At 37.8% G+C, this 288358-nt stretch overlaps 1 protein-coding gene and 2 pseudogenes across 10 annotated transcripts; all 3 read left to right on the top strand.

Annotated features, from left to right (window-relative positions):
* Positions 1-68527: 68527 nt before the first annotated feature.
* LOC125083251 (60S ribosomal protein L15-like) lies at positions 68528-69191 on the top strand (annotated as a pseudogene).
* Positions 69192-80290: 11099 nt separating this feature from the next.
* On the top strand, positions 80291-237683 carry MPDZ (multiple PDZ domain crumbs cell polarity complex component). 10 transcript variants are annotated; one of them, XM_047699406.1, is made up of 49 exons: positions 80292-80593; positions 89714-89813; positions 106699-106781; positions 109570-109736; positions 133830-134039; positions 134434-134573; positions 135212-135425; positions 136145-136273; positions 138511-138720; positions 141227-141341; positions 141682-141770; positions 148048-148231; positions 149183-149254; positions 150933-151042; positions 153275-153421; positions 154289-154453; positions 156351-156539; positions 158382-158591; positions 160304-160420; positions 162749-162916; positions 168668-168952; positions 169224-169347; positions 177538-177736; positions 184195-184299; positions 188061-188153; positions 197515-197692; positions 200474-200584; positions 205096-205194; positions 205926-205997; positions 208473-208635; positions 210351-210547; positions 211667-211758; positions 211980-212070; positions 214391-214471; positions 220579-220671; positions 220757-220831; positions 221983-222157; positions 224331-224476; positions 225426-225509; positions 225643-225836; positions 226524-226671; positions 228299-228385; positions 229434-229524; positions 230428-230471; positions 231328-231450; positions 232678-232782; positions 233349-233461; positions 234279-234402; positions 236276-237683. In XM_047699406.1, the coding sequence occupies exons 3-49, from the start codon at positions 106766-106768 to the stop codon at positions 236420-236422; spliced, it is 6291 nt and encodes a 2096-aa protein (XP_047555362.1). In that variant the 5' UTR covers positions 80292-80593; positions 89714-89813; positions 106699-106765; the 3' UTR covers positions 236423-237683. The 10 variants fall into 10 exon arrangements, with proteins under 10 accessions (XP_047555365.1, XP_047555362.1, XP_047555361.1 ...); XM_047699405.1 differs by lacking the exon at positions 89714-89813; XM_047699407.1 differs by lacking the exons at positions 80292-80593; positions 89714-89813 and adding an exon at positions 81438-81459.
* Positions 171058-174094, top strand: LOC125083698 (60S ribosomal protein L9-like; annotated as a pseudogene).
* Positions 237684-288358: the final 50675 nt, after the last annotated feature.

The raw sequence follows: 288358 nt of genomic DNA, 5'->3' as shown, positions 1-288358 counted from the left end.
TCCTACATTATCTTCAAACACTTCTAGAGGTGGGATCTGTTTACCTATTAACTCTTATAGCCAAGCCACAATTTATAAAACAGATTAAATTAGAACCACACTGGCCAATACAGGGACAGGGAAGGGCAGGGAGCTCAGGCTGCTCCGTCACCCTCCCTTCACCCCACACAGTGACCCTGAGCATCTTCCAGGCATTGGAAGTTAGCAAAACAAGTTGAAAATCATCATTGTAATGTATATATGTTGTATGTCATGAGTGTATATGGAATATATTTATAAAATTAGTGCAAATGATAGGTAGTTCACTAATAGTAACTATTCACCAGGTCAAACAGCTAATATATCCAAGTACCTGCTTTGAAACAATCCATTTATCTGTCTCTCATTGACCAGGCACCATCCCCATAGACACTGTTTTGCCCAATCCTCTCAGTCTTCACCTTATTTTCATTTTGAGCAGACATTTTTCTCTCTCTTTTTTATTTTAGTTAGAACCTTTACTTATTTTTCTTTGCAGTTGAGGTGCAACTTACAACAGTAAGGTGCACAAGTCTTAAGTGTATGATGTTCCATTACTTTAACCTACAGACACATCCATGTAATTTCCACCTAGATTAACAGAGAGGACATTTCAGCATCCCTGAATGTTACCATCTCTGGAAGGTAACCAATCCTGTGACCTCTAATTCAGAAGATCTATTTTGTCTGTTGTGGAACCTTAAATAACCCTAATTATATAGTAAAAAGTTTTTGTGACTGTCTTTTCTCACTCAGCATGTAAGATGCATCCCTTTGTCTGTCTGTGATATTGGTTCATGAAGATGACCTTACTTCTATTTTCCTAAGATCAAAACTGACCTGAACTTTATACATTTTCCCTACCACACCTCATCTCAGCTTGTAACCTCATTAGGATGTAGAGGTGACAGGAGGTTAGGACTTTACATTTATCTAACCCAGTAATGCCAAGAGACCTGGACAAAGCTGGTGCCCCTCGTTCTTGGGTCAGCTAGGAATAAAGAAGTCTTGACTTCCTATCCAGTAGCCTCTCCATGACCTCATGCTCCTATCTCTGTTTCTCTTCTCTCATTCATTGCCCCCACTTAGTTTTTGAAGAGTATCGGGGAAGCTGTCCTCCCTGTTAGTCATCCCCAAAGAATCCTCAGCTTCAGCTGTTTTCATTTCTCCATCGTCGATCTGATTCCCTCTATGGACTCTTTCCTCTCCTCTTCCAAATTTGTACTCATCTCTAATATCATTACAAAGTTACCACCCCCTGTTCTTTTTGTTCTAAATTCCTATTATTGCCTGCTTTTTACCCTATATTTCTCTCTCGTCCTTGGTACTTTGAAATCTCCCTTCCAGTGCATCACACTCTGAAAATGGCCATCACCATGCGGGTCACTGATACTTCTCCTGGTCTCTTTTCCAGTCCATTTTTCTAACTACCTGTCTGCGTACGTCTGAGACTTTTCATTTCTATCTGTAGGAAATATTGTTCTGTCTAATCTTCCATAACTGTCCCATCTTCATTGTTTTTCTCTGGACATGTGTCCTCTATTTGCACCCCCTGCTGTTTGGTTCTTCCATCATCTAATTTCTTGGAATGGTAAAATTATGAACACATCTAACAACATCAACAACTCAGGGTGAGTTATAAATAAGCAATAATATAATGGCAAACATTTATATAACATTTACTATGTGTCAAGCACGATTCTAAGCATGATTTTACACATATTAATGACATATTAACCCAATGACCCTCTATGCTAAGTAGTGCTTTACAGATGAGAAAACTGAAGCAAAAAGAACGAACTCAACTAAGGTCATAGAGTGGGTTAGGATTTGAATTCAGCCAGTCAGGCTCTAGAGTCTTTGCTTTCCCAAAGATGAAGATGGTACAGGTACAGAATACAAGCAAAAATAGAGAAAAAGAAAAGTCAATGTAGGATAAATTTGGAAAAAGTTTAGAAGTCAGTTTAGGATAAGTCTGGGATAACTTTTTAAGAAAAATTTAGAGAGAGTTCCAGGATGGGCAATAATATAGCAGATATGGAAAATTAGTGTGGTAAACCCACGTGGAAGGACATAACAGATGGATAAAGTGGAGAAGATTCCACAGGGCTCAAAATAGCTATATCTTCAGGTGTTCCTGGGTGGCTCTGTTGGTTAAGTGTCCAACTCTTATATTTTTGGCTCAGGTCATGATCACAGGGTTGGGAGATCAAGCCCCATATGAGATCAAGTGCCTGATTAAGATTCTCTCCCTCCCTAGTGAAATAAGTCAAGCAGAGAGAGTCAATTATCATATGGTTTCACTTATTTGTGGAGCATAACAAATAGCATGGAGGACAAGGGGAGATGGAGAGGAGAAGGGAGTTGAGGGAAATTGGAAGGGGAGGTGAACCATGAGAGACTATGGACTCTGAAAAACGATCTGAGAATTTTGAAGGGGTGGGGGGTGGGAGGTTGGGGGCACCAGGTGGTGGGTATTGTAGAGGGCACGGATTGCATGGAGCACTGGGTGTGGTGCAAAAATAATGAATACTGTTATGCTGAAAAAAATAAAAAAATTTAAAAAAAAAAAAAGATTCTCTCCCTCCCTTTCCCTCTACCACTTCTCCTCTCTCTGAAAGAAAGAAGGAAGGAAGGAAGGAAGGAAGGAAGGAAGGAAGGAAGGAAGGAGAGAGATATTATCATGTATAGAATAAATGAAATTGAGCTTTCAACAGCGTTCTGAAGACAAATTGCTGATGTGAGCATGAGACTCAACTGGAAAAAGGAATAATAATACTTGGGGTTAGTCCAGAGCAATTACTTAAATCAAGTTGCTTCTTATAGATTACATAATGACAGCCTATATATTTTTTAAAATAAAAATGCTAATTCCTTGTTTTCTATAATACATCAAATTAGATTAATTAAATGGACAAAATAATTGATTTGGCAGATATAAAACCACGTGTAGTTTCTTTAAGAACAAATACAGTATTTAGTTATTTCTTTATCATCCATGGTGACTAGAATATTTTCTATACCAGATTTGCTGTGTTCATATGGAAGTATAGTAGGAGTAAAGCTTTTGCACAGCAAAGGAAACAGTCAACAAAACCAAAAGACAACTGACAGAATGGGAGAAGATATTTGCAAATGACATGTCAGATAAAGGGCTAGTATCCAAAATCTATAAAGAACTTATCAAACTCAACATCCAAAGAACAAATAATCCGATCAAGAATATGGCAGAAGGCATGAACAGACATTTCTGCAAAGAAGACATCCACATGGCCAACAGACGCATGAAAAAGTGCTCCACATCACTCGGCATTGGGGAAATACAAATCAAAACCACAGTGAGATACCACCTCACACCAGTCAGAATGGCTAAAATTAACAAGTCAGGAAACGGTAGGTGTTGGCAAGGACGCGGAGAAAGGGGAACCCTCCTACACTGTTGGTGGGAATGCAAGCTGGTGCAGCCATTCTGGAAAACAGTATGGAGGCTCCTCAAAAAGCTGAAAATAAGGCTACCCTACGACCAGCAATTGCACTACTGGGTATTTACCCTAAAGGTACAAATGTAGTGATCCGAAGGAGCGCATACACCCGAATGTTTATAACAGCAATGTCTGCAATAGCTAAACTATGGAAAGAACCTGGATGTCCACCAACAGAGGATGGATAAAGAAGACATGGTGTGTGTGTGTGTGTGTGTGTGTGTGTGTGTGTGTGTACACACACACAATGGAATACTGTACAGCCATCAAAAAAAAATCTTGCATTTGCAACAATGTGGATGGAACTAAAGGGTATTATGTTAAGTGAAATAAGTCAATCAGAGAAAGACAATTGTCATATAATCTCACTGATATGAGGAATTTCAGAAACAAGACAGAGGATCATAGGGGAAGGGAGAGGAAAATGAAACAAGATGAAACCAGAGAGGAAGACAAACCATAAAGACTCTTCATCACAGGAAACAAACTGAGGGTTGCTGGAGAGGAAGGGGGGTGAGAGGGATGGGGTAGCTGCATGATGGACATTGGAGAGGGTATGTGCTATGGTGAGTGTTGTGAATTGTGTTTAAGACTTATGAATCACAGACCTGTGCCCCTGAAATAAGTAATACATTATATGTTAAATTAAAAAGAATTAATAAAAAATATTGATGCGTGGTTGCAACCTATTGGGAAAATAATAGGTAGTCAACATTTATTTAATCTTTACTATGTGTTAGGCCCTATTCTAGGTGCTTTATGCCTTCAGTCCTCAAAAAATTCTTGAATGGAAAGTGCTATTCCCATTTTTAAATATGGAAATTGAGACTCAGAGTGTAACAGGCTCATCATGGCACAGTTAAGTGGTGAGATGAGGGCTCAAACTGAATCTGTGTGTTCCAGAACCGAAAGAAAAGTAGTATCCACCATGATAAAGAGAGAGCAAGAGAGACAGAGAGAGGGACTGAAATTTGTGCCTATGCATAGAAGCAATACTATTTAACTGATACCAATGAAATGGTAATTCAGAGCTAAAAAATGTTTCATTTGTGATTCTCAGAGAAAAACCCCACTTTCTCTTTCACACACACCTTCCATTGTGAGGCTCAAGGGCTACAGGAAAGATGTTTGGTCAATGATTATCCCTAAAACACAAGTTCACTAGGAATGAATAATGCCAAATATTTTGTCCTCGGTGCATTGAAAACCACTTTATCTTATTCTCATTTTATCCTCACAATCATGAGATGTAGTATAGAGATTATTGTGTGGAAACAAACTCATAGGGAAGGGCTAATATACCATATCTCACAGCAAGACAGTAGCAACAGGTCTCTGCAACAGAATCCAGATCTGCTGATCTTGAACCTCGACCCAGGGCTTGCTCCTCAGTTTCATTTCAGCTGACTTCCCTTCCTCATGACATGCCTCCAATATTTACCCATCTTTGTGCCTGGGCCCCAGAAGGTCTACAGAAAATATAAATTAAAGGAAGACAAGCTATTCTGCCTGAATCCTACTTTACAGAAAAGTAGATGAGTTTTGCCACCTAATAATGCCATCACTTTATTACTGTAGCAAGAACACCATGCAGAATTGACAATACTTTCCAAATGTAGGCCTTTGGACAAAAATGGACATGAGTTGCTATGTTTGAAGTTGGTTCATTGTGCTCCTCTTGAAAGATCAACCTTTGGGAGCACCCGGGTGGCTCAGTGGATTAAGGCTCTGCCTTCGGCTCAGGTCGTGATCTCAGGGTCCTGGGATCGAGTCCAGAATCGGGCTCTCTCTCAGGGTGAGTGGCTGCTTTTCCCCCACCTCTCTCTCCCTACTTGTGATCTCTCTCTGTCAAATAAATAAACAGAATCTTTAGAAAAAAAGAAAAAAGAAAAGATCAAGTTTTGGCATCAGGCAGACCTACATCCAAATCCTCACTTCAATGTTTACACTCAGTGGTACAGGCAAGTTATTCTCAAATTCTCCAGGCTTAGTTCCTCATCTGTAAATATTAACAAATAATATCTGTTTCTCAGGATGGTTGTGACTATTACATAAGGTCTATAAGGTACTTAAAGCAGGACCTGAGAGAGTGTCGATTATAAATAGTGGTCATTCTACCACCAACACCATCAGATTCCTTCTGTATTTTATCTTAGATAGCACATTATTTTTTACCATAAAGAAAGAAAAACTGCCAGTTCAACTCAGCCCTGCCATTAGTTGTAAGATGCATCAAATTTGAGTAATGTTAGGAATGTGAAAAAAATTTATCTTAACTGTACAAAATCCAGTGTGTGTGTGTGTGTGTGTGTGTGTGTGTGTGTGTTTCAAAGAGTTAAATTGTAGACTGCATCAGGTTTAAGAGTGGAAAATTTTAGCTAAATTTCCCTAAAGAAAGTTTAAAAACCATTCTCCGTTCAACCAAGTAAAATTCTTTCAACAGTACAATGAGAATGTTCTGAACTAGAGAACTATGCATGCTTCTCTAGTTAGTATATTTTTAAACTTATAAATGATGTTTTAATAATGTGTGTTCACAGATTTCTGCAATGGGCTCATAATGTATATTGCAAATACAAATAAATATTTCTGATCTGTCACTTGAAAAATAAAATGTATTTTTGTTTATAACCAGATAAATACACTTGCAGATGTTTTCCTGTAAAAAGAAGCGATGTCTCATGAATTTCAGGAACTTTATTGGAATGACAAAGTCCCAACGGCTACCAAAGCCAACACATGAGGTTTATAGAGAGAGAGAAGAACAGATTTCACTGCGTTGATGAGATTTTTATTTCTTGGTTCCCGTTTTCCATTACTGCTTGGTCAATAGCCATGAAGGATTCAGGGTAGTTTTGCTCAATAAATGTCTCAAGTCTCATATCCTTCTCTCTTAACTTTATTCAAAGCCAAGCACAAATCTAAACAAAGAGTAAACACTGAGAGAACCTAGCAAATCACTAGAGAACTGTACTAAGATCTCGGTGCATATTTGAAGAAACGCTAATGTATAAGCTGTCTTTGGAACAATGACTTCACGGTTTAATAATATCATGACTCTAGTATAACTAAATGAGTCCACGATACAGTTAATTCAGAATTTCAGACACTTGCACTATGGTGGTAATTGATCAGATTGAATACATCGATCCAATTCAGGATGTGATTTTTTTCTTTTTGTTGGAAGTGAAGATTAATGATACATCAGCAGTTATTTGACTACAATGGCTTACCATTTGCAAATGGAGACCTCATTTATTATGGACACTTGAAGTGGATGTAAAAGGAAAAGAGCTCTCAGTCCAATAGCTCATAGTAAATGACAATACATTCAAATGTTAAATGTTTTCTAACCTTCTAGTTTTGCTTTTCATTAATTTCTTTTATTTTAAATTTCACTTTTGAATGTTCTTGCTAGACAGAATAAAGTACAGAGATGGCTAGGGTTGTTATTCCTATTGCAATTCCAGATTTGAAAGGGTAGGAACTCTTTGAAGGTACACTTAAAAAGGTGTACTGCTACTCTTAAATTTAAGATGAATTTGACTGTGAAATGGAATATTGATTTTATGTACTCCAAGAACAAAAAAATATTGGCAATCAAGCTATAATGCACCATCAATTTTAAGATGTATTCCAGTTTCAGAGAAGATAAAATATAAAAATACGGGTGACTTAGAATTGATAAAATAAGGTAATTTTCATGACAAAATGTAACATGTCATCTCAGGGGCATCTAAAGAAGACCACATATGCTACAGAGAAAAATCTGGGAAGCTGATACCTTTAAGATGCATATGGAGCTCCTGCATCACTCTGGATTATGGAGTTACACAATGGGATAATAGATCCCTAATTCTGTACTCTAGAAATTCAAGGGATCTCCACTACCACCCTCTCCCCACCTGTCAATGCAAACTCCAGAGCAAAGGAAATATTCACAACTTGCAAGATAACTATTTGAATGTTCCTTGCCAGTTTTGCACAAAGAAGTTCAAGAAAGAATTCTAATGCTCATTTCAACAAATTGCTGATAAAGATATTGCAAGGGAGGATCTGGGGACAGCGAATTGCTGAAGTCTCAGAATAATCCATGATGTATCATCGCTCATACCATGAGACAGTATAAGATGCTTGTCCCTCCCTCCCCTCTCCACCAGCACCAGTTTTTTTTTAAAAAAGATTTTATTTATTTATTTATTGGTGGGGGGCGGAGAGCAGGGGAGGAGTGGTAGAAGAAGGCAGAGAGGGAGAACCTCAAGCCAACACCATGCAGAATGGGGAACCCCACATGGGGCTTGATCCTATGACCCTAAGATCATGACCTGAGCCAAAATCAACAGTTGGATGCTTAACAGACTGAGCCATCCAGATGCCCCACCAGCTCAATTTTAATTCATGAAGCCACATTATGACAGAGTAAACTACTGGGACAGGGAGAGGGACTACGAATACCAGAAGCCATGTTCCAAAGTGTTCTGGCATTAAATCAAGATAGTTAGTCCCAGTTTTCAAGTACTAGACTGAAAACAGTAAAAAGGGGGAAAAAAATGGTCCTGGAAACAGGAAAGTGAAAAAGCAGTGACAGAGGAAGCAAACTGAGTTTATCTGAACCTATTTTAGAGATACAATGCAAATATCCGAGAGCCTTCTTACATACTGCTAGCATGTTTGGGGATGGACTAGCCCTGTTTTTCCACAGAGTGAGACAGGAAGCAATCAGCCCCATCATCCTTGACTAGACCCTTCTTAACTCCCAGTGATAAATGTGGTTTCCCAAGGGAAGGAAATTCTAAGGGCATTATCTCCCCAGGGTGTTCCAGAAAAACAACAACAACAAAATTATTCTAAATGTTGTAGACATTCAAGAGGTTCTGTTCATGCTCAATCATTTTCATATCTGGATATTTCAATTGCGAAGAAAGACTAAAAAAGTGTAATCTAATCTCATATTTATGTTGTCTGCCAAATCTTTTTAAAACTATTTTAGTGGACAATAAAAATTTGCCCCCAAACTGTGCTGGATTCTTTGCTTTTTATTTTTTAGTCTCATTGAACATTGTTCTCTCTTTTAAAAGGAGAAAAAGGAATCAGGATAAAATGTGCAGGAATGGTGTGCCTACATGATTGCACATAACCACAAATTACAAAGAAACCCAGTTTCAAGTGTGCCAAACTACCCAAAACTTAAATAACTGAAGGTTCAGGTTGTGTTTAAGTTCAATCTTTAAGGAGTACGTGAACACAGAAGAAGGACAGAATAAAGTTGTGTGTGATTTACATTTTTTTTTTTCAATTTATTTTTAAACTGTTTTCTATGCCAGAATGCATATGTACTTTAGATGCGTGACTCTACCATTTTGGATAGATTTCAGGACATTAATTAGGCTTTGGAGCCCGAGGATTTCACATGTATGTGGAGTGTCTGTCCTTTAACTCGGTGGGCGCTCCGCAGAGAGCAGCTGCAACAGTTTGAAAGGCATTTCCATTGTGAGTTGCTCACTGTGGTCCTGAGAACCGGAATTGAGGGAGCTTACCCGCCCTGCTCCCTGCCTTTATGCTGTGCAGGCGCACCTTCCTTTATGGAAAGAGTGTACACTCTGAATAGGACCAGAAAGCAAATTTCGGCTCATTTCCCTCAATTTGTCATTAGTAAAATTAGTACTATATTTCTATATAAAGAATTTTAGCCCTAATAAAAATTCCTCTTAAGCTCAGAGCAACTTTTTTTTTTAATCACATGATGAAAGGGACAAGATTTCTTGCGATTCACTAATGGTAATCCTCCTAAAAAACATCTGTACAGACTAAAATGAAACTGATGATTCTCTCTAAAGAGCAGAGCCCTCCTGGCGCTTGTTCCACAAAAAAGCAATTGCCTCAGTCTTTAAATATAGAAGATATTCCTTTAAACACAGTTGGAATTCATGCATTCCATAAGGGGCAGTCAGGGTCTCCCCACCCCTTTTTAAATATAATGGGCCTGCTTAATTTTGTCATAGGTCAGGGTTCAGTTCTTTGTTTGTCTGAAGTTTACTGAGCATCTATTACGCTCGAGATGCTTTGTTATACCTTGATTTTATTTGTTCTTCTCAACTTTGAGATACAGTTATTGATATCACCATTGTTAAAGACAAGGAAACAAAGTTTCAGGGAGATTAAAGAAATTGTTCCAAGAAAAATGGAAGTGAAAGAATTAACCTTTGGACCCAGTGTTGTCCAATTCCATAATCTGCCCTTTTCCATAAACCACGCCTTTGTCAAGGCATACTTCAGTGGGATTTTGTTCAGAACCATAGGGCAGCCCCAGGTGAATCCTTCAAGATGTAAACGTAGGAATAAAAAATAGGGAGAATGGGAGAGAAGGAGGGAGGGAGAGAGATGGAAAGAGAGAAAATGAGAGAGAGAGAGGGCTATCAAAAACCATGGGGATTGGTTCATACTGGAGAAAACTAAGAGCCAGCCCTGGGAATTAGCTTCTAGATGGTAAACCTGACAAAGAAGAAAGGCAGAGACTAAAGGGATGAAGACCAGTCCTGCTCTGGGATACTTAAGGTCTTTAAAGCAGTAGCTTGCATGGAAATAAATCCTTCCACTTAGTAGAGGTCTGTCTAGGCAGTGGTGTGCTCCACAGCCCTTCTCAACTTTAATCTGCACAAGAATTGCCTAGGGATCTGGTTCAACTATAAACTCTACCTCTGTGAGTCTGGAGCAAGCCCAAGATTCTCCATGTCTCACCAGTTCCAGGTGAGGCTGATCCTGCTCTAAGAAGCAAGGGTGTAGAACAATCTTGAAGCAGGGTTCAAGAGAACCACTACTAGAAATCAAGCTCCACCACTTAAGAAGCAAATTAATTAAGGTAAGTGTCCTCTGTTTCCTCATCAGTAAAGTGGAAGTGATAATATTTCTTTGGTACTGTATGTCAGGCACTGTTGTAAATGCATTATGTAAATTCACTTACTTTATACTTACAATGATCTGATTTTACTCTTCATGATCACGAAAATGTTAACAAAAGAAGCTTTAATAACCTGCATCCAAACTACAGGGCTGGTATGTGGCCAAGACAGAGTATAAGTCCAAGGCAGCTTAGCTCAAGAGCCCACTCATTACCACTACACCACAGAGGAGCACACGTAGAGGTCTTGCTATCATAGTCAGTGCTCAATAAACCCTACCTCCTCTTCCCTTCCTTCCCTCCTCTTACACCAACTTTGGTTGTCCCTAAGCAGGATCTACTTATGACATAAAATTCAGAAGCTGATACCACTTCCTATGATGTGTTTTCCACAATAAGCCTCTCTTCCAAACTTCTCTTCAGCTAAGGAAAGCCTTCAGTGTTCAGAGATTTGTGTGAATTGCTACTGTTGACAGAAGGAATTGCTTTGATCTCTCCTGTATTATTGCTTGATCCATTTGTTGCTTTTCTTTCCAGAGATGCCAAAAAAAAGTCCACAAGAGATAGGAAACAGCATTTGCTACAGGTTTTAGCTGTATAATGGTACCTTACCTTTAGCAAAATAAAAATCTAGATTTATCAAATACAACATAGCAGTAGTTCATTTAACAAAGATTTACTAAAGTCTTTTTTAAATAGTCAGCTCCCATGATGTTTTTAAATTTTTGATTAAGGATTTTTTCAAAATTAAAAACACCCTTTAAAAAATGTTAACTATTGTGTTAAAAATTGGAAGCAATGAAAAAACTACTTTATATACACAGGGTGGTAGATAAACTTATCTTACCATGAGAAGAATTACATAGGAAAGATGAATACATGAAAACTATTTTATTTTCTGTAGTGGCAGGATAGTTTGTTTTAAGAAATTGCTCCACACATTTCATATTTAAACCTAATAATACATTCCAAAGCATGAAAGCTGTTTCTCTTCCTGATGTCAATACTAAGGAATGATGTGGCACTTCTGACAGAGGGAACTTTCTATAAACCGGAGCTTATATTTCTGGAAATACTTCTCTCATATACTAGAATAGTTTTGTTTCCTTTTCCCCACAGTAGATCTGCCTTTTGCTATAATATGTCACTTGGTAAAGCACACTGTGGAAATTCTCAATTTTTATAGTAAATATGTTCTAGGTAAATGCTTATGTGGGTGAAGAGATGATGAGGATCTAGTCTTCGGGCAATCATGGCATCTGATTGGCCCTAGGGAAAAAGATAAATAATAAAGAACTTGTCTCTTAAGAGTGGGGGGTGTGGAAATGGGCCAGTTATTATCAATATCAGGTTTGTTTGTTTTTAATTTACATTTTCAATGACTGAAACAATATAGTACTGGTGCATGATTCATGCACATATGACATATAATAGAGAATCCAGAAATAAATTCAAATACATAAAGGAATTTAAAATATAAAAGTTGTGGGGGGATATCCTAATCCAGTTGAGAAAATATATATTATTTTAAAAATGATATCGAGGCAATTAGTTTGTCAGCCATCTGAAAAACATAAGTTAGACATAAACAGGGCACCTTACACCAAGTGTAAATTTTGAATAAGTCATAGATTTAACTGTGAAAGATATACCACAAAATTTAAGGAAAAAGCAATGGAGAATTTGCAAAGAAGTGTGGTATAGGAATAAAGTATAGTAGCCTCGGGGCACCTGGGTGGCTCAGTGGTTAAGCCTCTGCCTTCAGCTCAGGTCATGGTCTCAGGGTCCTGGGATCGAGTCCCACATCGGGCTCTCCGCTCTGCAGGGAGCCTGCTTCCTCCTCTCTCTCTCTCTCTCTCTGCTTGCCTGTCTGCCCACTTGTGATCTCTCTCTGTCAGATAAATAAAATCTTTAAAAAAAAAAAAAAAAGTATAGTAGCCTCTTGAAGATTGTGACAAGGGAAGAGAGATTCCTCTTGTCTCTCCCACCCTCATCATCCACTACACCAATGAGCCAGAGAACTCTGATGGCAGATGTTGTAGGCTCTGAAGTCTCTCAATTCCCAGTTCCTGAGCCAATCTTGACCAAGACAGAAAGCATATTAAAAATGCCAGTTCTTGGGGGACCTGGGTGGCTCAGTGGGTTAAGCCTCTGCCTTTGGCTCAGGTCATGATCTCAGGGTCCTGGGATGGAGTCCTGCATCGGGCTCTCTGCTCAGTGGGGAGCCTGCTTCCCCCTCTCTCTCTGCCTGCCTCTCTGGCTCCTTGTGATCTCTCTTTCTCTCTGTCAAATAAATAAATAAAATCGTAAAAAAAAAATAAAATGCCGGTTCTTGACTTAATCTTTTGTTTGGTCTACATTTGGATGCATGTCTAATCCCACCAAAACATAGCCTTTCTTTTAGCTTTGTTGTGTTTGATAACCTTCTACATTTTTTTCTTCCATTCTTCTGAGGTAGCGTCTTTACTTAGATTTTAAGAAAAATGTGCAACCTGACATTGATCATCACTGCCACTGGTAAATGCAAACAAAATAAGAATTTGAATACTGATCTGATTCTGCAGGTCAATATCAATCTTTTTCCTCTTTGTTCCCAGAGAATGAGCCTCCTACAACAAAACAAAATAATTGTCTATCTTAATGAATTGAATCCAGAGATCCCACAGTGCATCTGGCTATTCATGTGTTCCTGCAAATACCATTCATGTTAATATCTGGTTGGTTACAACGTGGATTAGTTGGTCATCATATGTGGACGGCTATAAGACGAGGTTGCATGTAAAATTTTGCTACCTTTTTCATCTTCTAGAAAATAAAAAGTCTGGCCTAAATAAAACGTGGTTCCCTTAATGAGTTCACTAGGAGAGTCACCCTGGTCTGCTTTGTTTGACTAAAAGAGCATAAATTGGGATGCTTGAAGGTTCAGAGGCATTTCCTATTGTAATTTAAATAAAGCAGTCTTAGGGTAGTAGACTTTACTGATGAGAGCTTAGAAAGGGATTAATAAAAGTTTCCTGAGTGAACCCGAAGTCACCAAATATCCCAAGTTTTTAAAAGTTATTAGAAGCCACTGATACCTTATTTTTTAGAATAAACATTCAGGGGCTTGAGAGTGCCTGAAGTGCCTGAATCCATGAAGGATATGAAAAATTAACATTTAGAATGAGTTAAAGAAGTTATTGGTTTTTAGAAATCACTGCACACATTTTAAAAAAGCCCTACAGTTCATGGTAAGTCTAAATTACAGTTGGAAGAGTGCCAGGTAGTTACAGAGCACAGAAAAAGTGAAAATCTCCCAAACTAGAGTACAATTAATGCTGCCTGGGTTCTCTGGAATCCTTTCCAAATGTATTTCCAAATAAAAGTACTCTGTTTCTCTGTTGGATGCCAATAAATGGTAAAACTTAAACTTGGGAACTCACTGCCCAGCAATAGCCAAGAGCTCATTTACAAAACACCATGGAAGGATCCTTTTCTCCACGTGACACAAGGAAGAAAAGGTTCTCTTTCTTAAAAGGGTCCTTCTGCTTATTGGACATGCTACCCACTATCATCAACACTTGGTTTCGGGGTAATAGATTAGTTAGTAATGACTGGGAGACAAGTTTTACTACGAAACAACATCATGAATTTTCCACATCTCCTAAGTGTACTAGATGTCTTCTTTGGTGGGTGGTAGACTTTTTTTTTTCCTTCCCATTAGTGCCTCCAACCTGCTCAAGGATAAGTGATAAACAATGCCAGAAATCACTGATCTCTAGAGCTGCAAGTGAGCCTGCAGATTCTAGCACACCTCTCTCCCATAGCAGGTAAGTAAATGAGGCCCAGAAAGTTGAGTGTCTTAGCCAAAAACACACAGCTAGCTAGTGGTAAAACAGGCCTTAATTTCCAATTAAGAAATAAATTTGGTTCTTAATAATTAACCTTTATTGGATACTTTCTCTGAGTGACACTGCACTAAATTCTTTACACAAATTTCCACATTTTATTTGCAAATGCAGACAACACACACACACACACATACACACATGCACAGCCCACAGGGCAGTTATTAGTATAAGGCTTCCTGGACCAATGAGTAAATTGAAATCAAGTAACTTGCCCAAGGTCACAATGGTCCTGGATAATGGAGCAAGGATTTGAATCCAGGCCTTCTGAGAGAGAGAACATTCCTACACGTGACAGCATTCCTTCCTCAAGGAACAATCTAGACAAGAAGCTAAAATATGCTTCCTGATAATTCTGGTGTAAGTCAGATATGACTACATACAAGATATTCACATTTCTGACTCTGGGACACTGGAATTGATCCATAATTGGGAATGCAAACATGCCCTTAGCTTCCTTAATATTGAGTATACAATAATCTTAGAACCACACAGGATGCTCTGTGGGCAATTTTAACACTTACCACGCAGAATGCAAATGAGTTGGCTTCGTGTCTACCACCGCTATCTAATTTTTCAGTTGATATTTGAAAATTAGCTTCATTTCACTTGATTTGTCTTAAACTGAGAATCATGGTCTTTGATATAAAAGAACAATAAAAATTTCTCCAAGCCTGAGTTATCTGTGGCAGCCTTGGCAAACAGCAGAAAGCATTTGGGCTCTCTAGAATTTATATGAGAAACATGATATAGTATAGAAAGTTTACAGTTATGGAATGAAAGGAACCATAATCTTAAATCACTTTCTTAAGAAACATTAAGGATTTGTTTGTTTGTTTTCCCCCTCATCATATCATTGTGATAGTTTTTCCTTTTGAAAAAATAATGTTTCTTCATTGGTTTCTAAAAATACATATGGGGCCCCAGACACTGTTTGTTAACTAACCAACAGTTAGCTTCTCCCCTTTCATTCTGTACAAACATGCAGTAGAGTCTAAAAATGCCAGACACTTCTTTTCCCAATCTTCTTTGCAGCTAGGGGAAACCAAGTGATTTTCTGGGTCATAACCTAGGTCAGACAACAAAGAATTGGTCCAGGTTAAAAAAAAAAAACACACATATATATACGTAGGTAGATAGATATATGAGAAGAAGGATTTGGACTTGGTTCAAGGTTGCTCTCTATCACTTTGGTTTAAAACTGTTAATTAAACTCTACTCCTCGGTTTCTGTCCTACCTTTGAAGTAGAACATGAAACCTAGAGGATGAGCAGCCATCTTAAGAGAGTACAGACCTGAAAAGAAAGGCCAAACTCCTGAGGACGGCTGAGGAGAAGGTTAAAAAATTCTAGATTTTTGACAACTTTGTTAAACTTTAAAGTCATCAGCCAGGATTCCGGAACTCTAAACTTCTTAAGAGAATAAGGGCTATTCAGTGACATCCATTTAAAACCTCTTAAGTGATGCCATTGGCGTGTTAATTCATTGAGAAAACAAGCCCTCAGAGAGGAAAAAAATATCTTAAGAGAAATGTTCTCCAAGAAGAATGTTTTCTAAAGAGAACCTTACTTTCTTTGCCTCATCTTTTGGGTCTCAGCATAAATAGAACTTCTTCCAAAAATTTGTGACATTTAATTAGAGCCCCATTTGTATAGTTGTTCTTTTAGCCCTCGTGTAACTTACAGTTATTTCTTAAATGTCAGTATTTCTGGACAGGCAGTGCAACTGTGAGCTTCAGAAAAGCAGGGACTGTAAGAGACATAATATATACTGAATTCATCGCACGAGCCTGGCATTTAGTATTTCATAGTTTTTGTTGAATAAATATTTCCAATGATATTATTTGAATCTCTGAAAGCCAGCTCTAAATAAAAACCATTAAGTATTACAGTAATCTTCAATGGTTCCTTCATTTTCGTCTGTGACTTCCCTTTTACAAAAACGTTCTGTTCCCAAAAGCCTCCCTTTACTAAAGGTCAGCCCGCCTTCCTCAAAACTTCTTGCTGTCCAAGGATGATAATTCCTTATATAAGTCTACCTTTTTTCAGCAACAGACATATTTTAGAGTTCTGGATTTTCCATGAATAGTCTAGCTGATAATCAGTTCTTAATAGCTATTGAATAAATGAATATATGAGTAAGTCACTTAACTCAGTGACTGTTGCTAAGCGGGTTAATATCTCTGAGCTTTATTTCCTTAATATGTTAAATGGGGGTTTAACCAACAAATCTTCATTTGGCAACTCAGATGTACAAGGTACTGGTCATTGACATGAGGTATGTCTCCATGCTAATTTAACTGGCTTTAGTTCAGTGTGGAGTTTCATGTCTTTGAAGAGTTTTATTTTTCTCGTTACTTTAAAATGTTCTAAGTTTATGGGATAAAATTGATTAGGACATTAGTATATATTTGTTTGTTATATTAATTAGGTAGTATTTTGGTCTCTGAAGGATCAAGAGAGCTTAGTCTAGGACCGGATTTTTGCCACTGGAAGGGAGCTTAGGAAATCTTATGTTCCAATTCCCTCAGTTTATAGTCATTTTAGCAAACTCTTGAATTTGAACCCAGATGTATTCATTTTCTTGCTGCTGCAGCAGTTTTCCAAATCTGAGTGGCAACACGTTTATTTTCTTAAAGTTGTGGAGATCAAATGTTTGACAGAGATCTCACTGGGCTAAAATTAAGGTTAGGGCAGGTCTTTCTTTGTTTCTTTCTAGAAGCTCTGGTAAGAATCCATTTTCTTGCTATTCCAGCTTTTTTAGAGATCACATTCCTTGTGGCAGCCTTCCTCTGTCTTCAAAGCCAGCAATGTTTCATTTCTCTGACCCTTCTTCTGCCATCATCTCTCTCTGACTGCAGCTGGGAGAGATTTTTCACTTTTAAGAACACATGAAATTCGATTAGGCCCATCCAGATAATCCAGGGTAATGTTTCCATCTCATAGGCTTTAATCACATCCTCACGTCTCTTTTGCCATGTAAGGTAACATATTCACAGATTCTGGGAATTAGGACATGCACACTACGGCACCGTGGGAGGCATGGGGGAGGTATTTATTCTGTCCACCACAGTAGGATTCCTAGCAATACATTAATTTATGTGCATAAGACACAAACTGTCTTCACATAAAGACAATATAATTGTTGAAAGAGTACCGGTAGGAATTTGAAGACCTGGGTTCAAATTTCAGATAAATATTTCAGAGAGGGGGTTGCAGGAAGAGGAAACAGTGTGAGCTAAGAGTAAGAAAGCACAGAGTGTATTTAGGAAACATTAATTTATTCGATTTAACCACAGAACAGCAGTAGAAGAGTCTTTGGGAGAAATAGGAAGAGGGACTGAATATCAGGTTAAGGGCTGGACTAGCATCAAAAAACAGTTGAGAGTCACTGAAACTTAGTGACAATAACTGTATTTGCACTTTCTAATGGGTTATCTGGCAGCAAGATGCAGAGAGAAGTGGGAGGGAGATATCACAGGTGGACAAACAATCTAAAGATTATTGCCTCCTTTTGGGGAAGAGGTTTGGACATGAGATACTGGCAATGGATACTACAAGAATGGGTTGCCCGACATATTAATAGAGCTGAGTGTTTCTTTCATTTAGGTTTGATGTAGCCCAACACTCACCATCATGAGGATGACCATCTCTGGGGCACCAGTATGGACAAATAACAACTGAAAGTAATTTTTAATGTCATTTTTATAAGGAAACAATCTAGAATCTTTTTTCCTAAGTATCATGTTCATAATTCCTGTTTAACTTATTTGGGGGTCCTGTGCCAAATGACTGGAGAAATGAGTTCCAACCACACGCAGGTAAAAAATAGAGTTTCAGGTAGAGTTCTGGAGCTGGAAGATGTATTGATGTCAAGATTTTCCAGGAAGGGGTATCAGGAGAGCTCTGGGGAGCAAGAGGTATGGTATGGTGTAGGAGGTAAAATAGGGAAGGAGGAGAAGATGAAGTATCGGTACACTGGTGAAACAAACACAACGGCCAGTTTCTAAAATTTAAGAAAAATTACTACATTTTAAGATTACTCGTAAAAACAATCTGCATGTAGAATAACAAAACCCAGATTAAAGATGTCCCTGCTAAAACAGATTACATGAATTAGTCTGGAAAAAAAAATTATTTTAGCCAAGACCAAGGCCATTTGTGGCACCCCTTCAGACTGGGACCTTAGAATACGATTGAATCTTTGAGACCTCAGCTCTCTGGAATCTATTCATCCTGACAAGCCGTTACTTTCCCAACCTGATATTTCAGAGTTAACTTATCCAGAGAGAAGCTGGCCTGACTCTTCTCTGTGAGCCTTGGCAAGTTTGTAGTCTGTTGGTGGTATGGCCGTTGGCCCAATTCTCATCTAGTGAATGTAGTCGATGACTGTATGTTTTTGGTATGCAGGCCTGTTTGTGTGTACCAGAGAGAGAACTTCAACATAAAGGAAAGAGTTTTGAAGGTATTTGAGCCTTACAACTACTATGAAGTCTGAGGTGGGCTAAATTCTTATTACTGCCCAGTTTTCTCTCATTTTGCTAACAAAAGCCAGACTCACATTTCAATAGTTTTGGCTCGGGAACCATGAGTAAGGTGTGGAGGGAACAGATATGCCAAAGTGCAACACCAAGCAGTGATACCTAATCTGTGGTACTAGTTGTCGATGGGTGCTAGGAAGAGATAATAAAGAGGGGCTGAAATGTTGTCTGACTTGTTAATTCTGTGTGGCTCAGGTCAACTGGTTTCCTTCTGGAGAAGTTGACACTATCATTCCACCTTTCTGGAACTGAAGCGAAAGCTCAACTGCAGACAAGTATCTTCCAAAGATTAAACCCCTTTAAAAACTGAAAAATTGAGTCAAATATCCAGATGTTTGACCATATGGTGCCAAACATCTGCATATTCATTTTACATTGATTCAACCAGCTTTTCTTGAAATGTTTGGAAAATTATGTGTAGGTGAACTAACTCACTGAGAATCTGAGACCTAGAGCTCATCTAGTTGCTACATTTTAGAGCTGACAGCAGAGTGGAGATAGCATTGTCTAGTAGTGGAAAGATGAAGCTGAAGGGGAGCAATGAATAGGGCTCCAAGAGATAAAGCAGTTTTTAATGAATTTTGTCAATTTGAGTCATGTTTGTCATTGAGTAGATAACAGTAATGATGTTCTTAATTCTTGATAATTGATCAGCTAGGTTTTGGGAGTGTGGCAAAAGTCAAAAAGACACTGACCTAGGTTCCCAGCGTCCTCAGTTCACCTCAAAAGGGAAGAAATAAAGACCTTGTTCATTTACCACTAAAGCTCATCTACTTTCCAAGGACAAACGTTCCTTCCTGTAGTATACATATGAAAACGATTTAGAGTGCCTATTGATGGAAAATGTATTAGCTAAGTCCCTTGGACCTGAAATTAATAGGAGAGCTTTAAGATTAATGGGACTAGAAATATCATTGCTTTCTCTTGGCATGATCTTTATAGCCTCTTCATACTTTTAAGGTACGATATATTGCTGTGAATCTACTGTGTCTCACCCCTTCAAATGATTTTTGTGATGTCTTAAGACCACAAAGACAACAAAAGCTAAGGAATGTTGTTTTTTGTTTTGGGGGTTTTTTTTCTCTGTGCCACCCAAATGAAATGATACCTAATCCTGTTAATGTGAATACTCTTAGGGACTAGTAAATGCCCAGTATACAGAAGTTATATATATGGGTGTTCCATAAAATTCCAAAATTTAATCAGATAATCTAGGGAGTTTGAGTCTGTTTTGCTAAAAATACTATCAGCTTCAGTGTTTTTCTTTCAATATTAAGAGCTAAATGGGGTTTTTCATACAATCAGTCTTCAGGTATTATTGAGGATAAAGCTGTAAGAATACAGACTTCTTTTTGAAGCATTTTCTTTTCTCTTTCTCTGACTTTACAGTCTCAAGACAGTAACTAGATTCAAGTAAAAATGATACACAATAATAAAAAGCCTAATAGTCAAATTCTAAATTGCACATTTTGAACTCAAAAAAACTTGAGATTTTTTTGAAGTAAATTAAAATCATTTTGACAAATTTTTAGATTCTTAGTGTATGTGTGTCTCTCTCAACACAGACTGCCAAATGTACATGATTTACTCACAGAATGGGAATGACCGCATAGCTGCCCAGGGTAGATTCCTGACAGTTCTGCTCAAATCAGGGTAATCTTATCTCAGTGATGAGTCTCAATTAAAAATGGTAAGGTTCACTGTGGCAATTAGAGTTGGGAAAGGAACAGGAAAGGAATTACCATTTATTTGGCATTTAAAATTGCCAGGCATTTCCCATAAATCTTCTCATTTGGTTCTCATAATAACCTTATGAAGAGATTACTGAGATCCAGAAATATAAAGTAATTTTCCCAAAATTACATGCCTAGTAAATGGAGGGTAAAAATTCAAATCCAGATTTAATTCCAGATCCAGTATTCCATTACAGCTAACTTCTAGTAAATTTTCATGTATCATGTTGTAGACACATGAGTACTTAAAAACATAATTATCCCATAGTTGAAATGAGATTGTGGGACGAAAAGAGATGAGATGAATACAAGCTTAACTTTGCCATTGATTCAGTGAATAATTGTGTCTCGGGCACTTAAATAGAGCGGCCTCCTCTTTCTCATTTATAAAAGCAGCTAAACAGAAAATTTAGGTTGGTCATTTGGAAAATGCATGGCTTCCAAATCAAATGATTGCTTTCCTCTCTTCTGAGATGACAAATTATAATGACTAACCCTATCCTTATGCCAAAGGGAGAAACATATTTCAAGCCAAAACTCAAATTCAAAATAGTATATTTCTCCCATGTCCATTCCATGGTATGTAAGCCTAAATAACAAATATGTGTTTTTGCCCATTTTCAACCACCAAACTACCTCTGCAAAGTTAGAGAATCAGGGACATATTAATTCAGAAGACACTCTTAAATCTTCATATGTAATACTCTTCCTTTTTTTCTTTTTACTTTCTTAGAATTTTATTTAAATGCTTTGAAAGCACTATTTTTTAAAGAAGTTTTACTCTTTCAATTCTAAAGAAATTCCTATAGGCTAGGTTGAAAGACTTCAGGAAATTTACAAAATAAAGACGAGAAGAATAGAAAAGTGATCATATAAGATTATTAATATTTGGGGGAAAATATCTTTAAATATATAAATTCTTTCCTGAGATAAAGGCTTCTATCAATCAATTTTCCAATTTACCAGTGGAACAATAAATATTTAACAGGGATTCCATTATTAATATCACTTATCTACCCATCATTCTTACTACTCATTCTATTACTAAAATGAAAGAAGTCTTTTACTTCTATTTTGACAATCTCTTTCCTATTTCTAAGAGCATTCAAATATTTTATAAATGAAGACTAATTTCCTGTCTCAGCTTTCACAAATTTTGCCAAAATACCCAGAGTCTAAAATCAAATAACAAAACCATAATGCTGAAAAGGACCTCAATGAGTCACTTTCCCTTGTCCTAGCCCAAAGTCTAGTCATTCTCCCCCACCCAGACGAGCCTTAATTTCCCCTATTCAGATGGTTTTCCTACTCTTCCAGTAAGCCATACTCTGAGCCTAGAAAGGTAGCTCCTTTCTGGCTCAGTAAAGTTATTTGCTTTTATAATTCAAAGATGCCACAAATTTCAGGCCTACTGAAATTAGGTTTGTTATTTTTGTTCACTGGTTGTATGGTAATTTAAAATATCTATGCCTGTATCTTTACCTCTAGCAATGGATCATCTGTCAAATCTCAAGAGCTCCCTTTCTAGTGTAACAGATGCTCTTGCATTGAATGGAGGAAGTCTTAACACTACGTCTTTCAAACTACCTGGAAAAATAATTACTCATGAGTTTTATCCTTCTTACAGACCTGTAAACTCAATTTTTAGTACAATGTTCTACAGCATAAAAGTGTAGGTATTGTTGAAGGATCTTGGTGTTGTTTATTTTTTCTTTTAACTGCGGATACTATCTTCTTGTGCTTTTCTTGTAAACTCCATGGGTGGGGCTGTGGTTAGCTATGTGAATTTTAAGTCTAATATAGGTCTATTCTGGAATTTTAAGTCTAATATTGGTCTGTTTATTTTTGTTGTGTTTTATTTATAACCCTCCTCACTTTGTCCCCTCAAATCCCAGAACCTACGAGGATATAGAACATATAGCAATATGAGCGTATAAGAAAGGCTAAAAAAAATCAGGAGTGCTTAGGAATGAAGTTACTGGAAAAATGTAAACTGTAAAGACCATTACGCTTGCTGTAGGATCATAACTTTGGCTCTATGTTTTCTTACGGGCTGACGTTGGAGGAGAGAGAGGAATCTGGTTATGAAACAATCTGTGTAATAAAATTAAGTAAAAAGAATCATAAAGAGCTCGGAGCAACCAAGCCATTACTGATACAAAGATTGAAAATTGGAACTCCATGAAACAACAGTCAGCATTCTCAACACATCCTCACTCTTCACACGAGTTCCCAAAAGCTATTTCCTATGCTGGCCCTCAATAAAAGCCAAAGGCATCCCAACAGAATAAATTAAAGTAAAAAGTATGGCACTATGTGTCACAATGATGGGATTGAAGTTCATTGATCTCTGAAGTCCAATTTAATACAAGTTTTGGAATATCTGGAAGATTGATCTTTGACAACCGTTATGCGTCAGACTTCACATAGGCGTGCTGTTTACTACAAATGCTACAAATACGGTGACGTGTGTGTCATGAGTTGCTGTATACATTTTTGTCTATTTGTTGTGTCTCCACTATAAGATCTATGGTGTAGGTTTAGGATGTAGGCTTTGTAGAGAGCAATGTTATAGTTAACATGGACACATTGTTTTGTGTTAAGAGTATACACCTCGTTGGCATTGCTAAGTATTTTCAAAATGTCTGGATTTTTGGTCTATAACACTATGTCTTTCAGAGAAACCCTGTTAGTATTACAGCAGTAACCTAACAGGTCAAAAAGATGAGCATAGAGGGGTTTACTTCAATAGGCAAAGGCAAGCGGATCACAAAATCCCTGTTAGTCTCTACAGGAAAAAAGGCAATGTGATCTTCCAAAAATACTTCAGATATTACAGGAACATGTTAAAACACAGGGTGTCTGGGAATGCCTCATCTATCCTGGTGAAATCAACAGACGGAGGCCAGGGCGAGAGAATCTTTATGGCCTGCAGTTATGTAATTTGTGCAGTTTTTGATTTGAAAACTGGAATAGATTTTTAATTTATGATTGCAAAGATTGAGTTCACCTTTGAACAGCTTAGGTAAATTAGATTGCCCCCAAGTCACACTTGAAAAGCACCACAACCACCACCATCAGTTTCAATTTGTAAAATAGAGCCAATGAAATTGTCGCTAGGGGCACATTCACACACCTAGCCCCTAAATTATGCATAAATAAGAGCAACCAACACCTTCAGCAGGAAGATTAACTTCAAAGTGCAAGGATTTCTATTGCGAGTACTCTGTTCAAAAGTTCAACTCAGCAAATGCCAGCAGGATCACACTAATGAATCAACTCCAAAAATCACAGTACCAATAGAAAGAGATCAGTGTTTCGTTATGGCCAGTATTTCTCTGTAAGATGCTGGGAAGCCACTAAAGTGTGCTTCTCTAAAAAACCTTAGTGAATTTAACTTCCTAATATGAGATACTATATGTTTAAAGGGCCAAGGAAACCCAAAATAGGGTAACTAAAGTAATTCAAGTTAAAATTCTTAATTTCCTTTCCCTAACAAAACTCGCAAGAACGTTATAAAGAAAAAAATGCCAAGTGCACAAAGATTTAGAAGGTTGTATTTGGGTCTGTGAATTCTCATTAAATTAGGTCTATAAATCAGACTCCATAGAATAACTCTGAAAAGCAAACCTTATCTTATCCAGGAAAATCCACTGTATATATTTAAAACCTCATAAGATTCTATTACTTCTGCCGTATATTGTATTCAGTAAGCCCATTTAAAGTATACACTTTAGCTTCCTTAAGCCAATGTTTTTACAAGTTCATGACCATGATAAAATATATTGCTTTTCAGAATAAATATCCTTTATGCCTATCATAACTATGTTCTACCAATTAAATTATACCAACATTTATGGGACAACGTTCTCTAGAAACAAAGACTGTGTTTAATGGTTGCAGTGACACCTACTGGTCTTGAGGTACACCTAATTCTTAAAGATACGGAAAATAATAATGTCATAGGTCCACATTTTCATTCTCAGGTCCCAAATTTGCCATCCACAGCAAATTTCCTTTCCTTCAGCTAACTCATTTCAGCAGCTTTTTGGTAACAGAAAATATATACAAATAACATTTTCTTTTACAGAGTAAGGATTTGGCTAGCAGTGGTTTGTGTTATCTTTGTTGAATCTGACGAAGAAATGCCCTTTTTGTTGGTAACAGATTGTCACAAATCTTTTCATTTATGCTTATGCAAAAGCAGATGTCTCTTCTTAGCTAGGATGCCCATGAGAGACAGTGTTTCTGACAAATGGAGGAGAAAATGAAGGAGAAAGAAGGTTTTTGCATGAATTGCAGATCTATAGGATGGTCTCACTACCGTCCCCTCTGAAAGCCCCTGGATATGACCTATATATTCCATGTTGATAGTGTGGTCTTCTCCCAGAGGTCTGGCTCACCTGACAGCTGTAAACTCCTCCTGTTCATTCTCAGCACTGTGAGGCCTCCCAAATGCAACAACAGCCTTTCCCTCTGACCCACTTCCCCATCCGAAAGCAACATTCGGCCAAGTCTTCCATCACAACAGTCAGCCATACCCTCCCCTCCCTTGCTCCTCTATACCAAGCTATATAAATTACAAAATCCCAAAAAGCTTTCATGACTAGTCTTCTAGCAGACTTCTCCCTGCTTTTGAACTTTCATTATTCTCTGGTCTCCATGATGTCACTCAGAAATTGTTTACATGCTCATCTTTAAACATTACCAATAATAATTATAATAGAATCCATTTCTAGATGGTCCCTATGATAATCCTTCAGATTAGGTATTATCATCTCCATTTCTCAGACAAAGAAACTGACTCTCGGAGGAGTCAGACACTTTGTTCAGCATAACACATCTAGACAAACTTAGGTTTCTAAATCAATCTGTCATGAGTTCTAAACATCTTCTCCAATTGTGATACATAAGTTTTTTGTCTGGAAGTACTTTCTGTCCCCACTCCTGTCCTTTCGTACCCGTAATGGCAATTGTTCAGCAAGTAATCATTCTTTCTGCTAGTCAGTGGAGCTTCAGAAATATCCTTATTTTGCCCCAAAGTTAATGGTCCTGAAGAGTGATGGACCTCTTGTGATTTTTGTTGACAATCTCACATGGCAGTTTCAGGATATCAAGTCTGTCTTGTGGCCCCTTACTGCTACAGCAGTGACCCACCAAAAGACACTTGGAAACAAAACAAAACAAAACAAAACAAAAAACCAAAAATAACTGCCCAACATATGACTCCAAAATGACAGATACATATTGTCACGTGTTTGTCAAAAACCATAGAGTGTACCACACCAAGAGTGAGCCCAAATGTACCCTATGGACTTTGAGGGATAATTATGTGTCAGTAAATGTTCGTTGATTGTAACAAATGTATGTGTGCATTGTAGGATGTTGATGGGGTGGCGAGTTGTGCCTGTGGAGGGCAGGGTGGCATATATGAGAAATCTGTACTTTCTGTTCAGTTTTGTTGAGACCCTAAAACTGCTCCAAAAAATACCTTTTATTAATTAGAAAAAAAAAAAAACCTGTCAGTGCCTGACCCCACCCCAGGCAATTAACTCAGAATCTCTGGGGGTCAGACCTTGGTATTCATATCTAGTTAAAGTTCCACAGGCGCAGCCAGGGTTGAACATGGCTGCACTATCCCCTGTGATTCCGGAATGCCCCGCTGGCCCTAGGGTTGCTCAGTGTGTCTGACACACCAATATTCTGGAGTCCTCTCCAAGGTGACCTCAGCTTCAGTCTCCCTTGAATTATAATGACCACTATAATACGTGTTAGATTGTATTATTATATTTAGAATATGTAATCATCATATAAATAAATCCACATCCTGGGAAGTAAGCAGATGGGCAGCTAACATAGCATACAACCCCCCATCTCCACTCATCTCACTTCTTTGTCTTTGTACTAGATCCCCTCACATCTGAATTTTTTCTGTGTATACCAAACTAAGAATTGGATTAGGGTTGCCAACTGCTTCAGGATTGAAGCACAGGATTGTGCTTCAATCAACACAGGATTGATTTCCAGCCCCAGATTCAGCCCTGAATGCCTTCAGCTCTTGTCTCCTGTCTTACCATTATCTTTCACCAAATCTATATCCACACATGTTCAAGAGATCGAAAATTTCTCCCAGTGTTTCTTCCTTGGCCATGGGAGCCCCTTCCTTGGCCATGGGAGCCCTGCTATGCTGTTTCATCCACTGGTAACCTGGTCAATGTTAACTCCAGCTTTAGCGTTCATGAGAATGTTCATGGACCTCAGTACTAAAGGCATCACGTGACCTCTAAGTGCATCCACCATAGTACTAAAGGCATCACGTGACCTCTAAGTGCATCCTCCATATATAAATACACCTGGCTCCTGTGCACACCTGAGCATATTCAGTTCCACTGCATTTTGCTGGATTGCAAGTTCTGAGAGGGCAGAAGACACACCTTATTTAATCTCCACCACACAGCACACTGCCTGATAAACCTAACTAGATATTTGAATGCTATAAACGAATAAATTAGTCTTTAACATTCCCTCCTGAAGTTCTTTGAAATATATTTAGAGAATTAACACTACCTACTGTCACCGTTAAAATATGAACTTGGGCTATTTTTTCTAATTTGTGGCAATGAGGTTTTCTACTAAGGTATTCCAAGGTTTCATTTTAACACCCTTTTGACTAAGGTCAAATTGTGACACAGGCCCATAAACTATTTAGTTACATAAACTATTTGGTGTCTTTAACACCTTATTCTAGGCAACCAAAAGATGCATGTAAGGGCCATAATGTGTCATTTTATTAAGTACTTCCGTTAATTTGAGAATAAATGATAAATCACTCCCCAATAAGAAAAGTTACTTAAAGTCAACTACTATGTAGGGTTTAATATTATGTATTTGTAGTAGTAAGATTCATTTGCCAGTTACAGGGAACATAACAATAATGACAGTCATGGTTATTATTATTATTACTATTGACATTATCTTTACTTCTCCATAAAAATTTTTAAATGATGATTTAGTCTACAATTCAAACATGAACGCTGTCATCAATCTACATTTTATTTGGAAAAGTCTGCAATTTGCTTGATCAGCCAACAGTCTTAAAATATAGTCTTTCATTCACAGGCATACATTATTTAGAAGTGAATTGGCCAGCATAGCTCAGCAAATATTTTGATTACGTCAGGAAAGCTTTAATAAAGCAAATTGTGTATACTTATCACCTATGCCAATCACCTAATGCCCAAAGAATACCATTACGTTCTACAAATGGTTTTTATAAGGAATAGACAATCTTTAAGTTTAGCTTAAGTACCAGGTCTCCATAATTTATGCCAACATCCTAATTCTCAGAGAGTTTTGTCATTTTGGGCTGAGCAGTGGAAGGGAAAAGTCAACTCAGCTCTACTTGATACAGAGGAGTCAGACTTTGGAATAGGCCCTCGGATTTTTAATCTGCCCAATTTGTTTTGATGCCCTCTAAGTAGAAGATTAATATTTTGGAATAGGAATGATGCAGCCAGACAGACCAGATGTTTATTCTGCCTGTTTGGGGCTGTGATTGTTTAAATACAACCTACCAAAAAAGGTCTAATGAATACTTGCTGTGGTGATGAAAGTTCCAGCAGTGTTTCCAGGGTTGCATTATTTGGTTTGAATTTCAGCCTGATGTCAGGATGCTGGTGGGGTCTTATTATGTTGTTTTATAAAACATTTTCTATGTGCCTAATTTGGTATACATGTAAATGTATATATGTACACACATAAATGTTTGTGCTTGTTATTCAAGGTATTTCAAGTAAGCTTTAAAACATTGAAACCATCTGATTTGCATTTTTCAACAAGAACCAACATTTGCATTTATTTATGGAAACATTTTTGGCATAACACTTTCTATTAAATTATAATAAAAAGCTTTCTCTATCACCCTGGGGAATATGGCAATCAGCCTACCTCCTACCCAGATCAGTCTTCTCCCACCCACCATATGCATAACTTAAAGCTGTGGTCTTGCCTGGAGCTGGTGTTGAGGAGAAACAGAAAGTTGAACAAGGGAGTGTGTGTTAATACAGCCATGATTCCCGTGATCTCAATCCACAAGTAGACCATCTATCATTTACCTAGTTCTATTTTCATTTTCTGTAAAATGGACAAAAATATATTTTGCATTTATATTTTATATTTGAAATGTTAATAATGCCAGAGAAACTGATTGAATACGATGATTCCTACGACATAAGTTTGGGAGAGCCACTCTCCTGTCAATCTTTCAATTTCCTGATCCACATCCCACCTATCTTTCCAGTCTCAACTGGATCAACTGCTAGTCCATCAAATGAACACTGTGATTTTAAAAATTATCATTATCATTAATTACCACCACTGAAGTAATAATGATGGTAATAATAATATTGAATGTTTGTTATCTTTCAGGCAATACCATGATTTAGATCTATAGACACTTAACATCCACTATTTCACTTAATTGTCAAAGTTTTAGTGGGTGTTATTATGATGCCCATGTCACAGGTGGCAAGTCTGAGAATTAAAGAGATTAAAGTTACTTGCCCAAGATCACCCCATTAGAAGGTATCAAAACAGGAAATCTAAACCAGGAATGTCTGGTGTAACTGAGTGGCACAGTCAGTTGAGCATTCAGCTCTTGATTTTGGCTCAGATCATGATCTGAGGGTCGTGAGATTGAGCCCTGTGTGGGGCTCCACGCTCAACATGGAGTCTGCTTAAGATTCTCTCCCTCTCCCTCACCCCATCACACTTGTGTGTGCTTTCTCTCCCTGAAATAAATAAGAAAATCTTTAAAGTAATCATTTTAAACCAGGAGTGTCTGACAATAAGGCTATATTCTTAATAACTATCCAGCTAAGAACACACAATGGTAATAATACACTTTTTTAAATAATAATTAACACCATGTGTATCTTTTCCATTGGTTGAGCATGTATTGTGCCCCAATTATCATTTTAAGTGCTTTTGTATATGTATACAATGTCTCGGTTAATGATATACTCTCAAATTGGGCATTATTTATTACACATGGGTCTTTTTTTCTGCCCATAATGATCCATATTTGGGGATTTTATTGGAACATGTTTTCCTGTGTAACTATTTTCATCTCCTTAAGAAATTGTTAAGATTGTGTCCTTCAGAGGAGAAGGAAAGAAAAATAGAGAAACTCACCAAAGACCCCTTTTGTATATTTTGAATTTTGAAACAGATTTTTTAAATCACAAAATTAAAGTTCTAAAATAATAAAGAAAAAGCATGGAAAAAATAATGATTGACTATAAAATAAGAATACCATGGAGGGAGGCAGTAAAATACAAAGTGGGCAATATTAATAGGGAAACCGGGTAAAGAAAGGACCACAAAGGAAGTATTTGGCCATTATAGCGATTCAATTAGGAATAAACATTTTTTTAAAAGTGAAGATATAGTTTGGAAGCGACAATTTATATCCACAAATAACTGATACATTAAAGTGAAAATTATAAAATATGTAGAATAAATAGCAAAAGTGAAATTTTTAAAAACTTTAAAGGAAATCTATAGGAGATCAAAGTAGGGCACTATCAAAAATAGTAATGAACTAATAAAAAGTCAAATGTAAACAAGAAAATATTAGAGAAACTTATTTGGAAAAGCTAATGCAGTAAAAAAAAATTTAGTACATCAATCAATGAAAAAAGTGCACAAATAAAAAGTTTTAGTAGTTAAAAAAAAGAAACACAGATACAGTACAATGGGAAATTTCATATTATTATACCTATAAACTTAAAAGAAATGAAAGTTTTGTTTAAAATAATCACGAAAGGGCCCTTCAGCGGCTCAGTGGGTTAAGCATCTGCCTTCAGCTCAGGTCATGATCTCATGGTCTTGAGACTGAGCCCAGGCTTAGGCTCCCTGCTCAGCAGGGAGTCTACTTCTCCTTCTGCCTCCCCCACTGCTCATGTTCTTTCTCTCTCTCTCTCTCTCTCTCTCTCAAATGAATAAATAAAATATTTTAAAAAATAAAAATAAAAATAAAATAATCACTAATGTTGACTTAAAGAAGAAATCCAACAAAATTGAATAATCAATAACCAGAAAATTAATAGTCAAATCCTCCCACCCTCACCATGTACCCAGGCAAGACAGTCACTATTTTATGAAAACTCTCTCAGAATTTTTAAAAAAGAGGACAAGTGCAAAAAGAGAGAAAGGGAAAGCTATGTAATTCATTTTATGAAAATAGTTTATAAAACAGACAACTGTAAAAGAAAATAAAATTATAAGCTAACCTCACTATGAATATAGATATAAAAATGCTCTTACAATAGCAAACAGGATCCAACACTGTATTTAAAATAATAATCATGTATCAGAATCAAGTAGGATTTATTTTAGCAATGCAGAGATGGCTTAACATTAAAAAATCAAGAGATGTGATTTACTAAATAACCATATTCATGGAGAAATGGAGAAAAAAATGTTATATAATTATCTCCACTGATGCAAAAAATTCACTTGATAAAATATTACACCCATTCACAATAAAAATGATTAGAAAACCAAGGATAAATTTCCTCTATCTAATAGAGGATATCATCAAAAATCTACAGTAAAAATCACACTTAAAGATGAAGCAGTGGTCAGTGGGTTAAGCCGCTGCCTTCGGCTCAGGTCATGATCCCAGGTCCTGGGTTCAAGCCCCGCATCGGGCTCTCTGCTCAGCGGGGAACCTGCTTCCTCCTCTCTCTCTGCCTGCCTCTCTGCCTACTTGTGATTTCTCTCTGTCAAATAAATAAATAAAATCTTTAAAAAAAAAAAAAAAAGATGAAGCAGCCACTATAAATCAAGGATCACCCTGTTGCTATTCAATATTATACTGGAATTTTTAGCCAATGCAGCAAAATAAGAAAAAAAAGGAGATAAGAAATGGAAAGATAATGAGAAATTCATTATTTGCAAACAAAATAAATGTCTAACTAGACAATCCATGAAATCTTTAGAAATTTTTAGAATTTGCAAGTTCAGCAAAATTGTTGAACACAAGATCATCAAACAAAATCAATAATGTGGGGCGCCTGGGTGGCTCAGTGGGTTAAAGCCTCTGCCTTCAGTTCAGGTCATGATCCCAGGGTGCTGGGATCGAGCCCCGCATCAGGCTCCCTGCTCAGCAGGGAGCCTGCTTCCTCTTCTCTCTCTCTCTCTCTCTGCTTGCCTCTCTGCCTACTTGTGATCTCTGTCAAATAAATAAATAAAATCTTTTAAAAAAATCAATAATGCTTCTAATCACAATTACTAACAAAAAGAGAATTTAATAGAAAAAATATGTCAACAAAAATCATAATATGTTAGGAATGAATATAACGAAAGATATACAGGGCCTGTAGGGTGGAAATGACAAAATATTATTGAAGAACAATTTTAAAAAGTGAAATTAATGGCAAGAAATGATGGACAGAAATACTTGGTATATCAACAGAACAAATAAATACAAATTCTAATAAAAATTGTCATAGGACTTATCTTGGTACTTGACATATTTTTACCAAAATTCTTGCATAAGCAAAGTCCAAGAGTAGCCAAATATCCTTCTGATAGAACAGTAACATTGAGAAAGGAAAGTCCATAGTGATTGAGATATAGTAATACTTGTACAGTGATAGACAATAGGTAATAAAACAGATTCAAGAGCTTAGGATTATAAAGGAGACTTAATATGTAATAGAAATATCATTACAAATCAGCACAGGAAATATAACATTACCAATATATGGTATCAAGACTATTGGTTTGCCATATAGATTAAAGAATAAATTTACCACAAAAAAATTTCAAATGGAGAAATTACTACATGTAAACAAATATATACATCTTTAAAACTGTAGGGTAAAATATCTTGGGATTTTGGATTAAGAAATTATTTACTGGGGTGCCTGGGTGGCTCAATCATTAAGCATCTGCCTTCAGCTCAGGTCATCATCACAGGGTCCTGGGATCGAGCCCCACATTGGGCTCCTTGCTCAGCTGGAAACCTGCTTCTCCCTCATCCACTCCCCCTGCTTGTATTCTCTCTCTCACTGTCTCTCTCTCTGTGTCAAATAAATAGATTAAAAAATTATTAAACAAGATACAAAAAGATAAAACTCTAAGGGAAAGATTATTATACATAAAAAATATAAATATTTGTACAGAAACCACCCAACACACAATGGTAACCCAAAAAAGTAACAGATGAAACATACTGCACTGTTATCAACATTCAGAGGATTGGTATGTGACTAAAATAAAAAGACAATGAAAAAAGAAAAAAAGAAAAAGAAAAATGGTCAATTCAGAGAAAAGAAAACCCGAGAACCTATAAATGTACAAAGAAATGTTCATCTTCTCTGGTAATCAGAGAAATACAAATTAAGTATGATGCATTTCATACTCATCAGACTGAAAAGAAATCCAAAGTCAACAATAGTTAGTGTTGGCAAAGATGTGAGAAAAGGGAATTAACGTACATTTCAATAGAGGCATAAATGATTCAACCATTTAAAGTTATCAATGTCTGTGAACAGACATTTCTCCAAAGAAGACAAACAAATGACCAACAGACACATGGAAAAATGCTCAACATCACTCATCATTAGGGAAATACAAATCAAAACCACAATGAGATACCCCTTCACATCCATTAAAATGTCTAAAGTTAGCAAGTTGGGAAACAACGATGTTGGTGAGGATGTGGAGAAAGGGGAACCCTCCTATACTGTTGATAGGAATGCAAACTGGTACAGCCATTCGGGAAAACAGTATAGAGTTTCTGTTAAAGTTAAAAATAGAGCTACCCTATGACCCAGCAATTGCACTACTGGATATTTACTCCGAGATACAAATGTAGTGATCCAAAGGGCCACCTACATCCCAATGTTTGTAAGAGCAATGTCCACAATAGCCAAAATATGGAAAGAGCCCAGATGTCCATCAACAGGTGAATAGATAAAGAAGATGTGGTATAGATATACAATGGAATATTACTCACCTATTAAAAATGAAATCTTACCATTTGCAACAACATGGATGGAACTAGAGGGCATTATGTTTAGTGAAATAAGTCAATCAGAGAAAGACAAATATCATATAATTTCACTCGTATGTGGAATTTAAGAAACAAAACAGATGAACATAGGGAAAGGGAGGGAAAAGTAAAATAAGACAAAATCAGAGACAGAGACAAAACATGAGAGACTCTCAACTATAAGAAACAACCTGAAAGTTGCTGCAGGGAAGGGGGGTAGGGGTATGGGGTAACTGGATGTTGGACATTAAGGAGGGCACATGACGTATTGAACAATGGGCCTTATATGCAACTGAGGAATCATTAAACTCTACTTCTGAAGCTAATAATACACTATATGTTAATTTATTGATTTTAAATTAAAAAAATAGAGTTATCAATGTCTTATAAGAAAAGAAACAAATTCTCTCTGACCTAGCCATTCAGCTTCTAGAAAAATACACTCCAGAAATAAGGAAATTTTTCCACGAATGTTTATTATAGCACTGTTGTTAAAAGTAAAATTTGGGGGCTCCTGGGTGGCTCAGTGGGTTAAGGCCTCTGCCTTCGGCTCAGGTCATGATCCCAGGGTCCTGGGATCAAGCCCCACATTAGGATCTCTGCTCAGTAGGGAGCCTGCTTCCCCCCCTTTCTCTGCCTGCCTCTCTGCCTACTTGTGAAGTCTGTCTGTCAAGTAAATAAATAAAATCTTTAAAAAAAAAAAAAGTAAACTTTGGAAACTACTCAAATCTCCCTTGTTAAAAGCCAGGATAAATAAACTTAATCTCGGGGCGCCTGGGTGGTTCAGTGGGTTAAGCCACTGCTTTCGGCTCAGGTCATGATCCCGGGGTCCTGGGATCGAGTCCCATATCAGGCTTCCCATGCTTTGTGGGGAGCCTGCTTCTCCCTCTCCCTCCCTCTCCCCCTGCTTGTGTTCTCTCTCTCTCTCTGTGTCAAATAAATAATTAAAATCTTTGAAAAAAAATAAACTTAATCTCAATTAAAAAGAATAAATAATTCTACATAGATCCCAAAATATAGATGTTTAAAAGAAACAAGTTTTAGAATAAAATGCAAGTGAATACATGAAAACAGAGTCTGGATATGCTCTGAATTAATGATTGGGTTTACCTTTGGGATGGTACAGAAATTTTTCTCCATAGATGGAAGAAAAAAGGATTTCATCTTTGTAATTTTGAATCACTTATGCATACAAAGAGTTACTACAGCAAAAATGACAAAACTATCATCATTTGTTAATTTTGAGTATGGATACAGGAGTACTAGACTATACCCTTTAAAAAGAAGAAAAATTGATATCTTTTTCTGAGTTTCATATCTTTAATTTTAATTTTATTTTGCAATAGGCACTGCTACTCCCGATGAGTGATTTCAGCATTTTTTTTAAGTCAGTAAATTTTGATTATTTTTTTTAAAGTAGGCTTCATGCTATTGTGGAGCCCAACCTGGGGCTTGAACTGAAGACCCTGAGATCAAGACCCTGAGATCAAGGCTTGGACTGAAATCAAGAGTTGGATACTCAACCAACTAAGTCACTGAGGCACTCCAAAGTTAATTTCATTGCAATTTAGTAGTTAACCCTAAAGATAACTAGAGAAATAAAGGCTGAAATTCATCAGCTTTGAAATTAATATTAAACATTCTATTCTAGCTTTTGAAAGTTTGGTACAAAGTGAAAAATTCTAAACATATTTTGGGGATCTATTACTCATTTACAGCTATAGTGATAAATGTGTCCTTGAAAGTAAAACAATGTGTCCTGAACCATGGCCAAGTGTGCTCAATACTTTACATGCAGTTATCATTCAGTTCATTCAATTCCTCATTCAATTCTCAAAACACCTTATTAAAAGACACTTTCATGTCAGTCTAAAAGATGAGGAAACTGTTTTTCACATCTATGAAATAAAGATACCAATAGCTAGGTTACTGATTTGTTGTGAAGGTTGAGTTGATGTAGATAATGGCACTTTTACACAGTAATCTGATGTTACTGATTTGAGAAGTAAAGCTTAGAAAGATAAAATAGCTAGCCTGCAGGTATAGAGGTAGTGCAGACTGGAGTCAGGAGGGACAAGGAGGACTCACTCTGTAACTATGCTTAGCCACTGTTAGGAAGATTATAGTTTATCTGTTTTTATAGTTTATAGCTTATCCCTGTTGCTCTCTTCATTTATCAAGATGAAATAATATCATTTATTAGATTCATAAAGATTCAAATATTTCCTTTAGAAATAAACAGTGTTGTTGATGTTGGAAAAAGCTAAGTACTTTTTTTTTTTAATTTTATTTTTTATAAACATATATTTTTATCCCCAGGGGTACAGGTCTGTGAATCGCCAGGTTTACACACTTCACAGCACTCACCATAGCACATACCCTCCCCAATATCCATAACCCCACCCCCCCTCCCAAACCCCTCCCCCCATCAACCCTCAGTTTGTTTTGTGAGATTAAGAGTCACTTATGGTTTGTCTCCCTCCCAATCCCATCTTGTTTCATTTATTCTTCTCCTACCCCCTTAACCCCCCATGTTGCATCTCCTCTCCCTCATATCAGGGAGATAATATGATAGTTGTCTTTCTCCGACTGACTTATTTCGCTAAGCATGATACCCTCTAGTTCCATCCACGTCGTCGCAAATGGCAAGATTTCATTTCTTTTGATGGCTGCATAGTATTCTATTGTGTATATATACCACATCTTCTTTATCCATTCGTCTGTAGACGGACATCTAGGTTCTTTCCATAGTTTGGCTATTGTAGACATTGCTGCTATAAACATTCGGGTGCACGTGCCCCTTCGGATCACTACGTTTGTATCTTTAGGGTAAATACCCAGCAGTGCAATTGCAGGGTCATAGGGTAGTTCTATTTTCAACATTTTGAGGAACCTCCATGCTGTTTTCCAGAGTGGTTGCACCAGCTTGCATTCCCACCAACAGTGTAGGAGGGTTCCCCTTTCTCCACATCCTCGCCAGCATCTGTCATTTCCTGACTTGTTAATTTTAGCCATTCTGACTGGTGTGAGGTGATACCTCATGGTGGTTTTGATTTGTATTTCCCTAATGCCGAGTGATATGGAGCACTTTTTCATGTGTCTGTTGGCCATCTGGATGTCTTCTTTGCAGAAATGTCTGTTCATGTCCTCTGCCCATTTCTTGACTGGATTATTTGTTCTTTGGGTGTTGAGTTTGCTAAGTTCTTTATAGATTTTGGACACTAGTCCTTTATCTGATATGTCATTTGCAAATATCTTCTCCCATTCTGTCAGTTGTCTTTTGGTTTTGTTAACTGTTTCCTTTGCTGTGCAAAAGCTTTTGATCTTGATAAAATCCCAATAGTTCATTTTTGCCCTTGCTTCCCTTGCCTTTGGTGATGTTCCTAGGAAGATGTTGCTGCGGCTGACGTCGAAGAGGTTGCTGCCTGTGTTCTCCTCGAGGATTTTGATGGATTCCTTTCTCACATTGAGATCCTTCATCCATGTTGAGTCTATTTTCGTGTGTGGTGTAAGGAAATGATCCAATTTCATTTTTCTGCATGTGGCTGTCCAATTTTCCCAACACCATTTATTGAAGAGGCTGTCTTTTTTCCATTGGACATTCTTTCCTGCTTTGTTGAAGATGAGTTGACCATCGAGTTGAGGGTCTATTTCTGGGCTCTCTATTCTGTTCCATTGATCTATGTGTCTGTTTTTGTGCCAGTACCATGCTGTCTTGATGATGACAGCTTTGTAATAGAGCTTGAAGTCCGGAATTGTGATGCCACCAACTTTGGCTTTCTTTTTCAATATTCCTTTGGCTATTCGAGGTCTTTTCTGGTTCCATATGAATTTTAGGATTATTTGTTCCATTTCTTTGAAAAAAAAATGGATGGTACTTTGATAGGAATTGCATTAAATGTGTAGATTGCTTTAGGGAGCATAGACATTTTCACAATATTTATTCTTCCAATCCAGGAGCATGGAACATTTTTCCATTTCTTTGTGTCTTCCTCAATTTCTTTCATGAGTAGTTTATAGTTTTCTGTGTATAGATTCTTAGTCTCTTTGGTTAGGTTTATTCCTAGGTATCTTATAGTTTTGGGTGCAATTGTAAATGGGATGGACTCCTTAATTTCTCTTTCTTCTGTCTTGTTGTTGGTGTAGAGAAATGCAACTGATTTCTGTGCATTGATTTTATATCCTGACACTTTACTGAATTCCTGTACAAGTTCTAGCAGTTTTGGAGTGGAGTCTTTTGGGTTTTCCACATAGAGTATCATATCATCTGCGAAGAGTGATAGTTTGACTTCTTCTTTGCCGATTTGGATGCCTTTAATTTCCTTTTGTTGTCTGATTGCTGAGGCTAGGACTTCTAGTACTATGTTGAATAGCAGTGGTGATAACGGACATCCCTGCCGTGTTCCTGACCTTAGCGGAAAAGCTTTCAGTTTTTCTCCATTGAGAATGATATTTGCGGTGGGTTTTTCATAGATGGCTTTGATAATATTGAGGTATGTGCCCTCTATCCCTACACTTTGGAGAGTTTTGATCAGGAAGGGATGCTGTACTTTGTCAAATGCTTTTTCAGCATCTATGGAGAGTATCATATGGTTCTTGTTCTTTCTTTTATTAATGTGTTGTATCACATTGATTGATTTGCGGATGTTGAACCAACCTTGCAGCTCTGGAATAAATCCCACTTGGTCGTGGTGAATCATCCTTTTAATGTACTGTTGAATCCTATTGGCTAGTATTTTGGCGAGAATTTTTGCATCTGTGTTCATCAAGGATATTGGTCTGTAGTTCTCTTTTTTGATGGGATCTTTGTCTGGTTTTGGGATCAAGGTGATGCTGGCCTCATAAAATGAGTTTGGAAGTTTTCCTTCTATTTCTATTTTTTGGAACAGTTTCGGGAGAATAGGAATTAGTTCTTCTTTAAATGTTTGGTAGAATTCCCCCGGGAAGCCATCTGCCCCTGGGCTTTTGTTTGTTTGGAGATTTTTGATGACTGTTTCAATCTCCTTACTGGTTATGGGTCTGTCAGGCTTTCCATTTCTTCCTGGTTCAGTTGTGGTAGTTTATATGTCTCTAGGAATGCATCCATTTCTTCCAGATTGTCAAATTTGTTGGCGTAGAGTTGCTCATAGTATGTTCTTATAATTGTCTGTATTTCTTTGGTGTTCATTGTGATCTCCCCTCTTTCATTCATGATTTTATTTATTTGGGTCCTTTCTCTTTTCTTTTTGATAAGTCTGGCCAGGGGTTTATCAATCTTATTAATTCTTTCAAAGAACCAGCTCCTAGTTTCGTTGATTTGTTCTATTGTTTTTTTGGTTTCTATTTCATTGATTTCTGCTCTGATCTTTATGATTTCTCTTCTCCTGCTGGGTTTAGGGTTTCTTTCTTGTTCTTTCTCCAGCTCCTTTAGGTGTAGGGTTAGGTTGTGTACCTGAGACCTTTCTTGTTTCTTGAGAAAGGCTTGTATTTGGGTTCTTTCCAAATTTCCTCTTGTTATTGAGTTCTAGCTTTAGAGCATTGTGGTCTGAAAATATGCAGGGAATGATCCCAATCTTTTGATACCGGTTGAGACTTGATTTAGGACCAAGAATGTGATCTATTCTGGAGAACGTTCCATGTGCACTAGAGAAGAATGTGTATTCTGTTGCTTTGGGATGAAATGTTCTGAATATATCTGTGATGTCCATCTGGTCCAGTGTGTCATTTAAGGCCTTGATTTCCTTGTTGATCTTTTGCTTGGATGATCTGTCCATTTCAGTGAGGGGAGTGTTAAAATCCCCTACTATTATTGTATTCTTGTCGATGTGTTTCTTTGATTTTGTTATTAATTGGTTTATATAGTTGGCTGCTCCCACGTTAGGGGCATAGATATTTAAAATTGTTAGATCTTCTTGTTGGACAGTTCCTTTGAGTATGATATAGTGTCCTTCCTCATCTCTTATTATAGTCTTTGGCTTAAAATCTAATTGATCTGATATAAGGATTGCCACTCCTGCTTTCTTCTGATGTCCATTAGCATGGTAAATTCTTTTCCACCCCCTCACTTTAAACCTGGAGGTGTCTCCGTGTTTAAGATGAGTTTCTTGTAGTCAACATATAGATGGGTTTTGTTTTTTTATCCATTCTGATACCCTGTGTCTTTTGATTGGGGCATTTAGCCCATTAACATTCAGGGTAAGTATTGAGAAATATGAATTTAGTGCCATTGTATTGCCTGTAAGGTGACTGTTATTGTATATTGTCTCTGTTTCTTTCTGATCTACTACTTTTAGGGACTCTCTTTGCTTAGAGGACCCCTTTCAATATTTCCTGTAGAGCTGGCTTGGTATTTGCAAATTCTTTCAGTTTTTGTTTGTCCTGGAAGCTTTTAATCTCTCTGTCTATTTTCAATGATAGCCTAGCTGGATATAGTATTCTTGGCTGCATGTTTTTCTCATTTAGTACTCTGAATATATCATGCCAGCTCTTTCTGGCCTGCCAGGTCTCTGTGGATAAGTCTGCTGCCAATCTAATATTTTTACCATTGTACGTTACAGACTTCTTTTCCCGGGCTGCTTTCAGGATCTTCTCTTTGTCACTAAGACTTGTCAGTTTTACTATTAGGTGACGGGGTGTGGACCTATTCTTATTGATTTTGAGGGGGGTTCTCTGAACCTCCTGGATTTTGATGCTTGTTCCCTTTGCCATATTGGGGAAATTCTCTCCAATAATTCTCTCCAATATACCTTCTGCTCCCCTCTCCGTTTCCTCTTCTTCTGGAATCCCAATTATTCTAATGTTGTTTCATCTTATGGTGTCACTTATCTCTCGAATTCTCCCCTTGTGGTCCAGTAACTGTTTGTCCCTCTTTTGCTCAGCTTCTTTATTCTCTGTCATTTGGTCTTCTATATCGCTAATTCTTTCTTCTGCCTCATTTATCCTAGCAGTGAGAGCCTCCATTTTTGATTGCACCTCATTAATAGCTTTTTTGATTTCAACTTGGTTAGATTTTAGTTCTTTTATTTCTCCAGAAAGGGCTTTTATATCTCCCGAGAGGGTTGCTTTAATATCTTCCATGCCTTTTTCAAGTCCGGCTAGAACCTTGAGAATCATCATTCTGAACTCTAGATCTGACATATTACCAATGTCTGTATTGATTAGGTCCCTAGCCTTTGGTACTGCTTCTTGTTCTTTTTTTTTTGTGGTGAATTTTTCCGCCTTGTCATTTTGTCCAGATAAGAGTATATGAAGGAGCAAGTAAAATACTAAAAGGGTGGCAACAACCTCAGGAAAATATGCTTTAGCCAAATCAGAAGAGATCCCAAATCGTGAGGGGGGAGAAAGGGGATAAAAAGGGGTTCAGAAGAAGAAAAAAAAAGAAACGATTAAAAAAAGAAAGCCAATAAAAAATATAAAAAGGAAAAAAAATATATATATATATATTAGATAAACTATTTAAAAAACGTTAAAAAAAGAAAAAGGTAAAAGTTAAAAAAATTTAGCAGAAGAAGAAAAAAAAATTGAAAAAGAGAAAAAAATATTAAATTAACCGCAAGGCTAAAGAATCATGGGGAGAAAGCCATGAGTTCCATGCTTTGCTTTCTTCTCCTCTGGAATTCCGCCGCTCTCCTTGGTATTGAAACTGCACTCCTTGGTAGGTGAACTTGGTCCTGGCTGGGTTTCTCGTTGATCTTCTGGGGGAGGGGCCTGTTGTAGTGATTCTCAAGCGTCTTTGCCCCAGGCGGAGTTGCACCGCCCTTACCCGGTGCTGGGCTGAGTAATCTGCTCGGGTTTGCTGGGTTTGCTTTCGGGAGCTTTTGTTCCCTGAGCACTTTCCATAGAGTTCCGGAGGACGGGAGTGAAGATGGCGGCCTCCCGGTCTCCGGCCCGGAGGAGCCAAGAGCCCGGGGCCCCACTCCTCAGTGCGCCCTCAGAGAACAGTGCCCAATGACTCCCATCACTCTGGCCTCCGTCCGCGCTCCGAGCTGACCAAGCCTGCGACCGGTTCAAGGTAACCCTGAGTTTAGAGCTCACTCCTCGGCTCTGTCTCTGTAGCCGGCTTCCCCGTTCTAATACCGGTAAGCTCTGCGACACTCAGACACCCCCGATCCTTCTGTGACCCTGCGGGACCTGAGGCCACGCTGACCCCACCTGGGCTTCACCCCAGTTAAGCTTCTGGAGCGATGTTCCTCAGTGGAACAGACTTTTAAAAGTCCTGATTTTGTGCTCCGTTGCTCCGCCACTCGCCGGGAGCCGGCCCCTCCCCCCGCGGTCTATCTTCCCATCGCTTTGGATTCACTTCTCTGCCAGTCCTACCTTTCAGAAAGTGGTTGATTTTCTGTTTCTGGAATTGCTGTTCTTCTTCTCTTCAATCACCCGTTGGATTTATAGGTGTTTGCAAAATTTAGATAAGCTATTTAGTTGATCTCCTGCTACCTGAAGTAGTCTCAGCCTGCTACTTCTCCGCCATCTTGACTCCTCCCAAAAGCTAAGTACTTTTAAGGAATATAAATTGGTATGAATGGGTAATCTAACAATTTCTATCAAAAATTAAAATTTACAAAGCTTTTGACCCAATTTTTTGCTTTTATTATAGTCATATGCACATAGATACTAACTGCATCACTGTAGTAGGAGAAACACTGGAACCAACATCAATGTTCATCCGTGAAGGATTGTTCTTAGGATATGATACATTCATACAGTGAAATATTCTGTGCCCATTAAAAGGCCTGCAAAGGGCAACACAAATGACACTGTAAGACCAGCCTATCACATTGACATGGAATTATCTCTATTATATTTATCTAACTTAAAGAAGGACTATGAAAAAAAAGAATACATAGCATGCTAGCATTTCTGTAAAAACAATCGTAAATATGTATGCTTGGATAGGCATATCTTTTCTCTATCGCTAGAAACATACATCGGTAACTAAGAACTGAGTCTGGTGATGAACTGAGGTGATGAACCACATGAATAGGAATTAAGAGTGGGAGGAAAATGCATTTTTAACCCTTCTTACCACTTTCAACTTTTACTATGTGCATGGATTAACTTTGTGGAAACATAACAAACTAAAAACAAACAAAACAAAGCAAAAAACAACCCCAAAAAACCTCCACAAAAGCAATTACGCTACATGGAAATATTTTGTGTCTAAAGCCAGCACTCCTCTACTATGTCCTTTCTGGAGGTAAGAATTGGACTGGGGAAACCACAGTAAGGAATTGAGTCTGTCTAGAAGGAGCTTGAGGGAAGGAACTGCAATGACAGGGAAGGAAGGAACAGAAGGGAAAGTGGCTCTACCTGTGCAGGAGAAGATATGGATGGTGGGAAGGTGGAGTAGGGACATCTCCCAGAATTCAATCTCAACCCCAGCCCAGAATCTGATGCCTAAAAAATGGTAGGACAGATGGCAATATTGAAACTTGGAATGGGAGGAACAGCAGATATGGAAGCAGCATCTGGGGAGAATGAGTGGAGTTGTAATGTCCTCACAGCAAGCTAACTCTCCTACCTTGAAGCAGGTCTTCATATTTATGTTTCCAGATGGTTTTGACAAAAATACCAGATATACTTGATAAATCTACAGCTGGGAGCTCAGAAACCAGATGGCTTGAAACTGGACACCAAACAGCCTTATTAGCAGCATCTGATATCATGGAGGAAAAACCAGTGAGCATGGGGAATTCTATGAGCATCTCTTCTTTCCTTGAGTGTTCCGCTTGAAGAGAAAGTACAGTGATGGAGTGGAGGGGAGGGCGAGCTGATGCTTCAGCACCCTAGACTGGGGGAGCCAGCCATGCAGGCGTCCTTGATGCCACCTGACACCGATGCTGACATGGCCTAAGGAAACATGGTTTCAGCGTGCAAAAGTGATTGGGATTTTCTTCTTACTCTTTTAAATTTGCCACTACAGAAAAAAAAAATTAAGAATTTCTTGAGCAGAGGACAAATAAATCCCACCTTATTTTGGAAGCTATAGAGAAAACGATGATAAATAATAAATGGGAGAGTTAGTTTAGCTGTTCCTAGACAGTACGATTTAAATGTGCTCCTTACAGCAACACTAGAATATGCAATACTTTCTGCATGGATATGATATATATTCTGCAGAAACCTGACTTTTTTTTTTAAGATTTTATTTATTTATTTGACAGAGAGAGAGATCACAAGTAGGCAGAGAGGCAGGCAGAGAGAGGTGGGAAGCAGGCTCCCTGCTGAGCAGAGAGCCCGATGTGGGGCTCCATCCCAGGACCCTGAGATCATGACCTGAGCCGAAGGCACTGAGCCACCCAGGCACCCCGAAACCTGACTTTTTGACCCAGCCTACAAACAATTCATTTTTCCATTGTGAGAAAAAGCTGATTGCAAATACAAAAAGAGAGAAGAAAGAAGAATGAAGAGGAACTTAATAAGGCCTATTCTTATCTTTGGGGTGTAAAAAAAAAAAAACTTAAGCAAATAAACAATTTTAAACAAAGTTAAGAAAAAAAACAAAATTTTAACTTTCCTGAAAACTTAAAGTATTTGCTGATAAATTACACATCAGTTGACTGTTCTTTCTCTTCTTTCCAAGTAACAGAGTTGTTGTTAGTCATTCTCCATTTCCTCTTCTATTGGTAAATGCCATTCTCCAGTTCCACTTGACTGTTGCTTGGGAATTTTCTTGATTTATACTTACTTTTCAAAAGGAATTAGGGAAACTTTCTAAGAATTGTCCCAGATTCTAACTTATTGAACCATCTGCCAAATTAATTTTACTTATCAAGCTCCTTTGTTTATTCTTTTGAGATGCTACACCGAGAGGCAATCAGATTATTTTTCTCAAAGAAACACAGATAGAGTTTTAACAGATGTTCAGATGTTTTAATTTTCAGAGTTGCAATTCCCACTTGGCTTTAATGAGTTCATTCAGTAATGCTGGCTTTTACTAGATACTGTATGTTCTCACGCTTGGTGTCTAGCTCTCAACCCCAAGACTAAAGCAAGTTTACTGTGGGAATGGAATTTTCACACACTAGGAGGAGTGGGAAGTGAGGAGGGATGATAAATAAGAAAACACTTCAAAAAGTAAACTCTTCACTATGGAATTTAACAAATTGCCTCTTCTCAAACAAATGTTAAATCTTCTTTGATAGTTGTAACTACCTTTAATTATACATCATGACATTTGTCTTTACTAGGAATTTGCCTGACAAAATTTTAAATAAAAATGTCAAGTTTAGTATTTACAGATTCTATTCTTAGATTAAATCAGATCAAATCAAATCAAATTTCATTTAAAAGTTCAGAAATAAGTTTTATAGTCTTCTGTTTTCAATACCAGACTCTTCAGGTTAGAACTAAACAGTGTTTGTTTTCTTATGTCAATGACTCAGCAATTACATCAGTTATGATTCTAATATTTCAAGTGCTTGGCACCAAATATATAATCACTCATAAAAATAGTAAATAAAATTCTTCTTTTCCCTAAGGGATATTGTGCTCAGAATCGTAGTGTGATGGAATTGATTTAGGGAACCAAAATAAAAATCCATGCTTGATATGATATGATATAGAACAAGTATAAAATATTGGAATTACCAATTGCTACAAATTGATAGTTCTAGGTTTTGACCTAATATACATTGTAACTACTTAGGTAAGATTTCTATTTCAAGCTATTGCCAGATTCAAAATCCAAGATAGGTAGAGTTAGAATAAGAAAGACAATTGAAAGAACAAAGGAATTTTTTTCAAGAAATAAAAAACGTAGAAAGACATTCCGATTATTTTATACTCTCTTCACTCGTAATTGCCAGACACCAAATTGTCTGCTTTATCCTTTGGTTCTTACCCTTTCCCTCCGATACCCACTCTTGCCAGACCAAACATGGCAACTTAAAGGGTGAAGAAACCATGTGCTTCTGAATTCCAAACTGTGAAAAACAACAACAACAAAAAAGACTTCAGGTGATAAAGGGCTACTAAGTTTTCCAGTTATTCAAGGTGACTCATACTTAAGCAAAACATAAGAGTTCCCATCTAAGTATATTGTTTTAGGTGACTCAAGGTAGCCAAGGAGGAGAGATTTTTTAAAAACTGGAAATAAAATATTATCAAAATAAATTTAATTTGGATTATTCCAGGGATGGAAGGATGTTTTCCTGATAGAAAACTTCAGAATATGAAATAATACATCAGAGAGTTTAACTTAAAAATAATCTCAATATGTATGAAAATGCAGAGGCTAAAATTCAGCAATACTTCCTGATATAACTCCGAAAATCATGGAGAAGGATACTTCCTGAACATAATGCAGAACACCCATCTCACACCAATTGCCAAAATCATAGTTATGATGAAAGCCAAGGGGCAGTCTCAAAAATATGAGAAAAATGGCAAGGGTATGTGCTACACTTGTGTGCTGTTTGCTCTCAATCAAGGACCTGGTGGGAAACAGATGATGCACTCAAGCTGGGGAGCAGAGTTAAAAAACAAAAAAACAAAACAAAAACAACAACAACAACAAAAAAACCCCACAAAGGATTCTGGAGCATCCTAACTTCACAAAGGAAGGAAATTCGACTTCTTACAAGGCAGAAGGGGCAAACGGAGGGACCCTTAAACAGAACACGGATAGGGTAACTATGTGGACCAGGCACCTGACAGGGCTGCAGCCTTTGAGCAGGACACAAGCCCAGCCACCATGAAGCAGGGAGGGAGCTGTGGGAATAAATACCTTCCCCTCACCTCCCACTCTAAGTTCCTGCCAATGCCCTCTTTTGCTGAGTCTACCTGGAAGCCAAAAAGTATGGAGGTACTAGTGAGGGAGCCCTACAGGTCTGTGTCTGTGGGCATAGAGCAGGGGACAGCGAAGGGCCCTGGACGGCTGAAAGAGAAATATTCAACACACCTACTTGGCCCAATCACACAGTAAGGCACAAATCCAGATACAGATGAGAAATCTAGATACAAGACCTGAGCTTTTAATTACCACATTTTCTGCTTCTTTTAATCTCAAAATTGCCTTTTAGAAGATCAAAAGGAAAAAAGATTCCAATCCCAATGGCAGGAAAAATCATAAAGTTCCTAAATACAGAAAATGTCCAAGCCACAAAATACATAGGAATAAACCTAAAAATGTACAGAGAATAATGTATAAAGAAAACATTAACTTAAAGAATACGAAATATTATGTGAGTAAATGGAAAGGGAGAAGTGCTCCAAAATTAGAATATTATCAAGATGTCATTTCCTCCCAAATCAGTTTTAGATTTAACCTGATCCCAGTTAAGTTATTCACAGTGTTTTCTTAAATGGGAATATCATTTAGAGCTTCTTTGAAAAAGAACTGGCAAAACAAGATATTTTTCTAAAGATTATTGAAGAGAATACTTGCCCACTCAAAGGGGAAATTTAATAACATACAACAATATTTCAACTATAAAATATACTTTTTTACCCATCAAATTAGCAGGGGATCCCCCCACCCTCTGGTTTGAACTGTGCAGTACATGGTAGGGTGTGCTCAAAAGATCATTCTCACAGATGTTAGGAGTGTAAATTGGTTCCAACTTCATGAGTTGCAATCTGATAATGTGGACAGGAACAGTAAATATGTTCATACCCTTTGGTCTTCCAAATGTCGGGATTGAAATGTGGAGAAAAAGGAACATTTGTGCAAGGTTGGTGCAGCCACTGTGGAAGACAGTATGGAGTTTTCTTAAATAGTTAAAAATAGAACTACTTTATGATCCAGCAATCACACCACTGGGCATTTACCCAAAGAATACAGGAACCCTAATTCAAAGGGATCCATGAACAGCTATGTTATAGAGCATTATTTATAGTCGCCAAGGTATGGAAGCAGCCCAGGTGTCCATGGATTGATGAATGGATAAAGATGATGTGATATATCTATAAAATGGAATATTATTCAGCCATAAAACAGAATGAAATCTTGCCATTTCCAACGGCAGAGATGGAGCTGGGCAGTATAATGCTAAGCGAAGTCAGCAGAAAAGATAAAACAAGCAAAAGGCAAAAAAAATTAAGAGAGGGAGAGGGAGAGGCAAATCAAGAAAGAGATTTTTAATTATAGAGAACAAACTGATGGTTACCAGAGGGGTGGGATAGGGTGATGTGCTAAATTGGTGATGGGGATTAAGGAGGTCCCTTGTCATGATGAGAACAGAGGGACGTATAGAACTCTTGAATTATTAGATTTATACTTGAAGCTAACATAGCATTGTATGTTAACTAACTGGAATTAAAATAAAACTTTAAAAAATATTTAGAAGAATCAATGAATCCTCTCTCGCCATCTTTCATGTTAGTTAACAACATGGAGGGCAGATAGAGCATTCATTTATTCATTAACTATGTGTAATTCTTATGTATAGAAAACTCTTTAGACCTAAGATACAGAAAAAAAATTAGAAAAAATTCCTTACCCTCAAGGAGGGAGAGAGGAGAGGAGAGATTTTATTGTAGAGGAGAGGGAGAGAGAAAGAGGAAAAAAAAGAAACAAAACAGAATTCAAAAAAATAGAATTTACCAAACAGAATAATGAAGAAGAATATTTTAATGTTACAAACTAATCAGAAAATGATTATTAAGCAGATAATGATAGATAATTAATCTATTTTTTAAAAATTTTCTCTCAGGAAACAAATTGAGGGTTGCTGGCAGGGGGGTGGCTGGGTTGCAGACATTGGGATAGGTATGTGCTATGGTGAGTGCTGTGAATTGTGTGAGACTGATGATTCACAGACCTGTAGCCCTAAAGCAAATAATACATTACATGTTAATAAAAAATTTTTAAAACTCAAGTATCATAGAAAAATCACACGCACACAAAAATTAAATGTTAGATAATCACCACACTTGTTTTCAAATGCATTAGAATTATATATCTAACAAACGAAATCATAAATAGGCAAGAAAAAACTGTGAATATGCAAATAATCTTAAGGAAGTGGAATTTCTAATCATAAAAGAAATGTAAAAATCATGAAGGAAAATATATGTGAATTATCAAATTTAAAGCTTCATTTTTCTAACCATAAATTGAATTACAAATGCAAAATTAGAAAAAGAAAAACATTTGTGAAAAATCTAGCAGATAATGGACTATTATCTTTTACGCATGAAGAATTCTTCAAGATAATTCTAATAATCTAAAGGGAATATAGGCAGGTGGTATAAGAAATTAAATCTCAAATGTCATTAAACCAAATTATAAATTAAGACACAAACACTATTGTTCTTTTATCAAATAGTCAAGATTAAAATATATATGATATTAAATCTACTGTGGTTGCCTAATATCAAGGAAAGTATAAACTGGAACTATATTTCCGCAAAGCCATTTCGCAGCATATATAAAAATTTTAAGAATATTTATCCTTTGAATTCCATGTTGAGGAATTAACCATTAGAAATTATTTTAAATGCATTAAAAACATAGATACTCACCCAGGCTTACTACCAGACTGAAAATTTGTAATAATCAACAGTATGCATAATAGCATGATGATTACAATATGTCCACATGTTGGATAATTATATAACATAAAATTGGGATTCCAAGGAATTTTAATGACAACAGCCATAATATGAGGTTAAGTTAAAATTCGGGAAACAAAATGCATATACAGCCGAGGAGATCCCAGTTTTGGATGTGTGTGTGTATACGTGATGGAAAAAATTGGAGCTAATAGTTCTTGAGCACTTCCTCTATTCTGGACAACTGTTCAAAGTGTTTTACAAGGTCTGCTGGTTAAGGTCTGCTGGTTATTAACTGAGTGCCTCTCAACTCCAAATTTACCCTTTTTGCCTGCTTTGTGAAAAATGAAACCAGGCCCTTTAAATATTTTTCCTTTGCCCTGGGTACAATGTTAGGCATTGTCAGTAGAGGGTGCCAAAGAGACATTGCAGGAGGAAAGGCTTTTACTTTCTCCCTGGTTTCTCCAGCTGCTGTCTGGAAATTCTTCCCTGAGTGCTCTAATTAGGCCATTTAAGGCCCATTAAAAATCTCAGCAATAGATTATTATCCCTACGTTACCAATGAGGAAACTGAGGCATTGTATAAGATCATCTAGATAAGAACTGAGAAAATCAGAATTTAATTCAAGCACTTCGGCTCCAATGCATGTAAATGTAAATGCATTGTAAAAATCACTGCTAACTTCTTAACTACTAACTTCTAAAATACTAACTTCTAAAATATTGAGTATATACACACAAATACATAAAAACACCTTGGAAGGAAAATCTGGTACATGAATATCGTGGCTATCTTGAAGTGGTGAAAATGACAGGTGTCTTATTTTGCTATTGTACAATCTCCAAAGTTCCTTCAACATGCAAATATTGATTTTATAATCAGAAACATGTGCACCCTTGATTTAAGAAAGAAAATCTGAGGAATTCTCTCTGGACCAAAAATATTTCAGTCTTTACATGTAGCCATGCTACCAATACAAAAAGGTGCAGACTCCAAAACTCTTCGGGAATCCAAAGCCACTCTCCATTTCTACAGCCTTCAACCTCTTTCCTGATATGCAGGTGCGATATGCATCACTGAAAACATAATTCCAAATTTCCATAAGATCTGTGCTTACAACCCATTCAGCATGGAGGCAAGAGTCACCGTAGCTAAAGTTTAATTTGCATAATTACAATCTCATTCAAATAAAAAACATTCATTATGTTATGCCTGGCCTGGCTCCAGTGGGTATCATTTCCCAGACTATACAGCTAATATTATTAACACTGCAGAGCAAATTTTATAATAAGTTTCAGGAAGCTAAACTACAAACATTATTTCCCAATTTTATATTATGTAAAGCTATTCATCATTTCTCAGGGAAGATTTTTAAAAACCTACTTATCCTGAATTCTTTATATCATATTTGATGACTTACTCTCTACTTTCCATTAACTATATTGCAATATGTGACATTTTCCTCGTCTTATTCCTCAAATACGATGGCTTCATGGGATGCTTGCCAGTCTAAGAGAATCAATCTCCTAACTTGCCTGATAATTTTATCTCCAGGAGGTTCAGTGTCAACAGCATAATCATTCTTCTTTCTTTGATAAGAGAATAAGATCATATACATTCTTCTTGTATACTTCTCAATACATTCTGGCAACATAGTTAGAATAATTATCTCTAAGATAAAAACAAAACATAAGAGACACCTGGGTGGCTCAGTTGGTTGGACGGTTGCCTTCGGCTCAGGTCGTGATCCCAGAGTCCCGGGATCGAGTCCCGCATCGGGCTCCCAGCTCCATGGGAAGTCTGCTTCTCCCTCTGACCTTCTCCTTGCTCATGCTCTCTCTCACTGTCTCTCTCTACAATAAATAAATAAAATCTTTAAAAAAAAAAATAAGCAGACATTTTAAAGAAATTTGTAATCACTTAAGAGAACTTCAGGTCAGGGGCGCCTGGGTGACCCAGTCAACTAAGTGTATTTGTATAGCTATGGTCTCAGGTTTGTGAAATCCAGCCCTGAGTCCTGGCTCTGTGCTAGGTGTGGGATAGGGCTTAAGATTCTCTCTCCTTTCCCTCTGCTTGTGCTCTCTTGCATGCTCTGTCTCTGAGAGAGAGAGAGAGAGAGAGAGAGAGAGAGAATTTCAGGTCGTCCAGGTTTATTGTCTTAAAACAATGGGGATGATTAAATTTGTATATTAGGAATGCAAAAAATAGAGGTTAGCTTTTTCCAGTCTAATTAGAATTCCATACCATCTTGAAGTCTGGAATTGTGATGCCAACTTCGGCTTTCTTTTTCAATATTCCTTTTGCTATTTGAGATCTTTTCTGGTTCCATATAAATTTTAGGATTATTTGTTCCATTTCTTTCAAAAAAATGGATGGGATTTTGATAGGGATTGCATTAAAAGTGTAGATTGCTTTAGGTAGCATAGATATTTTCACAATATTTGTTCTTCCAATCCAGGAGCATGGAACATTTTTCCTTTTCTTTGTGTCTTCCTCAATTTCTTTCTTGAGTACTTTATTGTTTTCTGAGTATAGATTCTTTGCCTGTTTGGTTAGGTTTATTCCTAGGTATCTTATAGTTTTGGGTGCAATTGTAAATGGGATTGACTCCTTAATTTCTCTTTCTTCTGTCTTGTTGTTGGTGTAAAGAAATGCAACTAATTTCTGTGCATTGATTTTATATCCTGACACTTTACTGAATTCCTGTACAAGTTCTAGCAGTTTTGGAGTGGAGTCTTTTGGGTTTTCCACATATAGTATCATATCATCTGCGAAGAGTGATAATTTGACTTCTTCTTTGCCGATTTGGATGCCTTTAATTTCCTTTTGTTGTCTGACTGCTGAGGCTAGGACTTCTAGTACTATGTTGAATAGCAGTGGTGATAATGGACATCCCTGCCGTGTTCCTGACCTTAGCGGAAAAGCTTTCAGTTTTCCTCCATTGAGAATGATATATGCGGTGGGTTTTTCATAGATGGCTTTGATAATATTGAGGTATGTCCCCTCTATCCCTATACAGGAAGGGATGCTGTACTTTGTCAAATGCTTTTTCAGCATCTATTGAGAGTATCCTATGGTTCTTGTTCTTTCTTTTATTAATGTACTGTATCACATTGATTGATTTACGGATGTTGAACCAACCTTGCAGCCCTGGAATAAATCCCACTTGGTCGTGGTGAATAATCCTTTTAATGTACTGTTGGATCCTATTGGCTAGTATTTTGGTGTAATTTTTCACATCTGTGTTCAATGGAATACTATGCAGCCATCAAAAGAAATGAAATCTTGCCATTTGCGACAATGTGGATGGAACTAGAGGGTATTATGCTTAGCTAAATAAGTCAATCGGAGAAAGACAACTCTCATATGACCTCCCTGATATGAGGAAGTGGAGATGCAACATGGGGGGTTTGGGGGGTAGGGAAAGAATAAATGAAACAAGATGGGATCGGGAGGGAGACAAACCATAAGAGACTCTTAATCTCACAGAACAAACTGTGTGTAAACCTGGCAATTCACAGACCTGTACCCCTGGGGCTAAAAATACATTATATGTTTATTTAAAAAAAAATTTTTATATATATATATATATATATATATACATATATATATATAAAATTCTGTACCATAGATTATGAAGTTTTTGAGAATCAAATTCAAACATTATTTATTCTTTATTATTACTCTTTTGTTTGTGCTTTCATTATACATTCAATTATTCAATCAGCAAATATATATTGAGTTAGAAATAATGCCTGGAGAAGAGAAATATGTATTCAGTTAATAGATGGTTAATGCAAACATAATCTATAGATAACAAACATGAAGACAATATAATAGGATATTTATAGTAATATCTCTATGTTAAGAATCTAGTCAAACAGGCTTAGGCATCTGTGACTAAAAAACTGACTTATTTCTTGCCCTAGGCATATTTTTCTTCCTTTCTCATTGCCTATGATCTGCTTCTGTGGGTTTCTCCATGGCTCTTGTCTTTCGTGACCTGAACTAGAAATTTTTTCATATGTAAAGACCTTACTACTATTTGCAGAAAGTCCTTATTCACTATACCTGCAATTACTTATTTAAATGTAAAGTATTTTTCAATGACATTGATACAGCGGTTTTGCTTCCTCCCATATGCTATGCTAAATGACTGTATTAGATACCTGTTATCAATAAAGTTTTCATTTTTAATTGATGTAGTTGTCTCTATTATGGGTTTTCATGTATCTTGCTTATCTTCTGGCTCATCCCTTTTTCTAAGGATCTGAGTGGCATAGTCCTCTATATTTTTAGTTGGAAGAATAACTTCTAGATTAATTCTGTATCATAAGGGATTTCCCAATGCTCAGAAATACGGTTGTCATACTTTTCATGGTAGATTAAAGGTGGTTAGGTGGTTACCATTTACACCTTCAACCAGATCTCTTGAAACATTTTCTCTGGAAACTGTCTAGTCAGGTAACTTCCCTAACTATCCTGAGGCCATCATTCTGGAGATGCCACTTATAGATGCTCTACTCAACTGCCCCAGCTGATCTCAGCCTTCCAGTCATATCGGCCAAGGGAACAGATATGCAAATGAAGCTACTTGAGAGCCTCCAGCCCAGTCTTCTCATTGGCTGAATTCTACCAAGTGACTTCCGTTTATGCTACATGGAACAGAATAATCACCCAGACCAGCCCCAACTCCTCCCTACAAAATCATAAAATATTAGAAAATGGTTGTTGTTTAAACTACCAAGTTCTGGGGTAGTTTGTTATGCAGTAATTGATAATTAGAACTTTCAATCCTGACTGTGGAAGTTTGGTGGCTTTAGTCTTTTAAGCATTTCCCACCCATTTTCATGTCAGCAACACTAATAGGATAGAAATCATGAAAATTTTGCTTTCTACAGAATGAACTGGGATGCAGAGACATTTGTTAATCAGGTGAAATAAGATTTAAAAATGTCCAGTTGGCCATTTTATTACGTGAATTTACAGATTCAGTTCAACTGGAAAAACATCTCCTGGCAGAAGAAACTGATTCTTCATAGAATGAAGCATGAAGGTGCTGCCCTTGTTCAGCCTTATTTATAAAGTATAAGACACTGATACATTTTTCCAGGGTTAGGACAGGGGATAGAAGCAGCATTAGGGAGGCAGGAAAGTTCAAAGCACATTAGGCAATTTATGTATATATCAGATAACAAAATTCCTGATTTCTTCAAGTCCTTTGTTTTTTGTGATTTTTTTTTCCTAAATAGGCAATGTGTTTCTTCCTCCTACCATCATCACTATTTCATACTTGCATATGTGAGATAATATCTAGCCTCCTACGCTGAAGATAAGAAATGAAGAGCTGTCCTAGAACACAAGCCATTATCTCTATCTGAATTTGAAAGATGAGCTCATTAAATCCTTATCAAAGAACACAGTTCATTGCTAAGGTCACTGTTCTTCAGGGTAGTGATTCCCAAACCAGACTATGCATCAGAATCACCTAGGAAGTTTTTCAAAACACTTTTTTCCAAAGCGTCTGATGTGGCATCTGAGGTTGTGTGTGTATGTTTGGACAAGATTCTGTCAGTGTAAAACAAAAACAAGAACATAACAAAAAATTTAAAAAAGAAGAAAAACTCAACCTGACTAAAGCAAGAAAAAAGGGATTTATTAATTTACATACCATGGGTCTAACTCTTTTACATGTTTCTACAGGGGTGTTCTTCCTACTTCTAAATCACACAGTTTCAGTTCTTAATATTTTGGTTGTAGGACTTATCTATTGACTTCCCACTTCGGAAGATGAGAATTTTGTTTATTTACCGATTTCTTTCCCTCCCCAACCATGCTCCCTCTCATACTTTCCAATGTAGTTCAATATTCAGGGTTTTATTCGTATAGCTATGCAACTGTCATTCATACATAAGCTATGTGAACAGTCATTTTTAATTCACGCACAAACTTGTTCATAGAAGTGTTCATCTTCTCTCAGTCTGTTTAAATATGTCGTCTTCAGTGAAGGTTGCTTTTTTTTTTAATATGGACTTTTTAGAGGATTATTATTTTATATTATATATTAATAATATATTTATTATTATTTTATATGTCCTCTAAGACAGGTGTCATCTCTCCCTTTGTCTCTCTTAACCAACCAATTTCTGGCTCATATGTCTTGCTCTTTCTCGGTTTATTCCTTTATTCTGGTAATGGAAGATGACATTTTGAGACACTGCACACTTGAAAAAATATTGTTAGATACCCTAGTTGTAATAGAGAGTCAAGTTTAGATTTTTAAATTGGAAATCTTAGTCTCTTGGAATTCTAAAACAAATCCTCTTTGGCTCCGGGCTTCCAGTACCATTATTGCTTAAGTTCAGTGACATTGTGCTCCTTGATCTTTCATATGAAATGTGTTTTTCTCTTCAGGAGCTTGTGGGCTCTTATATTTTCTCCCAAATGTCTGAAAGTCCATAATTATGTGGCTTAGTTTAAATGTATTTTGATCCATTTTGCTGTCAGAAGACTTCATAGTCTGAAAACTCATGACCTTTAGTTCTGAGAAGTTTTCTTGAATTATTTATTTGGTGATTTTCCTCCATCTGTTTCTTTTGTTCTTTGTCTTTGCATTTCTGATTACTGTAAATTTGGAATCCCCAGCCTCTAATTTTCTCCTCTTTTCTCTATTATTTTTCGTTCTATGTCTTGTGTCTTATCTCCTGACAGAGTTCAACTTAATAATCCAAAATTTCTAATGCAGTTTTTTACTTCTACCATCATTTTTAAATTCCAAAACTTTTAAAATTTTCTCTTCTTTTAAATCATTTTTAATTTTTTTTGTGAATGAATTTTTTTCTTTTTTCTTCTATCTTTAAATGGTTTTTTGGTTTCATCTTTTTTTTTTCTCCTCTCCTTGTATATTTCTTCCAATTTGTTTCTTATTCTATATGTTTAGGGCTCTCTTTCCTGTTCGTTATTCGTTAAACACCTGATTCGAAGTTATTCGTTAAACACCTGATATTCCAGGGGCACCTGGGTGGCTCAGTTGGTTAAGCATCTCACTCTTGGTTTGACCTCAAGGGTTGTGAGATCAAGCCCCAGGGCAGGCTCCATGTTCTGCAGGGAATCTTCTTGAAAATTCTCTCCCTCTGCTTTTGCTCCTCTCCCCACTCATGACTGGGCTCTCTCCCTCTCTCTTTAAAATAAATAAATCTTAAACACTTGATGTTCCAGATGTTTATATTAGCAGACTCTCTCACTGGATGGTATGACTATTAACCAAAACTCCTATTTTCCCTCCCTGTTAGTGTAAATTACTTCCAATGACAGCTGCCAACAATTTCTCCCATCCTTGTCTGTTTCTCCTCCCTTGACTATGGATTGATCAACAGAGGCCAATCAGAAGCGGTGTCTATTCTAGGCATGAGCCTTACATGGCCTGACAATTTCCATTTTGACTCTCTTGAATGCTTTGACTGCCATATAAATAAGCCCAGCCTAGTCTTTCCTTCATGAGAGAGATCTCATGAAGGAAAACCAGATGATTTCCAATAAACAGCTGATACCAACCATTAAACATGGGAAAGAGGCCATATCCCGGCTGTTTTAGCCTCTGCTAAGTTCTTGGTTGAAGTCAGCTCCCTCAGTAAATCTGGCTTACACCACAGAGAAGAGTTGCCTGAATGAGCCCAGCCAAACTTTAGAATCATGAAAAAAAAATACATCAGTATATATTGTGTTAGGTCACTGAGCTCAGTGAGGTAATAGATAAGTGATATATAGGGTTTTATATATCTCTACTTAATGACATTAAGCATAGCCATGTGATACGTGATTTCCTTAACAAAGGAAATATTAGCGGAAGTGATGTCTGTCACATCTGAACTTTAAGAGTCAGTGCACAGTTTGGTATGCTCTTCTCAATCTGCCAAAGTCAGCAATATTTCAGTTAGAGGTATTCCCCAGTTGCCCTATGTCTCAAAGCAAAGTTGACTTTGAGCAGAGCGTGCATTGCTATAAACCACTGCAATTGGGAGATCATCTGTTACTCCAGCGTAGTTTAGCATTTCTTGCCTGATGCAGACACTAAATAGCCAATGGGAAGCGTATGCATATGACAAACGTGGGCAGTGTCACCGTAGGCAATCTGGCAGGTGTTCCCAGCTCCTTCTGAAGTGATTTAATTTCCTTCTTTAATTTCCTTAGCTGCCAGGAGTGAGTTGACAGTCATCAGTGTCAGTGGAAGTTGCCCTCTCTGGAAATTGCCCCCAGTTAAAAAAAATTTCCTTATCAAAGTCATGGCTCCTTCTTAGGGGTAACCTGCATCCAATGGTTGGTCCACATGAAGGCATAAAAGCCCAACATGCAGGGCAACTCTGAACAGCCACCCTGGCTTCAGATCTCCCATGGCATCAACTGGAGATGTGGTCATAGCCCAACTCCCTCCCTTCAATCCTGCTTCTTCCCTTCTCTTTCTTTTACAGGTGTGGTTCCTGTGAGCACTCCCTCCTTAACGACCTGTAAGCTAATCTCTATTTCAGAGTCTAGTTCCTGGAGAATCTAACCTGTGATTTTTTTTTTTTTAACTTTTATTATTTAAAAAGATAAGTTTAGGTAGCATCTAATATCAATACCTTTTGGAATTTCATCTTTGCTTGTTGGATTCATTGATAAAGAATGTTCTAATGCCATGCTTAAAAGAGTGTGGTCAGGTTGCTATTGCTCTGTGGGCTAAATTGAAGAGGAGACTAATGGGCATTATCAATTACCTTCTCACCCTTCATATTCAACATTCCTGATTTTCAGTACAGTTCACTGGCCCTCAGCTGTGCTCAATATTCCCCAGGCCAAAGACCTATGGTGTTACTCATCTCAAAGAATAAACCCTCAGTCCTGTCATGATTGAAAAAATGCAACAATCTATGTGTGAGGAATGGGTTAGAGAATCTTAGCACCTACTTCTGCTTAAAGATACTTTCAATCTAGTATTTTTTGTTCCTTCTACTCTCATCTCTGAAAGTACCTGGCACCATCAATTCCCTACTCGGCAATGCAAATCGAGTGGTTTTGCAGCTTTCCATCTCTTTCCACCATTATGAATTTGTTACTGTGGATTCCTTTCCCAATATTTTATCCTTGTTAATCTATGACTCCATTTTATATGGTCATATCCATTTATTCTCATTTAAGCAGGGCTCAGTAGCAGAGGGAAATAGTATTTTTTTTTAACCAACCATCTTTAATTAAAAGGTCCATACGTATGTCCTTCTACAAATTCATTTGAATTATTGGGTCATTTCTCCCCTAAAAATTTCTATGCAGATCTTTATTAGAATTACATTTAAATTCTGGATTAATGTAAGAGAAATGACATTCTGCTCAGTCTTCTTGTCCAACATACAAAGCATAATTCTCCATTTACTCGAGTCTTTTTTGTGTACATTGAGTAACATAGTCTTTTTAATGTGTGTTTATGTTTTGAGAAGTTTATTCTAAGTTTTTTTTTATTCTATGGATTTTATAAATGGAATCTTTTCTTCCATAATAGTTACTAACTATGTTTGTTTACAAGTAAGGGGAAGATTGATCTGATTAGATTCACTTTGTAGTTAGAAGTCTTTACCGATGATGATATGTTCTATAACTGGAGTGTTTTCATTAGAAAGATAGTAGAACCTCCTGTCGCTGACACCAGAGAGATGGCAGATGAGTCAGGGTTCACATGAGAAGGGTTCCTACATGCCTCCATTTCTAACACCTAATCTAAGATACCAGAATTCAGTCACAGATTCTGCTGTGGTCCATTGATTTTTACTGACTCTAGGGACTATGTCTGGGGAGTACTTAGAACCTTCCAGAGCAGCTTACTATAGCTTAAGTGGAAACTTAGGAGTACCTAATATTTCCACAAAAGAAAAAAAAATTTGCTTTTTCCTCCTAACCTCCCTGTGAAAGGCTTCTAACTCTCTGATACAAGCCAACCAGAGATAAGAAGAAAATTGCAGCTAATTGTTTCTGAAGATTGTCACAAACAGGGGTCCCTGGGTGGCTCAGTGGGTTAAGCCTCTGCCTTCAGCTCAGGTCATGATTTCAGGGTCCTGGGATTGAGCCCTGCATCAGGCTCTCTGCTCAGCGGGGAGCCTGCTTCCCTCATACACACACACATACCTGCCTGCTGCTCTGCCTACTTGTGATCTTTCTCTCTCTGTCAAATAAATAAGTAAAATCTTAAAAAAAAAAAAAAGATTGTCACAAACATCACCCTGTATCACGGGACTTATATCAAGTGACTTTCAAACTTCTCCAATAAAGAAGGGGAGTCTCTTCCCCTTGTTTCCCAGGGTCCAGGCCATACCAGTTGTTAAACATTTTGGATAGACCTCTGCTTAGTGTCCTATTCAGCCTTAATCAGTTGCTGATTCTGGATCCTTGTGGTACATAATCTTCCTTTACTGGAAGGAAATGGGGCCATTGTAAATGGTTCATAAAAGCATCCTTTCTGATAGCTCCTTAGCTAAGAAAGAGCATTACTGTTTCTGAAGGATTTTATTAGATCAACTTTTAAAAAATCATTGTAATTTTGAAAAACATTACTACTCAATAAATAAATAAATACATATTTTAAAAAAGAAAAACATTTACTACTCAAAGGACATTTTTGTGCTTTCAACTCAAAACTAACTAGTATGTTGTGTCATTGCTTCCCATTTCTCAATCATATTAGATCTGAATTCAAAGTAAATAAGTATAGACTATTTTTAAATAAAATAGAACGAAACCATATTTTGTTTCACTTAGCTAGCATCTGAAAAATCTTTTGTTTGTTTAGGCCGCTATGTATTTTATCAAAGTTTTCCTGTGTTTCCTATGGTAAAAGCTGAAGCAGTTGTTATAAGATTATTTTGAGCAATAGTAGAAGTATTTTAATGTGTTGTAATTGCAGAGCCCTCTTAGCAGTTGTTAAAAAAAATTCAAAAATGATAACATTGTAATCCCAGGTTCTACATTAAGGGCCATATTCATCCCCAAGACACTAATGCATAAAGTAGAATAGTAATAATAGGTACTTGAAAATGTGTGCTCAGGGAAGAATATAACCTTTTAAAATTACTTACAAATGGAAATCCATGCACTAGGATTGCCAAAACACATTCCATCACAACTAAAACTAATTTTCTATTCTTACAAATACAATTATAAAATATCAAATGAATTCCAAATAGTAAACTTAAGATAAAGTTTTCTAATTTCAAGTTCACATAATTACATGGATGGTGTTTTATAAACTTTCACTACCACAGTAGTTTCTAAACTTTTTTACAGAGGTGGAGTCTTTCTTCAAATAAAAACTTATTCAGAAGACCAAATGATACAAAACAGATTAAAAATAAGTCTTCTCTAGTTAAAATGATGGAGGAGGGACCCAGAGCCCTGCCCAACAGACTCTCTGACTCCTAATTCTACTGATCATTTTTTTTTTTTTTTCCAGACAGGTCTATGACACACTTCTCAGAAATTACTTATGCTTTTGAGATACTTAAAACCTCTGGTATCTCATTTACTAGGTGTTCATAATATATAAAAATTACTTAATAATTTTGAAAGTAGGGGACCCCCAAGTACTGTAACAAAGACATAACAGTTTATTCTCTCACCAAATATAATCACCTAGACAAGTAGGCAAAAATCAGTATGAAAATTCCACAAAGGTCAACAGGGAACTGGGATTCTTCTATCTCTCTGCTCTGTCATCCTTGGTATATGCTTCTAAACTCAAGGTCACTGCATGACCCAGCATGGCTGCTAGATATCCACTCATCTTACTTTATTCCAACAATAGAAAGAAAGAGGAGATAAAGAACAACAACAAAACAACAACAACAACGAAAGAACACTCTTGCTATCTATCTCTCTTTAGGGAAACTTTGTACAAATTCTTCCCAGTAATTTCCACTTACAGATTCTTTGCCAGAATTCAAATACCTGGTCATATCTATCTGCAAAATACTTTTCCACAAGTCAAATCTGGAATTTGACTTTATCTAACTTACAAGGTATTACATTATCCTGTTACTATTTTATGGATGTTGACAGAAGTCAAGAGACTCTTGAGTCTTTATTAATCATTACAGAGCATATTTGTATAGATTACCTTGGCCCCTTCCATGGGAATGATGCCATGGGCTTGGATGACAGCCTGTACATGCAATGAGTTGCGTTACAGAAGAAGAGCACTGAGTCTGGGGAAACACAACATTTTATAGCAAGTAGTAAGCAAACGTACTCTTGGTCTTACTTGCGGCAAAAACAACCTTGGATAATGGTCTGGGTCAAGAGTAGTCAGGACCTTGTGTCCTTGGCATACCCAACAAGAAAATGCAGGCATGCTCAGGGTCCATGCCTCTCCCAACATACATTACCACCCTGAAAAAATTCAGAATTCCTTCACTAAGGAGGAAGGGAAGAATAAAATTGTACATAAAATGAGTAATCTCTGTCACATAATCTTACCGTATTTTGTGCCACTTCTATTACATATGTAAATTTTATTTTAATGAAGCTTTAAATAACCCAATATATTCTAAGTTATTAAAGGAAGGTATTTTATTCTAATCTAGTGTTCTGGCTAGGTTGCAAATGGAACTTGGATACTTAAGGTAAATATGTAGAAGATACTCCTTCCCCCAAAATTCATGAGTTCTTTGGTTTGGGATAAGAAGCTTTTCATGCATTTATTTTTCATTTATTTTGTGGGAGGGGATTGTTAGGATGATGTCTTTGAGGTGAGCAGAGTAGAACAGCTTAGCATCCTGGAGAAATCGGAATGGCATCTTTTCATGTACCCAGGCTCATTAACTGACTTAGTTTCTCTAACCTTCAAGGCATCCCTACTGACTGACTATTGTTCATTTATCTATGCCCTCTGTTTCCTACTGGAACCATGACTGATGCATTTGTCAAATATGTTTCAGTTTTAGGGCCTTTCCTTTGGCTAGTCTCTCAATCTGGATATCTGTAATATTTGTTTCCTTAAGTTATTCAGGTCTCTGATCAATGTTATTTCATCCCAAATGTCTTCTAGACCACACTATCAAACAGAGAACTCATACACATCTGTCATTCCTTTCTTCCCATCCTGCTTTATTTTTCCTCATTGCATTTATTACTACCTGAGATTTTTAAAAATACTTATATGCTTCTTTATCTATATTCTCACAGAATGATGGTCATGTTTCAAAATGCCTGGGATTTTTCCAGTTTTAGGGCTAAAAGTCCTACATCTGGAGAACCCTCTCAGTCCTCATCAAAAAGGGACAATTTCTTCTCCTATCTCACAGTAGGATGTAAGCTCTATGATATCAAGACTTTAATTTTTTTACTCTTACATGTGTTCACGGCACCTAGAACAGTGCCTAGCACTTGGCAATAGCACAATAAATATTAGCTGAATGAATGAATGAATGAATGAATGAATGAAAAGATGTGCAAGATTACAGGGAAAGTGTAGTAGGACATAATCCCCAATAAAAGAGCTGAAAGGACCTTAGAAGTCAGTGCAATCCTCATTTTGTTCAAGCGGACATAAAAATTAGTTGGGTGTATTAAGGTTCAGGCAGGAAAATATCGCCTATGCCAGGTAGTTTAATAAAAGGAACTTAGCATGAGAAATGACCTACAAATGTATTGGAAAGAGAGAAAAACCCAAGAGGGAATGGTGAGACCTCCCAGATATTAGCTACAGTAGGAAGCTTACAGAGCCCTCAGTAAGGAATTAAGGAACAAAGGGATAATGCAAATTTAACCAGAACTCAAGACCTGGGTTAATGGAGGCTTATGAATCAATCCAGAGGGAGCAGAAATCTCCAAGGAACAAGGCATTGCTAGGGCCTGCCCAAAGCAAAGTGGTTAAAAACAGATTTCTCCCTTTTTTTTTTTTCTGTCCTTTTGTGGAATTGAGCTGGAAGCCAGTTGGCCAGGAGCCTGAAAAATGCTGCTTCCCAAGATAGGTAAGAAATGCATCTTCTGTGGTTCCATACAAATTTTAAGATTGTGTGTTCTATTTCTGTGAAAAATATCATTGGAATTTTGATAGAAATTGCGAATACTCACATAGAAATTGTGAGTACGAGATTGTTTGGGGTAGTATGGACATTTTAACAATATTGATTCTTCTAATTCATGAGCATGGAATATCTTTCCATTTATTTGTATCTTCTCTTTTTTCATCAATGTTTTATAGTTTTCAGCCTTTCATCTTCTTGGTAAACTTATTACCAAGTGTTTTATTTTTTTATGCAATTGCAAATAAGATTGTTTTCTTATTTTCTTTTTCTGTACTTTATTGATATATAAAAATACAACTGATTTTTCTACATGAATTTTGTATTCTGCAACTTTCCTGAATTGACTTATTAGCTCTTATAGTTTTGTTTAGTTTTTATTGTTGGATTCTTTTTAGGTCTTTCTATATACAATATCATGTCACCTGCAAATAGTGAGTTTTACTTCTTCCTTTTTGATTTGGATGGCTTTAATTTTTTTTTTCTTGCCTAGTTGATCTGGCTAGACTACACTGAATAATAATGGTAGAAATGGGCTTATTTTTTATTTCAGTTCAACTTTTCACCATTGATTATGATGTTAGCTCTAGGCTTGTTATGGTCTTTATTTTGTTGAGGTATATTCTCTCTATACCGACTTTCTGGAGAGTTTTTATCATAAATAGATGTTGAATTTTGTCAAATGCTTTTTCTGTATTTATCGAGATGACTATATGATTTTTATCCTTTGTTTTGGTAATGTGGTATATCCATTGACTGATTTAATGTGATAATATATATAAAACATATATTTTATATATATAATTTATTACTTTATATATAATGTGATAAATATCCATTGACTGATTTGCACATGTTGAACCATCCTTGCATCCTTGGAATAAATCCCACTTGGTCAAGGTATGTGATCCGTTTCATGTACTGTTGAATCTGATAATTTTCATTTGCATTTTGTGAGGATTTTTGCATCTATATGCATCAGGGATGTTGGCCTGTAATTTACTTTTCTTGCATTGTCCTTGTCTGGTTTTGGTATCAGAGTAATGCTGGCCTCCTAAAATGTTTGGAAGTGTCCCCTCTTCTATTTTTTGGAAGAGTTTGAGAAGGATTGGTATTAATTCTTTAAATGTTTGGTAGAATTTGCCAGTGAAGCTATCTGGTCCTAGACTTTTGTTTGTTGGGAGATTTTTAATTACCAGTGTAACCTTGTTACTAGTAACTAGTCTGTCCAAATTTTCTATTTCTTCATGATTCATTTCTCTTGAAATGAACCCAGATATTAAGATGTCTCCTTCTTTGTGTCCTTTTAAGCCATACTGACAACTTCATTCACTACATACTCAGGACCAAACGACCAACAAAGGCAAACTGTGGTCATCGGGTGCTGTTTGTAGCAACGGCTTTGTTTTTGACCTAGTCTTGCACTGCTCCAGTTTCTTCCCTGCTCCAGTTTCTGTCCTGATCCAGATACCCAACTACCTTTCCTGTTGGTTAGTTACCCTGTTTCTGCCTTTAGACTTGACCTTTGTACTTGCTTTCCTAGGCTTGAGTCAGTCATGCCTTTGTCTCCTTCCACTTGAGAATACTTTGATGTGCTGACTGCACCCTGATCTTGCTGTAATCAGCACTGCATTTTTTTTTTTTTAATACTGCAGCCTTGTATATGGAGAGGAGAGGTGGGCAAAACTCCCTCAACATAATTAGATTTTATATGAAAAGCAATTATAGAATTAGAAAAATATCTGTAAAAACAAATTGTTTAAGCAAAGTCTACAAAGATATAGGTAAGGATGATGTTGTTGAAACAGTATTTGGAAACAATGTTTAATAAGTTAAGCAAATTTCATAGACTTAAAAAAGGCCAGACCATGTTCTTTAAGGTGGAACAACTCTAAGGAACATCTCAGTTCCGGAATACCCGTAGGATCTGCTGGGGGCTTTGTGGTGAGGCTGTAACTTTCGACACCTCCCTTTTCCTGGTCCTACTACTTTCTAAAGATTTTCTTATTTATTAATTTGACAGACAGAGATCACAAGTAGGCAGAGAGGCAGGCAGCGAGAGAGAGGGTGGGGGGGGGGGGAAGCAGGCTCCCCGCTGAGCAGAGAGCCCGATACGGGGCTCGATCCCAGGACCCTGGGATCATGACCTGAGCTGAAGGCAGAGGCTTAACCCACTGAGCCACCCAGGCGCTCCTGGTCCTACTACTTTCATGATCCCCTTACCTAAGAGTTGTTTTTTGGGGGTATTTCCCAATAACTTCACACTTCCCAGGGAATCCAAGTGATGACAAAATGTATAAATTTAAAATTTACTTTGATAAGGAGCTATAGCCAAAAAGTCAATAGTCACTTTGATATGGAAATGGCTTGTTTTGATCAAAAGGTTTTGGAGACACTGATCTCTAGAAAGAAAAACAATAGTGGTGGAGAATAATTAAAAATTTTCAACATTTTTTTAATAGAAAAAAAATTGAAACGATCAGGAAAGAAGAATTACATGAAATTGAAGAGGAGAGAAAACTTCAGGAAGAAGACATTCTCTGTGAATTTTTGTTGGATCTGAATGAGGTCAAATCAGGCCATGTAGTGCAGAAGGCAGTTGGATAAAAATGGCAGTACAATAATTCCAAAAGTGTAATTTTGGTGGGCGGGTCAGAGTTGGGGGTTTTCTATGATCACATATCACTCTGCAGAGATGCTGGACCTGGAAGAGAAACACTACATCAAAATGGGTCAAAAAGCAAGAAGATATCTAGAAAAGAAAGTAAAAACAAAAACAAAAACAAAAACAAAACAAAACAAAAGCCAGGTTGGAGAAGCTCAGCAAAAATAAATTCTAGCCAGTTTCACTAGTTTCTTTGTTTCCACAGAGGGGAAAGGAAATGTTCCAGGATTTGATTTTTGAGGTGCATAAGCCCAGTCCACATTGTGTGTGTGTGTGCACAGATGCCATTCAGTTTCTGTCCAGACACATGGTCACTCTCCAAACCAGGAGGTCATGCAGGATGTTTGTGGTTGTGGGAGTGGTCCTAGGGTTAATGATAGAGATGTGGGGGTAGCAGAGGTGATGGTGAGGCTGGTTTGATCGTGGTGTCGGCTGCAACACTGGTGATGTAGGAAAGTGTTGACAGGAGGGTACTTGTAAATAGCGTGTGTAGATATTAGGAGATATGTCAATGGGGTTCCTGAGCAGTTCTGATGCACATACTACCCCCCTGTCTGTAGTCAGCTCTTTATGGTGGGCTCACTGCTTCCCCTCCTTGCCTCAGAACTTTAAATTTGGATAAATTTTATCTTACACTATATATAATAAATATTATACTAAATATTATTCACGTGACTCAGTCTTCTCATATTATCATTTATGCAACCTGGAATATAATTGCAACAAGATAAAAGAGAAAAGCCTCAAAATTGAACTGCTGTCATATAAACAAACCCATACTTTTTGAGTATACTAGAGCAAGCTTCTCAATAAATTGAACTAGTTCATAACGACCATGGCATGTATCACAGAGATAAAGAGCCAAAATTCTGATACTATTGTGATGAGGCAGAGCCCTCCAAAATAGAAACTCAAATATTCCCCTGAAAGTGTACTGCTGATGTGTTAGTGTGCTCTTATCAAATTTTTCACCTTCTCCTTTTTCTTTTTCTTAAGATTTTACTTATTTATTTGGGTTTGGGTAGAGGAAGAAGAGAGTGAGAGCATAGGTGTGTGCACAAGTGCAGGGGTGAGACAGAGGGAGAAGCTTATTCCCCGCTGAGCAGGGTGCCCAAAGCCAGGCTTGATCCTGGGGCTCTGGTATCACGACCTGAGCTTAAGGTAAATACTTAAACAACTGAGCCACCGAGACTCCTCTCATCTTCCTCTTTTCAATTTTGCAATCAGGTTACTTAACTAAGGTTACCAGGAATACACCATGTTTGTTAATTTCATGCATTTTTTTAAAGAAGATATAATCTCTGTGTTCATTAAATATGTAATTCTCTTGCAAAAAGATAAGATCTTTCAAAGGTGAATTATTTAGCCCATGGATAATTTGCATCCTACACTTTATATAACTTGATCACTCACTTAACACCTCATCATAAAGTAGGTTGATAGGTGGCCTCTGGCTAAGTGACTGCATTTTTAAAGGGAATGTCATGGAAAGAAACACATCTCAATGCCACCACTGTTATTACTCTGATATATTTGCCTCTAAGATACAGATTCCATAAATCTGCAAATGTTGCTACCTGTAAAAAAAAAAATACAAATAACTGTAGATTCTATTAAAAGAAAAAATATACTACAAATTCAATTTGGATTAACTTTGGATTTTCTAATGTTCTTAATTTCCATAAATTGAAGTATAAAATTAAGTAATTTTTCTACTAGTTAAGAAAAGCTATGAGGGGCGCCTGGGTGGCTCAGTGGGTTGGGCCACTGCCTTCGGCTCAGGTCACGGTCTCAGAGTCCTGGGATCGAGCCCCGTGTCGGGCTCTCTGCTCGGCGGGGAGCCTGCTTCCTCCTCTCTCTCTGCCTGCCTCTCTGCCTGCTTGTGATCTCTCTGTCAAATAAATAAATAAAAAATCTTTAAAAAAAAAAAGAAAAGAAAAGCTATGAGAACTTTGAGAAAAAAGTAGTAAGAGGCCACCAGTTATTACAACCTATTACAAAGCAATAACAATTAAAACAATGTGATATTAATGCAAGAAATGAGACAGATGGGACATGATCCAGGAATAGGAACTATTATATGTTACTTTAATATACAATCCAGAAGTGTTGGGCCACCTGGCTGGCTCAGTCCTCAGTCAAGTAGAGCATGTGACTCTAGATCTCAGAGTCGTGAGTTTAAGCCCCACATTGGATGCAGAGCCAACTTAAAAAAAAAAAAAAGTTAAAAAAATTCACAGAATGTTAGTGATACCAGTTGGGACATTTTTTTGTTGTCTTGAAGCTTTGATGAAGTCCTAAATCTCAGGACCCAAGGGATATTTGCTCCACATATTCTAAACAGAGAAATAGACACATGCCCACGAGCTTACTCAGAAACACAACATGGATCCTGGCACCCTTTCAGGCTACATTAAAATAGAGTAGGATTTCAAACATTGTCTTCAGAGTGAGGCTTCCTTTGGAGACAACTGCACAGTTGGGAGAGCGTACTATGTTTTTCTACCGCTCCTCATTGTGGCAGAATCTTGCTTCTTCAAGGGAACTTCAAGAGAATCACTCACCAAGTCTGATTTGACTGATAGAGAGGAAGTATTTCATCACCCAGTCTGGCTGCTTGCTGAGCTGTTAAAACTCAGGTCTTACTGGTGCAGCTATTAAAATAGAGCATGGTAAGACCTTTCTGTCGGGCGGCAGCCATCAGCTCAAAGGTAGGCCAAGATGGGTGCTTACAAGTACATTCAGGAACTATGGAGGAAGAAGCAGTCCAAGGTAATGTGCTTTCTTCTCAGGGTGTGCTGCTGGCAGTACTGCCAGCTCTCTGTGCTCCACAAGCCTCCCCACCCAACCCACCGGATAAAGCGCGCAGGCTGGGCTACAAGGCCAGGCAAGGTTATGTCATATATCAGATTCATGTGCGTCGTGGTGGCCGCAAAAGCCCAGTTCCTAAGGGTGCTACCTACTGCAAGCCTGTCCATCATGGTGTTAATCAGCTAAAGTTTGCACGAAGCGTTCAGTCTGTTGGAGAGAGTGAGCTGGACGTCACTGTGGGGCTCTAAGAGTCTTGAATTCTTACTAGGTTGGTGAAGATTCCACATATAAACTCTTTGAGGTTATCCTCATTGATCCATTCCATAAAGCTATCAGAAGAAATCCTGACACCCAGTGGATCACCAAACCAGTCCACAAGCGCAGCGAGATGCTAGGGCTGACGCCTGCAGGCCAAAAGAGCCGTGGCCTTGGAAAGGGTCACGAGTTCCACCACACTGTTGGTGGTTCTCACCAAGCGGCATGGAGAAGACACAATGCTCTCCAGCTCCACCGTTACCGCTAATCAAAGTAATGTTTGTAAAATTCTTACCTAATAAACAATTTAGGACAGTCATGTCTGCTTTAAAGTGTTCTTTAATTTGTCTGTTAAATTTAGTTGTCTGCAGATTGTTCCATGAATGCATTGTCAAATTATGAAAGTTAAAGTGCAATAATGTTTGAAGACTGTAAGTGATGGTGTATCTTGTTTCTAATAAGATAAACACTTTTGTCTTTGCTTTATCTTATTAGGGAGTTTATATGTCCGTGTTTAAAAACTGTTTGGTATAATAGGTATAAAATAAATTCTGTAAAAGTGGAATGTATAAGCTAGCCATGTAGATTTGTTGGTGCATGTAATGAAACCTACAGCTTATTGGAGTGATGTAATGCACTGGTTTACTCTCAAATGGCTGTTATTAGGGGTTTGGAAAGAAGAAGATTTTTAAACTGGATCTTGCTTGGAAATGTGAAGACTATCCTAATGTTTAATCATGATCATACGTAAACTGCATTAACCAGGAACCACATTTTTATATTGAATCCAATATTCCAACTGTGTAACTGTTGCTTTGGAAAAAATACTTAAAAAGAATCCCACCAATTTTTTAAGAGAATTGAATAAAACTACCTATTACAGGAGGGTTCTCTTAAAAAGGAAAATACATCCTGCTTAATCAAAGCAAAATTGCCTTGGTCTCCACAGTACTGTTGAAATTAACATAAAATGTGGAGGCTCCTGGTTGTATCCCACAACTCCATAGGATCTGTAGAATCCTGAATTTCCTGCAAAGTGGTTAGTTAATGGTCTCTATGAAAACTGATGGAAGTTGAACATTAGGTAAATGAGAAGACTAAGATACATAAGCTAGTAATTAGTGCTAGAATTGGGAAACTGGTGGCCCTCAAGTGTGAGGATGAAAAATTAAAGTTGGCTTTGATTAGAACCTTAAATACTTTATCCATGGTCTTTGTGACCATTATGAATCCACTAGCCACCTCAGGAAAAAAAAATGGGGTTGGCTTTAAAAGTACCTTATTGCTCATTCCAAGTCCTAAGTCATCTTAGGTCAACCCACTTAAACATTCCGATAGGCTATTGAGAAAAGTCATGTAGTTGGCGTCATTACAAGTGTATAGTTTTCAATCTAATCCTTACATGTGTTATCCCCAGTCACTTTTCTCATCCTTAACTCAAACCCCTCAAAATCTTTGCTGGTCCATCAATTGGGCCCACCTTGATGTTAAGTAGACCACTATTCTGTGTCCATTTTGTCTTCCAGTAGACGAGGTTTTTGTTTTCCAGGGTGAATTTGGGCGTGTAGGAACTATGGGAGAGGAATTGCCCCAATTTTAAGTTTGCTAACTTAATCCATGGTTTGATTTCAAAATCTAATTGCTGGTTTCCTTGAGCCAGTTTTTACATATTTTTTAGGGGTCTTAAGCTTAGTTAAATGATTTCTAGAAAAAGGCTCAAAACCTCTTGAGACCTAAATTCCTTTTCCACTCAAAAAGAGATCCTAGGGGCGCCTGGGTGGCTCAGTGGGTTAAAGCCTCTGCCTTCGGCTCGGGTCATGATCCCAGTGTCCTGGGATCGAGCCCTGCATCAGGCTCTCTGCTCAGCCGGGAGCCTGCTTCCTCCTCTCTCTCTGCCTGCTTCTCTGTCTACTCGTGATCTCTGTCTGCCAAATAAATAAATAAAATCTTTAAAAAAAAAAAAAAAGAGAGATCCTAAACCATATATATATTTTGTGTGTAGAGGTTGTTCAACTAAAGGAATAAATGTTTATTAAACTTAAAAAAAAATAGACCATGGTAAGAACATCATAAGAGAAACTTGTTCTGGCTCATCTGGAGTTTGGGGAACATAGAGAACACTGTTTCACTCTTCTCTAGATACAAAAGGCTATCTAGAATTGCCTTGATGGCAAGGCCAAGACCAATATGCAGAGATGGAGCAGCTGAGATGCTGAGTTTCTCTGAAACCCATAAAGACAACTTGGATGTAGTGAGTCTAGACTGGTGCCATTTTGAAAAAAAATACCCCAAAAGAACTGCCTGCTTGGATAAGTGGACCCTAGCAAAAAGAGGCTGTATGAGGGTGTATCAGGAAAGCAGGAGCTGAAGGAGAGTATTACAAGTTCACAAGAATGTACATCATCCCCATAATGGACAGAGGGCCAAGGAGCCAGAGTGGGGGAGGGGTCACCAATTAATTCACTAAATCACCCCCTAAAAGAGGGAGTTGGCTTTTGGTAATCTGACTCTGAAGATAAAAAAAAAACCTGAATCTTTTCAACATTCAGCCAAGTAAAAGGATGATTTTGTTCCTTTTCGCCTTATCCCCAAATTCTTGCTCTAAGCTTTGATGGGCCAAAAATAGCAGTGAGTGAGTAAATGGAGAGGAGAGAGTGAATGAAACCAACAATATCCAATTAAACTTGGGGGCAAAGAGGAGACACTTGAAATTGAAAGGAAGATGAATTTTTTAAAAATTTTATTGGAATAAGAGTTTTTAATACTAAAAAAATAAGGGCTTTTCACTATTGTCCAAACAATGGATATAAAAGCAGTGGGATCCATGGTGGCTTAAAAATATATCCACAGATTTTTAAAAAATATTTATTTATTTAAGAGAGAGAGAGAAAGCACAAGCTGGGGAGGGGCAATGGGGGAGGAGACAGAGGATCCGTAAGCAAAGCCCATGGTGGGGCTTGATCCTATGATCCTGAGATCATGACCTGAGCCAAAATCAAGAGCCAGCCACTCAGTCAACTGGGAGTCACCCAGAATACCCTTATGCAAATTCTTTGACAATCCTACCAAGAGACAGAGTCTATGTCCCCTCTCCTTGTGACTGCTACAGTGAATGAAATATGGCAGAAGTTGCCCTAGGTGACTCTCAAGGATACATCAGGTAAGAAACACAGCTTCCCTAGGGCACCTACTCTGGCTTCTCTTGGGCATCTACTCTGGGAGCTGGCTTCTCTTGGGCACCTACTCTGGGAGTCTCTGGCTACCATGTGAAAAGGTCAGCCATATTGAAACCATCATGTGGAGAGATCACATGCAGATATCATATTAAGAAAGAGACAGAGACAAAGAGACAGAAGCAGAGGTCCTTTAATTGCAGGGCAGCATCTAGGGAGATGCAAGTAAGGTGAGTGTGGCACTTGGTTTTTAAGACAGAGGTCATCAAACAACAACAGCTAGTAATTAGCATAAATCATATTTTAATGCGATATTTTCTTAAGAGTTAATGTGCACGATGAATAAAATGTCAACATTTTACAGAAAGACAGGTTCAGTGTCCCTGATTGTTCTTTTGGCTTCCAACTCCACGATGGCTCAGCAGGGGACTGTTAACTCATCTGATTGGCTGGAAAGGACACAAAGCAACTTTCCAGGGGGATGGAAATATTCCACACCTTGGTTTGGTTAGTGTCTATAAGGATGCATATAGTCGTCAAAACTTGATGAAAGGTGCCCATAAGATCTATCCATTTCATCATTTGTAATTACGCCACTCAATAAGTATATACATATTTAGAAGGGGCATGTGATCCAATTCAGTCTAAGGAATGTTGGAGGAATGTTGCTGGAGGTTTGGGGGGCAGCTTTTTTTACTGTGAAAGAGAGCAGCTGCAGTGCATGGTCTCTGGGGAGCACTCCATGGGAACGTGGGAGCTGGGACTGTGGTGGACATCCAGCCACCAGACTGGATGAAAAGCTGAAAGAATCGGAGAGGAAGGGCCAGAGCTGTAAGGGAACTGCGCCTGACCACTGCGTTTACTCTGGAACTTTCTAGTTATATAAGCCAGCATCCTTTTTATTTTACAAGCCAGTTTGGGTTGGACTCTCTGCTACAAATTCAGAAGGACATACAGAGAAAGTGATAAACATAAGACGTGAGGTCACAGGAGCCAGAGGTAAGCAGAGTCATGAAGTGAATGGAAGCAGAGTGTAGCCAGCACGTGGTTGTACCCACAAACAGGCACTGACCTAGCCCTGGATAAAGGACAGGGAATGAGACAGATCTCTGCTTTTATTAAACTTACATTCTAGCTGGGCTGAGTATGTCGGAGGGGTGGTGGTGGTGGAATGAAGGGGTCAGCAATCATTCTGGAGAGCCTGAAAATCCTTCTCCAGCAGAGGTGGACATTTGATCAGTGACATGAGTGAGGAAAGATGCCAGCAGTCTAAAGCACTAAAAAAAGAAGAAAGAGGGGAGAAAAAAGGCTTTTTAGGTAAAAATATAGCAGAACATTCCTGGAAGACAAAAAGCAGATGAAAGACTAGAAATTCCCTAAGATCTTTAACGTGTATATAAATCACCTCGACACCACGTTAAAATAAAGATTCTGATTTAGTAGTCTGGGGTGATGCCTGAGATTCTGCATTTCTCACCAGCTCCAAAGTGATGAAGATGTCTCTGGTTTATTGACCATAGTTGGAATAACAAGGTCCTGGAGAATTGCTTTGTGGACAGCCTGGTCCAAAAAGAAATTAAATGTTTTTTTTAAAAAATCTTTATTACAATAACACTGACCCGACATTCAGGCATATAATCATTAGTAATTAATTTTAAGTGCCTTGATCAGTGATACTTTGGAAATTAAAAGCAAAAACCAAAAAAACCTGACTCTTCACAGTCCAAGAAGCACTGCCTTAGGGCCTAAAATATTACAACAATGGAGGGGACTAAACCATTTACTAAAACTGAAGGGAAGCTGGGAACTTTGAAATATCAGGTATAAGGAAAAGTTAAAACAAAATTTCAGGTACAAAACACGGGGATTAAAACAACCTGACATCACCATCATGACCACTACCATACACACACATATAGACAGACGGACGCACACACACACACATGCATACACACTGGCAATTTCCATACAGAACTCCTGATGACTAGGAGTCTATTTCTCAAACACCCTAAAAATACCCTCTTTAAATACATTCAATGGTTCTGAGCAAAGACTTCTTTTTCTGGAATTTAGGGGCTCCTGAATATAATGCTGCTCCCTTAAAAGTGAAGCCCGTAAATTAATTAACCTTCCTCTGTGTATAGAACACAGAGCTGTTCACTGCCTCGTTTGTTAAATAAACCAGAATATGAAGATCACCAGATTCTCTAGGAACCAATTTAAACAATTACTGTTAGAGACAGAAGGAAAACAAGGTAAATAGAAACAGGGCTTTGCTGAATCATCATTATGATAAAAGTGTAAAATCTTTAAGAAACCCTGGTCTTGAGATCTGCATCCTCTGAATCAACCTTCCGTTTCTCTCTGTGTGTGCTTGTGGTATATCCAGAGAGATGTCACATTTCTCCATCTGTCTCACCTATGGAGACTCTCATCTTCCCAATAATCCTAACTATTCTTTAACAAACTGTTTCCCTCCAAGTGAGATAATTTCATTGTGTTCCTTGACACCTGAAAGTACCTGTCTAGCTCACCATGAATGGCTGAATATATATATTTCATCAGTTTAAATGATTTAGTTGCAAATAGCAGAAAACCTAATTCAAATTAGTTTAAGAACTAAAGGCGATTTATTAGCTCATCTAACTGGAAATTCAAGAGATGGGGTGGGCTTCAGGTAAAATGTGATCCAACAACACAATGGTCATCTCAAAAATTCAGTTTCTTTTCTTTATTCTTATAGAACATAGAGACACCTTGAAGAAATTTTCTCATTATTGTTAATTGGTTATTTTTCTTGACTTTTATTTGGACAACTGACTTACGTGTCATATTTTGTAGGAAAGAGATTCCAAAATGTCATTCTAGCTTACATGAACTTGAGTCAGAGATTCTGGAACAGGGTTTGGATGGATTCCACCCAAAAAATAACTTAGTCCCTAAGTTTTTACCCAGGATTTCCTCACTGCACCAGAATTCTGTGGGTATAAGAGCAAATTAACTCAAGGTCAGATGGTCATGACCTCCCAATGACCTTCCTTTCTTCCTTAGAGAGATGAGATCCAATTGGACACATTGTAGGTTTCACTGCTTCATTCTTCTATACACAGTTGTTACGTGAAGAGAGACAGATTATTCTACATGTTCTCAAAATAGACATAATTTTGCGTTTTTCTCATGCCTGGGATTCTTTCTTAGCCATTCCCTCCTCCTAATGGCTTTCTCTCCTAGACACACATATATATTCATTATCCTAACATTCTTTACTTCTTCTTCATATTCTCTTCTTTCAATCTTGTCTGTTTTCAAAGGTGAAAAATGTTAAAAGACTGTTTAAAATGGTCTATTTTTTCTAACATTAAACAGACTGGGAAAAAAAAGTATTCTCTTTTATCTGAGAAACTAGAGGCCAGTTGAAACTATAAAATCGGTCACCCAGTAGACAGAGGGTAAAAATCGTTCTGCAAACTGTAATAAATTAGAAATGGGTATTTGTTATATAGCTGATAACCCTTAGGCAGGGGAAGAGGCAAGCATGCCACCGACATGACACTTAAATGAAACATTAACAAGAATCGGATCTACTTAAGGTCTGGAAATAGTCCATTGTCCCACAATTAGAATTCCCCCAGCATCACTTAGTCCTTGGGAAAGGATTCGGTTTATATGAAGATTTGACCCTGGAGCCTTGCTGGTGCACCTACCAGTATGGGGCTGCCCCTCTTCCACACCTAGGCTCTCCACTGTTAGGAAGGTAGAACAGAGATTGTGTGCTTCAAAGGCAACTAAGAGTCCTGCCTCTGTATCCTCATGGATCAAAAACTGAATTTTCCACGATCTATCTTTCTAGCAGCCATTAAAGATTTTGAGCAGAGAACTTGGGTCTTTCACCAGTTTTAGAGTTACAGGGGAACAACAAATGGAAAAAAATATTATGTATTTCTGTTTATACTTGTTGAATTATAACACAAAATAGTTTAAACCAATCTTGGAAGTCCCCCAAATCTTTTTCCTTACAAACATGATCTGAACGTTACTCAGAATTGAGAAAAACAAATTTCTGTAGAGAATGCCTCACTGAAGATACAGCTGGAGTACACACAATGTTGCTAATTCCTTCACCTTCAGATCCCAGAGACCATGACCAACATGAAATAGAAAGAATTCTTAATCTGTGGTTTTGGAGTGAGTTTCAACCCAGCCCATAGAAAAGATCAGCTCTATTTTATCTTTCCATTTTAACTTTCTTTGTAAGATTTTACTTAAACCTCTTGAAATTTTTTTTTTTTTAAACCAGAGGAATACACCATACTGTCTCGTTACTTCTAGAAAAGCTTGGGCCCTCTGGCTTAGAACATGAGGAAGAGAATAGAGCAATAACGTATAAGGGTTAACTTCAAAAGGGGAAGCACCCAGGTGAAATCATCCCCAAGTGCTAGATAATTTTGTGAAAGAATTAACCTAAACAAGATGCCTTTTTGTCCATTAATACACTATTGTTTAAAGTGGGCATGTAGGGGGCACCTGGATGGCTCAGTCAGTTAAGCCTCTGCCTTGGCTCAGGTCATGATCCCAGGGTCCTGATATAAGTCCCACATCAAGCCCTGCCTGGAGCCCTGCATGGAGCAGAGCCTTGGGCTCCCTGCTCAGCGGGGAGCCTGCTTCTCCCTTTGCCTGCTGCTCCCCTTGCTTGTGCTCTTTCTCTCTGTCAAATAAATAAATAAATAAAATCTTAAAAAAAATAAAGTGGGCATGTAGGATGTGCTTTGCTCAATGAGATCAGAGCGATAGTCTTTTTAAACAAGGTAGAATCCTTTGTTTTAATCTCATTTATATATTCTATTAAATCAGAGACTCAAATTCCTTAGACTTTCCTCTCATTCAGTCTTACAGGTTTTTCCCCTGTAATTCAATGGAACAGACGTCATTTTACATTTAAAGACCCTCAGAACACTGTAGTACCCAGTTATGGATTGTTCTTCTGTGTTCTCCTACCAGCTAGCATTTCACGCACTTACTTCCTTTGCAATTGAGAATGACCAGATTTGGAAGATGACAAAAGGAAATACTTTGCTATTCAAAGAGGAATCCTTTGGAATTTCTAAGCAACAAGAGAATCCTCTCAAAATGGGATGCTTTGACATGAGTCTATGGCAAGAACACAAACGTTCTATTGGGGAACTGTTCCTTCTTGCAGTCATATATTTATCCCATTTCATTTGAAGACTAATTAGCTACGAAAACTTTTGCTAGGCCCTGAGGGTGAGAGTGTCTTGGTCCCTGCTCTCCTGGAGTTTGAGGTCTAAGAGGGGCAGAGAGCCACTGCATAAGTCATTATAAAACTAAATATCTAATTATAAGGTAGGATAAATACTGTGAAGCCATAGCATAGGATAAAATGAGAATGTAGTATAATGTTTTTATACTAATCTGTGGAAATCACGGAGTAATCTGTTACTGGCCCTGCTTATGTATGTTGATTTTCCCCTCCTGCTAATCATGGATTGGGCAAAGATTCCTAAAATTCTGATGGGGGAGTAGGAGGCTGGCTGAAGACAAAGCGTAAGCAGACACCCTGCATGCAACCTTCCCCACCCCCACTCCTGGGTGGGACACATGTGACATTCTTCAAGGAATCTCCCAGCCATCTTAATGTTAATGCCTTGCTAGAGGGGAAACACAAACTTAACTTGACAATGGCAAGGTCTGTGGTATCTAGCAGGTATCTTTAGCATATGAAAGTTCTTTTGAGGGGCAGCTGGGTGACTCAGTGGGTTAAGTCTTTGCCTTCAGCTCTGGTCAGGGTCTCAGGGTCCTGGGATCTAGCCCCGCATCAGGCTCTCTGCTCAGTGGGGAGTCTGCTTCCCCCTCTCACTCTGCCTACTTGTGATCTCTCTTTCTCTTCAAAGAAATAAAATCTTTAAAAAAAGAAATAAAGTTCTTTTGAAACCTCCCTTTTCCTTACTCCTCCAACCCCATCATATATAATCAGCCACCCCTTCACATCCCCAGAGCAGTAGGTCTTTCTGCCCACAGGTCCAGTCCCTTTGCTTTAATAAGCCACCATTTTGCACCAGTGACGTCTCAATAATTCTTGGCTGTCTGCTCTGGACCTCACTCCACTGAAACCACATCAATTCTATCTTCAACCTAGATTTCTCTATATATCTGAGTGCTTATTTGACTTCCTTGCTTGCCTGACTCAAACCTAAATTATCCAAAATGGAACCATGATATTTCTGCTCAACCGTGCTCATCTTTCACAGTTCTGTGTCTCAGTGAACGGCCCTACCATGGACCTTACTCGAGGAACTCTAGCATTTAAAGCTGAGAGGAGGCCAGTTGGCAAAGGAGATTGAAGAGAGGCCTCAGTTGGAAAGCCTGTGGCTCTTGATCTCAGGGTTGTGAGTTTGAGCCCCAGGTGGGGTGTAGCTATTAATTAAATAAATACAACTTAAAAAAAAAAAAAAAGATTCTCAGTCTTTCTCCTGCCTGGGAGGAGCCCTAGCAATGTGTTTACACGGTCACATATTTACAAAAAGTTTTCAAAAGAAGTATCTCTTTTTCTTTTCTTAAAGCAGAGCCCCAATTTGTTGTAAGCTTCAGATCTCACACACTGGCCGCTCCCTAAGACGAAGGAGCAAAACTGAGAGTGTGATTGTATGGAATTATGGGGTATGAGGGGGCAACACTTCAATAGACTGTTCAATAGTATCAATGCATCTGGAGAGGTCAGAGAATATATGGAGAGAAACATATCCCCTGGATTTAGTTAAGGGGGAGATCATTGGTGCCTAGCAAAAGCCTTTCTGTGCAATGACGGGGTCAGGAAGCCGGATACAGGTGGCTGATGTCAAGAAATTTAACTACGAAGGAAAGAGGAGAAAATGTAACTGGGGAGAGATGGACTGGGGAGTAATGTTATTGCCTCCCTGCCTTCCTCTCTTTCTCTCTCAATGGGGAGATCTGCGAGTGCTGATTGAAAGGTTACACAAGACAGAGATGTGTTGAAGATACAAGGGATGAGTTTTCCCCTCATCCTAACTTCACTTTCATTTTCAAAAGACCCAGAGGAGATGAATATCCCCAGATGCTAAAGAAGTCTAGTCAGTGCTTTTATTTCCCCAGTAGGCAAAATTACACGGATGCCTGTGTTTGAGAAAGCACAATGGGTCTTGGGCTGAGGACACTCTCTCCAACCAGGGCACTTTAGCTCATTTTACTTCCAGTCATTTGCAGGCAACTGATCTATTTGAAGCTTTCTGAAAATGTCCATTTAACAGCTCGAATTAGCTTTCCTCTGGAGCCTTGTATGTTTTAAAAAACTGTATTTCCCCTGAAATATTTGGTGAATATTGGAGAAATACACTTTTTTTTTAGTAGACAAACAATTTTACAAGTCTGCCAAAGAAATCAGAACTTTTAATTCACGATAGTAAAAGAAATTCTTTTAAATATTTTAAGTTGGACTTCCGAGTATCCTTTGATGTATATACTCTAATATTAAATGTATGTATTGTGAGAGGAAGCTATTTTCTTCCGTAGAAAAAGATTTCTGGGACTCAGGAACTGAGGGTATCAGAAACACAACTTTAAATGGCACAGAACAGAAATGAATATATTTCTCTGGCACCATGCAATTTTTAACCCTTCTCTCATGTTTATTGTTTCCGTCTTCTAATCGGCTATGTCTAAGCACACTAACGTTCTAAAAGTTACTTAGAATGTGAGATTACTAAGGCCCCACTCCCCATGTCCCCTCATTAAAGTTGATGCTTCTCATCACCATCCCATACCACTTAAATAAGCTATCAGTACAGAAGTTATCTACAAGGCAGTCCACATAATGGAAAAAAAAAAAAAAGTCCTCAAAACTAGAAATAGAGGCTACCAGATCCAACAGGTTGCCAGATTTAGAAAGGAAAAATACAGCCCCCCCCCCCCCCCCCGCCCGGGTTAAATTAGAATTTCAGATAAACAATGAGCAATTCTTCAGCATAAGTATGTCCCAAGCTGCATGGGCCATAGTTGGCCAAAATAATTATTCCTTGTTATTGGACTTTCCCATTTAACGGGGCGCCCTGTATTCCCCCAGGCAACCTCACAGAACCCAAGGCGCGCACCCCAGGCCCAGCGACCTCGGAGCTAGTTTAAAACCCAGGACCCGCCGGCTGGGCCGCGCCCCCTGATTGGCCGAGGCGCGCCCGCCGCCCCGCCGGCCGCAGGCGTCACGCAGCCCCGGCAGCTCCGGCCCCGCCGCCGCCACCTCCTCGTAGGCAGCCCCGGTCGGCGCAAGTGCGGCGCGCGCGGGGGGAGGGGGCGCGGCGGAGCGCGAGGCTGGCGTCGGGCCGCCGCCGGCCGGGCGGGATTAAGTTTCTCGGTCGTGCGTGAGTGTGCGCGTTTATCTCGAAGCTCCTCGCCGGGCCGTTATTTCAGCAGAGAAGAGGGCGAGCGGGAGCGAGGCGAGGCTCCCGAGTCCCCGGCGACCCCGGCTCCCCAGCCCTCCTCCCACTCTGCGCTCCCGCCCGGGGCGGCCGCCGCTAGCCGGGTAAGCGGCGCCAAGGCCCGGGCCCTGGAGGCCGGAGCGCGCCCCCGCGCTCTGAGCGCGCGCCGGCCGGGAAGGTGCGCGGACGCTGGGGGCTCGGCGCGCGGGGCAGGCGGGCGGGCGGGGTGCGTTCGCCCCACCCCGCGCGGCCGGGCGGTACCGGGAAGCCGCTGCTCCTCCGGCTCTTTGAAAGGATGGAATCTGGAAGTTTCCATGCTACTTGCATGGCCCCGGAGCGCTAGTCCCAGTCCTTTCAACCCCCACCCCCCGCCCCTTTGCCTTTGCTTACTCTAAAGGGTTTAAAAGTTATTTTTTTTTTCTTTCTCTTCACCCGGAGGGGCCCTGGGATGGTGCTGGGGAGAGGAACCGCGGGCCTGGCGCGCGGCCAGGCGCTCCGGGACTCAGGAGCCTGTTGCTCGCCGCTGGTGTGGCCGCGCCCCGGGCCGGACGCCCCCTCCACGGTTACGCTGTGTCGGCCGCATAGGTCGGGGGAGAAAGCCTCCTCGACTGGCGTCTCTAGCCTCGTCTGCAGGACCCCAAGCGCGCCGCTAATTGGTACCCGCCCCCCCATCCCCTGCGGCGCCTGTGCCCTTTCATCCGCTGACCCGCATGGTGGGAGCAGTGGGCTCTAGCCACCCTCTTCAACTACCCCGCGCCAATGGGGCGTCTTTGTCTGCGATTCGCAGCCGGAGGATGCCGGATGTTCCTCGGGAAGCGCTGTTCGGGAGACGCTTTGTGTCTTGGGAGTTGTGTGTGTGTGTCGGGGGTGGTGATGGTGTAAATTTTTGCTTGCGTTCTTTGCAGAGGCACAAAGGCCGGGCTGTTCTTTACCGCAGATCACATGGAAATTCAAGCTGGGACTGCCTAATGTAGGAGGGGCCGGGCGACAGCCGGGGGTTGGGGGTGGGGGGACGGGTGGCTGCCGCTGCGCAGTGGCCAGGGGCGAGTCGAGGGCGGCGGGACATCTCCATCGGTCTCTGCGGGTGGGGCTTGCAGAGCTTGCTCAGCTGGCAAAGAACCCGAGCGTGGGCGCTGCGTTTGGGGAGGGTGCTGGTGCGGGTGCGGGTGGCAGCTAGTGTTTCTTAGGTAGCATCAGATAAAAGGACCATGACTTCAGCCTAGAAAGAATACTCACCATGTTCGTTTGATGTCCAGAGGGGAAGAATCTGAAAAGTGTCTAGACGCTGTCGCCCAGCTTTGATGGACAGCTGTAGTGTAAACATCCCTTTTGTTTTTCTGTAGACATTCCTCATTTAGATTACCTTTAACAGAATTAAAAAAACAACACGACTGAAAAACTAAGGAAGTGATGGTTTGGGGCTTGGGGTTTTTTACATGCTGACTTTGGGTATATGTGATTACAATGAACTTTTTTGAAGGGTTCAATCAACCGTATCTAATATACACTTTAGCGCCTGGTAGAATTTAGGTAAAAAGAAAACAACGACAACAACAAAACTTCAGTTTCCTAGGTCTGAGCTTCTTGTACAATGTAAAGTTCTGGATGGATGCACCTGTGCCCTTGCCTGAAGGAGGGGATGAGAGGGTTTAGAGGGTGGTGGAGATAATCTTGTCTGGGATGCCCAGATTTCTTACTAGCTAATGAGGTATTTTACAAGTGGGCGGGTCTATCTAGATGGGACTCTATCCTTGCTCAGTTCATTTAAGGTCTTTGAAAGGGGAGGTCTCTGAACTTGAAGGCCATTGGCCAAATTGGCCAGAAGCAGCCTGTTTTTCCCTTAAACTGTAGGAGTTAGAAGTGGTTTGTGCATTTTTATAGTGAAAAAGGTCAAAAGAATATATCATGGCATGTGAAAATTATATGGAAATCAAATCTGTGTGCATAAGTAAAGTTTTATTGGCACACAGCCAAACTCATTCCTATTGTGTATGGCGGATTCTTACTGTCTTTGTTTGCTTCCACAATAGCAGTAAAAGAGTTGAGTGGTTGCATAGTTGAGACATGAATGTATAGCGTCAAAGTATGGAATGTTACTCTCTTACTCTTTACAGAAAAATTTGCAAACCTAGAGCACGCTTTGAAAGTATTGCTTAGGATGCCTGACCCTGGGTGGATCAGTCACTTTAAGCGACTCCTTTCTGCCCTGGTTTTGATCCCAGGGTGGTAGAATCCAGCCTGAGTTCAGACCCTCTGCTCAGAGGGATCTTGCTTCTCTTTCCCTCTCCCTGCGCCCCTGCAACTTGTGCGCGGTCTCTCTCTTCCTCCCCTTTTCTCTCTCTGTCAAATAACATCCTTAAAAAAAAAAATTGGTTAAATGCCCCCTCCTGTGATGGGTGCTTTGTTTAATTTCATTGCCTTTCACTCTCTGTTTCTGGTGTCCCTGAACTGGCTGGCTTTTCCCCAATAGGTAGACAAGTTAATGTATTGGATTTTCTCATTTACAAGTTTTACTCTCAAAAAGATTTCTTAACCTTTTGGTATTTTTCTTTGTCAGAATCTAGGATTTTTTTTATTTTATTTTTTATTTTTTTTTAAAAGATTTTATTTACTTATTCAACAGAGAGAGAGATCACAAGTAGGCAGAGAGGCAGGCAGAGAGAGAGAGAGGAGGGGAAGCAGGCTTCCTGCTGAGCAGAGAGCCTGATGCGGGGCTCGATCCCAGGACCCTGGGATCATGACCTGAGCCGAAGGCAGAGGCTTAACCCACTGAGCCACCCAGGCACCCCTCAGAATCTAGGATTAAGTGGGTTTTCTGATTGGCAAAAATTACATGTTTAATTAAATTTAATACAGATGGCCAAATTTTAGGGTATTCTGCAGTGAGTTCTAGTGACTTCTTGCTGCCCTGTTACCCGAGTAGTTTTGAGAATTATGGTTTTATTTATTTAGGTAAAAAGCAGCTGGGGTTAGGGGATGTCATGGATTCCTTTTTGCAGGGAAGTTACCGCTTGAGGCAAAGTTAGTTTGTGGGGGAGCTTGACTCTTAACCACTCCTCTTCCTAAACCTTTGCTAAAACAAAAAAATGAAGTTTATTCTCGAATATTACTGAGATTGATCATATGTGTACATGCCTCTAGGATATGTTCCTTTTCTTTCTTTAGCTCCCATTGGTATGTCTTCTTTTCATTTCCCCTCTCATTTCTGGTTTTCTTTCTCACTTTATCCCACTCCTTTTATCGCCTAAGCCTCTTGCTTGTGGCTTAGGCAGAGCAAGGTGTCCATCACAGTTTTTGTGTGCTCCAAATTTCTATCACATATACATTGTCCTACTTGACCCTTAAAGACTTCTTTGCATTTCAGATACCTTTTAAATGCACATATATCATGAAAGAATGAAGGCTGTCCCCAGAGTTAGCTCTATCTCTGCAAATGGGGGGTGCTCAGATTTGTGGAAATCCTTGAAATGTAATTTTGCTTTGATGCAAGCTTTTAGCCTTTAGCTGCTATGGTGTGGAACCTCTCTGCTTTGCAAGAGAGTGCCTAGAATTAAGATTAAGGGACTTAGAAGCTGGCATGCAACAATGAATTGCCTGGAAGATAACTGCCGTGAGTTAAAGGCAGATGCTTTTCTTCATATTACTTCCCAAGTCTGACATCATAGACTTGACTCCCTTAGGTTGGATTGCAGGTTGGCTCCATTTTGTTTATTAGTGATACGTACAAAGTATTTTGTGAATTTCATAAGATGTCTTGAAGTAAAGTTGATATATTGGACTGGGAATGTCCCCATATGCTAGAGCAAACAACATATCTGCCGGAGAAAATTCTATACTTGGAAGTAAAGAAGCAGAAAACTTCCTATGGAATTCAGGACTGCTTGATGGTACATATGAATGATGATATATTTTATTATATTTCCCAAGCGGTTGTATGTGATTTTAAAATACATTTGGCCTAAAGTAGGAAATCGTTTGATATAGTTACATTGTTATGTAGATTACCAACCCCATATTTATAACAAGAAAGGTATTATTTTCTCTTGTGAAATAGTGTCATGTGTAAGAGGGCATCTATATAAACAAAGTTGGGAAGTGATGGTTAGTATGGTAAAGTTGATATACTATGATTAAATAATTATAGTGGGGTTCCGTGTGGGCGAATAAGGAGATGAAGAACTACTTCTACTTAAATAATCTATTGCCTTCGTATGAAATATTTTCTGAGAAGATCTGAGGTAGTTGTTTATTTAGTAGATAATAATAGATGGATTGGAGATATGTTGCATTGGTTTAAGCACTAGGGAGAACATGATATTGCTCTAGAAGCTTACTGTGTTGGTTGAAAAAAAAGATAATCGCACGAAGGAAAGAATAAGAAAGTCTTACACATAGTAGAAGTTATACCATTTCAAAGAAGTTAGAGATCAACATAGAATTGCTTGCTGGCAATTTGTAGATGGCCATCTTCTCTCTCTGTCTCCCAGTTCTATTGGACTATGGGAGTCCCAGTGGCCTCATTTAACCCTAATTATCTCTTTAAAGACCCTGTCTCCAAATACAGGTACAGGGGTTAGGACTTTAACCTATTTATTTTGGGGAGGTAAGGAGGAGGACACAATTCAGCCCTTAGCAAGGTTCTTAAAGACCTAGGTAGAGACCTTGAAGCATGGACTGGTATGGGGTAAGGGAGGGAGTTCATGTAGGAGGCTTTTGTGTTAGTCCAAGCATTATTGTGGTAATTTGATGTTTGGGAAGAAAGAGAAACTGCTGTTTGAGGAAAAAGATTCTTTATCTTTGGCCTGAAGCCTCTTGTTTCCTTTTCCTGGTTTTCACTGAGAAACTGGACCTTGCTTTTTATGGACAGAGCATTATGTTAGTTTTCCTTTTTAAGTGTTTCATAAATGCATTAATTTTTAAAGCTATTTCCTCTATTTAAAAATTCAGTAAAACATTAAATTTGGCGAAGAGGAAATGTTAATGTTTGTAAACATTTCGTGACACATCTGGAATCTGATTAAAAACAGCAAAGCTATTCTTTAAATTACATTGACCAGAAAACTGTATATACTTCGCATGTTTTGTGGGCAAGTAGTTCACGTAATCATTTTTCCCCAGAAATTTCTTCTTTTTAGAAAAAAATTAAGGTTAAATAAGTAATTTATATTGTATCTATAACAAAAACTTCTTTAGGTGTTGAGATTAGATGAGTTAGAGAAATGTTTATGCAATTTTTCCAACTTTGGCCTGCTGAGTTTAAAAAAAAAAAGTAAATTGAAACTTAAATTTTTGCTTATTTTCTTCTTGTTTGTGGTGGTTAAATTTGTTGAGTGTAGGGAATTCTGATTTTTATTCTTCTTTTAGTTTTATTTATGTCTTAGAAAACAATATCCGTTGTTATTTTCTTGTAAAGAATTCTACCTTCAGCTCTAAGGTGCTATAAATAAATGCATGAGGGAAAAGTGAAAAAGAAAACTCTTAGAAGAAAAACAGAGACATTAGCTACAAAAAATTAGGAAAAACCTAATTAGGTGTGTTGATAACTTATGTTGATAATTTGAGTATGTTTTGGGATACTTTACCATTTATTATTTATATTTTAAAACTACATAGTAAAATACATAAGATAGTTATTTCCTTAGTAACTTATTTATTAATAAAAGTAACACTTTTTTTTTAATATGGAAGAGGTGGGCAAGTGCAAAGAAGCAAAAAAGATGCTTTTGAGTCACTCACCCATATATCGTCCCCCCCATAATACATATGAATAAATAGCACTGTGGATCAGTAGATTTCACTGATTGCTCTTTTTCTCAGTGAAGACAATATGATCTGAGATTATTAAACATCCATATGTAGATACCATCTCTGTGAACCAGTGTCTGTTGACTCTTTTGAGGAGATGTAATATGGCTAACTATAACGTGGCACCCAGGACACCAGTGGAGAATCAATTATTTAATCTTGATCTCTGCTTGAAAGTTAATGTTACATAGTCCTACAGTTAATTTTGGAATAACTTCACATTATGTAATTGGGTGGCCCCTATCATGCCTTGCTTTGGGGAACTGGATGCAGGAAATGGTCATGGCAATCTCTCATTCTGTGCCCTTAAGACATCGCAGACCTAACAAAACTGTGATGACAGAATCCGAAAGATTAAAGGTTATTCTGTAGTTTAAAAGGATCCTCCCTGATCTTGACAAGGTATGTCCAGCTTCCCTTAACTTTACTAGGCCCCCTTCACTGGTCCTATTTCTCTAAGTTTGTTGTTGCTGTCTAAAGTTCCTGAAGCTCTAGGTTAGGTGTTCCCCTTCTTCACTATCCCCATTCTTCCAAGGATATTTCATTTTAATAAGTCAGGCATGAAGTCTGCCTCTGGGCAGCATTTATTTCCTTCCTACTGTAGGACTAGAGGAGCTGCAACTGTAGGACTCAGTGGTTTTGTGTGCCCCCCCCTTTCCCACCACACTGGTGTCTTTCCTGGAAGTAGTAAACATAGTCACTCTATTACCTTTCAGAAAAACACAACACGAGAATGCCTTTTTGTTCTGATAGAATCTGCTGACTGTATATATTGTATTAGGCTAAATCACAAGGTATTTTTAGATGTTTTATGGCTGTGGTAGGAAAACCAAAGAAGCAACAGCCCAGAGGCCAGGATTATTGATCCCTGGCCTGCTCTGTGAAGTTCAGTGAACAACTTTTAGGTGTTAAACTAAGGACTTTCAGACCCCTCCCTTTTCTCAGGAAGGGGAGAGGGATCATTTATTTTATTGATGTGTAATTTATAATTGACATACAATTAACTGCATATACTGAAAGTACACAGTTTGTTGAATTTTGACCTAGTTGTAACCATCCCCATAATCAAGATAGTAAACATTTTCATCACCCTTAAAAGTTTCCTAATGACCATTTATGATACTTTCCTGTCTCCCCTACCTACCCATCTCCTGTCTCCAAGGAACCACTGATCTTTCTGTCAGGACAGACTAATTGGTGTTCTCGAGACTTTTAAATAAATAAAATCATACAGGATAATTCTCTCATTTTATCGGACTTCTTTTACTCTATATTTTGGGACTCATCTATGTTGCTTCTATTCATAGTTTAATACTATTTATTTCTGAGTGCTAATTCATTATACTGAATGGATATACCATTCAGAGGTTTTTGTTTGTTTTTTGCTTTTTTTTTTCAGTAGTTTAGAATTCTCTTGCATTTTGGCCATTGTCTTGTATTTGTTCTCGGTTTCAACTTGGGTGGTCAACCTTATGTAAGGGTTAATTGAATTTTTAAAATATGTTAATCATATATAATTTTTTAAAAAACTAAAAAATGTGAAGTAGAGATGTAAAGCTTCCTAATCTTTAAAGGTGTCAGAAGATTATGTAAAAACCAAACCAACCAACAACCAAACAAAAAAATGGTCATATGAGTGTTGAGGCTTTCTGTAAATTTTTGTATCCTACCTTGTGAAGTCAGTATTGAGCTCAAATATTTAAGACTGCTTGGCTAATTCTCTTACTTGCATATTTTTTATAGTTTTTGATAGATTTATATGTCCCTTCTTGTGACAAATTTATGTGATAATCATATAGTAAATATGATAATTAAGTTGTAATTTGATGCCTGAATTATCCAAATAATTGCCATTCAGTATCTGTTATACCTAAGATGGTCAGACATAAAAAGAATTAGAGAAAAGATGATCATCATATTGTGAAAACACGTTTTTGTGGGCTTCACTCAGATATTTTGGGCCAAACACTTAGTTGATTGTCTCTACTTTCTAATGACTTAATTGAAATTAAGTGGCAAAAACAAAAAAGAGCAAAAACCAACCCAAACAACATCAGTTAAGGCGTGCGGTCTCTGGATTATTACAAAAGTAAAAGTTGGTCTATAATCTTAATATTAACAGTTAGTCCTTTAATTACCATGGTAAAATACAGTTAGTGAATGTAGTTAAGTTGTAGAAGAGTTAATTAAGAAGCAAATAGTCATGTTTATTGAAAGAAAATAAGACCTCTTAAAATGTTTTCAGAGAGAAAATGCCAGTTGTCAGAGATGGCCCTAGTGAGTCCTATGGAATTAATGTAACTAAGTAGTGTAGCCTATTACAATTATCTGTGAATTAGTAATTAGGGAGTTGAATTGGTCTGTGTTTATTTATCTTATATGGCTAAGGTTCATGTTTGGATAGGTTCATAAGAATTTGGATTCCTTTATATAATTTCCCCTTGTCCATACTACTTGGAATCTTGCCAGCAAGATGTAAATTGTCATCTGTTTTGCTTACTTTCCTCTGTGTATTCTCAGGAATGTAGACTATCACTGACTGACAAGCTTATCTGATGATTTAGACAATGACATCTCTTGGCGGTCAGAGGAGTACAAGGTTCTCTCTCGCAGTTCTTTAGTACAAATTATGTAAAACATTGCTTTTATAATTGTGAACAAATTTTATTTTCTTCTTAAGTGTATGCATATTCAATTAACAGAAGATCCAAAGGTGAATTTGTTTTGGTTTAGTATGGAGATGAATAAGAGAGGATCATGGCTGATTTTATATACTTTTAGATATATTCTTCTCCCTATATGTAGACTTTATTTCATCTTGGTTTTGATTATGCAGTGATTTTGAATTTACTTTATAGCTGATTGTTTGTTGTCTAGCTAAGATATTTAGATTTCAGGGCCCCTGGCTAGCTTAGTGGTAGAGCATATGACTTGATCTCACGGTTGTGAGTTGGAGCCCCACATTGTGTGTGGAGTTTATTAAAAAAAAAAAAAGGTATTTTGAGCTCTCTGTTTTTGATTTCACCTTATCAAGGTTATCCTCCATAAGTACTCTGTTTTCACATTGGTCTAGGAACCAAAATGATGTCAAATTAAGCTTTATTTGATATCAGTATCAGAAATAACCTTGCCTAGAGTGTTGGCTGTAGTGGGTGCGTTATGAATATGGTACTTAGAGTGATCAAACATGAAGGATCAGTCAGTCTCTCCTTCCTTCCTTCCATCCTTCCTTCCTTCCTTCTTCCACACTTCTTTGTACCCTCAAGGGATTTATTTCTAATTGATTTTTATCCCTAAAATAACTCTTACATATTACATTATATTTTAAAATATTCATGCTCTCCAGGGTTCCAGCTTCATTTCTCCCTTCTTGGCAATCCATACCTTCTTTCTCATTAATCTCCTTTCTTTATTTTCAGCACACCTAGATGCCAGTGATTGCCTACTCTTAGGTCCTCCACGTTCTTTTGTCTGTAGATGCGCAGATGCAGTCGATTCCTTCTTTCAGCAGGTTATTTGGTGAGTGCCTTATCTGACCCAGCCACTATTTCTGGTTCTGGGGACTTAGCCCTGGGAGAAAAAGGGACCATTACTATCACCAAACAAAATAAAACAACAAAAATTCCTACCCCCATGGAACTTAAATTTTAATATTTCCTATTTTCTAGAAACATTTCAAACTGGATATGTTCACAAGGAATGCATTTCTACCCATGCCTCTAAAGACAGAAGACATCTCTCTTTTTGCTCTTTAAGCTGACAATGTCCCAATATTTCTTAGTTTCCCAAATTAGAACCATTGAAAGTCAACTCCATTGGTGTTACTCACTCATTCTGCTTGCCCCTAGCATGCATCTAGAGGTCATTGAATTTTTTCGCTTCCCTCTGATGAATGTGTGTATATTTCCTTGTTTTCCTGGTATCTGCCTTAATCTTGGCTTATATTATTTTTCGATTGGCTTCCTTTAACAGCCTAACATCTGATTACACTATCATAGTTCTTTCTCTTTTTCATGAGTTATTTACCCCATTACCAAGATCGTTTCTCCAGAAAAGGAATTTCAGTTGCCGCCTGTCCCCCCGATCCATTCCACATGCACTGCTATGCGAGCAGTACAAGCGTCCAAGTAGGCCAGAGCCATGGCTTTCCTGGCTCCTGTTTAGTTTGGTAACGCAGTGCTATAGGATCCCTGTCGTTTAAATTCTCTGGTTTCTTTATGATGACATTGCCTTAGCGATGTCCCCTCAGCAAGACATGCCCTTCCCTTTCCTGGCTGTCTCCCATACACTTCTAGGTTCTGCGTCCTTAGAGACAATTCTCATGTCACACCTCCCGATTCTTTCTGATGTATGCCGACAGCACTGGATTTCTCTGTTCTCTCATAGAATTGAGAATATCACGTTGCATTATTTATTTATTATTTAACTGTTTTCCACTAAGTTGAGAGCTCGAAATTAGTTACCTGTCTATATTCAGCTCTACCATATGCTTCAGTGATAGAGGTGGATACAGACTTTGGGGGACCTAAAATTTGTAGAATTTGGTATGGGCCTCTTAAGTAAAAAAAGTAACAAAACTGTGAATACAAAATTAGATGTGAAAGTGCCTATTGATTTAAGTGAGAAGAGAAGGATCCTGGGCAAGTATTTCATGCTAAATCTGCTTAGGGGAATATAAGTGTGTAGTTAAAACTTGCTGAATACAATGCTGTGTACTTATATAGTCTTTTTTTGCTGTTGATTTTCTTAAAATTAGGAAACATTGTGGGTTAGCCATTCTGATGCTAATATTGCTGTTAATACTGCCTAATGCTCCCACAGCACTTTTACTTTCTACATACTTACACATACTTTATCTTACGGAATTTTGACAACTGAGTCACAAGGAAAGTGACTCAGACTTAATGATCTTTACTGTGTTTGTCTGCTTAGTGGGTGACAAAGATATAGAGTTGAAAGTCTTCCTTTGAGATCAGATTTCACTTTGGTGGGGGAAATGACTCAGTTCTTCCTTTGCTTCTATGATCCCAGTAAACACCCTGCTCCGGGCGCCTGGGTGGCTCATTTGGTTAACCAGCTGCCTTCGGCTCGGTCATGATCCTGGAGTCCGAGATCAAGTCCTGCATCGGGAATCCCTACTCAGTGGGGAGTCTGCTTCTTCCTCTGACCTCTCCCCCGCCCTCTCTCTCTCATTCTCATTCTCTCTCTCTCTCTCAAATAAATAAAATCTTTAAAACAAAAACAAAAAACACCCTGCTCTACCTCTTCTTAGGCTGGTGAAGGTTCAGAACTTTTCTGAAAGTTTTGTAAGTGATTTTGCTGCCCCTCCATCTTTTCTATTTCTTTTCCATTTCAGCTTCCTTATCGCATTATTTTTTCTTCCTTTCCTGCTCTGTGTGTTTATCTGTGTCTTGCCATACATCAAACCAGTTCTCTCCCTCTGTCTTTTCTGGTAGATAACACAATACTCTTTTAAGTGTCAGTTCTTTGACTAAGCTGACTTCTAAGACTTAGCAATATTTGGATTCATTTCTACTCCTTTGAAGTATTGTAGGGGGTGATTTTGGGTATTCAGTAGCACAAAAAGTGCATATAGTTTTCAGCAATGGGAACATAAATGTCCTAAAAACTATGTACTTTCTTTACTGCACTTTACTGTACTTTGCAAGTCCCAATTCAGAAATGATCAATTTTCATTTGTGTTGAGGATTTACTGATTTAATAAGCTTGATTAATCTGATAGCAAATTGGAAATAGCAAAATGGAGAGATTGATGTCCAGACACTATTAGAAGACAAGATAACAATAGTAATAGTTCTTGGTATGCTTATTATTTGCGGGTGCTTTGCGTGTTATTGTCAATGCCCACTTTATAATAGCAGCTCAGGATCTCACAATTAGTAAAAATTTTTTTTTTTTTTAAGTGAGCTTTATGAGGTAGTCTGGGAACTCTAAAAGATATGTTCCTGGGGCTATGTAATCTGAAGGTAAATAACTATTTTCTTACCTGTAATAGTAGTATTAGAGCACAGAGCTATGTAGTGGAAAGGTCTTGGTTTTGCTATCAGTCAGAAATGGGTTGACTTTAAGTAATAACTCTGTTGCTGACAAGCTTTGTGATGTGGGGGGGAAAAACACTTTATCTTTTTGATCCTCAATTTTCTTATTTAAAAATGTGTGTATCTAATATGAAGCTCTTGGCAGGATTAAAGGAAAGACATATGTGTGAAGCATATATGCTCTATTTAAGAAGACAGGGATATAGGAAAGCTATTTCATAAATGGTTTAATTTCATACAGTGAAAATATGCTAGTTCATTGCCTAAAAATAGTCACTCATGGAGACTATTTAAGTCCATGGAAGAATTAGTGTTATAGTAGATGCAGTAGCAATCAATTTGTATATGCAGTTTTATTACTCCTTTCACTGAATAGCATTTTTTAAAGCCCCAAATAACAAATTATTACTTTAATTTGTCGATTACAACAAAGCTTAGCTTTTAGACATCAATGGTGAATATATGTTTGGAAACTGTTTCTTGAAGAGAATATTTGATGGTCAATTTATATCTGAGGAATAAAGTTGTTTTTTTTTTTAATCAGCAAAATGACATGGAAAATTAAATAGTTTGTTACTCAGGGAATCTAGTAACAGGCATCAATCTGATTGAATAAGGCTTTTAAACCTATTATTTCTTCCTTCTTCTCTGTCACCAAATCCTCTTGTAGCTGAATTAGATTACTTTTGGCTGATACTTTCAGATAGTTGTTGATGTTTTATTACATAGACTTTTCAGTACCCTCACATAATAATGGCTATAGAAATATGATTGCTTAATAAAAGTCTGAGTTATGTGACCTTGAGGAAGTTAGTAATCTCTTTGACCTTCTATTTCCACATCCGTAAAAATGTAGTGTTAGCAAGTTATGTTATAGGAAGAGTAAAAACTCACACGAAATTTTCCTACATCTTCAAATAAGATATTTGAAATTATAAAGCATTAATAGTTGCAGGAAATGGATTGATTTCTTCTTCCAGCTAAATTTTAGGTTTTGAATTGCTCCTTGAAAAGAATTGCATAAATGGGCTCAGAGAAAGCATGATCTTTCACCAGCCCTTCTCAGTACACACATGATACTTCTTTGTGCAAGGAGCTGGCAAGCAAACCAACAGGGGGTGCAGACTACTGGTCACCGGAGCACTGGGGAGAAAAGCAGCCACATTAAGTATCACTGCAATATACTGTTCTCTTCCCAGAGGATTTCCTATCAGAAACGTGAGCCTGCTCTTTTCTGAGTGAAGTTTGTAATCTTTATCTCTATTCCTATTGAAATTCAGCCAAGGGAATTCTGGAGGGCCACAAACTGAATTTAGGAGGCACTGATTGATGGGGAGGGATAAAAATATCTAATTATGTATAGTACTTAAAGCTCTGTAACAGCCAAGTAGACAATATGATAGATGACAGTCCTCATAATTTTTATAGAAAATATTCCAAAACAGAAGAAATAATTAGGAACAATAATGGGGAAATGGCAGAAGTAGAGTTATTTGGAAAGTTTGGAAAAGCCCTAGAAAATGGAAGAAGAGGTGAAGAGCATGGGTGAAGAGCATGAACTTGAAGTAGTTGGCTGGGGAGATAAGTTGAAACAGCAACAAGGTTATAATATTCTGTGTGTCCTGCCGTGTCTGCCCTCCCCCCCCCCCCCCGTTTCCACCATTTGTCTATATTGAAAAGGTTGTCTGTATACTGTTCTTTAGGGCTTTACTCTGAGGAATTGTTCAGTCACAGTTGACAAAGCCACGTATTGTCCTGCCTCAGTATCATCATTGAGATCTCACAAACTCAATGAAAGTCCTGTCTCTGAGAGGGCAGCTGAGAAATGACAGATATCTTCTGTACTGTCACCTCCTCCTCTAGTTGATAAGTCCTAACAGCAGCTGCTGGCCATGTTTCAGGGTCCGTGGGGACGCTTTGAGTATGCACGGTATTTCTAAACACCAAGGATACAGTTTGCCCCAGGGCCACCGGAGAGTTGCCTCATTCTAGGCAGGCAAAAGGGCAAGAGGCAGGAGCCTGAAGTAATTTCTCTGGAGAATTTATTACCACCTGAGAATTCTGTGGCACTAAGTTAATCCTTCTGTGCATTTTTGGTTTCCCTCAAGAAAATTACATGATTGGAGTGAGTGCCTATGGGCAGCAGCTGCCTCTGGAGTCTGATGCCAACCCATTGTTGTTCCCCTGCAAGGGCAGCCCTTGGAGGAATCCTGCTGCCTGGTTCTGTCCAAGAAATATGCTGGCCTGTTGCATCTTGGTCCTTAACACTGAAAATGTGGTAGCAAACAGTGGCAAACTGCCCAGCAGTCTAAATTCCTCTGAGTTTAGCTAGGGAATGAGAGAACAGAAGAATCTAAATGTGCATTTTCAGAAGCATCTGAATCTTTTCCCTGAGTCCCCGTGTTTGGTGTGAGTTAACAATTTGGGAGGAGGGCCCCTGTCATTACAGGGATGTATTAAGAGAGAACATTATGGGTGGAAAATATGTAAAAAAGGGCACCCAGAGAGAAGGTATTGTGGAGTCCATAGTGTGTGTGTGTGTTGGTTGTTTTTTAAAAAAAAATTATGTGGGAGGGTAAGGAGAAAGGAAGTAAATTTAATACAGTAGACTGTGAGCAGAATTGATTTATCTAATATATTTAAAAAGAAAGTTCAGCCTTTCAGATAATCAGTTGAGTAATAGGTAACAGCTAAGGTTCTCATCCCAGACACACTGTTGATTTGTCATGTAACCACACCTCCGTGAGTTTTAGCATGTCTGTGAGCTGCATGTTTTTTGTTGTCCTTTTAGCACTAACATTTACTTCATACCTGGGTGTGAGCAATAAATAGGAGAGATTAACTCAAAAGTGTCACAAAATATAATTTAAGTGTGTAATTCTAGAAGTGGTTATGAATCTGGTAAGCATCTTTATAAAGTAAGTATCTCTGTGCTTCAGGGAATCTGCAGTTAAGGATAGAACATGCATACTTTTTGAAAGGACAGTGGACCCTTTACCTCTGGCCAACAGTCTTGAAAATAAAAGGGAGTAGCTTTCAATACAAAAATAAGTTCAATGAACATGTTTGTTAGTATAAATATATTATTGTGTAAGTATACCAATAATATTCCAATTTCTGTATTTTATATATTTTCCTTTTAAAAAAAATTTCTTTAAAGATTTTATTTATATGACAGAGAGAGAGGGCGAGTGAACACAAGTAGGCAAAGTGGAAGACAGAGGGAGAGGGAGAAGCAGGCTCTCTGCTGGGCAGAGAGCCCAGTTTGGGGTTCAATCCCAGGACCCTGGGATCATGACCTGAGCTGAAGCCAGACACTTAACCAACTGAGTCACCCAGAGTACCCCTATATTTTCCTGCAGGTTTATTTTCCCTATTAAGAAATTAATATGTGAGGGAATGAGATATTATTTTCACCAAAACTTGTTTAGAGTATGTGGATTTGTGGTCAGAGTAATGTATTTGATTTATATATATCTACATAATTGTGGATTAATTTGCCATTTCTCCATTTGTAGTATTAGGTTAGATATATTATGTGATTATTCATTATATTGAATTGTCATTTGAATATGTATGAAAGATAAATATATTTTCTCTTAGTTGAAGCATTTATATTTGTGTTCACCCATCTTGGGTTCACCCATAATTTCCAGATGTGGGGACTTTGGTCTGTACTGTATATACTTTCAGAAGTAGAACAGCAACAGTCATCTATCACTTCCTGCCCTGCTGTTTTCTCTCTCACACAGAGTTGGCTAATCCAGAGCCATAAGCTTCTGCTTCTAAGGCTCTTACCTAAAACTGCTTGGTGAAACTAGCAGTTGAGTAGCCATCAGGAAATCTGAATAAAGCTTTGTTTTTAAAATGAAAATTTAAAAAATGAAAATTCCTTATGAGATATTAATTTTTGAAGAAATGTTTTTATAACATTTCATTTCCGTTTGCTGCAGTTAAGTAATCTAGCCTGAATCAATTGTTTTTCTGGCAACATTTATCAATGGCAAATTTTTTTTTTCAAGTAACTTCATAGTTTGAGGTGAAATTTTTTTCCCCCTGAGGAAGAATGATAGGATTTCAAAAACATTGTGAATTATGAAGAAGGAAATAATCATCTCTAGTTCTATCCTGCATAATTAGACATTAAGATTTTCACATGTTTACTGCTGTCTATTATTTTTCTAATTTTTATTAGAAAAAATTTCAAATGTACATTTTACAATGTACATATTACAATAAATTATTATTATAGAGAATCCTCATGTATCCATCATTCAGTTTTAACAGCCTTTTGTTCATGGCCAGTCCTGTTGTTTCTGTCCTCTTCCAGAAGCATATCTTAAACATTTCACCATTTTATCCATAAATATTTCAACCCATTTACTTTTTGCATTTGTACTTTAAAAACATTCTAAAAGTTACAGTTTCCTTAAGAAAAAATGGAGAAAGCTTAATCTCCCTTTAGATCCCTCTGATCTGAGACTACCATTTTCATCTGTCTGAAAGTAACTACTACTGTAATTGATTTCAAGAATGTGTCTTTTTAATTCATTGTTGGATATGATGAAAATTTGTGTATATATATTTATATGTAAGGATATATTGTTATTTTATATACATTTTAAAATACAGGTAAACAATATCAAACTATTCTGTCACTCTCTGCATTTTTGAAATGTGGACTGTAAATTTATTCTTAATAAGTGAGTCAAACCCATTCATATTTATTGTGACTACAGATGTTTGGATTTATTTTTTCCTTTTTTCTTTTTTTCTCTGTTCCCAGCCTCTTTTAGATTGCTTTTTTTTCCTGGTTTATAAACTATAGGTTCCATTTCTGTTTTTTTTTTTTAAATGTTACTTTAAATTTTTAATGTGTGTATTTGTCTTATTTTTCTAATGGAGTTTGAAATGGAAGTATTTCTATTCTCCTATGACTGTAATTTGTTAGCTAGAAATATTTTAATTATTTGTAAATGTTTTTCAGAGTTACTGTGGTTTCACTGAGAGAATGAAACCTTGTGAATTAGATTTCACTTGCTTTTTCAATAGCAGATTTGTTTTGTTTGGTTGGAACCTAGTGGTTTTCTTAGGCTTTGATTGAAACTGAATACTTTATAGTATTTTATTGACCTGCCATAGTAGCTGCTTCCCCATGCCTTGTTTTTCTGATGTAACTATCCCTCCTGTGAGGTTCTTAATTATTTCAGTGGTCTTATTAAACTTACCTTTGCCTGTAAGCTGCTTCAGATCTTTATTCAAAGTAGAGTGTCCAAAAGAAATAGTTAAAGGAGCCAAGGGTACTTCTATAGCAGAATGCTTGAAGGGATTGGTTTGTGTGGGTTGTGGTAGTGTGGTGCTATACCCAAGCAGGCTGTGATAGAATGGAATAAAGAGCTTCTTACAAATTATCTCTGCCAAAATGGAGTTCACTGTAAGAATTGATGTCAGTGACTGTGTGTCTTAGGGACCAGTTATTCTGTTTACCTCTCATTGGCTGTGTTGGAGCTCCCCAAGAGGAAGACCTGCTGTTCTTGTAATGTCACCCGTGTTCTTTCTCATCTGATTTGTTCTGCAGTCTCATAAATCAGGCTTGTGCCTTATCTTAGCCTTTCATCCTTTACTTATCTTCCTCTTATCTTTGGTTTATTCTCTAGTGTTTCTCTTCTTTAGTTCCCAAGAGACAGAGCCTAGCCTCGGTTCTAGCTTTCCAGTCAGCACTTAGATTGTCTTCCTTTGAATGAGGAGCCTAACCCTTGTTCTCCTGGTTATGGTTGGGAAAGAAGGATACAGCATAGTGTGTAGTAGCATATTCTTTGGAGCATGGCAGTGGGAAGATTGAAATCTGTATTCGTTTAGGCTACCATAACAAATACCACAGGTTGGGTGTCTTAAACAACAGAAATTTAATTCCTCATAGTTTTAGAGGCTCGAAAGTCCAACATCAAGGTCTAGCAGGGTTTGGTTTCTGATGAAAACTCTCTTCCTGGCTTATCAATGATCACTGTCTCACTGTGCCTTACATGGCTTTTCTTTGGTACTCACATGTGGAAGGAGTGAGGGAGGAAGATTTAGATAGATCGTTGTTCCTCTCCTTATAAGACCATCAATCCTACTGGATGAGGACCATTCCCTTTGTGACCTCATTCAACCTTAAGTACATCCTAAAAACCCTATCTCCAAATACAGTGTTTTTGAAAATGCCTCTTACCTGGCCTTCTTATTTCCAGTTTCTCTTGTTTTTATAGGTCTTCCACACCATTACCAGACTGATGTTTCTAAAACAAAGTTTGACCATGTCACACTACACCAAAATAAACTTCAAAGTTAAATGTCCAAACTCTTCAAGAACGGTATACAGGGCCCTCAGTAATTTAGCCTGTAAACACATCTCTAGCTTTATCACTTCTGACTTTTCTTTTCTCCTGCCCCAATCCAGGAATAAGAAGCTACCTGCAGTGCTCAGAAGGAGCCTTGTGCTTTTGCCTCCATGTGGGGAGCTCTCATCATTCCCACTCTGACTCTAACCTGTTCTTTAGGACACTGTGCAGGGGTCTTTGTTTCCAGGAACCTTTCCCTTGCTCTTTAATTTGAGTTTGGTGCCCTGCTTCTGTCATTTGTATTTTTAAGTGTCTACTTACTTGCTTTTTTCTTCTGTTTCCTTGGCCCATGAGTTCCCAGACTGTTTCTTCATTTTTCTAATTCCTCCACCCATCAACATGCCAGTCATGTAGGTGCCCCATGTATTGCTGAATCAGTAACTAGCAAAATTTGAGTTCTTTTCTCACCCTCTGGCCCCCTTAGCATTTTTTACTTTGGACAGGTAATTTATCTTTCTGTTTTATAAAAGGAGGACAAAACTCTCAGTTGGTATTTCGAGTATGTTGGAAAGGTAAGTTTATTTGATACTTAATTTTCTGTCATTCTGGGGAACAGAAAAGAATTAATAAATTCTATTATTGTTGAAAGGATTCAGAAAGATTCATAAATATGAGCTTGAAAATACAAATTTTGTTCATGAATACTTTTTGATCAAGCCTATAGAAATGAAGGAGAAGTTCAAAAGAACAGATACTAAGAAGAGGTGGAGTGGATTCTTTTGGATGAGTGCACTAACATTGGTGGATAGTGAACATTTCTCTAGAATGTGACTTATGATTAGAAGTGTAAGTTTTACTCTCATTGCCAATTTACATTATGACAGACTACCTGCAAATGACTACAGCCTTGCATTTGTCTAACTTTGGGTTGTGCTGCAGCAGCTGTGAATGAGACAGATGCTAAATTTAAATGCAATAAATAGGGGCACTTGGGTGGCTCAGTTAGTTACATGTCTGCCTTTGGCTCAGGTCATGATCCTGGGGTCTTGAGATCTAGCCCTGCATTGGGCTCTCTGCTCAGCAGGGAGCCTGCTTCTCCCTCTCCTTCTGCTTGCCTCTCCACCTGCTCATGCTCTCTCTCACTCTGTCAAATAAATAAATAACGTCTTAAAAAAATGCAATAAGTGGATGCTGAGTGATGACCAGCCACAAAGCATTGCAGCAAACTCACTTAATAAAGGTATACCTCTTGGGGCGCCTGGGTGGCCCAGTCGTTAAGCGTCTGCCTTTGGCTCAGGTCATGATCCCAGAGTCCTGGGATCGAGCCCCGCATCGAGCCCCGCATCGAGCCCTGCATCGGGCTCCCTGCTTGGCGGGAAGTCTACTTCTCTCTCTCCCATTCCCCCTGCTTGTATTCCCTCTTTTGCTGTGACTCTCTCTCTCTGAAATAAATAAATAAAAATCTTAAAAAAAAAAAAAAGGTATACCTCTTTTTGGCCATAGCAACTTTTTTCTGGATCTCTCTTGAGGCAAGGAAAACAAAAGCAAAAGAAAACTATTGGGGCTTCAACAAAATAAAAAGCTGCTACACAATGAAGGAAACAACAAACAAAAAGGCAACCTATGGAAGGGGAGAAGACATTTGCAAATGACATCTGATAAAGGGTTAGTATCCAAAATATATAAAGAACTTATAAAACTCAGTACCCAGAAAACAAATAATCCAACTAAAAATGGGCAGAACACATGAACAGACATTTCTTTGAAGAAAACATCCAGATGCCCAAAAGACACATGAAAAGATGTTCATCATCACTCACCATCAGGGAAATGCAGATCAAAACTACAATGAGATATAATCTCACACCTGTCAGAATGGCTCAAATCAACAACACAAGAAATAACAGGTGTTGGCGATGATGTGGAGAAAACGCTTGTGTGTGATTGGTGGGAATGCAAACTGTGCAGCCACTTCGGAAAACGGTATGGAGGCTCCTCAAAAAGTTAAAAATAGAAAAACTTTATGATCCAGCAATGGCAGTACTGGGTATTTACCCAAAGAATAAAAAACAAAAACAAAACAACACTGATTCTAAAGGGATATATCTACCAGGCTGTTTTTAACAGCATTGTTTATAGTCGCCAAGGCATGGAAACAGCACAAGTGTCTGGATTGATGAATGGATAAAGAAGAGATGGTATTGGGGCGCCTGGGTGGCTCAGTGGGTTAAGCCGCTGCCTTCAGCTCGGGTCATGATCTCAGGGTCCTGGGATCGAGTCCCACATCGGGCTCTCTGCTCAGCAAGAAGCCTGCTTCCCTCTCTCTCTCTCTCTCTCTCTGCCTTCCTCTCTGTCTACTTGTGATCTCTCTCTGTCAAATAAATAAATAAAATCTTAAAAAAAAAAAAAGAAGAGATGGTATCTATAGACAATGGATTATTTTTCATCCATAAAACAGAATGAAGTCTTGCCATTTGCAATGGCATGGATGGAGCTAGAGAGTATAATGCTGAGTGAGATAAGTCATAGAGAAATATCTATGGTTTCACTCATGTGGAATTTAAGAAACAGAACAAATGAGCAAAGGGGAAAAAAAGACAAATCAAGGAACACACTCTTAATTATAGAGAATGAACTAATGGTTCACAGAAAGGTAGAGGTGAGGGATGGGTTAAATAGATGATGGCAATTAAGGAGTGCCCATGTCCTGGGTGATGTGTGGAATTGTGGAATCACTAGATTGTACACCTGAAACTAATATAACACTGTACATTAACTGGAATTAAAATTAAAACTAAAAAAAACCCCCACAAAAACTAAACTTGTACCTCTTTTAAAGTTAGAATTGTTTAAGATAACTAGAAAATTTTATGCATTTGGGACAGTTTCTCTTTCTGTGTTATTTTTAGCAGAAAACATATTTTCACTTGCTATTTGCCATATAATCTGCATTGGACAGAATGATCTGTTTTATGTTTGAAGCACTGATTCTTTACTACTTACAGTCTGTGCCCACAATTACCAGTACAACTTGTTGAAAAGTACGATTAGTCAACTAATCAGTTCCTGTTTCTCAATAAAACCAAATTTGACTTGATTTTTATCCCCTCCTGAAACTGCAATTATCACCTAGTTGTTGGACAGTCATTTGGTCACAGCTAAAATCTTTAGAGCTTTGCAAAGTACATGGCAACTCTGTCATTATCAATGACATTAATGTTGTTAATGCTCTGCAAGAAGCATAAAGGCCTTAAATTTTAAATGATTTTTAAAATTTGATTTTTTCCCTAAGGTAATATATATACATAAGTAGGGTTGCCATATAAAATAATGGATGCCTGGTTGAATTTGAAATTCAGATAATCAGCAAATTAGTGTTTAGTTATAAGTATGTCCCAAGAATTGTACAAGATATGCTTATACTAAAGAATTAATTCATTTTCCTGTATTTTTATTTGCTAAGTTTCCTGTATTTTTATTTGCTAATTTTCCTGTATTTCCTGTTTTTCTATTTGCTAATAGAAAATTCCTGTATTTCTATTTGCTAAGTATTCCTGTTTCCTGTATTTCTATTTGCTAAGTATGGCAATGTTATATTGATATAAAATTAAACAAAACAAAATAAAGCAAAACAAAGACAGGGCGCCTGGTTAGCTCAGTCAGTTAAGTGTCAGCCTTTGGCTCATGTCATGATCTCAGGATCCTGGGATTGAGCCCCACATGAGGAACCTGCTTCTCCCTCTCCCTCTGTTTGCCATTCCTCATACATGGTGCTCTCTCTCCTTCTGTCAGATAAATAAATAAATAAATAAAATCTAAGAAAGTTAAAAAAAAAAGCAAAAAAACCCTAAAGAAATACAGTGCAGAATAAGTTTCTCTTAGTGTCCCATAGCCCCCCACACCCCACTATTATTGTCTTTGGAAAACTTAGCAGAAATAATCTGTTCTTTTACAAACGTACATATTCATTTACACAAACATTTCCCTTCCCTTTTATACAGATACTAGCAACTTAACATTGTCTTACACAGTCTTTTTTTTTTTATCCAACAAGTATGTCCACTATATGATTTTTGCGGTACAATATGGAAAATGTGTGTGATAGAGTGAGTGTGGGCTTTGAATTCAGGCAGAGTTGGATTCAACTCTATGTTCTCTGCTTACTAGCTGTGTGACCTTGAGTAAAACCCGAGTCTCTCGCTTCGTCTGAAGACTTCTCAGGAAGGTAGAGTAATATGCGAGGCAGTGGGGGCTGCCTGGGTGGCTCAGTGGGTTAAGCCTCTGCCTTCAGCTCGGGTCCTGATCTCAGGGTTCTGGGATCGAGTCCCACATCAGGCTCTCTGCTAGGCGGGGAGCCTGCTTCCTCCTCTCTCTCCCTTTCTCTCTGCTTGTGATCTCTCTCTCTGTCAAATAAATAAAATCTTAAAAAAAAAAAAAAAGACTATGCTAAAGTTTAAAAAAGAAAATATGCGAGGCAGTGGAGGATAATGTGAAGAGCATGCAGGTCAGGGTCCCTGGTCCCAGGATGTCGTGCACAGCCAGCCCTTGTCCAGCACTGTAGTGCTTCATAGGCACTGAGGTCCCCGAGCCACCTGTGGTGTATGACCTGTAGTTCTGAGTGTCATGGCTGCTCTAACAGCTTCAGTTATACCCACATAGTATGTGTCTAAGGCAGAATTACGTGGGCAGTAACAAGATGGGTCTAGTGTACAGTAGCTAATTTTTGATACTATTTGAATATGCCTATTTCCACTGTGTTGAGGGATTTAGCACCTTGAAATGTTGCAGCCTTTTTTTTTTTTAATGTACTTTGAATATTACTATAAGGAGGCTTATTTTTCTTGGAGATTTTTCTTCAGATCTTGGGTTTCAAAGGTGATTTATTTAAACATATGAACATTGTATAAATGGTGACTATTACTGATCTTAACCTACCCATAGTTTCTAAAATACTTAGTTCTGAGTTGTTGATAGCTTTGTATGGATTGTTGGTTGTGTTGTCTATACCTGTCCATTTCAGACGTCATGCACTTTGGTCCGTTTGTTTCTCTGGTTTCTCCTTGTGAAGCGTAAACTCAGCGCAGTTTTGAACTTGGCAAGAGGAAGGGGAAGAGTAAGGTGAATTTTCCTCCCGTTGAGAGGCAGTATATTGTAGAAGTTAAATTGTTAGTTGGCTCTGGAGCCAAACTGCCTGGGTCCACATCTGGCTCCATCATGTACTGGTGGTATGACCTTGGGCAAGTTGCTTCCTCTTTCAGTGCCTCAGTTTCCTTGTTTGTAAAGTAAGTGGCTTGTGTAAAGATTAAAGGCCTTAGTCGGATAACATATGTTAAGCAGTGCACAAGATGTGGCTGTTGTATGTTTGCTGTTACTACCCTTGCTTCTGCCCCAGCATTAGTGTTGTTACTTGTCCACATCTCATTTCCTCTGTTTACTGTCCCTCTGACTCATCATCTTCACTAACTACCCTGAATTGTCCAGAACAGCCTTCAGAACTTGGCAGTTTTTAGACATATATTGGAATTTTTTTACATCTTACCCATTGGCCATGACCCACAGTTATCACCCAGGTACCCTTCTGTTTCCACATGGTATTGAGGGGGTTGAAGAGGGAAGGTTGATGGTGGGGTGAGAAGGAGAATTCATGCAGTTCAACGCGTGTGGACTCTCTCTCCCTGTATCAAAATGTCTGTGGTTACAGATGAGTTTCTTTGTAGTTAGAGCTGAATCCTTAGGATGGGGTATAGGGCATGAAAAGGAACAGGTTTTTGTTGTTGTTTTTAACCTCTTATCTCTTTGTCATGGGTACTAATTATAAAATCTAGAAAAACTTAAAAAAAAACAATTATTTTACGGACATCAGAGCAGAGAAGAGAAACTGTGAAACTTTTTTTTTTTTTAATTCTGAAATCCAGAAGAATGGAGCTGTCATCTGGGAGCTAATGTCTGACTTGCCATTGAATGGAGCTTAAAAAAAAAACCCAAAACAAACAAAAATAAAACCTCTATGACAAGAGATTCTCTGGGGAAAAGAAAAGTAATTCTCTTTCCACATAACCGACTTGTAGATGAACTTTGGGATGACAGTGTTTTTCTCAGTGGGGAACTGCTTACTCTGTACTTTGTCTACAGACTCCTCATAAATCAGTGGGTTTCTAAATCAATGGGCTGCCTCCCCCTCCAGGTCATGAATACTGCTTGCCTCCAGGTCATGAATACCGCTTGTCTTTCCAACTTAATTTTTCAAAGGGGGAGGAAGATAGAGCTGACTTTATTGTGCCTAGCCAGTACTGATGTGTGTGATACGAAGTTTGATACTCAAACTTTGAGTATCTTTAATTTGTGATTAGAGTTTTCTAGTTCTGGAGAGAGAGACGGTGACTTCACAGGGCATTGCAGCTGGAAAGGGGCCAGCGGAAATGTTCCTCCAGGTGATCACACTCGCTCAGTCTTGCTCTTCTGTTGCTAGCGTTCTTCCTCCTAGGCATGTATCAGTTATTGACCTTCCTTTTATTGGTGTATCCTTTCTTTGATTTGTTAACTGTCAGGAGTTAGTACGTTTTTTAGAGGGGGGACCCAATAGTATGCTATCTTTTGAAGTATCCCATGGCAATAAGAATAAAAATACGACTATTTTAAAGATCTCCCTGTATTTTTCCCCATGAAACCACACAATGCCTGACATTGAAATGCTCATCTCTATGGGCTCAGCATTAATCCTGAATATGTATTTTCCAGTGTGAGTTATACTACGAGCTGGAAATTTTTATACTTTATCTCATTTATTGCAGTATGCCCAATGATTATGTTTCCTAGGAAACTAAGGTTCCTACACTGTTATTTAGGTTTCAATTCCAAGTTAGAGCTGTTGCCCTCTTTTCTTGACACCAGGGAAAGAAAGTGTCAGTAGCAGAGCTGTTTGACTGTTTCCAGTGGAGTTGATGTTTTAAATAGTGTATTCTAAATCGGGATAAGGAAAGTCAGTAAGAACTGTTCTCTGTTATTACTCAGAGCTAATCACAGGCATTGATGGATGGTCTATGCATCTGCTCATATACATCACGGACTTCCTTTTGTCCCAGATGCATTTTCTGTTAAAGATACAACAAGGGCAACTTGTTCCTTCTCAGACAAATCCTATTTCATCTTCCAAAAGTGAGAAAAATGGGTTGTAGACCTTTTTTCTCCATTGAAGGAATGACTGAGGTTTTTCTGCGAGGCAGAGGTTGGGTGTGACTAGGGAGAGGACATATAAATTGTTGGACAGCAAAGATGAGTTATGGTTAGCGATTTGGACATTGCCATTGGGAATCTGTAGCTGGTACTTTAAAGAATCTGGATAAGTATTGTCAGAGAAAGAGGAGTCTGTTTGAGTTGAAGGAGTTGAGAAAGTTTATTTTGAATGAGGGAGAAGAGAATATTATAGTGAGGAGGGTATTTTGAAAGCCTTTGAAAAACCCTTCCTCCATTTAACATTATGCTTTCTTTTATTCAGTTTTTCATCCATGATTTAATGTATTAGTAGTTCCCATTGGTTCACATACTGCATGAGTGTCATAGTTTATTTCTAATTGGTATGTGTGTGTATGCTGTCCCCAGTTAGGACTGTGAGCAATCAAAGTCAGGATTACATCTTCTGCTTTTTATGTTTTAATGTTTTTGCCCACCGAATTTCTCATACAGAGTCAAGTAAGTTCCTTATTCTGTGGGTGAGAATTTGTAAGTGAATCTAAGATTATAGTGATCTGTGTTGAGAAGTTCTTAAATATTTTGGATATGTCTGCCATCTTATTTAAAACACACTGTATGCCTTTTACCTTACTATGCTATTATTACCTTTGAATAATTTTGAGTAAATCCTGAAATGATTACTTTTTTTTTTTTTTTTTTGCCTATGACGTTAATTTAAGTTAAATCAACAAGATTTTAATGGCCAATGGAATTGTGGTAGCATCAAGTACTTTTTATGTAGTTTTAATGTTGTGATAAAACATAACCATTCCATTTTATTTCTTTTCTCCCCAGAGTTCTGTTTTAGTTGCTGTTTAAAATCATTGTAAAGAAGAACACTGACCTTTGGGGGAAAAAAAAAATGTTAGAAACTATAGGTAAGACCTATTCCTTCTTATTTTCTTTAAGAACCAGAACTTTTTCCATTAGGATCTTTGAAATGGTTTTTCTACATAGCAGGATTTTGTCTAGTAACTTGGTTTTTTGAAGTTTTTATCCACTAGCATTACAGCAGGGAAATGTGTTTTTATATTTGGATGATTTAATCTGAAGTGCTATAAAAACAAATCATTTGTAAGCAAAAGATAAAGACATATGAAATGTTCTGCCAATTATGAGTTTTAATGAAATTTAATGTAAACCTTGTTCTGATTTATGGACCCCCTTCTGGTTAATGGTGTTTGTAGATAGCACCAGAAAGCTTAACAGTATTTTTGATATTGAAAGAAACTCATTGGCTTCTATATTTCTGGCAGTTAAAATCCTTTTTTTTTTTTTTTTTTTAAAGATTTTGTTTATTTATTTGACAGAGATCAGAGATCACAAGTAGGTGGAGAGGCAGGCAGAGAGAGAAAGGAGGAAGCAGGCTCCCGCTGAGCAGAGAGCCCACTGTCTGCTGGGATCATGACCTGAGCAGAGGCTTTAACCCACTGAGCCACCCAGGCGCCCCTGGCAGTTGAAATCCTACTGAGCTTTGCTTTTAAGTTGACCATTGAGCTATAACAATAATAATCATTTAGGCTGACAAACTTCAGTGATGATTTAAGGCAGTTTAATTTCTATCATGAGATAATATAGGTTGAAATACCCAAATTCACATGTTAATCTTTCTTTCGCTGCTCTTTAGTTTTAGAGAAGCTGGTTTGTAGAACTAGTTTCAGGCATATCATGTACACCCATCCCTCTCCTGGTGTCCTAATGCCTCGTGTTTTCCTGGGAAGTTTTGGGGTATGGCTATTGGAAGGTATCTGGATTTCACTTAGGTGCCTTGATGATTGCGGCTGGTGCCTCGATACCTGCATGCTTTGGGGAATAGGAGGAGAATAGGTGGAAGGAAAAGGAGAAGGAGCTGTTTTTGTGATAGTGGGGATCACTACTCTGACTTTTGCTCCTGGTACTATGCGAGTGATGAAAGTACATGGTGCGTGTTACCTTCATCCCCCATTTTATACTAAAGTCACATGCCACAAAGACTACTACTAGTCCACAAAGCAAAGTTCCTCATAAGAAAGTGGACAGTGAAGGAGAAATAAAGAATTCTTGACGTTGTCACTTTCCAGTCTTTATTTTGTAAGTTATTACTGACGTGCACACCTTCCAAGAATTGGCATGGAAATTAATACCAAATTTGTATACTGAGATACAAATCTAGATACAAATAAGACCCAGAATAAAGTTCTCATGCCTTTATCATTATTTACTTTTAAAATTGTACTTAGGATTGGGCATCTCAATGGGTCAGTTAGTTAAGCATCCATCTCTTGATTTCAGCTCAGGTTATGATCTCAGGTAGTGACTTGGAGCCTTGCATTGGGCTCCGTGCTGGGCTTGGAGCCTGCTTAAGATTCTCTCTCTCCCTTTCCCTCTGACCCTCCCCAATCATGCTCTCTCTCTCAAAAAATATAAATAAATAAATAAATACTAATTACTAATGAGTAAATACCGTTTGTTTAAATTTGTGTATGCGTGTGAACTCATGGTCAACATTAATTTATGCCTTAATTTCCCCATTTCTGTGTCATCCCACATTTGGTTCTATCAGAAGTGTCTGTGGTGATAATTCCCACTCTTTGATTACTGTAATATGGCAAATGAATAATAGATACCCTTGTTACCATGATGAATCTGTTAGAACATATATTTGAATGGTCTTCATTTCTTTAAAACAAATTTGGGTTCACTTGTGAAAAAGTGAGAGAGAGTTTTAAGGACAGGTTTTTAAATGTGATTTATCACAGAAAATCACCATCTGGTGGAAACATGCTTGTAAGATGCTAGGATTATTAGGGATACACTTATTCAAATACTTAAACTTTTGTAACTTTAATGCCTGATATATAAGGTGGTCAATAAATATTTGAATTATTTTGGTTTGATGCATATATGGATATCCTATTTAATTTTGGGGAAAGAGAGTATTAACAAGTGTTTTTGAAGGGGTATATATTGTTGTGATATATTTTCAAGTGAATTGTCAAGTATAGAATGTTTGTTCCTTAATATACGAAACTGTTGTGTTTTGGATGTTATGACTCATCAGTGACATCATCTACATCCAGTTATTAGTAAGTTATAATTTTAATTTTTCTTTTTTTTTTTTAAGATTTTATTATTTATTTGATAGAGAGAGATTAGTAGGCAGAGAGGCAGGCAGAGAGAGATGGAGAAGCAGGCCCCTTGCTTGCAGAGCAGAGAGCCCGATGCGAGGCTTGATCCCAGGACCCTGAGATCATGACCCGAGCCGAAGGTAGAGGCCCAACTCATCGAGCCACCCAGGCGCCCCTAGTTTTTAATTTTTCTTAAATGTAAATAAAGTTTTTGAAAAAGTGAAAGTATCAGCATTTGCAAGTTCATGAAGTGTTTGGTTTTCAATAGTTATATGAAAGAGTTGACAGCTGGCATCGGAATTCAAATATACTCCATCTGAATTGGAGCAACAATGAGATGCTTGTGGCGTACACTATAACCAGTTCTCTGCTTTCAGACAGACTCTCTAACCAGAAACTTCAAGGTGTGAGGGACATATTTCTAGGGACATTTTACAGTTCTGTTTTCTCTGAGTCAATTTTATGCTCTCGAAAGGAATAGTTTTAGGATTTCTAGTAAGCAGGGTTTGATGTATATCTTTTGAATCCTGTTAGTGACCAATGCTGCTCTTTGGTTTAGACAAAAACCGAGCCCTGCAGGCAGCAGAGCGCTTGCAAGCCAAGCTGCGAGAACGTGGAGATGTAGCCAATGAAGACAAATTGAACCTTCTCAAGTCAGTCTTGCAGAGCCCGCTCTTCAGTCAGATTCTGAACCTTCAGGCTTCTGTACAGCAGCTGACAGACCAGGTAGGACACGAGTCTCCCAAAGCCGTGTTCACAGCATGGCATAGATCTTGTGACAGTCTTGTGTTTTTCTGAAAGGCTGATTTTTGTATGTGTTAATGAACAGTTAATAAAGTCATTTAAATCTCCAAATGAGACATTCAGATTCACTGTGACTCCCCACCCCCCAGTTATTTTTGTAATGGTTGTTGCTGTGTATTGTAGATGATATGATGTTGTCTTGAAAGCTGTGTGGATGCTGAAGTATGAGTCCCTATAGGACAAGGGGATGATAAAAATAAGTTTAGGGTAGATGGCTGTGGACTTGGTTTCCATCCCACTGAGGCTTATTGTTCATGTGATCTTCTGCATTCAGATTCAGACATTCAGCACGCTTATAAGATTTCAGATAAGCCTGGATTTGCATGTGTAATCATGTGTGTGAGGAAGGGAAATCACCTCTATTTTGACAGTAAAAGAAATAATTACATTGTCATCAGTTAGAGAAATTGCAATTCTCACTTCTTAAAAGAGTGTAAGTAGCAATTGCTTCCAATGACAGCATCAGATGGTGATAAACATTAGAACTTCTAAATGTAACACTGGTTTTTTTTCCTGTTTAAAAAAAAAAAAAAAGAGCATTGAAATTCCTAGCATTTATATTAAAATTGAAACATTACAATGACAGAACGAACACTCAAGTTAGATGTTCTTTGAACTTTCTTATTTTAATCACATTTCTCACGTTTTTTTTTTAAAAAATGCTTTTTGAAATTGTTGTTATCCTTACAAGGCTTGAAGTCAATCTCATTTATGCCTTCAGTCTAAGTTAGTTCTCATTCTAATGTTCTCAGCATTAATTTAATTACTATGGATGACTTGCTAACAAATATTCTGCCTTAAAAGGTTAAGAATGAAATTTGAAGACTAGTTTTATAATTCAGTGAAAGAATAGCTCCAATTAAAAAAATGTGCCAAATGCAAAAAGAACAAATAGTAGCAACAGAGAGGGAATTTTTTTAATGTCACATAAATTCTTAATCTAGATACTAAAAAAAGATATGCAAAAAACAAAGAATTTTTAAAAATATTTTTCTCTAGTGAATTATTAGTTAATGGTTTTAAAAATTGTGATCATGAATTAAAAAAAGAGTTGTTTTTGTTATATGTAGTTGTGTTTGGGTTTTTTTTTTTGCAAGTTATTAAAAAGATTGGTTTTAGGTACTCCTTTTCAGAATGAATTGGTAAGAGTTTGGAGAGATCAGTGTTCTGAGTAGAAGTGTAATTATGATGTGGAAGATTATCTGGTTTTTCAGAGAGAGTGAAGAAGTCGAACAGATGTCTTCTCCCCTTATTATATTATGTGAAAATATGATTAGAATGGGAGGAAAAGTTGAAACAAAAAGTACTACTCTGTTAGGAAATACGACCAAAGAGAGAAGTAGAAGTATCCCTTCTAGCCCTGAAAGCAGGGGAGACCTAGGTTTATTGGTTGTTGACCTTGTTTTACCATTTCCAATTAGAAGTAGGGTTTGGGCTCTAAAACTTTGGGTCCCATGTGATTCAGCTGAAATCTCCTTGGAAACCCTTGAGCGTAATGTTATCCAGCCAGGTAGTCTGCGACCAAGTACAGTACTGATGAGAAATGCTGATGTATTTCAAGATTCAGGACATTGTGAGGTTTGGGCGTTCTATAGGCATGTCTCAAATGTCTTTGGACTTTTGGCTAGTTGGTCACCTCTTCAAATGCTGAAAGGGACCAAGAAAACCAGCTGGCTCACACCCTGCTTATTACAAATACTTAATGAGTTTGAGTGATTTGTTTGTAATAAGGGCAGAGCCAGAACTGGAAAGTGGTTTTTTTGCCTCCCAAGGCACAGTCTTTCCCCTTTTGTGATTCTGCAGCCTGTCTCACATCTTCTTTTTCTTTTTTTCCTGAGGGTAGAAACTTGGCTCCTAGAGGTCAGGAGTTCAATTCTGGTGGAAACCATCCATGTCTCTCATAGTTTCTGTGACTCTTCACTTTAGTCTTCATTTTACTGACTCAGTGTCCTTTGTTTGTCAAACCATCTTTTTCTTGTATGACTAGACTACCTTTCAAAACCTTGTATTATTTTCTGTTTTAAAGTTTAAACATAAATATTACAGACCTATAGTGTTAGGATTAGATTTTCTGTGTAGTTTACTACCTGTTAATTTGTTAATATTTATAATTTAATTTTTTTTTTTTTTTTTTTTTTTTAAAGATTTTATTTATTTATTTGACAGACAGAGATCGCAAGCAGACAGAGAGGCAGGCAGAGAGAGAGAGGGAAGCAGGCTCCCCGCTGAGCAGAGAGCCCGATGTGGGACTCGATCCCAGGACCCCGAGATCATGACCTGAGCCGAAGGCAGCGGCCAAACCCACTGAGCCACCCAGGCGTCCCTATAATTTAATATTTAATGAGTGAATCTAGGCATGACATTTTTTTGTGCTTTTAAACCAGTAGGTACACCAGTCTGACCAGTGGCTAGCTTCTGTTTCTTATCTTTTACCTGAGTTATGTTTTCAGTTGTGTAATTTTATATGCACCATGGGTACAAGTTAGTGTCTCCATCTTTTTTAGTATTACCAAAAACTTTGACTCCTCCAACTTCATCATCATCCTTCTACATTTTAGAAAGTGAAAGGAATGAATAATTGAAAAGCCTGAGGTAAATACAGCATATTGGAGAATGTGATCATATTGTTGCGTTAATGACAGATGCTGACATGCCATGTTGAATTAAGCTGACTATTTTTCCCCCTCAGATCCTTCTCATTATATCCTTTCAATAATGCGTAATTTTTCCAATTTGCTTCTTCAGTATTAAGACTGCCCTTAGAAATCAAACTGTTTCCCTTTGGCAAATTAAACATTTGACAGGTGTGTAACTGAGAGGGCAAAAAAGCCATGCCCTGAAGGGATGTGCTATTTAAATATTGTCAAAAATATTAACAGGTCTGAGAGCATAATTGATGCCTCTGTTTAATTCTGCCACATTGTGTATTGTTCTAACCGCCAGCTAAAAGGATGTGTGCTATTAAACCTGAATAATCTCTAATAGCTCCAGTTCCTTTCCTATTGCATGATTCTTGTTTAAGTGAAGAGGAGAAAAAAAAAGAACTGTGACTGTGTGTCAATGATCTGTCAGATGCAAATTCTCAAGTAGTGTCCTCACTGTCACCTAGTCATCACAGCTAATAACTGCAGGGCTCAATGCGTATTCATGACAGAAATCCAGCTATTGTGGGGGAAATAAACACGTTAGCAGTTTAATAATAGAAACTTGTCAGCCATGAGGATATTGGATTTGCATATTTATTCTGTGATGTTTCTCCAGTCCAGTAGAGGTGGATACGACTTTCCTGATTAATTAATTGCCTTGCCTTATGAATTGACCATAGACATTAAATTAAATGTCTTTTTACCATGAGTAGGAAGACTGTGAATTAAAATTACTAATTTTGGTAGAAATTTAGGATTAATACTTAGAAATTGACATTGCAGAGATTCTTTTTTAAAGCTATGGCGACTGAGACCAATTCTAAGATTGAGGAAATAATGTATATAATTCAGGTTACAAATGCTGCTCATAGGGGAAACGAGCCTCAGGCCCCAGCATATTCTGGAGGTTTCTCCATGTCCGTGATATCTGGCCTTTTGGAGTATGCTATTCTATTATTTTGTGGCTGTTCTTGTTCGATATTCCCATGCTCCTGTTCATTCACTCTTTTCTCAGAAAAGTGTTGGCTTATACGCATATTATTCAATTGCATAATGTATATAAATTTAAGCCAGATTTTTTTTCTAAGTTTTTATTTGGAAATTTTGTGGCATTTCTTGAAATAATTGGAGAGATGTTGACTTAATGTAGAATCAGGTTGGAAATTATTGTTCAGTGTTGATTAGATTAAGTGGATCCTCCTCTTTAATTTTGGAATACAGTGTTCATGGTATAAAATTTTGTCTTATACTTCTATGCTTTTAAGTTTTACCTGTTCACATTCCCAAAAGAATTTGGAACAACTTCTGATGGCAAAATGTATGAACTAATGGTAGAGCCACAAAGGTAGAGCTAAACGAAGACCAAATAAAAATATCAGAGAACTGAATGTTCCAAGGACCTTCGGTTACTAAAGTTGAGTATTTTCATTTAATTTCCACTCCTCAGGAGCAAAGACAACAACAATTATATAAATATAAGTACATATAAATATAAAGATAAATATACACACATATAGACACAGAGAGAGAGAGACAGAGTGCATGGGAGGGTTGTATATTGTCAGTGTGAGACATCATTCAGTGAGCCAGATTTTCCTTGGCAATGGGAGGGTCTTCTCATGGGTGCTTTTTTAGAAGACTTATAATCATTTATTAATAAAGTCAGTAAAAATACTGTGAGTAAAGAAATTCTCATTATCTAGAGGAGGAAAGAGAACATACATTTGTTTTATGTAACTAAATAAGAAAGTGAGTGCTATAAGGAATTACGAACTTTGACTACTAGAAAACCTTACATTGGAGGGAACATAGAAGATGGGTCTTAAAAAATGAGTAGGACTTCTCTGCAGTGAATGGGAAAATTATTTCAGGTTGAGGAAACAGTGTTTGCGGGTAGAGAGAAGTTGTTCTCAAGTGAAGGTGATTGGGGCATATAGCAATGTGTGGAGACATTTTTGACTGTTGTAACTTGGGGTGGTAGAGGCCATGCTACTGGCATGGAAATGAGTAGACATCAGGGATATTGCTAAATATCCTCAGTGCATAGCTCAGCCTCCTAAGACAAAGAATTATTGGGTTTATAATGTGTGTGGTGCTGAGCTTGAGAAACCCTCATACAGAGTCATCTACAGATCTTTGTTATCAGGGCAACAACCTGTGTGTGGGTTCTTGGCAAGGGAGGAAACGTGGGAACCAGATTATGAAGGATTTATTAAGGTAGAGGGTTTTTTTTTTTTTTTTTTTTTTTCCTGGAGGGGAGGTTGTGTATGTTTTTCATCATTCCTCTTTAGCATTCAGCATTCTGTATCAAACTTTGTTTCAAGTTGAAAATTGAAAATTGTATCATCTTCTAACACTTCTATTAAATATATTTAACAATCATTTATTTTTTCTCCACATTTTAAAAATTATAGTGAAACTACCTAACACAGTTAAAGTAAAGGTTTTACTGATATTTTGATAGATAAGACCTTTAATTATAATCATGAAATACCTAAATTGTTCTTCAAAGAAATGCTTCTTCCATCTTTCTAAGAGTGAGGTATACTGAGAGTGCATACTAAGAATACAGCCTCACATCCCGATTATAATTTTAGTAATGGCTTTTCTGCTGAAGTGTACTATATACCATGCATGTTTTTCTGATGCTTTGCCTTAAAAGAGGAACAGCCTTCAGAGAGCCTGGGGGAAATAAGTAGTCAATCACATATTTCACATTTTCACGGGCGCACCTGGAGAGTTGGTACTCAGGTAAATGGTACTCATTTGGTACTCATAATGGTACTCATTTAAAGCTGCGAAATCAGGTTCATGACCAAACTATTGAGGTTTGTTGCTTTTAAGCAGCGGCATCATCAGCACTGGTAATTTTTTTTTCTTTCTTTTTTTTTTTTTTTTACAGCTTTATAAACATATATTTTTATCCCCAGGGGTACAGGTCTGCGAATCGCCAGGTTTACACACTTCACAACACTCACCATAGCACATACCCTCCCCGATATCCATAACCCCACCCCCTCTCACAACCCCCTCCCCCCATCAACCCTCAGTTTGTTTTGTGAGATTAAGAGTCACTTATGGTTTGTCTCCCTCCCAATCCCATCTTGTTTCATTTACTCTTCTCCTACCCCCTCGACACCCCATGTTGCATCTCCTCTCCCTCATATCAGGGAGATCATATGATAGTTGTCTTTCTCCGATTGACTTATTTTGCTAAGCATGATACCCTCTAGTTCCATCCACGTCGTCGCAAATGGCAAGATTTCATTTCTTTTGATGGCTGCATAGTATTCCATTGTGTATATATACCACATCTTCTTTACCCATTCGTCTGTAGATGGACATCTAGGTTCTTTCCATAGTTTGGCTATTGTAGACATTGCTGTTATAAACATTCGGGTGCACGTGCCCCTTCGGATCACTACATTTGTATCTTTAGGGTAAATACCCAGCAGTGCAATTGCAGGGTCATAGGGTAGTTCTATTTTCAACATTTTGAGGAACCTCCATGCTGTTTACCAGAGTGGTTGCACCAGCTTGCATTCCCACCAACAGTGTAGGAGGGTTCCCCTTTCTCCGCATCGAGCACTGGTAATTTTTTACAGTTATATTTTTTAGATTGATGGAAAGATGAGAATTTTGATAACTGGGCATTTTGTTGCTCTGTTCTGACTTTGGTAATCAGAAGGATATGGTTTTGTAGATTCGTAGTAGGGAGCAGAAATGCCTGTGTGTCCTCAGCTTTATTACTTATATAAATGGCCAAAAAAATCACCCTTCTCTCTATGGTTTCTAATTTGAGACTAAAATGGAGAAGATTCATCAGTAGCCATGCTGTCAGTCAAGGGGGAATAACTTCTGTCTCCCAAGAATGTCTGGGTTAAACTATGACTTGGTGGTGTGGGGGGAAGAAGTACAGAGAGAAAGAAAACATGCCTTGACCCCATTAGCAGGAATTATCTAAAATGGGAATGGAATTTGTCCAAGTTGATGTTGCTTGTGAAAATGAAAAAATATTTTCTTACCCTCAAAATGGTTTTACTTTTATGATAGAGCATTGCAGCTGCCTAACTAACAGGGAAGTATTTGTTTCTGAGACTTTAACATACATTATCTAGGAGAAGTTAAAAGAGAAGGAGTGATTCTTGTGTTTTTACATTTACCATAGAGTTTATTTACTGTAGGAATTTCAAATACTTTATTTTTGGTACAATAACAGCTTTTAAATGTTTGTTCCTTTAACCGAAAGTTTGTAAATATAGAGCCTTTGAGGGACTAAAATTCTTGTTTTATCCTGGGCAAGAAGGCACTGTTCAAGCTTTTTATACAGTGCTGGATTAAAATGCAGCACCATCTTGCTATTGGGTATGCATGTGTGTCTAAAACAGCAAATGGTGCTAATTGTATGGTGTTTTTGTGACAAAGTTAAATGGTCTTTGGAGAACAGGGAAGAATGTGAAATTTACTGGGTAAAACCTAAAGGAGGTTTTTAACCTGAGAATATAAGCACAATAGAGGCTGATTTACATCTGAAGCTCTATAACAAGAATAACCACCATCGCCTGTAGGGAGATCTCATGTGCTGTGGATATTGTCTCATTTAGCTCGTCCATCACCTACATGAAGTGTGCACGATCCTCATTTTATCCAAGAAGAAATTGAGGCTGAGAGACCTTTTGTAATGTAATCTGGACTGCACAGTTATTCATTGGTAGATTTAGAAGAATGTACGTCTGTCATACACTGTTTCTAAACCGTTAGTTCTCTGCTGTAAAGGAACAAATAGGTTGGGAAAACAGTTATTAGCATTCCTTATTATGCACTTAATGTTTAGTAAATTCAGAATCGTTAAGATTTGCTATTTCTCTTAAATTCTCCCCCAAATTTTAACTAGAGGATCTTTTCAATATAAACCAGAACTTTCATTCTGCTTTTTAACTAATTATGCTGGCTTTTAAAGTAGATGTGAACTGAGTAGGATAATAGGATAATAGTGGAAGGAGAGACAGTGTGACAAAGTACCATCCTTTATGTGCCTACTTCTGTATATTTAAACTTGTCTGTAGGGTTTGGTTTTATTTTTCTCTAAGCAGACTGTGAACTGTGAATCAGTTTTATTTGTCTCCTAGAAATGTGGGACTGATAGAAAAAACACTACAAACATTCTAACATGTTGTTCATCTAAGTTTCCAATTTCTCTCTCTTTTTGAAAGATTTTGTTTATTTGAGGCAAAGAGAGTGTGCTTGCAAGTTGGCGGGGAAGGGCAGAGGGAAAGGGACAAGGAGACTCCCTGCTGAGTTCAGACCTGCCACCTGCCATCCATGCACTGCTCAGTCCCAGGACCCTGAGACCACGACTTAAGCCGAAGTCAGATGCTTAACCAACTGAACCACCCCAGTTGTCCCCTAGGTTTTCAGTTTCTAGATTTCTGTTTGTCTTGGCATTTAAGGTATATTGATTTACTTAATTTGAATACTTGGACCCCTTTGATGAAGAAAGTTTCAGCATACTTTGATAACAGTATTACTTTTGGTCAATCTATGTTCTGTAATTTTTTTTCCCTTGGAAGTTTTGCTAAGAAAGCACAGAAGTGTTGAGATTTAAATAAAGAAAAGACGTCTGCAAGTACACATCCACACACATGCCTAGACCCTGGTGTATATGCGGTGTTCCACGTGCCATTTGTTCTTACCAAGCATAAAAAGGAGTTTTAGAATTAAGTGCATTTCATATTTGTTTGAAAACCATTTACTAATTTTGGGATAAAATCATGTCATATTCATCTTTGACTACTTTGTACCTAATATGATATTTTACTTAAGTCCAATAAATGATTGCTTAATTAAGAGATATGTAAGTATTCATGAAATTCAGAACTGTTGTGCATCAGTAATTATCTTTTCTTGCCAGAGAAATAATTTTTAGTATAAATAAATTAGCTAAATAACTGAAGTTACTTTGAAGACCTCATGTTTTTCCTGGTAACCATACTGGAAGGAGGCAACACTCATCATCATCATCGTCGTCATAGTGATTACCATATATGAAATGCTTACTGTGTGCCAGGAGCTGTTGTAAGTCCCTGTTTCACCACTGCAACAGTACTCTAAAGTGGTAGCTAGTAGGAGATAGATGTATTGGATAATGTTATTTTCCTTGTTTTATGGATAGGGAAATGGAGGTACTGGGAGGTTATATGTTGGAGCTAGCGTTTAAATGTAGGCTGGCTGACTTCAGACCCCAGGGCTCTGTCACTTTTGTTTCACTGTCCTTGTAAACAGCATAATGAATATGACTGAAGGATATCCTGGTGATTTGAGGCCTTTATTGTGCTGATCTCAGATGCTGGCACTATGGTGTGATAGGATTTGGAGACAGACACAGCCCAGATGTGTATTGTGGCATTGATATTTATCAGTAGATGACTTTAAATAAGAGTTTATTTCTTAGAATGAGTATATATATATATATGAACCTCTTTTCATATATATATATATATATATATGAACCTCTTTTTGCCCCTCTATTAGTTGTAATATGGAACTAAATAACATGGATCTAAAAACTCTAAGGCATTAGGCGGGGAGCTTACCAAGCGTTCAGTAAGTATTGATTCTCTTCTTGGTGCTTCCTCCTCCTACTGAGATTTAATATTCTAAGGCAGCAGATCCCAAACATTTTGGTTTCAAGACCCCCAATACATTCTTAAAAATTACTAACGACATCAAAGGGCTTTCATTTATGTGGTTTTATACATTGATATTTGTCAGGTTAGAAATTAAAATTGAGAAGCATTTTAAATATTTATTAATTGACTTGAAAATAGCAGTAATCTGTTGCTTTAGAAATTAGAAGAGTGGCATTGTTTTACCTTTTTTCACATCTTTTTAATGTTGTTTCATAGAAGACTGGATTCTCATATCTGCTTCTGCATTTGATTTGTTTGGATTTGCTGTTTTAGTTGGTGTATATGGAGAACATGTCGTGCAGATATTTGGCTGGCAAAGGGAGGAGGATAGCCTTTTTTGTGGATACTTTTCTTTGACAGTGCACCAGAACTATTGGTATTTTCTTTTTTTTTTTCTTCTTTTTTTTAAAGATTTGCTTATTTAAGAGAAAGAGCACATGTGTATAAGCAGGCAAGTGGGGACAGGGATACGGGCAGAGAGAGAGAGAAGCTCAAGCAGGGTCTCCACTGAGCATGGAGCCCAAATGGAGCTCAATGCGGGCTTGAGTCCATAACCAAGAGTCAGATGCTCAACTGACTGAGCCATCCAGGTGCCCCTATTGGTAGTTTCTTAAAGTTTAGTTATATGGTGGAATCAGAAATCAAATCAGTGAACATTTTGTACTCTATTATAATAAAATCTGTCTTGTGCTTTCAATATTTTTTCAACCATGCATAATTTTATGATAAATTGGTCATTTGGAAAATTTGAAAAACAGGAAAATTATGTTTCACATTACATTATATAATACCAAAAATTTATACTTGCTAACCATTGCTTCTGGTATTATCAATAGTCTTTAAATTATGGAAAGGTATCAAGCTCAGGCTGGCACATAACAAGTTTTCCAAAGTTCTAATTTTCACTTGAAACCTCAAATTTTACTATTGGCAACAATTACTGTCAGTTGTTTTCCTTAAAGTGAAAGACTTTGTTTATTTTTGAGAAATTGTCTGCCGTATACCAAGTTTGTACCTTTTTTTAAACTTTCATTTGTTTTTTCAAGTAATGTGGTGCTCATGAGACAAATAGCTAGTTCAGCTTGCAACTCAAAAAATAATGCTTTTCCTCTAGATGAGAGTTGTTATTTTTTTTCTTTTTAAAAAGATTCTATTTATTTATTTGTCAGAGAGAGGGGGCACAAGCAGGAGGAGCTGTAGGCAGAGAGAGAGGGAGAAGCAAGCGCCCCACTGAGCAGGGAGCCAGGCACAGGGCTCGATCCCAGGACCCCGAGACCATGAGCAGAGCAGAAGGCAGACACACTCAACCAATTGAGTCACCCAGACACCCCAGACAGAATTGTACTTTTTATACAGCAGAACTGTGTTATGTTCACTTTTCATTTTGAATCACAGAATATTAAAAAGATTTATACATAAGAGTCAAGATTGAATAAAACTAATTTTAACTACTTCATCAATAACTTTTTTTTTTTTAATTTTTTTTATTTATTTGTCAGAGAGAGAGGAGAGCGAGCGAGCACAGGCACGCAGAATGGCAGGCAGAGGCAGAGGGAGAAGCAGGCTCCCCGCCAAACAAGGAGCCTGATGTGGGACTCGATCCCAGGACGCTGGGATCATGACCTGAGCCGAAGGCAGCTGCTTAACCAACTGAGCCACCCAGGCGTCCCTAACTTTTTTTTTTTAAGATTTTATTTATATGAGAGAGAGAGAGCACAAACAAAGACAGCACAAGCAAGAGAGCACAAGGCAGGGGAGGGATAGGGCCAAGGAGGAGAGGGATGGGTGGGACTGAGTGGGGAGAGGCAGAAGGGCAAGCAGATTCCCCGCTGAGCAGTGACACCCCCCACAATGGGGGACTTGATCCTAGGACCCCGGGGGATCATGACCTGAGCCAGAGGCAGCTGCTTAACCAACTGAGACACCCATGCACCCCCTCCATCAAGAACTTTTTAAAGTGACTTAAGCAATGGACTATTGCTCTTGATGAGAAGAGCTGATAAATGTCGAACCTTTTTTTCAGCCTATCGCAGACACCTCTCCCCTGATAACAATAAAAGGAAAGTACTATCAAAAAAGATCAAACAAGTATGAAAAAGAAACCATTGCTTTTGAAATTAGTGGACTTTAATTGGAATTTCAGGAACTCAGGAGATAGGTTAAAGAATCCTGTAATATCTTACTTCATTGTAGAACTTTTTTTTTTTTAATGGTAAACTTAAAATTTATTTTATGACAATAATGACAAAAGTTTAAAACAAAACTGTGGTTGTTTTAAGTTCAGGTTATTTTGCAGTCTTTACTCAAGTATTCATATGCATTTTAGGAAATTGGGGGGGATTTGAATATTTTCAACTATGAGAATTCCTATAGATTTTAGTGAAATTTAGACTGTTAAAAATTAGTTTATAAAATAAAAATGGAATATTCTGCATTATGCTGACTGATCCTGACATTTTTGTGCATTGATTGTAATTATGATGTAATTTTAAGAATAAACAAAATTTTCATAGATGCAACTCTGAATGAAGACTAGAACATTCTACAATAGCATAATCTGCCATGTGGCCTTTCATTTAACTTGATGACATCACTTATGTTGTATGGACTTTGCACTTTTGCACTTGATCTTGTCATTTAATAGTCTATAACAATAGACATTGCTTTAGTTAGATTATTGATATAGAGCATTTATATATGCCTCTCTAAACATCAAAAGGGAGAAGGCAAGAAGAGTCTTGGGTACTCTTTTTCTTTTAATGGAATTTTTTTTTTTTAAGATTTTATTTATTTATTTGACAGAAGGAGAGAGATCACAAGTAGGCTGAGAGGCAGGCAGAGAGAAGAGGGAGAAGTAGACTCCTTGCTGAGCAGGGAGCCCCACACTGGACTTCATCCCAGGACCCTGGGATCATGACCTGAGCTGAAGGCAGAGGCTTAAGCCACTGAGCCACCCAGGCACCCCGAGTCTTGGATACTATTTAATTCATTTTTTTCTTTGCCTTTCATCTTGAGTTTCTTGGTTGATGATTTATCCTTTTTATTTAGCACATGGGGATTTTAGGACAAATGTGCCACTGAAACTTTACAGAGGCAGATACAGAAAACTTACATTCTGATTACTCAGAATGACTGCTTAAATATTTTTGGGTTAAGGAATTATTTTCTAAATTCAATAATCTTACATTTTAAATTTATCAGCCAGCGATCTTCAATGGCTACTTTAAGAATATCTACAAATTCTCGTCCACTATCTGCTTTGCTATTTAACAATTCATAGCTATTAAAAGAAAAGTATTCTATCTTAGTAGGTGTGTGAACTATGCCTGGTGGAGCAATTTTATAGGATCCCTGACATATTAGTGATTATGTAAAGCATTTTATCTTAAAGAGATAAAGAGATACTGTCCCATCCCCTAGAGCCCAATGTCTTAGACATTTGAAGTGCTCACTAAGTATCTGAATGAATGAAACGAAATTCACAGAGAAAATGTGAAATTATTCTTATTCCATCAGAAAATGCCCCCCTTCCCACCACTTTATAATTTGCTGTTTCATTTTGTATTGTTTAGTTCAGGAGCTATGGAGGTACTTTATGTCCAAAATAGTCTCGTCACATTAAGCTAATCCCCTTTGAACATGCAACTCAATTTCTTTAATTAGCTTTAAAAATAAGGATCATTAAATCAGAGTGCCACCATCAATTACTGCGCAAGGGTTTGCCTGTTCAATAATGCATCAGAGTTGTGCTCTAATCAGTATTTCACTGAAAGATTTATGGAAAAGGAGGCCTCCCTTGCTTCCAAACTTGAAATACAGTTCTATTATGTCTAAAATTTTTTTCCTGTGATTGCTACCATTTTAGATGCTGTATTTCATTGAATACTCTTGGTATCCTATCCATTTTAGCATTTCATATTTGGGATCAGTTCCAGAGAGTGTTTTACAGCATTTTTGTAAATGCACAAGAAAATAGGCACTTTTCTTGTTCTGCAAGAAGAAAAGACAAGGTGCAGATTAAAAAAAAAAAAAAAACAACCCAAAAACAGTCTGCATTTCTATGAGGTGCACCTGTTATGGCAAATTCCCCAGAGAGTGCTTTATTTTTTATTTCTCATTATGTTAAGGAGTAACAAACAAACAAAAAATGGGGAAATTGAACTAGCACTAGCAATATATGCTTATAAATTTATTTAAAGTCTACCAAAACTAAGGTTGTAAAAGCAGTGGTCATTTTTCTTGCTTAATGCAAGATAATATATATTTTAGCTTTGATATGATAGAAATATCCATCAAATTATATAAGCATTTGGGTTACTTTATTCTCATTGCTATTCTGTGGGTTTAGAATAGTTGAAATAACAGGAACAGTAAACAGGTTTTGATAATCTGTATAAAAATGCTTTAGGAAATTCAGTTCGATCCTAAGCAATCATTTTTCTAGACAGTTATATAAGTACTTCTGGGAAGATTGATGTTAGCCATTAAAATAGAGCTAATAATATTAACCTCCTTTTCAGTTAACAATCCAGAAGGGATATATGAAACATAAGAAGTCAGTATTTCAGTATTTTTATTGTTAGTTAAGTTAGTTAAGTGAATCTGCATGTTTGAAGATGTTATATTTGGTTAAACTTAGGTACATAATCATATTTATATGATCAAAAATATTTAAGATATTGAGCTTTTCAAGTATTTTTGGAACAAAATTAATTTTGTATAATTACTGAAAAAATTTTAATTTGGAATCTCATACAAATATATCAACCTGTATCAGGGTGGGTCAACATACTTCAGTATAAAAGTATTAGATGACATAGTGATTATTTTTTATTCTAATTTGGTGTGCAATTAAATAATTACAAGTTATAAAAACTCAGTCTTTGAGAAAGAAAAATCTACGTGTGCTAATGAGGTTAAAACGCACTTGCTGAGGATTCATTTTGACTTGAGCACTTGTTGAAGGATTTATTCTGTGGATGGGAATTATCCAGTTGAATCCATACCAACCCTGCAGAGAGTCATACATCACAGTAATAGACTTGGCTTCATCTTCAGATACCCAGTTTCTATATTCTCTTTCACTTAAGGTGAATGCCTGGTAATTGAACTTTAAAATCTGAGTTTCTGTCAGAAGATTTAGCTTGATAATATGGAGGCTGTTCAAAGCACCTTCTTTCTTTCAGAGAAGTGTACGTTTTATCAGTCATTGGAGTGCCAGGTTCTGTGCTCTGATTTTATCACTTACCTTGCAAACTTAAAAAAAAGAGAGAGAGAGAGAGAGAGAATTGACATACAGTAAAGGGCAAAATTAAGTAGTTTAAGGATTTTTTTTTTTTTTATAAATTGAATGTACAGGGCGCCTGGGTGGTTCAGTGGGTTAAAGCCTCTGCCTTCAGCTCAGGTCATGATATCAGGGTCCTGGGATCGAGTCCCGCATCGGGCTCTCTGCTCAGCAGGGAGCCTGCTTCCTCCTCTCTGCCTTCCTCTCTGCCTACTTCTGATCTGTCTCTGTCAAATAAATAAATAAAATCTTAAAAAAAAAATAAATTGAATGTACACATACAACTCTTCACCTAAATCAAAGTACAGAAAATTATTAACACTCCATAATACTCTGTATCCTCTTAGTTGGTCCTCATCCTCTTCCCAAAGAATCACTTTTTTTCCCCAGCCTATGTGAGGTAAAATTGACATATAACTGTGTAAGTTTAAGATATACAAAGTGATATTTGATACACACATACATAGTGAAATTATTACCACAGTGAGGTTAGTTAACATATCTGTCACCTCCGTAATAATGTTTTTTTGTGTGTGTGGTTTAAACATTTAAGATCTACTCACTTAGCTTTCAAATATACCATAGAGTACTGTTAACTATAGTGACCACACTGTACATCAAATCCCCAGAAAGTTCTTGTAACTGGAAGTTTGTACCTTTTGATCAACACCTCCCCACGTCCTCTAGCCCCTGGCAACCACCAGTCTACTCTCTGTTATGTGAGATTGGCTTTTTTAGATTCCTTGTAGAAGTCAGATTCATATACTATTTTGACTGTTACCCATAAGTATTTGAATTTTATATAAATGCAATCTGAGTATACATGCTTTGTTCCTGGCTTTGTCTTCACTTTGTGTCTGTGATTTTCCTTCATGTTGTTATATGTAGCTGTAGTCCCTTTCCATTCTTCATTGTAGGAATGTACTAGGCTATATCTGTACTTTGTTGATAGTAAGTTTTTAACTAGTTTTTGGCTATTATAAACAGAACTGCCATAAATGTTCTAGTACATGTCCTTTGTGTTCATTAAATATGGATTTCTCTTGGATATTTACTTACGAGTGAAATTTCTGGGTCTTAAGTTATGTATTCAGCATTTGTAGATTCTGCCAGTTGATTTCCAAAGAGTTGTGGGTCTGTGCTCTCACTACAATGTAAGAAAATTTTCATGGCTCCACATCAGTGCTTACACTTGGTACTGTCAGCTTTAAATTCCTCTTTTTCTAATAGTAGGCATTCTGAGGGTATGTTGTAGTATTATATGATGACTAATGATACTTTTCATATGCTTTTGATCATTTGGATATCCTCCTTTGTGGAGTTCCTGTTTTAAGTCTTTTGCCAATTTTTCTACTGGTTTGTCAGTCTTTACAGAGTTATAACAGGTGTTTTTTATATTTTCTGAATACAACTTTGTTGGACATTTATATTGCAATTGTCTTTTTTTTTTTTTTTTTTTGCTTTGTGTCTTGCTTTTTGAGTCTCTTAGTTATATGTTTTGATGACCAGAGGGTTTTTTTTTAAATTTTAATAAAGTCTAATTTGTATAACCTTTCCTGTATGTGTATTGCCTTTTTTGTCCTACTTAAGAAATCATTGGTTATGCCAAGGATATAGAGATTTTCTATCAGAAGCTTGTTTTAGCTTCTAAATTTAGGCTGTGTATGAGGTAAAGTATGTATGTTAATTTTCCATTTGACTATCCATTTGAACCAGAACCATTTATTGAAAAGATCATTCTTTTCTCCCTTACACTGGCACACTAAATCATGTGGCCATATATATATATATATGGCTCTGTTTCTAAACTTTAGGTTGTATTCAACTTTTTAAAATAATTTTATCATTTTATTTATTTTTTTAAAGATTTTATTTATTTATTTGACAGACAGAGATCACAAGTAGGCAGAGAGGCAGGCAGAGAGAGAGGAGGAAGCAGGCTCTCTGCTGAGCAGGAGCTCCATCCCAGAACTCTGAGATCATGACCTGAGCCAAAGGCAGAGGCTTAACCCACTGAGCCACCCAGGCGCCCCAATTTTATCATTTTAAATGCAATCTTTTTTTAAGTTCTAATTTCTGTTTTTTTTTTTTTCCCTAGGAAATAGAGCTGCTTTTTTAAATATTGACTCTATCAACTTTATTTAGAATGTTGTTCAGATCTTTCATATCCTTGATTTCCCCTCCCCCCATTCTATCAGTTACTGAAAGGAATAAGTTATAATCTCTACTTATGATTGTGAATTTGTCTGTTTCTCATTTGGATCTGAGTCCTTTGGCCCTACAAATTTTGAGATTATATTTTTGTTTTGATTTTTTTAAGATTTTATTTATTTATTTGACAGAAGGAGAGCACAAGCAGGGGGAGCAACAGAGGGAGAAGGAGAAGCAGGCTCCCCATTGAGCAGGGAGCCCTGTTTTGGGCTGGGATCCCAGGGTCCTGGGATCATGACCTGAGCTGAAGGCGGACGTTTAAAGAGGGAGCAAGCCCCAGGTACCCAAGGAGGTTATATTTTTAGATGACTTAGACTGTCTTGTCTTTTCCTGAATTGAGCCTTATCTATATGAATTGTCCCTCTTTGTCTCCAGTAATGCTTCTTGACTTAAAGTCTGTTCATCTGATACTAGGGCAGGTATACCAGGCATCTTCTGTTCAATGTATATATGGTGGATCTTTCTCCTTTCATCTTTATCTTTTCTGTTATTAACTTGTAACTTCGGTGAATAGCATCTATGTGTTTTGTTGTGTTACACAATCTTAAAATTGTAGTTATTTAATTATTAATAAACTTTAATTGACCTTTCTTTTTGTCTTGTTTATTCATTTTTTTGGTATTAGTTCACTTTTTATTTCATTTTCTTCTGTTAACATGCTACTGATACTTAATTTTATTATTCTTTTAGTGGTTACCCTAAGGATTATAGTAACTATCCTTGGCCTATTTGAGTCAACTTTTAAGAAAAACCTTATTTTGTAATAATTATACATTCTCAATAATTTTTCAGTATTGTATAGAGTGGTCCTCTACGTACGTCAGCAGGTTATCTCCAGTGGTAACGTTTTGGTAACTAAAATAAAATATCAAAACCACGGAAACTGATAATGGTTTAATGTCTATCATTTTTTTTTCAGTTTGTGCCATTCTTTCTCTTGCATAGATTTGTGTAATCACCATCACAATCTAGATACTATTCCATCACCACAATGATCTTTCTGTGCACTCATTAATTGCCATACCCTGTTCCCTCCCTGCCACCATCCCTGTCCCCTGGCAACTTTTCTGTCTTTATAATTAAATCACTTCAAGAATTTTATAAACATAGTCATAATGTATGGGACCTTTGAAATTATCCTTTTTTCATTCCACATGATGCTATTGTGAACCATCCAAGTTGTTGTGTGTATTCATCTTTCCTTCCTTTTTATTGGTTAGTATTATTCCATGCTATGCACCCACCTCTTGAGAGACCCTTTGTTTCTTTACAGTTTTTCACTCTTGTAGATAAAGCTGCTGCATGGTTTTCATGTGCATAATTTTAATTTCTGTATGATAAATGCCTAAGAGTGTAATTGCCATGTTGTAGGATAAATGCATGTTTCATTTTTTTAGACACTGCTGAACTCTTTGTCAGAGGGATTCTACCATTTTACATTCCTGCCTGCACAAGCAGGCCATTTTCTCCACATTCTCACCAGTATTTGGTGCATGTCACTATTTTTTATTTAATCATTCTGATAGGTATATAGTGATATTCTTTGAGCTTTTGATTTGCATTTCTCTAATGGATAATGATGCTGAACAACTTCTGTGTTCTTATTTGCCATCGACATATCCTCTTTGGTGAAATGTCTTTGCTCCTTTTCTAATTGAATCTTCTTTAGCATGGAGATTTGAGTTTTTTTCCCTTTAGGCCAGACATGAGTCTTTTGTCAGATATATAACCCTTAACTTATTATGATTTTACTTTAATTAGAACTTTTGCTACTTCTTGGAAAATGAAAGGAACTTAGTACAGTTCAACCTCCTGTACCCTACTTGTGTCTTCTGTGTAATTATTATGTACGTATCTATATTTCATTTCATTCCTACCTGTATTTAAAACTCCACAAATTTTATTGTTTTAAGACATTGCCATTGATTTACTCCCTTTAAAAAAAAAAAAGATTTATTTATTTATTTTAGAGAGAGAGTTCAAGAGCAAAAGGGGGGAGGGCAGAGTGCGAGAGAGAATCTCAAGCAGACTCCCTACTGAGTGCAGAGCCTGATGCAAGTCTCCATATCATGACACCAAGATCACAAACTCAGCTGAAAAGAAATCAGAGGCTTAATAGACGGAGCCACTCAGGTGTGCCCCGATTTACTTAAATCCTTAAACCCTTTTTTGTGCTCTCCAGTCTTTTTTCTGCATTAGGGAAATTTCTTGAGGGATCTTTTGTGTTTCTGAGAATTTACTTGTGTACTTCTTTCGTAGAATTCTGAAGCAGTACTGTCTCTGTGTGTGTGTGTGTAGGGAAGGTATTCTGAAAATGCTAAGTTGATTTTTTTTTTCATTTTTAGTTTTTAAAATTCTTTTGTCTTCTGTTTTTCATTGATTAACTTGGAAGTTTAGTTGTCAGTTTTATTCTTCTTTGAAGATAAGGTGCCTTTTTGTTCTGGTGGCTTTAGATCTTCCCTCTGTCTTGGCCTTCAGCAGTTTTACTATGAGGTGCTGTGGTAGTCAGCCTCTGGGATGGAGGTGATCCCTGCCTTCTGGTGTTCACGCTCTTGTGTGATCTCTTCTCTTTGAGTGGGGGTCACTTTATTGATTTGCTTCTGATGACAAGAATATGGCAGAAGTGATTGTTTCTTCCTGATACCTTTAAAAATCTTTTCATAGCACTCTCTATAAATTTTCTGATTGATCTCAATGGAAGGGTTAACTCTGATGTAGCTTTTCCCACAGGGTCAGCTTAATTGTGTATAGAGAACCAAAGAGAATTTTTTTGTTTTATTGGGATGCTGTTACAGAAGCAGCTCTCTTAGCACACCTCCAAATAAGTGGCTCGCTAGACGGAAGGATACTGTTCTTCAAGGCGTATGTATGGCTGATGCTCAGAGTGCAAAACACTTATTTTCAGACATTTTCTTGTGTGTACTTCTGCAGCTGTCCCCAGATAAATGTGCATTAATCAGAGTCATTTTTAGAGCTGTTTTGCCTGTCATAATTATTTTTATAGTTATGTGACTTTGTTATATAATATACAAATTTATGGCAAAGGATTTTTTTCCATGAAAACTTACTTAAATTCTTTTGAAAGACTACATAAATGAATTGATAAAACAGTTATTAGTAAATTGGTTGTGTGTAGTCAAACTGTAAAACACTGAAGAAAGATCTCATAAAAATCCGGGTTTCTTAAATTATTTCTCAAGTGTCCATATTCTTGCTTCATCTTAAAGAGACTGAGATGGAAAATAATGCCATATTAAATGAGTGCAGTTCATGTAAAAAAAGAAGTGGGGAGCTCTCATGCATCAAGATATTTGTGAATGAATGTACCCATGCTTTAAGTTAAAATAAAGTACTTAGGTTATGTAGCTGTCCTGTGTTATGAGTTCTACCTTATCTGGCCTTTTGAAATAACAACCAATTTCTGTTCTGACTGCATCCTATTTTTTTTTTATTAAAGATTTTGTTTATTTATTTATTTATTTATTTATTTAAGAGAGGGAGAGAGAAAGAACACAAGTGGGCAGAGGGGTGGAGGGAGGAGCAGACTCCCTGCTGAGTGGGGATCCTTACCGGGGAGTATCCCAGGACCCTGGAATCATGACCTAAGTGGAAGTCAGACACTTAAACAACTGAGCCTCCCAGGACCCCTCTGACTGCATCTTAAAAGAAGGCTTGATCTATACTTCTAAACGTGAAGGGTGTTTCATCCTGCCTTTTTACAAAGAATTTTGACTTTTTAATTGAGTAATTTACATAATATTCATTTTATTATGTTTTAGGTATTAGCACTAATTCAGATCCATAAATTAAGTTAATGTGTTTATTTACTAAAACCATAAAAAGCCTTTTTAGATTGAAATATTCAGCCAGAACTTAAACAGAGAACAGATAATTATTTAGTGACTCTTGCTCATTTACTAGCAACTTCCATAAATCATACAGATTGTTTATCTGTATATAAAAATCACCAGATAGTTGTGTTTTCTTCTGTTTATTTTATATTTATAAACCAAGATGGGAGTCAAGATTTTTTAATTAAAATTTATGTTGTGTCTGGTGTGAACAGGTCTATCAAGACAAATAAGATCCATTCCTGTTTCTCAAGGAGATTATAGCTCAGTAGCCATTTTATTAAATAGTTACGGCAGAGTCAAAGGTGCCTTTGTGCTTTTTTCTGAGTGTAAATCTGCACATTTAAAAACAACCCTTTTGTATGATGATATAATTAAATTGTAGTTTTTAAATACGTGATCTCTTTAACCTCTACGCTTACATTTACATAGACCTCAGGGGCCAAGAGGAGACAGGAGGAGTCATTGACATTGGTAAAAGCCTTAACAAATTTGGAAAAGACCATTGATATTCAGTACTTTTCTGTGATTCTCATAGTACTGTATTTGTTCTGGTCCTGTAACTTTACTTTTGAGTGCCTTCACACCTAGTCTTCCATAAAATCAGAGCTTTTTCATCAGTTAACTCCATATAGATAAACTCTCTATTCTTGGAATGTGATTTGTTCATTCTGGCTTACCGTAGCAGAAGTCCAAATATTTTTCTCCTATGGAAACATACTATAGGCATGAGGTCTTGGTGTGTGGGATCCTCAGCCTGTCACAGATTTCATTATGCCATCTGCTTCAACCTGAGCGGTGTATCTTCTGCTGGCAGACTTTACTGAAGTTGCCATGGCTCAGGATTAAAAAAAAAAAAAATCAAATTTGGCATAAGGAGCTTGCTTTTGAAAAAATAATAATTGATCATTCCTGCTGTAGATTTTAAAATAACCATTTGAAAGGATTCCCAAAACCCTCTTCTCAACTCAGTGATCTCTCTTTCATTTGTGATTGTAGATAGCCAGTATAATATAAGCCAGTATAAGTTGGGTTATTGGTAACTTTGTTAACTTACTGAGTCTTCTGTTTAATTTTAAGGACAGGTTACACGCTCTTAGGCATGAGTTAGTGATACGTTATAAAATGTTTTGATTGCTCTGTCAATGTAAATTTTACCTAATGTCTTATTTCTAGAAATGATACCTCAAATGACCATTTCTTATGTGCATAGTACATAGAAACAACTTCTTGAAAAAATCCAGATCAAAGTCTACTTATTAGGTGTGTGCCTTTGTGTAATATTGTCATCTGAAGGGGCACCTGGGTGGCTCAGTGGGTTAAAGCCTCTGCCTACGGCTCAGGTCATGATCCCAGGGTCCTGGGATCGAGCCCCGCATCGGGCTCTCTGCTCAGTGGGGAGCCTGCTTCCTCCTCTCTCTCTCTCTCTCTCTCTCTCTGCCTGCCTCTCTGCCTACTTGTGGTCTGTCAAATAAATAAATAAAAATCTTTAAAAAATATATATTGTCATCTGAAAAATGGAAATAATGATAGTGGGAGAGTTGTTGGGAGATGAAATCAGAGTAAGTACCTAAAAAAAAAAAAAAAAACCATTTATTCTGCAAATGTATATTGAATACCAGCTCGGTGCAAGGCACTCCTGTAGAGAATGAAGGACATAAGAGAGAACAAAATAGTCCAGTTCCTTCACTGGGGAATTCTACGTTCTAGTCTGTCCACAGGGATTGGGATGGAAGCTCTGTGACAACAGGGTCCATGGCAAGTGCCAAGAAGAAAAACAGAACAGGGTAGGCTCTGGAGCATTAATGGGGGATGTTGTCTTGGGTAGCGTTGTCAGGGAGGGCTTCTCTGGGATGAAGTTGAGCACACCTGTATGAAATTAAGCAATAAGCATGTAGATGTTGGGGGAAGGATGTATTTGGCTGATAGAGTGAGCAGTTTGCTTTGAGGAACTGTGAAGGGGTCGGTGTAGCTGCATCCTGCTGGGTGAGGGACACAGTGCAGGAGATGAGTTCAGAGAGTGATCCAAAAGTATTACTGATTTACTCTTTCTGATAAATAATTGTGGGTAAAAATTTGCAGTACAGACATCCTATAGAAATGGGAAATTATTTAGTTTTAACCTGATAATCTGTGTAATAGACACATACAAGTAATCATGGAATGCTTTTCCAGAATGGAATGATCTTTTTTGTCATTGTTATTACTTCTGTCATTGTATCTGGAGTTAGCCAAACTGCAAGGCTTGAGGGCACAATCCTCCAGATTTCCAACTCTGTTGGAGACTTTTGATACCAGGAGCAAACAGTTAAGGTCTGACTATGATGTTAGAGGGAAGAATCCACAAAAGACCACCTTTACTTCTGAGATGAACTTCAATTTCTGGATGTTCCCCAAACCACCCTCAGGTATGATAATTCAGTATAAGGACCTACAGAATTTATTGGAAGCTTTTCTACTCATGCTTATGGTCCATTGAAAGGAAAGGATCCAGGTATAAAATCAGCCAAAAGAAGAGATACATAGTACAGCCTGAGGATTTCAAATATGAAGCTTCCATTTTCCTCACAAAATGTTTCCTTTTCAGAATTGGTGTGTGACAGTATGCACAGAGTCTTGCCAACCCAGGAAGCTCATCTGAGTTTGGTGTTCAGAAACTTTATTAGGGTATCATTTCATAGGCATGATTGACTGCCTATGTGATTTAGCTTAGTGTCAGTTTGGGCAGGTATCTTGTGGACTTGGAGTTCACCATGAATATCTGGAAGCTCCAAGGGTTTAGAGGTTCCTTCCTAGGAGCTGGGAATACAGGTCAGACCTCTTTTCAGGAAAGACCAAATGTATATTATTCTAAAAATTCAAGAATATAAAAGATTAAATGGCCCGCTCTCTCAGGGACAGCTAATGTTATTATAATATTTTATAATGTGCATATTTTTCCACATTTAATATAAATATAAACATCTTTTTTGAATGTGCACCATGTCATACTGTACACATTGGTCGATAGCTAGCCTTTTGCACTTCAGTGTGCATGTGAATATGTATGTTTGTGTGTGTTTTAATGGCTACCTTAAAGTTGAACACTGGAGGTAGGTTTTGACATTTTTCTTACCTAATAAAAACAATGCTGCATTGAACATCCTTATACACACATCTTTGTGTATTATTCTCATTTTTCTCTTTGAAATTAATTTCTTGAAATTCAGTAGCTCAATCAAAGGAAATGGAAATTTTGAAATTTCATATGTAGTTGATTATTACCCCTCTGGATGTTTTCTACGAAATAGTTTATGGAATGTCAGACTTGTTAATAATCTTCATATTGCTCTCAGGTAAACACTACAACATCGGCAATTTCAAATGTTGAATATGCTCACATTCCACATCTCAGCCCAGCTATAATTCCTTCTCTGCAAAATGAATTGTTCTTATCATCTTCAAATAATGGGAATCTGGAAGCATTTACAGGATCTGGTACTGCACATGTCAATGGGAAACCTGCTTGTGATGAATTTGATCAACTAATCAAAAATATGGCCCAGGTAAGAATATTTCTACTTGTTAGTTACAATAGAACAGTGTAATCAAGTCCTGAATAATTGGAAGAATATGTATATGTTTATATTACATTATATAAATATGTAATATATATTGTTAAATATATTATGAGGACATTTTTAACATCTGAAAAAATTGAAATAGAAAAGAAGTGAATTTTGTGTGAGATTGGATGGTCAAGAAATTTTTGTTTCATTTTTCTTTTTTTTAAATTCTTCAGGATCAATAATAAAATACATCATTCTAGGTGATGAGTGATAAAGGTTATCTGAGGAAATTCTTCTAAATTATTTTTTTAAACTTAGTAATACCACTAATAAAATAACTGGATTGAATGATTAACTTTCAGTTTTATTTTTTGCCTTGTTTCCTGAACAGGGTCGCCACGTAGAAGTTTTTGAGCTCCTTAAACCTCCATGTGGAGGCCTTGGGTTTAGTGTTGTGGGACTCAGGAGCCAAAACCGGGGTGAACTGGGAATATTCGTGCAGGAGATCCAAGAGGGCAGTGTGGCCCACAGGTAAGACTTTCATGGCATCATCTCTGTTTTTGATACTGTATTCAGAAGGTGTTGAAGACCTTGGGAAAATTTAGAGAAAGAAAATGAATAAAAACAGAAACTTAATGTAACCTGTTATTAATCTGTTTTTAGAAATTTTTAACATTACTGTGATAAAAAGCAAGTCCTTGGAAGGGAGAGTATCTTTTAAATGCAGTGATAATCACTTTTTAAAAAGAAAGGAAAGGAAAATTTGAGTAGGACATTAGTCTCATGATTATTAAGTGGGCTCTTTTTGATTAGATTTAAAAGTTGCAGTATTGGAAAGTATACAAGTGACCCATGATAACTTGAGCTGTATTTTTTTAATATGTTCAAAACAACAACTAAACGTATCCACCTTTGCTTTTATCTAAGACAAAACATACCGGTTGAGTGAGTAGCTATAAAGAAGGTGGCTTTTAAATGGGAGAGATTGATTAGGAGTGGATAACTGGAGCCCAGACTTAAATTTTTAAAAGTAAAATTGCAGGGAAAAGCTTAAAAAGTGTGGACATTAGAAAACTGGCTTAAAAGTAACCTGAAAATATATGCCAAAGAAGCTGTCATTTTCTTGAGAGCTGTCAGATGTCTTCTACCCCTTTCTTCATTCCTGCTAGAGATGGAAGATTGAAGGAAACCGATCAGATCCTTGCTATCAATGGACAGGCACTTGATCAGACAATTACACATCAGCAGGCTATCAGCATCCTGCAGAAAGCCAAAGATAATGTCCAGCTAGTTATTGCCAGAGGCTCATTGCCTCAACTCATCAGCCCCATAGTGTCCCGGTCTCCATCTGCAGCCAGCACAATTTCAGCACACTCTAACCCGGTGAGTACGTAAGATTTGTAAAAGGGACAGATACTATTTTTTTAGTTCTTTTTGGTAGTCTACAGATTTCCGTTTCTTGTAGGTCCTTATATTTCATGAGTTTTTCCTATTTTATTCTTTTATCTCTCCCTCACTGGAATATTAGTTATTTAACTATAATTAAGTTACTACCTTCTAAGTCAACTTTTACCTTTCTTTATGTATTCTTCTAGTTGACCACATTCCTCAAAAAAAAAAAAAATCTGTTTTTCAATATACCTGATTCTGTCTGTAGACAGATAATAGTCTTGTTTTTGCTTTATAAATTATAGAATTATAGTCTTTGAGTTAGCAGTCAGTGACTTTAAGGAGCCCTCTAATTTGAAATCCTGTGAAGCAAGATTTTATAGAAGATAATCTTAACAGGTGATGATTTTTCCTTGATCTTTTCTTTTTTTAGAAGTTCTACAAAGGATCTTGCAAATCAGTGCCTATCTTCAACTGGTTAAATGCGGTTACTAAAAAGATGTATTGATAATTTCAAGAATGACTATATCAATAGCAGTAACAATCTGTTGAAAGGGAAGTATACTAAATGAAAGGGACATTGTTAAGGCTTATTATATCTGAACTCCATTATTTGATACCAATCACAAAATAATATTCACAAAAATCTCAGTCATAATAAAACTTTAGTTTTCCCCAATTTTTTCAAATTCATATAGGAGTTTTGTTTTCAGGTTCACTGGCAGCATGTGGAGACTATTGAACTGGTGAATGATGGATCTGGACTAGGATTTGGTATCGTTGGAGGAAAAGCAACTGGAGTGATAGTAAAAACCATTCTGCCTGGAGGAGTAGCTGACCAGGTAAGCTACTCCAGTAGGTGTTTTATGTTGCTTTATCAAATTATATGCCTTCATCTTTTATATTTTCTCTTAGGAAGAACAAACTTTGGCCTTATGTGATGTCAAAGAAGCTGGGTTAGAAGCTTCTGTTTTGCGGGGCTTTTCTGAAAGTGTGTTCTTAACCCTGGGAGAAAGATCTTTGAAGAGGGACATTGATGTTAAGTTACAGTTCTATTTATTTATTTTTTTAAAGATTTATTTATTTCAGAGAGAGAGAGAGAATGAGAGAGCAAGGAGGAGGGTGGAGGGAGAGGGAGTGAAAGAATCTCAAGCTGACTCCCCGCTGAGTGCGCGGCTTGATCCCAGGACCCTGAGATCATGACCTGAGCCAAAATCAGGAGTTGGGGGCTTAACCAGCTGAACCAGCCAGGCACCCCTTAAGTTAGAGTTTTAGACAATGATCTTAAGACCTTTGTAGAATGACAGACTAAAGCCCAGGTTATGGATTTGATCATTATAGAGGTAGCTACCCTTTATTTTATGATCACAAATTGTATTTGTAAAACTAGTCAGCTGCTTTATAGCCACAAGGTATTATGGAAGGAAAAATACTTTATTTTATTTTATTATTTTTTTAAGATTTTATTTATTTATTTGACAGAGAGAAATCACAAGTAGGCAGAGAGGCAGGCAGAGAGAGAGGAGGAAGCAGGCTCCCTGCTGAGCAGAAAATCCGATGTGGGGCTTGAACCCAGGACCTGGGATCATGACCTGAGCCGAAGGCAGCGGCTTTACCCACTGAGCCACCCAGGCGCCCCAGAAAAATACTTTATTATTGAGAGAAAAAACAAGTCCCTTTAGTGATGGGTCACTTGTGTCATCTTTGTAAATGGAGCACAGCCTATTTTTATCACTTGGAGTAGTTTGTGCTGGTATTGCCATTTATGTTCTGTGACACTGCTGGAATATATGTGAGAAAAATTGTTGTAAAGTTACCAGTTATAACTTACATTTTAATTTGAGAAGTTCTAGTGTTAAGTGACTTTTTCTTTGGTTATAACATTTTGTTATAAAGTCGTTTGTTTTTGCATTGTATGTTTAAACTTAACCTAGTTAAGTCAGTTCATAAAATATTTCTCATATTCCTAAATGAAAGGCCTGTTTAATGGCAGCTTTATCAGTAGAGGTATTGACAGTAGCATAGTAATATGAATATTTCCTCCCTTTTAAATATTAGCCAGCCTCTAACAGTATTTAATGAAATTCCCCTAGTTGACTGGTCTGCAATAAATTGAGCTTTGTCTTCAGTATAGAACTGCAGTACCCAATACTGTAGCTGCTTGTAGCTACTTGCTACTTCTAAAATTCAAGTTTAAATTAATTAAAATTAAATAAAATGAATGCCTAGGGTTCCTGGATGATGTAGTCAGTTGAGTGTCCGACTCTTGGTTTCAGCTCAGGTCATGATCTCTTGGGTTGTGAGATCAAGTTCTGAGTTACGCTCCACGCTCAGCACAGAGTCTGCTTAAGATTCTCTCTCTTGTCCCTCTGTCCCACCCCCCACCCATCCCAACCCCGCTTGAGCTCTCTCTAAAATAAATAAAGGAAATTTTTAAAAAATAAAATGATAAATTCAGTTCCTTGATTGGACTGGATACATTTCAGGTGCTCTATAACCACATGTCACTGGTAGCTGCCATACTGGATGATGCAGAACATTTCTGTCCCTGCAGAAAGTTCTAGTGAATAGTGTTTGTATAATAATAAGACTCCATCTAAATTTTCATCTATTTCATTTGAAAATTATTCTGTTAGGGAGATTTTTAATTGAAAGTATAAGACAGAAATGTGGTATTTGTTCACTGCTTTTTAGTGGTTTTTCTATAATTTTTGAGTAATGTGTATTTGCATATGCTACATCTTTGCTTAGTGGCATTTTCTTTTCTTTTCTTTTTTTCTATTTCTCAAAAAACTTATAAAAGACCTAATATTTTCCTATATACAGTGGGTAGAAATCAAATTGAAATGCTGTTATCAACTATTGATTTAAGGAATGTTTGTGAATTTCAGTTACTTATATCACATTGAATAATGTTAAGATGCATCAAAAGACAGTTAAAATAATAACCACATGTTTCATGTTCTGAGATTGGTAATTCACATTACTGCTGTTTTTAAATTATTTTCTTTCCCTCATTTAGGATTTCCCTGATGAAATTAAAATATAAGTAGCCTGATTAATGGATCTCTTTATTCAGCATGGGCGATTGTGCAGTGGAGACCACATTCTAAAGATTGGTGACACGGATCTAGCAGGAATGAGCAGTGAGCAAGTGGCACAAGTGCTCAGGCAGTGTGGAAACAGGGTTAAATTGATGATTGCAAGAGGTGCCATTGAAGAACCAGCAGCACCCACCTCTTTGGGCATCACCCTTTCCTCATCCCCATCTTCTACACCAGAAATGCGGGTAAGTAGATAGAAACAGTTACTCAGAACCTCCATAGACAGTAACATTTAGATAATAGTGATGTTTCAAAACTAGATTTAATGATATTCATATATTAGTGCTAAAGAATGAAAATTCAAGTGTAGATTCAGCACTAATAACATCTTATTAATTAGGAATCATGTGTAACAGATGAAAAATAGGTTTCTTTAAAAAATTCTAGATTACTCTTTTACATTTTTCTCTAAGCACATTTTTGAGGATAATCTTTTGGAAGATAATAAAATTTTCAAGAATTATTTGCTACTAATAATTCAATGTTTAATTTTATCTTTCTTTTATTTAGAAGGCTCTCTGTTAGGTGGGCTGTGAGTTACAATCATTCTCCTTCAGTCACTTCCCTTTTAGTATCTGTTTTGGGGGTAGGAATAGGGGTAGGAGTATCAATAAAATATTTTTATCCAAAAATCTCTCATATATTTAAGAACAGAATTACATCCAATTTCTAGGTAAGCTCTATAGCAAATGCAAGTCCTGTATTCCTTTCTCATAGATCTAAAAACATCTATCATTTTTTTTTCTGTTAAAGTTTTTCTAATTAGTTGCTACAGATTCTTTTTTAATAGCCTAACCTCCTCCACAAGCCCTTTAAAACTTTATTAGAACACTTGAAATTTCCATGATTCTGTTGTTTTTAGGATTGAGTTAGTTGCTATTTTTTGCAGAGGAAAAGAAGTAAAGAAAGAAAGCTTGTGTATGAAAGTATTTAAATCACATTCTTTTGTGGTAAACAAAACATTTATTCAGCAATATATAAATGAATGCACTACCGAAAACCACTTGATGTAATTGAAAGCTTAGAAAAATATCTATTCTGTGCATATCATCATTTCTGAAGCTTGTGCCCCTTTTAAAACCATTCGATAGTCAAATTGCCACCCTCTAAAATAGCACTCGCATAAGTCTTATTAAAAATAGAAAACACATTTGTTTCAATTGAAGCAGATTTCATCCTGTCATTTTCTTGTAATTATCTAAACTTTAAACTTTTGCTAAGTTTGCACAGATAATTATGTGCAATAAAAAATAAATCAAACTTTACTATAAAATTATATCTCACTTAGATGGACTATCAGTGAGATACAGTCAGAGTTTGCTTAAATAAAATAAAAAAAAATTACCAGCAAGCCCCAGCCTATATGTCCATTCGAGCCTTCGTTCTGTTGTGATCTTTGTAAGGTTCTCTGGGGAATCTGCTGGTACCACACAAGCACATAATGCCAGAAGCTTGCTGATGACTTACTGCACTAGTCCGCTAACACTGAATTCAGAGAACCTTGCCCTTCAGTCCAGTGTATAATTAATAACAGTTTTCCATGGTAGAGAAACCTGTTGTCAGCTGTCTTTCAGGAATGAAGATCAATGCAGAAAGGCATACTTTCCATATATAGAGCTTTTCAAGTTAAAGTCTGAATTTACAAAACAAATACAGTACAACAATTTTAAATAGCTCTATGTTGCATTTCACAGGTTTTCAAAGTCACCATCAGTATATTAATAAAATATCTGGAAGATAGGTTAACTCCACTCGTGGTGTTAGCATCAGCTATCCACTTAAGATAGCAGTAGCAGCAAGTTAGTGGACACTGTGGCTCCTGTTTCTACTAGGCATTTTACACCCTGCAGAGCATTTTTTTTTTTTTTAAAGATTTTATTTATTTATTTGACAGAGAGAGATCACAAGCAGGCAGAGAGGCAGGCAGAGAGAGAGGAGGAAGCAGGCTCCCTGCTGAGCAGAGATCCCGATGCGGGGCTCGATCCCAGGACCCTGAGATCATGACCTGAGCCGAAGGCAGCGGCTTAACCCACTGAGCCACCCAGGCGCCCCCCTGCAGAGCATTTTAAGACCAGGGGTTTTGCAACTCACTTACCTGTATGTGAATTCTGCCTTTAATAGATTGCTTACTGTTTGTCCTTGAAAAGGTTTATGTTCCTCACTTTCCCCAGAGAAAAACTGATAGGAATTTTACCTCCCTTACAGGCTTGTTTTAAGGAGTAAATTAAAACATGTCAAGTGTCTGTTATGTAGAAACTGCTCAATAAATGTTAGTTGGACTTGTTACTCTTATTCCTGGTAGACAGTTGAGCAAAGCAATGATTAGAAAAATTCAGATTTGAACATGTTGACCTGAATTCAAAGCATAAGTTCTTTCAGTTGTAGAAATAAAGATAACCATGCTGAAAATAGAACTTGTTAATAAGAGAGTATTTGATTTTTAAAATTTTGTATACACAAATAATAATGCATTTATTTGATAAGGGGGTGTTCGTCCTTACTGCTGACATTACTTTTGAGTAACAATGTAATGCTCAGTTCATGTTGTCATGATTGGAGGAGTAGTCCTTTTCTAGCAGAGTTCTTTGCCATCTTATGATATATTATTCCTAAATATAGGTTGTTGCCTTTTGAATTTATCTTGTTTACAGGTTTATTGTCCTGCATATTTATTGATTGATTTTATTTTAGGTTGATGCTTCTACTCAGAAAAGTGAAGAAAGTGAGACATTTGATGTAGAACTCACTAAAAATGTCCAAGGATTAGGAATTACCATTGCTGGTTACATTGGAGATAAAAAATTAGGTAGTTTCAAATTTTTTTTTTTAATTTGGGAATTGCCTCTAATATCTTTGTCTTGTAAAATAGTGAATTACTATTCTGTATTTTCAGATTGTTGGATAAATTGATCAAAAACTTCCTTCGGAATAATACACTGTAGAAAACTCTGATACTGTGCTTGTCAGACAAAATCACTGTCTTATTCTTGAGACTAAGTTTCTGTTGGTTTTGTTCCTATGGTTTATTGATTTATATTTATTCAAAATTAGGACTTTATATTTGGAGAATAAAGGATGGATAGTTTTTGAGTGTGCTTTGCAAATAGTAAAAAAAAAAAATCCAAAAACCCTATTTCTAATCTTAGAACCTTCAGGAATCTTTGTAAAGAGCATTACAAAGAGCAGTGCTGTTGAACATGATGGAAGAATCCAAATTGGAGACCAAATTATAGCAGTAAGTAACACATTTAATAAGAGCTTTGTTAATTTTCATGGTTGATAAATGCATTCTCCTAGTTTGCTCAGTTTTGAGAACTACAGTTAGCTCCATACTAATTTAAGCTTTTTGATGATTTGAAGCTGTCATTACAATTACCCGTTTTGTTGTTTTGTGGAAGAGCATTGGATGGAAGCTTCACTGATCTCAATTCTAAATAATAGAATAATTTCTGATATAGCTGATTTCTGGTTGTAATGAGTTTGTTACCTTATTATACTTTAGTTGCAGACAATCTAAAGACCAGTATCATAATGTTTGGTGTACTTGAGTCTGAATTTTGGGATGTGTGCATTTTTTTTAATATCAGCGGAATGAGACTGTGTTGTTGTTGGCTCCATGTCCAGGGCTTCTTTTAGGTCTAAGAATATACAGGAATAAAAGAAATAGATCTTAACTCCCTCTTAATCAGATCAAGCCCGTCATTGTTTTTGTAGTAACTTCGGTATGTTTTGAGCATATTGCTATTCAAGGCAGTGTACAGAAGAATACAACTTCAGTTCAGTGTTCTTGCAAACTGGGCTGCCCTAGGTACTCCTTAAAACACATATCCGAGAGACCCTACACCAGTGGCTTCTTGGTCAAGTAAGTTTAGCAAAAACTGATAAGGTCTCTTAGGGATTCATAATGCACATTGAAAAATCGAAGACTCGGGGAAGTTCTGCAATTAGAGAAAAGTCAGCTATTTTACTTTGGGTTTTCCTAAACTTTTGTAATCGTGGGCTCCTTTTTCCTCAAACATCTATTAATATTCTTTGGAAGACATTTTGGAGAATACTATTTATCTTAATATATATTTGTTTATGTTTAATTACGACTTTGTTGTTTCTTTGGGATTTTATTATGATAAGAATGTAGAATGTTAACATAAGATTCCTTGTTCATAGTGGCTTTATTCATAATAGCTGAGATGAGGAAGAAACCCAAATGTCCACCGATGGATGAATGGATAAATGAACTGTGATATCTATCTATCTATCTATCTATCTATCTATCTATCTAATGGAATATTATTTAGTCTCATAAAGAAGGAAATTCTGTCACATCCTGCAACATGGTTGAACCTTAAGGACATTATTCGAAGTGAAATAAGTGAGTCACAAAAAGACAAGTACTGTATGTTTCCACTCACATGAGGTACCTAGAGTAGTCAAACTTATAGAAACAAAAAGAATGGTTGTTGCAAGAGTCTGAGTGGAGAGGTACATGGGGAGCTGTTTAGTGGGTACAGAGTTTCAGTTTCGCAAGGTAGAAACGTTCTGGAGATCTATGCATGACGCTGAGTAAACTTAGCACTACTGAACTTTTACAGGTAAAAATGGTTAAGATGCTTAATTTTTTGTTATGTGTTTTTTACTGCAATTAAAAAAAAGGGGGTGCCCACTTCTACATTATAACTTCCTGAGTCTTCTTGGGCTTAGTTCTGTAAAACTAAGTACACTTGTTCACCCCTTGAAACCTATTGTGAAGATCAAGCTGTGCTTGCCACTTAAGTTGGCTATGACTTGGGAATGAGTTTTAACCACTGTCTCTTCATTTGTCATACAATGAAAATTAACTACTTTTTTTTTAATTTTGGAGAAAAGGAGTGGAGAGAGAGTGTGCATAGATATAGACTCTAAATCCATATCTATTACTGAATTAAAAATTGAAAACATAGCTAGGGTACTTTTTTCCCTGAGGTATGTATTTTATTTTATTTTACTTTATTTTATTTTATTTTATTTTATTTTTTTAAAGACTTTATTTATTTATTTGACAGAGAGAGATCACAAGTATGCAGAGAGGCAGGTGGCGGGGGGTTCCCTGTTGAGCAGAGAGCCCAATGCGGGCCTTGATCCCAGGACCTTGGGATCATGATCTGAGCCAAAGGCAGAGACTTAACCCACTGAGCCACCCAGACACCCACGATACATATTTTAATCCATTAGAAAACTTTTTTTTTTTAAAAATCAGCTTTATTGAGATATAATTCACATAACCTACAATTTACTCATTTAAAGGGTATAGTTCAGTAGCTTAATTTAGTATATTCACAATTGTGCATCCATTATCACTGTCAATTTTAGAAACTTTACGTTTCCTTAAAAGAGAACCCCATACCCAGTAGCAGTCTGTCCCTAATTCTACCAACTGCCCAGCACTAGAAAACTACCAGTCTTTTTTCTGTCTCTATAAATTTGCCTACTCTGTATATTTCATGTAAGTGAAATTATGCAGTATGTGGTCCTTTGTGACTGGTTTATTCTGCCTGGCATGTTTTCAAGTTTCATCCATGTTGTACCATGTATCCATTCCTCATTTCTTTTTATAACTGAGTTATATTTCATTGTATGGATAACCACATTTTATTTACCCATTTATTAATTGATGGACATTTGGGTTGTTTCCATTTTTTGTCTGTTACAGATAACACTGCCGTGAACATTTATGTACCAGATTTGTATGGATGTATATTTTCATTTATCTTGGGTTTATACCTGGGCATAGAATTGCTGGATCCTATGATAACTGCTTAGTAAGCTTCATTCACCTATAAAATGGGGAAAAGGAAACTTTCCCTTGTATAATTTTTAGGAAGACCAAATGAGTAATTCGTTAAAATACTTGGTATAACACTTTGCATGTAAGTACAGTTTAATTAATGAAGTAGTTCCTTACTGAAGGCCTGAAATAATTGCACATTTAAAAGCACAATATCTTTCCTCCAAACTTGTCATTATTTCCATTAAGTGGAGCCTCACATAGGGTTTTGCTTAGGTAAGATCAGTAATGAAGGGAATTATTGACTCGAAAGGAGAGGTCTCCTTCGTATGAAGTGTTTTCTTGTTTTCAATAAAGCCATTTATCTTCACTGTTATCAGTGTTCTGAGTTTTAACTTTTAGCAATATTCTCTTCCTTCAGAGTTAGGAGCATCTCAGACTGAGGAAACATCATGCAATACTTTTGGCCATGCATTAATTTTTGTGAAATATCACCATCTTGTGGACTTTTGAGATACTGGTGGTAAAGTTCCTCACACTGGTTGCATTTTCACAACTGCAGTCTTTGTTTTTCCTGGCTTTGTTTTGGTAGCAGCTGTTGGAGCTGAACTCAGTTTTTATTTTGTAGTTGTACAGGCAGTGAGAAGATTGAGAAATTATTTCTTGCTATTTTGAGGAGATAGTGTTTTATTTTTTAATTTTTTAAATTTTTAAAATTTTTTTTATGAACATATAGTGCATTTTTAGCCCCAGGGGTACAGGTCTGTGAATCACCAGGTTTACACACTTCACAGCACTCACCATAGCACATACCCTCCCCAGTGTCCATAACCCCACCACCCTCTCCCGAAGGAGATATTGTTTTATAACATTAAGCTTACTTTAAGATTCCTGTTCTACAAATTGTGCTCTGTTGACCCCTAGGGTTTCACTGTAGACATTACAGGGGAGGGAATAGAGCCAATGATTCCATGTTATTCCGCTTTGTTTATTAGTATTCCATTTAAGAATTATTTGATCAGGGGCGCCTGGGTGGCTCAGTGGGTTAAAGCCTCTGTTTTCAGCTCAGGTCATGATCTCAGGGTCCTGGGATTGAGCCCTGCATCAGGCTCTCTGCTCAGCGGGGAACCTGCTTCCCCCTCCCCCTCTCTGCCTGTCCCTCTGCCTACTTGTGATCTCTGTCTGTCAAATAAATAAATAAAATCTTAAAAAAAAAGAATTATTTGATCAAGGGATTCTATTATATTTTAAAAAGTTGACCAAACTGCTCATCAGATGGAATCATATATTCACTCTTCTTAGATTGATGTATAGAAATCCTTGGTAAAAGCAGTATGGAATTATGATTGATTAAAAAAAAAATATCGTGGAGCTGGGTGGCTCAGTTGGTTAAATGTCTGACTTTTGATTTCACTCAGGTCATGATCTCAGGGTCTTGAGATCCAGCCCTGCACCTCGCCCCCATCGCTCAGGGCAGAGTCTGCTTGAGAGTCTCTCTCTCTCTCTCTCCCTTCGCCCCTCTTCCTGCTCACTTGGTGGGCACGCTCTCTCTCACAATCTCTCTAAAATAAATACATAATAAAATTAAAAAAAATTATTAAGCAGGTAAGGAAGGAAAGGCGTCAAATGCCGCTTTTGATATTCTGACTTTGTTAATAAGCTCCAGTTCTCTCTTACTATGTATCTCTGTAAGGGGCACTGCGGAAGGGCTGGGCTGGCTAGATTGAGTGTACTCAGGAGCTGGGGTTTTCTAGTTGTTTCAACTAGTAATTCTCTATCATTGTTCCTGCTAATTGTGGTGTCTGCTCTGTGCATTACGAGGTTATTGGAGCTTTCCCTGAGAGAGCACACAGGCAGTCTCCTGCCCTTGCATCTAGTTCCAGAGCATTCTTATCTGTGGTATGATTATGTCTGAAGCCATGTCTTAACTCTGCCTGTGATTGTAACAGACCAGACCTGTCTGGGACCCCGATTTGGGCTTTGTTGACCATATCTCATATGTATGTTAAATGTAGTGATATTTGAACAGAAACTTCTCTCAAGAAAGATAGAGATTTTCATGTTTTTTAATCACTCCTTCACTCTGTTAATAATGCCAGCTTCAGAGTTTCTTCCCAGTGTAAAGTACTGGGCACTGTAATTTTGGGAAAATAGGTACCGTTATTCCCATATTACAGATGAAGATAATGAGAAATCTGAATTGAACTCTTTTGAAATTGACTTTTGAAAGTCCATGGTTATTCCATTATACCAGTTTCTTCTGTGCTGGTACCATCTCTGACATTTGGGTAGGGAATATGTTTTTAAATTCAGGCCACCAAATTTTGAAAATAAAGGAAGACTGCAGTTTTTAAAAAATGTATCTGAGCTTTATTGCTATTAAGTTGATAAAATCATATGCATTTGAGTTTTTAAAATTAAACTGAATCTGTAAAGAGTCGAACAATAAAAGTCTATTGTAGGTAAAAACTTGTAATAAGTTCTGTGAATTTTAAGAATGTTTATGGATCCTTAAAGTTGAGATTTTTTTATGAGTTTTTTCTTACTTTCTTTACTGATAGTAAATAACATGATCGTTTATTTTAATTTTTGTCTTTGAGGTTTAAATTTAAAGTAAGATGCTATAATCTGAGTTTATTTGTTCCAAGAGGTAACTTGCTTTACAAATAAATCCTTGACATATGCACTGACGGCTCTATATTCCCATTTGGGATGAATATCTATTGCACAAACAGCAGTATGTTTTGGCGACATCAGAGCCTGTCCTCTTGGAGCATGCAGTCACAAAATTCATAATGACAGAGAATATAAATTAAAATTATGGTAAATGCTGGGAAGGAGAAATGGTAAAGGGGACTTTAACTATAGTCAGAGACCTTAGGGTAGTTCAGTTATGGAATATATAGCACTGAGATGTAAAGCAAGTGTAGGTGTTTTCTAGGTGGGCAGATGAGAGAGAGTACAGGCTAAAAGAAGTTCAGGGATTCGAGACTGGGGGGGCAGAGTCTGCAGAGGCCTCCAGGCTGAGGCGAACATTGCAGGGCAGGAGTGGATATGAGCCCTCAGGGGCGGGAAGCCCCAGGGGATAGGCAGCGCCATGCCTGATGAGATTGGTGGTGCATCTGGGGAGAGTTGACAAAGTCTTTCTAAGCTATGTTCACAATATGGAAAGTTGGACTAAGGAGTGTCCTAGGGAAGGCAGTCTTGGGACGATATGATCATATCTGTAGTTTGGAAAGATCACAAGCACATCTTCAAATGTTTTATCCTCTGTGAACTAGGAAAAGGGAAAGTCACATGTGTTTTCTGAAGAGGCAGAGAAATAAGGAAGGTGGTTTTGTCATCCTTCTTTTTTAAAGCCAGAGTAAGTATGATATGGAACACATCAGCACTCTCAGAGACCACTTTTCTCATTGTCTTCTACACGTTTATACACTGTATAGTACTGGCTTCCAAACTTGACTGTGTGTCAGGGTCACCTGAGGAACATAAAAGAATATTCTGACCCCGGAACTGTTGGTTCATGATGTCTAGAAATGAGACACCATCATCTGTAAAATAAAACAAAACTCACCTGGGTAATTCTGGTGCATCTAAGTTATTACTGGTCCCCAAACCGGGTGTTAGTTCATTCTCCAATTAGGGGGTACTCAGTCTTGTTGATTTCCCACTAACAAGCAGTAAACACGCATTTGGTGAATTGATAATACAAATATTCATTTATTTTTTAACATGTCTTTTCTGATCACAGGTAGATGGCACAAACCTTCAGGGTTTTACCAATCAACAAGCAGTAGAGGTGTTGCGACACACAGGACCAACTGTGCACCTGACACTAATGAGGAGAGGAGCGAAGCAGGAGGCTGAGCTTGTGTCAAGGGAGGATGTCACAAAGGATGCAGTTTTGTCTCCTGTGAATGCCGGTGGAAGCAAAGGTAATGCCTGGTTAAACTGTTTCTCAGTTAGACCCTTACATCATTTAGATTTTTTTTCTAATTCCGAAAATACCTCAAGAATGGTATTTAGTCCTCACTATTCATTATGAGCCAAATAAAAAGGAAATTTGGTGACCTTGGGACTAACCAGAACTAGCTATGTGTCCATTCAGTGCAGAAAGATCTCCCGAATAAAGCAGATCTCTTTCTTTCCTGTTGATTGAGGCACATGACTCTGAAATTACTTTTGGGTGTCATTGCCGAGTTTTCTGTTCAGGGGAGCCTGTTCTGCCCAGGCTAGGTCTGCAAGCCTCGTGTTCCTAAATGTCCAGCCTTCCTTGGAGGAATCTACTTTAATAAGACATTTAGAAATGCCATTCATAAGCTGTTGGTACATGAGTATCTCTGAAAATTAGTGAAACCCCCTGGTAGCTGACTGATGTAAGTTTGTTGGTAGAAGTCAGGGTTTTGGTTTGAAAATGCTGCTTCATTTCTCAAACTATTGACCATTCTGGTATTTATGCCATATACTGTTTATTACAGCAGTAGGAGACAGGGAGGCAAATCGCACGAGAAATTTATTGCTTTTTTTTTAGAGAGAGGGAGACAGAGTGAGGCGGGGGGGAGTAGAGGGAGACGGAGAGAGAGAGTTTCAAGCCGTCTCCACACTCCGCACGGAGCCCGATGTGGGGCTCAGTCTCACGACCCTGAGATTGTGATCTGAGCTGAATTTAAGAGTCGGACACTTAACTGACTGAGCCACTCAGGGGCCCTGAGAAATTTATTCTTTATCATGTTAACAGAGTTTCCCTTTTAAGTACAAGTGGTTATTGATAAGTTTACATACAGGGAACACTCATCTTGGGGTTCAGATAAATCAGTGGGATTTGAAAAATTTCATGTGCTTGATTATATTATAGATGTAACTACTAAAATATTCTTATCTTTAAGAAAATTATGAAAAAGATGAAGAGTCTTCATCTTTGAGTAGAAACACCAGCATATTACCCGTTGAAGAAGAAGGTAAACACCTGGAGTGATACTCCTGTGTTCTTTATCGTCTGTTTGTTTGTTTCGTAGAGAGACTGTGTTTGTAAATGAGATTGAGCCTCTGTGGAGAGTAAATTGTTAAAAAATCTATCAAAAAAGCAGAAGAGATAGTTTCTAGTCCTTATTTATAGAAGAGATTAATTTCTCTAGTAGATTAAATTAGTTCATTTACACCTGGTATATTTTCCGGCTGTACGTTATTCTTTCTTACATATTGTTAAAACCAGAACCCTTAGGAATCTGTAAGTTATGTACAAGGTTTTAGTCAATCCCTTTCCTTCCGCTGACGTGTCCATATCTTATTGAGCAAGCAATAATAAAATTATCAAGTGTTTTTAAAATAAACATGAGAATCTTTTTTAAAGCATGAGCTCTTAGAAATGAAACTCTCCAGTTTTGGGAGGCTTTTTCTTGTCAAATTTTCAAGAATTCGAAATCTTAATATTGGGAAGTTAGTTTGGGAAGGAATTGTACGGAAAAATTATTAAAACTTTCTGAGATTTCTTTTAATATAAAACCAGACTCCATCAAGCTGTTTAAGCATATTTTTAGAGCAGTATTTTACTATATAATTATGCCAGAATATTACTGCCATCTTTACACTGGAAGCTCTGTGCTTTCCTTACCTGTCACATTGCATTAGGTGCTTTGGTAGCTTAAATCCACAGAACAGAGTCCAAGACTGACCTTTCTTCAAGTGTATGCTGCCCTTCACTAAACAGTTACATTGAAGCTTTGTGGTTCTTTAAAATATCTACTTTGTTAATTAATGGGTTTTTTTCTGTTGAAAATTTTGATTTTTATTACTTTTATTATTTTAAAAGACTATTTGTGTTTGCAATAATATCCTGGGAGTGTGATGTAGAAGATTCATATGTGTTAATTGCATTCTGCCATTTTTACACTAATAGGTGAAGAAATTATTTAGGCTAAAGTGAGATCAAGAGTAGTGGGAAGGAATAAAAAGGTTTTAGAGCATGAAACTTGATAGAGTAAGTAGGGATGGGTGTGGGGGAATCACCCCGAAAGCCCAGATATTGTCTTTGCTTTTGAATGTGCATATGGGAGAGTGGGTGGGAGACACTCTGAGAATCAGAAGTCCCCAATTCTTTTTTAAACAAACTAAGGAAAAGCTTCTAAATGATTCTAATGCATCTACCTTAGTGCTGGTCCTCAGAAAACAAACAAACAAAAGAAATTAAACAGACTCAGAGATACAGGAAACAGCTGTTGGTTACCAGAGTGGGGGAGGTTTGGGAACAGGCAAAGTAGATGAAAGGCAGGGGTTAAGAGGTGCAAACTTCATTTATAAAATAAATAAGTTATGGGTTATTGTACACATAGGGAATACAGTCAATAATATAATAACTTTGTATAGTGACATATGGTAACTAGAGTTATAGTGGGGATCATTTCATAACATTATGGAAATACCAAACCACTATGATATATACCTGAAACTAATAGGATATTTCTTGTCAATTATACTCTAATATAAAATGAGTAGAGAAATTAGAGTAATTCATATACTGGGTGAAGAGTCAGACTTGCTACAACAGACAGGTTCTGATCACAGTGTCTCTGGACTAGAATGTAAAAATATGGAGGTTTTTGTAGTTTGTCACTGACTTAATTGTGTTGACTATTTCAGGATATCCGTTATTGTCAGCAGACATAGAAGACACGGAAGATGCACAGCAACAGGAAGCTGCCCTGCTGACAAAGTGGCAAAGGATTATGGGGATTAATTATGAAATAGTGGTAGGTTAGCTCAGCCTCCCTAACTTCCTAACTTGTAACTGTGTTTGAGCAGGAAGTTCATGACAGAAATAAAGATGATCTTCCTAAAGAGGGCTAGAGAAGTAGCAAATGCCCAGGACCTTTTTTTTGAAGACCTAAATGACTCAGATATTTTAAAAATTCAGTTTGGAGAAAGTTGAATATTAACAAAGGAACTGAAAAAAAAATGGTATGAAAATTTTAGAACTCATAGTTCATCAATATTTTAATATTTTGAGCAGTAGTCCATATTATTTCAACAAACATAATTTTTTTTTCAATTCTTGAGTCTGGAATTTATAGAAAGAACCAGAATAGAGAGACAGACTATACCTAAAGATAAAATAAAAATCATCATAATCTTATATATCAAAGTTCTAAGAGGATTATTCCCCCCACTCTATCCTTACATATTTACTTTGCATAAGGGGTTTAATTCTGCACCTCTTTTATGCCATGGTGAATGTTTGTTTATTAATAGTTTGCATACCTTATATAGCAATCATGACCTGATATCCTGAAAAGAGACTTAACAAACATAATGTGAATTATCAATCTTTAGATGTATACCAGTGAATTTTAGGGATTTCAAAAGGAAAAATAAAATACTAGGTTAATTAGAATTTTTCATATTTCTTATAATATTCAAAGGACTCTAGATTAGGAGAGATCGAAGAACAGATGTCATATAATAACAACTAGCCTTTATTGAGCACTTTGTGCCAAACAGTGGTCTTAGTGTTTCATTTAATCTTCATGACAAGGATCTTTTTTTTTTTAAACACTCAAGATGGTTAACAGTCAAATAAGAAGTAAGTACAGCTATTAACTACCATTTTAATTAAGTCAAGGAAGAATACAATAAGGTCCAGCTTAACTGTAGTTAATTTAGCATGAAAAGAAGGTTGGGCATTCCTTCTATGGGGTAGGGTTAACATGCCGGGACAGATCACTAAGGCTGCACTTCTGTGGTGGTAATTGATAGTGAAGGGAACTGTTTAATGAACCACATTGTCATAGAGGTGAGACCCAGGACCATGAACTTTGGCTGTCTTTTGTGCACACTGTCTGGTGGTGGTATTCCCAGTAATCTCTCAAGGGCGAAGCATGCTATAGGTAAGAACCATGCTGTTTATTGGCCTTCATCAAACAAAAGTGAGATAGATCTGACTTTAAGTTGTTTGCTGTGTGGTGATACAGCAAAAATATAGTCATAAGAGGAGTGGTAGAGTAGAAGGAAGGATTAATGGACATTATCAGGGATATACTTGGAGTTGGAGGGCTGCTCAGATGAAGTGATATTTACACTGGGTTTTAAGGAGTGAGAAGGATTTCATCCCAGTTGATTTAAAAATTGGATGAGGTAGCGTCTGATAATAACCCTTGCACATATCAGCAAGATTTGAAAGAAATATCTTTTTTAATTAAACACTATTTTTCTCAGTTCCTCTACCCCTTAGTTTTCTGAACTATAAAATATAGGGGATGAAGTAGATCATCGTTAGTATACCTTCTGATTTTAATATATTATTGGATTCTCTGTGAAAATGGGTGATTTCCTAACATTCTTCATTATTTAATGTAACAGTAGGAAATAAGAAGTTCATTCTCCTATTTGAAGCTTTGGTTCACTTTTAATGACCAGTGTTGTCTGTTGATACCAGCATAGGATCAGGAGTGTGGGCCCTAGATTCAGGCAGTGTAGGGTTCAAAATTCTTGTATAGCTAATGTGACTCTGGGTAAGATAGCCTCTTTGAACTTCATTTTCTTAATTTGGGAAACAAGGATAGACATTGGAATGATTTATGCAAAGCACGAAATAAACTATGTAATGGGGTTAGCCCAGTCCCTGGCACATAAGTGTCTTCTTTTGTCTTTTCTGTACTGTTGTTCGAGTGTAGGCATTTGATTTCATCTGTAGTCATTGAGATTACCCTCCATTGTTACCAGCATCTGTAGGTACCGCCCTGCACAGTCTCTCGGGTGCTGGCATCTGACTCCCTCCTCTGCATTTGTGTTGGTTCCTGAAACTGATGGATAACCATTACTCTTTCAGAGACAAAGCTCCAAAGCTTTGTAGCTCCACAAGAAGATTTTTGAAGCTTTTGTGAGAAAGTTGACTTTTTTTGGGGTCAACATAAAATCTACACATGAGAGAAAGAAAAAACAACAAATGAAGAAATGCTAGATTCATGATGATTTTTTCCTTCCAGGTGGCCCATGTGAGCAAGTTCAGTGAGAACAGTGGGTTGGGGATAAGTCTGGAAGCAACAGTGGGACATCATTTTATTCGCTCTGTTCTACCAGAAGGTCCTGTTGGACACAGTGGGAAGCTTTTCAGTGGAGATGAGCTGTTGGAAGTAAGGAGCTATGCCATTCCCCGTCCCCTTAAATAAAATTCTGAAAAGGCTGCAGGAGGCTTAATGTGTAATAATACTATGCATAATAAGTAAGTTCTTATTTTAAATTCCCCCCCCAAAGTGTACTTGAGACAAATACACAATTAAAAATCCACCAAAAGTAGGAATTTCAAATCTGTGCATTGATCTTCAGACCTAATTCCATGCTGGGTGTTTTTCCTTTGTTTTAGTCCAGAGAACTGTTAAAACTTTCTTTTAAAAAATTTAAAACAGTTATTCAATTTTTAGATGAGGTATTACTTTCACATGTTCCAGAATCACAAAGAACATAGACGGTGAATAATCTCTTCCTTGTGCTAATCCAGCCAGTTCTCATCACCCTTCATTAGGTAACTACTGTCATACTTGGTACCGTGCAGTCTTCCAGATATGTTTAATGAAGAACTAAGAAGATTTGGATATATTCTTTCCCCCCACTTTTAAAAGCATACAGGCATAAAACATGTACCATTTTCCATTTTGATTTTTTCACTTAGTGATATAAAACATCAATTTGTAGAGTAATCTGTTCCTTTTCTCTTCAGTCCTGGGTATTTTTTATTTTTTTATTACCTCTTCTTTTCCAAACTACTACTCTGGCACATGAAATAAGGGTGAATGATAGTGATTTCTCTTGAGTTCTTTACAAGTCCCATTTTCAACACAATTCTAACATTTTAGATCATACTACTATAGGTAACTAGTTCTGAGCACAGCAGAACTATGGTAATCATCCTAAAATTCATATTTATTTAATAAAAAAATTCTTTCAAAAGAGTACTCATATTATGAAATGGTCTCTCTTGGGCAACTTCTCTTTTTGCACAGGTGAATGGCATAACTTTGCTTGGGGAAAATCACCAAGATGTGGTGACTATTTTAAAAGAACTGCCAATAGAAGTGACAATGGTGTGCTGTCGACGAACTGTGCCTCCCACCAGCCAGACAGGGTTGGATAGCCTGGACTTATGTGACATTGAACTGACAGAAAAGGTATCAGGTTTGAGACTAATGGGAATAAATAATGGGAAGTCTAAATAGCATCTACAATTTTTTAAATCTTTTTTTTCTTTCATTTGGCATTTTTTTCCTCAAAATCAGTGGGTTGTAGGAAAGACCTTGAAGTCAGACAAATGTGAATTTGAGTCAGGCTTGACACTTACTAGCTCTGGGACCTTGGGCAGGTCATTTCATCTTTCTGAATCTCTCTTTTCTCCTCTGTAAAATCTACATCACAGTGCATGTCTTCTATTGTTTAAATAAGGTAATATAATGATATTAGGTATTATTGGGCCCTTTATGCTTGATAATTTATTCACAATATTCCTATGAAAAATATACTCGTAATGTGCCCATTTATAGGAGAGAAAATTGATGTATATAGTATAAATGTGGTAAACAAGAGATACTTAATGGTTGTCACAAGATTACTGCTCTAGGAATAGCTATCATATGGATGGACACGTCTCTGTGATTTTAGATCTTATTTGCATATTTTTTATACTTTTTAAATGTAAAAAACTTGAGGCTATAATACTTGCTTATTCTTTTTCATTTACATGAAAATATCAAGAAATAGAACTCATCAGCTTTTCTGAGGACTCATCATAGATATCCAAAGTTAAGATTTGGACTTTATGTAATTTGAGTTTTAGTCAAATCTCACTTAAGGTATAATGAGACATGATCTTAGAAATTGACTTACATTATACTGCAGGAATCAGTACAGTAGAAAAATTTTGAAAGCCTTGAAGAATGTAATATTCAACGAGAGGAGGTGAATAAGAGACATAATTCCAAATTATATAGAACTCTAGCACCATACATATTCATATGTATTTATGTGTTATGCATGGGATTATTACAATAAAGCAGGTGGACAGATTTGTATCCATGGTCCTAGGATGTGTAATAATTAACAGGAAAGATAGTATATAAACTAGAATTTCATCATCAAAACATGTCTTCCTGAAATTTGATATGTTCATACAGATGAAGACAACTGAATTAACTTATCTTTTTTTTTTTTTAATTTTTTTTATTTTATAAACATATATTTTTATCCCCAGGGGTACAGGTCTGCGAATCGCCAGGTTTACACACTTCACAGCACTCACCATAGCACATACCCTCCCCAATATCCATAACCCCACCCCCCCTCGACAACTGAATTAACTTAGATTCACTTTATTTTTGCTGAAAGGAAGCTAACATTTTGTATTTCTATTTCTGTGCCAAGTGCTTTATATATGTTAACTCATTTAATTCTTAACAATTCTATCAAATGGTAACTGTGAAGTTCAGGTTAAGAATATTGCTCAAGGCAACACAGTTAAGAAATCATCAACACAGCCTTTAAGTCCATGCCAGTCTGACTTCAAATCTTGTCTTGCTACTGTGCATGCTAATTTGTTAATGAAATAATCATGTGCTCAAGTCACAACAGTTTAGAACCTTTGTTTGCAGAGAGTACAAACTTTTACATATAGCCATTTCCTCTTGAGTTGTTATTCATGAGAATTTTTTCTTTAATATCAAAGTAGATTTACATTTTTCTTCTCTGACTACAGAGGTGACATAGACACTGATGAAAAAAAGTGAAAACTACCCACACTCATGCTGCTGAGATATAACTACTGTGTATTTTTGTAGGATATCTTTGAACTATACATTTTTAATGCCGGTTCCATGTTAGGTATTTCTACCACTTTAACAGCCTTCAGTAATTACTGCCTTAATTTGTAAAAGTTTCATGATAAGCTGTTTCTATTCTAATTTGTGAGTGGTTTGTTCTGGACAGATGCTGGAACTGTCCCTTTTCCTTGTAGTGTTGGTACATGTCTGCTAATCTAGTGCCCCTGAAATAAGAGCTGTCTGATCTGTTACCCAGCCTCATGTAGATCTAGGGGAGTTCACTGGGTCCTCGGAGACTGAGGATCCTGTGCTGGCGATGACCGACGACGTGGGTCAGAATGCGGAGGAGGTTCAAGGATCTTTGGCCATGTGGGAGGTTGATGTGCAGCATATCGAGTTGGAGAAAGGGAACAAAGGACTTGGTTTTAGCATTTTAGATTATCAGGTAAATACATCCTATTTAAAATTTTTTAATTTTTTAAGATGATACATGAGGCGCCTTGGTGGCTCAGTCCTTAAACGTCGCCTTGGGCTCAGGTCATGACCCCAGGGTCCTGGGATAGATCCTGCATCAGGCTCCCTGCTCAGTGGGGAGCCTGCTTCTCCCTCTCCCACTCCTCTTGCTTGTGTTCCCTCTCTTGCTGTTTCTCTATCAAATAAATGAGTAAAATTTAAAAAAAAAATAAAGATAATATATACTCAAGGTATATTGTAGATAAGAGGAAAGGTAGTTAATATTTTAGAGTTACCAAAGACATTTCCTTGTTTCTAGCAAATCTTCCAAAATAATAATTTATATGGTTTATTATATAATGTAAGTTTTCTTTTAACATTGAGTTCATTGAACTTTGAACTTCCATTGAAAATTTGAAGAACATACATTTTAGAAATACCATAGAAATACAGTTTTTTTGTTATTTGGGGGAATATGTCTAAATTATTTTTATTTCCATGCTCATCATTGATAGTTCATATTTCAGTGGTAAGACTCAAAGTATTAAATACTTAACTTCTTTCGTCTGAAGTGAATTACTGAGTTGTAATTGAATGGGATTCTTGTCATTGACTAAATGATTAGGTTTATGAAGAAGCTTAAATTGGTCAAGTGTAGCATGCTTACCCTGCGTTGTTTTCTGTGCTGAGTAACTGAGGAAATGTTTATGCCTGTGTGAGAGAGCACAGCTGTTGCTCCTCATTAATTAATACCGAACCAGAGAGCCATCTCCAATGACTCCCAGGAGTTGTGTTCTTTATAGGGCTTGATTGTGGAGCCTTGTTCTAATACTAAGGTTGCTGCATATCTGAAAACACTGCATCATCACATACTTCATGGACTCTTTCTGTATTTCTTCATTTCTAATAGATAGGCCTGACCTTTTAGTACACTCACATCTACTGATGTCTCACAATAGTAACATCCTATTAAACAAAAGCTGTTATAAGGGGTTCCTGGGTGGCTCAGTCGGTTGAGCATCTGCCTTCGGCTCAGGTCATGATCCCAGGGCCCTGGGATGGAGCCCTGCATTGGGCTCCTTGCTCAGCAGGGAGCCTGCTTCTCCCTCTGCCTGCCGCTCACCCTGCTTGTGCTCTCTCTCAGTCAAATAAACAAATAAAATCTTTAAAAAAGAAACAAGCAGATGCTGTTGTCAGTAATTTGTGGATCTGACGTCCAGCCTCACAAGATAGCTATAAGATTGGATGATTTATCAAAAAGTTAAAATGATAATTTTATAGTGATCTATACAATTGAAGTGGTCTACTCAGGAACAGCTTAGTACTTAAGGATGCCATGCTTTAGGGGAACTCTTCCTACACTCTTCAAAATGGAGATAGCGTTTACCTAGATAATTTGTTGAGAAGTGTTGCATGAAAATTCTTTTGTGAGACTTGAAACAGTTACCCATTCATTATAATTCAGTTTACCTAGATAATTTGTTGAGAAGTGTTGCATGAAAATTCTTTTGTGAGACTTGAAACAGTTACCCATTCATTATAATTCAGTGGCCAATCTGTGAAAACATTTTTTTCAATTAAAAAGGAGGTACACTCGGGGCGCCTGGGTGACTTGGTGGGTTAAAGCCTCTGCCTTCGGCTCGGATCGTGATCCCAGGGTCCTGGAATCGAGCCCCGCATCGGGCTCTCTGCTCAGCGGGGAGCCTGCTTCCCTTCCTCTCTCTCTGCCTACCTGTGATCTCGGTCTGTCAAATAAATAAATAAAATATTAAAAAAAAAAAAAAAAGAAGCTACACGCTTCTTTAATTTTTTCTTTCCTTCCCCATTCTGTCAGGATCCCATTGATCCAGCGAGCACTGTGATCGTGATTCGTTCATTGGTGCCTGGCGGCATTGCCGAAAAGGACGGTCGGCTTCTTCCTGGAGATCGCCTCATGTTTGTCAATGACGTTAACCTGGAAAACAGCAGTCTGGAGGAGGCCGTGCAGGCTTTGAAGGGCGCGCCAGCGGGAACTGTGAGAATCGGAGTTGCTAAGCCGTTACCCGTAAGAATTTGGATTTTATCAATTTTTTTTTTTTTTCATTTTGTAAACAAAACGGCTCTTAGGCTTACTTTTAGCTTCAGAAAGTGTTCTCATGAGTGAATTGTGACTTTTGGTATTTTTCATCAGTATGGTTGCCGTCCGTGTGAGTATAAAGATTTAATTTTGAGTAATATTTTTTTAAAAGAATAAAGGACAGAAAATGAGATTCAGAAATAAATTTATAACTTTATGGTTTTGTGGTATGCTTTTGATCTGTTTATTCAATAATAAGGTCATGATGAATACAGAATTGAATATTTTAAAACAAATATGCCTTAAAATGTCTATACCAATATGGTGGGGGTGTTAGAGAAATTAAGGGCATTCACAACTAGCAGTGCAATCTTTAAGTATAGTGGAATAAAGTAGAATCTCTTGTCAATGTGGGTTAGGGTCCTGCATTCTGTTGATTTCAACATATTTCTTGTCTAATTACTGCAGAGCAAGAAATTGAACTTTTCACAGTAGGTTCATCAACTTGTGGCTCTTCTCCTGGGAGGCAATCACCCTCCTGTCATTAATTAGTGCAGTATTAAAAACAACTAATCAGTTCATGCTACATAATGTCAGTATGTTTATTAGATATAGTGATTACAACATAGCACTTAGACCACTGAATTGCACGTAAATATTAGAGACATTTTCAATATTCTTGGGCCTTTTTTAATGTATAAATATATTTTTAAGTCAAAGGGCAAATACACCTTTTCTTAAGAAAACACAAACACATAGGTACATTTGCATAAACATCAAAGAACAATTTGTTGACTTTATGAAAGAATTTGTTCAAATAGTAAGCTTTGTTAATACATTTGCAATGTTAATTAGATTTTTCATGCCTCACTTTGTATTCCACAAAGAAGTTTGGTAATCTATGAAAATATATTTATGACAACAGAGGAAAGAAGAGAACTTATGCATGTGTTGCTGATACAGGGTGATGTAGGCAAGACAATCTATTTTAGGCCATTTTATTTGAGATTGGAATAAATATATTAGGTTTTCCATCAGTGTGATCAGTCAGTGTGATATAATAGATTAGGAATGTAATTTAGAATCTGTACATGTAGAGTTTTTTTTTTGTTTGTTTTTTTTAAGCTATGTTCAATTGAGAGACTTCACTGTAGGGTTCTCTGACATTCCTTGTCAAGTAAATGACATTCTTTAAAATAATACTCTAGTAAGGGATGACAGAGAGGAGATGATCCTTCCTTTTTAATGTTGTTTTTTTCCCCTGCAAATTCTTTTATATCTTAACACCTAAAAGGCCCCTTACTTATTTTTACATTAAGAGTCATTGTTTTGCCAGAATATTTGGCAGATGAAACTGACCAGAAGATTATTATATAATACAAAAAAATTATTGATTTTGATCTTTTATAAGGAGAATGAAAAAATTAGAAGGGATTTTCATCTAACAGATGATGTATTGGTATTATTGGTATTAGAAGAATGTCCTTATTGTACCTTAACAAATAAAAACTTAAATATGAATATTTATCATATTTCATGTTCATCATTCTATGTCTAAGTCACGTGTTATCATTTGAAAACATTCCCGTTTTTTCCCCTCTCTTCTTATTTTTTTCTACCCGCCATCTTTCTCCTTCCTTCCCTCTTTGCTATTCTCCTTCAAACTCCTCCTCAAACACTGAGTCTCCTTCTCCCTGCAGCTTTCACCAGAAGAAGGGTATGTTTCTTCTAAGGAGGATTCCTTTCTCCACCCACCACACTCTTGCGAGGAGGAAGGGCTGGTTGACAGAGCTGTCTTCAGGGCTGACTTGGCTCTGGTTAGTGGCCACAACATATCAAATCTTCTTTCAGAAATCTTATGTCTTATTTTTTGCTTTTCAAAATATTCTAAAATCTTACTGTATACTCTTTGTTCATAATGTTTTGGAAAACCAGACATTTTCATTTCAATTCTAGTGGTTCTTATAGTTCAAAATAGGAAGAAAAACCATAACACGTGTGAAACTATTTGCTGATTTAGGGAAGAAATTCAGTTAGCAATGCATTCTGACAACTAGTAAAATTAATCTTTACATCATACCAAAAGTTGTTGAAGCACTTGTTTGCTTTAATTTCATACTTGGGGCATTTCTAGGCATTATTTAGCTGTTTTCAGTTAATCAGTTGTTTTGGCTACCTTTGAATGGGGTAACTAGTATATTTTTTTCCATTCGATACAAATAATGTGAAAACCACGTAAATTGGTTCAGTTATTAAGAACACAGAAGTCTCCAAAATAGTCAAAACCCATGTTTACTATGATTACAAAATATAATAAGCATCACTGATTTACTACAAAGTTTTAAATTGAAATTTTATTTTTACTTGGTCTATATAAAATCATTCTTTAGAATAAATATTTCTGGACCACTGGAAGTCACTTTGATGAATAAATGCATGAATTTTGCTGCTAAGAACCTTACTTTCTAGTAGAGGAGACAATACTATAGCAATAATTAAGCTATAAAGCTAAATACCAGATATAAATAAACATGACATTTATACAACATAAATATAAAAAATTGGATGTCCTATTCCATTACTCCTATTAAAACCAGGTTCCTGGCCTAACTTTCCTTTTGGGAAAAAAGTACCCAGTATTACTAGAAAGGAAGTGCCCAGCTTTTGAAATCCTTGTTTTAGTGTATCAGAATAGAGTGAGGTTAAAAACCCATGGCATTCTCCATTATGTATTTCTAACCAGTTGTGCACATCTTGCTTTAGAACAGAGTATGAATTATTTCTTTGGTTTTGATAAACCTAATTTTTGGGAGATAGTTCTTCTTGTTAATATTTTTTAATTAGCCAGCTCCTGAAACTGTCTTTTGGAAACTTTGGTGTATATTATAATAAATACAATAATATCATATTACAATGTCATCAATAATCCATGACACAAAGCTTAGTTAATGCCATCTATCTAGATAGTGATGTGAAGTATTTACTTTCCAGAATGTTGTACCTGATAAACATTTGTGAAGGGTAAACCTCCACACAGTAATTCACTAGTGAATTTGAACATGTATTTAAAATATATTATTAGAGGGAGGGTCACTTGGAAGTGGCAAACCTCTATTCTTGGCATGTTTTTGCAAGAATGGGACCTGGTATAATTTATAATTCTTCTGGCAGAACAAGTTGAAATCACAAAGAAGTAGAACACGTAGGATTTTGCCATCCAGACCAAAAATGCTGATAATATAATATAATAATATAATTATGTTAGTTCTACCTATTTTAAAGTGTAACTTAGTGAATTGTAAACAGAGCTTTAAACTCCTCATGAGTTGATTCTTTCACTTGGTTCTACCATGAAAGATAGTAAGAGGAGCTTTAGATAATACTTAGTGAAATGTTCTGCTTTATGTGAGTTTTCCAGCAAAAGGAGTTCACAACTTTGTAGCTTCCCTATCACCATAATTAGACCCCTTGTTTGTTAGTATAATTTCAGTATAAAATCACAGATATTCTTTTTGGTTTCTGATGATCACCAGCAAGTTCTGAATCAGCAGCTCGGATGGTTTTAAAATCTAGTTTAAAATAACTTAAAATAGGGCTACCTGGGTGGCTCAGTCAGTTAAGCACCTGACCCTGGATCTCAACTCAGGTATTGATCTCAGGGTCATGAGTTGAAGCCTCTCATTGGGCTTCATACTGGGTGTGGAGCCTACTTAAAAAAAATAACTTAAAATATATTGTTTTAGTGAGCTTTATAAATAGATAATTGCCTAACTGCCTTGTTGAATAGTAGTTTATTTTAGTTGAATAGAAAAAGTGTTGACCTCTTTCATTTTATTATAAAATTCTAGAAGTTGGGCAGGTGGTTTTAAAAAATAATGTGAACTGGACAAAGTAAATATTTTCCTTAATTTATGAAATCACTTAAAACTTCGAATCAATCCGGGCTTTTTGTTAATTGTTGCTGTTGTCCTCTTATTGGTGGAATGCGTAACTGATGCCAGCACCAGTTTGTCTTGACGTGTTGAAGAGGGTGAGGAGGTCATGTAGGAGACAGGACGAATGCCGGTACTCTTTTTAGTCTCAAGTGGAGACATGTCATATATGTAACCAGAATTCCCAACTGACATTATCATTTTGGTTCCCAGGTGGACACAAATGAGGCTGACTTAGCAGATGAATCTACATTTGAGTCTCAGTACTCTCCTGATAATGACAGTATCTACTCCACTCAAGCCTCTCTTTTATCTCTTCACGGCAGCGCTTGTAGCGATGGCCTGAACTATGGTCCCTCCCTTCCATCTTCTCCTCCCAAGGTACAGAAGGGGAACTGTGGGAGTGGTATGTTAGAAGCATTGTGTTTTTCCAATCATGGATTCATTATCAGATTAAAGTGCAGTTTTGTTCAGGTAGTGTTGATTGAGCATCTCTCGGACCACTAGGTTCTATTTAAGTCTAGGTTCTATTGTATGGAATGATAGAGCCAAGGGTTCAAAGTTTTGAGTAGGACTTATATGATAGAAAAATTTTAATGGAATGTATTTCTCAAATTGTGTATTTATTTAGCTGTGTCTGCTTTAGAAAAATCATGAGGCTAACTTTATTTTCTGAATGGTTTTAAAATTGATTTTCATGTAGAGTTGGATAGTAAAATATTTCTTGGATTAATTTAATATTTAATAACAAGTGAAACTTAATACTGTCTTATGTTTTTATATAAAATGATGCCAGCAAATACTTTACATAGAAATCACAGTGAATGGCAAAGTATGGTTAAGTCTCTGGATATGAATGAAGAATTTAGTTACTATTCAACATATCTGTGCCAGATATATTTTAAAAATAGATTATTGGCATAAATGCCCCAACTCTTCTTCATTTTCTTGGTGATGTACTTTATAGTGTTTAATAAGTAATATTTTAAAACCTGCCCTATCTTTTGGGCTTGAAATTTGCATTTGGAGTTCTGCTTTTTAGTGAGTTGAATACTGTTTCATATGTTGGTCCTTCGGTTTTCACTTGTGTCAGTGACCTTTTCATATCTTTTGATAATTTTTATATTGTGTTGTCTGTCTTCATATTGATTTGTTGGAGTTTTTTTTTTATATTTTCTACAAATACAAATACACAAAACAGTTCAGTGTATTTTATGAGTATGTGTGTATGTGTATTAAAAAAAACTAAAAATATATAGGAATGACTTTTTTTAACTCCAGGAAAGAAGTTATTCTTTGAGAAAGAAGGAAACATGGGAATTCAACTGGATGTGTTAATACATTATATCCTTTTAAGAGGAAAGAGAGATTGAAGAGAATATGGCAAAATGTTAACATCTAATCTAGGCAAAGAATTCATGTACGGATATAATTTCTTTATTCTTCCATGTTGAAAATAAACCATAAATAAACATTAAAAGTCAAGATAAGACTAGACAGTAACTTTCTTAAATATATGAAATATGTATTTTCCATATAAATTGAATTCCGCAGGAAGGATATCTGTATTTTTGAATAAGATGTAAAATAGAATTTCCACAGGTCTAGCACAGTTTTCCTCCTTTCCTGATTAACAAGTAATTTTTGGGCCAGAACGTTTTCAAAGCATTTTTTTTTATGTTCAAGGTGCACCTGTTATCCTTGCAAATGATGCTGGGAAATCTTTTTGAATTGGTTTGCAAGGTATAATCTTGAATGGAGCAGCTGCTCCTCTCTCACCACACCTGAGACTGTCTGTGTGCCTGCGTCCTGTCTGGAACTTGTTCAGTCTTTACTGGCCTCGGGGCTGGAAGCTGAGTTCATCTCCTAATGGACTCTCCTAATCCACAGCATAGCGTAATGCCTCTTGCCAGTGGGACAGATTGCATTGTTTAACTTAGTAATTGTTACTTAAAGGGATTACACAATCTGCATACTGAGAAGCATATATTTTACAGGGCAAATGCTGGCTGTATGCAGTGCAACATATTGGCTTACTGAAGTCTATTTGCCTCTTTTTTTTTTTTTTTTTTAATTCCTGAGCAGTTTACTCTTTTGTTGAAGCAGATTCTGGCAAGCTGGCCTATCAACTGAAATATTTAAACTATAAAACAACAAAGAAGACATTAATGAGGATGTTTTAAAACACATTGTGAAACTGCTGTGTGCTTTCAGTTTTCTTAGAAAGTAGGACTGTTTCTGCATCGTGGTAAATCTCTGCAACATTGTTTTTTATGTTTGTTTTTATTTTGTGGTGTCTTTATAGCACCAAGATATTTACCAGAAAATTGTATGTAAATAAAAAACTAGGTGATGTATTCATCTTCCTGTTTCTTTGCACTAAATTTATTTTAAAAAGACAGAATGGCAATTTGTTACAGAATTTAGAACTGGCCTTTTTTTTTTTTCTGGTCACTTTTCTTAAGAGTGAGCTCATTCTGGAACCCTCTAATTGATAACATAAAAACCTTATAATATACAATATTTAAGACAGAGAAGCCTCCATACTGATTTAAAGAAGTATAGAGTGTGAGCATCTCAGTGATTCCTCAGGTTTTTGACTTTGCGAGACATGTAATAACCTTGATGGTTAGAAATGTACAAACAATTACACCTTGGTCAGGTATGCTGCCAGAAGTTGTAAATAATGGATTCCATTATTTAAATAAATAAATAAATAAATAAATAAATATACCTATTCCTATAGATCTCTACTTACTGTCATTCTGTAGCCTCACTATTGCTGCCTTCACACCCAAGCTCAAAATGTTTGTTTGTTTGTTTCTTTGGAGAAACACTTAGTATCAAAAACTAATGTAATCACTCTAGTCAAGATGATGGGAATCACTGTGGAAGTCTTAGGGACAAAACTGCAAGTTCTCAAAGCACAAAAGAAGTCCCTTTTTGGCTCAGTAGGGTTGGTGCACAAACACTAGAGGAAGTACTGTACCTCCTGTCAGGAACAATGGGAGGAGGACGGTGAGTTGGAGTGGCTGTGCTTTTAGTATGTTTTCTGAGTGTGGAAGGACTTCTGTGGTGGACCGCTTATGAGGAAAACCAGCTTGTGTCCAGTGAATGTTTCAGGACTTAGCTAGTCTATATAAATAAATCATCCAGGGAAATAGCGTGCCCAGGTATCATCCTAACTCACTCATCACCCTTCAACAGCTCTCTTCAAGTGTATTTGATATTTTTAGTATATGTGCTGCCGAAGCGAGCACAAGTGTATTGATATTTTTATTTAACCTCTTATTTTTTTTTCTTTTATTTCCTGGAGAATAAGAATGTATCAAGTAGAGACACGTGTTAATGTGGATTTTTGCAAGACTTAAGTTTGGGTACCAAGTTGCACTAGGAAATTATGGAGTTATTTTCGAACATCTTATAGGGGAAGAACTGCTTTTCTTTGAGATCCATAAGACTTTTAAAAATAAAACTCAGTTGGTTGTTCAGCAACCAGAAACGTTTCTGAAGTAGGCGTATGTTGTCTGCCGTGTTGATTAGCTCTTTCTTTTCTATGTGTCTGTGTTAACTCCTTTATGAATAATGCATGGAAATTTCTGTCACACGATTTATAGTAAACCCTAGCTAACAAGGGCGGCTTGGAGTCCTTTTGTGATGAAAAGCAGTTTTAATTGTTATCTTTATTTGAGGTTTAGGGAAGATGATATGCTGCTAAGTATTATAATTAATTTAGTAATACAGAAGCTAATTCTGTAGTATGTGCATTGTTATTTTTCATTAGAACAGAATCATCAAAGTTGGGTGAGTGGGCCAACAGGTTATTGTCTAGGTTCCAGCAGTGTGGAAGATGATGGTTTCCTATCATTGTTCCTGAAGAGTCTAAGGATGTTACTTGCTTGTATGATATTCCCATTTGCCTCAATTCTTTGTGCCATGAATATTTGATAATTCCAGAAAGATGATAACTTATGCTGATAAGAGGAATGTAATTAACTCTGTTGGAAAAATTGATTACCTTTTAGAAAAAAATAGGAAGACATCCATATTTCACATCAAACGCTGAAATAAATTCTAGAAAGATTAAAACGGAACCTGAAAAGAAAGCATTTATAAAACAGAAGGGAAAGACTAGAAAGCTTCTTTTTCTTTGTGTGGAAGAACTTATTAAGCAACTTTTGAAACTCTGTAGTACAAAGTGTTGATAAATTTGATTATGTAAAGAATTTCATAAAGAGTTACATAAAGAATTTAAAGAATTTAATTTCTGCATGTATATCTATAGAACATGTGCAAACTGAAAGATAAGTAACAGGCTGGGGAAATACTTGTATATATTACAGACTTTACTTACAGAGTATAGCAATGATAGGAACAAGTGGAATCCCCCTGATGAGAAGTTGGATAGAATATATGAAGAGAGTGTTGACAGGAGATATATAAATGGCATGTCCTCATTAATTGTTAGGGACATGCATAGTAAATACTAAATTTTATGTTTACTAGAATATATTTCTTTCAGATCGAATTACCAAACTTATTTAGGGTTGGCAAGGTTAGTTCTCAGGTAGTCCCACATTTTTGTGAGAGAAAATTGGACTCTTTGGCAATACGTACCAACATTTTAAGTGTGCATATTACTTGGCCCATAATTCTAGGAGTTTATACTAAATACATTTTCTCACATGTACAAAGATGTGTAATACAAATTACAGTAATGGCTAACAGTTATTGGGCATTTTCTATTAAGTCAGACATGTTATTAGTACTTCGTGGTATTAACTCTCTGTCCTCCCAATTGTCCTGAACTAGGTCCTTCTGTTTTCCTCAATTAATTGATGAGGGGACCAAGGCACAGAGGATGGCTAGTGGAGGAATGAGAGTCTGAACATGCATTTCAGAGTCTGCACTCCGGGGCCTTTCATACTTAGGGGTGGCTCTGTGGTCATAAGAAGATTGAGGTTGACGTTTATTTACTGACATGGAAATCTCTCATGTCTAGATACAAAGATGCTTCAAAAAAGAAAGTAAAACATTCTGCTTAATTAATGGTTTAGGTTAGTTTTAAAAATGTGTAACTGCTTGTATGTGTTAGTGTACTTGTGTACTTATACACGTTTAGTAAGCAAATGAGTAAAAAGTTCTGACAGACATTCAGCTGGTTCCAGCTCTTTCTACAGGGGGAAAAAATGGAAGTGGAAACCATAGGGAGAGCTTTCATATTATACTCTATATACACACACACATATGTATACCTGCATGGCCCGAATCTTTCCTGATGATAATGTATTCATATGCTACTTTTATATTTTAAAAATATTAATAAGAGAATTAAAGGGAAAACTGATATGTTTATTCAGTAGCAGTTCATGGAGCAGCTGCTTGCCCAAAGCACATAAGTGATAGAATATATCTGTTGTAAATAGATGCATATGTATACATTGAACTAGAATTTTAGAGTTTCAGGGAATTTTAGAAACTAAATATAAAGTCAAGAGAGGTCCTGTTGTGATATATAGGTTGTTAATAAGAGAGCCTAGAGTAGAGCCTACATCTTACTATACACCTTCTTGGTATTCCCTTTGTTTATCTTGCAGAATGTCTATGAAAATTTTCCCTATAATAATTTGAGTTGCATAGCTTTCTGTTTTCTATAAATATCTAGAAATGCCTATCAAAATAATTTTTCCTTAGAGATTCTTGTAAATCAGAATCAATATTTTCTTTACGTTCTTGATGTTACATAGGAATTTCATACTGATTGAAAGTGAACTACTCTTTAAGATTTGAAAATACAAGTCACTTGCTTTCCTTTGTGGATTAAACTATAATTTTGTTTGTGAATAGAACACAATATTGCATCTAAATGATATCATGTATGCTATATAGTGCAGGTATAACTCAGTTGAACATGGCATACATGATCTACAGAAAATGTATTCAAAAGCATTTATAAAAACAAAGATAATGCAAATGTCAGCTAAGAGAAGAATTTGTACGTTTGCTAATGCTTCTTGAGTAATGAATAATTGTGGTTTTTTTCCCCACTAGTTATTTATTAAGAAATGGTCTTGCAAAATACATTGATGTAACTCTGGCTGTGACTTTTATTTTTTGTTCTTTAATCATCAGGATATTACTGAAAATTCTTCAGATCCAGTACTTGATCTGCACATGTCCTTGGAGGAACTGTACACCCAGAATCTCTTGCAAAGACAGGATGAGAGTCCGTCTTCAGCAGACTTGAGCATGGGTCCTGCCTCTGGCTTTGCTGCAAATGATTATACACCTGCAAATGCTATTGAACAGCAACACAAATGTGAAAACACAAGAACATGGGCTGACTCTCACCCACCAAATGAAATGATATCAAGTGCAGAACGTCCTTCTCCTGTGCTACCTGATTCAGCGGGAAAGGTAACATTTTAAATACATGTATTGTATGTTATGATGAGGTTAGAAACAGTGGCACTGTGGAGTATTCTGGCTGATCTCTGCCTTTAGAGCAAATGCTCTCTTGAGGTTGAGATTTTCAGAATCCGACCTATGAACTTGTTTTGGTTATAGCTTCCTGCTGAAGAAGGCACAGCCAATTAGAGAACAGGGGTGGTGTTGAAATCATACTCCAAAGTCTTGTTTTCCTTTCCATGTGACTTATTTATTTATTTACTTACTTATTTTCTGTCAGGGCTCCGAGTTCTTAATTCAGCAGAGCTCCCTGACCTCGACTGCAGAGTGTGTCATGCTCCAAAACCTGTCTGAAGAATCGTTTGAGAGGACTATTACTATAGCAAAAGGCAATTCTAGCCTAGGTAGGTTCCTTCCTTTCCACATGTATCTTCCCTCTCAACCCCTTTGCCAGAGATGAAATATTGAACACGGTTTCAGCATTGTTGTAGGCAATAAAATAGATGTTATAAGTGTTCCTGTGGGTTTTCTGGTTCTCATTTTATGTACTCTTTATTTTTCCTGAAATGGTTAACAGGTTTGTTTACTTCTGACGAGCTTAAATCCTCACTCTCTTAATTATTTAAAAGTATGCATGAGCCTCATTCACATTCAAGTAAAAGATATATGAATTGTTTGTGTATGAAACAGCAAATCAGAAAAGGAATTCTTAGGAAATGAAAAGTCAGCAATTTGGAATTTTGAATTCTTTGAAAAAGTAAATTATTAGTTTCTTTGAATGTTACCAGTTATGCATAAGTCAGTTTGTATTTAATTCCTTTCATTCACTGAAATAAAGACGAAAAAGACAGCCAGGTGTGCCACCACCAAACTATAAATGCAAGTTATGCAATATTTCTTCCCAGGTGGTGGGGCTTTTGTGTCCTCTTTTACCCATAAAGGGGTTGAGGCTGGTTAATAATCACAAAACCTAGTGAGTTGGGGAAAGAAGATTTCCTTTAGAAATAAAATCCTAATTACAATAGCTAAAAACTATATGGAAGCAGAGCACATTTGTTCTTCTGTGCTCATGTGGTGCTGGTTAATAGAATCATAAACTAGTTACTCTGAATGTCCAACTGCAGCCCAAGACACTGTTTAGCTCTACATCAGAGATCTTGTTCCGTCTGTCATGTAACCAAGCAATGCCCTTTGCATTGATATCTTATGGCAGAGTCTTGTTTCCTTGTTAAATTTGAGACTTGGCAGTGAAGTCTAACAGCGCTTATGTGGTGAGTAGAATTCCAGTCTCTGTCTCCTTCTAAATTTTGTTCCATGTGGTGGCAGCTGGGTACTACCAAGAGCAGCTAAGTGCAAAATTATAGCAAAGAATTTCACTTAGCTTGACTATTTCTTATATATTACATTTAATAAAGTAATATAAAACTTAAGCTATAGAACTTTTTAAATTTGTTAATTATGAGACATATTATAGATATCTAAATGTGTCAGAAATATTTCATCTGTTAGTGAAGTATTTATGAAAGCCTGTTACTTTGAATACTAATTCTATAAGATGTTAATAGAAGTTATAAATGGGCTACAAGTTTAGAAGTTGGGAACATTACACTTAAGGAGACAGGTTTTTGTTTGCATTGCTTCTCAGTATCTTTGGTATTCAAATATGCATTGTGGATCTTTAAGAAGTTATAGAATCCAGCATTTCTTATATTTAATTGACCATGGAATCCCCCCGCCCTTTTTTTTAACCTTCTTATAAGGCAGAGATTTTGCAAAGCCCATGTGAAAATCCCTATTCTTGTGTAATTATTTAATTCAACTGTTGAACATTTATTGTTTTCTATATTCGAGTCACTGTGCATAGACACCATAATTTAGCTACTTTCCTCAAGAAATGTGAGTTTAAGAGAGTAAGCAAATTGACATATCAAATCCTAAATGCATTTATACGAAGAACATAGAAGGCTTAAAGGAGAGGATAGCTGATCCCTGCTCTGAGTATGGAGGAGTTTAGAAAGACTTCAGGGAAAATTTATCACATAATTTATCACATAATTGGGAAGCTTCTAGAGCTGAGGCAGAGACCTATGAGGCATTACTGAACTTTGTGTGGCATGGATGAAGTGAGGTGTGACAGTGGCAGAGTGAGACTTGATGCTAATGGAGTGATGGGTGGGATACACTTGCCAGGGGTCCTGTGCAGGACACAGGCCTGTCCTAAGATCCTCCTGCCTGCCGGAGGTTCCTATGGGCAGTGGTTGCTGAGAGCAGAAGAGTGACAGCGTCAGATTGGGTTTGGAGACCATTCTGGCATAGGTTGGTAAAGTATTTTGGAAGCAGTTGGGAGACTCAAGTAAGAGTCATGGTTTGAGCATACTTGATTTTATAAACTGAGCCTTTCGATTGTGTGCCTATTTTTAGTTGGCTGAGAGAATGTTGAATTTTGTCTAATATTTTTGTCTGTTGAGATAGCCAAATAGGTTTTTGTTTGTTCTATTAGTATGTCAGGCTACATCATTTTTTAGCATAGTCCAAGATACATAAAATTGACCATTTAAAATATTTTGGGCTCAATGTGAGAAAGGAATCCATCAAAATCCTTGAGGAGAACACCAGCAGCAACTTCTCTTTGACCTCAGCTGCAGCAACTTCTTGCTAGGAACATTGCCAAAGGCAAGGGAAGCAAGGGCAAAAATGAACTATTGGGACTTCATCAAGATCAAAAGCTTTTTCACAGCAAAGGAAGCAGTTAACAAAACCAAAAGACAGCTGACTGAATGGGAGAAGATATTTGCAAACGACATATCAGATAAAGGGCTAGTATCCAAAATCTGTAAAGAACTTATCAGACTCAATACCCAAAGAACAAATAATCCAACCAAGAAATGGGCAGAAGACATGAACAGACATTTCTGCAAAGAAGACATCCAGATGGCCAACAGCCACATGAAAAAAAGTGTTCCACATCACTCGGCATCAGGGTAATACAAATCAAAACCACAATGAGATACCACCTCACACCAGTCAGAATGGCTAAAATTTACCAGTCAGGAAATGACAGATGCTGGCGAGGATGTGGAGAAAGGGGAACCCTCCTACACTGTTGGTGGGAATGCAAACTGGTGCAACCACTCTGGAAAACAGCATGGAGGTTCCTTAAAAAGTTGAAAATAGAGCTACCCTACAACCCAGCAATTGCACTACTGGATATTTACCCTAAAGCTACAAATGTAGTGATCCGAAGGGGCACGTGCACCCGAATGTTTATAGCAGCAATATCCACAATAGCCAACTATGGAAAGAACCTAGATGTCCATCTACAGATGAATGGATAATGAAAATGTGGTATATATATATACAATGGAATACTATGCAGCCATCAAAAGAAATGAAATCTTGCCATTTGCGACGACGTGGATGGAACTAGAGGGTATTATGCTTCGTGAAATAAGTCAATCGGAAAAAGACAACCATCATATGATCTCCCTGATATGAGGCTGTCAAGAAGCAACATGGGGGGTTTGGGGGGTAGGAAAAGAATAAATGAAACAAGATGGGATTGGGAGGGAGACAAACCATAAGAAACTCTTAATCCCATAAAACAAACTGAGGGTTGCCAGGGTAGAGGGGGTTAGGGAGAGGGTGGTGGGTTATGGGCATTGGGGAGGGTATGTGCTATGGTGAGTTCTGTGAAGTGAGTAAACCTGGCAATTCACAGACCCATACCCCTGGGGCTAATAATACATTATATGTTAATAATTTAAAAAAAAAGTTAAAAAATAAATACAATATTTTGGGTATACATTTCTGTGACAGTCTATTCACATTGTTGTCACCTGTCACTACAAACCATCTCTAGTACTTTTTCATCTTCTCCTACCGAAACTCTGTACTCATTAAGTAATAAATATTCTCCCTGTCCTTTAGTTCCTGGCAATCATTCTATTCTCTGTCTTTATAAGTCTTGACTATCCTAAGTTCTTCATGTAAGGGGATCTGTAGAGTATTTGTCCCATTGACTAGCTTAGTCACTTAGCAGAATGTCTTCAAAGCTCATCCATCCATAGCATGTGTAAGATTTCCTTTCCTTTTTAAAAACATTATTTTCAGAATTTCTTTCCTTTTTAAGGCTGAGTATTTCTTTGGTTTATTCCTTCATTTGTTTTTAGACACTTGGGTTGCTTCTACCTTAACTTCTAAGTTTTGACATAAAAAAGAATACTAAGATGATTCAGTTCTTACAGAAAAAAAAATAGTGAAAGGTGAAGTGTCCTTGCTTTCTATTATATCAGGAAATTCATCTAAACCTCAATTTTATTTTATTTCATTTTTAAAAATTATATATTTATTTAAAGAGAGCAAGAGCAGAGGTAGGGATGGAGGGAGGGGGAGAGAGAGAATCTTAAAGCAAGCTCCATGTGCAGTGCAGAACCCAGCATGGGGCTCAATTTCATGACTCTGAGATCATGAACTGATCCGAAATCAAGAGATGAATGCTTAACCAACTGAGCCACCCAGGTGTCTCTGATTTTAAAATTAAAGCCTAAGAGCTCTTTGTCACATCTACTGTAAGAATGAAGACCCATTGTCAGAACTCAGGCTGTTGACCAGAAGATGTTGACCTCACTCTAAAGGGATGCACTGTTACTGTGAAGGGCCCCAGAGGAGACCTGCGAAGGGACATCAGTCACATCTATGTAGAACTCAGTCTCCTTGGAAAGAAAAAGTAGAGACTCCGAGTTGACAAATGGTGGGGAACTAGAAAGAACTAACTGTGGTCTGCACTCTCTGTTGTCATGTACAGAACATGATCAAGGGTGTTACACTGGTCTTTCAGTACAAGATCAAGGTCTGTGAATGCTCATTTCCCCAACAACATTGTGATTCAGGACAAGGGTTCTCTTGTTGAAATCCAAAATGTCTTGGGCGAAAAAGATTTCCACAGGGTTCATGCGAGGCCAAGGGTTGCTTGTTCAGTATCTCAAGCCCAGAAACATGATTTAATTCTTGGTGGAAATGATATTGAACTTGTATCAAACTCAGCTGCTCTGCTCCAGCAAGTCCCACCAGTTAGAAGCAAGGATATCAGAAAATTTTGGGGGTGGTATCTATTTTTTTAAAAAAGGAAGAGTTTAGCAGGCTGATGAATGAGATCTAAGTCATCCAGCTACAAGAAACAGCAAGATGCAAGATGCACATAGGGGAAGCAAAGGAAAAATAAGATAAAAACAGAAAGAGGCAAACCATAAGAGACTGTTAACTGTAGAGAACAAAGTGAGAGTTGCTGGAGGGGCAGTAGCTGGGAGGATGGGCTGAAATGGGTGATGGGTTTTAAGGATGGCACTTGTGATGAGCACTGCGTGTTGTTGTAAGTGATGAGTCACTAAATCCTCCTCCTAAAACCAGTCCTACCCTATGTGTTAACTAACTGAATTGAAATAAAAACTTGGGGGGGAAAAATGAAAATCTTCCAGAAAACAGTTCTTAGGAACATTAAAATCAACAAATGTGCTTCCAAAAAAATAATAAAAAGTAAATGTCCATTACAGTGGAATCTTATTTACCCACAAGAAAGAAGGAACTCCTGCCATTTGTGACTACATGGATGAATCTAAGTGAAATAAACCAGAAAGATAAATACCATGTGATCTCATATGTGGAAACTTTTTTAAAAAATCAAATTCACAGAAACAGAGTAGAATAGTGTTTTCCAGGGGCTGAGGGGTGGGGAAAATGGCAAGACGCTGGTCAAAGGATACAAGCCTTCAGTTCTAAGATGAGTCAGTTCTGAGGATCTCATGTCCAGCTCTCTGACCACCGTTAGTACCATATTGTATATTTAAAATTTGCTAAAGGAATCCATCTTAAGTGTTGTCAGACCCATGGAAAATGTAACTCTGTGAGATGATGGATGTGTTAAGTAACTGAACTGTGGTGGTGACCATTTCACTAGGTATACGTCTATCAAGTCTTCGCATTATATGCTTGAAATATGTAGTTTCCTTGTCAGTTATACCTTGATCAAGCTCTTAGGAAAAAAGAATTACTATGGCTAGGGAAATTGAGGTACAGCCACAGACTAGTAAATTTCCCATGATGATATAAAACAGGGGTCAGCAGACTTTTTCTGTAAAGGACCAGACAGTAAATACATTCGATTTTATAGATGGTACAACCTCTCTTGTGCCTGCTCAGCTTTGCTGGTGTGGCATGAACGCAGCCAATGGAGGATCCGCAGGGAACAGCCACGGTCAGTTTCCAATAGAACTTCATTTGTGGATGCTAAAAAAATGAAATAAAATAAAAATCATTAGTATAAGTTTTAACAGAATATTTTAAATACATTTGATGATGGTTTATTTCTGTGAGAGAACTATAGCTAGATAACTAAAGCTTGGATGTCCCATTTTCAGGGATGAAATACCAAGTTGGAAACATATTATAATCTGGGTTGTTCCTAAAAAGATATTTGACATACAGGGACACTTAGGTGGCTCAGTCAGTTAAGCATCTGCCTTTGGATCAGGTCATGATCTCTGTGTCCTGGGATTGAGCCTGATATAGGGCTCCCTGATTGGGGCGGGGGTGAGAGCCTGCTTCTCCTTCTCCCTCTGTTCCTCCCCCTGCGTATGCTCTCTCTCTCGCTCATTCTCCCTGTCAAATAAGTAAAATCTTTTTTAAAAATTAAGAAAAAGATACTTGAAATATCATGTCTAATTTGGTATTATTAAAATTAATATTTAAAAGAATTACTTTACTTTTATACACAAAATGCAAACCTCAAAAGGAATCTTAAAGCAAGTTTTTATAAACCACCCTTACAGCCTTATAGCTCTCCTTACATTAATTATGTAATCTTGTTTGGAAGGGACTTTGGCACTTGGTTTTAAGTGAATTTACGTACATTAATTAAAAAAAAAATCTTTTAAATATTTAATTAATTTATTTGACAGAGGGAGAGAGTACACATCTCCTTGCTGAGCCAGGATCCAGACATGGGACTTGATCCCAGGACCCTGGGATCATGACCTGTGGCTGAAGGCAGACGCTTAACCGACTGAGCCACCTAGGTGCCCCTACTTACAATAATATTATGCACAGTTTTAAATATAATTTCAATTTCATTATTTTTATATTTTTGAAGAAATTTTTATATTTTTGAAAAAATATGAGGGTAGGGTGAGAAGGAAACATAAATTCAGAGGGGATTTATTGAGAAACCCTTTCTGAGGAAGTGATATTGAAGAGTGAGAAGGAATTAGCTGTGTGAGAGCTACAGAATAGTGTTGGGGAGAGACTCCTCTGTGACGTGGGGAGAGGCTGGGTGTGTTTCTGAAAGCAGTCCATGTGGCTGGAGGATGGGGAGCCAAGGGCTTGGTGCTCACGAAGGGCACATGTCGGGAGGGCCAGGCCATCAGTGCCCGACAGACTGTGCCAATTAGGTGTGCTGTATGTTAGCACTGCTAGTAAAGGATTGTTAACGAGGTGGTGATGTGGTCTGTCTCCTTTGAATGGTCGCTGTGTCTGCTCTGAGAAGAATGCATTGGTGGTTGTCAGGAGACCAATTAGGAAGACCAATTAGGAAGCTGTTTCAAAAAGTGAGGCAAGAAGTGCCAGCTTGGTGTAGGGTTAGTGTGGAAACAGAGAAAGGTGAATGCGCTCAAGATAAATTTTGGAGCTGGAAGTGACAGGACGTGATGATGGATTAGAGATACAAGGAGAGTGAGGGAGCTGGGACTCGAGAACAACTCCAGCGTTTCTGTTTTGAGAAATGGAGAGTAGCACAACGATGCTGTTGCCAAAGAGGGGAAGGAACCTGGTGAAATAACGGAGAGTGGAAACTTGGAAATTCAATTTTTATATACTAAGGCTGCGTTTCCTATTAGCCACCTCAGGAACATGTCAGGAGGGCAATGAAATACCGAGATCTGGAGCTCCTAGGACTTCAGATTCAGAGATGAATTGGGGAGAGATTAGAATTAAGTGCACATCCCTTTGGTTAAACAGACCACTATACATCAGGCACTGAGGGTAAGACTTGAGTACAGGCTTCTTGCTTTTTCCATCTCATGAAATCAGCATAGAACTTGGCACATAGTCAATATATGGTAAACACATAGTAAATGAATAAATGATCTAGAAATAAGGTAAAAGCCTGGAGTTTCTTAATTTATGCAACTCATTTTCCATTTATAGTCTTTCTCTTTATTTTCTTATATGTATAAGAGATGAACTGCTATAAAATTGATTTGTTATTGTCAAAATATCTGCCTTGGGAGAGTTTTCTGTTTAAGGGGCAACACATCAAATAGCCTGAGTTCTATTCACTCCACAGTGTAGATCTATTTCATTTTTAGTGCAGTCAACATAGAATGTCTTTTTCTGGATACAAGTTGAGAAACATTAAAAAATGTACTTAAAATTTATTTTATGTTAGAAATTTTTTTCTTTCCTTTTGATTGTTTTTTTTTTTTTATTGGATAAAAAAGTTGCTCCTTTTATCTATGAATCCATAGGGATTATTAAATTCAAGTTAACATGAATTTTGGAGGGTCACAAACTTGATACATATCTGTGCTTCTCCTTTACCATAGGGATGACAGTAAGTGCTAATAAAGATGGCTTGGGGATGATTGTTCGAAGCATTATTCATGGAGGTTCCATTAGTCGAGATGGCCGGATTGCTGTTGGGGATTGCATCTTATCTATTAATGAAGAATCTACTATCAGTTTAACTAATGCCCAGGCACGAGCGATGTTGAGAAGACACTCTCTCATTGGGCCTGACATAAAGTAAGTATTATGTTCACTCCAGTTTGGCTTGGGAAATTCAAAAATTTCAATTCATGAATCAGAATCTTTTCAGTAGGTACTTCTATTTCATATGCAAAAATTATCACATATTTATTAAATATAAATCACTCAGGAACTTGACTATTCCTGAGTAGTTCTTGATTATAGACATAGTTTCTTTAAGACTATACAATGTTGAAATATTTGAAAATGATTTGCCTCCTGTGTTTAATTTTGTTCCAGTGCTTTTGCAAAATCCTGAGACATCTCTCACAGAGCAGGAGGGTCCACTCAGGATCTTTCAGAGAAGTTTGGGTTGGCTTAATGCAAGGAACTGTGTACTACCCAACTGACCTATGTGAATCCTAGGACTAAGCTGGTTCTTTAATGACCAGTCATGGAAAAGACCATAAAGAACAGCGTCAGTCTGACCCATCATTTACTGTTTGGTTAACTACATCATGCTCCAGGAGAATTCACCAGTATATTGGTATAGTCCGATTGTATGGCATGTAGGATATTTTGTCAATAAGCGTTTAAACTATCCCATAATCCCATAATGTGCTAAAAGCATGTTATAGATGTGACTTGGTTTTTATTTTTTTTTAATTTTTTTTATTTTACTTTTTTTTTAAATTTTATTTTTTATAAACATATATTTTTATCCCCAGGGGTACAGGTCTGCGAATCGCCAGGTTTACACACTTCACAGCACTCACCATAGCACATACCCTCCTGACTTGGTTTTTAAAGTTACTAAACATTTCTTGAGCCAACATAAAAATCAGTTCATGACTCTGTCACACCTCATCAATGTAATAGCTTGGCTTTTTTTCTCTAGCATTGATGATTGAATATTTTTATTTAATGTATAAGGGATAAAATAGTAAGATAAGAGCTCAGGGAAAGATTATTTACCTTAAGTTTATACAATGATTACCATTATGGGAAACTTTGCTGTATTAATGTTATTTTACTGACTTCATTCTATATTATTCTTTTGCAAAGTATGTATTACTAGAGCTTAGGTAAGAAAAAAATATATTACCAGTGTGTCTTTCATTCTGCCATCATTAAAAGCAGAAAAATTTATACTGTTTGAAGTGGATTCTACCATCTTATACAAAATTAGTATTATTTGGGGGTGGAATTTCTCTAACAGGCTTTCATAATTTTTCATGCTCTTTTGACTTTTATAATGGAATAGATCATTTCATCTTGTGACAGTTCCTTAATTATCTTAATAATGTGAGTCCAAGTACATTAGAAATTTAGTGCCTCTAAGAAAACAGAGAAACTTTAAGAGCTTTATTTATCAATTATGGGCCAGTGTCCATTCCTCTAGCTTCAAAGATGAAGGCTATAGACCCACATGGGGACCCCTTATTGCAAGGCTTTTAGCTTACATAGTGTATATGTAGTATAAAACACACATGGCCTGGTAATTAAACATCTAATTGATTGTGTGATATGGATGTCTTATGCTATGAGCACTGGTGCAGGTCCCTTGCCCACTTTCTGGCACTCCGTGCACCAGAAACAGTGCTTGGTTATCTAGCCGTCCCCCTCAGTTCTAATGTACTGAAACACTTAGAAAGCGGCCAAGGAATAAGACCATTGTGACATTAATTTGGCATAAATTAGGCATCTAGTCAACTCTAGGGAAGTTGTCAGGTGCTTTTTCAAGCTCCCAAAGTCCTTTTTCTCCTTTCCTTCTTTATGTTGCTTTTGTCATTTGCCTTATTTGTTTTCCCACGCTCTGGGTCAGCACCAGGATGGGCCCAATTGTGCTTACAGCAGCTTTGGCAGGGCTTTTTAGGATGTCGGAGGTAACTTCATAAATTATTGCTTTGGGATCCCAGGAGTCAAAATGTAATATCTTATTATTATTTTTTAAAACATTTTATTTATTTGGCAGAGATAGAGACAGCCAGGGAGGGGACACAACAGGAGGAGTGGGGGAGGGAGAAGGACACTCCCCGCTGAGTAGAGCTGGGAGCTTGATGTGTGGCTCCATCCCAGGACCCTGGGATCATGACCTGAGCTGAAGGCAGACGCTTAACAACTGAGCCAGCCACCCAGGCGCCCCCAAAATGTAATATATTAAACTAAAAAAGTGAATAAGAAAAGTCCTGCAACTTTTCCTTCTCTAGAAATAAATTAGCCAATCAATCTCTTTCTCATATTCTTACCTGTGTGTGAACACACACACACACACACACACGTTCATAAACAGAATCACAAAACATATTGATTTCTTCCCAAGTGTCCTACTAAGGCTGAGATTCAGATGGTTATAGTTTGACTCATGGGGTAAATGGTAGAAATTCGAATCATATACTACTTTTTCAGAAAAAGGGTGTTAAGTGGTAAAAAAAGAATAGCCATTTAGATGGACTAGAGCTGAGCACAATTTTGCAGGAAATGTTTTGGCCCTGTCCCTTTCCTATCACTAGCTCTTCTGAAGCATACGGTTTAGAATTACCTTAAGAGCTATGTGAATAATCCTCCCAAAAGGAAAGCGAGTCCCTCCAGTTACTCTGAGTGGAGCCATAACATTGCCTCTGGCCAATTAAGCTTTGTAGTCATTACCCGGATCTAGGCTCCATCCGTGTCTCTTCCCTTTTGTGTCTTGTTATGAAGGTGGGATGCCAGTGGAGGAGTGTATTGGGGGACCTTAAAAAAAGGCTCTACATAGTTCAGTTACATAACTGATTGGTTTTAGGAAAAGCATTGCTTATTGAAGACAAGGCACTGAATTTCTTTTCTGCCGCTTGCGATAGATAGCAAGGAACTTTGTGTGTGTGCGCTCATGCGTGCCTGTGTAGATAATTTGAGTTTCAAGAGTTCAAGAACAGCCAGTTTAAGTTCCAGGTTTCATTATTTTGTATGGAAAACCAGATGTGAAGCCTCACCAGAATGTATTCTGTTTCACTTCTCACTCCACCTTGCCAGGAGCTCTTATATTTCTGTAATAATAGCCAGGGTTTTGTGCCTAGCAGCAGCTGCTTCTAACATCTGCCAGATAATTACCAAGCTGAATCAGAATTCACCTGCCTTAACCTAAAGTGTGGGATGAATTCCTGATCAAGGAATAAAAGATTGATTGCAGTTACATTTTTCTATGCTTGTTAATAATCACTGCTATAGACACCAGTAAAGAACAGATGCTTTTCTGGGGGAGGTGTAGATGGGGAGGGAGGTGGAAAGGGGAAGAAAAACAACCAGGAGCACCCACTTTTAACTACATATGTATGCATCTCACATTCCGCTCAAGACATTGACATTTGTTAACACCATTGTAAAAAGATGCTGCGGCGTATGCTTCACATTCTAGATTTTCTGCAGCACCTGCTGATGATCGAGCCCCCTTTTATGTGTGAGTATTGGTGATTCAAAAGCTCATGATGGCTGTGTGTTACAACTTGTCTGTGAAAACCATTTCATGCTTTTTTAACTTCCCATTGCAGGGATAGATCCAGATACGGACTCAGAGTATACATTTCGGCTTTCCTTTCTTCATTTACATGAGAATGTAAATATCAACACCACTGTGAGATTGTTACATGTTCACATTGCACTGACGATTGTGAACTCATTTGAAAATCATATTTTCCAACTACAGAGCTTTCAAGCTCTTTTGTAGGGTGTGATCCCGCCTGCGCGTGCAGGCGCCGTCTCTGGATTAGTATCCAGATCACATGTCAGCATCACTGATGCTGCCCTTTCTCCTTCCTCTCCGTTTGTAACCAGAGGTTAGTTTACGTGTACGAATCTTTAACACAGCTCTCAAAGAAGCTGTTTCAGTGTGTTTATTCAGACCACATTTCATTTTTGGTGCCCTTCCTGGGATCCGGAGGTGTGCTGTATGACCAGGCGTGTGTTAGAAATGCTTTGCGTGTGCTGTTGCATTGTGGGAATCTTACGGTGTCCTCACTGTGTGTAGTGGGGTAAATATTTGCAAAAGCTGCTTTCTTTCCTCTTTCTCACTGCTGTCTAAAATATCAGAAAAATATTTGTAAAGCTCCCTGTCCTCTACCCTTGGTAAAAGGAAAGACAGTTTGGGACAAATATAGAGGAAAATTCATTTTTGGCATTGTTTGTGATAGAAATATTTTTTCCTTCTCAAAGCATTTTAAAAACATAATACTTTGAACTGATTATTATTATTTTTTTAAGATTTTATTTGTTTATTTGACAGAGAGAATAGGCAGAGTAGGCAGAGAGAGGTGGGGGTGGTGGGGGGAAGCAGGCTCCCTGTGGAGCAGAGAGCCGGATGTGGGGCTCGATCCCAGGACCCTGAGATTATGACCTGAGCTGAAGGCAGAGGCTTAACCCACTGAGCCACCCAGGTGCCCCTGAATGATTATTATTATCTTTGCTAGTGTGTTCTAGCTTTCCTTCTTTCACCTCTTCCTGACTTTATATGTTTTACCTTTATGGAATCTTCAGAAATAATACTTTTTTTAAAAAAAGATTTTATTTTTCATTTATCTGAGAAGGAAAGAAAGAGCAAGAGAGAGCACAAGCAGGGGAAGAGGCAGCAGGAGAGGGACAAGCAGACTCCCTGCTGAGCAGGGAGCCTGATAACTTGGAGCTCCATCCTAGACCCCCGAGATCATGACCTGTGCCATAGGCAGACGCTTGACCAACTGAGCCACCCAGGCACCCCAATACCACTTTTCTTGAATAGGTTTTTTAGTTTTAGTTTTATCTTTATTAGTCTTAGTATAAAATAGAATCAGTCTTCCTGACATAATGTGTCATACATTTTTTACTCATTATTTTGGGAAGGGATAAATTCAAATTTACTATTCAATATATTTTTAACACCATAGAGAAGGTGTTTTCATGGATGAATAAATTAAGTAGGGCCAGAATTAGAATGCAACTCTGTCTCCCAGTGTATTCCTAAACCCTCTGAGCTGTGCTTTCTGCTTTATTTTTTGGTCCTGGAGGTAAAAGTGTCATGAAGAGAGACTCCCCAAGGGTCCCCAGAGTCTGCAGAGTGATCAGGTGTGACCAGGCTAGCTGATGTGCTGGAGAAGCACTGCCTTCTGTTTGTTTCATGCTCCTCAGCTTACAATGGCCTCATGAAAAGTGACATCTTTCTTGTGGTTGAGAATGTGGAGATTTGGTAGTGGTGATTTGCCCTCCCACTACACTCTGATGAGCAAACAGAGCTGTGTCTTCTGACGCTAAGTTTAAGTGACCTTACAGAGGTGAATGATTTTTATGGAATAACCAATATGTCTGAAATTACATGTCTTCCTCACGCAGTAAATTAATGCCAGTGGCAGAATTCGGCTTTTATTATGACATAAAAGACAGTCCTTTTATCCATGCCCTCCCCTGCTCAGGTTTTATGTACTTATTGTCTTCATGGGTAAGTCATGGATAGCTGGTTTAATAGTCTTCATGATTTTTATATTGTGTAATTTTGATACGTACAAACCTGACACATACTTTAGCACAGTGTGCTGAACCAAATTGCAATTCACTGTTCCTCTTACCTAACTATTAAGTTGAAGATCTAGGGAGGTATAGTGGTTATGTAGTCTTTTATAGGACAGCAGTAAACTTGAATTTTCGAGTATCAGTTTCTGAACTTTATAGCTGTAGTCAACATCTTGCTCAGTGCCTTCCACATTGCAGGCATTCTGCCAGAGCTTGCTTAATTACTAAGTGACCATTCAAGTGTAAACAGCAGGCTTTTCTCTAAAACCAAAATAACTTATTACGGAGTTGCTACAAATTAGTAAGAGGGCCTTCCCATAAACTTATGCTAGTTTTAACTTCAGACCTTCGGGTTCATAACTTCATAGAGCTAACATGTAATTATTATATACTTGTTAATGGCCATAATTAATTATGTATTATGGAAGAATTTATATTTGTAAGGATTAACAGATCTTTTTTTTTTAAAAGATTTTATTTATTATTTGAGAAAGAGAAAGAACACGAGTCGGGGTTGGGGCGGAGGGAGAGGGAAAAGCAGACTTCCCCCTGCTGAGCAGGGAGCCCCACGAGGGCCTGGATTCCAGGACCCTGGCAGATACTTTATCAACTGAACCACTCACGTGCCCCAGGATTAATGGATCTTTTTCTAAAAAGACTGTTAGTCTTCCCATATAGAAGTTGAAATAATGCTGCTTTTCTCCCCTATATGATTATTAGTAAACATATAGTTTATCAGCATTTTAAAGTTTAATTATTTAAAATATAAAGTAAAAAATTTAAACTTTAATCTGTTATTTTTGCCTATAGGATGTTTTATCCTTTCCGAGTTTGGAATTGCTGAGTAAGCTGATTAAATGATTTGTGTGAAAAAGTAGGGATTCAGGGACAAGATATTTTATTTCTATGTTTTGGAATCTTTTTCTGTTAGGCAAAACTTTGCTTTCCTCCTCCTCCTCCTCCTCCTCCTTCTTTTTTTCATGGATTGTGTTCTGTTCCAGAATTACTTATGTGCCTGCAGAACGTTTGGAAGCGTTCAGAATAAGTTTGGGGCCACAATCTGGAGGAATAATGGCTCTGGATATTTTTTCTTCGTACTCTGGCAGGTAAGTGAAGCAGTAAACTTGCTGCAGGGAGTGAAAGATGTTGCGAGCTCCCAGAAGAGTCTGAGGCCAGAGTCAGGGGCACTAACAATGAAAAAGAATGATTTCCTTTTCTTTCTTTCAAGATTTTAAAAAGAAGTATTCACCCCAGCCTCCCCATTACTCCAGGAAAGTATCATATAGTGTTGAAAATATATGAAAACTCCAACCAAGAGATGAAAATCATCTTAAGCGGCACCACTCTGTATAGTACTCTTCACCTATGGAGTTTGGGGAATTCACCTCAAATTTCAGAACTCTTTCACTACTTTGCTGGAGCCTACAGTTTGTATGATACTGTATTGTGCCTTTTCTCCTCTCATAAATGTTTTCAAACACATGCAGAAATTTTATTATTTTTTTTTATTAACAGGCATACAGATTCAGAAACGTTTTTTTTTTTTTCCCCAAAGATTTTTATTTATTTATTTGACAGACAGAGATCACAGGTAGGTAGAGAGGCAGGCAGAGAGAGGAGGAAGCAGGCTCCCTGCTGAGCAGAGAGCCCAATGCAGGACTCGATCCCAGGACGCTAGGATCATGACCTTAGCCGAAGGCAGAGGCTTTAACCCACTGAGCCACCCAGGCGCCCTCAGAAACGTTTTTAATGGTTAGTTCTTACCCTTGGAGAGTGTTGAGCTGCATCTTCGTATATGTGCATGTTAGGAAACAGTGTATGTCTTTTTAAAATGCTTTTGATACATAAAGTATTAAGAACAGTTAATGCAGGGAAAGGGTTTTTTTCCCCCCTTAACAAAGGGAGGAAGTAAATTTTGATGCTGCTGCTGACTGAGTCCAGCACAGGGAAAGAAATATTGTTGAATTGCTTTTCCATGGAGAAGGAAGGACTTTACATCCTCCACCCTGGGGCCGTTCTTTCGGTTGTATTCGCTACTGAGTACGGGATTGCTCTTTAAGCAGGCTAGAGCAGAAATGGCTCTGCAAACATCCTGGAGCCTTCTCAGAAGAGTTACACTGTTTGTATAGGATGTGAGAACATCCCAGAACACCCGGTGTCCGTGACTCTGCAGGTATCTTGATAGCGCACCTCTGTTTCCTCATGACTGCAGTAATACAGACAGGGGAGGGAAAGATATGCTATGTGTTTAGTAAAAGGAAACAATGTCATAGGCCTTAGGGCCTCATGCATTTTGTGGGAGAAAGGAGTATTCACTTCACCTTCTACGGAGTTCAGCCATGTTCCTCTCTGGAGTTTCTGTCTCAGGCTTAATGGTATGGAATGATTGTAGCTTCTTGGCAAAATAGCAAAGCAATAATTTCAGGGTCCCCCTAAGATATTACTTCGAATAGTGTAAAGGCTATGCCAAGGTAACATTGTATTTCTATTAAGTTGTAAGGCCTTACAAGCTCTCAAAAGTCATAGAGAAACAGCCACTTTCAGCACTGTGCCTCCCTGCCAGCACAGAAAGGAGAATGGCCTGGATTGTCCAGTGCTGTGACCACCTGCTTCATTGCAGAGGAAGTGTATCTGCTTTTAGTGTAACAGGCCTCAAAACAAAACAATCTGCATTTTATAGAAGAGGAATCTATGTTAGGGAGGCTCAGTAACTTGGCTAAATTCCATACTTAATAATTGGCAGAACTAATATTAGAATATAAGCAGTCAGGTTCCAGGTTCTTAACCATTGGATTCAAAGAAAGAAATGTACAAGCCCCATATAAAAATATGGGGCAGCATGGCATGGAGGTTAAAAGCTCAGGTTTGCAGTTAGATGGCCTCAGTTCATACTTTACCTCTGTTACTCTACTGTGTGACTTTGTGCCAATGTCTGGTATCTTGATGCAGGTTTATAGAGAGTTATTATAGTTGATAGAAATGTCATTGGTAGTCAACACTCAAACACAGGGGCAAAGAAGTCTAATTCATTCTTAGCCAGGTGAGTTCGGGAGAGGAGAACTGGTCCATTTTGCTCCTTGGAGCACACAACACTTGAGTTCTGTAAAGCACATTCTAAGATGAACGAGGGGTGACCAACACATTTATCTGGGTTGATGAAAGGATTCGAGGATTATAGAATCATATGAAGAACGTGGGGGTTTTCTATCAGAGGATTCGGGATATTAATCTTCTTAAAGCTCAAAAGGCAGGAACATGTGTCCAGTGTATCTGAGAGTGTGTCCAGGTAGCTCTCTGAGCTTGGATGGGTAAGATCCACCCCCCTCCCCATGGCTGTCACTGAATATTTTAGGAACTCATTCTAAGTTCTCATTATTATCTGTATTTCATACTTTGCTTCCTCTGTCCTATTCCCTCCAGCTCTGTTTCCCGAGGGTTAGCCTCATGTTCACCTCTGTGCCCTGCATCTTCAGGATATAGCTTCCCTCAGTCTGTCTCCTTCTCAGTCTGCTTCTTAACATCCTTTTTAAAAACCCTCTTTCTGGAAAATAAAATAAATTCTCCTTTTTGGGTCCATTCCCAAAAGTGTTGTCCCACTGTCAGGCTTAGGCTGTTGGAACCCAGCCTCATTCAGAACCTTGTTCCTCAACTTGCTCAGGAGAGGAATTCAAACATAAAACAGTGGGTAGTATAGTTAGGCAAATAGATTTTCCCTTAATAGTTGAAAAGCAAAAATCTAACATTTAGGTCAAAGGAAAAAGGACATGTTCAGGGAGAGCCTGGGCAGTTAGTTGCTTTCCAAAGATTTTTGTTGTGAAACATTCAAACACAGATGATTATTGGGTTTTATGACTTCTGATCTCAGTCTAAAGGTTGTGTGATTTGACAGAGTTCAGTATTCCTGTCGCTGGAAAATGGATATAATTTAAGTGTATATTTTCTTTAGAGTATTAAATTTCTATAAAAATCAATTGCAAACATTTATTAAATCAGAATTTTTATAGCCTTCTGTGTTTCAAAGGAATATGTAGACATTCATCTTTAGAAAGCCAAGTTTAAGAGCATAAGGTCTCACCATAATTGACTTAACCATTCTCTATTGCCCTTACAGTGTCACTCAGTGATACAAAGTATCCCTTTGGAAAAACAAAGTATTTATTGATATGGTTATTTGTAGTTTAATTTACAATTAGTTAACAGACTGGACACATTTTGTTACATGCCTGGCATTTGGCAAAATCTGAATTCCTACAGGAATTGAAAAGTGACCTTAAATACAAGGGCATCGTAAACTGTAAGGAGTATCTGTAAGGAGTATTCTGTAAGGAGTGTGGGGCTTTCTGGATGAACTGACGTTGGACTTGAAGCATATTTGCCTTTCTTGAGGGGAAAACTCTGGCCCATCCTTAGGAAAGAGAGATGCTCAATTTCTGCCTTATTTTCAAGGCAGGGATCGACCAGGGCTGTTTAAGCTTATAACCCACATGGTGTTTCTACCTTTTACATGTTGTTTTTAAGAAATACTTGTTGAAGATTTTTCTTTAAAATTCTGGTATTTTCCCCTTCTTGATCCTTTTCCTTATTCTCCCACGCTTGGGAAAGAAATAGACTAGCTAAGAATCTTGGTGTTCAGCTCTATCTCCAGACTAATTTATGGTAAATTGATTCTGGTGTCAGGTTTTTATTTTCATTTGATCAGGTTTTCTTTTCCCCTTAATGTAAAATTGGCCAAGGTGGTGAAAATATGAAGTAGTTCTGATTTTTAGCAAATTGATAATAAAATATATATAAGACAAAACTTGCATTTTAATGGTTTTACTAGGATTTACTAGGATTTTGGAGTATTCACTGTGTAAATTTTTAACAGAGACATTCCAGAACTACCAGAGCGGGAAGAAGGAGAGGGAGAAGAAAGTGAGCTTCAAAATGCAGCATATAGTAATTGGAACCAGCCCAGACGGTAAGGATGATTTCTGTCTTCTGCCTACTCAGTGTTTAAAGATAGGGAGGTGTGGTTTCTAGTGCTGGATTACAACTTGCTACTCTGACATAGGGCAAGGCGTTTTAATATCCCTTACCCTCCATTTCTTCCTGTGTGCGGTAGAAAGAACAGTATGTTATTACACAGGGTCTAAACTAACATGTATACAAGGATTTGGCATTATAGTAGGGGCTAAATACAAATAACTAGAGAAAATTATGCCTAAGTAGGTGGGAATGGATTATATTTTCTATAGAGCTCAATCTTGGGTTTACCACCAAATGGTAATTTAAATTTTCTCTAGCATTTGTAGCACATATATTCAAAATGTGTGTGTGTGTGTGTGTGTGTGTGTGTGTGTGTGTGTGTAAGCATCTTGTTATCACAGTCTGCAGTTATTTTAACCCATGCTCTGTCTGGAACCAGTTTCATATATAGTAGAAAAGATAGTTTTCCTAAATATGTTCAGATATAACACTGTGCATCACTAAGGCATATTTTTGTGTTCATGCTGAGTAAAATCAAATTGAGTTTCATAGGAATTTACTGAGTCCTGATTATGGATGCAGATGATTTTGTGAATAAAAGGGAAGTATGAGACCTAAATCCTGCCTTCAAGGAAGTATAATGTACTGGGGATTAGGCAAGACGTAGAGACACACAAAATAATTAAAGAAAAATATAAGGTATTTTACCTTGAGTGTAAAATATTAGTAGTTGTCATTGGCTATGCCCTCTAAACAGATCTACAAGTGACCATCATAATGGTTTCTTGCACTTAGGAAACACTTAATACTTATTCTATAATAAATACATAAAATCCTCCAGAGAGAAAAATTTCTACTGTTCATAAATATAATACAGTTTGATGATTTTCTTTGCTTATGTTTAAACATTTTTAGGTTGAGTCCTATTCAAAGTATAGGAAACATATTATGTTGCTTACACAAAAAACAAACATTTCTAGCCATTTAAAATGACTTTTTCATTGGAATTCCTTAAGAAGCTATTTAGCCTACTTAAAGAATCAAGGTCTCTCTACATCATTATTCACATTGAGAACAGAATTTAAATGCTAGATCTGTGGCAGAAAATAGATTATGTTGTTTCTTATTTATATGAGGATAAAGGCAAAAGTGAGTTAGATGAAATTATTTTGTAGTTGGTGATCATAGTGATGAACTTGAATTTTGTTGGACAGAAATCAGAGTCAAAGAAGAAGATATATTTGTCAATTTTAATAATGCTGTTAGAGGAAAAGCAGATTTTAGAAAGCAATATGCACAATGTTTAGAGTCTATAAGAGCCATGTTAGAATTCTGACTTTTACACTTTTTAAGATAAATTTCTTAATCTCTGCTAGCTCTCAGTTACTTCATCTATAAAATGGGATTGATAGTAAAATCTTTTAAATTTGGAGAATTCAGTGTGATAATGCACATGAAATTTTTAGCCCGGTTTCTGATACATAGTGAGCACTCAGTCTCAGTCGTTGGCCTGGTCGATGGTCACCATCATCACTAATAATTAAGCAAAGAGAAAATGTTGGACACAGGAATCACTTTAGAATTTTATTATGAGAAAAATTTGGGTGTAGCTTCTGAACTGGAAGATTTTTATACTTGTAGCTTCAATTTTAGTCTTCACACCAGCCTGAGGTATCTCTAAAGGTGGTACAGAGAGAGTATGGGTGGAGCTTCCAGAAATCCTAAGAAGATACCCTGCACTCACTAACAAAGGTACTTTTTTGGGAAAAGGTCATAGAATAGTAAGAGGATGCTTAACCGAAATAACCAGAGCTTTTATACAACATGGGAAATGTGATGGGACATTCATTTCTACTGTTAAAGGAAGTTTACCTTGTGTGGAAATAGAATGTTTTTTAGCAAGGTGTATATTTTAAAATTTTAGATAAGCTGCTCCTCTCAGTGTGCACGTGACTCCCATCGACAGAATCGGTAGCGCACTCTGCGCACCGCTCGCTAGCCTGTTGCTCGTCGCGGGGTCCAGTGTCTTGGATGTCTGTCTCGCCGACACTCCATTCATTCAGGGGGTTGTTGCAGTGAATTTCAGCATCCGAATGCACCACAGTTTATTCTCAGGTCAATATTTGACTATTTAATACTTACTTGCTACTATAACAATTCTTTGCCATAAATATCTCTATTTCCTTATACCTAACTATGAGAATTTATCTAGGTATGTGTCCATAAGAGGAATTGCTGATTCACAGATTTATTTATTTGTTTTTGAAGACTTTATTTATTTATTTGACAGAGAGAAAGCACATGAGCAGGGGGAGAGGCAGAGACAGAGGGAGAAGCTGACTCCCTGCTGAGCAGGGAACCCCACACTGAACTTCATCCCAGGACCCTGGGGTCATGACCTGAGCCAAAGGCAGACACTTAACTGACTGAGCCACCCAGGCACCCTTGGCTCATAGATTTAAATGTGTTATTTATGTTATCAGAAGTTGTCAACTTGCTTTTTTAAGGTGACTGTACCAATTTTTACTTCAATTCTTAATATATGAGAGTTCCCTTTTCCCCACAACCTTGTTACCACATCATATGATCATTGAAACAACACATTTTTGTCAACCTGAGAGTTAGAAAATGGTATCTTGTCTTAATAAACAGTGTATGATCCAAACAGGATTAAGGTGGTGGGGTGCACATTTTCTCACTCATCATATGGATTGAATTTTGAGTCTTGCTTACATTGCTTCAGTAGTCATAATCCCGGTCGTAATCGTAAGAGTGATAAAAGATTGATTGCTTGCTGTATGCCAAAGCTTCGTTTTACACTTGGCATACATTCATTGATATAATCCTCACAGCGAACTCTGCTATAGAGAGACTTACTGGCTCCATTTCACAGCTGAGGAAGGTAAGAGAGACTAATTAAGTTGCAGAGGGCCACACAACTGTTAAGTAGCAAAAAGTCAGGACTCAAACTCAGGGACTCAATTCAGAGCTCAGGCAGCCTAGTCTCAGAGCCCTTTTACCTTTGCTTTTCTGAATTTCATTTTTTGTAAGCCTGTGTATAGGCTTTAAGAAAGGCTGCCATTTTCCCAGACAACTAACTCTGAACATGTTCTATAAAACTGTATTTTTATAGGTCTCCTTTTTTCTGTCCAAAGAATGTTTACAGTGTTCCGTTCAGTGAGGGGAGTCTGGTTCCTCAGCACTGTGGTCATTTTGGCAGCCCCGTGTTTGTTATCTTCTCCAGGATTTTAAGAAGTTACAGCCTTTCTTCCAGAGAGTACACTGTATTTGATAACACTGTTATCTGCTGGACCCCATATAGGCAGACAGGGCTGTTATCCAAAGATTGTGTAACCTCTCTGCACCTCTTCCCTTTATAAAGTGGGGCTAATAAGAGTATCCATCCCATAGGGATGGTGTGACAATTAAATGAAAGTATGTGGTATTCACCTAGAGAATAATGCTGAGCACATGATAAGCTCTTGAGTGTTTGCTGCTATTACTTTTATTATTTAAGAAATTATAAGAACCAGGGCACCTGGGTGGCTCAGTGGGTTAAAGCCTCTACCTTTGGCTCAGGTCATGGTCCCAGGGTCCTGGGATCGAGCCCCACATCGGGCTCCCTGCTCCGTGGGGAGCCTGCTTCCTCCTCTCTCTCTCTCTCCCTGCCTCTCTGCCTCCTTGTAGTCTGTCAAACAAATAAATAAAATTAAAAAAAAATTATAAGAACCACTTTCCACTTCACACTAACTACAAAGAATCCTAGCAGACATTGTCTTTCATTCTTTCATTTTTTTTTCCTTTATAGAGAAGGGTTAAGTAGTCCTATGTATGTATCCTGAATTCTTAAATGTTTACTACAAATGTCTAAATACACTGACTTCTTTACTTTTCCGTGTTATCTCAGGAGCTGCTTTAAGAAACAAGGGAGGATTTTGCTTCTTATCTTTCACAGAATTCCCAGGGTGAAAGAAAATGATGACTAGGTTTCTAACTGGTTTAAACTATTTACACAAACATTATTAAGATTCGGGAACATGGTCACATCCTTCCAAACTAAATAGAGTTTCTAGGATTATCGATTTCTAATAAGGTAACAAACGCTGACCTCACGTGCTTCATCTCCCCCAGCCCTGGTGCTCTTTTATCTCCAGCCTTTTCTACTGGATAGCCCTCACCACACAGGAGTCCTTAGTCCAGTCTTTCCTCCCCTCCGAGAGCTCCTCAAAGCTCCTCAGATTGAGGGCATATGTTGGACCATGCTTTCTTCTCCTGTTTGATGTCCGGCACTGTCTCCCTTCCCGCAGCACAGAGCAGATTACAGGCTCGTTATCTCAGAGCTCTCTGCTAGGTTTCTCTGCTTTTTCCTTCTCAGCCCGGCACCTCACTGCAAACGACCTTCTTCTTATGTGCCAGTCTTCCCATAAGACAGGAACTTAATGCGTTCATAGCTCTTACGGCTCCGAGCAGGTATTAAATGTGAGCGTCTGTGCGTATTACATGGGTGGAGGAGGTGCGTTCAAGGCGGAGGAAGTAGCAGGCACTGATGCCCCAAAGCAGGAGAGCAGGCCTGATGAGCTTCAGGAACAGCAAGAAGATGCTGTGGTCGCTGGAGTGGAGAACAGAGGGCACGGAGCTGTGGGAGCCGAGTTTGGGGAGGTGGTGGTAGAATCAGATCATGTAGGATACTGTCAGTCTCTGCTTTCCATGCCCTGACTGTTAATTACCCGGTCTACCTTGGCAAAGAAGACTTCTACAGGGATAAGCTTCTGACAGTGTGTGCAGGAATGTTCTTTTCCTTGATTTGATTGCCAAGCTCAGAAGTTACCATCTGTTCAGGAGTTGTTGAATTTCTTGATTACTTAGTGTCTGCAATATTAGAGCTCCTGGAAAATGGTACTTTTATATGGGTCCATGTCCCAGCCTGAAGTGTGAGTCCAGTATTTACCTGTAATAAATCAGCTTCAGAAATACATTAGTGTTGGGACGCCTGGGTGGCTTAGTTGGTTGGGAGGCTGCCTTCGGCTCGGGTCATGATCCCAGCGTCCTGGGATCGAGTCCCACATCGGGCTCCTTGCTCAGCAGGGAGCCTGCTTCTCCCTCTGCCTCTGCCTGCCACTCTGTCTGCCTGTGCTCACTCTCGCTTCTCTCTCTATGACAAATAAATAAATAAAATCTTTAAAAAAAAAAAAACACGTAATTGGGAAACGAAAATGATTTTGTTTTGCTACTGGTAAAACTTCAATAAATTGATAAGATTGGCAAAAATTAACTTATTACATTTTATTACATTGAATATCTTAGTTATAATTTTTAACCATGTGAACCATTTTTAAGTATGCAGATCAGTGACATTAAGAACATTCACATTGCTGTGTAACCATCACTACCGTCGATCTCCAGAAAACATCATCTTATAAACAAACAAATCTCTACCCATTAAATTTTAAATAATTCCCCAGTTCTGCCCCCTGCCCTGGCAACTGCCCTTCTACTTTCTTTTTTCCCCAGTTTTTTTTTTTTTAATTTTATTTATTTATTTATTTGACACAGAGAGAGATCACAAGTAGGCAGAGAGGTGGGGGTGGGGGCGGGAGGGAAGCAGACTCTCTACTGAGCAGAGACTGATGTGGGGCTTGATCCCAGGACCCTGAGATCCTGACCTGAGCCGAAGGCAGAGGTTTAACCCACTGAGCCACCCAGGCACCCATCTTTTTTCCCCAGTTTTATCAAAAAGTAATTGAACATACATCACTGTATAAGTTTAAGGCATATAGCATATTGGCTTGATTTTATGTATATTATAGAAATATCATCAAAGTGGGTTTCAAGTCTTCCATTTAAGTTCTTAATCCATCCAGTAGGTTTCAGGACTTGCATTTAAATCCTTAATCCAAATTAATTTTTGTGAATGGTGTAAAATATGGGTCACCTTCATTCTTTTACATAGAAATATTCAGTTTTCCCAGTACTATTTACTGAAGAGACTGTCTTTTCTCCATTGAGTATTCTTACCTCCCTTATGAAATATTAGTTGACCTTACATTCTTGGTTTATTTCTGGGCTCTTGATTTCTATTCTGTTGGTCTATGTGTCTGTTTTTATGTCAGTACTAGACTGTTTTGATGACTAAAATTTTATCGTTTAAATCATTAAACTGTATAGTTTAAACTTTATAGTTTAAATCAGCTTTAAATCAGGAAGTGTGATGCCTTCTGCTTTGTTCTTTTTTCCCTCAGGATTTCTTTGACTATTCAGAGTCTTTTGTGACTTTGTATAATTTTGGTGGTGTTTTTTCTATTTCTTTAAAAAATGCCATTGGAATCTATTTGATAATAATTGCATTGAATCTGTAGGTGGCTTGTGATTATATTTCATGTTTTAGCAATATTCTTCCAACACATGAACACAGGATACCTTTCAATTTATTTATGTCTTCTTTGATTTATTTTATCAATTTCTTGTTTTCAGAGTAGAGATGTTTCACCTCTTTAAATGTATTACTATTTTATTATTTTTATGCTATTGTAAATGAGATCAACTTTTCCCAGAAACTTTGTTGTTAGTGTATAGAAATGCTATTTTTGCATTTTAATTTTTTATCCCACATCTTTATTGAATTCATTGATTAGATCTGACAGTTTTTGGGTTGAGTTTTTAGGATTTGTTTATATGTAAAATTATGTCATCTATAAGTAGAGACCATTTTCCTTCTTCCTTTCCAATTCGATATTTTTCTTGCTGATTGCTCTAGCTAGGCCTTACAGTACTGTGTTGAATAGGTGTGGTGAAAGTGGGCACTTTTGTCTTATTCCTAATCTTAGAGGAAAAGCTTTCATCCTTTCACTATTGAATATGTTGTTAACTGTGTTGTTACTCTATATGGCCTTTACTGTGTTGAGATATGTTCTTTCTATGCCTAACTTGTTGAGTTTTTATCATGAACACATATCAGATTTTCTCAAATGCTGTTTTTCTCTATTGAAATGTTCATATGATTCTATTATTTTGTTCTATTAATGGGATTTATCACATTGGTTGATACCATCCCTGCATCCCAGGGATACATCCTGCTTGGTCTTGGGGAGTGGTCCTTTTAATGTGCTGCAGAGTTCAGTTTGCTAATATTTTATTGAGTATTTTTGCGTACTTATTCACCAGCAATGTTGTGTACTGTAGTTTTCTTTTCTAGTAGTAAACTTTTCTGGTTTTGGTGTCAAGATAATGCTGGTCTTGTACAATGAGTTTGGGAGTGTTCCTTCCTTTTTGATTTTTGGAAGTGTTTTAGAAAGATTGATGTTTATTCTTCTTAAGTGATTAGTAAAATTTACCAATGAAACCATCTGGATCTGGTCTTTTCTTTGTTTGGAGACCATTGATTACTGATTCAATCTCCTTACTAGTTATTGGTCTATTCAGATTTTCTATTTCTTCCTGGTTCAATCTTAGTAAGTTGTATGTTTCTAAGAATTTTTCCATTTCTTCTAGGTTACCAGTTTGTTGGTGGTTGATGTATAGTTAATAATAATAGCCTCTTATGATCCTTTGATCTGTGCTAACAGTTATAATGTCTTATTTTTCATTCATAACTTTTTCGATTTGGGTCCTTTTCCTTGGTTAGTGTAGCTAAGGGTCTGTCAATTTTGTTTATCTTTTCAAAGAACCAACTCTTGTTTTGGTTACTCTTTCCTATTATTTGTTCTCTATTTCATTTATTTCTGTTGTCATCTTTACTCTCACCTTCTTTCTGCCGAATTTGGAGTCAGTTTATTCTTTTTCTAGTTTATTAGGGCATACAGTTAGATTGCTTATTTGGGATCTTTCTAGTCTCTAAATGTTGGTGTATATTGCTATCAATTTCCCTCTCAGAATTGCTTTTGTTTCATCTCATAAGTTCTAATATGTTGTATCTCCATTTTCATTTGTCTTGTGAAACTTTTTACCATTCTCCTTTCTGTCTCTATGGATTTGACTATTCTAGATACATCATATAAATGAAATTGTATAGTATTTGTCCTTTATTTCACTTAGCTAGCTTATTTCACTTAACATAATGTTTCCAAGGTTCATATGTGTTGTAACATGTATCAGAATTTTTTCCCTTTCTAAGGCTAAATAATATTCTATGATATGTATATACCATGTTGTTTATCCATTCATCTTTAGATGGACACTTGAATTACTTCCACCTTTGGTTATTATGAATGATTTTTCTATGAACATGACTATATGAATATTTCTTCAAAACCTTTGTGTAATTTTGAGAGGGTATATACCCAGAAATGGAGTTGCCGAGTCATAGGGCAATTCTATTTTCAATTTTTTTTTTCTTTTTTTTTTTTTTTTAAGGTAGTCCTATACTGTTTTCCATAGTGGCTACAACATTTCACATTCCACCAACTGCGCAAGGTTCCAATTTCTGCAGTTTCTCCTTGCCAACACTTCTTTTCCTTTTTTCTTTTTTCTTTCTTTTTAAAGATTTTTATTTATTTATTTGTCACAGAGAGAGAGAGACAGACAGACAGAGAGAGCATGAGAGCATGAGCAGGGGAGAGAAGGAGAGGGAGAAGCAGGTTCCCTGCTGAGCAAGGAACCTAATGCAGGTCTTGATCCCAGGATCCTGGGATCATGACCTGAGCCAAAGGCAGACGCAAACAATTGAGTCACCCAGGTAACTTTTTTGTTTTTTGTTTTTTTGTTTGTTTGTTTGTTTGTTTGTTTGTTTTGATAGTAGCCATCCTAGTGGGTATGGGGTACGTATCACATTATGGTTTTGATTTGAATTTTGCTAATGATTAGTGAAATGAATACCTTTTCATGTGCTTATGGTCCATTTGATTATCTTCTTGGGAGAAATGTCTGTTTAATTCCTTTGCCCATTTTAAAAAAATATTCTATTTTTTGGACAGATCACAAGTAGGCAGAGAGGCAGGCAGAGAGAGAGAGAGAGAGGAGGAAGCAGGCTCCCACTGAGCAGAGAGCCCAATGCGGGGCTTGATCTCAGAACCCACTGAGCTACCCAGGCGCCCCTCCTTTGCCCAATTTTAAATGAGATTTTCTTTTCACTGTTGTGTTTTTGGTGTTCTCTTTATATTCTGAATATCAATCTCTTATCCAGAAAGTGATTTGCAAATATTTTCTCCCATTCTGTGAGTTACATTTTTACTTTATTGATAGTATACTTTTGATTAACAAAAGTTTTTAATTTGTTGAAGTCTTATTTGTCTGTCTTTTGTTGCCTACACCTTTGGTTTCCTATCCAAAAAATCATTCCAAAACACAGCATTGTGAGGCTTTTCCCCCATAAGCTTTCTTATAAGAGTTTAATTTTTTTTTTTTTTTTATCATTTTAGGGTTGAACTTTGGAGAGAACCAAGCAAATCGTTGGGTATCAGCATTGTTGGTGGAAGAGGCATGGGAAGTCGTCTAAGCAATGGTGAAGTGATGAGGGGCATTTTCATCAAACATGTTCTTGAAGATAGTCCAGCTGGCAAAAATGGAACCTTGAAACCTGGAGATAGAATAGTAGAGGTACCCTCTAGTGAGCTTTCTGTGCCAAAATTCTTCCTCTGTTCCATCCTCTTTACTAAGGGAATCATCGTCTTCACACTGGTCACTTGACCCAATGTGAAAGTAAAATGTGTTTGTGGTTAAAACATTTCTTTCTTATATGTCCCATTTCATCCATAATCTTTCTCTTTAGTGCATGGTGACAGATTATGTATCTTGATTCAGAGACTGATGTTTGGAGATATAACCATTTTAAAAAACATTGGCCTTGAGTTAAAATAATGAAGTTCTATTTGAAAGAACAAAGCAAATTTCCTGGGGAAAAAATTGAATTGTTTGAAATTAAATATACATGAACAAAATATGTAGATAATAGCTACTACGTTCTCCAGTGATTTTATTTTAAGAAATGCTTGTCGTGATCAATTCATTGTAGATTAACTTTATTGGATTATTTTCCAAGTGAGTCCTTTTAGTAAATCTTTTATGCTAATTACCCAGATTATGTTTTACATAAATGCTCCCACCCCCCACAATCCAGGCTCATATTTCCATCTTTCTTTTTCTCAGTGCTATGCCCATTCATCACTGAGGAGTGTGTGTGTGTGTGTGTGTGTATTTACACACTCATGTATGTGTAACTTTGATTTATGCAAGAGAAGTATTTGGTAAAATTGATTTGGTAAAATTAATTCAAAACAAAGTATAGTATTTTAAATAGACTTTTCTCCCATGGTCACTAGTCATTTACTCAGCAAATATTCCTGGAGCGGCTATTGCATTCCAGATGTTATCACAGGCTCTGGGCATTCCGCAGTAAACAAGGCAGCATGCCTGCCTGTCAAGTGTGACAGACTTAACAAGTAATCAAGTCACTTCAGAACAGTGTGATAAATTTTCTGATCAGGGAAAGTATAGTTATAGTTAAGAGGGTAGAGGAAGGGTACCTGACCCAGATTTGCTAAGTTGTCAGGATAATAGAGTCAGGCAAAAGAGACAATTTCTCAGTAGAAACCAATAACTTTATTACTATAAAGACCATTATATTTGGTTTATACAAGTGATTGTCTCTCATTTTCTAAATCCATATAACTTACCATTAAAATGCATTGATTGTGAAGGTTACAACATTTTAACTTTAAAATGAACATTTTTAATATTGATTTAGTCCTTTACTGGTTGATTATCTGTGAAAGCTGAAGAGGGAGGAAGATTGAGGCTTGAGAGGATACAAGGACCATGTCTGTTTTGTCTCGTTTTTTTCCTCCAACCATTTGTAAGGAAGAATGGTGGGCTTGTTCTCTTTCTCTGCATCCTTACCTTTCTTTAGGGGATACCTTAGCCCCTTTTTAAAGAACTCTTGTTCCCACATTCAGATTATCACAGGCCAGTTTATTTTATGGAAAATTCACTATTAAATACCTTTGACCTAAGGAGAAAAAGTAAGAAATATTTATAATTATTTCTAGAAAGGATTGATGACAGTGTGCACTAAAATGTTATTTAAATGTATTGAGGGAGTTAAAGCATCCATCTCTTTCAAATTGAAAAGAAAGTCTGATTTTGCGTGTTGTAAAGTACTGTGTGCTGTTTAGCAGTGGTTGTTGAGGGCTGTTATGTATGGGGACTTTTCTAGTAAGTAAGCAAGCCTTGGGCCTCCATAATCCTGGGGATTCTGAAACCTGTCTCTGCCAAGTTTCTAAAAAAGTATTTAGGCTAGACGAGTCGAGACCTGCAAAGTATTCCATTCTAAGTATAGAGTTCTTTGGACTTGAGCAAAGATATTTAATGTCCTATTAAATGTTTCTACAAATGAAATACATAGTAGACTAACTTCTATTATTTATTATTATACTAACTTTTATTCTACAAAAAGTGAAAGCCATTTTTAATATGTACTGACATGCATATTACATTACCTAAGTGTCAATCTAAGAGAAGTTTTCAATTAAATGCATGTAATTCTTTTAAAGGTGATAATGTTCTATGAAGAGATCTAATTAATTTTCTTTTCCAGAATTGTGTCTGCTCTGATTTTGCTATATTGTTGTATATATATCCTATTTTGGTAATTGGAAATGATAAAATGATTATAGTATCTTGTAGTTTTCTGGCAGGATTAGCATTTGGCCTTTCAAACTACTTTCCTTCCTATTTATATAGTATGTAAGCTGAGCTGATCATCACCCAGGCAATCCATGGTCAATAAAAAGTTACAAAATAACTTTCATTTTCAAGCTATTTATAGAAGAATTACTAACAAGCACAATTTCTTGGCTTCCAGCTCCTGTCATGTCCACTACAAAGATTCTTCTGCAAAGCTAATCTTGCCGTAACCTGATTTTTCTGAACATTAGAATTCTGTTTTTTACTTCAAGCTTCCCTGTACAGAGAGAAACACACAAAATATTGCCCACCTATTTCCCGAACAAGTCTTTGATGGATTTGGAGAAAACGTGTACAGTGACTTTCATGATGAACACAGTGCTGTGAGGCAGTTCCCTTTTATTATTTCTTTAATGATTTTGATTTATTAAAATGTAAGGAAAGCAGAAGTAGAGCCTTCATTTCAACTGATGATTATTTCAGTTGATTATGGGGACAGAAGTCAGTGTCAAAATAAGGGACCACAATCTGCTGGACAATGAAAAGTTCTAGAGTCTCACAGGTAGTCTCAATTATTTTTGATTCTGAAACAGATTTCCCAGGAGGCTCACTCAGGATCCTCAGAACTCCAGATCCACAAATTGTTCTGTTGTTCTATAGCTTCTTGAAATGTTAAGCTGAGGCCTTCCATTGCAGGTGGATGGGATGGACCTCAGAGATGCAAGCCATGAGCAAGCTGTGGAAGCCATTCGGAAAGCAGGCAACCCTGTAGTCTTTATGGTACAGAGCATTATAAACAGACCAAGGGTAAGCGAACAAAAAGGGCAAGGTAGGCAAATCCAAACAATGTTCAACTTGGAATCTAATGTATCAAGGGCCAAGTTGTCTCTAGGAGTAGATACCCAGTCTTAAAATCTCAGGAGACTTGTTAAAATTTTATGTTTTTTTTTCTTTTTTAATTGAGTTGTCCTGGAAATCCCTTCTACCATGTTTAATAAACACTTCACGTCTAATGAAAACACACAGAAGTAGGATCCATTGGTGGCCATAGGTATCTAGATGGATAATTATTAGTATTCATTGTAGTTACAAAATATTGAAGTTGTTAAGAGGAATGTGGTATAATGACTTAGCTTACTATATGTGACCTCTCAGTCCCTGAAAAGCCAGAGAGATGACATTTTCCTAATGCATATATCCTCCAGACAGAATTTCCAGCATATGTAATCCCATGATCATGTGTGAATCGTCTTGAATGTATTTGTCTGTCTCACTGGACATTCTACCTAGTAGAAATTTAAGCAGTATGTTTACATACGAGTGATTTCATAATTGCTGCTTCCCAGCCATGGGCACTTCATCACTGAATAGCCCCCAGTACAGACAGAAACCTACTAACCCAATTTACCACCAGTCATGACAGATAAAATGGCTTTAATCCATTTAATGAATGTGGTTGATGGAGAAGATACTAAGCGAGTCCTTGTGTATTTGATATGCCCCAAAGATTCTGAAGAAGAAAATTATGCCGAGTTTGAAACTATTTTTTTTTTTTTTACTATTCCTTTATGTCTCAGTGAAAAAGATTATTTACACGAGCAGAAGTTCTTGAGCATATTTGGGCCACATACCCCTTGGAAAGTTCTTCAGAAAAACACACAATCCTGAAAAGTTTGCATCTCATTTCAGAAGCTTCCTAGATGTCCTGAAAATCATAGAGGTTCTACTTCTGGATTTTAGTGAAAACAGAACAAAACAAAGCAACCCTGTCAAAGTGATTCTCTTTGAAATACCTGCTCATTAGCTTTGAGGTTTGGTTGTCTTTAAAAGGAAAATGTCAACATATGTGAGGGAAATTAACCATCTAAAACTTTAAAATATATAATCATTTTATAATTTTTTATCTTAAAATTAAGAATATAAGAAATCAGTGCTCAGATGATGGAAAGACAGTAGCAAACATTTCTGCAGACGAGATCAGTAAAAGTAACTTGTCAGTATTCTGGGCAATGTAATTTAGAGTAGCCAAATTTGTCCTGTTGGTCTTTCCTTTTGTTGTCAAGACAGGTGTATTAAGGAGGACACATATTTCATGGAGCACTGGGTGTGGTTCTTAAACAATGAATCTTGGAACACTGGAAAAATAAAATTAACAACAACAAAAAAGACAGGTGTAGCTCTGGTCTGGGTTTACTGTAAAAGATGAATTCAGTAGTTCTTAATGTAAGCAGTTATCTTCACATCTGCAGTTTTAATCATTCAGTTGTTAGGTAATAATTATCCATTCAGATGAGAAAATCTGCCAAATGGTTGGGCCGCATCATGCTGCATTCTCTTCAAATGGTATTCAGTTTGTTTAAATAACTACAAATCTTTCCACATTTGTTTCTGTTTGTTGTGTCAAACATAGATACAGCACGATGGCATTGGTGAATGGCTGTTTAAGTTTAAAGCTATTTTTTGTGTGGGTGGGTTTTATTCTTTTTATTCTTAATTTCCAACTTTTATATCGTGTAGGACAATACCATAGACTGCTGAATAGGATTCTTCATTGTACTTTTAAAAACTTAAACTACAAACATTTCTTTCAATGCCAGTCATATTTCTAATGAGCTGTGGAGGTATTTTTCTCACACACCTGGAAAATATTCCTATTTTACTCTCTGAGGTATAATGACACTTGATTTTTATAGCAATTATTCCAGGAGAAATCTTGCCTAGAGTGACATGTTTAGTCAAGTTATATGTGCCAGGATTCAGGGCATACTGCCCCAACATAGGGCACCCTGGCCTGTTCCTCTGATGCAGGTCATAAACACCCTCATGTGAGAGATGCCCTCCCTGTACCTGGAGAAAAGAACATCCTTACCTCCAGAGATGCAGGGGCCCTGGGAAGGATCCGAATGTACACACCTTGCTAAGTCCCCCCCCCTCCCCCGTTTCCCCACTTAGCTCATACTCTCATCCTATCAAATTTCGCTGACTTTCCACCTTCAAGCAAACCTAGTGTCAAAATATTCCTGTTTAACCATTTCTTCTGGTCTTCGCTATCTTATGAAGGCTCTGTGTCACATAAAAGTTAACATAAATCAATACTTATATATACTTTTATCTTGTAAATCTGTTTTTTATTACAGAGATCCAGCTGGAAACCTTAGATGAATAGAGGAAAGGTATTTTTTCCTCCCCTGAATATGCATTCAGCTTTAAGAAATCAGAATTAATTTTGCATTTAACATGAGATCTACTCGATTTTTAGTGATTTACTTCCTTATGAAATAATCATGCCTCTAGTAATCTAAAGGGGAAAAAAAAACCACAAATACATAAGAGTCTCTTAATGGAAAATGTTTTATTTGTACATGAATTAAACTTCAAAAAAATCTTAGGCTGAAAAGACAGTCTCTTTGGCACGTAGACTATTCAAGAATCAGAACTTCGCAGAACAGAGAATAATAATAATGGTAATATTTAATAATAAATTCCATACTTCCTGATTTATTACCGTCAGGTGGACCACATTGTCTCCCCAAAGGGTAGGCCCTATTAATATGGGCCAGAGAATGTTTTTGTCTTTCCTGTGTTTCTTCTTAGTTAATAACATTTCCATTCCTATCAGCCCTTAGAACTATAAACGGAGTTTCATCGTTGATTTTTTAATAAGAAATACGGCCTATTTCTCTAAATCTTTTCATAGTAATAGATCTACCACTTCATTTGCCATGCTCATGCTGTACTTTTATACTTTGCTGTCAGGGCCAAATTCTAATCCTGTAAGAGCTGGAAATTGAAACAAATTATAAAGCAAAACAAAAAGCTAGAGCTCTCTCTAAATATTCCATTTCTTGCCATTATGGTTCTATTTTTTTAATTGTTCTACAGAATTATAAAGGAAATGTAAAGCTTAAAAATTCTATGTATGAGGGTTGGAAATAATTTCCAACTTCCATAGCATTGAGTTATTTTGTGTAGAATATATTTTTAATCTCTGCCTAGTCATTTTTTTCCACCTTAATAAATGGTCGTGTTCCTTGGCATTTGTGATCTTTTCTTTTGTAAAGCAGGAGTTGACATTTAAACTGAAAAGCAGAGAGAAAGTTGAGATGAGCAGAAATGTCATTGTGCCCATTTCTTTTTCCCGTCTTCCCTCTGTAGGAAAAACATTGCAAGAAGAGCAGATTGAAAGGGTAATGTGGCATAAGCTTTAGTGCAGGCGTACTGAGGATAGAGTCTTTCCAGAGTGTTCTCCCAGACAGGGTGGTGTCACATGACAACCTCTCCCTACTCTTGATGCTTGCCAGTAGGACTTTTTTATAGACAGAAGTAACACAAACATTTAATTGGAGCCAAAATGAATTTTAAATGTCTGCAATTTCCCCTGAAAGATATAGTCAATAAAAGAAAAAGATAGCATGTATGAAAAGAAGGAAAAGAATTTATTGTGTTGAGGAAATTACTTTTCCTTTTTTTTTTTAAACTATGAAAATGCTAAATTCTATCTGGCAGTCATCCTGCCTTTAATATGTATATTCAACTCCAATAGTCCTAGCTCAGGGCATATATCAAGCAAGCCACAAAAATCTATGAGAATCCCTCTAATGCAGGACTTCAAATATATTCAAAGCCTCATACATTTCATCTAACATGGGAACTTTTATAGGAAAATTTTTTAAAGAATCAGTGTTTCTACCTCCACAAAAAGTACGCAGAAATAGAGAACATCACTGAACAGTGGTTCATTTCTTTAAAATTGTTGATTTCATTTTTTTTAAATGAGAAACTACTATTGATCTGAAGCCATCTTAATCTCTAGTCTAAGTATGAAAATTTTCCTTCCTGGGAAACAAGATAAAAGAGTCATGAGGGTTACCAGTGAACTAGCAGACAAATGTTTAATTTGCATTCTGAAGCAGACCATCCTTTTATTTTACAAAAAAAAAGCATAATTTTAAATGTAAACAAAAATACAGTTGTGGTTTTAATTTTGATACCTGTTCACTGATATGCATGGAACATAGATAAATATATAAAGTGGGCAAAATTTATGTGCATCTCTCTGTGATAGTGAAAATAAAAGAAATTTAGTATCAGTTTCACGAATTCATTTCCTTGGTGGCCAGTTTGAGATTTGGGTATAGATCCAGGACACTAGAGGTAAACCTTTAGTTCTCGACTGTTGAATATGACGTTGTTGTTAATCACTAGATCTGACAGGATCTAGTTTCACACTGTGATTTCAATCGGTACTTTGTTCTTAAAATTGAGTTGTGTTAAGTACGTTTTTTTTTGCGCTCAGCGCCTCTTATGTTTCCTTTTAGAAATCCCCTTTGCCTTCCTTGCCGCACAACCTTTACCCTAAGTACAACTTCAGCAGCACTAACCCATTTGCTGATTCTCTACAGTTCAACGCCGACAAGGTTGGATAATGCCATTGTCTTGCCATTGCCTTTTACAAACGTTTCATTCTTTGTTACTATGCCTTTGTCCTAGTTCACTGTTTACTAAATTTGGGCAGGGAACAAAACAAAACAAAACTGTGTGTTTGGAGTGGGCATGCAAATCCTTTCTTAAGCACATTTTTTTGCCAGAGCATATTCATTTTTATAGCTGAAATTAGATGGCTCTCTTGAACAGTAGGGGAGAATCGTGAGTCCAATGCCTTTCCTCTGTTTTGTTGTGAGTTTATGTTTCTGATATTTAAATTTTTGCTAATTGCTAAATGTATGAACTACTTTCACACAAAATTTATTTAAAGCCTTGTATTTGTTTAAGTCCTTCTCAGACTTATACAAGGTGGTCCTAAAAGCCCTTGTGTGTGTTAGTCACTCCACAGATAATTTGGTATAGGCGGGAGTGTGTTGAATGTTCATAAAATGTGTCCATCTAAGTGCCTGAATCAGGAAGCATGTAACTGTTTCAATGCTTGTAAGCCTAGACGTGGATATTCTCATATTCTAATGGAATTCCAAACCCAAAACTAAAACAAAAACTTACAAGAACTTGTTCATTATAATTTGATCGTGATGAGGAAGGAAGCTTTCAACAATTTCAGGAAACATTTTATGAGTTTTCATTGGCTTTTCATGTTGCTATAATATGGATAACCAAAGATGCTATACCTGAAGGAATATGTTTTCTGTTACTGTAGGAATTACAGAATTCAAGTAGAGTTACCTTCCGTTGTTCCCCAACTAACCCTTTTGCTCCCACACCATTTAAGGTTTGTCTCAGTGTGAAATTTTCATGAATAAGGCGTGCTGTGTGTGTGTTATACTTGTGTGCATACATGGCATGGAGTGATTTCAAGCACACTTTGCCTTTTTTTTTTCCCCCCGATGAAGGCTAAATGATCTTAAAAAGTTGTATTTTTATTAATAAGCCTTTTTTATGTGACAGTTTTTTATTTTTTATTTTCAATTAGCCAACATATAGTACATTAGTTTTTGATTAAGAAGTATCAACAATAATCTAATTACACCGATCTCATTGAGAATGAAGGGTTACACCTAATTGCCCCTTTTTGTAAATACAAGCTTGTATTTGCTTTATGATTTATCAGTAATGTTAGGATGCCATTTTAGTTTATTCAACAGAATGAAAAGTTTGTGCCTAAGTAAAGTCCTGAGCGACTTTTTAGACTGGCAGATTTTGTGGGTTTTTTTGTTTTCTTTTTTTGTTTTTTGTTTTTTAAGGTAAATGGAAGCTCAGGAGTGTTACGAAGTGAGATCTATTTCATTTGCATCCATAAATTTATTAAAATTATGGGAAGTTTAAATCAGATTTTGTTCCCTTTTTAAAAAATCAAATGGGCTTAATTTATACTTGTTAACCTTTTCTGTTACTATAGAGAAGTATTTTTTTTAAATTTTAACCAGAAAAACTGTAAATTATATATTTCCCCCTGCCCCAACCTTCATATGTTAAATAAATGTGGATTGGATCAAATGAGGTTTCTTGTTTTTTGGTCATTTCATTTGTACTTTGTTGACCTAGAGTTTTATGGCACAACATTTGGGAAGATGACAGGGTTTCGTTTGCACTGGTACTTTTTGTCTGTGTGGCCAGTTGTGTATAAACCAAACATTTTAACACAGTAGATTGTGTAACTTGAAAATCTGTTGCCTGTAAGTCTCTGCCATTCAGCTCTCCTTTTACTTTATTAGAAAAACAGTACTTAATGTTTATTATATTCATTTTGGGGCAGCCTAGAATCCTGAAGTGGTTTCTGAATCAATAAAGAAAGATCACATTCAATGTTATATCATTTTAGTATTAGGTATATTTTGTGCTATTCTGATTCTTGACACCAATTAGTAATTCCTAAATATTTGTTCATGGTTATTATTTGATGTGTTCTATAGGAAGTTTATTTATTTTTAGTTTTTAAAAAGATTTTATTTATTTATTTGAGAGAGCAGAGGGAGGTAGTAGAGGGAGGGTGAGAAGCAGGCTCCCCGCTCAGCAGGGAGCCCATGTGGGGCTCAATCCCATCATGACCTGAGCTGAAGGCAGATACCCAGGCACCGCTGGAGGTTTTTTTAAATTGTAGTCTTTTTCCACATCCACACATATAAAACAAAATGAGGTATATCAGAGGTATTTTATATGAATGAAAGGTAAAATAAAGAAGGATAGGAAAAATGTAGGGTCACGGCTTCAGGGATAGCTTCATATCATGGTTAGAACTTAAGTTGGGTATCTCTGTTGAATTTGGTACTGTCTTACTATGGAAATTGGAGGAGAGAGCCTGGTGTAATAGCGCATTGGATTAAGAATTAAGGCAAAAGAAATCTAGTACCAATGTGATTTTGAACAAAATCTTCTCATGGCCTCAAGTTTTTCATGTGCAAAATGAATAAAATGAACTCAGTGACTTATGGGCCTTTTGAACTCTAATATTCTATTTGACAATCTGTAATAGAAGAACTTGATACGAAGTCCCTTTTTTGAAATAGGGCCCATAGCCCTCAGTGACAGCAAGTATGCCACACTTTGGGTTTGTGTGCAGTGGTCTCTCCTGTTTTCTCATTTACCTTTCAACCACCCTGGCAAGGGAAAGATGGTGTTGTAGCTTAAAGCCAGCTCAGATCTGAGTCTGGGTGCTCTGTGCTCACTAACTGGCTCCCGTGGTAGACGAACTTGCATGTATAATGCTCATTCTCATGGCTTTGTTAAGAGAGTCATTTGGAGAGAGGATTCAGGTAGCAGTGAAGAATTATTTGTATATATATACATATATATGTATATATATAGTCTGATGAGCGACCTCTGGACGTTAATTGCTTGATTAACTTATTTGTTAGTTTTGTTCTTGTTTCTTGGAAGACTTCTCTAGGCCCATAAAATCTTACCCAGACCCCTGAATATTTATGAAGACTTTTGAATGGGAGTTTTTTTCCCACAAGGGAGAGTTTGTACAATTTTTTTCTAAAGTTACTTAAGCCTTCAAATTGAAGAGTTCGTTGGCCGAAAATACCAAATAACAGTTTAACAAATTAACCTCTGAACATGTATTTTGTTTAGTGTATTTAGACTTTACCTGACTCCTGTCTACCCTTATGTATATATATTTTTTCTGTTATTTATGTGTTCGATATTTTAAAGCCAGTTTTTGTCAATTATACTTTTATTTCTTTTACTGAAGATTTTCTTCCTTGGACTACGCATACGCACTGCATTCTTCTTGTTCCCGCAGGCACCCAGTCAGTCCGAATCCAAGCCAGAAAAGGCTCCTTTGTGCAATGTGCCTCCGCCCCCTTCTTCAGCGTCTGCAGAAATGAGCGGTGATCATACGCAGTCATCTGCCAGCAAATGCTCCGAAGACGTGGACAAAGAGGATGAGTTTGGTTACAGCTGGAGTAAGTTGTCTTTTGTGATGCACTGAGTTATAAGAGACACTGAAATAGCTCTGGGTTTCTCGAAGCTTGCGTCCTGGATGGATAAGCATGTTTCAGCTCTGTTTATACGTGCTGCAGTTTTGTTGGAAAAAATACTGAATACAGCGTGCATTCCCAAGGCATGAAATCATGTTCTTCCTTCCTTTAAATGACTCTCCCTGCTAAAGCCCACTCTGCCCTTTGTGTGAACTTTAAAGAGGGCAGGGCCCTCTCTCAGAAGCTGCTACAGGATCTGCCACCTGAGGATCTCAGACAAGTTCTTGCCTCTCTCAGACCTCAGAGTCCTCATTATAAAATCTGGTTGCTGTTGGTATCTTGCCTTGAACTCTGGCATTTTCTATACTAAGTTGGTAACACAGAATAATTGTGGAGATGGCATTGAGGCATTCACAAGTTGTATAACTGCCTCAAAGTCTTTGCCTCTTGGCCACCCTTCTTTTGAAAATGTGGTCCTTACCCGAGGTTGGTAACATTAAATTTGAAATGTCTGATGCACAGGAAGCATTCAAGGGCAGCTGTTATAAGGATCATTGGGGTGTCTCTATTTTCTAATAAAATAAGCCTTTTTACTAGGAAATGTTTAAAATTTAGTGAAAAGTTACCAATCTATCAGTGCTGTAAGAAAGTTTCATTTTGAAAGTATAATTACTCTAAGAAAGCCATGGTGTATGCTTTTAGGAAGTGTACAGGGTGTGAAAATTGTGCTGCTAGATTCTAGAAGGAATCAGGAAATGAAAGTTTATAAAGTTGATGCAGTTAAGAATCAATATGGAATGCAAGACATCAGCCGCATAGTAACATTTTCTAAGAGATGATTTGTGAAGTTTGCGGTTTTCTATTTTCAATAAAATAAGAATATATTGCTAATCTATTAAGGTGACCAGAATATACTCTGAGGAAAACATGGGACAGAATATCATATCACAAGCCACCCCAAAACTTAATGCCATAAGGGAGCAATTTATTATGGTGTCATGTGTTGTGGTTGACGGGGCCCAGCTATGCTGGGCCTTCAGGATGACACACTTACAGGGCTGGAAATTAGTGTTGGCTCCTGTGGCCTAGGGCACCTCCATGTAGCCTTGTCCTCTCAGATTCCAGAATAAATTCTACCTCTTGAATGTGTGGGATGGGAGAGACGAATGGTCTTACCTAATTAGGGCGTGTATCCTGAAGCTGAGACAGGTACATTGATTTGTCCTGGTCTGATGGCTCTGTGCAATGAAAACAGGCATTCCCTGTATTCTGGATCTGCGTACCAAGCAGCTGCTCCACACGATGTTACGTGCACGTCAGTTTTGCTGTGAGTGCAAAGCTCGCACTGGTCAGTGAAGATAAATCCTCTGAATGCTCTGTTCTCCTCTGCAAACGATAAAGTGGAATTCTGTTTTAATCATAGTCTTTTGAGAGTTTGTTAATGTGAATCGCCCCGGTGAACTGATCAGTCAGATCAGCTCCTCCACACTCTGCCCGCTGGATGCAGAGAAATTCCTCAGAGTTTGGGTACTCCCGGAAACCAGTCTTGACACCTAGGTGACCAGCTTATTTAGCTTTTCTTAGCTGCCAAGGATTTACATTTTGGTCCAAGTAATGCCCTTTTGAAGCTAAATAACCTTCCATAGTAAAACATCGGCTGTAAACTAACTTCATGCCTCTCATTTTGTTGTTGTGTGTAGAAAATATCAGAGAGCGCTACGGAACCCTAACAGGAGAGCTACACATGATTGAACTAGAGAAAGGTCGTAGTGGTTTGGGTCTCAGTCTGGCTGGGAACAAAGACCGATCCAGGATGAGTGTCTTTGTGGTGGGGATCGACCCAAATGGAGCAGCTGGGAAAGACGGTCGACTGCAGACTGCAGATGAGCTTCTGGAGGTACATTCCTACAGAGGATGCAGAGTTTACTCTTGCTGAACTGGTGCGCTGGAATCCTCAGTTCCCAAAAAATCCACCGGGGCCTCATATGGTGACCGAGAAAACAACTGCTTGCCTAATAAAATAGAGGCACTGCAGCACATTTGGCTGTAAACCAAATCTCTGCTAAGTAGAGTCCGTGTTCCCATTAACTTCCATTAAAAGGTTGCGACTGGGTAGCACCAGAAACAATTTTTGCCTCAAGATAGTAATAAAGATCACACTTCAAAAACATTTTCTCGTGTGCTGCATTTTTACTAGGAGCTTTTGAAAAGCCAAATGACCAGTCACTCCTCAGTAATGAGATTGAGCCACTGGACATTCTGGAAGTTGAATTCCTAATGGTAGACGTGATGCGGGTGGCGTGCAGTGGGGTCAAGGTTAAGACTAAGTAACGAAAACAGTAACTCAGCCGCCCAAACAGAATAAATTCCTGGACCATACTTTCTGGTGTTTAGAATTGCATTTGCCTGTTTTGTTTGTCCTTGCCTTTTGGAAGCTGGGATCCTCATGCCTATATATTGCCTTAATACTCTTCCTTGCACTCTTGTTTCCTTATTGGCTAGGAAGGTTCAGTCAGCAGTGGCTGACTGACTAGATAACTGGCAGTTTCTAGTAGGTACTTTCCGCTTCCCAAATCCCGAATCTGCCTATGGTGCTCCTCCCTGTGGCCTAGTCCCACGTTCTGAGTTTTGAGATTAACTAAGACCTATAGCCATAGGAGGCTTCCCAGGATGATCTGTGCAGGTCATTAGTGCCTCCAGGAGAGCCTTTGCTTTGTACAGAACATGCTGGAAGCCTGGTGCCTGCCAGGAATTTCACTCTCTACTTTTCTACAGTCAGTCCAGGTGGTGCCTCTATCATCTGTGGAGATCAGACCACCTGCATGTCATTTTAATGTTGGCTTTAAACATGGGCTTGCCTTTTCACCATCAAAGTCAGGTTCATGTTCTGGGAAGGAAAATACATGTAATATTTCAAAAGAAGGGGAAAAATGACCTTTTTATTAGCTAGAAAGGATAATAAAGGGTTAGCCAATTCCAAATTTCAGGCTTAGTTAATGCTATTTGTTTCTCACAGATCAATGGTCAAATTTTATATGGAAGAAGTCATCAGAACGCTTCTTCAATCATTAAATGTGCTCCTTCTAAAGTAAAAATAATTTTTATCAGGTAAGCATTTTCTTTTTTCTAGATTACTAAATACCTTTTTTTAGTCTTTTGATTCAGAGTTCTTTTAAATGAAAATAAAGCATTTCTAAATGTCTGAGTATTTTAGTCCCAGGTCTTTGGGCTTGCAGAATTTTCTCTAATAATCCTAATGAGTCTTCAAGGAGAAGAATGAAAATACTATGAATCATTATGTTGTGATAGGTCAGTGCTTTTTCTTTTAGAAATAAAGATGCAGTGAGTCAGATGGCTGTATGTCCTGGAAATACAGTAGAACCTTTGCCTTCTACCTCAGAGCATTCTCAGAATAAGGAGGTATGTATCTTGTGTTTGTTTCTCTGGGAAGATTTTATTGATATGCTATGTATTAATTCAGCAAACAAGTATCGATCCCTTACAGGAATGTTAAAGATAAATGACTCATGATCTTGGCCCTGAAGGGGCCCAGTACAAGAAACACTCATGTAAATAAGCACACCACTTCCATGAAGCGTCTACATAGGGAATAATGAAGGTAGAAAAAGTTGTCAAGTCTCCTTCTGCAGAGATCATGACAATGACTCTCTAGGTGAGGTGACATGTGAAGTATGTGTTGGAAGTAGAAGACACGGGGTGGGGGGTGGGCAAAAACATTCCAGGCAGGGGGTATGGACTAAGGAATGGCATGCAGGCTCTGGCAGATACAAGGAATGAGAATTGCAGGGCAGCACTGAATAGTGGGGAGGGTGAGATAGGCATTGGGGAGCTGGTGAGGAAAAGGTCACTGGGAAAGGGGAGATAGGGTCATCATGAGAACTGTGATGGGGACTTCGTCTTTGACTCCTTAGGGAACTCAAAAGAGTAAGAGTTGTATTTTTAAGTACTTCTCTGGAAATGGTGCAGAGAAAAAATCAGAGGTTTCAAGGAAGAGAAGTTAAGGTAAAGGGAATAAGAAAATTAGAGGAATAGCTCAGGAGAAAGATAATGAAGGCCTTGCATTAGCAAGGAAAGAAAGAGAGAGAGGGAGGGAGGGAGGAAGAAAGAGAAAAAAGAAAGAAAAGAAAGGAAGAAAGAAAATAGAGAAAGAAAAGAGGGAAAGAAAGAGAAAAGGAAGGGAAGGAAGGAAGGGGAGAGAGAGGGAGAGAGAGAAGGAGAGATAAAAAGAGATAGAAAGAAAAGAAGGAAGGAAGAAAATGATTAAGTCAGAAGTTTCAGAAGTTTAGGATCCAACTTAGCATTACCTTATCCCTAACTAAATGTACTCAGTGAGGAACAGCCAGTGGTTGGGTATCTATTTATACAACAAGTATTTACGGACTGTCTGCCTTGTTCCAGGTACTTCTTTTTGGGCTGGGATTAGGCTGGTGAATGCAACAGACAAGATGTAGACAGCTTCCAGATGGATGACATGGTGACTTGGTGGATGGCTGACTTTTACCAAAATAGAAAAAATTTTAAAACAGATATTTGTAAAAATAGAAAATGTTCTATTTGAGGCAGTTTTAGGGTGAAGTGCCTGTTGAAAAGCCTGGGGTAGAGATGTACATGGGGACTTTTGGTCTAGAGTTTAGAGATGAATTCCCATAGATGCATAGTTGTTTTCTGGTGGCCATAGGAACTCTTCTGTGCAGAGAATACTTAGAAGAAGGGGGCCAAGGTCAGAATTCTTTAATAAAACAAGGAGGAAGCCTAACAAAGAGTGGCCACAGGTAACAAGGAAGGACCAGGCAAGCATGTTGCGTAGAGCTGAGGAGGACACATTTCAAGAAGAAGAGTATATTCTACAATCTTGAATGCTGAGGAGAGGTCAAGTAAGGAGATGAATAGAGTCCATTGGACTTGGCAACTAGCTGATCACTAGTGTTTTTTGAGAAAGCAAATGATGGATTAAAAAAAAATTAGAAAAAAAAATTAGAAAAGAAAAGGCAGCGAGCGGCTAGAGGGTAACATAGAATTTAGAGGTTTTTTTTTTGGTGGGACTTTTGATGTGCCAAAGCCCGAGATACTTGTTAAGGATGAATAAAGGGAGGCAAAGAGAATGAAAAGCTGACAGTGAGAGGAGCCATGATGATTACAGTGCGAGAGGAAACGCTCCCCCGGAAGGAGCGTGTGAGCACTGGGCTGTCTCTACATGATGAACGTCACTTGTTCTGGTGAACTGAGAAATTATTCATAATAGTGAACTGAGTTAGGTGATTTTTCAAGATTATAAAGGAGAAAATTTTATTTTCATACAAATTGTACCACAGATATAGCCCTTAAGAAAATAGAATATTTTAATAATTTTCAAGTAAAACATTTAATAGCTCCTGAATTCCCTTGATGACTAACGTAGGGAAGAACAGTGGATGGTGCCTCTGCTTGAGTCCTGTGTGCTAGTGAGTCCCACTGCTGGGTGGCTGGGCTGCCATTGCATTTCACCAGAGAATAAATCCAGGCCGTCTGGAGAACCGCTTTGTGTCTCTGTGCTCGAAAATAATTTTTGTCTAATCATACCTTATTAGTCTTTTGAAGAGAATATAATGTTCATAAATGTCATGAAATGTTAATAATAATTATAACACATGAAATAATTTTGATGCAAGTGACCCTTATTAAGCAAACAAAAATACATACACCTCAGTTGTCTATTTTGCCATTTCCTTCCCTTTGTCAGCCTGAGCCAAGTGGTACTACTTCCGATGCAGCTGTGGACCTCTGTTCATTTAAAAACGTGCAACATCTGGAGCTTCCCAAGGTAAATGTGCTTTGAGTTGAATTTTTACACCAGTAATCTGATTCTCAGGTTCTCAGAAGTGTGGTCTCTGGACCAGCGGCATCAGTATCACCTGGGATCTTGCTAGAATTGCAGACATTTGGTCCATCCATACCTACTGAATGAGAAATTCTGGGGGTGGACCCACAGTTTGCGTCTTTATAAGCCTTCTGAGTGATTCCATGCACACAACCATTTGAGAATTACTGTATCAATTGATACTTTAGCAGAGATTAAGCTTTTCCTGCCTTTGTGATTATCCCAAGGTATAACATTTAGCAGTGTCTTTTTTTTTTTTTTTTTAAGATTTTATTTATCCATTTGTGAGAGTGAGAGAGAGAGCATGAGAATGGGGTGAAGGACAAAGTAGAAGCAGGCTCCTCACTGAGCAGGGAGCCCAGTGCAGGACTCAATCCTGGTACTAAGGGATCATGACCTGAGCCCAAAAGGCAGAGGCTTAACTGGCTGAGCCTCCCAGACGCCCCTCTCCTTTTGATACATTTACTAAGGGCCTGCTCTGGAGGAAATAAAAAGAAGAAAGAAACAAATTATAGTCTTTGCCCTTCATAAAATTGAAAGTTCACATTTCTAGAAGCTTCACTGATAAGCATCAGTGAAGTATCTACTTCTGAAAAGATCTGAACATTAGGTTCAAATGACCACTTTTGAAGAGGTGGTTTGCTGAACAGAAACCTGCGAATGCTCTGAGGGGCTGCAGGCTCATGCTGGAATGCAGGGAGGGGTGGGCAGTGGACGAGGGAGAATATTTGCAGAGAGAGCAGCAAAGTGCACAGGGAGAAGAGGAAGGCAAGCCATGGGTTGGCATGGAGCAGGGCTATATTTACTGCAGGCCGACAGAAGAGAAGGGGTCCATGGGCCACTGCCCACCTATGAGGCAGGGCAGCATGGTGCTTATGAGCCTTGGCTCCAGAATCTGGGTTCAGTCCTTGCTTCATCAAGTACATAGCTGACACATTATGTGATCTTCCTTTGCCTCAGTTTTCTCACCAGTAAACTGCAGATGATAATATTACCTTTGACCTAACTGTAAAGATTAAATGAGTCATTTGTAAGTAGTTGGCATAACGACAACCTATGCTTTGCACTATTCAAGTCATTATGAAGTCAGAAACCATGAGTTTCTGAATGCTGCACAGAATGTGTGCCTAAAAACATACTTTGACAAGCCCTTGCTAAAAATGACAGGTTAAAAGTCACAGCATACCATATAAACCTGTCCACCCTGAACCCATTATTAGTCGACTGTGCGGACAAAACTCAAGAAGGTGAAGAAGGGAGAATTAACCAGCCTGCTAACATTCATACCTCATCTGCAACTTTTTGTCATTTATACTACCTTGTATTTTTAAAAATTATGATTATTTGAAAAAATTTAATGGCAAAGTCTCACGTGCATTATGTTGTTTACTTCTCAGCAACCTGTGAGATCATTTTATTTTTCCCACTTATAACAGTCCTCATTGCTCAGAATGATAGAGTTAGAACTTAAACTCTGGTCTTACACCTCCAAGTCCCATTTTCCATTCCTTGTTTCAACTCCGGCCTGGGGCCTATTTACCTTTCCGAAACCTGTATGTTGCTTATAAGAATCTTCTACTTCATTCAGACTGAATGTTTCAAGAGCCCACAGCCATTTATTTTAAGAATTCATCCCTCCTTACCTGTGCTTATACAACTTGGGGTGCCCTTCTGCTCTCTTTTAGATTATCTAAGTTCTGTATGACTGAAAATCTAGCTTAATCTCATGTCTGTTTATTTGGAAATATTCCTTCGGTATTCTGGCCTATAGAATGCTTACTGGTAATGTCTTCATTTATTTGTCGTTTAGCTGTGCCTGGCTCAAACATGTCTCATGTATAAACATTCATGTGGATAAATTTTTTATACATCTATATTGCAAACAGGTTGGAAAAGAAGAACCTGTTACTTTTTCTCCCATTATCATATAGTATGGGTGGCATAGTTCATACTAAGTATGCAGGAGGGAAGAATGGAAGACAGCTTACATGCTGTTGTGCGCTGGGAAAGACATCAAGTACAGGAGAGTTGGGAAGGAGAGAATGGTTTTCATAACAGTTTCAATACAGAAATGATAGTAACAGGCGATTTCTAATTCTGTTTTGACTCCTTAGAAACTCTCTGGACAGATTAATTATCTTTTTTTTTTTTTTTTTTTATGAGAGAGAGAATGCACGGCTGGGTTGGGGGTGGGGTAGAGTGGACCAGAGGGAGAGGCAGAGAGAGAATCTTAAGCAGGCTCCATGCCCAGTTTGGAGCCCACCCCGGACCTGATCTCACGACTCTGAGATCAACACTTCAGCTGAAATCAAGAGTCAGACGCTTAACTGACTGAGCCACCAGACGACCTGATTATTTTCTTTTCTTTTTAATCTTTTTTAAGTGGGAAAATAGAATATAAGCAGGAAATGTATAGTGTGTATAATCTGAACCCTTAGTGACTGACTGAAATGCTTATTCCCTTTACAGACAAAAGATTTTTGATTCAAGATTGGTTTTTAAGCAGTTTTGTCCTAGGAAAGTACCTGTACCTTGAAGCAACCTTGCACAATTTTTAGAGATCCATTTCAAGTCCATATGAGTTTTATAGGGTGAACGTCTTCAAATAGCATTAAGAAGTTTTTTTCTGAATTTTTGGGGAATCTTCCAAATTTCAAAATAGCTCTCCTGATAATAATGGTGGTTTGACTTCATTCTACTTTTAATTCTTGTTCACTCTCTTCTGGCTGTTGAATGATACAACTGTTACTCCATAACGAAGTTTCCTTAATTTGTTTCACCTTCTCTCTATGGTGGTGTTTTGATAACTGGCTCAGAACAGTGTCTCTCAGAACTTTTTCTGTTATGGGCTGTATGTTCCGTGGCAGCAGTGAGGTGAAGAGCTAAGCATTCAGCTGGGAAACCGCACTCGCACCCCATTATCCTTATTTGTATTTCATCCTACTCTTCTGATGCCAGTTGATTGTCTTTAGATGTGTTTATGGATATGTTTATTTTTGTAGTATTTTAGGTGGGACTGGGGCATATTATATATACAGATGCATAGCTCATGGCTCCTCTTAGGACACTGCCTGTTGCTAATAACAAAAAACCTTTCTCCTATAGGCTTAGTGAAAGAGGGGGATATGGGCTCAGGTTCCTGGGCAGCGATCTTCCAGGATAGTTGATCTGTGGCTCAGTAGTGTCATCAAGAGCCAGTTCTTTTCCTCTTCCTGCACAGCTGTCAGTGGTCAGCTGTATCCCAAGGCTGGTCTTCCTCTGTCTTAGAATGTCTGCCAGTCATAGCTGGGGTCATGTGCTGCTTCTCTCACCTGTGGTCAGGGGCTTGGGAGGAAAGTGGCTGTGCCGTCATTCTGAGTAAAAGTCCTGAAACCCATGCTAGTTGAGTCAGCTCTGTTCACACTCCAGCTCCTGAGCTTGGGACTGTGGCCATGGGAATAGAACTGTACTGTTGAACCAAGTCATTCAGACTCCGTCCTTGGAGTTATTTATCCACTGTTACATAACAGATTACCACAAAATTTAGAATCTTAAAACAATAGACATTTATTATCTCTATTTCTGTGGGTCAGGGATCTGGGAGCCATTCAGCTGGGTGGTCTGGTCAGGCTCTGTACAGTTTGACAGCAAAGTGCCAGCTAGGACTGGTGTCATAGGAATGCTTGACCCAGGCCGGAAGAGCCGCATCTGGGATGGCTGACTTAAATGAGCACTGGGAGGAAGCTGCATTGGCTGTCTGTGGTGCTGCTTACATGTCCTCATAACATGGACCTGGCTTCCCTCAGAGCACGGGATCCAAGAGAGAGCAAGGACAGAGCTCCCAATGCCTTTGACACAGGTGTGGAAATACACACCATTCCTTCTGCTTTATTCTCTATTTTACAGTTAAGTAACCCAAGTCCATCACACATCCAGGATCCCCTTCTTGAAGGAGTTTGTGAGTGTATTTCAAAGTCACCACCCAAAACATAGGCAGAGAGAGAACGAGCAAGAGCGAGAGCATGCTCTTGTATGTTGTTTGAGGCAGCAGGGGGAGGGGGTGGGATATTGTGACAAAAATCTAGGAGCCTGTAGGAAGGAATATGATAATGTTGTTAAGTAAACAACCAGCAAATGTCTTCTGGACCGCTAAGGTACTTTTCTGACTGCAGATAAGAGAATAGGCAATGATAGAATCAGATCTCAGAGTTGAATACATACAGTCATTGTAGATGTTAGCGTATTACTTATTCAAACAAATATTTCTTTGTGGTAATAGGAAAGACCGTTGGTATAGAAAATCCCAAATAGAGTGTTTAGCTGAATTAGATGTATTCGTCTTTTTGGTAGCACATTCACCTTCCTTCGTTAAGCCTGATTCTTTTACCAGCTAGATCAGGACTCAGGGTCTCAAAATCCTGGCAAGTTCAGAAAATGTATCTGAAATATATTTGGTTATTTCCTGTAGGGTAATAAGTAGAAGGAGGGTATGTGTAATAACAACGCTGTATATAGCACATCAGGTTTCCAGTCCCTTTCTTACCGCACAGCAGTCTCATGATTGGTCAAGAACAGCATGGTTTGAACTGTGTGGGTCCACTTCTAAGTGGAGGTTTCTGATAAATGCAGTTTAGGACCGCAAATGTATTTTCTCTTCCTTATGATTTTCTTAATAACGTTTTCTTTTCTCTAGCTTCATTGGAAGAATACGGTATATACTCCACATAACATACAAAATGTCTTATTCAGCTGTTTTTATTGATAACACTTTCAGTCAACAAGGCTCTAAATAGTTCATTTTTTGAGGAGTCAGAAATTATGCATGGATTTTCATATGTGCAGAGGGGTCAGCACCCAACTCCCACATTGTTCAAGGGTCAGCTGTGTTATTACTCATTTTTTAGATAAGAAAATTGAGGTTTAGACACGTTATGTGGCATATCCAACTTCCTACAGCTAGACAGGAAGTAAATGAGAACCGAGCTCTGCTCACCCTAAAAATGCAGTTTTCTGTGTCTTACAAATGTGACTGATTCTGCGGAAAGAGAGTGTGGTGTAGAGAGATGCACAATGACAGTCGAAACGCATCAAACATGAATGCTTTGCCTCAGAAAAGCCCTGATGTTGATAATCTTTAAAATGATGGTGTGGCCTTACCTTGATGTCACAGTCATGATCCTAAATGCCTGGTGGCAAGCACGGCTCTCATGTATCCATTTCATAGAAACCATGGCAAAAATCTCCCTTTTCTCTCTTTTGCTTTACATTTTCCTGGGTAGAAACTATAATGAAAATGGTTGCTAGCCCTAACCAGAATGAAAATACTCAAAACCCTATTTTAATTTTATTAATGTAAACATTAAAGAAACACAAAAGTCTTACTATTGAATATTTGGTCTTGATAAAGAAAATGTGGAAAATATAGACAAAATACGTATAGCTTTCTAGGCTTGGCAGGTTTTCAGTGCACGTCCGTGGGCTCAGAGTTGAGAGTGTTTTCACTCTGCACCAAATCAAAACACAATTGTCTGGGGAAACAATGTTGGGTATTCAGCCCCAGAAAGGACAGAGCATGCAGAAGTAATTGTAGTCTGTCTGCTCAGGAGAAGGGATGGGATGAAGGGGCCTGATTGGGTTGTTACTTCTTCGCTGTAGGCCAGGAAGAGGAAGCTGGTTGATTTTATTTTTAAAATTACTTACTGCATCAGCCAGTTCACAAAACTGCATTGGAAATGTTGTATATTCATTCAGTTATTGAATGCATTTTATTCTCTGGATATTTTGCTCAAAGTTACTAGAGATGTGTAACTGCATATATAGGGTAAATGTACTAGAAATCATAAACATATGGGAGGAATGAATACATTTGAATATTTGATAGAAGAAAATTTATTTCCATTAAAAAGTTTGAAAGTTTGCTTAAGAGATTTCTGTTAATGAACTTTAGATTGGTTTTAATCTGTTTTCTAGCCCTGGGGTAGAAGATAATGTTCAGAAGTTATGGCCATATACCTTTCCTTTGGATAAATTTTATCTGCTTCAAGTTTTCTAAATTGTTACTATTTCTCTAGGACCAAGGGGGCTTGGGCATTGCCATCAGTGAGGAAGATACGCTTAGCGGAGTCATCATAAAGAGTCTAACCGAGCATGGGGTGGCAGCCAAGGTGAGGCCTTCTCACTGTCATAAAGTGGTGGAGAAGGGGATTAGTTCTATAAAATCACCCTAAATCTTAACATGTTTCCATTTAGGATGGACGGCTCAAAGTTGGAGATCAGATTTTGGCTGTAGACGATGAAGTCGTTGTTGGCTATCCTGTTGAAAAGGTACGTTTCCCAAAGGAAGCAAATAACACTGTTAGCCCTTCTGTGGGCATGGCCAATGTGTGTTGGGGGGGGGTGGGGGGTGGGGGTTATAGGGAATTGGAACCATGTAGTTCTACAAGACTTTGTATTAGACAGATATCATTAAGGAAAAGAAGGGATTCTTTGGAAGTTCTTCAATTTCTATTTTTCTATTTTTCTAGTCAAATGATATTAACGTATTTTCTATTGCCTAGAAAATCCGGTGTTCAGTGGACATTTTTGATAAATATCATTTCCATTTTCCCTTAGAAACTCCTTTTTTTTAATTGTTTTTATTAATATGTAATGTATTATTTGCCCCAGAAACTTGTAACTTCTAAACGAAGGTCAACTTCATGTTAAGACCGAAGAAATTTTTATGAATATTTGCTCCAATAAATATCCACTTTGTCTGTTGTTTTATAAACAGACTCAGTCATTAAATGCATTACTTTCATTGGGATTAAACCGTTAATGAGTTTTATTGTCCTCAAAAGTGGTAAAACTTACTAGTTGTTTCATTTGAGGCATTTCATAGATTAAGTACAAGAAAAAGAGCTGTTTTTCTTTTGAGATTTATTGTGCAAATGTTTTTATTTCTACACTGGCCAGCAAGAAGCTTAAACCATTTTTCAAATTCAACTTTAATAATTGTATAGGTTGAACCCTTTAGCCCACATGTCCATGTTTTAACTTTCCATTTGGCTTGACTCTTCTGTTGCAGTTTTCCTTACCCTGCTAAGAGTTTCCATTTTGTTAAAAGGGTTATGTAAGTTGTTTCAGATTCTCAGTAGAATCAGGAAGTGTATGTATGTATATATATATATATATATCTTCTAAGTTTGTAGGGATGAGATTAATTAGAAATGTCAAACATTGAAAACCCTGTACTTGCATAAAGAACAATATGGTCAAAACTAGACTTAAAATAGAAATAAACTTTATATCAAACTTATATATATATTAAACTTAATATCAGCAACTGAGAAACAAGAAAGAAATGACAAGTATTCTTTCTTGACTTCTCAAGTGCTGACAAGGAAAGGGATTCCAATTGTAACAGTGACTTACTGGTTTATGTCTACTAATCTGCTTTTGAATTTTGTTTCTCTGCCACACCAACACCCTGCCAGTTTATTAGTCTTTTGAAAACAGCAAAGACAACAGTGAAACTTAGCATTTGTGCTGAGAATCGTGACCCCCAGACTGTGGCTTCTGCGGCTGGTACGGCCAGTGGAGAACAGAAAAGCAGCTCCTTGTCTCCGATGGCGCCATCTTCTGGCTCCCCCGAACCAGAGTCCATCCCAAGTAAGGAGCCAGTCTCTTGTGGTTCCTGCTTGTGTGGTGCACTGAAACCCCGCAGGGGCAGCTTCCTGCTTGGGAGCCACCTGCTTGAATGTTTGAAAGGCCATTGCCAGGGAACGCTTTGGTGAAAAGATGGTATAAGGAAGGAGAGGGGCTCCTGAGGAAAGATCACTGGACTGTTAGGCAGGGATCTGTGTGCTGCACATTAACCAGCCACAGGGCCTTAGGGAACCCATCCTCCCACTCTGAGTCTCTAAAGCTGCTCTTTGCTCTCCAAGGATCTTTTGCTGAAGGTACCTGTGATTCCACGCATTTCACCAATGAAGTAGCACCATCATTTTGAATATTCCTTTTTTTATATTGAGCAAGTAATGTAACTTCTCTAAAGCCTCAGTATTCTAATCGGTAAAATGGATACATTGCCTTGCATTACAAAAAAACTCTTAAAAACAATAGTCACTGCTAAAGTTAGCACAATTGATCTGAGTTCTGTCATTTCGGAGTCGTAGATCCTTTATATGAAAATGGTTGTATGTGGACCATGGAATGAGACTTGTGAGCATCATGAAAATGCCAGTGTAGCAAATTGAGGCAAATTATCCATTTAAGCTACTTTTTGAGAAAAATTAGAGCAGTAATTAAAAATTACAAATTAAAATTAAAAATTACACTCAGCGGGGAGCCTGCTTCCCCGCTTTCTCTGCCTGCCTTTCTGCCTACTTGTGCTCTCTGTTAAATAAAAAAACAAAAAGCAAAAAAAAAACTTTAAAAAATAATTGAAAAAAAAAATGGAAGAGGGATCAATCCTTACAAGATATCTAGGTGTGTACCTCAGTTTCCTTGACTCACCATTGTAATGATTTCTGCTTATTTTTTATGTATATAAAAAAGAAAAAAAAATAAGAAAGTAAATTTCAAGCTTTGCAGCATTGAAAAAAGTAAAACATATAGGCTTTTTCTGCAATGGAAGAAAAAAATCTCTTTTGGTCTCCAGACTGAAACATTAAGTTCTTTTGACAGGTTTTTAAGGATACAGCAGTTTAAAACATATATAACATAGTTAGACAAAAAAATTCTTAAAGTAATACATATCTGGTCAAAGTAATCCTTTATTTAGAAAGACTGGGTAGCTCACTGAAATATTAGAAGGTTTTATGGAAATTGTCTCCTTTTTCAATTTTATGTTGATCCCAAAATAGCATTGTCTATAAAAATGTGAAATGCTACATGAAAATGTAACGTAAGAGAAATATCTTTACACCTGCTCTTACCATTTCAGGAGCAAGAATTAGTCTGTCTCTGATTTCCTAAAGAGAGAGCACTCTACCAAGTGTCTCAGCTTTTTCAAAACATGACGTGTGCTGTATGCTCTTTGGTATATCATAAAACATATGATATGAAGACTGTCATAAAACAAGGTTTGAAATTATAATCTCCTTGTTTTCTCATAACCTATTCTTATCTCTTCAATCCTGAGCATATATGCACCAGATTTTAATATCTGAGTTTCTAAAACATCGAGTGAGACACGCAAAGAAAGAAACTGCTTGTGAGTCTCACTTGTTGTTTTATAAACTCAGATATTAAATCCAGTTGCTTATGTGCACAGATTTGATTACATAAGAAGAGATGCTCTAGGATAGGAAGAAAAGGAAAACCAAAATCAAAACATAAAAAGCCTTGAAATGCAGGCACCACAAGCAGAATTACTGATATGATGATGTGCTTTGTGTTTTTGTGGTCTTCCCAGAATGTGTTTTTAGATGAACACTACATACCTCAGTTCTGAGTTGTACAAATAATAATTTCATAAGAGGTTGTTTGGCTCTAGTGAAGTGTGGCATATCAGCATGAAACCAGAGGCTCAGCTCAGCTCTCTGCTCTTGCTCCTTTACACATATCATCCCTAGCATTTTAGAAAATGTACCATAGTGCAAAACGTAACTTTGTATCCACCACCCTAAATTAATGGTGATTTAATCATTTTGTTGGATATGTTTAAAATATAACTAAAAGATTAAGGTAAATCTGAAATCTTCCTTGTCTGTAACCTTGGGCCCTTTTTCTGCTCTGTCCCTGACAGGCAACGGAGGTGGGGTGGGGTGGTGAGTTTGTTGTTTATACCATCTGATCTATTTGTATTTGTATTTCTTTTCATTTTAAAATTTATTTTTAGGTACAAGCAGGTCGTCAACACCAGCGATCTTTGCTTCTGATCCTGCAACCTGCCCCATCATCCCAGGCTGCGAAACCACCATTGAGATTTCCAAAGGGCGAACGGGGCTGGGCCTGAGCATCGTTGGAGGGTCGGACACTCTGCTGGTGAGGACATTCCCCGAGGTGCTTCAGATACACAGTAGCCCCTCCAGTGAGCCCTGAGAGAGTCCTATCTGTTTTATTAAATGAAACATAAAAGCTTAGAAAAATGCATAATTCATTGTTATTTTAATTCAAAGAGCAAACACCGAAAACTGGGTACTGGGACTTTTATTTTAAGTAAGTGAGTGCTAACTCAATAAGATAGTTACACTTGTGATTGTGAACTTTTAGGTTCAAAATATTTCTGTTAGTTTACCGGTCTTTGCCATATTTTAATTGCCTTTTTACTGACTGGATATGTTAGGGTTGGGCCCATATTGAAAGGAGTCTGAAAAACTGGATAATTATAGACAAAATTTTCTAAATGTCAAAAATCTTTTAAAATCTAATTATTGCATTTGTGGCTAAGAAAAGTGAAGTATATCTGCCAATTTCATTTGTGATAGGAAAGGTGATGTATACCTATTATAGGTACATATGTATGATTTGTATGTTTCATAATTTTTTCTTTATATGTCCCTGTCATTAGAAAGATATGTAAACTTCTGGGGCACCTGGGTGGCTCAGTGGGTTAAGCCTCTGCCTTCAGCTCAGGTCATGATCCCAGGACCCTGGGATCGAGCCCTGTATCGGGCTCTCTGCTCAGCAGGGAGCCTGCTTCCTCTTCTCTCTCTCTCTCTCTACCTGCCTCTCAGACTACTTGTGATCTCTGTCCGTCAAATGAATAAATAAAAAAAAAAAAAAGAAAGAAAGATATGTAAACTTCTTTGAGTATTGTAGCAAAAATTCCATTATACTTTTCTTTGACTTTTGATATGACTCCCTATGGATCCAGTGAGTATATAACCCTTCACATTATATTTAAAAGTACCGTGTGTTTTGACTTCCTTTCTGCTTAGCAGTCTTAGGAAGAATGGGCTAAAGCATGAATATGTTTTGTCTGGGCCCTTAGGGTGCCATTATTATCCATGAAGTTTATGAAGAAGGAGCAGCTTGTAAAGATGGAAGACTCTGGGCTGGAGATCAGATTCTAGAGGTACCTTTATAATTAACAAAGAAAAAGCTACTCTGGGGAGGCTGGTCTCTGTTTCCTTTGTTTCTTTCACTTCCTTTTTGTTCTTTCCTTATCTGACAGACCTGGGTCCTCACAGTGTCCCATTTCTGTACAGGTGAATGGGATTGACTTGAGAAAGGCCACACATGATGAAGCAATTAATGTCCTGAGACAGACTCCACAAAGAGTGCGGCTGACGCTCTACAGAGAGGAGGCTCCGTACAAAGAGGAAGATGTGTATGACACCCTCACTGTCGAGCTACAGAAGAAGCCAGGGAAAGGCCTGGGATTAAGTATTGTTGGGAAGAGGTACGAATGAAGAGGGCAAACCTCATGATCTTTGGAAATGATTGAATTTCAGCCCTTTTATAGCAGTAGTCAATCTTTATCAGCTGCTGGTGTTCTGTGAGTAGCTGTAGTCAGCCCACTCAGGAAGGGAGCTAATCTAAAGACCTCATTTTGACCTTTTTAAGTTAGTCTTTTGGGGGATCTTGAGGCTATTAGATAAAAACTATTTGGTATTTCTTTCTTTTAAAAGATTTTATTTATTCGAGAGAGCGAGAAAGCACAAGAACATGAGTGGGGTGAGGGGCAGAGGGAGAAACAGACCCCCTGCTAGGTCGGGAGCCCAATGTAGGACTGGAGTCCAGGAATGCAGGACTCGATCCCGAAACCCCGGGATCATGACCTGGGCTGAAGGCAGATTCTTAATCGACTGAGCCACCTGGGTGCCCTATTTGGTATTTCTTGAGCACCTGCTGTGTGACAGGGAATACATTAAGTTCTGGGGAACATGTTAAATAAGACATGGTTCCTGACCTCAAAAAACTCATGATTTGGCCAATGAGAATTGAATATGTTCTTGCAACAAAGAATTCCATTGATGAGAGACAGAGACATACTGTGAGGGAGCTGTGGCAGCAGAGGAAAAGGGTTGAGGAAGCAGATTAAAGAAACTTGTCAGAAAAGAGGTGAAATTCCAAATTATGTTTACAGAAATGATACTGGAGTATTTGTGTCAGACATCGTCAAAGGAGGGATTGCCGATGCAGACGGAAGACTGGTGCAGGGAGACCAGATACTGACTGTGAATGGAGAGGACGTCCGTAACGCCACCCAGGAGGCTGTGGCTGCTTTGCTAAAGGTAAAGCTCAAAGGCTGGCGAGCACTCTGGGCAGCAGGATGGGAGAAGGAAGAGATACTCGCTGGGCGACCGCGGTCAAATAAGCACTGAGTGCTCTTTATTTAAAATGTTTTCTCAAATGAGGCACATTTCTAGGTAAGATAACCATATTTTAGTGATAAATTTCTAAATAATAAATCTGTAATAGCTCTTTATTATACTGTGTATTTTTTAATTATTAAATAAAAATTAATTAAATATAATATAAATAAAATTATTAAATAAAATACTTTTCAAGGTAGACATCCACTAAGGCCCCAGAGCTGGTAAATCAGAGAGTAAGATTCAAACCTGTATGTCTAACTCCAAAAATCCAGGATCTCAAAATACCTCACTGTGCTTTCACCTTAGATGATACAGTACTTTTTGCATGCCTGTGATTTCTGTGTCAAAGGTCACAGGGAAGTTGTCTTCAATTCCTGTTTTGTGTTTATAGCAATGTGGCTTATTTCAGGATGGTGTAATCAGTCTGTTGGGTGTAGGTGTGGTGATAGTTTGCCCAGTTATCTGTTAAGGACAAAACAAGTTGTCATGGTCACGGTTGTCTTACTATTTCTGTTTTGCTTTGTAAGCCTTGAGTTGGTGTATTTGGCATATCTAAACCAGTATGCTTCATGAGACAGTAGCTCGATTCTCAGTCTCTCTTCTCCTCAGCACAGTCTCCATGTAAACCATGAGGTTGTGAGACAGACACTGGGTGTTGCTGCTGCTGCTGCTGCTTGATGTTATTCTTTTGTATGTTTTAGAAAGGCTCTTTCCACAAAGATTGGAGGTATCCTTGTCTATGGAAATCCCAAAAGGATTTTTTTAAAATTTATTATTTATTTATTTATTTATTATTTTTTATTAACATAGAACATATAACAACTAACATGTATTATTTGCCCCAGGGATACAGTTCTGTGAATCATCAGGCTTACACACTTCACAGCACTCACCATAGCACATACCCTCCTCTGTGTCCATAACCCAGCCACCCTATCCCTAAACCCCTACCCCCCAGCAACCCTCAGTTTGTTTTGTGAGATTAACAGTCTCTTATGGTTTGTCTCCCTCCCGATCCCATCTTGTTTCATTTTTTCCCCTCTCTTCCCCCCAACAACCCCCCGCCCTGCTTCTCAAATTCCTCATATCAGGGAGATCATATGATAATTATCTCTCTCTGATTGACTTATTTCGCTCAGCATAATACCCTTCAGTTCCATCCATGTCATTGCAAATGGCAAGATTTCATTTCTTTTGATGGCTGCATAGTATTCCCATATATATATATATATATGGGAATATATATATATATATATATATATATATATATATATATATATATATCTATCACATCTTCTTTATCCATTCATCTGTTGATGGACATCTAGGTTCTTTCCATAGTTTGGCTATTGTGGACATTGCTGCTATAAACATTCAGGTGCATGTGCCCCTTTGGATCACTACATTTGTATCTTTAGGGTAAATACCCAGTAGTGCAATTGCTGGGTCATAGGGTAGCTCTATTTTCAACTTTTTGAGGAACCTTCATGCTATTTTTATAGCATCTTATTTAAATAGTTTCCTAAAACAACCACTCCACTAGTGTTCCCTAGGCACAGTGACCTTGGAAGTTGGAAGAATCAAAGCTGGTCCATTTCATTCAGAAAGGAGGCCTTCTCAAAGCAGCCAGGTGGGTAGCTGTGGGCTTCATCAGGGTGATATAGTCCATGGGCCAGAGCAACTCCACGATGGCCCTGATGGGGTCCACGCACAGGCTGGGTCTCTGGCAGCTCAGCAGAGTGGCCTGCAGTCTGACGTGGGAAGAGCCACAGGTGAGCGTGGACGGGTGAACACAGTGGAGCCCTTGAGTAGTTTGCAAGTCATTCTCAAGAATTTCCTTTCAACTGTTCTTTGTTTCTCTTCCCATAATTGTGCAAATTAACCAATTAATATCTGTAAAGCCTACCAAGGTGATGTATTTTTAAAGTATTTTATAACAAATATTTATCAGTATTCAACTGAAAAAATCCCATGTAAAGTGAACTGTAGAAGCTTGCCACTGTGGATGAAGCTCACGGCCGTGTCTGTTCAGGGTTGTGGCACGCCCCTGCTCACGTGTGTCTGCGTCAGCCTATCCTTAAAGACCCTTTACTCAGCCCTTCAACACTACCATTCATTTCCAGTTGACCCTATTTCACAGTTTCTTCGTAAGCCCCAGTCTGTGTACAACATCAGTTTAAATTTAGCTTGAATGAAACTATGAATCTATGAAAAGCCACTTAAATTTTAGTTTGTTGGAATCAATCTCATTCATTCTTTTAGCTTCAATTTATTTAGGTCACTAGGCAAATTATTGCATAAAAAGAAAAAAAAAATCATTAGATTTCAAATTATCAAATGCCACTGTTGCTTAACTGTTGCTTCATAGACATTTCTCTCTAGATGCATTAAAAGAATTTAATTCTGTTGGGACGCCTGGGTGGCTCAGTTGTTAAGTGTCTGCCTTCGACTCAGGTCATGATCCTGGGGTCCTGGGATCAAGTCCTGCATTGGGCTGCTTGCTTGGTGGGGAGCCTGCTTCTCTCTCTCCCTGTGCCTGCCACTCTGCCTGCTTGTGCTCTCTCTCTCTGTCAAATAAATAAATAAAATCTTTTAAAAAAATTTAATTCTGAAATAAGTGGTATTTAGGGGATATTATTACTTCAACACTTTCTAAAATAATTGTTGTGTATTTGTAGATGAGTGAAGGCAGCCTGTCATCATTCACTTTTCCACTTTCTGGATCCAGCACCTCTGAGTCACTAGAAAGTAGCTTGAAGAAGAATGCACGTAAGATCGGTTTGATATTTTCAGCATGATTTACTGGTTTGAATTTTGGTGACCAACACTGATTTTTCCCCCCATATTAATTTACCTCTGAGCTCTTGTTCCCCAGATCTTTTCATATCCTAATATGGGTGCAAAGGTGTGTGTTGGCAAATAACTCTGAACAACATGAAGCTGTGTCTTTGTTGTTTAGTTTTTCCATTCGTTGTTTTTTCTATAAGATACACTAAACATTAGAATCCTGATTCTGTGATTTTTTTCTTACTAAGCAGACTGGTGTGCTTGATTTTTATTTCCTTTTTCTGTTTAATCTAACACCAATAATTCAGAAGATGCTATTAAGTGAAGACTTCTTTTTCCATGAAGACTGCAAAAATTTTGATTGAGAAAATTAGTGTGATCCTCCTGTGTTTTAATTACATGAAATCATGATGCAGAGGGTTTTTTGGCTTGGAGCATTAGTTGAAAGTTGTTCAAATTGAAGAACTAACCATATGGCAATCTCTGTTTGCAATGTGACTAATATTCTAGAAATTTAGCCACTTAAGTCCATGAATTCCTTTTAATGTGTCCATGACTTTATTTTTCTCAGCTGTGCACATGTGTCTTTCTATCCAAAGCCTGTTCTGCCCTTGACTCATTCAAAGTGGATTATGCAGTTATATAATCAACGATTAAAATAAGAAGGAAGAAATGGGGTGGTATGCACATTTTTCCAACTGGAAAAATAAAGATTCCCTGTGTGAGACAGATTTAGTCATATGTACTGGCAACTTTGAGCACCCTCTCTCTTTATAAAAAAAATATATATATACTGTATCTCAGTTCCATTCCAGCTTCAGGCATTGACTAAAATTTAATTGAACATAAAAATACTTTAATAACCATATTTTTTTCACTTTACAGTGGCATCTGAAATACAGGGATTACGAACAGTTGAAATAAAAAAGGTAACTTGGGGAAGAGAGAATGGTATAAACTCTGTTGACCTCAGGGGCAGCTCCATGTGCATTTTCCTATTAGCTGTCTCACTATTTTACCATAGCATCAGAAAAATTATGTGTTGTATACAGCGGGAATACCACAGTAGTGTTCACTGAATCTCCAGGTCACAGGCCCTTATATGAAAAATCATTGTTGGCATATCCTGTATTGCCAAAAGTGGCTTCCACCCAACCCCACACAAGGTGTCGCCCCAACTCTCACTTCTCAGACTGCGAAACAAGCCTCTCCGCCTCCCACAGATCCTTCTTACCCCCGTGAAACAGATTCCCTGGACAGCCGTGCACAGAGAGAACATAAAAGCAGCTACAGCTTATTGAGCCTTTGCTCTCTGCTGAGAGTTCTTGAAAACGTATCATGCCATCATCGTCTCGTGTGATATCTTCTGCGAGCCCCCGGGAGGGCTCCTCTGAGCTCCATTTTGTCCGTGAACATCTAGTGACTCATTAGGAGGGCCGAACTTGGTCAGGTCCCAACATCTATAAGTGTGGGTTCCTGGCTTTGAAGACAGAACTCTCTGATTCCAGAGTTGGGGTCTTTCACTTCATCAGTATACCTGCTTTTCATCATCCCCACTGCATGATTTTCATTTAATGTGTTTTGATTCCTTTTATTTCCCGGACAGATGCTTCTTTTCCTCAGTCACACTAGGGACCCATGTCAAATGAAGTAATACAGTTTCCCTGAGCTGCATTACCTCACACCTCCAAGACCTGAGCTGACTGTACAGCATCAGGCCGAAGAAACCAAACATCAATTTAAAATATCACATTGACTGAAATATTTTCATCTCTTGCATGCCAGGGGCCTACCGACTCACTGGGAATCAGCATTGCTGGAGGAGTGGGCAGCCCACTTGGGGATGTTCCTATATTTATTGCAATGATGCACCCAAATGGAGTTGCAGCTCAGACCCAGAAACTCAGGGTACGTTCTCCCCATAACTGCAGCAGCCCTCGCAGATCTGGCGAAAGGTTTCATAAACCCTTTGAATGTCATCCGTTGTTGCAGCCAGTTTTCAATGCCTGTATCTGCTTTTAAATCCTTAATCTGACCGCGGCAGGTTGGCTTTGAGCAAAGGTGAGGAAAACGAAGAGAGGAGAGTTTGCTGTGGCGTGCAGATTGACAAGTAAATGAGACGGGAACATCTGCTCTTGTTTCTTACTACTTTTTACTTGTCTCCAACTCTGTGAAATAAGTTAAAACAAGGTGGTTCAGAACACCAGTATGAGATGAAATTTTCTCCTTACGTGTGTCACTGGCTTAAATGCCACTGCAACATCATTAAATTGAAAACTACCGTTTATGTTGCAGTTGATCATCCATTTTGCAGAAGTTTCATATAAAGTGATTTACGTAGTGAAACTATACCAAATGTGCTTCAGAGTTGAGGGATTATGCTGAGATGGAGCCCCGTTGATGCTCCCTGTCCAGTTCTGCAGTCAGGTGACTATTCCATTCAGGTCTCAATGAAGTAAAATCTGTGTGGCCTCATGGGTCACAGAGGGTCTCACAACTTAACCACTTAGTTTAGTCCCTAAACTAGAAATGGTTCAGTCTCTTTTGATATCTGAACTTGTGACTGACTGGCACTTAAAAATCGATAATTTCACGAAGCAGAAAACTTCTCTGTGCCAGACTGATCATGAATACTTGGGCGTCTGTGGCAGCGGCTCAGCTCTGCCCTGGGAAAGCCATGAAGGAGCAGGGCTGTCTTCCGTCCAGGCTTTGTCAACAAAAACAAGCCGCTGGCCAGGCTTGGCCTTGAGTCGCAGCTGACTTGGAGTCATAGCTAACGTGTGTAATAAAAACATCTAAAGAAATTATGGGTTTTAAATGATATCAGATATTTTATTCTTTAAATGATATCAGATATTTTATTCTTTAATAAGAAGCTGTCTCTTCCCCAGGAGAAGTGAAGAGAGGAAAGAATGGTTTTCCCCCTTCCCCTGGAGACTACCCAACTCCATCATCATGGACAGCTTCTTTCTGTTGGGGCTAATTCTTGAAATTACCCGCTTCCTCGGTTGTAGTTCAGTTGCTGAGAGCAGTGTGTACGTGATGTGCGGGTAGAGAAGGAGATCATTGTTCTGGTCCCGGCCTCACTCTCCACGGCTGCTTTAGCAGAAGGCTGGTTTCTTGTCTCCCTTGCAGGTTGGGGACCGGATTGTCACTATCTGTGGCACTTCCACGGAGGGGATGACTCACACCCAAGCAGTGAACTTACTGAAAAATGCCTCTGGCTCCATTGAAATGCAGGTAAAGAGTTGTATCCCAAGCACTCTTCACAGTCTGGGTGGCTAGAGGACACAGGAGCTGTAAGCATTAGAGCAGTAAAAGTTCTTAAATCTTCTGATATTGTTTCATTTAATATTTCCCATGAACATAAATGATTACACTGAGAGTTCCGAGAAAGTATGTATGAAGCATTTTATCCTGATATGTTCATTGTTTGATACTTTATATCTAAAGGGAAAAAAAAATACAGGGTCTTAGCTGCAAATGATTAATGGTTAGAATGTTAAGTGGTATGAGTGGCTGTTTATTCTAAAGCTCGTTAAAAAAAATAACTGCATTTGAGACCATGTTTGAAAACATCAAAGAACTTTGCAGAATTGAATTACTAAAAGGTGTTTCCTGTCAGTTGAAGAGGCCTCCGGACCTTGTGAAATTTCTTTTTATGTTGTATATCAGATTCACAGAAATGAGTAAGTGGACAATAAAGGACATGTTTTAATCCAAATGCTATTTTTGAAGGAGAGTTACTGATGTCTCCCTCCCTAGCCACAGGAACATGTGTCTTTCTCTGTTTCTCCCATGCACAGGTAGTTGCCGGAGGAGATGTGAGTGTGGTCACAGGTCATCAGCAGGAGCCGGCCAGTTCTGGTGTTTCTTTCACTGGGCTGACGTCAAGCAGCATATTTCAGGAGGATTTAGGGTGAATGCCTATACTGTGGTTTCTGTGTCCCTACCATTCACATAAAGGTGAAAACACAGGAGATGAAGTTTGAGATACGAAAACCAAGTGTTTCTAAACTGTTAAATAATTGTGGCATGGATTTAGTTTATCATGTAGAGACAGATAGCATGCCACTACCCTTCCCACGGTTTTGGCTCTGCGTTCTTTGGGGACCATTTCGTCTTGACATCACTACCCTGTGTGACATGGAAGGAACCTTTTGAAACCTTCTGCCCTTTAGAAATTCCAACATTACCAACCCATTTACTAAATCATCCTTTTGATTAAAAAACTCACAGTTCCCCAGCATGCGCATACAAAAAAGAGTTGAACCATAAAGAGAGGGGAAGAGAGGAACATTTGAGAATTTTTAAATAATGTGATGCAGGCTTTACATTGCTAGTAATGGCTGTTTCTCTCTGAGCTTGGGAGTCCTGATGTTTCTGACTTACTCCACTGTTAGAGCTCTGTGCTGTAACCTTCTTCCTTTAAGGAACCTGGGGAAAGAATGTGCATGCCTGCAATGAGACCGTGTTGTGAACATGTTAGTTTAGGGGAACTGTAAATGAGTAATAGATGTAGGGTGTTAAATAGGATTTTGTTGGATTATGTAAATTTAAAATACTGATCACAGCATGCATGGACAGGGCAGGCATCCCCCAAATACCCATGATATACTCACTGTCAGTAGCACTGAGATTTGTATTGGTTCTAGGTGGCTGTCAGATCATCTGTAACTTACAGGTATGAATTTAAAAATCGAAAACCTCTTTTTTCTTTCTTCCCTTTACTGTAGACCTCCTCAGTGTAAATCTATTACACTAGACCGAGGACCAGATGGCTTAGGCTTCAGCATAGTAGGAGGATTTGGAAGCCCTCATGGAGACTTACCCATTTATGTTAAAACGGTGTTTGCGAAGGTAAGCTTGCACATTTTAACCACCCCTGTCCCCCCAAACATTCATTAATAGTGGTCAGCAGCTGGCTTATTAGTTTATGGCCTGAGGTAATGCCAAATGGTTAACAGTTGATCATTTTCTTTTGGAACTCCCTTCAGGAACAAGTCATTAAATATTTTTGTTCAATTTGAGGTTTAGTTATGTTTAAAGGAAAATAGGCTCAAATTGAAATTCCATGGGAACACTTGACAATATGTAATAAAAATATTAATGAACTTTAGTTCAACAGTAATGCCTGATTTTTTTGTCCTTTGAAAACAGGTTGCCTATGACTGAATGTCTTTTGAAAATGGGATATTTTAAATATGTATGCTATAGAGGGCTGGCATTTCTTTTCCTTTGTGTTTTTTTGGTTTGGTAATATAGAACAGACACAGAAAAGTATGTAAAATAGGTACATAGGTTAAATAACTAATAGAGCATTTATCTGCATTTAATTTTATTGAATAAAATAGAAAAATCACAACTGAAAAAAATTGCAGAGTATCCAGAAGCTCTGTCACCTGCAGTAAATCTGCTATTTGCAATTAGGGAATTCAGTTTTTTTTAAAAATTGCATTTAGTTGTAATGATATAGTAAGCTATTTTAAGCATGTTTAGAATAAGAATAAATTTATTGCAACATTGGGGAAGCCATTAAAATAATTCAAACCCATATAATTATTGTTAATATGTTCTTAAGACATTTTTTCAGGAGCTCCAAAATTGGACATAATTTCCTGCAGGAGAAAATCTGGAACCTCATGATTTTACAGTGCAAAGGAGCAAACAAACCTTACGGCTGACCTATTAAACAGTTTGATCCAGGGCTTTAGATTAGCGCTGTCATCCTTTAAAGTGCTTACCTGTGGAGGTTTTATTCCATTATTTTGAAAAAGAATTATTATTTTTAACCAACTTAAATTGCTGTATCTACAGCAACCTAGTTATAGGCTTAATTTAAGAGATTTTTTAAAAGCCATTGGTATGTCCAAAAATACAAACAGCATTTGTCAGTGAATAGAAGAGTCATGCAGTCCGTTTCCTCAGCCTTGGAACAATTTATTTAAGGCATGCTAGTTAGAACATATTTTAAGAATTTCATCATTATGGATTCCTCATTAACTTTTCCATATTTTTAATCTTATATTTAATTGCATAATTGCCTACTATAAGCATGCCTTAAGATGGGATTCTTTTTCACACAGCAATGTCTGTGTTTAATCTGAATCATTTTAAGGCCCATAAGAAATACGAAGACTCCACACGCCCTGGGAAAGTAAAGAACAAGCAGCTCGAGCAGCCTCTTCAAGCCGCAGAAAGAATTACAGTTAGACTTTTTAGGACTCGCGTTCTACCCTGCCCTTGTCAGCGTGTGTGTGGCCTTCATGTTTCTGCGTACCTTCGGGTTCCATGGCCTCATGCCCATGTCCTGTAAACCTGCTTTTGTTCCTGTCCAGTCCTTTGTCGTCTTCTGTAGACCTTCTTTACAGGATAAAAAAAAAAAAAAAACTCTGGATCCTATGAAATCATTCTTCCTAGGCAAATTCCCAAATATTCTTTATTAATTTGAGTTCCCACCAACTGCTGTGCCAAATGGCCAAAAAACCATCCAACTAATCTGTTGATTGCTGGATTCTCTCTGCAGTTGGAATCTTGGTGGTAAGACCATTTAGGATCAAGACCTCCTTTGTGTCTGTTCATCATTGCTTATGTCCGTGGAGGACCCGGGGAGCACCGAGAGCATGTGTGTGTACATGTAGAGCAATTTGCATTCTTGTTTCGATCTTTTTCTGTTGTGTAGCTGCGAGGCAGCATTTTTTGAGAAGCAAACAAGCCTACTTTATAATTGCAGGGAGCAGCCTCGGAAGATGGGCGTCTCAAAAGGGGTGATCAGATCATTGCTGTCAATGGGCAGAGTCTGGAAGGGGTGACCCACGAAGAAGCTGTGGCCATCCTTAAGCGGACGAAGGGAACTGTCACTTTGATGGTTCTCTCCTGAATTTACTGACCCCCTGCTCCGTCCCACACTGTGAAGGGAACGGAACTGATCTCGCGGATGACTTTCCCTGTGCCATCTTCTTCAGGCTCTTCAGAACTCTAGGAGTGGGGGGAAGTACCACTTAAGTTTGTTTTTCTCATGTGGAAATGATTTTCTTGCAACCTAGCATTTTTCCTTTCTCCTTGGATTTTGTGAACATAAACTCAAAGGGAAGGACTGTGTGTGTAGGTAAGCCCTGTCCTCTGTAAAGATGTCTGACATTCAGCAGTCACATGTGCAGAAATTATGATGTGCTGAACATGTGTTCATAGAGAACATGTGTTTATAGAGAAAGAAGAAAATAATTCCAAACTGAACGTAAGAGAAACGGCTTTAGTAAATTAGGGAGAGAATGAAAATATAAAATAAAGAAGCAAATCTCAAATTTTATTTAAAAAATACTTCATTTTATCAGTAACTCCTCTCCCCATTTCTAACTAGAAAAGAAAACAGTTATCTCTAATAGAAATCCTAAAAAATACTCTCAGTATTTACAGTATTTGACTATTACAAAACATTGCATCTCCTACCTTTAATATACACATATGTATTTTCTTCCTAAAGTAGGTTCCTAAGATTGAGTAAATAACGATTATATGAAACAGTGTCCTAAGTTGATAAAGAACACAGCTGATGCAAATCTCGATGTTCATTTTTATTTTTGACCTGTTATAAAATATTTCCATGTTTCTGTAACTAAGATGGTGATGCCACCCACTACTGACTGTAGTTTCTCTAGAAAGCAGCCGTGCTAGCCATGGAGGAACATGGAAGTCTCTCAGAATCCTTAATGCTGGTTTAAACCGATGCAACACTAAAAATGCACGCCGTGCAATTGGTCTTCAGTTACTATTAATCTTAATGACAGAGAAAAAAGCAACGTGTTAGTAATTATTTTGGTTGTGTGCCATTAGTAAATTGATAGAAAAATTAAGGGGATTAACATAACTTCATTTCATTGCCTTATATTAACATCTTATAATACAATAGTTTAAGACTAAGGGAAACAGATGGAGCTGTTTATTGAGACAACTGGTGAGGAATTATCATGTGTTCATTCCCATTTTAGAGCGTGAAACTCCTACATTAGAATATATAAAGTGACTTTAAATATTATCTATATTTGTAACAGAAGTAGTGTACAGATATTTTATTATAGCGCTTTTGTGTAAATGGAGGACTGAAGTGAATAAATAAGTTTCATGGTGCAGAAATAAAGAAACAGGCGTATTTTTTTGTTTGTTCTTTTTACTGGGAAAAAGTTCCATTATATTGTTCAAAATTTACAATTTAAAATTGGTTTTTATCCTGTCTAACTGAACACATGGTGTCCATAGTTACAATCAGAACTTTGGACACCATGATGAAAAACTGGATGTTTCTTACATCCAGACGTTTTCCTAATACTGAAGTGTCCTGTCTCTATCTGGTTTTCCAAAGGTGCTGTATTAATGCAGTAACATTGTGAATTGTTCTTGGGGGTAGTCGAGCTAAAGCTAGTTCAGAGAGAAGAAGTCGTAATGAAGTTATTATGTTAATAGACACAAAACATCTGATTTGAACACTGAGCCAGGAATTAGGGAACATTGTTCTGCTAGTTTTGCCCCTTACTAGCCAATGAATGTGTGCATTCCGTCTGATTCACTCATCTATAAAATGATAGGTCATCTTATCTCAAAGCTTGCATCCGGTTCTAAAATAGAAGCCTTCTGTGATTCTTACACAGAATGGATAGGCCCACGCATTCTAACAATTCAGGAGGTATTCTCCTCGACACTCCATGGTAGAGTGAGCTGAGTGGCTTAACCAACCAAATTAAAGTTGGAGTAAATATGTGGGGGAACCCCAAGGAGAACAGTTCCAGGTAAGTGTGTATACTTGTCTGAGAAGCACCTCCCCAAAACTCACAGCCACAAGGAACCGCAGAATGTGATCTCATTTGGAAATAAGGGCTTTGCAGATATAATTAGTTAAAGATGAGATCATGCTGAGCCCTAAATCCTTAAGGCTGTATTGAGACACAGAGACATAGGGGAGGAAGGCCCTGTAAAGCTGGGGCAAAAAATCAAACCAAAGACCACCTTGGGGGCTACCAGAAACTAGAAGAAGTCAGGAAGATTTTTCCCTAGAGTCTTCCCAGGGAGTCTGGCCCTACTGACACCTTGATTTCAGATTTGTGGCCTCTAGATCCGTGAAAGAATAAATATCTGTTGTTATCCACCCAATTTGTGGTATTGTTCCGGAGGCCTGGGAACACTAGTAACAGTGTCTCAAATGTTTTTATATTCATGGCTACCATCCTTGTACCTGGCTGACAGGAGAAGAGCTGTACATGTGTGTTGAGCCTGCAAATGATTAAAGGCTAGGTTGTGATTCATTTCATGGTATTAATATTGTTTTAGTTGGCTAGCTGCAGCCTTCATGCTAAATGCAAAAAAAGAAACTGGGCAAGCCATTGTAGGGATATAAAAATGCTGAGGAAAAGCTCACCCCCTGCATTACTACTAATTAACAAAGTCAGCACAGGAAAGAGGAGGGAGGAAGGAAGGGAAAGATTGAGAGGAATATATAGATTCACCAGCATTGGTGAGACGTGACAAAGGCTTATGCTTCCTGTATTTGATTATTTTGTGTAGATATACAAGTTCCCTGTGGAAGAAAGTGTTTGCGCAAAGGGTTTGAGGACTTGAACCTTACAGTCATTGTGATGCACAACTCAAGACAGTGAATTGCCTATTATAGGTGCCATATAATGCTTCATGTGATTAAATCACACTGGTGAATGCTACACATATCTCGTGTTCTTTGCGATCCCTCCCAGAAGACAGTGATGACGATCACACTAAGGAGAACAATAATAATCAGGTGTTTCATTTCAGCACCAAATCGTGTGTAGCTGCGGATTTCCTCATGGTGCCATGTCACACGTCAGTAGGCTCCGCACATCAGAACAAGGATGGAGCAGGAAGCATGAAAACATGAACATTCGTGAAAGATGAGACAAGAAAAGGGACGAGTTTTTGTTTTGTTTTTTGGGCATAGTGTTAAGCAGAGTGTGATAGGTTTGGTGAAGCCAAGGACCCCTATTCCTTGCCCTGAGGGGACCGGTCCCATGTTGCCCTAGATCTGGTCAGCTGTCTGCTTGTCTGAAGATGGTGCACACTGATTTATGGTCTTTCTTCGTGAGTAGAGAGGTTGAAAGGATGCCTGCAGGGAGACAGGGCTAAAGAGACCCCCCCCCCACCCCGGTCTAGGTGTTGGAATGTCCAAACTATCATCACCTGCTTCCAGCAGCCCTGGTGTGTTGTTTCATGTCGGTGACAGGTGTTCTGGAATGCACTTGATTTATGCAAAGATGTTCCTCAATTTTGTCTACTAGGAATTAAGGTTTAACTTTAACCTTTTCAAAAGAGAGTTATTTGTAAGATGGGATTGGCCTCTGTACCTCAAATAGAAAAAAATTGTGGCAAGAAAATTCCTAAATCAAGAGCATGAAAACTAGGCAGAGCAAATGTTTTAAAAGTGACTTTTGTATACTTGATATCTGCCTACTTTTCCCCTTCAGATTATGGGTGGTTTGTCCATATGGTTCATTTTGATGTGAATTAGAAAAAATTGTATTATCTAAGAATTTTACTTACTGGGGAAGTACTGAAAGTTCAATAGTGGGCTCTTAGAAAGAATTCTGTCAAAAGGAGGCAAATCTATGGCCGTGATCTCAGAATTCCCTCACTAAAAATGTTTCTTGAGGATTCTGAAAGTACTACCATCAAAAGACTGCTTTGGGCGGTTTCTAGGAGGAGATTCAACTTGTTCATGCAACACTGGGCATTTTTTCAGAGGGTTGTGTCCCTTGGGAATACTTTGAGATCCTTTCTCCTTCCCTCCCCCGCCCTCCTCCTCTTTGCATGGGTACATATTTTCAGAAACAGCACACTTGTCGTTGGAAAACATACTTTTTCTCTCATTTCTTTTCTTACTGATGTATTAGAAATAACGATTTTTTCCCTGAATCTACCTTGAAATATTTCACAAAGTTCCTCTCCTCTGAACTTCATTAACCCAACGGCACTTTATTCCATTCGGTAAGACATATGGATTTGCCTTGGTTTGGAAAATCCAGGGAGGTAACTCTATATTAAGCATTGGTACCATGCACAGGATAATCTGTCAAGAAATGGTAATAGTTGTGCATGTGTGTTCTATTCTGGTAGACAGTAATATAGATTCCATAGCTTTCTTTAATAGCTTTCACCTCTCATTTTTGTGTAATACTGTCTTTTTCCTCTAAAGTGGGTGGGTGTAAATCAGTTTATACCAAAATTCCAGTTGTCATACAATCCATGTTTTCCATATCCTTGTATTAACTTGTATAATATTTAGTAATTAACAGTATGATTACAAAATATCTTTCTGTAAATATAGACTAATTTTTAACTTAAATGTGGTTACAAGAGAAATTGTATCTCAGTACTTTAAATGGAAAACTAACATAATTTTCCATAAGTATAAAGTAACTACAAGCAAAACCCACTTTATTAAATTCCATCAGGGTCAGAAGGCCTGCTCACTTTGCTAGAAAGGGAGAAGTAAATGTTAAAATGGTAGTAATGACTCAGCAGGTAACTCTTTACTTAAAGCAACTGAAAGAAAACACCTTTTCATTATGTGATGTAGTATTTTCTAGTGCCTTGTCATTGCCACCCGCAACAGTGACCTCGGAAGATACTCCCTCTTTGGGAAAGCTCGATGATAAAGTCAGGAAGGTTTTGTTTATAGGCTCCTTTATTAAAATGTGAAAGCAAGACAGTCAATTCCTGTTCTTAAAAAAAATTAAGAATATTCTTGCTAATGAGGTTAAGATTTTGTTTATAAGCCTTTATCTAAAACCGGAATTGGGTCATCACCTCTACTGCTTTTGTTTTGGCAATCTGAGTTTGAGATAAAGGACAAATGACATAGATTAATGGAGTGAAATTAATGTTGTGGTAATATTAAATAAAGCTAATGCCTCTTGCACCTGGAGGGCTATGCAGATGGCAGGCATAGCTAATCAGGCACCCTGCTGCCTTTAAGTGTACTGATAAAAATCTCTCCACTGAATATGAAATATGTTCATTCACTGGCTCCAGACAAGTTTGAGTGAGGCAACACAATACGTAAAAAACACAGCCTGACATACTTATTTTTTAAGGGAAAAATGCAATTCTCTAAGTTAAGCGAAATAATTAAATATTTACCTAATTTTAAAAATGTCATTACTACAGTCATGGTCTTTTGTCCTTTCTGTGAATATTAAAATAGATGTCAGCACCATAAGAAAAAGATTGCTCTCGAACCTGTACTTAAATTTAAGTTTACATTTTACTGGCTACATATCACTTAAAAAGATAAATTTACTAATTGAATCTTAGGAAAGTTTAATTGATTTCTCACTATAGGTACAAACTAGTTGGCCAGTTATCACTCAGATATTTAGAAACTTGTTCAGTGTTTTAAGAAGCAGCTACTCTGGGAAGTATGTCAGTATAGTGAATTATAGAGACAATTTGTTTTGCTACAGGTATTTCAGTGATGTCACTGAACTTTTTAGAATTTATCGTGAGTTCTCTTAATTTAAGGAATGTGAGTTCTCATGAACTTCAGGTTGTGGCCATTGGATACCTGTGCAGTTAAACAGACAACCAACATCTTCTAGTTGCAGCTTCAGAATTTTTTTAAATGCCTCCATGAGATTTGTTATACACAACTATTACTTCTCTTATATTTCTCTTACCCACATTTTAAAAAATAAAAGGACAAACTATTCTTTCTCCGACATAGTTCCCACCAAAATAGGAGATCTGGAGCTAGGCGTTCACTGTGTGATAAAGGATGCTGGCCCACTTGTAAGAAAAAGTGTGGGGGGTGGGGAGAAAAGAAGTGGTTTTTTAGTCTAAGGAGCATATAATTTCTTTATCTTTTAATCTCAGAGTTAGTAAATGAACTGTACATTTAAAATGTATATTTGTGATTTTATTGCCATTTAGATAACAGGATTATTTACATCCCATCTACCTTAACTTCTAAGTTCTTGGATCTTACTCCTTCTATTTGGTAGTTGATTCTAAAGTTTTTCCTCTCTGTACATTACAGGTATTTATGTAATAAAGTCCTCAATGTCCCAGCACCCACTTTGCCTTGCATGAATGTAAGTCAGAGCCGATAAATGTCTTATACTGAAGGAACTCTAGATTTCTCTGAAATGGAGTGTAGAGTATGGACCTCTGACTCCCAAGTCCTGGATCCATACCCTGGTGGGACTGCCAATAGGCAGGCAGCTGACCTCTCTGAGCCTCTGCCTCCTTGTCTGTAAAATGGGTATAATAACATCTTCTTCACAGTTCCTTATTATCAAATGAGATGAAGTGTCTGCACATGATGGCACCTGATAAATGGTAGAGTCTGTGAACCCAAGGGCGATGATGATATCCATGGTGAGATCGTGGGGTCATCTGGAGTGCGCTGTCACTAGTATTCATTTATATTCTGACTTAAAAATACTCTTGGGAAGTGCCCCCTTACTTGCTCATTCTAGTCAGTTCCTCATAATTTCTGCTAGAATGGGAAGCAAAAGCAAAAACAATTCAGGAGAACTGAGAACGGCAGACTCTCACTGATCAGTGAGGTGGATGTCCCACACCTTCATATTTAAAGATGTATTTGGGGCAGGAATGACTTAAACCCAGTGGGAAGTTCTATCGATCTAGCCACATCACTTGCATAATAAGACAAGTATCTAGTTTTAAAAGTAAATGGAAAATTATACACTATCCATCACTCACATAATCTATCTTCCTCAGTCCTTTGTGTTAAATTAGTCGGGATAGATAAATTTTACATTCATCCTCCTTTTTACATGCAGTTCCTTTTCAGAAGGGAGGGAACAAAGCAGAAGTTAATATGGAGGAATATGGGGCTGTGTGGCTCTGACGGCTGAGCGTCAGACTCTTGATTTTGGCTCAGGTCTTGATCTCAGCACCATGAGATTGAGCCCCAATGGGGGGCTCAGCACGGAGTATGCATGTCCCTCTCCTTCCCCCACTTGTGTTCTCTCTCTCTCCCTCAAATAAGCAAAATCTTAAGTTAATTTGATAGACTGAACAGTCTTCTAGAAAGAAGTCGGTGAGGTCAGATGTCTGCCATGTCGGTGATGTTAGGATGTCCTTTCTTCTGTATTAGACCTTATTTCATCTTATTTCACTTATATCAAGTGACTGATACTAAATCCGTTGTGGAAATGTAAGATGGGAATTGCATGTACTACAAATGATTAAGTTCTTTTTAAATTTTTAATATTTTAATTTCTAAGGAGTCAACAAAAGGGGATTTGCTTTTAAGCAGAACTTCTCCCAAATGATGATCACATTTGACGATAAGCTTCAAGCTGTATGAAAGTTCATACTGTTTAAGATTAGGTGAGGATTGGGAAAATAAAAATGTCTACTTGGGATACTGCAGCACATTTCCCCTTGGATGCGACAAAGAGTGGTGGTTTTTTGAACCAGAGAGCAGACTGGTCGTTCCTAAGTTTGTACATTGGATGGGGTAAGCTTATAAACATTCTCAATACCCACTTGCTAATGAAATAGTTTATGAGTACTTGTAAAAGAAACCATACTTTTCAGTTTTCTCAACATTGGACACTGTGCAGGGCCAAGAATTGCCCTTAAACATGATTTAGCATTGAGATCCCAAAGAATACAGCGTTTACAACCACCTGTACAGAAGTGTTCAATGGCAGATAGACGTGCCCATGTGAAGTTGTGATGTCAAGTAGTAGAGCGTGCAAGGCTTTTGTGAGTTTTCCTCTATGACTGTACATTTTTTTTCTTTTTTGGTGACATACCACAATTTTACTCCTGAAGAGCATCTCTGTTTTTCCCTTCCACATGAAAAAAAGAAAAGAGAAATAAAAGTAACAACTTTCTATATGGGGGATTCTGGATACCGGAGAGAATGGAGATTTAGTTATTAAAGAATTTGAATGGGATTGTGAAAAATGTTCCAAAATTCAAAAGAGGAAAAAGTGGGATTGGATCCATAAATTTTTTACTAGCCAGAAAGTTAGTTTCTCTTATTGTATTTCTAAATAGGAATAATATCTTCCATCCAAGTTTTTGAAAGTCAAAAATATGTAATGAATATGGAAGTCTTTAAAGTTTTAAAACATAGACCATTGTTATACATTATCTTAAACCATACATTTATAGGTGTTTTGATTAAAAAGTTATCAATGCTGTCTATGCTGTCATTTTCCTATTATATAGTCCTAGAAATGAAACATTCCTACTGACAAAGTGCTTTATTAATCACATATATCCCTTTTTTCCAGTGTATGAGGTGGCATATATTTTTTATTTTGCAGTACATAATTTTTTAGATATTTATTTTTGGAGATAGAGAATGTGTATGGGAGCAAGTGAGCATAGGGACAGGGGGAGAAGGAGAGAACATTTCAGTCAGACTCCCCGCTGAGTGAGGAACTGGATGTGGGTTCTATCCCATCCCACAACCCATGTGATCATGACTCGAACTAAAACAAAGAGTCGGATGCTTTACTGAATGAGCCACCTAGGCGCCCCTGCAGTACATGACTTTTTAAAAAATATTCACCATTGATTCACTGAAGAACAAACCCACATCCATTCCCAAGTATGATATTTCCACCACTTTTTTAAAAAAATCCTAACTGTGTCTCAGACATTCACATTTTACCGGAAAGTATTGTACTTTGTTCCTTTATTTTTATCTACATTATGGACTCTGTTACCATATTGAAAATAATAATAGTTCAGCAGTTCTCAGCAAGGGAGAGAGAAGTGAGGGAGAAGCAGAGGGATGGGAGAAAGAAGGAAAGAGTTATTTCTTTAGAAAGGAAAAAGTTCAGAGGAAAGGGGAAGATCATTAGCCCTAAGACTATTCTGATAAAATTTCTATCATTGTATGTAAAGGATAAGTAGGGGCTTCCTCAGGGTCCATGGAAAATAATAGAGCAGGGTCAATTCTAATTCTAATTTGAGGACAAAAAGCAGAGTTTACAAAATCTCACAAATTGCATATAATTGCATATAATTACCAAGAGCTTCATAAGTGTTTAGTGATTATAAATAGTGAATGATATAATCATTTTGGGACAGACTTGGACAGATCAAAGAAAAACAAACCAAGAATAATGTCAATGGCGGACATTGTTGGCTTTCAGCTTCTGTCTCTTCCCCTTCTTTTAAAAGGGATTGTTTAGCTTTGGGGAAGTGAGACTAAGAGAATGGTGAGAAGTTATGGATATTTTTCACTCTCTGAGGAAATAGAAAAAAATGCTCATGGTCTCAAGGGCATGAAGGGCAGGTTGTAACTGCTGATTGTTTCTGTAGATATTGGCAAAACTTAGGTCCAGTGGATGCTTACCAGGGGAAGGGATGGTATCTAGCTAGCAACATGGTTTAAATCTTTCTGGAATTTGAATTCTTCTTAATCAACTGGAGTAGCTAAGATAATCTTTATCACAGAAAAGAGTGGTTCAGTTGGTTAAGCCGCCGCCGTCGGCTCGGGTCATGATCCCACGGTCCTGGAATCGAGTCTCACATCGGGCTCTCTGCTCTTCAGGGAGCCTGCTTCTCCCTCTTCCTCCGCCTGCCACTCTACCTGCTTGTGTCTTCTCTCTCTCTCATTCTCTCTCTCTCTCACTCTCTGACAAATAAATATATTTTTAAAAAAAAGTATTATGTGTATCTTATTTAATCAAACCCATTTTAAACAACATATCAAAATGGGTGCCCCATGTGCTGGACAAATAATACATCTTCATAAAACTTAGTACTTAGGCCTTCTTAATCTCCTTGACATTTACCTTAGGTAATATTCATGATAATCAGAATAGTCAATTCCAATGGCACCTGATATCATGCAAGGAAAAAGTTATTTCCTCCCTCCTTTATCTTGTGAGCCACCCAAAGTCATGAGAAGCATCATGACAGATGGCATGAGAGGAGAAATGAAATAAAGCCAAAATCTAGATATTTCAGAAGAAACTAGTTTTCTGGATTAAATTGCTAAGTAAGTGTCCTAGTCCCCCCAGTAGTTTTCTAGTGTAGATTTGGCTAGAAGTATAATCAAACAAACGTAGAAACAAAAACTGAACACACAGGGCTAGAGCAGATTGTATATTTGATGAATAAGGTAAGAGTTGATAACCAGAGTAGTCTTTGGTCCAGGAAATTTTTTTTTCACCTGTATTCTTCATGAAGTCTCTAGACAGTGAATGTTTTCTAGAAACAGATGATTGGTAGAGGCTCAGTGGCTGTAAAGACATCCTCTGTGAGATCTTTCGCAGCTTTCCCTTCTCCACACACCAAACAACTCTCCCTTTAGTGAAGGATATTCATGCATTCTTCATATCCTGTTAGAGAATGTCCCTTGCAATATGGACATTGTTATCATTACTCTAGTTCAAGACTGTAGGAAGAACGATTCCTTGCCTCTCTCAGAGAAATAAGTAGGAACTAAGTTTCTGGAAATGAAAGGGTGTGGTCTTTGGTTTGGATCAATAAAAGTGGAAGAGAGCGGTGATGGCAAGCCTTACAACATTAAAGACCCCGGTTTAACATAATCTCTTCCAGTCCCGTCCATGTTGCTACAAAACTTGGGTATTCATCCTTTCTTTTTTCTTTTTTTTTTTTTTACAGCTTTATAAACATATATATATATATGTATTTTTTTTTATTTGACAGAGAGAGATCACAAGTAGACGGAGAGGAAGGCAGAGAGAGAGAGAGAGAGAGGGAAGCAGGCTTCTTGCTGAGCAGAGAGCCCGATGTGGGACTCGATCCCAGGACCCTGAGATCATGACCTGAGCCGAAAGCAGCAGCTTAACCCACTGAGCCACCCAGGCGCCCCATTATGCTGAGTGAAATAAGTCAAGCAGAGAGAGTCAATTATCATATGGTTTCACTTATTTGTGGAGCATAACAAATAGCATGGAGGACAAGGGGAGATGGAGAGGAGAAGGGAGTTGAGGGAAATTGGAAGGGGAGGTGAACCATGAGAGACTATGGACTCTGAAAAACGATCTGAGAATTTTGAAGGGGTGGGGGGTGGGAGGTTGGGAGCACCAGGTGGTGGGTATTGTAGAGGGCACGGATTGCATGGAGCACTGGGTGTGGTGCAAAAATAATGAATACTGTTATGCTGAAAAAATAAAAAAATTAAAAAAGACAAGTAGACCAAAAAAAAAAAAAAAAAAAAAAAAAAGACCCCGGTTTAGATGCATGGACTGAGAGCTCGTTGCCTAAGGCTGGGCTCAGAGGCAAGGGACACTCTGATTGTTAACAATCAAGGGGACTACAAAGGCTAAAGACCATAGAAATTCTCAGAATTTCACTAACATTTCATCTAGAAGAGATACTTGCAAACCCTTCTTGACAAATATAAATCAAACAAAACCCATGCAAGTTGAGTGAGTTAGATAGTTTCATGGAGTTTTATTTTCCTTTAGTATTCTATCACTAAACATGACATCCCTGATAACTAAGCCTTTTCTACCCATAGCTTATTTATCAACTTTCTAATCTCTTTGGCTTGCTTGCTTGCTTCCTTCCTTCCTTCCTTTCCTCTTCTTTTTTTTCTTCCCCCCCCTCCTTTCCTTCTCCTCCCTCCCTCCTTTCCTTCTCCTCCCTTCCTCCTTATTTCCTTCCTTCCTTCCTTCCTTCCTTCCTTCCTTCCTTCCTTCCTTCCTTCCTTCCTTCCTTCCTTCCTTTCCTTCCTCTTTCCTTCAAGATTTATTTATTTTAAAGAGCACACATGCAAGCAGGGGAGAGGGAGAGAATCTCAAGCAGACTCTGCCCTGACTGGGGAGCCCCACGAGGGGCTCCATCTCATCAGCCTGAGATCATGACATGAACTGAAATCAAGGGTTAGATGCTTCACCGAATGAGACACCCAGGCACCCCAATTTCTTTGTCTTTCTTGTTGGCCCTAGTCAAATTCCATATACAAATTTTGTGGTAGACTTGAAATCGAAAGCTGGTTTTCATAAAGGCATGATCAATAGGTAAACCACAATTTACATGTAATATTAGTATAAATGAGCTATATTCCAAGAAGTACAGTCTGGGAACCAAAAAATAAGACTAAAAAGAGTCTATTTCATTTATGAAATCTTAAATGTTATGCTCATTAAACCTTCTTAAAAATCTTTTGACTGACTTTTATCCTAATCTTCTCTCAAAGAAAGGATTAAAAATTATATCGCCTCCCCTACTCATTCTCCAGCGCTCGCCTCGAACTACATGCTGCCCCATTTCCTTCCTCCACCTTCCAGCTGGAATGACCACTTGAGCCTGCCAGCATGCCAGCTTGATCTAGCACCTTTGCACAACCCCACCCAAAGTTCCATGCACTCCTTGACTATCATGGAGGGCAGCACAGAGTAGCCCCTAGGAAATATATTGAATCTCTGATTTTGACCACTTTTCATGGTAAAATCATCTCCTTACCTGGTTTGAGCACATAAACAAGTGATAGCAAGCAAAAATAAAATATCTCGGGCGCCTGGGTGGCTCAGTGGGTTGAGGCCTCTGCCTTCAGCTCAGGTCATGATCCCAGGGTCCTGGGATCAAGCCCCGCATCAGGCTCTCTGCTCAGCAGGGAGCCTGCTCGCCCCCTCTCTCTGTCTGCCTCTCTGCCTGCTTGTCATCTCTGTCTGTCAAATAAATAAATAAAAATCTTAAAAAAAAAACCCAACTCCCTATTTGGGAGACTGTAGGGAAGGCAAGGCAGGGTATGTGAGTATGTGTAGATCAATGTACAGGTCTGTGAGGGGATTCTATCTGGAACTGTAAGTATGTGTGTTTCCCTATACATTGCTTATCCCTCCCCCCACTTCCCCCTTTATCACCCTTCCTCTCTCTCCTAAGCAAAAAGCCATTTTTCCCTTCCCCAGACCACACTGTAACATAAGCAGAGTCCCCGAGTAGCTGCTGGCAAAAATGTTAGAGGAGAATGTTTGGGTGCCTACCACACAATATTTTCACTCTGCAAAGCTCTATCAGGCTAGAATAAGAGGATGGAAGAGCTGAAGTGGGAGGTGTGTGGGGAGAGGAAGAAACCTCCAGCATAAGGACCAGAAAACTGTGAGGTTGAGACGAAGTGCCCCATTGCCCTTGAGTGACGACCCCTGGTTGCCAACTTACATGCAGTTGACCAGTAGTCCCTGACTCTGTCCCTTTCCCCACCCGATCACCTGTGGGCAACCCACCATGTGCCAGAACTAGTCACTGAGAGTCCCTCCACTGATGGAGGCAGCATTGGATGACTTGGGTGAGTTTGGTGACATGGAGGGAAAAAAGTCTTTCTCCCTTTGGTTAAGGAGGTGGGTGCATTTCATTACCAAGTGGAAAGTCCTCTAAGAGGCAGGACAATAAAGTTTATGTCACTTCTGTTTCCCACCCAACTTTAAAGTCCCCATGCACAGAGGCTATCTCCAACTCCCCAGTGGCTGGTGTTTCACAATTTTACTTGGGGATAGTTAGGAATGAAGAAGGTTGAGGCTAGGACTAGGGGCATATTTTACCACTGCTCTAGCCAATGGCTAGACTGTCTGTATCCAGACTGGTCTGTTAATGGAAGAATCTTCCTTCCTTGAACTGCCCTCCTCCCTTGGGCCATGTTATACGGTCACTTGCAGAGATCTAGCCCTGTTCCCCACAGGGTACCCTGAGCAGAAATTAGAAGGTTAAGAATTTACTTTCATTCTGCAATCTGGAGATCAAAGTGGTTATCTTGGGTACCGGTCTTACCTTGATTCAAAACCCTACTTCCTTTATGTTCCATATCATTTGTGTATAGAACCTGTTGTTCTTGTTCTTGTCCTCGTCCTTGGTCTTTATTGTCTAGTCTGTTTATCTGCTTGTCTTTGTTAGTTCCCTATCCAAGGACAGTACGGAATTCCATCCAAAATACCATGTCTCACCTAACGCCCAGATAAAACATGCTGTACGTTTCCCAATATGGCCTGCCTTGCATTTGTCATTGTTGTCACGTGCCCAGGCTTTGAATGAGACACACCTCTGGCTAATCTCAGGGTCTCTGGCAGGTCAATCTCCAGATTGCCAGGTGCCGTACGGTTGCCTACTGACCCAGACCTGCCTTTAGCTCTGGCAGAGTGTCCGTCTTTCTGAATGAGAGAGTCCTCCTGCTGTTTATCCGGCCATGCCTCTCTGGTGCTTTATAAAATGGGTTCCCTCATCTCCAAATATTTAACTCACAAAAGGGGTTAAAATATTTTCAGCTTTTATAAAAAAATAGATAAACACTGCTAATACTGTATTCTGTTAACATTTAAGATAAATTACCTGAAAAACTAGTGTTAAGATGTGTCAGATGTGAATGTTTCAGGAAAACAAGGCTTCGTTGAGGAGGAAATGAAGGAGGAGTAAAACACTTTTGGGGAGAATTTGAAAAAAACTGCTAGACATATTCAAGAGCCCTAAAAGTGAGAAAAGTACTCATTTTTTTTAAGTCCTGATTTTTACTTTCCAGTGTATGTCTTCGACCTACATGTATCTCTGGCAATACCCAGACCAGTCATTCAAACATGCCACTTGCTGCTCAGGTGTGTCTCAGGCTTTCCATCCATTAGAAAAATAAGTCTATTCCTTGCTTAGGATTCAACGCATCTACAACCTGGCCCCAAATTTTCCCATGACTCCTGAGTTTTATTCTGATGAAGCCTGATGAAGTCTGGGCCTATTGCTCACTTCATAATTTTCCAAATGTGATTGACACATGCTGGCCTTCATGTTTCTATTTATACTTACCTTCTCCTCAGACATGTCCCCGGGTTACTCATTCTTCAAGACTTAGCTCAAATTATTTTTTCACAAAGTTTTCTATTTCATGGTCTGTTATGTGTTAAAGTGCTTCTCATGGAAGGTGGACCTAGCACATAATGCATACTCAGAAAACAGTACGTATTATTAATCAGAATTCATCTTTCTTCTTCTCATGCTCATGAAATTTTATCTCTGGCACGGTATTTTTCAAGCATCATATATTCACAAATCATGGTCCAAAAATAAATTGCTGGAACATTGGCTAAACCCAGTTAAAGAGATGTGTTTCATGTCCAATGTATCAGACTGTCAAATACCGCAGTATACCGTAAATCTTGACTGGGTGTAGACTACGATTACCCAAACCCATGTGACCAAAAATATCCAGTAAGACTCAAGTTCTAAGGAATGCCTGTGTAGGGAGCACACCTCTACCACACAGACTTCGATTTGCTCAAGTGATTTAGCCATTTTTATACTCCTCCCCAAAAGATTTCGAACTTTGGGACAGAAGGACTGGGTTCTCATTCAGTTTCTTATTCCACAAAACTTAACGGGCCATAAGACACTTTTTTATTTTTATATTGAGAGAGAAAGGTTTTTTTTGTTTGTTTTTGTTTGTTTGTTTGTTTGTTTCTCCCTAAAGGAACTGGATGGGAGTTGTGAGTGGTGAAAAAGAAATCCTCTGTGCATGGTCCACCTGCAGGAGGCTCGGAGCTGGAGAGGGAAACACTGGGTTAGCGTTTGGCATAGCCACTAAGTGGCAGCAAAAATAACTTCGTTGACATTGGAAGTTTAGGTGTAGAGTACAAGCCAGGCTGTTGATGGTGAATATGTTTCCGAGCTGGCTGTTCTTACTTGGTCAGTTCCTGTGCTTGGATATATTGTCATATTCTAATTATTATTATTATTATTATTATTGCCACCTCTCTAGCTTGTTATCTTTGACCAAAACATTGATCATATCCTATGGCCCTGGCATGGCATCACTCCAAAGGTGTTACTAAATAACTTGCCTGGAACTTTCTGATTTTCAATAAGATTAAGAATTTTAAATTAGGAAAGAATCCACTAATATTGTGGATGAATCATCTTCGAAGCTAGCAGTTGCGTGTGGTAAAACTAGGACTAAAACTCAGTTTTCCGGTGATGAGTGACTCTTGATTTAGCACAGCTAGATGTCAATGATGTTTTTAAAAGGATTCAATACTTTAAATAACTTATAACAATAGTATCTTACCATATTAGCTAAATTGAAGGAAAATTAGCCAGATTATTCTTGGCTCACCTCATACAATTGAAGTTTGGGTAAAGAAGATGGATAAATAATAGTGGATTGCTATCATTAACTTATTGAACCGTCCTATCAAAAGTTCACACGTTAAACCATTAAGAATTCCGTTCATCATTATCAATATATAGAAATTTCCAGCAGGAAACTACTTGAAAGATCTTTTCAAGTCATCTCTTTCTTTGACAGAAGAGGAAGCTCAGGGCGATGGCAAATGCAAGGGATGGGAAATGCAGAGCAAGCCATACTGGAGAACGTACAGCATGTGTTATCTGGGCATTAGATGAGACATGGTATTTTGGATGGAATCAGCAGGGATTAAATAAAGTTCGTGGTTTCCTAAATTGTGTCAGCGAATCGGAGTTGATTTAGACATTTCCTGCCCTACCATGGCAACATAAGGCAAATGCCCCTCTCAGTTTCTTATCACGCCAGCTACTAAGTCTTGGGACAGTTACATGAAAGCAAAATGAAGCACAATTGTACTTCGATTACCATTGTGGTTATTATTGGCATGAGTTCCCTACATAACCTTGATTGAATGTCTGTGTTTGTATAATAGCGATGGCAATATCAGATTACCAGACGGAGCCATTGTGTGGTAATTTAATATTCTGTGCAGCTTAAAAAGCACTAGTGCATGTAGAGGCAGTTGGAATTATACTTATTATAAAGCACATTCAGTACATGGAAATGCATTAGAAATTGATAAATATAGATTAGCAATGAACACTACTAAGATGTTTTAGTGCGAGTTTCTAAAAAGCACAAGTCCTATTTGAAAGGCAAATTTAGGGGTAAAAAATGAAGGATTAGCCTATGATTTTGAGAGACATAGTCAATAAATGTAAAGGTGAAATCACCTTACACCCACATTAAAATATAAGGCTTACCCCCACCATCACCGTTTAGCTTTCAACAACCAAGCCTGGCGCAGGTAAACACGCACGGATAGTGCAACAGTGACACCACCGGGCCAGAGTTATTTTAATTCTTCAGCTTCAACGTGTGACAAGGACGTTAGATGTTTACGAGAAATGGAGGCACTGCGGGGGGCGGGGGCGTGCTTACAGTTCTGAAACTAGGCTATTGCATTTGAGGGGAGAGGAAGAGGGGGAGAGCATTTTCCAGGAATGGTTTTATAGTGATGATTCTGCTCTTGGTATTCTTCCTCAGTGACCTAAAAAAATCAGGGACCAGATGATGACTATGACTAATGCAGTACAACGTGGCTATTCCTGAGATTCCAGGAACTGTTGTCAATTCGTTAAAGACCTTTCCATTCAGTTTAAATTCTCAAAGGAAAAATAAAGCCCACTAGAGAATAAAGGAAATCAGTGAAACAGTTGTTTTGTCTGGAGAGCATCCCCACTAGAGGGCAGTAGAGTCCATGATCCTTTGCTTTATCTATCCTACCCTCCCCACCGCAGAGCCCCCCACCCCCTATGCCCCTCTCTGTCCCCAGCTCATCTTTCTCATTCTGAGTAGCTAAATGGATTCTTCAGGAAAAAAGCCGTTTCTCATTTCTAAAATACTGGAACATTATATTTCCTCAGAAACATACCCAAGATACAAAGCAGAGTAGAAAGTGATATACACCCTTTTCCCCAAATGTGAGAGCTTGATTATATTCTCTCTGATTCTATAAAAATTAGCTCTTCTTTTGAAGTAAATACTTCAGGCAAAAAGAAGAGTATATCCGCAGGCTTTTCGGTAGTTATTGAAAACATACAAAGCACTAAATCAAGTAATTGTTCAGTCAGCTCTTAAGAAAATCTTCCTGAATATCTAACTTCACGTCAGAAAATGTATGTGATAAAGCCAAGCTCCTTGTATTCTGAACCAGAAATTCTTTATGAAGAATATTAAAACAACAGCCACACGAAATACTTGATACTTAGAAACCTGCTTTTCAACGATGCTATTACTGCACATAATGGCTGGAATTTGAAAAGGAAAAATGACTTTTTAAAATCGTTGTTTTCAGTTTTCTTTATCTTCCTCTCCTAACAAAAAGAAGATCTTCATTTCTGGTAAAAAGAAAGATTTAGTTGAAATTTTTCTTTGATCCAATTTAGACAAATTTTGTAAGTGCTTATTTTTATATTTTATACAAGAAAGGAAAGTTATGTTGTAATAATTCACTGATAAAAATAAAATCATTTTTCTGATTTCTCCTTCTGGCATTATCAGTGATCATCACTGCAGTCTTCAACATTTTGTGCATAAAAGTTCCTCAGTAGGGGGGAAAAAAAGAAAAAATAAACTTAGCTAGTAGTGTGGCCTTGGAACACTTAGAATTGAATTTTTCTACAAACATATTTACAGAAATGGTAATTTTAATCATCTGAGAAATGGAACACCATAGAGAAACATTTTGAGCCAATATGAGATTTCCTTAGAAAACTCTATTAGATGTGGTTAGACCTTTACTTATACTTTTGAATTACTGTTTATTCCCTGAAACAGGGCTGGGCATAGAGCAGATCATCCATTTGTTCAATAAAAATTAGCACATTATTAAGTATATCTAAATTCCAAACATTATGCTGGATACTCTTATTTCTTCCTTATGGGAACTAAAGTCTCTAGATTAATAGATGTTTGACATTGACAACTCTAAGAAAATTAATTTTAACACCTGCATTTGCTAATGGTAAAGTTTCTGCTCTGCACACAAACGTGCTCTGTGACACCTATTTTTTTTCTTCCAGTTCAAGAGAACAAAATTATTATTATTATTTTTTTAAGATTTTATTTATTTGAGAGACAGAGATCACAAGTAGGCAGAGAGGCAGGCAGAGAGAGGAGGAAGCAGGCTCCCCGCTGAGCAGAGAGCTCAACGCGGGGCTCGATCCCACGACCCTGAGATCATGACCTGAGCTGAAGGCAGAGGCTTTAACCCACTGAGCCACCCAGGTGCCCCGTGAGAGAACAAAATTATTTAATGGAGAGTTTTTAAACAGATGCTGAGATTATTGCAAGCAAACTACAGTGTCTCAAAGACAGTGCTATCAATTACCAGCTTAGGTGATGAATTTTCTCCACATTTCCTGTACATGATCATCAAAATTTACTTTTAAACTCCTACAGATATAGTTTTGGTATTCTGTCCCTTCTGTATAAATTCACTTTGGAGATTTGCAAAGGATTTAATTCTGGATGTGGCCTTGGGCTTGACAAGTAACTTCCTGGAAAGGCTTTGCAAGAAGAGTTTTTTTTTTTTTCCAAGGAAAAGCCTCCTGGCTCAGTTTAACTTTCTCCTTGTTGTGTAAACCCATTATTACTCAGACAGTGTCCATTTTACATCGGCCCTTCTTAGGGAACTACAAGGACATGATCTTAAGGAGACAGCGTGCTCATATCAAAGCAATCCAGTAATAATATTTTTAGAAGGGGTTCCTTGGGAGACAGCCACAGTGGATTCTGACACTTCCTTCTTAAAAAATACAAGTTAACCTCAAACATGTTACTTTATCTCCTTAGTGCAGAGGAGAAATCCTTAGACCTTAAAGAACATTGGTATTTCAGGTATGAAGACTTCCGTTTGTACAGTGACTTTTCTGGAATTGGAAATCTGTCAGGACTCTTATTTATCTCACAAATATGACCCAATTTGAATGAGGTATCTTATTTGGCAACTTTCACTGAGGAAGGTTTTTTTTTTTTTTTTTAATTAAAAAAAAATTTTTTTTTTTTGGTGGGGGAGAGAGGTCTGTAAAGGATTTCTTTTCTACTTCAGAGTTAAGATTATGCTTAAGATGCTTGATAACATTAAACTGGAAAGAGGATAACCTTGGTTAGCTCCATGTTTAAGCCAGGTCAACTCACATTCCAGCTTGTACAACTTGGCCAAGGTTTTTTCTGTTGAGTCTGAGGGCCAGCCTGCCCCAGAGAGTAACAGTCGATGACTCCTCTTCTTGTGGGGCTATAGTGGGGTACTTCAACCCTCCTGTTATCTGTGGGATTATTTCTGGGGGGGCCTCAACATGGCAGCTTTCTGCACAAGTCTCTGATTTCCTATTCACGATTTCCTCAGGGCACAGGATGACTTGATTCACTCAAATATGTTAAAAAATGGAATAAAAATACTCCTACAACGGGAGCCATGATCTCCATATTACCTATGAGGAAAATAAAGACGAGATATTTAAATCATTGGTCTCAGGTCACCCAGTTTTGAGAGGCAGACTATGACTCAAAGCCACATCTGACTTCCTATCCATTCTTGTGTCTGCCAAAACTGTAGCTATAGCTGCATTCCTGGAGGCAAAAAATGTTACAGAGTGGACCAAAATGGGACTGGAAGACACAAGCCATGCGAAAGGATCGCTGTTACCACATGGGAACAGTTGCGTCAGTCCCCAGCAAGCCTTCTTGCACCTCCAAACTCTGTCCTGCCCTCGACCACATCATTAGGGCTCGGAATGCAACTGTTCTGCTCCAGTCTTTAAACAGGAAGGTGGCGCCACGATCTCCGCCTAGTAAGTGCCCGTGATACTGAAGCTACTTTATAGAGCAGCAAAACAAGTTTCTGCAACCCAGATCTTTATCGGCTTCAGCTGAAAAGGCCAGTTACATTTTAATCTCAGTTATATAAATGATTGTTTTGAAAGCAAGCTGGCACATCTCTAGAAGGGTTTTTTTTTTTTTCTTCCTTTAATGCCCATTAATTTTTTTTTTTTGATCGAGAACAAATTGAGGTTCAGTAAGCAGAGAAAATGATGTAGATCTCACTATTGAACGGTGCCTTGGTCAGGATGCTTTGTGGACTTAAACAATAGCCAAAATCAGTTTGAACAGGGCAGAATTTATATTCAGTAAAATGCACCAGGCTTAACCAAAGTTCTTAACTACATTTGAATAAATCTACATGCCAGGTCATTTCCAGGATCCCCAAAAGTTCAATTGTGTCCCTTTTCCATCAAGTTCCCTTCCCCACAGTGACTGCATCTTGTCACAGGGAACCACTGACCTGTTTTCTGTCACTACAGATTAGTTTTTCTTTATTAGAATTTCTATGAATGAAATCACAGAAAGTATGTATTCTCTTTGTATTGGCTTCTATTGCTCAGCCTGTTTTTGAAATCATCTATATTGTATGTCTCAGTGGTACATTTCTGAATGGTATTTCATTGTTGGGATGTTAACAGTCTGTTTACTCGTGCCGCTAGGATAGACATTGGTTTCCACTATTCAACTATGATAAGTAAAGAAGCTAAGAGGATTCATGAAAACATTTTTGTGCTGATATAACATTTTTATTTCTTGGATAAAACCTATTGCTAGAATTGCTGGGTCATGAGGAAAGAGTGTGTGTGTGTGTGTGTGTGTGTGTGTGTGTGTGTGTAAAACTTTATAGGGAAGTGCAAAGCTATATCATGCCCATTACATGCCCACAACCAAGTATGAGAGTTTCAGTTTCTTAATATCCTCACCAACACTGGGTGTGGTCAGGATTTTTTTTTTTTTTAAAGATTTTATTTATTTATTTGACAGAGAGAAGTCACAAGTAGGCAGAGAGGCAGGCAGAGAGAGAGGAGGAAGCAGGCTCCCTGATGAGCAGAAAGCCCGATGTGGGGCTCGAACCCAGGACCTGGGATCATGACCTGAGCCGAAGGCAGCGGCTTAACCCACTGAGCCACCCAGGCGCCCCATGGTCAGGATTTTTAATTGTGGTCATCCTCATACACGTGTAGCCATTTCAGAGTGCAGCTTCAATTTGCATTTCTTTAATGAATAATGATGTTATTCGTTATTCATTATTCATACACACAACTTTTCGTGTGCTTATTTACTCTTCGTGTATCTTCTCAGGTGAAGTGTCTATCCAAATCTTTCTTGGGCGTTTAAAAGAATTGGCTATTTTTTCTTGTTATTGAGTTTTAAGAGTTCTTTATGTATATTGGATGCAAGTCTTGTATTATATACACTTTTCCTCCTCATCTATGATTTTTCTCTTTCTCTGCCACTATCTTTGAGAGAGCAGAAGTTGGGCTTCGATAAAGCCCAATTATTAATTTGTTCTTGTACGGGTCATGCAGCTAAAAATCTTTGTCTAACTCAAAGTCACATGATTCTCTTCTACTTTGTTTGGTTTATATATAATAGTTTGATGCTCTACATTTAGGTCTATGATTAATTTTGATTTAATTTTCATATATGGTGTGAGGTATATACCCACATTCATTTTTTACTCATGATGTTCAGTTGTTCTGGTACTGTTGTTGGAAAAGACTATCCTTTCTCCACTGAATTACATTTGCACTATTAGGGAAGATCAGTTGTTCATATATGTGTGAGTCTATTTCTGTTCTATTGATTTATTTTATTAATTTTACATTGATATCACACTGTTTTCACTATTCTAGATTTTTTAAAAAACTCAAAATATGGTAGTGTTAATCCTCCAACTTTGTTTTTAATTTTCTAAGTGCTTTTGGCTATTTTCAGTACTTTCTATTTCTGTAGGAATTTTATTTTATTTTATTTTATTTTTTTAAGATTTTATTTATTTATTTGTCAGAGAGAGAGAGAGAGAGAGAGAGAGCGAGCGAGCACAGGCAGACAGAATGGCAGGCAGAGGCAGAGGGAGAAGCAGGCTCCCTGAAGAGCAAGGAGCCCAATGTGGGACTCGATCCCAGGATGCTGGGATCATGACCTGAGCTGAAGGCAGCTGCTTAACCAACTGAGCCACCCAGGCATCCCTCTGTAGGAATTTTAAAATCAAATTTTCAATTTCTATAAAATAGCCTTTGATAATTTTGAATGTACTATTATGGATATATAAATCAATTTGTGATGAAGTGGCACTTTCACAACCTTGAGTCTTTTGACCCATGAGCCAAATATATTTCTTCTTTATTTAAGTCTCCGAGCAATCTTTTATATTTTCCAGAGTATTTTCCTTTATATATTTTGTTAGGTTTATCTCTGCTAAATATTTTCTATTTTTGACACTATTGCAATTGGTATTGTTTTATAAATTTCTGTTTCTGATTGTTTTTTGTTAGTATATAACAATGCAGTTAATTTTATACATTGATCCTGTATCCTGTAAACTTACTAAATCACTAATTCTAGTAGCTTCTTTGCAGATTTCATTTCACTTTCTTCTTCTTTTTTTAAAAGGTTTTATTTATTTATTTGAGAGATAGAGAAAGAGAGCACAAGAGGGGTGGGGGCAGAGGGAGTAGCAGTTTCCTCACTAAGCAGAGAGCCTTATGTGGGGCTCTATCTCGGGACCCTGGGATCATGACCTGAGCCAAAGACAGACGCCCAACCAACTGAGCCACCCAGGCATCCCTCATTTCATTTTCTATATAGGCAATCATATCATCTGTGAATAAAAGCAGTTTTTTTTTTCCTTTCCAATATGGATAATTTATTTTCATGCCTTATTGCATTAGCTGGAAAGTCTAATGTAATATTGAATAGAAGTGGTGAGAACTTATATCCTTGTCCAGTTTAGTTCTTTAGTATTTGGCGTGAAATTAACTGTAGGTTTTTTTGCTTATGCCCTTTATCGAGTTTAGGAAGTTCCCTTTTTTCTCATTTACTGGGAGTATTTATAAAACCTGGATTTTGTCCAGTGATTTTTCTGTAACCTTTGAGTTGAATTTTCTTTTAAGTTTATTAATATGGTGAAGTACCGTAATTTATTTATTTTCAAATGTTCACCAACCTTGAATTCCTGGGATAAAGCCAACTTTAATTATAATGTATTATGTTTTTAAATATTGTTCAGTTCAACTTGCTATTTTCTGTTTAGAAGTTTTACACATATATTCAAGAGGGATATCTGTGTGTAGTTTTATTTTCTTGTATGGCTTTATTCTTTCTTATCAGAATAACATGGTCCTCATAAAACAAACTGAGGAATATTCTCTTCTTTTCACTATTCTGGAAGAGCTTATGTAGAATTGGTATTATTTCTTCCTTAAATGTTTGGTAGAATTTATTAGTGAAGCCACCCAGGGCTGGTGTTTCCTTTGTGGAAAGACTTGCAACTACAAATTAATGTTCCACTCCTGTTGGGTTGAGTGGTCCATAAATGGGTCAAACTGGTTGAATGTTGTTCAGATTGGGAGATTGCAATTTCTTACTGAAACTGTGGATTTGTATATTTTTTCATTGTAGTCTATCAGTTTTTGCTTCATTTTTAAAAGTTACATTATTAGTTGCAAGAACATTTAAGATTTAAGATTGCTATGTCCTCTTTTTTTTTTTTTTTTTAGATTTTATTTATTTATTTGAGAGAAAGAGAGAGTGTGAGAGCTGGGGGAGAGCCAGAAGGAGAGGGGAGAATCTTAGCAGACTCCGCACTGAGCATAGAGCCTGACACAGGGCTTGATCCCACAACCTTAAGATCATGACCTGAGCCAGAATGACTCAGTGAGTGAGTCACTGGCTGACTGAGGCACCCAGGAGCCACTGTTATGTCTTCTTGATGAATGGTATGCTTTGCTTTGAAATCTATGTCTGATATTTATCTAGATACTTCAGATTTCTTTTCATTAATACTAGCATTGTATCATTCCTTTTCCTGTCGCTTTTAAACCAATTGGTTTTTCATTTGAAGTACATTTTTTTATAGGCAGCATATAATTGGCTTTTACTTTTATATCCAATCTGATAACCACTTTTTAAATTGGTATATTTAGACTATTGATAGGATGATAATCATATGGTTAGTTTTAAATCCATCATCTTGCTATTTGTTTTACCTCCACCTCATCTGGTCTCTGTTCCATTTTTCCATGTTTATGTATCCTTTTGCGCTAGTTAGATATTTCTTATGATTACACTTGATCTCCTCTTATACACTATAATTCTTTGTTTTGCTGTTTTAGTGATTTATGGTATTCATCTCTAAGTTATCACACATCTTCAAATTATATAATGTGACTTAGTTTTAGTCTAAAAGCCTACAATAGTATGCTTTCAGTTCTCCCATTTTAACTTCTGTGCTTTCTTATATACTTTATTTATGTATATGTTATAAACTCCACACTGCATTGCTATTATCATTAAGAAGTCAATTATCTTTTGAAGAGATTTAAATAATTAAAAATAAAACTTACATATTTGCATATGTAGTTATTTTTTCCATTGTCCTTTATTCATTTTTGTAGATCTGTATTTCTATCTAGTATCATTTCCTGTTTGAAGGAACATTTTCATTAACATTTCTTGTAACGTGGATTTGTTGGTATTTAATTCTTTCAGCTTTTGTAAATCTTAAAAAATGTTTATTTTGCTTTTACTGAATATAGAAGTCTAAGTTTGAAGGTTTTTTTTTTCTTTTGTTACTTTTAAAGAAGTTATTCTATTCTTTTGTCACTTGTATGGTTTCTGATATCTGCTATCTTCTCTGTCATTCCTCCTGTGTATAGACTGTGTCTTTTTTTTTTTTCCCTCTTACTGTTTCTCAGATTTTTTCTTTACTACTGGTATTGAGCAATTTTTTTTTTTTAAACTTAAAGGTTCTTAAAGATTTTTATTTATTTGACAGACAGATCACAAGTAGGCAGAGAGGCAGGCAGAGAGAGAGAGGAGGAGGCAGGCTCCCTGATGAGCAGAGAGCCCGATGTGAGGCTCGATCCCAGGACCCTGGGATCATGACCTGAGCCGAAGGCAGAGGCTTTAACCACTGAGCCACCCAGGCGCCCTGGTATTGAGCAATTTTGTTCATGTTTCTTGTACTTAAGTTTCATGGGTCTGTAAGTTTATAGTTTTAATCAAATGTGGATAAGATTTTAGACATTATTTCTTTAAGATTCCAGAACTGTGAGGAAAGAGATTTCTATTGCTTACACCACCCAGTCTACAGTACAATTGTTCATGGCATCCCAAGCAAACTAATACATTTGGCTTACATATTTTCTGATACTATTTTCATCTTTACTGCCCAATATGCAGTGTGTCCTTTTTTTCTCTAGTTGTAATTAAGAATTCTCTTTATGTCTGCTTTTCTGCAAGTTGATTATGGTTTGTTTTGATGTAGTTTTCTTTGGATTTATCTGCTTGGAATGTGTTAAATCATAGATTTCATCAGATTTGGGAAAAAATGGTCATTATTACTGGAATAGCTTTATCACCCATCCTTTTTCCTGGGATTCCAATTATATGTATTTTAGGCCACTTACTATTATGCCATAGGTTCCTCCGCCTCAGTTCATTTTCCCAATTTTTTTCTTCCTATGCTTCAGTTTGCCATTCTCTTACTAGGTCTTTTATTTTAGTGATCCTCTGTATTGACATTGGCTGTATCCAGTGAATTTTAAGATTTCAGATATTTTTTAGTTCTAAGAATGATATTTATCTCTTTTCTTTCTCTATGATATTAGATTTTCTTCTAACTCTTGGGCAGATTTATAATAATTCATTTAAGGTCTTTATTAATTCTATTATTACTTTCATAAATGCATGTTTCTACTGATTTTGTTTTTTTCCAGATTGATGGCTATACTGCTTAGCTTCTAGGCATGTTTAGTCCATTTTTATTGGATGCTGGACATCTCAACATTATGGTTTTTATTTCTAGAAATTTCATATTGATTATTTATCCATTTAATTGTTTGGTTTTATTGTCTTTCTTTTTTTTTTTAAGATTTTATTTATTTATTTGATAGAGAGAGATCACAAGTAGGCGAAGAGGCAGGGAGAGAGAGTGAGAGGGAAGCAGGCTCCCCGCTGAGCAGAGAGCCCGATGTGGGGCTCGATCCCAGGACCTCGGGATCATGACCTGAGCCGAAGGCAGCGGCTTAACCCACTGAGCCACCCAGGCACCCCATTGTCTTTCTTTAAACAGTGGTGGATTTGGTTCTGACAGGTAGTTAAGTCATTTACACATTAGCTTCATTTTTTAGATCTCAGTTTTCAGCACTATCAGGGATGGCATACAGTAGCTTTTACTCTATAGCTAGAGTATACTCTATACCTCTATTACTAAGGCAACTTTTTTTTTTTTTTTTTTTTTTTTAATGGTCAATACTGAATGCCCTTGGTTTTCAACAAAGACTCTACAGGTTTGTTTCTCAGCTGTGTGAGCCCTGGAAACTTTATTTTACAGGGCTTCAATGGCTCTCCTGTGAAGTTTCATCCTGTGTGTGTACAATGTAATGTTCAGCAACAGATTAAGTGGGACTCCTATTCAAACTTCTGGAGATCCCTTCTGCATGGTTACTATCTTTCTTGTAATCTTCCTGAAAAGTTCAGTTGTTCTAGTTTCCCCAAACTCTGATTTTTGTTGTCTGTGCTTTGCTTGAGTTCTGCTGTCCTGCACAATGGTCCGGAAAAAAAACCTTAAGGCTATAGTCATCAGGGAGAGTATAGGAATGATCTCAGTTATTTGTTTTCCTCTTAGATCATCCATTATCTGAATATAACTGTCTTTTATATTTTGTTAAGTTTTATAGTTATTTATTTTTCTTTAACAGCAAGACTGTAGGTCTCATACAAGTTATTTAAACACGGTCAGAAATTAAAAGCTTATACTTTGGATTTAATTTTTAAAATTTATGTGTAAGTTATACTGTAGAAATGCAACTTTTCTATAAAAATCTGTTTTATGTCTTTGTCAAATTTTGTATTTTATTTCTAAATACATTGACACATATATCAAAATATGATTCAATGCTGAAATTGAAAATGAACTGAAGTGTTCATTCAGAGTAAATAGGAATTCTTAAAATTCCAGATGATTATGTTATAACAGCCATCTTCACACCTTTCTTGAGCATGTATGTTAAGTATACAGTAAGTAGCATATGACATTAATGTGATAGGATTTGTAATAATCTTGGTGCAAATAAAAAGAGAAAGGAAGTTAGGTTGATTTTGATATAGTTTTGAAATAAATTTAAAAGAATAATACATTCAAGAAGGAAAAGGGGAAACAAAAAATTTACAACCTGCACCATGTATGTTTTCGAATAACTACTTATATTTAATTAAAATCTAAGTGAAACTTTAAAAAAAATTAAAAAATTAAATATTTTTCAACATGTACTATGTTCAAGGCAATGTGGTATTATAAGCCAAAAAAGAAGACACGGCATTTCTAAATTTAAAAAAAAAAAATTACTGTTTAGTCGGGGAAATAAGTAATGGGGGAAAAACTGAAGGTAGTGCCAAATGAATGCTAAAGTCAGCAGTGTACCTTGGTTTCTGTAGAGAACTCAACCTTATTAATTTACATCATATTCACAAGAATCCAATGGGATTCAGTTATTTAAGGCTCCTTCTTGGGACCCTAAGCAATACACATCATGATACTGCAAATCCGCCAGGGTTAAATGCCATTCTCATTCTTTGGAAAAGTCTTGCTCTTCTCAGTGGTATCCTGTCTACTGTTCCTGGGCAAAGAGAGACGGCATTTCTCAGACAGAAGTTGCATCCTGAACTCTCTGTTCGAGCTTGTGCTTCAGACAGCCACGGGCATGCACTGGGTAACACCCTTTGTTGGCTTAATCCATTTTTAAATCACATATCTAAAGTCTTCCTGTATGAAGACTTAAAAGGCACTCCAGGGCAACTTGAAAGTACAGAAGGTGTGGCTGTAGGTGAGCAGAATCTATGAGAAAGAAGAGTTTTGTGAACAAAGGATACATATGCTTGTCCCTCAGGCCATACTAAGCAATAGAGATGATCTTGTACATGTAACTTATATTCCCATAATTAGCTGGGTATCTTCTGTATTCTATAAGAAAATGATGTTACCATACATATTATACATATTAAATCTTAACCTATTCTTAACTTTATTTATTTATTGTACCAATAAAATGCCTTATAAATAAAGAGGAATTATTTCCCTTTTTCTTATTGGCAGTATTATCCCATGCATGTTTTTCTCTTGCTGCCTTTTCTGTCAAGTTTCTGATGCCTGACCTATTCCTCTCAAATTTTTAGTTCTTTACTCCTCCTTATGTATGTGCACGATGAAACAGGTTATTATTTCTGACAGATTTTATGAAAATCAGTTTGAGCTTCTGAATGAAGGCAGTCTTCCACAACAGTTATCTTGGGAAACTGTGCAGTCTGCTAATAACATTGTCATCATTCATAATCTTTTTAGAAATCCATCTTTCACAGATATGTTTTACCATAAACATATTTAATTCTAGTCTTTGAAACACAAATTTATTTCCTAGATTTATAAACAGAAGTTTTCACCTATGTTACATTTTAAGGACTTTTGATTATTTCAGAAACTTACAGTAAAAATAATGCTTGCCAGCATTGAAGATGTTCAAAAAAATGCACCACATCCTTTTTCCAGAGACTTTTATTTTGGTAACATCATCACCCAAAACTTTGGCCTCTCAAAATAAATGTTATGTTTTAAAAATGTTTAGAAAAAAAGACTGTATTTATTGTTTTGAGAGAGAGAGCGCACAAGTGGAGAGAGGGGCAGAAGGAGAGAGAAAATCCCAAGCAGACTCCATGCTGAGTGGGAGCCCAACATGGGACTGGATCTTATGACGCATGAGATCATGGCTTGGGCCAAAATTGAGAGTCAGGCTCTTAACCAACTGAACCACCTAGGTGCCCCTAAAGATACTTTATATGAGTAGATAGTACAGAGTTTCTGTGTATGGCTCCCCGACTCACATCACAGAGTTGTCCATGTTATTATATTGCATTGGTGTGGTACATTTGCATTCATTAATGAACCAGTGCTGACACATTATTATAACTGAAGTCCATAGTTTATATTAAATCTTATTCTTTATGTTGGATAGTTCTATGGGTTTTGACAAATGCATAATGCCATTTTCCACCACTATAGCATCATAAAGCTATAAAGTTTCATCATCCTAAAAATTACATATTAATATCTCCACTCTCCCCCTGGCAACCACCAATCTTTTTACTGTTTCTACGGTTTTGCCTTGTCCAGAATGTCAGACAGTTGGAATTATACAGTATGTGGCCTTTTTAGACTGGCTTCTTTCTCTTACCGATAGGCGTTTAAGATTCCTCTATGGTGGGCGCCTGGGTGGCTCAGTGGGTTAAAGCCTCTGCCTTGGGCTCAGGTCATGGTCCCAGCGTCCTGGGATCGAGGCCTGCATCGGGCTCTCTGCTCAGCGGGGAGCCTGCTTCCTCCTCTCTCTCTGCCTACTTGTGATCTATCTCTCTGTCAAATAAATAAATAAAATCTTTAAAAAAAAAAAAAGATTCCTCTATGGTTTTGGTGGCTTAGTAACTCAGTTCTTTGATCACTAAATTTATTCCATTATGTGAATATACCACAGTTTGTTTGACCATTCACCTATGGAGGGACATCTTGCTTTCTTCTGGATTTTGACAAGTATGCGTAAAGCTGCCTAACACTCATGTGCAGGTTTTTGTGTGGACAGATGCTTTCAACTCCACTGAGTGTAAATGCTGGATCATGTGTTCAATTTTTGCAAGAAACTGCCAAATTTTCTTCCAGACTGGCTGTACCATTTTACATTCCCACCAGCAATGAATGAAAATTCCTGTTGCTTTATATTGTCATCAGTATTTGGTGTGGTCAGTATTTTGGATTTTAGCCCATTCTGTTAAGTAAGCAGTGGTACCTTGTTCTAATTTGTAATTTCCCTCATGATGTATATCATATGACATTTTCATACACTCATTTTTTTCCACCTATGTCTCTTTCTTTGGAAAGATGTCTATTCAGATCTTTCACCCATTTTTAAATGGGGTTGTTTGTTTTCTTATATTTGAGTTTTTAGGGTTCTTTGTCTTTTTTAGATATGTCACTTATCAGATACATGTTTTGCCAATATTTTCTCCCAGCCTGAACTCATCTTTCATTCTCTTAACAATGTCTTCCACAGAGCAAAAGTTTTTAATTATAATAAAGCCCAACTATCAATTTTTTTCTTGCATTTTTCTCATGTTTTTGGTGTCATATCTAAAAACTCACTGCCAAACTCAAGACCCCCTAGACGTCTTGTGTTATCTTCTTGAGGTCTTATAGTTCTTCATTTTACACTTAAAATTATGATCCACTTTCAGTTATTTTTTGTAAAAATAGAAGGTCTGTGTTTAGATTTATGTTTTTGCATATGAATGCATGGTTATCCCAGCTCCATTTGTTGAAAAACTTATGCTTTTTTTTAAACCACCTTTTCTTTTTGGACAAAGACCAGTTGACTGAAATTGAGCAGATCTGGTGTTTTTTCTCTATTTAAAAAATAATACTTGGGGCTCCCGGGTGGCTCAGTGGGTTAAAGCCTCTGCTCAGGTCATGGTCCCAGGGTCCTGGGATCGAGCCCTGCATCTGGCTCCTCTGCTCAACGGGGAGCTGTTTCCTCCTCTCTCTGCCTCCCTCTCTGCCTACTTGTGATCTCTGTCTGTCAAATAAATAAATAAAAAATCTTTAAAAAAATAAAAAAAATTAAAAATAACACTTATTAGATTTTTAAAATAGAAAGAACCATAAATATGGAAAACATAAGTGAGCTATAAAGAGAGGATTCTCAATTGCATTTGGTATAGGACTGAATAAAGTTGGTTTTGCTCCCTTGTTTCAGAAATCACTCCAAGCAACAAGAATAATGGCATACACAGACGCAGATTTTAACTTTGATGATAGTAGGAGATTTTCTTTTTTTTACTCTAAATCACAGTATCTAAGAAAAGGATTGCCAATATACTGCTGGTTAAGTGACGATTCCAGGAGACACCTAGATTTTCTATGTGGGGCTGTGAATCTGGAAACAGCTGGAATTCCCCAAAGCTGACATACCTCCTAGGAACAATGCCTTCTTTGGAACAACGGAAGTGGGTAATTGGGCTAGTGGCAGTTTCCCTGGAAGCTATTTTATACACACACACACACACACACACACACACACACACTCTCCCACACTTAACCCTGTGCCATAAGTAATTCTGTATAAACCAGAAAAAAATTTCTCCTGTGTTGGAATGTTGGCCTCCCATGCATGAACTTTAATTTCCCCTCCGTGACACTGGCCAAAGTCCCAATTTTTCCTTAACTAATATGGGAAGGCAAATCAATTAAAGATTTGGGTCTCCAGTTTCCTCAGCTGTGAAAAGAGGGAGTTGGATCAGATAATCTGTAATGCCCTTTCCAGAATACTTTGATTTATAACGCAGGTCCAATTTAAACCTCTTATTGTGGTAGAGTTGCCCACAGAAGGGAAATCTTGGTCTCAAAATGACAATGAAATTCACTGAACATAATTCCCAGGGGATGGGGAAAATGGGCCAGACTTTTCTACAAGGATGTGACATCTAGTCCTTGGCAAGAAAAGGAAGGTGTCAGACTATGCTTAAAATATTCCTTTTCCCCTATATAGTGTTAATTAAATCTGCTTAATCATTACTGCAATTGCCTAGCAGAGAAAATGTAGGTACAGACCTCTCAGGAGGCAAGTGGATTCTGGGAGAGTATGAGAAAATCAAGGGCAGAATGATGTCTGTAATTAAAGTAGAATCTCCTCTTCTTCATCTTCCTCCTCCTTTTTAAAAATGTTATGGAATGGGGCAATTGTCCAAAGACCTTAGAGAGTGGGCTGGAGCTCTGTCCAGTTGCTTCATTCCCAGCTCCCTGGTGGTTACCCATGGTAACTAATGCCCACTGAGAGCACACACACACACACACACACAGTCCCTTTCAAAGGGAGACCATCCCATCCACTCCCATTTTACTAACAGGTTTTCTAAATCTTCAATAAGTTTGTGTTAGCTGGGAATGAATGTCTGAATTTAGGCTTCAAAAATGTTCCTTTCTCTCACTCCCCCCTCCCCAATCTGTATAATTACTGTTTTTTTCCTGAAGCCTTTCAAAATACTATAATTAACAGATTGGCAGATAACCCATATAACTGCAGTTAAGGCAAATATAGTACGCAGCTGTCTTTGCATTAAGTGATTAAATCAAATAGCATAGTTTTGAAGTACATTTATAAAGCATAAATTTACCTCCTGGCAAAACTGTCTTAAGTAACACACCCTACACCATCTGTTCACTCGGTATTAATACCATGTTTCCCAGGACTATAGCTACGGCGAGCAGAGCTACCAGCTGTGCAGAACCAAGAGGTGCTGAGGGATCCTTTGGAATACTCAGCAACTTTTGGATCCCCTTAAGGATGCTCACAGTGATTGTGCATCTGAAACACACACCCACGACATGCGTAGAGACGCACATGCACACGCATGCACATGTGTACACATGAACACATACACAGACCATCTCAAGTTATGAAGACGGGATGCTTACTTTCCATGAACAAGATGATACACTGGCATGACTTTAAATGACTTTAAATTCATGTACTTACTTTTTCATTAAATTATTCAACAGTGATTGATTCAATGCCTTGATGTGTTTAACTAGAAACGAGGTAATAGGATACAGAGCTTTATACTGATGGCCTTCTCCCATGGAGCTTCCAGCCCAGCACAGGAGTCTCATGAATGGATGGACTACAACACATGGTGACGGTCTTAGACGGTAGAAACTGCAAGCTTAAGGTCGTTTAGGGTTTATAAAGTCAAAAGCTGTAACTGTTTTGCAATTCAAGAAATGTCCAGTAAGTGAAAAATGGTTCGGTCATCAAAATGCATTCAGGACCTGCCCTGAGCAGCAGTAGACTCTGAGGACACACAGGAAGACATTTACAATCCTCACCAGAAAGGAAAGCTGAAGTTAGCACTCAAAAAAAGAAATGCCCAGTTGGATGATTCAGACTGTCGTGTCTGGTTTCAGGGATATGGCTTCAGTAAGCGCTGAGAAATGGGAAGCCTTGGGAGGGTTTTATGGAACAGTGGTCATCAGCCTTGCATGCACATTGGAATCTTCAGGGAGCCTTTTAAAAATAGTCACAGCCAGGTCTCACTCCAGATCGATTAGATCAGAAAATCTCAGGATGGAGTACGGATATCATGTTCTCATTTCTACATTTTTGGGGTAGTTTTAACGAGCCTTGGGGGTACCAAGCTAGAGCTGACAAAGTCATAATCTCCAGTTAAGAGCGACCATATGGGTCATCCAGGCCAACGTTCTAGTGTCGTAACTGAAAACACAGAGGTGCGGAGATGCTAAACGAATTCCCCATGTTCTCACAGCTAAATCAAGGTAGATATTAAACCAGTGTCCAGGATTTCGTTTCCATACTGGGGGTCTTTTGATTATATGCTATTTCCAGTTTGTATTAAAAATCGAAGCCAATCACAAAAAGTCAACTTTTCCATCAAAATTTTCAAAATGGAAGTCTTCTCAGGAGGGAAGTGAAGGACAAAGATGCAGTTAGTCAGTTGGAGATAAAATATTGGATATTATTATTTTGTGAAGGAAAGATAAGGTAGACTCTTACATTTTGTGGTTTTGCTTGAAGCAACAAGAGGGCAAGTATCTAAGCTCATCTTTTATTGCTGTTATATGCTAGTTTCATTAGAGGTACCAATTATTTGACCTCTAGGGGAACTTAGCATTATACAAAATCTTGTCTCCCCCAGAATTCATTCCTCTCATGTGAACTCTAATGCCTCCTTAGTAGATAGACATCCAGCTTTCCATCGTTGTTGTTTAATCTAAAAAGGAATAAATAATTTCCCCTTCATTAATGTCTGAGTAACATAGAGCTGCCAGACTGGACTGTAAGATTCAGGCTGCAAAAAAAAATGTATTCTGAGTTTTGTTTTACATCAATATTTGTTACTGTATCAGCAGCTACAATGGATGTGCTTATAATTTATTAGTAGACTTTATCTGGAGGCAGAAACAGATTCCATAATTCTTGTGAATCACATATCCTCCAGGCATTTTTTTTAATCCAACTTTTGTTTACTGTCACTTGTACTGAACATTTTGCATTGCAATTCATAAAGAAGCAGTTCACAGAAAACTAGTATCTGGCCTACCCCAATATTTTCCATTTTATTAGTTAATGGGAGTTGGCTTTAAACTACCCAGCTTATAATTTATAACCGGAACAGACAATTTAATCATTTTAGGATGTGTTCAAGCACAGCTCAAAGTTTTAACAAAGTTTTATTTCAGAGCCCCTCCCTATCAAGAAGGCTCTTGTATTTTAACAAAGAAAACAGTCCTTCTTTTCAGGTTTTCCTTGAGTTAGAAGGTGTATTGAAAGAAACACATTATGAGAAACATAAAGTGGGAAGTAAAGTAAATCTCCAAGAAAGAAAAAAAAAAAACAAACTAGGGGTCTTTGAGGTCATATAAAAATTAAGTGAAAAGATGCACAATTATTTTGACAGCAGGTGGGATCTCTGAGCTGTTAAGAGACTAGCCATTAAGAACATGAAGACTCAAGTTTCCATACATTTACCCATTCTTTTCTGGTATTTTGAAAAGATTTGATTATATGGTACTATTTTTAAATGTCATTTTACAGCTTTAAAAAATAGGAGGAAGCCCCTTAGAATGCTCATCCCTAAGGGGACAAGAGTACAAACCACTGCATGACAGGTTTTCATTTTACATAACTCAAAACTATTTACCCCACGGACAAAAGACCATTCATTATGAGAAATAGGTGATGCAATGAAACATGCCTATACTAGGCCAACTAATAAATTGGGCAGCTCAGTGTCCTAGACAACAGAATAGTATCTTCAGCTGATGGAGCAAATAAATGAAGGGACAGATAAAGAACAGACTGATGGATAGATAGGAAGACAGTATCAGTATTCGTGTCAACAAATTGCAGCTCATGTTAGCTAGGCCGTGTCCTGCCAAATAGAAAAAAAGCAAGAACTAAGAGAACTGCAAACTGGTGAATGGATTAGAGCCTCAATAATGACAGTAGAAATGACTCAAGGAAGGGGCGCCTGGGTGGCTCAGTGGGTTAAGCTGCTGCCTTTGGCTCAGGTCATGATCTCAGGGTCCTGGGATTGAGCCCCACGTCGGGCTCTCTGCTCAGCAGGGAGCCTGCTTCCTCCTCTCTCTCTGCCTGCCTCTCTGCCTACTTGTGATTTCTCTCTGTCAGATAAATAAATAAAATCTTAAAAAAAAAAAAAAAAAAGAAATGACTCAAGGAATACTTTGAATTCTTTCTGGAAAGAACTTTGTCTTATTCTTCTTCATCTCCTCAGCATCTACCACAGTGCTTTGCATTCAGTAAGGCTCAATAATGTTGGACAAATGGAGGTAAAAGAAAAGGAATAAGAAAGGAGCCCTCGATACAGATGCTATCAAATTGGGCTTCAATCAACAAGAATGGGGTTTTTCCATTCACGTTCAATCTTAATATCACAGAAGGAAAACAAGAATGGAAATAAGTACTTCAAGATGTGATTCTGAAGCAGCCTGTCTAGAAAGCCCTGAAGAGGCCTTGACGAAGGGAAGGAATATTGGAGACAAGGCTGTGGAAGAGTTGCCATATGCGGGGCCATGAAGTAGGACGATGCCAGCAGCAGGAGCAAGGAGGCCAACGAAGTCCTGGATGTACTATCTGCAGATGAGTAGTCCTGGGCGAACCTTCTGCGGGCCTTATTTAGTTTCTTATAATGTAAAATAGAGAGTTAAACTGATTTAACTCTTAGATCCTTACCTGGGTCTGATACCCATTTTCACAATCCTATGTTCCATTGTTGAAATCTCTTCTCTCATTCCTGGAAATAAAGTTGATTCATTATTTTCTCTTTTGAGGAAGGAAGGCAGAGCACAGAAATATTGGCTATCATACAATCTTCCAGTTAGTTAGGATTTGAAAAGTTTCCCTTTTTTCCTCAAATATTGTTTTATTATATGAAACCCTGAAATGCTAAAGCTACATAGGATCTCGTAAAAGTAACACCTGGAAAAAATAGTATTTGAGACAAAAAAAAAAAAAAATTACTTCAAAAGAAACATCTCTAAAAACATTTCTGAATTGCGGTATGTATTTGCAATGACATAAGCCAAGTGCCAAAACCTTTGTATTCTTGTCTTTTTAATAAAAATCATTTGGTCATATTTCGCACTGGGCTGCATAATAAAGCCTCATGTTTTATTGTCTCAAGCTTTCAGATTGGGAGTTTCCATTGTCTTGATCAAGAATCTGGTGAAGTACACCCTTCTTCCCCAGATCTGGTGATCTGCAATTTCCAAATGCAAAGTCACACTCATTGTGAAGCCATAGATTTCTTTCTAGATGGAGACACTGATGTACATAGAAAGGAATAGTGGACGCCTGTACCTGAATATTTATTTTTATTTTGTAGGACGCTGGCAACAAAAGGTGTCTGTTAGTAGAAAATGACAACTATCAGTTGATTGTTTCAGAGAGGAAATGAAGAATAAGAAAAAAGTACCCAAACAGGAGGCATGGTAAAACCAACACAGGACTGGTATATCCCAATGTAGAAGAGGTTTGAAGAGAAATAGAATTTGAGTGAAATATGCCTAACCCCACCCTGGGAGGGGGTCTAAAGGAAGAGACAAGCCTGAGGTGAAAGGCTCTGGAGCATGGCCAGGGCAGGAGGAAGTGTGGTGTGGTTGGCTTGGAGTGGGTCCTGGGCAGATGGACATTCTGAGGCAGTAATATTGATACACAGAAAGAAGAGAATGGTGCACTCCATGTTGGCAAGGAGAATCAATCTATGGGCTTCTAGGACTGTGGCTCATGCATTATTGAGCTGGGAGCTGTGCCAGATGCACTCAGAAAAATTGGGATCTTCTGAATAGACATTTCAGGTCTGCTTATCTCCTATTAATTCCGTTAGTATTCTTAATCACAGCTACTATTTATTATGTGATCAAGGATTTTTATCTCTGCTTTCCTAAGAAAGAAACTGAAAAAGAAAGATATAAAATGGCATTTCCCAAGTTACACAGCTGGTACATTACAGGTCAAGGTTTTGAAATTGTGAGATTAATGTTATTCTTCTGGTGTCTTTATAGGTAGTATATGTTTTTATTCCATTTGTCTTTTTTTCCAATCTTTTTTTAAAACCCGTGTTGACAGTTGATAGCGTTACAACCACAGTAGTAATCAGACAATCCCAGTGTTTTTGCCTGAGATAGCAACCTGAAAAAACCGTTTAAAAGTTGGAATTCCTCAGTTTCAAGAGTTGGGTGTGAGTGTGATGGTGGTGGACATCAGTCTGTTCATCTCAAGGGGCACTAAAACTTAGTGGGACTGATCAATGGGCTATTTCTTAAAGTTGTTCTTTAGGAAACAATTTGCAACTTACAGAAAAGTTGCAAGAATGTCCCAGTACCCTTTACTCAAATTTACTTAGTGTTTATAATTCGTCTCACTTGCTCTCTTTCTGTCTCTATAAACATTGTTCTTTGTCCCAGACTTTTGAAACCCAGTTGCATACATCCTGGCCCTTTCCTCCTAAATACTTTGGTGTGTATTTCCTAAGAAAAAGAGTATTTCCTTATACATCCACAGTACATTTATCAACTTGTGTAATTTGACACGAACTCTGGATTTTTATATTAGCCACCATCTCTGTTTCAATTTTGTCAGTTTATCTACCCAGCAATGTCCTCTACAACATGGTTTTCCTCCAGTGCAGGAACAAGTTAGAGATCATATATTATACTTTCTTATTGTGATCCTTTAGTCTCTTTTCATTTGGAACAACTCTCCAGATTTGCCTTTTCTGATTTTGACATTTTATAAAAATGCAGCTGCTGGGCCATTTTTAAGTCCCATTCTTCTTTAAGTCCCACTCTACCTGGAAATAGTTTTCTTAGAGCTTGCTTTTGCTCAACTTTGAAAGGGTACTTAGAGATATGGGAGTCTTTACGATCAATCAGGGGTAGAGTGAGGCCACAAATGACAATGCCAGAAACACTATGATGTGCGAAAGGACTTTTCTGAGCAAAGATACACACACACACACACACATACACATACATATATATATATATATATATATATTTTTTTTTTTTTCCTGAAGGGAGAGTAGATAAGGGTAAGGCAGAGCTTGAAATGTAAGCCTTTTAACTTTTAACTTCTGGAGAAGTTACTGATGCAGAAGGAAACTGGAAGAGAGGAGCTACCACCTCCGGTGAGGCCACATACCATGGATGGGAAAGATTTGGGAATCCTGGGCAAAGTGACTCATGAACATTAAAAACAGAGCTGAAGAAATCAAAGTAAGGAAATGATATAGTACTTAAATTCTCCAGTGTAAAATCTTAAGAATAAGGCCATAAGTAGTATAAATCTCTTAAATGTATGGCTAACATGTATACCACAATATCAACTCATTTGTAACAACTTTATGAAAGGGTAATTGATATCCAAGTAACTGTGGGTACTAAACATGTACAGTTTGGTAGGCTTGAACATATGTGTACATTTGTGAAATCATCAGCATGATCGAGATAACAAACAAACCCATTCCCTCTTAAAGTTGGCTCTTGCCCATTTGGTTTTTGTTGGGGTGATGATTGTTCGTGATAACAACACAACTGGAGATCTAACCTCTTTTTTTTTTTTTTTTTAAGGCTTGGAGAGATCTAACCTCTTAACAAAACTTTAAGAGTACAATGTTATGGTTAACTGCAGGCACTGTGTTGATCCCTCAGAGTTCTAGAACTTACTCATCTGGCATAACTGAAACATTACAAGTTTAACACCTCCCCATTTCCCATCACCCTCCAGCCCCTGGTAACCACCATCAATTTTTTTTTAAAAATATTTATTTATCTATTTATTTATTTATTTTAGAGAAGGGGAGGAGGGTCAGAGAGAGACTCCTCAAGCATCCCCACTGAATAAGGATCCTAATGTGGGGCTCGATCCCAGAACCTTGAGATCATGCATGACCTGAGCTGAAATCAGAATTGGCTACCTAACAAATTGAGCCACCCAGGGGCTCCACCAACATTTATTTCTAATAGGTACTGAAAGACCAATAAGGATTTTGATGAAAAGTTAGCAAGTTGATGGGAAAAATTGGGAAAACCTTTATAAAAGAGTTAATGTACAGATATGATTCAAAACAAGAAAAAAATATTGCTCCATAGCACTCCAAAAATTCTCTTTAAAAGTTGGTTATGCCAAAGTGAAGGGCTCACTCACCCTCCAAAACAGGACGTGTCTGGCTATCCAAGTTTGGGCAGTGGATTGAGAGAGCTGCCATATCTATACGAAAAAGAGAGAGTTTGAAATATTGTGATGGTGATGGTGTGGAGACCTGGGAGGGACAAGAGAACAAGCAAGGGAGGACACTGTTCAGGTAGAGGGAAGAGAGCTGAGAGCCGGAAGGGCATAAAGTTCCCAAAAGCACTTTAGATAGAAAACAATTTCCAAGAGAAGAATGTGTATTGTTTGCAGTGGGATGGATTATCCACACTTTGTGATCTGTACAGAGTATTTAGTAAAAGCAATTTTGCTCACTGAAGCTTTTGTGAAAGTGGCTTCCTTTGAGGATGCTTGGACAGGAGGCTTTAGAATGTGTTCGGGTTGATGAAAGGCTGAAACTGATTATGTGAAGAAACTGGCATGAAGAATGGAGGAGATTTCAAGAGTGTAAATTCCAGGGAATTAGCAGAAATTCTAGAGTAAATGGCAGACTTTCAAGGCTGCCATAGAATTGACAGGTTCAAAGCCAAAAACTCCAAGGGTAAGAGGTGGACCCAGCTAGCATCTGGGCTATATGTGGAATAAATAGAAAATTGTACTAGTGTATATATATATATGACATAGAGAGTGGTGGAGTAGAAAATGATAAGGTCCAGAAAAGGGTGGGGGATATAGTGGCCTAGATAGTGGGTGCACATTTCCCCTTCTGTCATCTCCCATACCCTTAGGAACCCTCCATGACAGTTCCATAACCATGTGATGCAGGCCTAGAATGCCACTCTGGCATATGTGTTCCTTAGGGCCCAGTTACCTGTGGACTCACAGCTTCAGAGGATGCAGAGTGAGCTCCTTTATCCTGGGGACACTTTTTGTCCTATGGATGAGCTCAAGTTCTACTTCCTGGGAAATTTTGATTTGATTTTCTATGTTCTTTTGGGGATATGGATCCTCTTACTGTTTTTTTTTTTTTTATCAATATTGGGGAAAAAGACCCAAATCAGATAAGGAAACTCTAAACCTTGCCCCCTCGAAGAAGTTGAGTCTCATTTTTCCTGTTCTTCTCACTTTTCTAAGTCATGTTGGAGCAGAGAGACACATGGAAACTCTCAGGAAGGAGTAAAGCATGATCCTTTGAGGGAGCAAGTTGGATAGGGCAGAGTGGGAGTGGGAACTAGGATTTCATGCAGAATTCACAGACCATCTGCCTGGGTGTGGCAGAAGGTCCTAGGGTAAATCCCAAATGCTATTACTCATGGGTGGTAATTTGACTTTGTAAGGCATTTCAGGACACCTGAGGGGGACAGTTTCTTAACACAGCTCATCAGCTGTCTTTCATGACATGTGTCTTTGGGGGCAATCCTCCCTCTTGTGTTAGGCCTGACGTGGAGAGCAAAGCAGAGGCTGATCAGATGCTATCCCAGCTATGCTTAGGGAAGAGATTCCTATTGAATGGAGCTAGATGTTTCTAAAGATCTGAAGATCTGTGTGCTTTTGCAAAAAACAGCTGGTGGGAATATCAGCTGAGGACTTCATACGGGAAACCTTGGTTACTTGATTTTTTTGGAGAAGAAACAACGGAAAACTGTTTTATCCACTTTAAAAATGAATAATGGCAAGGAAAACTGGTCCTAATTTAGTGCAGAAAAGCACATTATTCATGAATAATTAATGTCCTCAGTTTGTCTAAGGGAGAGAAGAGTAAGAACTAAGTCCCGGGCTCTCATTCTTTCTTGTCTCAAAGCATCAACACAGATTCAGGAAGAGGACCAAAGGTGGAATAATAACAGGAAAGCTTCTGCCCTTTGACTCTGTGCTTTCCAAGGGCTGAACTTATATTTTCCTTTCTATGAAGACCCAGGTCCATAATCCCTGAGGATGTCAGTTTCCAGCATGAGTCCTTCTCAGAAACAGAGCCTTCAGAAGGGAGAGCCAAAGGAAGGAAATGAGGAAGTTCTGGGAAGTTGTCAGATCCCCTGCTTTGGCCATCATTAGGAATGAAAGAATGACGGAGCAAGTACACCCACTATCCAGGAAAAAGCCTGTGTTGTGGTTCAGGTCCAAAGGTCAAATCCTGGGAAATTCCTTCTTACATGGGGAGGTCAATCTTTTCTTTTATTCAGGACTTTGCCTGATTGAATGAGGACCAACAGCATTATGGAAGCCAATATGCTTTACTCAAGTGCATTGATTTAATGTTAATCTTTTTTTTTAATTTATTCATTTATTTTAGAGAGGGAGAAAGAGAGCATAGGGTGGAGACACAGAGGAAAAAGAGAATCTTAAGCAGACTGTGCTGAGTGTAGAGCCTGACACTGGGCTCGATCTTACCACCTGAGATTTCCACCTGAGCCAAAACGAAGAGTCGGTCACTAAACCAACTCTGCCACCCAGGCACCCCGATTTAAATGTTAATCTTATCCAAAAGTGCATTCACAAAAGCATCAAAACTGCATCATCATATCTTAATTTTTAAAAATTTTATACAACAGACAACTATTTTATTTTGTTTTGTTCCAAAAAATTTCAGTTTCCATTTTATGTATTTGTGACAAATCTATTCCTTTTTTCTTTATTGTTTCAGTCATAATCATTATCTCTACTCATATGTCTTTATTTTAAATTATGAAATTTTTCCATACTTATGTTGTTCAACTAGAAAAATAAGTTAATGATATTATCATTATAAAGCATTCATTTCAATTAAATTACCAATTAAACTTACATAGATGTCATAACCTGTGGTGTTTTCTTAGGATGTTCAAATAAACACATTATAATTTTGCATTGGTGCATAGAAAAAAATTTTGAACTGAATTAATCTGTTGGCACTGACTAGATCGGTGATGTGTTTATTATATAAGACACTAGAAAAGATGCATTAGAACCTCACACATAGTACAATACATTACAAGATGCAACAGTTAGAGCAAAATGGAGGACTAAAATTGTATTAAAGTAAAAAACAGCCCATTGATGCACATTTAGGTTGTTTTCATGGCTGTTGTGAATAACGCTGTGATGAATATGGGAGTGAAAATATCTTTTCAAGATCCTGATTTTCAATTCCCTTGGATATATACCCAGAAGTGGGATTGCTGGATATGGTAGTTCTATTTTTAACTTTTGGGAGAGCCTCCATACTGTTTTCCATAGCAGCTGCACCAGTTTACATTCCCATCAGCAGTGCACAAGTTTTCTCTTTTTCCACATCCTCACCAACACCTGTTGTCTTTTTGATAATAGCCATCCCTCTCCAAAGAAGAAATACAAATGGCCAATGGGTACATGAAAGGGTGCTCAGCATCACTAATAATCAGGGAAATGCCAATCAAAACCACAGCAAGAGATCACCATCTCGGCTTTGGGCCAGGACCATGAGCTTTCTGGAAAGTCCCCAGCCATGTCTGAGCATGGAGGGGATTCCAGGACGTGGCCATTTTGGCAGGACACATCTAGTCAGCGCTTTTCTATTGCACTCCCTGTTGGGTTGTCCAAGTTTGTCCAAACTCCCCTGGCCAGTCCTGCCCCTCCTTGCCTTCCTTTCACAAGGGTCTGATCTGCACTGTTGCCCTGCTTAATGGCTTTCCTTGCTCAACCAGCTTCCTTCTCCTTTTGTCTCTCTTGGGTATCATCACCCCCTCCCCCCAGTAAATCTCTTACTCTCCAAATTTTGTTTTCATGTCTGCTGCCCAGTGACATAGTTTCTTAAATCATTTCCCTCTTCTTCCTCTCTGTGATTTCTTGAAAATGTTAGAGTCTCCCATCATTTCTTGGGGGGGACTCTTAAGTTCTCTGGCAGTAGAATCCTACGTTTCTACATGTGACTTGCTGAAATCTACTTGGCAAAAGTCAATATTATCCAGAGCTCTATGATGATATATCTACGTCCTCATCTCCTGAAGTCTTTTGTCACTTTCTGGGTAATAGTGACAAATTTTAAATGTGACCTAAAGCAAACAATTCTAGAGCTGTAGCCACCTTTCCCAACCCTGTTCTTTTACAGTTGCTATGACAGAGCGGTGGGCCAGAGTAGTTGAGTGATTCATCTCAAATTGCAAGAACTATAAAATGAATTTCCTTCATAAGTTAATTGTCTCAAGAGAATTTCTTCACTTTCATGACATTTTTAATCAGAAAGTGTCAGATCTTAGCTCCCTCTACGCTGCTCATTTACTAATCTTGCTAAATTACTTCCTAATGTCTTTAACTAAGATTATTTTACTCCTCTGAGGTTTGATAGATTAGTTCCCTACATGGGATGAGTGCCTTCTTCTGGACAGTACATATTTCATATATCCCTGGGAAATTTCTTTGTCAAGGGATAGATTAGCAAGGAACAAGAGGATCATGGAAAGCCCATTTATATATTTTTATTTAATTAGGCTACACCAGCACATTAATATACAGGGCAGTATCAAAAGACATGAAAGTGTTAATTAATAACAAAAAATGAATTTAGATAATCTATGGAATGTATTCTGAAAGTCTCCTTTTATTCCTTTTTCTATCCATAGCACCCCCCTCCCCTTCATCCAAATGGCTATTGCTCTGATTGGCCATTATTCGATCAACAATTAACCCCAGGGAACAGAATCTAGAATTTCCTAGGAAGGCATTATTAGCCTCCTTTCCTGCAGACACTGTGGTGCATCTTGGGAAGAGAAACTCAAATTAGTTACCAAAAGGTAAGATAGGACTGGGGGGTGCCTACTCTGACTTGGGTAGGAGGCAAAGAGGGTGGCAGTTTATAACAATTATACTTTACAGTCTTGAAAGGATTAAACACATACACACCCAGTTAATTTGCCCCCGGGAGGCATGCAAGCGATTTTCTTCCCCTAAGTAATTCTGTCAAATGTATCCATGTTTTCATTAACTGCTGAAATAATTTTTTCTATTCATCGTAGGGTTATACTGTACTTTTTTTGTGTTAATAAGTATTTATCCTCTTACCTTATACTATTACAATCATTAACTGCAGTGTGTAGATGTACTAGTTATTACGGTCTAACTTTTGTTGAAAAAAGCACAATAAGGAAGTGGAGGTAAAAAAAAAAAAAAAACATTACATAAAAAGCATGCAGCCAGAGTTTCCTGCCAAGTAGCAGAGCACTGAATTCATGACATTTAGTTTCCGTGCCCAACAGCTATGTCCTGCGGTTTTATTGAAAGAGAATACTGATCAGCCCAGGGAACATAATATTCTTGAGAATTGCACATCTTGGAATTGAAGAAAATGAGAAATTGGAGGGAAAATATCCATGAGTTTCTTTCTCTCTCTCTTTCCCCCTCCCTCACACCCTCTTTTCCTCCTTCCTGCTTTTCTGCCTTCTTCTTCTTTATTCTAATGGAAAAAAAAAAAAAATCAACCTTGGGCCAGAAAAGCATGTCAGAGATAAGGTGCAGGGATGATATGGTAGCTTCTAGGGGCTCCTGGGAGGCTCAGTCATTTAAGCATCTGCCTTTGGCTCAGGTCATGATCCCAGGACCATCCACAACTTCTCCCTCTCCCTCTACCTGCAGCTTCCCCTGCTTGTGCTCTCAATCTGTGCCAAATAAATAAAATATTAAAAAAATAAAGTATGGTAGCTTCCAGTCAGCAATATCCCTTTGGAAAGTGGGTTACCACACAGGAAAAAAAAAAAAAAAGTACCATTTAAGAACTAACCATAAGGAAAAGTGAAATGCTGGTAAGTGATACCAAAAAAACCAAAAAACCCAAACCAAAACAGAAAAACCCATGAAGGAGGAACAAATGCATGGCTCAGTGATTTAAAAAAAAAAAAAAAGAAGTCTCTTAGCTGTCAAAGCACTTCAGGGATGTTGTGGATAAGCAATATCTCAAAAAGGACTTTTTTGTACACAATATTTTAAATGAAACAGAATCTGGGGAAAATATAGCAAGTGCAGCCTTTTCTCTATGCAGTATGTTAATGTGTCAGATTGGTGGTGCAGTTGAACAGCTTGAGGGAATAGCAGTATTTTAATAATATTATTTGGTAACCTGGCCTTTTATAATAATCTGTTTACCTGCAAGATGTTATCAGCCTAAGTACATGAAATGTAATGTCTATAGGTATTCACTCCCCCTCTTGTGTTTATATTAGCAAAGTAGCATTTAAGTATTTTTCTTTCTTTTTATTTTTAAGATTTTATTTATTTATTTGACACAGAGAGAGAGAGAGACAGAGAGGGAACACAAGCAGGGGGAGTGGGAGAGGGAGAAGCAGGCCCCCCCACAGAGCAGGATCTAGACGCCATGCTCCATCCCAGGACCCCGGGATCCTGACCTGAGCCTAAGGCAGACACTTACAAACTGAGCCACCCAGGTGCCCCTCATTTAAGTCTTTTTAAAGGAGAGGAATTAGATTAGATTGGGGGAAGGGAGTGTTGATTATTGAGGATAAAAACAGAGGTGACTATAGATCTGTCATGGTGGAATGCAGGTTCTCGTAATCCTTTATCATTAGGCATTTTTTGACTAAGGGAATTTTAAAAAAACAAATATTGGCTCGTTTTCTTAATATTTGCAAAATAAAAGCAACAAAAAAATGGGACACCTTGGAAATAGATACACGCAGTCCTTTTTATTTCTCTTGGATCGTTCTAAAAGCCATTTCACACATTATGAAAGAAAGGCCATTGGCCCCGGGTGAGAAGTCTGAAGTACAGAAAGGTTGTCTATGATAAGCTCTGAGCTGCTCTTCTTTATGCCCTTGTATAAGGTGTATTAAAAAATTCCACATATTTTTTACTCCATTGGTGTGTTTTTCTTCTTTCCGACTAGTAATTTCAGTCTCTATAGAAGCAATCTATGTTGATCGATTTAAAATGCCTTCCTCCAGATGGAAGGTGCCTCTGCTGGCTCCAGCCCCCAGGTCCCCAGAGCACGTCTTCTTCAACTGATGGAGGTCTTGTCCACTACAATGAATTATGCATAACTGGAGGGCGATTTCTTGGCACGGAAAATATGTGGCATGTTAGATTAAAATTAAATATTGAGTAGGCTTTCTCCGAGAGACATGAATTAAAGAAAGGTGCTTCTTTCCCACCAGCCAAGTATCAAGGACTCCAGTTGTGAGAGTGGCATGAAGGGATGGGACGGTCACAACATGGTGCCGAATGCTGATGGCACTCGTGCCGGCTGCTGAGGGAAGTCCCAGCAGTTCTGAGCAATGTCTTGGTGATCAGGATCTTCTGGTAGGCCTTGCTGATTTTCCCATGTGCCCCTTATGGCCTTTGGCTGAGCGGGGCCTATGTTGAACTCAGCGGCTGTCATTAGGGGCAGTCTGGAAGCAATTTACAGCAGTAACAATGTCAACCGCAAAACTGAGACCGAAGGAAGACCCTCTCCCCTCTGCAACCGGAAACCCCAGTGAGCAGGCTGCCTGACATTCAGGGGTCTACTGGAGAATACACAGAAAGAACCAGAATTCCCTTGGACGGGCCTGGGAAGGGAAGACATGCAAAGGCCACTGGGAAAACTAACAAACCTTCTCAGAAAATACCAACTCCAAGTTTAACTTTGCTGTTTTAGTTTATTTCCTTGTTAGTTCCTTCTTCCTTCTTTGTAGTAGCGCATTGGAAGAGAATGAAAGCACAACCTCTACTCTTTGAAGCGAAATAAACCAAACACCCAAAAAGAGGTTACTTAGGGTACACCAACTGCAAACTTGACTTTTCCAAACAGAACTAGCCTTTTCAGTCTCCTGGATTGGAATCGCTCAGGTCCTTCTCAGGATACTCGAGCTGACAGTGAGTCCTGAGACCGGGCAAGGGGAATAATGGGTCATTTCTGTGGCAGGGACGGATGGATATCAGGGTGTCGATTTCTCAGCAAACTAGAGGTCACTCTGCATCTACTGCTCTCTCTGATGGTGTTCCAGTGCCCCCTGAGGGCTTCTAAGTGTAATAAAAGCAAAACAACAACAACAACAACAACAACAACAACAAAAAACCCGGCCGCTTCCTACGAAATAATTCACTGTGCAGGAGCAGACCTGGGTATGTGACTCAAAGGATCTCTGAAGGAAAGATTAACTGCCAGTCATCAGGAAACGCAAAGTCATTTAAAGTAAGAGGTGCCATAAGCCAAAAGATAGAAGCCATAAACACATACAATATTAATAAAGCAATTACAGTAAGTGCTATAACATTCTGCTTTGCAAATCTCTTGCCACTTCAAGAAACATCTGTCTCCGCCACTAGAAATTACTGTTAAAAAAACTAAACCAAACAAAACAAGCTGTGCTTTGTGTTTTAGCTTTTCATTCAGTATCCTGGTCAGCCCATCTGCTGCCAAAGCTTCAATACCAATTTCATAGTCCTATTCCCTGGGTTGGTTTTCCAACCAATGTAGCCAATTGTGCTTATAGTAAGCAGTGGGGCAATTAGCCGATCACTGTGTTGTACAAACTGCCCGAATCCAATCACCCGTAATGTCTCTGGAGGGTGAGGAGGAAATTCAAGTGACCAGATGAATCCTTATTTAATAGAAACTGGCTTGAGCCTTAGGTTCCCCAGATCTTGAAAGTTGTTTGTGCCCTACTTTTTAAAAGAACACATACTCATGCTTAATTGCAAGGCTGGTGTCTGTTTCACTGTTATCGGTCAAGAAAATTCTTGTTTGGCTGGGAGAGGAAGGAGTCTTAGAGATCAATGGAGCTGTCGTCGAAAACCTGCAACTGGGGCTGTATCCCTATTTGGACGGAAAAAGCACAAGCTCTCTGAAAGTTCCGTTTTCTTCATTTTAAAATAGGGAATTTAAGTCCTCTCAGGCTGTCTCAAAAGGGATCAGACTGTACCTGTTTGTGGAGATGCTGTGTATATAGTAAACTGTAGAGGTAGAAAGAATTACCACGCTGATAAGCTGTGGAATATTTTATCCTGGGATAATATAAAGAATAATTGAGAAGGGAGGAAAACATGTCCATAGTTATTTCTGAACTCAAATAGGCCTCCTACTGAAAGAGAAACAGCAAAACAATGGGATTCGGAAAAGAGAGAGTGAAGGTTGGCTTCAGCGTAAAGAAAAAATCATGGTTTCTTAAATGGAAGATTATAACAGAAGATAAATTTGCAAGATCAACTCAGTTGGGGTTATAGATCAGAGTGACAAATTGAGTTTAAGGGCCTTTCACTCAAATATTTAACTTAAAAATCTTTAGAGTCTATCCAGATTCCTTTTTTGCCCATCACAAAATCCTGATTTAATTGGACACCAAATCTCTCTTCTTGCTATGTATTTCTTAAAATGGGCTTCCTCTTTTATTTTTTTAAAAGATTTTATTTATTTATTTGAGAGAGAGAGAGAGAGACTTAGCATGAGTGGGGGGGAGGGGCAGAGGAAGGAGCACGCTTCCCGCTGATCAGGGAGCCCAATGAGGGGCTCAACCCTGGGATCCTGAGATCATGACCTGAACTAAAGGCAGACGCTTAACCAACTGAGCTGTGCAGGCACTCCTGGGCTCCCTCTTTTTACTCTCCTTCCCACTGACATTGTTCAGGCTAACTTACTTTCTTTGCCCACAATGGTCTGCTGAACAGTCTTTCTACTTGCAGTCTCTTTCTCCTTTATTCTGGTCTCCAAATTCTAAAATTCAGACCTGATGTGTCATTTCCCACTTGAATCCTCTCAGTGCCCCCCCCCCCATCACATCCTGAACAAAGTTTAACCTCTTTAGATGGCCTGTAAAGGTCTTATGATGTGATCCTTCCCCTAAATTTTGGCTCCAAACATCACAACAGCACACGTGGTCCTTTCCCTCCAGACTACTCGCTTTTCCTGGAATTGGACATTACTGTGGTCTGCCATCCCTTCACCCTTCACTCCTGTCCATTGAAGCCAATCACTTTTTCTACTCTTGCCTCACTTATTCTGTAACAGGGGGTAAGGTTTGCTGGTTCCTTCTCTTTGTACGTGTCAACTTGGGGGTACTATTAATATATATGAGAAATAACATCATGGCATAGTAGAAAGAACAGAGCTTTGGAATCAAACAAACTTAAATCCTAGCTTTTCCTACTATAGCATGCTAGTTATATACTTGGAGCCCCAGGTCTCCCAGAATGCCCAAGTTTTGTGAGGATGAGCAACCACGTGTATGAAATCCCTAATGCTGTGCTTGACTCTGAGTAGGGGCTCAGTACACGGCAGCCACAGCATGTTATATTGTGATCACCTTGTTGACTGAATCATCTTCATATCCTTTAAACTATGACCTCCTTGTAAAAAGGGATTACAGCTTTCTAATTTTTTTCCTTGTTCGTCTTCCTGACCTCAGATCTAGCAAAGTGCCCAACACGCAGGAAGCGGACAGGAAAGATTGGCAACAAACACATAACAGATGTAGGAATGAGGAAATCTCTAGATCTTAGGACATTTGAGAATTTGTATCAGGATGGGATTAGAAATGATGGCATTGATAGTGTCTACAAATGTCAAGCACACTTGAAACATCATTTGATTTTCTGGCCCTGTGCTGATGAATTACCATGTCTGGTAGCTGCATATCTCCTGAAAGGACAAACTACTAGTGACAGGAAATGAAGGTTTTGTGTGTAGCACCGTCGAGCATCGTCTCGCTTCCCTCCACTTGTTTGAAGGTTGACTCCATGATCCCCAAAAGGCGTTGCTTTTCGACACGGAGTGGAACATAGCGTGTGAGAGCAGGAACAGCTGGATGTGGCCCGTTGATGAGAGGCCAAGTGGAGGAAAGCCTCCAAGCTTACCCTGTAACTTGGACATCACCCTGTAGGGGTTTACTGAAGGGTTTTAGCAGGGATAGGACAGAACCAGACGTCTTCTTTAGGAACATATTCTTTGGAAGGTGCCTATAGGACAATTCTGAAGGGAGCAAATCTAATGAAGGACCATCAGTTAGGAAGGACTTGAATCACAAGGGAGGCGATGGAGAACTGAATGAAGCCGGGGTCATGGCTGGCTTCGGGAGCGTGTGACCTGTGCGGGCACAGAGGGCCCCATGCTTAGAAAGTTCTGCATTCAGTTTAATGTTCTGTGGTCAACTCTTGAAACTCTTAATCATTTTAGAAAAAGGGATCCCGTGATTTTCATTTTGAACTTGACTCTGCAAAGTACGTGACTGATCTTGTCAGAGGTGGTAGGAGAGAAACCGTGATGAATGGAGCTCTGCTCCTCTTTGCTTTTCTGTTTCCATGCTTCCCTCAGTGTCCTCAGCCGAACCCCTGCCTGATCCAAGTGAGGGGTAGGCATTGGGTCCAGGGGAGTAGAGAAGATTTAAGAATGTTATTATAGAAACACAAAAGGAATGAATTAATATTTAGTCTCTATCCTTCAGTAAGGAGGTTTTTCAGTCTCATCCAGGCAAAGGCTAGTCAGGATTTATTGAGAGTGCAAAGAATTATCTAGGTTCTTTTATCTTTCCCTGATTAAAACATAAAATTGTATTCTATGCCTCAAATAGAAGGAATGCCACAGACAGAATATGGGAAGCTCAGAGCCAATTCCTTTTAACCCAAGGGACTGTGGTGGCAAGAGACCAGAGAGGGACCTGAAGGCGAGAGTGGGTTCCCGACATTGAGGTTCCCATGCTGGGCAAGCATTCACATGCCCCAAGAATGACACAGAAGCAGTAATAACCTTTTCGGCATCTGAGCAGCTGCCAATGTTTCCAAATGACTGGTGCTCACTCTTTCCCCGTACCCTACACCAAACAAAACTCCTAAGCTTTGC

This window comes from Lutra lutra, chromosome 13 (assembly GCF_902655055.1).
Source record: "Lutra lutra chromosome 13, mLutLut1.2, whole genome shotgun sequence".
NCBI classification, from domain to species: Eukaryota; Metazoa; Chordata; class Mammalia; order Carnivora; family Mustelidae; genus Lutra; species Lutra lutra.
Note: the sequence above shows the minus strand (reverse complement) of the source record. Positions and strands in the feature narration are given on the sequence as shown.

Bases quoted from the DNA above. Each gene is read 5' to 3' on its own strand.
- MPDZ (XM_047699405.1), top strand. The intron at 224,477-225,425 runs GTGAGGACATTC...CTGGGCCCTTAG, and splicing joins GAGGGTCGGACACTCTGCTG to GGTGCCATTATTATCCATGA. The intron at 232,783-233,348 runs GTAAAGAGTTGT...TCCCATGCACAG, and splicing joins CTGGCTCCATTGAAATGCAG to GTAGTTGCCGGAGGAGATGT.